At 41.2% G+C, this 277104-nt stretch overlaps 13 protein-coding genes and 1 long non-coding RNA gene across 21 annotated transcripts; 5 read left to right on the top strand and 9 right to left on the bottom strand.

Moving 5' to 3' along the window:
- Positions 1-1234: 1234 nt before the first annotated feature.
- On the top strand, positions 1235-27088 carry mctp1b (multiple C2 domains, transmembrane 1b). 4 transcript variants are annotated; one of them, XM_084382962.1, is made up of 21 exons: positions 1235-1994; positions 15419-15539; positions 15623-15765; positions 15860-15939; positions 16799-16922; positions 19208-19246; positions 19841-20008; positions 20143-20273; positions 20746-20932; positions 21274-21367; positions 21721-21823; positions 22115-22217; positions 22525-22626; positions 22836-22910; positions 23015-23134; positions 23410-23520; positions 23609-23662; positions 23742-23851; positions 23966-24075; positions 24157-24254; positions 25093-27088. In XM_084382962.1, the coding sequence occupies exons 1-21, from the start codon at positions 1470-1472 to the stop codon at positions 25162-25164; spliced, it is 2670 nt and encodes an 889-aa protein (XP_084239088.1). In that variant the 5' UTR covers positions 1235-1469; the 3' UTR covers positions 25165-27088. The 4 variants fall into 4 exon arrangements, with proteins under 4 accessions (XP_084239088.1, XP_084239089.1, XP_084239090.1 ...); XM_084382963.1 differs by having other exon boundaries at positions 19844-20008; XM_084382964.1 differs by lacking the exon at positions 19208-19246.
- Positions 27089-29404: 2316 nt separating this feature from the next.
- Positions 29405-40721, top strand: LOC311249053 (arrestin domain-containing protein 3-like). Its single transcript, XM_084339743.1, has 8 exons — positions 29405-29959; positions 34307-34388; positions 35614-35761; positions 36588-36690; positions 36808-37064; positions 38150-38303; positions 38394-38548; positions 39520-40721. Exons 1-8 carry the CDS (start codon positions 29680-29682, stop codon positions 39595-39597), a joined length of 1257 nt encoding a protein of 418 aa, XP_084195869.1. The 5' UTR covers positions 29405-29679; the 3' UTR covers positions 39598-40721.
- Positions 40722-42235: 1514 nt separating this feature from the next.
- Positions 42236-123613, top strand: LOC311275423. The gene is made up of 3 exons (XR_014624869.1): positions 42236-42787; positions 122480-122530; positions 122619-123613. It is a non-coding gene; the product is annotated as an uncharacterized lncRNA (long non-coding RNA).
- On the bottom strand, positions 51093-81428 carry mef2ca (myocyte enhancer factor 2ca). 2 transcript variants are annotated; one of them, XM_084383977.1, is made up of 11 exons: positions 81237-81428; positions 77382-77512; positions 68898-69082; positions 66510-66713; positions 58271-58414; positions 58004-58181; positions 57873-57917; positions 56871-57028; positions 56447-56576; positions 56237-56360; positions 51093-55334 (listed from the first exon to the last, which is right to left on the bottom strand). In XM_084383977.1, the coding sequence occupies exons 3-11, from the start codon at positions 68949-68951 to the stop codon at positions 54986-54988; spliced, it is 1386 nt and encodes a 461-aa protein (XP_084240103.1). In that variant the 5' UTR covers positions 68952-69082; positions 77382-77512; positions 81237-81428; the 3' UTR covers positions 51093-54985. The 2 variants fall into 2 exon arrangements, with proteins under 2 accessions (XP_084240103.1, XP_084240102.1); XM_084383976.1 differs by having other exon boundaries at positions 58004-58184.
- On the bottom strand, positions 93857-97017 carry cetn3 (centrin 3). Its single transcript, XM_084382690.1, has 5 exons — positions 96879-97017; positions 95794-95929; positions 95109-95223; positions 94792-94983; positions 93857-94432 (listed from the first exon to the last, which is right to left on the bottom strand). Exons 1-5 carry the CDS (start codon positions 96893-96895, stop codon positions 94389-94391), a joined length of 504 nt encoding a protein of 167 aa, XP_084238816.1. The 5' UTR covers positions 96896-97017; the 3' UTR covers positions 93857-94388.
- On the bottom strand, positions 100921-111452 carry LOC311274824 (uncharacterized protein; the record flags this gene model as incomplete). The annotated part of the gene is made up of 3 exons (XM_084382820.1): positions 100921-102749; positions 104506-106365; positions 109790-111452. The coding sequence occupies 3 exons, from the start codon at positions 111450-111452 to the stop codon at positions 100921-100923; spliced, it is 5352 nt and encodes a 1783-aa protein (XP_084238946.1).
- Positions 114210-116743, bottom strand: LOC311275124 (tripartite motif-containing protein 16-like). The gene has a single exon (XM_084383394.1). It carries the CDS (start codon positions 116592-116594, stop codon positions 114927-114929), a length of 1668 nt encoding a protein of 555 aa, XP_084239520.1. The 5' UTR covers positions 116595-116743; the 3' UTR covers positions 114210-114926.
- Positions 123614-130000: 6387 nt separating the features above from the next.
- On the top strand, positions 130001-149906 carry LOC311274761 (hyaluronan and proteoglycan link protein 1-like). 2 transcript variants are annotated; one of them, XM_084382700.1, is made up of 6 exons: positions 130001-130126; positions 145071-145208; positions 147383-147546; positions 147675-147873; positions 148263-148565; positions 149364-149906. In XM_084382700.1, the coding sequence occupies exons 2-6, from the start codon at positions 145100-145102 to the stop codon at positions 149651-149653; spliced, it is 1065 nt and encodes a 354-aa protein (XP_084238826.1). In that variant the 5' UTR covers positions 130001-130126; positions 145071-145099; the 3' UTR covers positions 149654-149906. The 2 variants fall into 2 exon arrangements, with proteins under 2 accessions (XP_084238826.1, XP_084238825.1); XM_084382699.1 differs by lacking the exon at positions 130001-130126 and adding an exon at positions 144528-144614.
- Positions 149907-166274: 16368 nt separating this feature from the next.
- LOC311275057 (neurocan core protein-like) lies at positions 166275-189256 on the bottom strand. The gene is made up of 16 exons (XM_084383248.1): positions 189029-189256; positions 187608-187685; positions 186556-186975; positions 184236-184410; positions 183998-184125; positions 183403-183699; positions 180117-180884; positions 176605-176789; positions 174933-176493; positions 174608-174721; positions 174387-174500; positions 171212-171370; positions 170239-170321; positions 168773-168917; positions 168264-168446; positions 166275-168171 (listed from the first exon to the last, which is right to left on the bottom strand). The coding sequence occupies exons 2-16, from the start codon at positions 187672-187674 to the stop codon at positions 167933-167935; spliced, it is 4638 nt and encodes a 1545-aa protein (XP_084239374.1). The 5' UTR covers positions 187675-187685; positions 189029-189256; the 3' UTR covers positions 166275-167932.
- A 1492-nt stretch (positions 189257-190748) lies between these two features.
- Positions 190749-217122, bottom strand: LOC311274658 (DNA repair protein XRCC4-like). 2 transcript variants are annotated; one of them, XM_084382505.1, is made up of 8 exons: positions 217025-217122; positions 212868-213011; positions 211887-212077; positions 206187-206353; positions 204112-204243; positions 203821-203960; positions 200169-200310; positions 190749-192083 (listed from the first exon to the last, which is right to left on the bottom strand). In XM_084382505.1, exons 2-8 carry the CDS (start codon positions 213007-213009, stop codon positions 191981-191983), a joined length of 1017 nt encoding a protein of 338 aa, XP_084238631.1. In that variant the 5' UTR covers positions 213010-213011; positions 217025-217122; the 3' UTR covers positions 190749-191980. The 2 variants fall into 2 exon arrangements, with proteins under 2 accessions (XP_084238631.1, XP_084238632.1); XM_084382506.1 differs by lacking the exon at positions 190749-192083 and adding an exon at positions 195479-197080.
- Positions 217123-226623: 9501 nt separating this feature from the next.
- dnajc21 (DnaJ heat shock protein family (Hsp40) member C21) lies at positions 226624-233704 on the bottom strand. 2 transcript variants are annotated; one of them, XM_084383683.1, is made up of 12 exons: positions 233313-233704; positions 232056-232149; positions 231620-231743; positions 230916-231047; positions 230436-230740; positions 230200-230342; positions 229877-229970; positions 229232-229405; positions 229095-229143; positions 228820-228974; positions 227776-227863; positions 226624-227624 (listed from the first exon to the last, which is right to left on the bottom strand). In XM_084383683.1, the coding sequence occupies exons 1-12, from the start codon at positions 233407-233409 to the stop codon at positions 227463-227465; spliced, it is 1617 nt and encodes a 538-aa protein (XP_084239809.1). In that variant the 5' UTR covers positions 233410-233704; the 3' UTR covers positions 226624-227462. The 2 variants fall into 2 exon arrangements, with proteins under 2 accessions (XP_084239809.1, XP_084239808.1); XM_084383682.1 differs by having other exon boundaries at positions 227776-227866.
- A 652-nt stretch (positions 233705-234356) lies between these two features.
- bxdc2 (brix domain containing 2) lies at positions 234357-237435 on the top strand. Its single transcript, XM_084383776.1, has 10 exons — positions 234357-234537; positions 234732-234843; positions 234977-235020; positions 235104-235174; positions 235262-235311; positions 235406-235479; positions 235947-235997; positions 236312-236413; positions 236566-236694; positions 236807-237435. The coding sequence occupies exons 1-10, from the start codon at positions 234388-234390 to the stop codon at positions 237047-237049; spliced, it is 1026 nt and encodes a 341-aa protein (XP_084239902.1). The 5' UTR covers positions 234357-234387; the 3' UTR covers positions 237050-237435.
- On the bottom strand, positions 237358-240244 carry rad1 (RAD1 homolog (S. pombe)). Its single transcript, XM_084383777.1, has 7 exons — positions 240180-240244; positions 239679-239880; positions 239461-239569; positions 239177-239334; positions 238934-239034; positions 238625-238723; positions 237358-238303 (listed from the first exon to the last, which is right to left on the bottom strand). Exons 2-7 carry the CDS (start codon positions 239871-239873, stop codon positions 238126-238128), a joined length of 840 nt encoding a protein of 279 aa, XP_084239903.1. The 5' UTR covers positions 239874-239880; positions 240180-240244; the 3' UTR covers positions 237358-238125.
- A 4394-nt stretch (positions 240245-244638) lies between these two features.
- On the bottom strand, positions 244639-258556 carry aif1l (allograft inflammatory factor 1-like). Its single transcript, XM_084339718.1, has 6 exons — positions 258403-258556; positions 258124-258185; positions 255827-255893; positions 251717-251758; positions 250946-251108; positions 244639-246656 (listed from the first exon to the last, which is right to left on the bottom strand). The coding sequence occupies exons 1-6, from the start codon at positions 258425-258427 to the stop codon at positions 246569-246571; spliced, it is 447 nt and encodes a 148-aa protein (XP_084195844.1). The 5' UTR covers positions 258428-258556; the 3' UTR covers positions 244639-246568.
- Between the last annotated feature and the right edge of the window lie 18548 nt (positions 258557-277104).

Genomic DNA, 277104 nt, shown 5'->3' on the forward strand with positions numbered 1-277104 from the left:
TTACTACTTAACTTTTCTTTTGTTAAAGAATTAATGTTATTTCTTCTTACTAAAGGTACTTAAAGTCCCTTTAAAGGATAATTCTGCATTTTCACCTTACAGTCAACGCCATTTTCCCTGTTTTTGCAATCACAACACAGCATAATGTCGTAATAATTAATCTTCAGAACGCCTTTGACTTGGTATTTTTGTTAGGCTATAGGCTACAGGACAGTGCTTTGAGCTTGCTAACATGCTCACCATGGCAAGTGCTAACATACTGATGTTTCGTAGATTTAAAGGTCATAGCTGCTAACTGCAGCTACCGTTAGCTAGTTAGCTCCGTAAGCTGAGCCATTTTTTTTTTCACAATCATAATTTCACCCATTCTGTCTAAAATTGAGAAACGGCTGCACGATTGATTACCTCTATTCAAGTTAGCCAGGCGCTAAACCAGAAGTTAGCTGGCTCGGTTAGCTTTCATAGGAGTGAATGGGACACCGTCTAAACACTGTATCCAGGGTTTAATGTAACATCCTTGGGCTTTACTTGAGCATAGCGGTGCTTTAACGTCACCACAACAACATAGCCTACTGAAGTTTTGTCAGTTAATTGTTCGTCGTTTTAATTTAGTGTGTTTTCATGCTAACATTTGCTAAGTAGCTAACCAAGCCCCTAGGGGGAGCACCAGGCTTTGAAGCCAGTTTTCATAGTGGCCAAACTGGGTGCACTGGGTTGCAAAAACACTTTTTTACCTATAAGCTTACATTGTGAATGAAGCGGCTGTAAAACACTCTTTCACAGTCAATATTTGACTTGTTTAGTCTAATAAAATTGTGAAGAGCCGCAAGACTGAATAATTTTATCTCTATTTGAGTTGGCTGGGCGCTAAACCAGAACATCCTTGGGCTTTCATGTTAACATAGCGGTTCTATGAACTATGCTAATGCCAACGCGCTCACCATGACAATGCTAACATACCAGTTGATGTTTTGTAAGTTCATCATATTATCTTAGTTAGCATGCTAACAGTTGCTACGTAGCTAGCACCTACAGAGGCTGATGACGTCATAGTTATCGAAGTTGTCAAAAAATGTATGAGGTCATGAATGTCTGTCGAGATGTCGTCACAGTCCATCAGAGCTGACGTGGATGACAACGGCTAAAAAATTCTATCTTAACGTCTCAAAATTTGCCGCCATTTTGGTTAAAGTGAGGTTCCAGGGGTGGCCCGAGCCACGGGGCTCATTGAGGCGGGTCCTGCTGTGTTCTGTCCCCGCCTGCTGTTGAGGATATCTCCATGAACGGTGGGGGGCTGGACGACCCCGACAGCCAGCGGTGGAGACGTAAAACACGAAGAAGTGTTTGTTGTTCGTGTCTTCGCGTGTTTTTCTCGGCGTAACGCGGGTGAATAGTGTCAGTTTTGTCGGCAGGACGAGCAGCTTGTTCGTCGGCGTGACAGCCTGCTTGAGCTCCGAGCAGAGGCGGGAATGGAGCGGAGCGAAGGGGGCGACCATGAGAGCTCCTCGTCCCAACAAAACACTATGTGGAAACAGTTTCAAGCCAAAGCCAAACCGCTGCTCAGCCCCAAGCTGGGCTCCAGAGACCCCGAGGAGAAGAAGGAGCGAGGCGGCTGGATGTTCAAGAAGATGAAACGGAAGGAAAACGTCGCTCTGGACCGGGTGATCTCCTCCTCTCAGCCCGACCTGCTCTTCTCCTCTCAGGTGGATCCAGAGGCGAAGGAGGCTCAGCTCTGCGGCAAAGCGGCCGGGAGCGGCTCCGGTCTCGGCCGCGAGAAGCTGTCGTCGTCCTCCAAGCACCAGTCCGCCAGCCCGAACAAGCCCACGTTGGCTCACCTGGTGCAGTCCCACCACAAGAGCTCCTCTCTCGGGTCTGCGTGCTTGGAGAGGCTGGCCGAGGCACCGGGCGGCAGCAGCGGCAGCAGCGGTGGAGGCGAAGCGGCAACAGCTGCAGCCGCGGCGGGAGCACAGCTGGAGGGCAAAGATGAGCAGCCGGTGAGTCCCACCTGTCAAATAATGTGGTTTGACCATTTATTAAAGTAGTTATAATTAATATTATAGTGGTTATCTGCAACTAAATGTCTTTATTCACAAGTGGATCACATGTTAATGGATGTTTGGACACTTTTCAGGTAAGTTTTCAGGTAATGTTTGCAGCAAATAGACAAAAACAACCCATATAAAGAGATTTATTACAGGGAAACTAGATTTATATGTCATTAAAAGTGAAAATCATTAAAATTGAAATTCTAATACAATGGCATAACTAATTACTTACATACATTAGTTGATTTTTTTCTCTATCAATCATAGTAAAACAGTGAAAACGTCCATCACAGATTAAGGAAGCTTAAAGTGATGCATTTAAATGAACAAAAACCCAAAATATTCACATTACAATGATATAAAAGAAAGAAAACAGCTAAATTAATCTCAAGCGAGAAGCTGGAAACAGAAAACTTTTGGCATTCGGGCTCAATAAATAACTGAAATGATGTCAGGAAATGATTCATCACTTCAGCCCTAATTAGGACACATGTTGATCCTGTACTGAGCATTAAAGGCTCAATCATTCAGTCATTATCTGTGTAAGTGTGCATGTAATCGAATACTTTGAGTAACAGAAGAAAAGTAAGAATTTTATGTGTTTCTCAGAAATAACAATATTAGTTTTCTCTCGAAATATCTTCCATTAAGTCACGTCCATTAGTCCAGCCCAAAGTGATGCAATGCAGTGATGGAATGTAACTAATTACATCTACTCAAGTACTCTACTTAAGTACAGTTTTGAGGTATTTGTACTTTACTTGAATATCTAATCCTCTGCTACTTTATACTTCAGATAAAACACTGACACCGATAATCAGATCTGATAAACAGTCAACCCATATACAGTAAATACATGTAAATATATGTTTAATTTACTTTTACTTGTACTTTTAATACCAGAAAATTACTTCTGATACCAAAATACATCTAATATGAGATACTTTTACTCAAGTACTATTTGTATGGGCGACCGAAGTAATATTTCAACAGGATATATTTACTTTTACTCAAGTATGACTTCTGGGTACTTTAACAACACTGATATAATGTCTCACTTTTAACATTTCTGACCCAGTTCAAGTTGTAGGTAGGCAAAGAAGAGAATACATGAAGGAGAGAATACATTTTTTTTTTATCACTTTTATTTTCCACAAGAGTCCAACAAATAAATCATCCTTTTATGAAGCCATGAGGGGCTGAGTAGGTGGTGGAGGGAGGTTTTTTGGAAAAGTAACTAGAAGCTCAGAGGTGGAGGAGGTCAGCAGGGACAGCTTGTTAGGGAAGATTTAGAGGATTATTCTGAAGTGGAGGAGGAAGTGCAGCGTTTAAAAAGGCTATGAAATACAATATTAGGATCATCTAAGCACTAAATCGGCCTTGAGATGAGCCAAAGTGTCTGATTCAGCTCAGCCGGCGATTGATTGCTCACATTGTTCGTTGACTTTGTGGTAATTAATCAGAGCAAAATGTCAGGAGAGATTAATAACAACAAGCTCTGACTCATCCTGAAGCCCACAGTATACATAATGGATGGTTAGTCATCCTCTGCTAACCAGCGTCCCTGGGGGAAACCCTGCGAGAGCTGTCACTCACATGTGACAGGGGAGGCGGGGTCCTGCACATCTCAGCAGGAAATAAAATGGGTTTGCAGGATACGTGCAGAGAATGGGTGGAGAGAGGACCATGTAATGCTGAGAGGATGAGCCTACAATACTAAACTAACAACGCCTAAATAAATATAGTTAATGCTGAGCTAAGCCTGAGCTACGCTAACCCAACCCTGCACGACAAACTGTGTTTAATCCCATGGTAGATGGTAGTTACGCACACTTAGTCGAGAGGATGGTAGGAATAAATAAAGGCGCAGTAGTAAACGTGTAAATGTGTGTACAGTTAAAAGGATATACTTTTCCAGTAAAGTCTTTTATATAATTAGTATCATCAGAGTGGTGTTTGAAGGTCCACAACAGGCGTTTTTTTCACAGCAGACACTTTAACTTGTTATAGTTGGGAAAAGGACAGTGATATTATTAATAGTTCGAACAAAATGTCCAACTAAGACACGGTGATGAGTCAGCATGCACAATACCAGTGTCCTCTTTGAGCAGAAAGGACCCAAATGTCAGACACAATGCAGGCTGGAGGACTGGAAGGCGATTAAAACAGAAAGAACAAAAAACTAAAGCGAAAGTACAAAAGCTTGACTGACAACAAACCGGAATGACACAGGGAACAAAAGCAGGAACACCGATGAGACACGAGGAGAAAGACCGGGGAACAGACTTTGACAACATGACAACTGAAACAAGGAAACAGACGAAGGCCGAGTCCACACACTCAGGTATTTTCGGAAACAGACGAGCCTTTCAGCACCATTTCAGAAATAATCTCCGTCCACACAACACACCTGAAAATGCATATCTCATGGCCATTCACACACACTGGGCATGTGCCTGCCGTCGTAAACAGGAAGCAGTCTGTTTACTCTGGACGGTTCGTTAGCTACGGAAAATATTATGAGCGCGGCAGAGAAACATGACTTCGCTTCACAGAATCTTCTTTGATAACTTGTCAGCAAAAACGTCGTCAGCAGCTGTTTTTGTCTCTTTTCCATCATTGTATTTCAATGTTTTTTGTTCTTGAAAAAATTCCGTCAAATACTCTAATATGAAATTAGCAAGTGAAACAAGAGAGACACCGAAAACAGGCAGGAAAAAGACAAAGACAGGAAGTGTAAAGCAAAATGTGACATATGAGGAGAGTCTCTTTCAACATGAGACAGGACATAACTAAACTAAAACTAAGGGCCGTGACATCTGAAGCAGTTAAATGGAAAGCAGCCATTATTTATTTTATCATTTACACCTGTGAAAAACTACTGTAGTGACCGTTCACAGCTGAGACTGAGTATAGTTTGCTCGAAGAGTCTGTAGCCTGCACCACCAGTGGAGCGAAGATGAAAAGTCTCTGAAAAGGATTTTACGAGTGTTTAAAAAGCTTCAAAATTGCACCCACATGGCACCACTTCTTTTTTTTTATGAGTGCAGCTAGCAGATATCCAAGCATGTGCCAGGGGGGAGGTGGTACAGTCGTGTCTACAAGCAGTGTTTTGGAGAGGCCCAGCCAGCTGCTGTAAATGATTAGATCCTTCATCAGAAGTGATTTATGGAGGGAGATGCACCCTCCAGGAAACAGCTGAGTTAGAGGAACTGACCTGGACAAACGCATGATCGGGAAATAGATAGGCTGGAGCTTTTGTCTTTAAACAAATTATTCTGTGGAGGCTAATGTTGTGTGTTGGTGTGTATTCACCCGGTTTAGGAAAGACGAGAGATAAGATTTTCTCCCTGGAGCCATCTTTGTTTCCCTTCTGGGACATCAGAGGCTGTGTGTGTCTACCTGTACTGACCTGCACTGGTCACATTTCAGGCTTTATGGAGACGGAGGCTGCAGGATTTTGCAGCGGAGCGTGGAGTCTTCTCTGTGACTCGTGCACTCGGCTCCCTCTGCATACCAGCGTCCCTGTGAATGATGTGAAAACATTAAAGAGCTACCGGTCATTATTTCACGGATTGGACAGAGGTTATTGAACAGTGTGATTGGTTGTAAGGCCCGTATTGATGGCCGTGCTGTGTAATAGCTATTGAAGATGTGTCACACATTGAGTTTTCCACCGTGAAGAGCAGCTGACTCAGGGGAAACACACCATGTGCTTTAAGGCTAATAGTAAATGTGTTTTTTACACAAGACAAATACCTGCGAGACTTGATGGTAACTGTTTGTCTTTCTGTGTGTGTGTGTGGTCCCTGTCAGACATGTTAGCAGTATTAGTGTTCGGGTGTTTGTTCAGTCGCTGCACGTGAGTTTTGCATGTTAGAGTTTTTGTGATACTGAACAGAAAAGAAGAAGAATGTTTTTGTAATTTCTCATCATCTCACAGACTTGAGAATTCAACAGGGCTGCAGATAACAGTTATTTTCATTGTTTATTATTCACTTTTTCAGTTAATCAATTAGTTTCTGTTCTATAAAATATAAAATGGTGAAAACTGTTTCCCAAAGCGGAAGATGATGTCCTGAAATGTCTTGTTTTGTCCCCAACTCAAAGATATTCAGTTTACTGTCATTCTTTCGATTGACTCATTGATTAATTGTTTGACAATGATCCTCTGTGTCTGTTTCACTGTTGGTGCAGGAGAGAAAAACAGGACTTTCAGTTATTTCTATAAATTAGTCTTTGAAGCTGACTGATGAGAATGACTGATGTAGCATGAAGCTGCTGCTGGTGTCTGCACTCTGTTGTAGTCTGTTCTGGTGATTCTCAGTTCCCTTCAGATCAGGTCTTTCTGTTTGAAAATTAATTCATGCGTGTCGGGTTTGGACTATATCCACTGCAAAAGGCACAATATCTGCAGTGTCATTATATTGTCTGACGCAGAGAGAATCCAAGTTTACGGTCTGTATTTTGTGACTCCTGACTGGCCTTAAATCTTAAGTCTGTGACCTTATGAGACGTCTTCTCTCCCGTCCTTACGTCTTACGCTTCAGTCCAACCTGTCAGTCAGGCTTACTCCACTGGAGAAGGATTACAGTCGAGCCAACCAGCACGGTTCCTCCTCTTCCTCCCTCCTCCTCACCTGTAGCTCCTTCTCTCTTTCAGCAGCAACACCACTCGCTCCTTCTTGGCTGCAGCTGTTTTCTTGGGAGATACTTTTTTTGTTTTTCTGCCAATCTGGAATCCCCTCTGAGGTATTCTCGGTTTTCTCTGCCTTCGCTCAAACATAGATGTTCTACTTTAACAAATCCTCACTCCTCTCTGATCGCCTTCTACCTCCACCTCAACTCGGCTGTATCGTCTCCCCGCGACCTGCTCGAATCCTGGATCTCTTCATAAGAGAGGCCTCGGTGGCAGAGTCCCGTCTAGTGATTCGAGAGTTGCTTCGCTGTGCCTCTTGTGATGACTCTGTCTCCTTCGCCTCCACGTGTGGACGGCTGCTGTCGGTGAGCATCACCACCCTGTGTTTGATCCCTGTCTAGATAATGTGCACGGTGCTCTGAAGACGGACACGAGCGGGGACTATTTCAGCTCCGTGTTTGTGTCTCGTCCTTTGCACTTCATGGAAAATGTATTAGATGACACGTGACTGCGTCCAAACACAGAATAACTTATGACTCTTAAGAGTTTTGCTTTTAGTTGTTATTTTCGTTGAGAGTTTTGCTGAAAAATATAAAAAGTAACAGGAGTTGTTTGCCTTTGACTATATATATATATATATATATATGTATATAAAATATATGGGCCTATGACAGATATATCTTATTTATTATTATAAATATGCTGGTATAATAACTTTGTTTTTAGAGACTCTGATGCAGAAAAAGATGATTTGGGTCATTTATAATTATCAAATTCCCAGTGAAGTTTAATTATTCAGTGCACTGATGCCATTTTTGACAATTAAGCTTATTGTTAAACAGTAAAATATCCTCCTTCCATTACATAACTCTGTCGCAAGTGTGTAATTACCACATTTGAGGGTTGTTAAAAACGTTTGTATATCAGCCGATAAATCGTTTTATATCAGCATCGGCAACTGAAATCGGATATTGGTCGATCTCTACTTTTTTGCTTCTACATATCATTATGATATTCTAAAGGTTGATTGCAGAGTGTAATGCCTATATAATAATGACACCATCTGTGTTTCGATCGGTTCCCTATAATCCTGGCTTTCACTATAGAATTTTGTTTGCCACCATTTTGTTTGCGAACAGTAATACCACTTGGAAACACTAGGGGGGAAAAGTTGTTCTGGTTTCGCTGTTAGGCAAAACTTTATCGATCACAGAGATAAATTAACAAGCTGATCAGCAGAATGTGAAGTAATTCAAAATAGATCCACTTTTACCAGCTGCAACATTAAAGTAACGAACACATGAATTCATCAATAACCAGTATAGCATCCAGGAGAGTGCTGATCCCAGAGCTGTGTGTACATTAGGGGTTGACCGATATTGCTGATTCAGGGTCGATACAGATACCGATTATTAGAAATCAAGAATATGTGGGACGGATGTTAATTTTTACCGTAAAAATGAAGCACAATTTACTCATATACTGTTCTTAAGTACAATTTCCAGGTACTTTACTTGAGTATTTCAATTTTTTGCCACTTTATACTTCCTCTCCACTAACTTTAGTTACTCGTTTCTTTGCCGATTCAGATTACTCAGTGTTTATAGGCTATTAATTGTGACGTGTTACCAATTGTGGGCAGGACATTTTGTGCAAGGATGTTGCATCAGAGCCAAATAAGCAAATTTGTTTATTATATCGAAAATCTGACATAAAAATCGGATAATTGGAAAAATGCTGAACATCAGCCCCAATAATTGACCCGGGCTGACGGGAATGAGTCCTAAAACCCAAAGAGAAGTTAGCTTTTTTGCAGTTCCTGTTCCCTCATCTTGATTTTCAGGTTTTGTCCTACGACCTAAAATACTTCTGACTGACTGGAGGAAAGAATTCAGCCTTTAACCTCTCAAAAGAGCCCAAAGCCACACCTGTACTCCACATGGTTCAACAACAGCTTTAGCTTTTACTTTGGGCTCGACTGGGAAATGTGTTTTAGGATCATTTTACATAAACTTCCAGGAGTGGTATCGTGCAACCACGATGTTGTACTGTTAATGCCTAACGTTAGCTTTTTACTTCTGGTGTTGCACTTACGCTTCAAAAATCATGAAAGTGGTGCTCGTCTGTTCAGATTATCTTACTGAAAAAAATGTGTAGGTGTCATCAACAGAGTTTATATTCTGCATTAATCCCACAGGCTTTTTGTGGAGGCCTATAAAGATACATCATCCCTGCAGCACGTTATCGTGGTCAGTGTTTGTCGCTGCCGAAGGAGATTAAATGCAGATCACAAGCAGCTGATGTCGACCTTCACATTGCATCACATTCCCACTTATAGACAGCCTGATCCTGACCAGTCTGGGTCAAACTCAGGGAAGATGAGGAATGACCCAGTCAGATTTGACCTGTTAAAGGCTCTAGAGGGAATCCTTAGGACATAAATCAGGTCAAACTGGTGCTGTATATTTAACTCATCTCATGGTTACAGTCTCTGTCTCTTTCATACAGTAGATCTGAAGTTGACTCAAGTGAAAACAGTCTTTGTATCAAGACTTCTGCCTCAAAACATGACTGTTTGTTATGGCACACTTCTTTAATCCTGTTTATTCTGAGATTGGCCTACATACATGCAGCGCTGGAAGAAGTACTCAGATCTTTTTACTGAAAAGGTACAACAAGATGCCATCAACTGGTTATGAAACAGTCTCAATTTAATACTGATGCATCTATCTGACCTACATAAGCAAACGGCAAATCTGTTTTCAGTTTTCTGTTTTTCCTTTCCTCTTTTCTTTTGAAATGTGAGGATGATTTCACCTCTTTGGGCCTCAAACTGTCATGTAATTAAACCAAACCAGAGAACTGAGGAAGAACAAATAGAAAACACACTCAAAAAAGGTTGAGAAGCACTGGTTTAATCTTTAACACTGTGTTGTATTCAATAAGATTTAATGTAAAATCTTAATCTGAGAAAGAAACTTGCAACTAAAGCTGGCAGACAAATATAGCGGAGAAGCATAAAGTAGCATAAAATAGAAATACACAAATAAAGTGAAGCGTTGTACTTCTTTTCCTCTGTTCGACTGAGCCTGTCGGGAGCTCCTGTGTTTCATTTACAGTATTGATCCCTGCGGTCTGTATTGGCGGACAGTATTGATGTTAATGGGCCCTTGAGGTTAAAGCATCAGGTTATGGAGAGCTGTGCTGTTGACACGAAGAAGATGTATGTTACTCTAATGTTTTCAGCTCTCCTTAGTGCTTTTTATTGACCGTTTTTTCGAGCCTCTCAGGCCGTGGTCTCTAATCTTCATATGTCTGTAGTTATGTGCTTCCCGACAGACAGAGTGCTACTTTGTCTTCTTTACATAATACACATAAAGATCAGGATTTATCATGGTGAATGAAATACAAAGAATAGAGCTGCAGAGATTAGTGGATTCATTAATCAGAGTGAAGATACCAAACCTTTGCTGCTTCCAGCTTCAAAAAATTGCTGCTTTTCCTTGTCATTAGATTGTATTTTTCACTTTTTTGACATTTTACAGATGAAACAAAAGGCACATTAATTAATAATTCAAAATAAAAGTGAGTTACGGCCTGAAAATAAAGTAAGCCAGTGTCAAGGCCACCGTTTTTTTAGTCAGTATAAATCGAGTATGTTAAATGACCTCAACGGATGATGATTTGCTTCGACTAGAATAAAATATCACATTATTAACATTAAGATTGGTTGTCAGCGTGATAATGGCCCCAGATTTTTAAGAGAAAGTATACATTAACAACATTTGTATGAAAGATGAGGAATGTATGCGGTAGGAAAGGTGTAATTTTCAAGAAGGCCAAAGTAATTAAGAATTTATCATAGACAGTGTTTCACAAAGTTTACAAAGTTTCCACAGCTCACAAAATTGAGCGATTTTTAAAGGGAGTCTGGGGACTTTCTCAGTCAAACAGCTGCTAAATGTCGGCAGGTAAGACGTGACAAACTGACACTTTTTATAAGGAAAGAAACAACTTAATGTGTCGTATCTGTTGCCGAGTTTACAAGAAGGCACGAATGATTCAGAATTTGCCGTCGCTGCTTCCCAAATGTTTGTCAAGTTTCCCCTCGTTCAATACATCTCAAAATTGCCATATTTTGTAAGGGAGTCTGGGGATTTTTCTGTTACTAGGTCAGTGGTTTTATTGGTGAAACAGACAGTGGGTAGAGCTCAATGATGCAATGTGCAATGACTTCAACCACTTCTGAATGTGGTCTGAGCAATCAGGAGGATTTGCCACTTAGATGCAAACAAAACAAGACAATTTAAGACTTTAAGATGAACAAATCATCGACTAAACAATAAAGCAACAAAATAATTGGCAGATGAATCGATGATGTAAATAATCCTGTACCTTGATGAGACAACAGATAAAGCCTTGGCTGCAGATGTTTGCATAAACCCTAAAATAGGAGTGCATCAGAATAGCTGATGGGATTGTGTGTGATCTGGTGCTATTCTCAGCTCAGTGCTTCCTGACTTTCCTGCAACAAGACAGTTAATCCTTTCTAAGCAGCTTGTTAATTCTGGCAGCCTGGTTACTCCCTGACTCAGCCTCAGACTGGGGTTTGTGGCAGTTTTGGCTCCTCTGTTTTCCCCATTCATACCTGCCAAGATGATAAGAGCGCGAGTTAGGACGCTTTGGTCTCTGTGCCGAGGTGAGGGAGGAAAACCTCAATCTGGCACCTGAGGAGCTGCCACACACCGGATGTTTTGATGGAAACCTCACACTGCTTCTGTCTGCTGTCTTTCTGTCTGAGGTTGTCACTGGCTTTTTGCAGAGTAGAGTGACTGTTCAAACTCCCTGTTATCATGTTACATAACAAGTGTGACTGATGCACTTTCAACAGAGCTTGCCACGCATTTCCTCTCTCTTTCTAACCCTAAACAGAAACCAATACGCACAGCGGACTGACTTCAGAGAGCGATGAGCAAAACTTAGCATTAAAAACTGGAACCACCTGGCTCCTTCTGAAGTGTAAAAACACCTGTAAACCTCCCTAAATACCATGTTTTATCTACTCTGTTTAAACTGCTACTCAAACAGAAAAGCAAAAATAACAGTTTGTGGTTTTAGTGGGAGTAATCTGTGGGCAGATTGTTGACTAATTGTTGTAGGTCAAGAAGTAGTTACACAACAAAGCCCTTCCTCAAACAACAAAATGGCATTTTTTTATAAATTGGACAGAGCCAGGCTTTCAGTTAATCGCCTCCATGCTTTAAGCGCTGAAACGGACGCTGTGTTAAAAATTATGAAAAACAAAATGCAATAACTTCCAAACAAACTGCGTTTTGGCCCTTTTTTATATGCAGTCACGATACTGTCACCTGTTACCAGTGAAGCTGTTTACCTGTGCAATGATCCAAACAGGTGTTTGCGGAGCATTTCACAACTTTGCCAGTCTGTTGGTGCTCCTGTCCCAACTTTTTAAAATCATGTTGCTGCCACCAAATTCAGAATAACCAGCTAATAAAAACACTAATACAACTTGAAGCATGATTATTTGTAATATAGCAGTGTTCAACTATATTTAAGGGTATTTATACGTGTAAATATCCTTAATAAAACATTAAAAGGCCCCCAAAACAAGATCTTTTTAATCACGGAAAATCACTGTATTTTTACAAGATTTTTTTCTGTTGTTTTACAGTATTTACAGTGTTTTTTGACGCCCCATGCTGCCGGAATATTATTTAGGTATTAATATATTTAATTTTGACTCTTAAAACCCTCCGCAGGCATCTAAATGAAAGCTAATGTTGCTCTGTGTCTGCTCGATGTGTATAAAGACCGCTGGTTGCTAACATTAGCCAAAACCGCTCTAAGAGATGATGATATGCGAGTGTTTCCAGTTATGTAAAGTCGACCTGGAACACCTCATCCTGCAGCATGTTGGTCCACTTTATCTCCTTATTCAACACCATCACGTCTAACCTGGACTTACCCCACTTGTCAGAAACTCTACATACACAACGCTTCAACCGTCCCTCCACCTACAACACAACCCTCCACACAGACTCGCTCAGCCTCCTCATGTTACACACGATGGTAACACTTATTTTATTACCCTGTTTTTCAGTCACTGCCCAGCTGGATTTCCGCAGCTTGCAAAATGCCAGAGCAGAACTTGGCATACTTGGAAAAGTTTTTACGGCCTCAGGAAACAAGTTTGTGTTTTATAATGTGTGTAGCTGAATGCTTGAGAGGCTGATAGGATGCTTTAGAAGCTGGTGATGCTGTTTGTTCTTCCACGAGAGCCCTCGACTTACATCCATGCGCTTATGTTATTCTGATTGTGGACTGGATTAAAGGGAAAGTTGAGAGAAATTTGAGTTGAGTTCATTTACTGTGACATTCAGCTTCCAGAGTCAAGTCCTCCAGTCAAAAATGTGTTTTTCTTCTTGTTCTTACAGATGAAGGTTTGAGCTTCACTGTTGAGAATGATTAATGTGCCGAGTTTGACACCAGAAGGCTGTTTTCACAATCATTGCTTAAAGTTTCCAGTTCTGTTTTTTTTGGGAAGAAAACTGATCAACATTTCTCACCACGTTCTGATATTTTATAATCAGTTGATCAAGAAAATAATCGGCAGATAAGTTGAAAACAATCGTTGGCTCCAGGGTGCTTTCTTTGTTTTTTAAAGGAACAACATTCTCCCTGGACAGAATATGTCATTAATACCGACACATATATAATATATCATAATGACCTCTGCCCCCTGTGGTGGATATCGTCTGTGTCGGGCCAGGCGCTGCTCCCTGCATTATTTAAAAGAATCAGAAGTACTCTCTGGACATCTGAACTGTAATACACACAATCATCTGAGGCCTCTTTTCATAAGAGCAGTCCTTATGTATTGCTTTATCACATTACACAATTATTGATCAGAGCTTCTCTGTAAGTGGATATGTGTGTTGACAGGATGCAGAATCCCCAGCAGAGTAGTTGCCCTGCATTAGAAATGATGTTGGATGAGATGAATGTTTGATAAACACTGTTGCTTACGTGTGAGCAGGCGTTTATTTTCATTGGAGAGGCACTGACGAATGTATTATCACATGTTCTGATCTTTATTCCAAAACCTGCAGACCTTTCTCTGTGCAGGGCGTTTGCTTGTATCTCTTTGTACAAGTCAACAGAGGGTTATTTTATTGCGCTGTTCTCTCTTGAAGACACCAAGATTCAGTTTCAACAAAATAAGGAACCCTAGGATTAAAGGAGAAAAGGTAGCAGGCAGCGAACCGACCAGAGTAAAGTAAATTAATGCCCTGAGGATGTACGTGTACCAGATTTGGTGTCACTACTGGATGCCTTGTCCTCTTTGTCCTGTGTATATTTTGATTGTTTTGGGACTATTTGAAGTGAGGAGGATAATTGCTTTGCTGTAGCTGGTTGTGTTTGCTCCTGTTTAGTAGCTCCTAGAGTCTGAGGATAACTCACGTCAGGATATTAAAGCAGATTACTGTATATGCACGTTATCAGATTGACCTTTTTTTTTGCTTGTCACATCCCTTTTTTTAGTAGTTTAAGTCTTTGTTGTTGTTTTGCAACTCCTTGTGGTTGGTTTTAGTGTCTTTGTGGTTGTTTTTTCACCTCTTTGTGATCATTTTTAATCTTTTTGTAGTTGTTTTAAATCTCTTTGTAGTTGTTTTTATCCTTTTTGTGGTTGTTTTGAGTCTCTTAGTAGTTGTTGTGATTCTCTTTGCGGTTATTTTACATTTCTTTGAAGTCGTTTTTGAGTCTCTTTGTGGTTGTTTTTAGTCTCTAAGTAGCTGTGTTGAGTCTCTTTGTGACTGTTTCGGGTGTCTTTGTAGTTGTTTTGCATCTCTTTGTAGTTGTTTCGGGTCTGTTTGTAGTTGTTTTCCATCTCTTTGTAGTTGTTTTGCATCTCTACTAGTCGTCTTACATCACTTTGAGGTTGTTTTGAGTCTCTTTGCAGCTGTTGTGCATCTCTTTGCGGTTATTTTACATTTCTTTTAAGTTGTTTTGAGTCTCTTTGTGGTTGTTTTTGTGACTTTTTGTGTTTTGCATCTCTTTGTGGTCCATTTTTATACATTTTTGGTTGTTTGGAGTCTTTCTATGGTCATTGTGTATCTCTTGGGGGTTGTTTTGATTCTTTTAATGGTTGAAGCTCATTAATTTAATAAGGAAGAAGCTACAGAATGGTCTAAATGCATTCACATGTAGTTGATGTTAGTGTTTCAGCCTTTTCACAAGATGACAAATACAGTCTGTGACTGTTTAAAAAGTGTTTTTGATCCTATCTTGCATCTATGTCTGGTATTGATGCAGTATTTGGCTGTGAAGTACTACAGTTTGTATGTTTTGTGTGTTCAGTTTCTGCAGAGGTGATGCTGCTGCAGTGGAAGTGAGAGTTATACAAAAATGGAAAAAATATTAGCTCGACAACACTCTGGTCGGATGGGAGGAAGCTACTCTCATGTAATTTCCTGTCAGTAGTCACCCCTGGGAGACGTTACTGAGCTGAATTAGACACTTCAGTCAGTGTTGGTAGCGTCGGTGCAGCTTCAGTTGAGGAAGTGAAGGCTGCGCTTCAAAGGCAGCTCGTAGCGGCTTTCATTTCTCTTAAAAATGGCGGTGAGTTTTAATTTAGGAGCGTGGCTCTTGTTGTGATGAAGGGACTGATTTCTAGTAGTGCACTTTGTAATGAATGCACCCATTTCTCCTGACAGAGTATGGGTGCTCCATGCGCCTCGGGGGTCACGCCTGAGAGATCCATCCACAGCTCGGGGATGTACAAGCTGGAGATTGAGCTGAAGAGAGGACACAACCTGGCCGTCCGAGACAGAGGAGGTAGAGTTATGTCTCATCTGTTGACTCTTTTTCTGTCTTTATTTTATAGATCTGTGACGACTTTGTTCCTTTTTTTTTTTTAGGCAGCAGTGATCCTTATGTCAAGTTCAAGCTCGCTGGTAAAGAGGTATTCAGAAGCAAAACCATCCACAAAAACCTCAACCCGGTGTGGGATGAGAAAACAACGCTGATAGTAGATTGTCTGAGTGAACCTTTGTATGTAAAGGTGAGGAGTTTGACTCACAATGCACAGAGCTTTTCCACATGAACTCTCACTGAACGTAAGAGTCAAAGGAGGTTTCTCTGTTGCTCCTCTGCAGGTGTTCGACTATGACTTTGGCCTTCAGGATGACTTCATGGGTTCTGCTTACCTCTACCTGGAGTCTCTGGAGCAGCAGAGGTACGTCAGTCCTCATATTAATGCCACTGTTTGGTATCATTTATGTGTCCCTCCTTAAAGTAGGGCTGTCACCATTCTCCAAATCCAAATACGTGACTAGACTACATGTCATCATCAACTTATTTCAGTTTAGAACAAACACAATCTGGAACAAACAAAAACAAAACAAGGATCACTAGATGGCAGACTTCCACTTCAAGACACTGTCCTGCGTCTACTATTATTTTCTTACTATGTTGTGTCATCTCTGAAGTGTTGTTTTTCTTTCATATGTGCTGCTTTTGATTGAGATTATCGAAATTCAGAGGTAATTTTGATCGATTTTCGATTTAAAAATCAGAATCGTGAACCTTTTACGAGCAGCTCCATCACCTTGCTGCGGCACTTCATGACACAGTCACATTGTTTATCCAGCAGATTTCTTTCTCATACTTGAATCAAAACAAAATAATACAACCACAAGCACAACAATTAATATTATCACACTCATATATTCTATTTTTTGCATGTCGGTTCACTCTGGAAGAAGGATTTTTTTGTTATACGAAACGATTACGCTTCTGTAATGCCTGGGAAGTCCTTGAATAGTCTTTGAATTTAATGTATTTTTTTAAGTTGGGGAACCCTGATGAAACTGTCTCAGATGGTGGTGATCAGTAACATTCTTCACTATTTTCTTTCTAATCAATAAATCAAGAAAATAACTGAAGGATTAAACAACAGTGGAAATGATTGTTCTTTCGGCCCCAGTTACAGAGAGTGAAGTGGTCAAGGGCCTTGAGCACCTCCAGCCATCTCACATTACCGCTGTAGTATGTTGAAAACATGACACAACACTCGTCCTACCTGTGTGTTACAGGACGATACCTGTAACTCTGGTGCTGAAGGACCCTCAGCTCCCTGATCAGGACCTGGGCTCCCTGGAGCTGGCTGTCACCCTGACACCTAAAGACAGTCCTCTAGAGGAACGACGGGACTCAACGGTACGAATGCTGCCGATTACATCTCTCTGTTCAGCTTCTGTTTTTGGTTTATTTAACAGGTTTGAATGTCAACTGAGGATCTTCTTTATTATGTGTTGAATATTTATTCAGGCGTTTGATTATATGATCATTTATGTGTTTATATATTTGTTTATGTATTTAATTTTGTCCCTTCAAACCCTCCACAGCGAATCACTGTACTAATCTATTAACCCACTAATCTCTGTCTTTATCACACACACACAAACATGCTGTGTACGAGGACACGCTCCTTCGTGTCACTGTGAGGATTTAGTTTTCAGTCGGTAATGACGAGTCTCTGTGCTGCGTTTGTGTTCCTGCAGCAGAGTGAGATTAAGACGTATCGGTGGAAGCCGTATGTGAATAAAGTGAGTGTAGCTTCGATTAATCTCTGAGTGACTTCCTGTTGCTTCTCCCTGAATAGATCCTATCCTACTCCACCTCCGAGTCGAGTGACAAGCTTGTGATTGTGGTTAGCTTGGGTTTTTTTAGTCGTTGCAGGTTTTCTCGTTGTACGCTTTAGCTTCATCTCCCTTCAGCAGCCCATATTGATGAAGTAAATATATACAGGAAATGTAAAAACTGTTGCTGCGATCTCACCTCACCACTGTGGCTGAAACTGAAAGAAATTCACGGGTAATATCATTTTGAATAGCTTTAGTGAATGATGTGTTAACTGACTTCAATATGGAAGCAAAGACACGATGTAAGAAAACATTTAAAGCAACTGTGAAAAGATAACTGAGACTTTTTATCACTTCTGAATGCTAAAAGAAGAACTACAGACATTCAGGGTCACACCAACATAGAGTTTGGAGACAGATTTTTTTTAAAAATCAACCGAGATATTCAGATTTTTAGTCCCTTACATGGGTGAGACAGAGGCTTTGATCGATACCTGATGGCCGAGGTGTTCAAGTTTTCAATGTGTCATCTTGAAATATTTGCGTCTGTATTTCACCAGTCTAGTTTGAATGACTTGGTTTCTTTAATTTGAATTATTTGGGTTAAGAGGCGACAGGAAATAAGCGTGCAAGAGCAGAGCACATTGGTTTGCTATCAGATTATAATGTGTGCATCTTAACCACAGTCCAACCCTCGACAAACAAGCTGATGTTGTGACTCGAATTTGTAGGTTTTGAAATTACAAATTAGATTTTCGAGCAACTTGAATACATTTTCATTCGAGCCAACAAGACAGCAGTTGCTGTCTTATCCATTCATTCTTGGGGTTTTGGTCTTGCTGCAGTAATAAAACTGTTATATACAGTTTTTTGAATGCAGGACAAGCTCCCAAAATAGATATATTTATACAAACAATGGACCAAACGACTCATAGTGTCAAACATGTCGAGCGTTATCCCCTCAGCTTTGAGGACCAAAAACAGAGCTAAACAAAACAGAGTGAAAACTGGACTTACATTTATTATGTGGACGCAAAGACGACTCCAATTTAATACTAATGTTGCTCTGTGTCTGCTAGTTGTGCTTGCCCACAGCATCAACTTATAATATGTGTGTTTACCGTCTGTTGCGCTGCCCCTAGTGGCCAAAAACGTAACTAATGCAGCTTTAAAATGGAGTAATGAAATTACCTTCTGCAAATCACAGACGAGTTAAATATGCCAGTATTAAATTCAAACCCTTTCAGCCTCTGTTTTCACTTCCACACAATCCTTGATCAATATTCAAGTATCATAAGAGAGTCTCCAAATGTGTCCTCAGCACTCGGGTATGAACCGCAGCCTGTCTCATTCATGTTTTATTCAGTATATAAATTAATCATCGACCTGAGTGTTAGTGTGCGCTGCAGCTCCAGTCAGAGAGGAACACACAGAGATAAATGACAAAGAGACACAGAGAAGAGGGATGAAGATGTGTGAAACTAAACAAACAACGAGAGGAAATCATACATGAGAATCAGGAGGAAGAGTTCTGAAGGATGAAAGCTAACGAGCTCGCCCGTGAGGCCGAAAGTAATGAATATTCAGCACAGGTTTTCACTGTCGGAGTCTATTTTCAGTTGCTTTATTCATGAAGTATAATTGAGGTTGGACTCGTGCCGCACACCTCCCCTTCAACTCTTGTTTTAGCTGCTTATAGTTAGAAATAAGCCTGTCTGATAGCTCCCCCTAGTGGCTTAAAAAGGCTGTAGAGCTCCTTCTTTTGCAGTCAAGGTTTTCTTGTAGCCGACTAGTTAAGCGGTGAGTCTTTTCCCGCCCTGCAGGAGTCAGTTGAATTAATGTATTTTAACTTATATTCAGACTATGCTGCTCAGGAGGTCCTGGAAACGATCCACGAAGGTAAATCACCATCATCATCGTCATCATCGTGTGTGTGCTGTCACAACTTTTCCATTAACTGTCCTAAATCATCTTTCTGTCCCCGTTCAACGCTGTTTTATTTGGTCATTTTAGTCTCATGTCAAAGATTTCATGGCGTGATGTTCGAATATAGACGTCAAACATGTCTTGTTATATGCTCCTTAAAGTTGCAATACGTCGGACTAGCATGCTACCATTAGCTAGTTAGCTCAGTTAGCTGTGCAGCTAGCAGTCCAGGCTGGGAGCTTGGATATCGGGGGGAGTACACAGCACCAGTCACCACTAGATGTCATGATGTCACATTCTGTTGATGTTGTACTTGAATGTTTTTAAGTAAATTATTACATATTGCACCTTTAAAGTTCCCATGAACTTAAAATTGATGTTTAAGTGTTTTTTTTTTATCACTTTACCATCATTGTCAGTTTATCTCATGAAGAGAACAAACCAAAAGTGAATGTTTGTTTCAGTTCATCTCCATTCAGTCAAGTTGTGAAGAGCACAGCCCTGCATGCTGTCCTTCTTCCTGACCTGTGACACGTAATATTGATCGTTTGTCTCTGTGTGGACCAGCAGCAGCAGTCGCTGCGTCTCTCGGAGCTGCATCGGAAATCCCAGCTGTGGAGAGGGATCGTCAGCATCGCGCTAATCGAAGGCCGGAACCTGATCCCCATGGACCCAAATGGTCTGAGCGACCCGTACGTCAAGTTCAGACTGGGACCTCAGAAGTACAGAAGCAAGGTGTGTGAACACTGAGCTGAGTTCAGCTTCTGATCGCTGGTTTACTCAGGACAGACTTTTAGTTTGGAGATGTAGCTTGTGCTCCTTCAAATTAAGAGCGTGTTACCCTAATCCATGTGTGTATGTGTGTGCAGACTGTGCCAAAGACCCTGAGTCCACAGTGGAGGGAACAGTTTGACCTTCATCTGTATGAAGAGACGGGAGGAGTGTTGGAGATCACAGTGTGGGACAGAGACACCGGGAGGAGAGACGACTTCATTGGACGGTCAGTCGGTCCTTTCTGTGTTCGTCTGTGTTGGTTACATTTGAATAAAATAATGAGAGCTCATTCATACATGAGAACATTCATACATATAAGTAAAAAACAAATGTAACGGGTTAGTAAGGTGTCCTCAATGACCACAAGAACCTTCTAATGGACATAGAACCTCCTAGGTGACCACTAGGACCTCTTGAAGAAACTCTAGAACCTCCTCAATGACCCAGAAAAATCCCCTAGACTCAGAATATCAGTACCTAGAACCTCCTCAGTGACCACTAGGACCTTTTAAAGTAACCGTCGAACCACACAGTGACCTTTTAAGAACCTTTCTATGACATTAGGAACCTCCTAAAGGATTCAAAGTCTCAAGTGCACGTACCTCAAATTTGTACTTGAGTAAATATACTTAGTTACTTTCCACCACTGCAGATATGTAGCTCATTAGCCGATTGCGTCCACTGTCTTTGTTGTCCAGCTGCCAGTTGGATCTCTCCACGCTGGCTAAGGAGCAAACTCATCATCTGGACCTGCCGCTGGAGGAGTCCCGGGGCTTCGTGGTGCTGCTGGTCACGCTGACCGCCTCGGCTCACGTCTCCATCGCCGACCTGTCTGTCACGCCGCTGGACGACCCGCAGGAGCGAGCGGAGATACTCAAACGATATGTGAGCAGCCCTCTTAATGTAACTGATGATACCTAACCAGTGGAGGAAGAAGTATTCAGGTCCTTTAGTGAAGTAAAAGTATGTATTATCAGCAAAAATGTACTTCAAGTATCAAAAGTACACATGCTGTCAGAAAAACAGCCTGTTTTCAGCTTTGTGATGAGGTTTCTCTGACAGGATATCAGGCAGGAAATGAGATGGGTGGCGTCCCACACAGCGGCCGACACACACATTACTGAACACACAATAAAATAATAGGAAGGGTTAGTCACGGGAATATCCACTAAAATCATCAACAGAGCACTGCAGCATGAATAACATGTTTCTGTTTTGTCCTCCAGCGTTTGATGAAGTCGATCTCGAACCTGAAGGATGTTGGCATCGTGCAGGTGAAGGTGATGAGAGCAGAAGGACTCATGGCTGCAGACGTGAACGGTAACCAACACATCTCTCTAATGTATCAAAGCAAAAGCAAAAAAAGTCAGCAATTATCTCGTCATGATGTTTTGTAGTCCGCAAAATATTTCTGGAGCTTCACAGCAAAGCAGCCTCACAGCTTTCTACTCCTGGAGACAGCTGAACCGGCGTAATCAAAGCCTCTGAAAACGCTGACATCCCAAATTGATTAGAGATTATTAAATTTTAAAACAAGTCTCCAGCTACTTCAGTTGTTTAGAAAAATGCTGCATCACTGTTTTGCTGTGAAGCTCCAGAAATGTTTTGAGGATGAGGGCGAGTAGATGATGACTGAATTTTTCAATTTTGGTCTCTTCTTCACTGTTTCTCAGGTAAGAGCGATCCGTTCTGCGTGTTGGAGCTGAATAACGACAGACTACAGACACACACAGTTTACAAGAACCTCAACCCAGAGTGGAACAAAGTCTTCACCTTGTGAGTGACCGTCAGTCCACATGTACCTGTTTCTTTCTCTCCATAATAGAGCCCCAGATATATTGGTGTCAGCCTATATGTTGAAAATTGAAGATACATTTTCAAAAATCTCATTTGAATTAATAAATAATAAACTTGGTGTGTAGAGAAATTATAATTCTAGTTTTTAACAGTGTAATTTAAGTAGTGATTATCTCTTGTTGGCTGTTATCAAATATTATGTGCTGTATATGCAGATTAATCTATCTCTATTAACTTTTCTTTGTCACGTTCCTGTCTTTGTCTTCTCAGTAATGTGAAAGACATCCACTCAGTGTTGGAGGTGACGGTGTTTGACGAGGACCGAGACAGGAGCGCTGACTTCCTGGGGAAAGTGGCCATCCCCTTATTACATGTAAGTGCAACAACATAAACACAAGGTGTTTAAAGATATCCTCATACTGGTTTTCAAGTTTATATAGAGAGCTGAGACAGATATAAAGAGTATAGAAGAGTATTTGCTCATTTAAATCAGCGATGTGCTGAAAATCAGACTGGTTTTGTCAACAGGGGGCGCCAGGATCAACACAAACTGAAAGTTCCTTGTAGCAGCGTTTAACTGCATCACTAAACAAAGTTGGACTTTTTCAGCGCATGAAAAAATGCTGTGTTCACCTGTAAGTGAGTCTGTTTCCAAACACTGTGTGTTCTCGATCTGTCAGATCCGTAACGGTGAGCAGAAGAGCTACATGTTGAAAAATAAGGAGCTGACCGGTCCGACCAAAGGAGTCATCTACCTGGAGATCGACGTCATCTACAACACCGTGAGTGTCTCTGTGCTGTGTGAGAGATCGTTTATCCACAGGTGGAGCGTAAACAAGTACATTTACACAAGTGCTTCAGTTTAGTGGTAATTGTGCGTTCTCAACCACATAGAAAATCAAATAAATCAAAAAACATAGAAAGCAAATATTGTCTTTATGCATGTGTTCATTTCACACGACCGACTTTAAATGTGTGTTTTTGTCTTCAGGTCAAAGCTGCTCTGAGGACGGTCGTCCCCGCAGAGCAGAAATACATCGAGGAAGAACCAAAAGTCTCCAAGCAGGTGTGTGTTTGTGTGTATTAATATCTACTTCAGTGATAATCGCGATAAGATGAATGAAGAAGTGTAACTGGTCAGTGATGTAATGTGTACTTTGTGTCTTTCAGTTGCTGCAGCAGAACTTTAACCGTGTGAAGAGGTGCATCATGGTCCTGTTCAGCTATGGGACGTATATCAACAGCTGCTTCGAATGGGAGTCTGCACAGAGGAGCATCATCTCCTTTGTGGTATGAAACACACACACACACACACACACACACATCGGGTGCTTGCTCGGCTGACCTGGATATCGATCTGATCCGCCTTCATGAAGGACAAATCACTTCCCTTATTGCTTCTCTGAGGAGCGAGTCCTTCATCAAACCAACGCCTCCCTTTATTGACAGTCTGATTGGACGACACAGCTGATCAGACTGCTACGATACTTTATCACCACTAGAAATGAGACATGTAAGACGAACGAGAAGCAGTTGGTGACATTACTCTTGACTCTTCGTCCCAGCTGTTCGTGGTGGTCGTGTGGAACTTCGAGCTCTACATGTTGCCGCTGGGTCTGCTGCTGCTGCTGGCGTGGAACTACTTCTTCTCCTCCAGCAGGGACACATCGGACACGGTGAGGACACAAGTGAAAAGCTGATCATTTTTAATGAACTTTTTCTTTCAACCTGTCAAACGTTTATTGCTTCCTTTTTCTGCTGCAGTCCATGGAGGCCATGTTTGAATGGGAAGACGAAGAGGAGGATAAAGAGGACAAGGTAGAGTCGTCTCGTTACTCTTACTCATCATATTGTCGTAAATATACTGAAACACTGATTTTTCTCTCCCTCCTGTCAGGAATCGGAGCACAAGGGCTTCATGGACAAACTGTACGCCATCCAGGACGTGTTCATCAGTGTGCAGAGCGCTCTGGACGAGGTGGCGTCACACGGAGAGAGGATAAAGAAGTGTGTATCACCAAGAACGTGTTTACTGAAATCTCCCATGTACAGTTTCAGTAATATGAAACATACGAGGACCTCCCAACAGTTTATACGAGTTGTACTCTTGTTCCTCTGCAGCACCTTTAACTGGACAGTGCCTTTTCTCAGCTGGTTGGCGATCACTGCCTTATGTTCGGCCACATTTCTGCTCTACCTCATACCTCTTCGGTACCTTGTGCTGGCGTGGGGTGAGTCCTGCTTTTTATTTAACTTGTGCAGTTGAAGACTGTGGACACTGAATCTAAACTGATTGCTTTTTTTCTCCGCAGGTGTGAATAAGTTCACCAAGAAGCTTCGTGATCCGTACATGATTGACAACAACGAGCTTCTCGACTTTCTCTCCAGAGTGCCGTCTGATGTTCAAGTGGTGAGTAACTCATGTAGAGTTTGTGATGAAGGAAGGAAAACATGATCAGGAGAAATACTCTGTGTTTCACTCAGGTTTTCATGAGTGGTGGAGAGGAACTTTCAGACTATTCGACTTTGGTTCATTAAATATAAATGTTGCTGCTTAAAGCTAATCTCAGTGTATTAAAACACTAGAGCACAGCCTGTTAATCTGGTGATGTGAGGGGTTTACAGATCCGGTCTGAAGCCTCCTGAACATGTTCGATATTTAAGATTTAAGTTCTGGATGATTACATCGGTACTTTCCAAACTCGACCACAACAACTAATGAGAGAGGCTCCCCGGAGCAGTTAGCGGTGCTACGTCTGCTTCCCCATCAGATCATGTCAGCAGGATCACTTGTGAGCCCAGCTTCAGTCAGTGAAGTCGCTGTTTATTCTAATTTTCTTTAATATTGACTGTGTCGCGTATCCAAATCGCACCATATTCAACACTGCACTCCCTTGGGTTCTCAACGACAAACCTGCCAAGTGCGCCCACATTACCCAGAATGCAACTCAGCCACTGTGACATCACTGGAAGCAGTTAATCAGATTACATGCAGCTTCCTTCTGGAGCAACAAAAGGCTTTAAACAGCTTTTTTTTTTCACTTCCCCACCTTTAAACACACTTGAATATGGAGAATTGGTGGAGTTTAAGCAAACAATATGGCTGCCGCGAGCAAATGCACTCTGCAAATATGCATGTTAGCACCAGGTGCTCGTAGAGACTTTAAATCTGTCACCATGTTTTCATTTGTGTGTCTGTTTCAACCTGACTGTGTGTGTCTTTTATGTGTGTGTGTGTTGATGTACAGATGCAGTATCGCGAGCTGAAGGTCGACCCCGGACAAAGTCCCAACAAACGCAAGAGGACCAACCCGAGCTAGCTGCTCCTCCCTCCTGTAAACACTCCCCCTGTAAACACTGTAAACTATGTTATTTATATATTTCTTGTATATTTTGAGAAGTTGTAACCGTTGAGTTGTTTTCCGTTTTGTTACCGTGGAAAGATTTATTTTCTAAATCTTGTAAAAAAAAATCTTCAGCTCATTTTTTTTTTCTTTTGTTTTTTTTATTTCCTGTAACAGCACTCCTCACACAGGATGAACCCAAACATATATATATATAATGAATGTACATGTGTGTAACAGAGTGTGCATGTATGAAGCGTGTTACTGTTGCATGGAGTCGTTGCATCTCTAACACTAAACATTTTTGCGCTGTTTTTGTACTCAGTGTGTCATCAGTGTCCGATGTTGCGTTGGCGATAGAGCTGCATGTTGTTTCTGCCACTGTTACACACTGACCCGGTCAAAGCCGCTCGACTCGTAGCATGTTAAAATCATGGACTGCTCCTTTATCGGTGAAAATATCAACCGGATTTTCTGCGACAAGTCATCAGTTTTTAACTCTGCGATTAGTTTCTTTGATATTATTTTGAGGTTAAAGGGACATTCCACACTTTTTACACATTTTTTCAGTCATTTTAGTGCGACTCAGCCTGGGAAAAAACTTAAAAAGTCTGGACGGAGATTTCCAGGTGATGATGTCATAGTGATGTCATCATATTTCAGCTGAGGCTCAGATACCTCTGGTTCTGGGCTGGGGCTAGTGCTGGTTCGAAGTCGGTTCAATCTGCAAATCTTTTAAGAACCGATTAGCTTTTCCACGGCCATGAGAGCCACCGTCACATCGTTCAGTCGCTGTAAACTGGCCTGAGTCCACATAGGAGCGAGCATCTATGGCGGCAGGCGGCCATCCAGAAGGCTCAGCGTCTTTTCCCAACCGCTCCGCCTTTTTTGTCCAGCCGCTCCGAGTGCTTCCAGTTGAATATCTCTCAACTTCTTCAGAAAGTTTGTTTGTAGTCAGCACCTGACAAACTTTTACAGACCTGGATTTGTTATTTACCACAGTAGTGTTCCACTCAGAAGCTGTGGGGAGCGCCAAGATCGCACAAAAAGCCAATTTCTACATAATGTTGCTTTAAGTAAAACATCTGAGTACTTTAGTAGGTCTGTGCTGCAATTACAATAATTCAGTTATTAAAAACAAAATACCAAATTATTGTCCTTTTAACATATCATTTTATTATGAGTGACAATAAATATAAACAGAAAAAGGAAAAACATTAAATCAATGTTTATTTTATTTTTTAATGTGGGCATTTTAAATCCTCCACTAATTTTTAGCGTTTATGTGGAAGATCTTAATATTTCATCTCGACTGTTCGTCCAGCAGCAGTTTATTTTTTTATACCTTGAATCTTTACTTTTTGCCTCATTCTCACTTCATCCAGTTTATTTTCATTTCCTTTGACTTCCTGCGGTTTCTCTCCTCTGAACGTGAGTGTGACGTGTACAGTCAGACGGTCGGCGTGTGTTTATTTCACTCTTCCGTGCTTTATAATCTCTGAAATATTTCACACGTGGACGGTTTTTTCGGGGATTGCGATTTCCTGCATGTCTGCGTCTGTGTGTGTCAAAGTGTTTTTTGCATGACTGAACATAAATTATATGCAAAGTGCATTTATGGATACTGAATGTGAAAGTTCATCTAATGCGTCTGTGGCTTGTGTGTGATGTCCAGATCCACCTGAGCTCCAGGTAAAGAGAGACAAACCTGTGTTATAGCTATAATATGCTGTTTACTCTCTTCACCGTTCATTTTGCACATTATCTGTTTGTTTTTTTTCCTGTTGCATCATGGGTATTTTCTGCTGGTGAGTAATACTGCCATTGTACCGAAGTCAAATGCAGGACCGACTGTAACGACTGTGTAGCATTTGTCTGAGAAAATATATTTCTACACAGATCCACGTGCCTCCCGTGTTTTATATTATTACAGTTATGCATATATGAGCAGATATCAACATGAAATGTATGGAGGCTTTTCAGGGCCAAAATTAAATATATGAATATATATATATATATATATATAGTGTGTGTATACGGCCCTGTACACAGGTACATGAGTTTCTTAAAACAAAGGTTTTTCTATGTGTTTTGGCCTTCTGTACACGGAAGATGGAGCTTTTGGAAACCGTGGCTTGTCTGCTTTGTTTGACGCCTTGTGATTGGCCAACATGGCCATACGGTAGAGGTTATATCGCCAGCTGTTGCTTTGGCGTGCGCTTGACATCACTCGACAACTTGCGGGAAGTTTTACAAATAAAAAAAAAACTCCATGGTTCAAAAATTCATGACAAAAAGAGTCTGAACTTAAAAAACTTGTTTGCGGTTCTTGTTATTTTGTCAACAGTTTTTACAGACGACTCTTTTACAACGGCACATGTACGAATCAGAAAAGATGGACAATGGACCCAAAAACAAGACAACACAAAAGCTTAAATAAAAATTACAAACAAAAGCAAAGTACAAATCAGGAGAAACTCAGACTATATGTACACAAGGGCCGATTGACAAACACGACACAGGTGAACGCTGAAAAAGGACGGGAAAACACACAAAAGGAGGAAATGAAAAGAAAAACGAGACACATGAGGGCAGAACTTCAAAATAAAACAGGAAATCACAAACAAAAACTAATAACATGAGACAACAGCCAAAGAAAGTCAACTTTCGCCATGTTTTTAGGAACATTAGAAACAAATAAAACTGGAAAAAGTTTGCTGAACGGTGGTGGTGGTGGTGGTGGTCGATGCCTCTTTCTGAGACGGATGAGATGGTGAAGCCGGTGAATCTGTGAAGACTGGGGTGGTGATGGGGAGGTGGAGGAGAAGAATGACCTGAAAGACAATCAAATTTAAAAAAGACAGCAGCGAGATGATTGGCTGACGGTGAAGGTGTGTCGCTGTGCTATTGGACAGATGTTCCCGGCTGATGTGAGCAGATGACATGATGGAGTTACAGAGCCTGTTTCGTCTTTCAAAGTGGATTTATGGACGTTTATTCGTGATGGAGATTAAATATAATGATATTCTGGTCAAGAAGCTGAAGGATGAAAGGAAATAATCAATTTCATCCAGTTAGAAGTCTCAAGTTGTGAATAATTCCCTCTGTCTCAGAGATATTAAACACAGTCTGTCCAACATTTAACTTTTGTGATGAATGATGTGTGTGATGCCTTCACTGTCCTCACTCAGCCTGCAGGTTGTGCAGCACAGTTTTGGCCACCAGAGGGCCTCGTAGACTTTCACCACCATCATCACTGATGTTGTGACTCTTCTCACTTCTTCCAGACTCAAAGACTCAAACATTAGTTCAGGTCTCTTCTGCTGGAGCTGCAGCTCCTGGTGAGTTCTGGTGGTTGGGTTGTGATTGCAGGTATTTATAAACCTGTCCAGATACATGTAGTGTAACTTTATTACTTTTTATTTCACTTTATATGGAAATACTCAGAAGTACCTCAGAAGTCAGAAGGTACTGTACTTCTAAATTCTATGTGAGGTACTTTTCTCGCAAGTGAAGTACTTCTGAATTCTACTGTAGATGAGTAAATGTACTAAGTTACATTTAATCTCTAAATAATACATCATAGGAAATGGAAACAATCAGAAGTACCTCAGAATTATATAGTAGTTGAGTAATTGTACTTAGTTACTTAAATTTACTTAGTTACATTTGATCCCTGAGTTAAAAAGTCGCATTTTATGGAAATACTCAGAAGTACCTCAGAAGTCAGAAGGTACTGTACTTCTATATTATACTTGAGGTACTTTACTCAGTAGTTGAGTAAATGTACTTAGTTACATTTCATAACTGAGTGAAATATTTCATCACATGGAAATACTCAGAAGTACCACAGTATTCAGAGGGCACTTCTGTTTCAATACTTTTTGTTTTTTTTAAAGTACTTCTAAATTCTACAGTAGTCGAGTAGAAGTACTTCGTTACATTTCATCACTGGCACCAAATTGGAGGGAAACGTTTCAGAAATAAACCATAAATCTTTTGTTTTGATGAGAAGTAGTGAAGTGAAGACTTGTGGAGACACGTCCTGTCGGTCTGAACATCTGCTGGTACAGGCTGTACGTCAGTGTGTGTGTGTGTGTGTGTGTGTGTGTGTGTGCGTGTGTGTGTGTGTGACCGGCCGGTCTGTGCGCACATGCTCAGTGAGGTTATTTTTGCGCGCAGAGGCTTTAAGAGCGCGGCGGCTGGAGGAGGAGGGCAGCAGAGAGAGGAGACACGCCGAGCAGAGCGGGAGGAGAAGCGGCCAGCCGGGAGCTGAAGCGGCCCATCAGCGGAGCGTCTCACCCAGATGAACCGTCACGGACACGGCCGCACACCCGGCTCTGCGCTGGGGCCCCGGAGCTAGGCGCATGTATCTGTGCCACACGGCTCTTCTCACCAACTTCTCCTCCACAGACTCTTTATTATTATTATTGTTGTTGTCATTTTTTAATCTTCCTCCTCCTGGTGTGTCATTTCGCCATCATCTTCGCCATGGTGCTGGGCAAAGTGCGGGCCCTGGCCATCTACTTTGACAGCCTGAACGAGAACAACCTGCCGGCGTTCTCCGGCGGGGACCTGGTGTCGGGGCGCGTGGTGGTGGAGGTGACCGGGGATGTGCGGGTGAAGAGCCTGGACATAACCGCGAGGGGAGTCGCCAAGGTCCGGTGGACCGAGTCTCGGAACGCCGGGGCGAACACGGCTTACACCCAGAACTACACCGAGGAGGTGGAGTACCTGCACCACTACGACACCTTGATAGGAGAGGAGAGAGGTAAGAGGGGGGGGGGCGCTCCATCTTTTCACTGCTGTTGTGATGCAAACTTTTTTTTTTATGACAGGAGCTGCCTGTGTTTGTGTGTTTTTGATGGGATAGAAAAAACTTTATTGACACAGGAATGTGCGGACAAAACAGATCAGAGAGAGAGAGAGAGAGAGAGTCCCCCCCAGAATAAAAATCCAGTGGTGCTGATGCAACAGCTGATCGTTGATGCGATACATCTCCCCTCCTCACGTCACTCCACTTCACTCCACTTCACTGACACACACACACACTAAAACATGTTGAATGTAAACAACACAAAGTGAAAGCTGACTGCCAGGAGAGGAGCTTTTAGTCTGGTTCTGCATCCTGTGACATCTCAGTTTGCTGCAGAGAGGAGAAGGAAGAAGAAGAAGAAGAAGAAGAAGAAGAAGAGGAGGAGGAAGAGGGAGGGGAAAAAAAAAAAAAAAGTTGCAATCCATGTGTGAAACAGTGCGAGAAAGAGCTGAAATCGATCCAAATCGAAGCCAAAGTCGAAGGGAAGGTTCGCTGTTCGGTGCAAACATTCACACAAAGTGACGGGAAATGAACATTTTCACTGATGACATCCTGAAGCAGGCTGAGCACAGGCAACTCCCTTTGTTAGAAGCGGTTCAAACCTGTTCAGAAACTGCCAGAGAGGGGAGGGAGGGGAGGACCCTGCTGACTCTCTCTCTCTCTCTCTCTCTCTCTCTCTCTCTCTCTCTCTCTGTGTGTGTGTGAGAGTGTGTGTGTGGGATCACATCTCAGCTGCTGTAGTTTAAAGTCCCTCCACCACTTCCTCCACCTGTGTTCATGTTGTACTTGTTGATGCAAACGAGCCGCAGAGAGACAGTTTGATGGAAATGAAGCCACCGCGGCTCAGACTATCACCTGCAGCTCTTTTATAATCCGTCTCGTGTTTGTGTTGGACCCAGACTATAACCTGTGTGTGTCTGTGTGTGTCATATATCAGCCCTGTTCAACTCCTGTTGTCGAAGAAGAAGAAAAAGTGCAGATTCAAACAAAAACAATGCACTTTTTTTAGTCGTAGTAATGTTGTCAGCTGGATTAAGAGGGTTTTTTTTGGTTTAGCAGCAGACGTAACTAATGATGAGCTAATTAGCCGACTAACTACGTGATTAAAGGCCACGATGAGGTCGTTAGAGGGCCGTAATTGTTGAATAGGTCTGTTATAAACTGTAAATGATAAAAAAAGGAGCAGAGAGGCTGAGCACGGGACGGATTCTTCCGTCCTCGTCGGATCTCATGAGCGCGTTGTTTGTTTAGTCAGGGATGGACGACGGTGTCGGAGGAGGGTCAAAGGTCGAGAGGAAGTGGAATGATGTGGGAGAGTAATCCTCTTCTTCAGCCGGTTTAGTGTCAACTGTATTCCAGTGTTTTTACTTTAAAGGAAAAGTTCACTCGTTATCTACTCGACCTCGTGCTGATGGAAAGTCAGGTCCACAGAACATTTCTGGATCTTCACAGCAAAACTAATTCTCCCAAACAACTGAAGGAGATGGATAAATGTTTTAAAATGTAAAAAACAACAACAACAATCATTTAATGGCTCTGAATTCATTTGGAAAGATGTTACTGACGCTCGTGTACCCACTTCAGACTAAGTCTCCATCTGAATGCTGCGATGCTGTTTTGCTGTGAAGCTCCAGAAAATGTTTTGTGGACGACAAACCTTCACCTGACTTTCCGTCTCCGTGAGGTTTAGGAGAAAATGACTGAGTTTTTTTATTTTGGGGTGGACTTTTCCTTTAATGGCATCACTAGAGCTGGACCGGTCAAGCGAAAGGAAGAAACTGCTCGAGGTTTAAGGTCATTCAGAAGAAGTTTGACCGTGACGTGTGGTTGAGTTTTACACTTGCGTCATCTAAACATTTTTAAATACAAAGAAATCGAAGTGATCTGTTTTAAGAAATAGCTTGTAATCAGGTTATTTATGTATAAAATTCCCAAATTTCTAAATCATCTTTGTCCTCAAAAATCCAGAATGAGACAGGCTGTAGGAGTTCACATTAAAACATGCACTTCAACCTCCTAAATCTCAACGTGACGCCCTCAAATATCTCGTTTTGTCCGACCAACAGTCCAAAACCCCCAAATATTTAAGTTTAATGTCACATGAGACGAAGAAAAGCAGCACTTTCTCACACTTGAGACGCTTGAACTGATGAGTTTTTGCGCGGGAGTTGATTTAAATGAAGACGAGTCATGTGAGAAAACTCAGATCGGGTCTCTGAATGGATCTCACGTGAGCTTTTTCTTTGCTTGAAGAGCTCGAACTTGAAACGCTGGTTTTGTACAAACAAAAACATGTTTTTTTTTCACGCGACCTGTTTCTCGTCTTTGCTGCTTCTCGAAGAATAAAATGACTGTAACACTTTCTCTCCTCTGTCATCACTGATCTCATTTCGAGCCCGTGCGTGACAGCCTCAGGTCTACCTGGAGTTCACAGTCAGTAGTACAACACCCTTCCTCCCTCCTCCACCCTCCACCCTTCCTCCTCCCCCCTCCTTCCCTCTCAGGCGACACACCACATGGTTGTACAAATGTGGGCGGGGGCTTGTGGAGGCCGCGCCAATCAGAGCCCCCGGGCTGTTATTCGTGTCACGCTCTCCTCCAATGAGAGGCCGAGTTGTAATGCGTGCGTTGGAGTTTCCAGCTGAAGGAAGCTGCTCAGTCTGGTTCATACCGGTCTGCTCCTGCTCTGCTGCTCTCTGTGTTGCCGGTGACTTGACGAGGGCGCACGCTCATACGTGCACGCAGACAGGCACACACACACACACACACACACACACACACACACACACACATAGGCATGCATGTGAGCTGTTTATGACAACTCTCACACCAAACATACAGCACACAGACAGACGGACAGACAGACAGACAGACAGACAGATGCAGGCTGAGTGCTGAGCTGGCAGGAAGCAGCAGGCCTGACTGGAGACGTATACAGAGCATTTGAAATACAAACAAAAACAGAAGAAATGAGGAAGTCGATAGAGGTCATGTTCTCGCTCTCTCGCAGGGTGTGTTGCTGCAGCGGCGCCTCGCCACGACACTTTAACAACCGCAGCGATACCGAGTTTATTCATGAAATGCAACGAGCGACAACGTGACGTGAATGTGTCAGTTCTTCACGAGAGGCTGAGGACGGTTTGAGCGTTTCAAGTTCATGTCCTGACGTACGGAGGCCCAGAGGGGACACGGGGAGGGGAAAAAATATCTTTTAAAGGTCCGATTTGTGAGAATTTTTTTAGTCTCGTTCCCAGATCGTCAAGTACTGATGATGTTTTGGGATTTGGGTCGGCCGCAGTCCAAGCGAGTTGGGAGCGAGACTCAAAAATCAACTTTCTCACAAGCACACAAAACTTTCTGGGGCTCACTGGTGCGAACCAGAAGCTACATGTTCTTGTTTTTGCGTCTGTATTGATGAGCTTTGACTTACTTTCACAAATAAAACCATGTTTTTCCCATCATGATAACTTCATAATGATAATACTAACTTTATTTATGTTGAACCTTTCATGCAAAGGTGCAGCTCCATGTGTTGAACAAAGACCGGATAAAAGAAAACACACAAAAAACAAGAAGTAACAGGATTTTAAAAAAAAACAGGTTATACAGGTTAGCAGGCTAATTACCAAACTGATTAGTGATGTCTGAGCAAAAAATACTCCTTCACGTCCTTTTCCTTTACATCGACTCCTTTACTGACGACCTACTTATCGCATTTCAAAACACGGTGCCTACATTACCCACAATGCAACGCGGCCACTGAGTGACATCCCTTGAGGCCGTTTATCAGGTAACATGCAGCTTCCTCTGGAGCCACAAAAGACTTTATAAAGAAGTACTCCCCGAGACCTGTAAACACACTTTAATGTGTGAAATTGTTGGAGTTGCCCTTTAAAGAAGAACGCGTCCATGAATCTGAGCGATAACTGATGAGTCTGTTCTCCTCAAACGGATTAAAACGTCCGCTCCAGGGTCTCAGAGTCCAAGATGGCGTCCTCACACTGCTTGTTTTGTGCGACCAACAAACCAAAACCCCCAAAATATTTAGTTTGCTGTGAAATCAGCTGAGAGAAGCAGAAAATCTTCATGTTCAGGGGCTGAAATGTGAAATGTGAAAAACAGTTCGATGCAACTGAAGTGGGTGTTTCTGTGCTTACTCTGCTTTTTATTCTCTTCTTACATGCCTCTAACAGTTGGAGATAAACCCTCTGAGGTGAAGTGATACGTCCATTGTGTAATAAGTGACTTTATGTGTGAACAGAGCGCAGGTGTGTGAAGAAAACGTGCTCTTTGTGTTTCCAGATGAGGACTGTTCGGAGGAAGGGCTGACTGTCCTGCACGCCGGCTTACACGAGTTTGCCTTCAGCTTCAACCTGCCTCAGATGTGAGTACATTTACTCGATTACTCTCCTTATTTCCATCCTTCTGTTTGAACACATTTTCAGTTTGCACGTTGAAAAACTTGACTGGAAACACCAGAAATTCAAAGAAATGAAAGTTCCCCCTCTTGGCTGTGGTGCAACAGTTTGTGGGTCAATAAAAAAACAAAAATGAAACCAGACTTGGTGAATAAATGATGACGTACGCGAGAGCTGCAACGATTATATGATCAGCTGTCAACGATTAAATTAATCACCAGTTACTTTGATAATTGATGAATTGGTTTGAGTCATAATTCTCAGATTCCAGCCTCTTAAATGTGAATATTTTCTGGTTTCTTTTCCTCGTCTGTGACAGCAAAGTAAGACATTTGGGCTTTGGGAAACACTGATTGACATTTCTCAACATTTTACAGACCAAACAAGTAAAAGATCAATTGAGAAAATGAATCACTGGTCTCCTCCAGTACAGATCTGAAAAAACCCCCCATAAATGTCTGATTTTCATCATGTTTTCCATCGTTTGAGCCTCGGCTGGAGCTCTTAAAATGACCATGTCAGCTTCTTCTGCAATGGTTTAATAGCAGGAGAATTAACTCAATCAGCCTTTTATCTCAATCAACTAATGAATTCATACTCAATAAGCGGGAGTGGATGGAAACAGGCATTCATTTATGTTTTCTTTTGCTGATTTTCTGGACGTTTTGGCTGAAATTTGTGCCACATTTGGACGGAAACTCGCGGCCCAAAGAGATCAAACGACCAGTGATTCACAAAAGACACAAAGATTATAGAAAAGTCCAAAATAGGAATAAAATATTCATGTATCAGAACTTTGTTTTTTTGGGTTTCCTCTCACATTAATCATCTGACGACCCCTCAGATTTATCTGGTGACCCTTCGGAGGGCCCAGACCTCCAGGCTGGGAACCACTGGACCGAACTAGCTATCTTTAAACTATCGAGACAAACTTTTAATGTTACATAAGTAAAATTATCAGCGATAGAAAACATTTCACTACAGATACTTAGAGTAGATTTAGCTGTTTATACTTCAATACTTTTACTTGTTACCAAATATCTTTAACATTGTTGTATTTGTATCTTCAGTAAAAGATCGGTGTACTTCTGTAACAACAGTGAATATCAGAGTCATTTATAGCACACGGCCTCAGACCACCCTCACTTCCTAACACTCTCGCTTCCTGCTGCCCTTCCTCTCGTCTGTCAGGGCTCTGGCCACTTCCTTTGAAGGGAAGCACGGCAGTGTGAGGTACTGGGTGAAAGCTGAACTGCACCGTCCCTGGCTGCTGCCGGTCAAAGTGAAGAAAGAGTTCATTGTGTTCGAGCACATCGACATCAACACTCCGCTGCTGCTGGTAGGATCGCTGCACATAATCCTGTTGATTCAAACATTTTCCTCATTCGCTTTCAGGGAGGATGAGAAGACTGATACCACTCTTATGTCTTAGCTTAGCTTAGCATAAAGAATGGAAACAGAGGGAAACAGCTAGCCTGACAAAGGAGATTTGCACCAACTTTCATCAGAAAAAGATGCAATAATAACATCAAATCTTGTTTTATTTAGGGAGCAAAAGGTTAACAAGACACTAGGGGGCAGAAAGATCGATGAGAAAAGAAAAACATGTTGCGTCTTGTTTGTTTAAAGGCTCAGACGCACTAATCCGACATCTTAGAGCTAACCGACTGTAGGGTCGTCTCATGTCGTTCTCAGCCTAAAGGCTGCACTTGAACACACCGCAAAGACTACAGCTGAGGACCACCTAGCTCGTATGACGTGAGACTGCATGAGAGGGAATATTACTCCAGACCAGCAGGTGGCGATAGTCTTTATTTGCCATTCAAAGGACGGAAACCAGAAGACTATGGATAGCATTTTTTCCACTTTTTTTGCGACTTCTAGTCGATAATATGTCTGATGAAATGGCACGGGCGAATACGTAAACAAACGTCCCTGTTTGGTTTCTTGAGAGGGTTAGCCAGGCTAGCTCTTCCCCCTTGTTTCCAGTCGTTATGCTAAGCTAACAGGCTGCTGGATGTAGCTTCATATTTAGCGTACCGACATGAGAGTCAGTCTTCTTCTCTAACTCGTAAAGTGTATTTCCTAAACTGTGGGACTGCTCCTTTAAGAAGGCCGGCGTGGACGTGATGTTTGTGCTGAAGCAGATGTTTGTGTGTGAACAGGCCCCTCAGGCTGGTACAAAGGAGAAAACTCTGTGCTGCTGGTTCTGCGCCTCAGGCCCGATCTCCCTCAGTGCCAAGATAGAGCGAAAGGGCTACACACCAGGTGAGCCGCACCTCCTCCTCACTCCTCCAGCTCTTCCTCTTCTTCTTCTTTGCTTTTTTCACTTACTTCCCTTCTCTCTCAGTCTGACAGACTGATCTCTTCTCCCTTCTCTCCAAGGCGAGTCGATCCAAATCTTCGCCGAGGTGGAGAACTGTTCGTCCCGCGTCGTGGTGCCCAAGGCTGCTCTGTACCAGACCCAGACGTTCTTCGCCAAGGGCAAGGGCAAGCAGATCCAGCAGCTGGTGTCCAACCTGAGAGGAGACCCTCTGCCGCAGGGGAAGAGTCAGAGCTGGGAGGGCAAACTGCTCAAGATCCCCCCGGTGTCGCCCTCCATCCTGGACTGTCCCATCATCAGAGTGGAGTACGCCCTCGTGGTGAGTCCGCGACGTATCTTAAAGCCACAATGTGTAGAATCTGACCCAGAGGCTCTAATGATGCAAATACTAACTAACGATAACATAGTAAAAACAATAACTTACTAGTAAAACACTAAAGCTACTATTAACCTGTTTAAAACCTACTAATAACATATTTATAACACTTATTACACATTAATAATGCTCTCAAACTACTAATACCATGTTAATAACTATAGTAACTCCCTAATAAAACACTAAAACTACTAGAAACACATTACAACTACTAATAACCTGTAATTGATGTACAAAAGGTAAATAATAACTCACTAACTTAACACTTAAACTACTAATAACCTGTAATTATTGCCTCAAAACTTATAATAACATAGTAATAATACTAATAACTCACTAATATAGCACTTAAACTACTAATAACTGGCTAATAACACAAAAATCTAACAACAACATATATATATATAACACCAATTACTCATTAATTACACACTTGTAACAGTAACAGATTAAAACTACTTATTACCTTTTAAAAATACTAATAAGCTTTAATGAACACACGAAAATCTGATAGCAAAAGGACTCACAAATAAAGCACTTAAAGTTATAATAATGCATAAAAAATGCTAATATTAACACACAAAAACTATTGATAATCTCTTTTAATGCACAAAAAAACTAATGAAAACATGTTAGTTACACTATTAACTCACTGATAAAGCACTAAAACCAGTAATAACACATTTAAGGTACTTATAACGCAGTAAAACTACCATTAACATTCTATAAACACTGAACAATAATCAGCGCAGTGTTAATGTGATGTTATTTGGACTGGAGAGTGTGACATTCATATTACAATTAGAAAACAGGTCAGACATGTTTGATGAATGTTCCTGAAGTGTTTGAACCTCTTGTTTCTGAAGACTGCCACATGTCGCACGAGGCAGCAGACCGTAGGTCATGTGTACATGAAAATACTTTGGCACCTCAGGCGCTGAATTTCCCCGACGCGAACAGGTAGAACAGGCTCCTGTTCAGACAGAAGTGTTTGCTAACACATTCTGTTCTCCTTCGTCTTCCTGCAGGTGTACGTGGACGTACCCGGCGGGTTGAATTTGTCTCTCTCGTTGCCCTTGGTGATAGGGACCATACCTCTCCACGCCTGCAGCAGCCGCACCTCCAGCATCAGCAGCAACTGTAGCACTCTGAGCTGGCTGGGCCTGCAGGAGAGACTCGAGGGTACGTAGAGTAAACACAGACATGCACGTTCCCTCTTTTTAATGTGCACACAGCACACAAGGATCTCTTACACTTGTCTGTTTATTGCAGCACCGCCGAGTTACAGCGATCTGGAAATATCAGAGAGTCAAAGGCGGGACTGTCTGCAGGGCTGTGATAGGTCTGATGGGGAGGGAGACGACCAGGGATCTCTGCTAACATACATCACAGAGTTCAGATATCTGCCACCGCCACTCTACTCTGAGGTACAGTTCACACGCAAGCAGAGTCACAATCTCACAGGAACCACAGAGGCCGGCAAGTCTCGTTGAGATTAAAATCTGTTCTTGTAGAGAGAGTCCTGGCCACGAGGGCAGCGTGAAAACAGTGTTGCAGCAATAAATAAAAACACCAGGAACGGGTTAGGACGACTGTCACACACTGTGAAAGAGTAGAGATGCAATAAAAACGTATAAAATGAACAGTTAAGATGTAATGAAAAAGTACTAAATCTCAGTCAAGATGCAATAAAAAAAGCATAAAATATACGTTTAAGATGCCGACTAGATCTTAAGATGTTGAGAGGTAATGAAAAACTATAAAATGTTCAGTCAAGACGCAATAAAAAGTATAAATACAGTTATGATGCAATGAAAAAGATGCTATAAAAAGTACAAAATGTACAGAAAGTTGAAAAAAGAATAAGAAAAAGGAAAAAAAATACAACTAAGATGTATGAAACAGTTTAACACGTACAGTTAAGATGTAAAGAAAGTATAAAATGTACAGTTAAGATATAGAAAAAGTATGAAATGTACATTTATGATGTTAAAAAAAGTACACAATGTACAGTTTACATGCAAAAATTCAACTTTGTAAAAGAAATTACAAAATGACCAGGTAAAGGACAATTAAAACAGTAGAAAATGTACATTTTTAATTAAAAAACATACAAAATGTCCAGTTAAGCTGAATAAACAAGTATGATGTTCTGTCTAAAAGAGTGTAAAGAACAAAATATGTATAAAGAGACTCATTGTTCTGTTCAGCATCCGTTTCAACACATTCTGTACAGATTAAACAAACACAAAGTGGAGCACGAAGCAGTTTAAGTTGTAGTTTTTTCCCCCTTTAATCTTCTTTACTTGACCTTCTCTTCAGACTTTAGTGTTTTTATTTAGCCCTCCGTCAGCAGCCTGTAAACATGCAGCTCTTTTCTCTGTGCCCCCTCCCTCAGGTCGACCCTTACCCCGACCCCGTGGAGGTGTGCGGGGCCTCGGACGTCAGGAGACCCGACACGTGTCCGTCCCGCTGAGGAGAGCTCGTGAGCTCAGAGGGAATTCTGCACAAACAAGACACCGTCACCCTCAGCTCCAGGCCCACGTAGCCAGCTTCTCACCAGATTATATATCACGATAAATAAGGCTATACCCTCCCTGACCTGGGAGAGTCAGCTGAGAGAGTATTCGGTGACCATTGACATATGGACCAGGGATTTCGAGCCATGCTGGATCCTCCATATCCTGTGCTCAAGATGAGGAAAATAAAAAAAAGTTCTGACACCACTGTGTGACTCTGACAAGGCAGAAAACAAAGTGGTCAGGAGACGCCTCCTCCTTCCTCACAGTGAAATTTTGCACATACCGTTATTACTGTTTTTTCTATTGGTGGGTTTTATATACTGCAGATTGCCGCAGGCCTATATGCTACAGTAGATTCTGTCCACAGATGTAAACGATATTGAACTCTCTAACCTAAATGGCACATTTAAAACAGGACAAAAGCTATCTCCAGTCTAAATGATAGTTTGAGCTCGTGACCGTCGCCGTCACTAACCAGACTTCAGGTGGAAACTGTCTCCTTCTGCGAACAAAGCAAAGCAGACGAGACAGAAAAAAAACAGACGAATGATGTTTCTGATTATTAAACGACCACCTCGAGCACTTAAGCTCAAATTGTGTGTGAATGTGTGCGTATGAGAGAGAGAGAGTGTGTGTGTGTGTGTTTGTGTGTGTGTGTGTTGATTTAAATGACCAGGTATAAAACCCAAACAGGGTGTCGAGAAAAAGCACAAACTCCGACCAACCGATATAAAGTACCACAAGTCGCCTGTTGGTTTCTGAACTAAAGCTTCTCTCGCTGTAGATGTTTCTAAACACGGATGTTAAGAAGCTTTGTGCTTTGCGAAAAAGAAAAAGAGAAAAAAAAGAATGACAAAGTGTAAAAGATAAATGTTTACAGATGAATATATCGAATTGAGAATGTTGCTCAGACATGACTTCTTCCACCTAAAACTTCAAAGTGCAATATATTTTTGTATTTTTGATTTTTTTTTTTGCACTAGTTTTTCATATACTCTGTTGCTGTTTATTCCATTTCTGTGCATTATATATTATTGTCATGATCTTACTGCTGTCATGATCAACTTTTGATAAAATAAAAAGTTTATTTTATAAAATAATGAGACGCCTGTAGTGGTTTTTTTCAACAAGTCTTGATATTTCCGAATATTCTTGATACTGTTTGCTGTGAAACATCAGCTAACTTGCTGTTGATGGGTCAGTAATTACAATCTCACGTTGAGTCGACAATTACAGAACTTTATTTAACTCTTTGCTACACACGACACACTTGTTTTTAGATTCGCCTTGACTTACACTTTCTCAGGATATCTTTAACTGTGTTGTGCATTGCAAAAAACGTGCATAAACCAGCTTAAGAATAATAAATAAATAAATAAACTCCTCATACCTACAGAACTTGCCTGAGAATCTTCATGTTTTTAAGTTTAATTCAGTATAAAAGTCATCCACTGATAGTTGTCTGTACATCCATGGGTACAATGCAAACAGGAAGTGCTAATAGCTAATTCGGCATAGTTTTAATGGTGATACTTTGCAAAATTGTGAATGAAAATCGTCTATAAAAGACAGGGATCGAGTTGTAGCCAACAGAGTAACTCAGTGTTTCTCAAATGGGGGTACTGGCGCCCCTAGGGGTACTTTGGAGTACTGCAGGGGGACATGATATTTATTTTTAAAGTTAATTAAAAAAATTCCTGAAATAATTATGCTATAAATTCAATAAAAAATGTTTTTAAAGTTGGAAGGTCGGAAGGTCAAATGTAATACATTAGTCTTAAATAGATGCAGAGGCATAGTTATAAATATTGTGTTTTAATTTGAAGAGTTCATGGTCATAAAAGGAAGTGGTCTGGTTGCCAAGTCTGCTTATTTTAAGCGACCTTGAGCTTTATTCTTTAAAGTTGCTTCCAAATATTTGTGGTTGCTGGTTGTGTTTTTGTCATTTTTTGTTATCGGCTTGTTTTTTCAACTGTAGCTCAAAACACATATTTTAAGCCATATGGTGTTGTTACTACAGTGCATTATATTTATACGTACACCAGCATTTTTTGTTGTTGTTGTGCTGGGTTGCCTGTTTTTTGTAGTTTGTTGTGTGGATTCCTGTTTCCTGTGCACCTTAATGTGAAGCCCTTTTAATGTCGTTGTACATTGTATAATGACAGCAAACTCTCTACTCTCAAATCTAACAAACACGACTTTCTAAGAAACCTAACTACAATGCCTGAGACGAAGAAATGCAGATACTGTAAGTACTTTCCAACAGTTGTACAGTGAACTCAGTGAACTTCCCCTAAATACAAAAGGTTGAAAAAGTAGCAACATCGTAACTTTCATTGTCATTAATTTATCCCTCATTTTTATTTCCCCTGCTGGTTTTGTTCAAGTTCCTTAGACTTAAAAATGAATATATTAAATTACAAGGTCTAGCATTTTATAAATGGTTTCCAATGAAATGCAAAATAAATTCATACATAGACTGCAGTGTAAACTGATCAATTGGACGCCAGGTTGCTTGTTTTGGGCTTGTTTCTGTTGGTGTGGTTTGCTTGTTTTCTAGCCAGATCTGGCAACACAGTCACTCTGGTCGTGTCACCTGACTGAACGTGGCGACGCACAATGTCCGTGTTTGTGTTGATGTGAACAGGTGTGTAGATGAAGTCTACAGACTCTGGGCTCGTCCGGACCGGCAGGATACTCATGCCACACATTGTCTGGACCAGCTGGAGATATCTTCTACTTTAAGTGTGTCGTGAAGTTACAGTTACAGTCGTTCAAGCGTTACTTGTTACTGTTAGCTCATTAGCCTGCTAGTGTTTGTTGTTAGCATCCATTAGCAAAGCGAATGGACTGTTTAGCAGCTGTATAGCTAACTCGGCTAACGCTAAATGCGTTTGTTAATCGTTTTCGACGTGGAAACTGAAGATGTATCAGAGACTGTTACGAGCGGACACTGCGGTGTTGGACCGACGCTCGGTGTTCATGGACCGAGCCGGAGGGACGCCGCTGTCGTCAGACGCTTGTCCGCCATCTTGTTCGCCATCTTGTTCTTCATGGAGATCAGAGACTGGTCACAGCTACAGAGGCCGCAGCTTCTCTGGACACCTGCCGGCCTGCAGACTGGACTCAGATCGCTTAAACAAGGTACCACACTGTCATCTACTAGCTCCTTTGAGTAAAAAAGTGCTCTCAAGCCTCGCATCAGGAATTTTCCTTACATTTGTGTTACTAGATGCCGTCTTATACCCCTTTACCGCTGGTCAAAAATCCCACTTAAATCCACTAAGATCGGGCTTTTTTGTGCAATGGGAATGTGTAAACTCTGCATTTACACCCGGGTCAGTTGACCCTGCAGTAGACACAGGTTTTTATCAGCTTGGCTTGGCTTTGGTCCTAAATCTAAGACCGGGGTTAACCTGCTAAAACTGGCCTATTGACCCCATTCCCACTTCCTGCAGGCAGCCTCTGTGATTCTGATCTGAAGCATCACGTTGTACATCACTGACGTCACTGTTCACGTCACAAATGCGCCGGAAAACGTTGTAACAGAAGAGAAAACAACAACAGACCCATTGTGAAAGAAGCGAAAATGACTTGTTTCACTGCCATTGGGTCCAATAACATTTGGAGAGTCTAGACGAGCCGCACCATTAAATTAATTTATCCCCCTTCAAGTTAGCTAGACTCCGTCGGCAATCCAGGTATTTTCATAGCTGGGAAGTTGAGCTGTTTGGCTTCAACACGCCACTGAGCAGCTTTCATGGGAATGAACAGGGACTCCACCTCCAACAGTGTTCAGTAATAAAACGTCCTGTACTTTGCTGAAATAATATTTAAAAACGGGTACGTTATTATTAGTTTGAGAACCACGTCTGCATCTCACTGACTCTGTCGCAACATTGTTCTTTATTCCATCAGACTTTGAAAAACATGCTTCAGTCTGAGTCGCGGCCGCAGCTGCTCCTTCGTCCGTTATGTGCGGTCTGCTGGAGCGTCTGCTCCACTGATTTCTGCCCTCCAGACTGCTGCACATACAGCAAACCAGATGTAGGACAGAGCTCACGTGAGCTGCTGCTGACCTAATCCCTGCAGACTGGGAAACAGCATGGAGAGAAAAAAAACCCATTGAATTTTGGAGTAATGCTCTTTTTAGCTGGAGCTGTTCTGTAACTTTTAGTGTACATGGATAATATTTTCTATTTTCCTTCTCAGTTAAATTCATTCACACACCATTTATGAGGGCGCACACTCACCTATATGCACATCACTGGATGAAACAATTTGATGATTTGTGTTTATAGGTTAAACAGGGATTTGTTGTATGTGTGACGTGTGTGTGCGGGGTTCAAGGAATCTTTAGGAAACAATCTGCATTTTATAATCACTCAGTCGAGGTTTAAACCTTATCTAGCTTTAGGTAGAGTGGGTCTTAAAGGATAAGTTTATCCAGAAATGAAAATTCAGTCATTATCTCCTCAACCTCATGCTGACGGAAAATCGGGTGAAGTTTCATAGTCCACAAAACATTGCTGGAGCTTCACAGCAAAACGGTGTTGGAGCATTCTCCCAGACAACTGATGGGAAGGTAAAAGAAATTGTAGGAAAAGATAACATTTTCTCCATCTGGTGTAATCCAAGTTCCCAAACTGATTTGAAAAGACGAAGCTGAAATCTTTGCTGTAGCTGCTAAACTAGAAGCGCACTACCCGTCTGAAGTGGGTGCACGAGAGTTGTCCGCATGACGAGGGTGTAAATAACATCTTTTCAAATTTGGGATCTCGGAGCTTCTCTAGACTTGGATTACAGCCGGCAAGCTGTATGGAGCTATTTTATTCAGTAGTTTTTTTTAACGTTTAAAACAAGTCTCCATCTGCTTCACTTCTTTAGGAGAGTGCTGCAACACTGTTTTGATGCTAATTTTCATTTTGGGTGAACTGTTCCTTTTAAAACAGAGAAAGTTGCACCTTCATGTTGTAGCTGTGACGAACACTGCACTCTGAGCTGCCTTTAGAAGGGCTTTTCACTTGCTTGTGTTTTTAAAAATTGAGACATTTGGCCACAAAATGAAGCCATATCAGTAGCTAGTTAGTTATTAGTTCCTTTGTGTTTTAACATTGTTGTATTGGTACTTTTAGTCAGGTAAAGGGTCTGAGTACCTCCCCCCCACTACTGTATATGACTGCACAAACATCCCTGCATGTACAAGCAGGCAGACAGACCAGGCTCATATCCATTATTATCGCGCCACAGGTGGAACTTATGACTAATCGACCATGTAATACACATTTAACAGAGCCTTCTTCTGTCTCGAGTCAGTGCACATTCAGAGCTGGCTTTGCTGGCTGACAAATGAAAACACTCCTTTCTCTAACATGAAATTATATCACGTTTATCAGGACTCCGTGCCTCTGTTAGTTTTACCTTGACTCATAATTACACAACTCTCTCACATACCAAGACACACACACGCACACACACACACACACTAGAACAAAAACCTCCTGCACACACAAGTGATGGGAGGTCACATGCAATGTTTTGGCTTCTACTATACAGGCTGCGTCTTTCCTGCTGATAAACAGAAACTGGTTTGAACTGGATGAGGACACACAAGGCACAGACAGAAAGGGTGACTGTGCACCGACATACAGACAGACAGACGGACAGATAGGCATCACGTTTTGTAAGACCTGGTCATGTTGCCATGAAAGATAAAGCCTTTGTTTTCTTACGGCTGACTAGAAAAGGTGTCTTTTGTTCTTGGGTTACTGAATTGGTGGAATGAAAGACGGACTTCTCACGAAGGAGTTTAATCAAAACAGGGAGACGCACAGCATACTTTCACTCAAGCACAGCACTTTAATACAATTTTGATGTGCTTGTGTTAACGTAAGCATTTTCATTTTCTGCTACTTTACACTTCTAGTCCACTGCATTTCACACAGAAATATTGTACTTTGCATTTTAGTGACTTTATGATGGATTATTGTAGATTAAGTAATCCAGCAGTATATACAGTTACTAAAACTAGCTCCACCTTTACCAGCCGCAGCATTAAAGTATACATATTTATAGTCAATCATATAATGTACATTGTTGTGGCCAATTCTGTATCATGAGTCATTTGACTTTTGGTACTTTAAATACACTTTGATGCAAATAATAAATGTACTTTCCTCAAAAACAAATTTGAATGCAGGAGATTCACTTGTAACTTGAGTGTTTCTACACTGTGTTATTGTTACTTTTACTTAAAGGAACACTTCACCCAAAAAATGAACATTCAGTGATTATCTCCGCACGCCCATGGTGATGGAAAGTTGGGTGAAGCTTCGTAGTCCACAAGACATTTCTGGAGCTTGACAGCAAAACAGCACTGCAGTTGCATTCTCCAATTGCAACTGAAGTAGCTGGGGACTTGTTTTAAAACATAAAAAAAACAACTGAAAGAAAACATAAAATGGCTCCATACAGCTCGTCTGGTGTAATTCAAGTCTCTGGAAGCCCCGAGATCCCAAACTGACTTGAAAAAACATTATTTTTTCACTTTTTTTTTTAAGCCATAGCAACTAAGCTAAAGCTAAAGCTAAAAGCACGAGCTTGGCCGCATGACGTGGACGCCACCCAATTTTCCATCCGCATGGGGGTGAGCTGCCCCCTCGTGAGGGTTCACATTACATGTTTACTTCCAGACTTTCACATTGTGTCTTGGAAGGGAGGGTGGTGGAGCTACTGGTGAGAAGGCTGGCAAGCCAGTGACTGCGGCTCAAGACAACGTTTCAACATTTGTAAGCGTTAAAACGCAGGATATTTTAAAGGCGACCACTGGGCAATTTCCAGCCATTGTTGTGCTGACAAAACCATGTGTCTTTAACGAGAACTGGCGACATCTCCAGCCTTGTTTGTGGCAACTAAAACATGATCTTTTTCTAAACCTAACCAAGAGGGTTTTGCCTAAATCTAACCAGAGCTGAAGCAAAGTGTTGTCACAAGATAAAACTGAAAATTGAACCAAAAGAAATGAAGAGTTTCAACATATCCATTGTTTGCAGAAAAGTTAACTGCCACCATTTATTCTGTCAGTCGAGTTGGAGTGAGTAGGTCATGACTACATTTTTAACATTTTTTGGGCGAACTGTTCCTTTAAGTACTTCTTCCACCGATGCATATATAGGTCACGCTTGACTAAAGTCATCTGGTAGGGTTTAAGTACCTGAAGTGTTTGCGTGTTTGTTCAAGTCGCATATGCATCAGACAAACACACACACACACACACACACACACACACACACACACAAACAAGGTACTTCACAGGCATCTGGGCTGACGGCCAGTTCAAGGGGTGTCCTTGACGACTTCTAAACACAGCTCAGGTTTGGTGGTTGCACTGTGTGTGGATCACCTGTTACCAAACCCAGAAAAGCTTTATTTTCCATCAAATCAAAACCACATGTGGATAAAATGTAAACACGCATGAACACACATGTTAAGCTATTGTTCACAGGTGTCTCAGCTTGGTTCTGTTTGATTACATACAGAAGAGGCTGCTTCAAAACTGCTGAAACCTTCGCCCTTTATTTTGGCATCCCGTTCATCTGCCGACAGCCAGCCAACAATCTATGAACGCTACCCAGACTGCCAAAAATAAACACGAGCTGTCTGCATTCATAACGACACTGTGAGACAGAATTTATGAGAGGTTTATGTGTGTTTAAGACCTTGTTCGTATGCACAGCGATTTACAATCAAAGCCCACAAACAGAACGGTGACCAAAACCGAACGAGCAGCAGGATAACAAAACAAAAAATGTAAATACATGTTATATTTTAATGGTAAAATTAAAATGAGGAGCTGAGAAGCTCTTTTCTGTATGAGTCCTTCAAAATAAATAACCGATCAAGTATTGTTGAGAAATAGTTTTGCTTTATGGTTAAACTTTAGGACAGGTTTAGGGAAATATTGTGGTTTGGGTTCAAATAAGGACTAATGGTTACCATGGTAACAGCACTAACCACATGGTTGAGGTTAAGGATCGAAAGTGGTCATGGTTAAAGAAAAAAAAACAGTGTTGACTGTAGGAAACTGGAGGCCCTGGTGGAAAGTAACTAAGTGCATTTATTCAACTACTGTATATCTTGAGGTACTGTCTTGTACTGAGTACCTGTGTAGTTCCTGTTTATGCTACTTCCTACTTTTACTCCATTCGGAGGCAAATATTGTACACAGCTCTGTTTACTTTACAGATTCAGATTATTAATAAGAAATATAAGTCAGCAAATGACATAATATTATAGATTAAGCTACTCAGCAGTATTTAAAGTTTAATTAGCTCCACTTCTACCAGCTGCAGCATTAAAGCGATGAACACATTAATACATCAATAATAAATACAGTAAAGTGTACACATGTTTTGATGCTAATGCTTTTTTGCTTTACTTGGTGCACTATGTAGCAACCATATGGTTCGTCAGTGAAAGGAGCTTATTATGACCCACATTGACGTTTGTTGTGTGTGTTGGTATAGAGTCCTACATTCCTGCACTGTATAATACAAGCCTGTTTTTCTGGTTTTTAAGTATATCTAAAGCTGCATGATGGCCCTTGCAAACTGCTATTCGACATATCACGAGCTCTGTCTCTTTTTTGTTTATAGGCCTGTAAAAACGTTGCATAGTGTACCCTTTAAGAATGTAAGTCCTAAAGGCCGGATACCCATTAGCAGTTTGGCACTTCCTGTTCCCTTGTCTCCAAATCGATTAGTTTTTTTTAATTGGTTTTCAGTTAAATGGCTGAAAGAAGGTTTGTGGTTAACACAAGATTAAGGTTTTATTTTTGCGTTTTGTCCTACACATAAAGTACGTTAATTATGAGACGCCTTGTGATGCTGACTCATTCTTTAAGTCAGACAGTCTTTTTTTGGGGGGTTGAGGCACGAAATTTTGAGGCACCAAATCCTAAATTTGCAGGCCTCAGGTATTTATATTATGTTTATATATTTATATTAGTAGTGCTAGATGAAAAGTCAGAGAATCTCAAAAGTTCTTACAGTTCACCCTGAAGAGAACATGACTTGAGGCTCATCTGATATTTGTCGACATATTTCAGCGTGAACCAAACGCAGAAAACAGAAAGATTAACTCTGACAGTGAGAAATGTACAGTGGCCTTGAGGGTCAAAACACAACTACAATTCACAAAACACAGAGTGGTACAAGACAGAAACAGGAAATGACATTGAACTGTTGCCAGGGACTTGGGTTCTGTCCAATCACGAACAAGAAGTGTTGTCCCACCTTTTCTGTAATCTGAAATGTTCCCACATAGCAGAGTTGGTCTGACCCGGTGACGGGCCACACAGCACCACCTCTGGTCTGTAATTCATTGCCTGTCACACTTGTGTTTCCTAGAAGTGTTGTGTGTTGTGCGTTTTAACCCACAGGGCCACCGTAGAACCTGTGAACAGACCGTTAATATGGTGTTTGTACGGATTTCTTCATGTGTTTGTTAGAAAACTGTGATTGTTGCTAACCAGAGCAAAATCCAGTAAGTCAGAGAGACTGGATGAGATACTTGTTGGTATTTATAGAGTTGGTTATAGAGTTATTCATTTATACAACAGTTGATTCATGCATATACAAATGCTCCTACAAAAACAGATGTTTTACCTGTTGAGTGCAGCTGCTGCTTCACCAACAGGTGGCAGACATGTAACACACAGTGTGAGTGAAGGATTAAAGGAAATATGTTTTCTGATCAGTGATTAGAGATTATTCACTAACAACTATAAGAATAGTGTAATCATTGATGATACGTCCAACAGTTTGAGATTAAATTGTCGAATTTACAAAATGATAATATGCTGAAAAGCTAAAATTGAGTTGTTCGAACAAAAAACACAGTTTTATTAATTACAAATCAATCAAAAAGATAGCAAATTATGATAAATCTTTGATAATATCATTGATTTTTATTGATTCAGTGACTGAAAGAGAATACAAAACTGTTCAGAAGTAGTTTCAATTAATTTTTTTTAGGATCTGCTGCTTTAGTTTGAGTTGTTTGACTCTAGAAAGTCAAGAAATCAAGAAAACAAGTGGCAGATTTATTGATCGTGACTGTAATGGTTAGTAGCAGCCCTGTGGTGCACACTTCTCAAAATAAATTAGGGATATTGGGATATGGGTGCATATAGGTACTTTAGAAAGAGGTGATACAGGAGTTGCTAAAGTCTGTGGCGCCCCCTGGTGTTAGTCTGTAGCTACAACAGACATCATGATGTGTGAGGTTATGGCTGCAGTCTACCTACATTTACTCAAGTACAAAATTCAACATACTTGTGCTTGACTTGACTTGTTTCCATTTGATGCTACTTTATATTTCTACTCCACTACAGTTGTCGGACAGCTTTAGCTACTTTTCAGTTTTCATACTCCTGTGTATCTCCAGATGTGTTGATGTTGCATGTTTGCGTTAAATAAAGAAAATTCCCCTCCTTCTTAAGCTAATAAATCAAGGTTGGCTTTCTGACACTGTTAAACCTTTTACAGATACATGGTTCTCACAGGATAGCTCAGCTAGAAACATCAGATAATATAGAGAAAAACTGAGGGAACATTCTCCTGCACGATGAGTACATTTACTTTTCATACTTTAAGTGCATTTTGCGGATAATACGAGTACGGTTTTGATTTTTCTTTGTAGTGGAGTTAAAGGATGTGAATGCTGCAGAACTCCAGTTGCCAAGAAAATAACTTTAAAACGCATAAAGAAACATTTTATTAATTTAATTGTTAAATCATTACTTTGTCTCTCCACAGATTATTGCCAAAATGTTTCACAGTGCTCTCTACCTCAAACTTTTACTTTAGTTTTATTTAAAGCATATTTTGAATTTAATTAAAAGTCGAGATTAGGAATATTTTCTTGTTCTTTCGGTCGTCCACTGATCTCCGTGTCATGGTTTTGATTCCTAACCCTCGAGGAAGAGGCTCGAGGCTGTAAGTATTTTTCATTCAGCGTCCACTTTTTTTTCAATTCGGGGTTTGTTTAGAGCTGTTGCACTTTTTGCATTCAGTCAACGTCTTTTCCCTGCGTTGTCTAACAGAAGTGTTATATCAAATCTGTTTTTCTCTTGGTGCTTTCTGAACAGCATCACTTCACAGAAACCTAGTCGCCCTCCAGTCAAAAAATGTTTTTCTTCTTGTTCCTACGGTTGAATGTTTGAGCTTCACTGTGTAGTGTCATGTATGTGCAGAGTTTGACTCTAGAAAGCTGTTTTGACATTTATCGCTCAGTTTATATTTTCGCTGAGTTAATTGAAAATCTGATTTTAAGAGAGAAATGACTGAATGAAGTAGAATATAGCATCACATGTGAAATGAAAAGAAGTGTGAAACCTTCAAAAAATAAAACAGAAAGCTGAAGAAGCAAAGAAGACAAACCACACAGAGACATTTGTAACAGAGCCTGTATATTTTATATATTTTTTCTGCAAAATACAAATACTACCACATGTCTGAGTGAGGGAATTGCTGTACATGATCTCTGACTGCGACTACAGAGGTGCACTTTGTTTTTCTCGTGAGAAACATTGTCTCCAAGTGGCGACAAAGGCCAGCTTATGCCGCTAACAATCTCTTAGAATATTTAACTGGTGGTTATTAGAAGCATTAGTGCACGTAAAGAGGGGAAAATACAGCCCATAGTGTACATTTACAGTACAGAGGACATTCAACCGATGTCGCCAAATACAAATAATTTCATCGGGGCATTTGAGGTACAAGTACATGACAGATTTGACAAAGTCCAGGCAGTTACTTATTAAAGAATCAAACCAAAAACACAAATAAAGAGATAATTTCACACTTTGGTTAGTTTACACTCCACGTTCCACCTCCACCCGCACGCAGTCGACTCCGCCTGGAGCCTGAGGATGAGCTCCTGGCTCTCCTGTCCCTCAGGCTCTGCGGGAAGTCTGAGCTGGAGGCCGACCAACCAGGAGACAACACGGTCATCATAAAACAAAAGGAGTGCAGAAGAAAACATCTCTGGGCTCTGCCCTTTCTAACTACAAAAGCTTCAGGGATTTTAGTGAGTGAATTTAGCTGCTGGATTTACAGCAAATGGGGCACAAACAGACACGGAGGACTGTGGCTGAAGGTCTGAGCTCCAAATATACAGTTTTTAAACCAAAATATTCAAATGTGAACAACCCTCAGCCACCTCTCTGTCTCTTTAAATAAAAACAAAAACAAAAAAAACAAAAAAAAGTGGATATCAGTCAGCTTCATTTAGCCTGTTCAGACTTTTATTGTGGCGGGTGTCAGACCCAGATGAGGTACAAGGCACGAATTATTCAAAATGTCTATGATGCCCTTGTAGAGTTACAGCACAAATACACAGTGGTGGAAAGGAACTGAGTACATTTACTCAAGTGTATTAGGGTACTTTACAAGCCAGACTCCTAAAAAGTAAATAAATAAAACAATTGGGTTAATTCTCTAATCCTTTAGGACGTATCAGGGTTGGTAACAACTAGACTAAACTAGCTAATTGTATATAAAGTAGTTCAAACTGTCTCCACCTGGAGCAGCTGCTACTGTTAAATGCTGCTCTGACATTGATGCATCTGAATTAACAATCTAATAATGTCACAGGAGACATTTTACCGAAGGATATTTACTAATCGAAGCTGATAATACTTTTATTTAAATATTTTGACTGTTGTTGTGATGCCACGTTCCCTTCAGTAAATGATCAGAGTACTTCTTCCACCACTGTAAATACTGTATATTGTAATAATCACCACAAAGTATTGACGTGGATGTTGTGCCGGGGGTTGAAAACAGCAGATTGTCACTGTGATAAACTGTCGAGTCTGACACCATCTGAACTTTAAAGGTGAATCTTTCATACCAATTCTACGTAAAATCTCCCTGAATGTTTAATAGAAAATGTCGTGCACCTCTCTGCTTTACATTATATTACTGTTATCTTATTAAATAGAGCTGCAGACATCCAAGAATATCAATTTGATATAATAAGAAATTCAAAAAAACACAACACTATAAACTTTGTGCAGCAAAGCATCACTGTCCTGTCGGATATGGCTTTTTTTAGGAGTGCAACCCTCACTCTGCTAATTCCTGCTAATCTATCAGCTCATGCTAACTGTCTCTGTGCATCACAAGGCCATGAGGGAAGTCTGAATGCGACTCCTCTCTGTTTGATATGTAAAACCACAGAAGCTTTGTTTGTTTTCTAGGAAAATAATGTAGTTTTGTTTGTATGGAAGCAATTAGAGGCCAAAATAACCAATTTATATATATAAAAAAGATTGAAATTGTGAAATGTAACCACGACTGAATACTTTCTAATTCAAAAGCCATCAATAGACTTGAATTTCTAAATAGTTTTTTGATTATAAGACACTGAAACTTTCAAGAATCTGTGAACCGTCGTGAACAAAAATAAAACAACCCTAAAAATCAAAATCAATAACCTAAATTCAGATTGATGGCTTTCAGAGGAAAATATTAGCATAGCATATTGTAGCATATGCTTTGTAAATGACCTTATGTTATGGGAGGGTGCTACACAAATAAACTTGCCTTTCCTTAAATTTCATCTCTTGTTTTTTATATATACCTATACCTTTTTTAGAAAACATCAGGCTTGTGCCTATATTTAATTAATTTTTGTATGTTTGTGTCCGTATGTGACTGTCTCTATGTATATATCACATCTATAAGGATCTGTAAATTAATAAATGTAAAAAGTATTCAGTTGTGGTTCATTTTTAGTTTTGCGGTGACCGAATAAGACTGAAATCCTCTCAGCCTTTTCTTTGCTTCCATAGTTTTGTGTATCTGGACTGAATTAATTAAAAATCACATTTTTTCTAACACAGCTCTGAAAATTATTCACTAACTCTGATAAGCGTCTTCACATCAAGTGAAAATTGTCCAAAGCTTCTTTTTCTATGCAACCTGTTGCAAATAACTTTCTCATCACTCACCCTGAAACCTCCTCGGTCACCGTTCCTATCTCTCACCAGAGCTTCACTTCTCCTCCTCTCACTGTACTTCCTCTCGTTCGTCCCTCATTTATCTGCCACATGTTTACCTTCCATACAATCATGTTTAAATGTGCTATACGTTTTTAATGTGCGCAAATATGTTGAACCTGCAACACGGCGTGGACTGAGCGGTTCACGTCAGCACGCCTGCTCTCGCGGCTCCTAATGATCCACATGTTTTTTAAACTCACCAGTAGCTTCAGAGTACCAGACTTCTTCACTTTTACCTTTTTTTTTTTTGTTAGTTTGCATACATGTGCACATACGTCAATGTGCATGTAACATATTTGATATTTACTTATACCCCTCCCCCCCTGCCCCGAACACACACACAACACAAGCAATACATGTACACCGACAGACTGTCCAGCTGCTTCAGTACATGTTCGTCTCAGATCATCGTCCTGCACCATTTATCAAACTGCTAATAGAGACATTAATGTAAAAAAATCCTTCACTTTCACTTTGACTCACAGGCTTCAGAATAAAAGCTTAAGTTAAGTAATAAGTTAAATTCCAAGCTTTCATATTCCTTTTCCAAACCTGGTGCCTACATTACCCACAATGCAACTGCGCCACTGAGCGGCATCACTGGAGGGAATTTATCAGATTACATGCAGCTTCCTCTGGAGACACTAAAGGCTTTATACTACTTTATTCACAACTCCCCGAGACCTGTAAACACACTTTAATGTGTAAAATTAGTGGAGTTACCCTTTTTAAGAGGACAAGAATACAGCTGGCAGTTATTTTGATTGCACACTGTCTCCTTATAATATGATTATAATAAGAATTTCTTTCCTGCTGCAGTTTGGTTTCCCTTTTAGCACGTTTCTTAATATTTATTCTATGACAATTAAATATTATAAATATATTAATTTGATGTTTTAGTCAACAATGAGGCAGATGTAGGAGAAATCTTCTGTCTCTGATTGGCTGTGATAAATACTGTGATCGGTTACTTATTTGCTGTGAGTCCTGTGAGAAATGTTTTGATTCGTGTCATTATTAGAAGTTTGATAAATGTGCGATCCTTCCTCCGGTGTACGGCTACAGTACATGTTGTAAATACAGCAGAACGTCACTGTATCTGCAGAAAACAAGTCTGACTCTGCCCTCCCTCACGTACATGTTACCATTACACATATAGCACACCCACTCAGTACAAGAAGAATATGATAATAATAATAATAATAATAATAATAATAACACTATAAGGTAACTTTACTAACACCCCCTCCCTTCTGGCTGCAGACCGACTCCCATCATGTCGCCCAGCCCTCTGATAACCTCATCCGCTTTACTGACGGGCTGTGGTGCTCCTCCTGACTGGACAGAGGTCGGAGGAGGAAGTTGTCGTTCCCGTGGTGATCCTCGCGATCCTCGCTGCCTTCGTACGAGCTCCCGCAGCTGGACGCGCTGTCGCCGGGGGAGCGGCCCGGCTCGTTGGGACCCCGGCCGGCGATGGAGTATCCGGCTGTGGTGACGCATCCTCCGAGTCCCGTGCCCATCATTCCCACGCTCCGGTCTCTGGGAGGGGAGGCGGGCTCGGACTTGATGTGGAGGTGCTGATGACCGGAGGAGAGGTTTAGGTTCGAGTTCTGACACAAGTTCCTGAAAGACGAGAGAGAAAAAAAATACCAGACTTTATAAAATGTCAGAGATGCTCCTTATTTTCTAGACTTTTGTCATGTTGATGTGACGGGGCACAAAACAGTCTCTTAGCCGCACTTGTTCGCTTATGTGTGTCCAACAGTGGTGGAAAGTAACTAAGTACATTCACTCAAGTACAAATTTTAAGGTACTTGTGCGACATTTCAGAGAGAAATATTGCACTTTTTACTCGGCTAATCTTTAGTTACTTGTCTGATTAAGATAGCAGATTATTAAAATAAAATATAACCTGCAAATTAATTAGGATACAACTTCTCACAAGCTACTGAGCAGTATTTAAAGTAAATAAAATAAGCTGCACCTTTAGCAGCTGTGTCATTAAAGTGATAAACACATGAATGCATCAATTATTATGATAAAATAATATAATAGACCTATGTATTATTAATTATTACACAGGTGTGCGCTACCTCTGTCCTGATTCTTGCTACGACCCATCCCACCCTGATACTCTTGCCCTAAATCTCACTCCTCATGCCAGAGACTGCAGTCTAACATTTGCAAATATTCGCCTACCGTTCACTTTTATTCAATGCGAGCGAAGAACTAAAACATTTGCATCCGGCAGCAAAGCAAATTTCTACCTTTGCATCATGTGGAGTTTAACACATCGTGCACACTGCCCACATTCAGTGACAGCGGGTGATGGATATTCACTTATATTTGCATATGTGTGAGTGCACCATGAACTGAACCAATCAGAAAGCTCACAGTAGTACGAAGACGGGTCTGAACCGCCAACAAGACAACCAGAATCCATCTGGGACCTTTCAGTGCACATCCGAACACACAGAAATACAATCATACTAAAATAAAACGATATCCAACAAACAGATTCTCACCCCATGTGTCCGAGTGCTGAGTGCTGCAGGTTCTGTATCTGCTGTTGCTGCCAGTTTGTGACTGATCCAAGACCAGAACCTCCAAACCCGGACAGGGAGGACAGGTCGCTGCCGAGGGAGAACTCTGAGGACGAAAACACACATCGTTAATCAGGTCCTACATGAGGTCTGAGCCTCGAGTCCGTTGCAGTGTTGTTCTGCTGTAATCACCTGTGCCATAAGAAGAGGAGAGCGTGGACGGATACCCGCCCATCCCCTGTCCAGGTAGAGTCTGAGCAGAGATGGACACGGCAGGAGTGGACAGCGTCTGAGCGCTCTGAGAGTGATTTATTCTCTGGTTCTGTGGAGAAAAGAGGCTTATCAGACTTCAGACGGCAACACATACCGATACTGGAGGAAAATACAAGTCAATGGTAAAAGTAAAATGAAAACGATTCTCATCTACGTCTGACGGTGTCGCCCTGTGATTTAACAATGACTTACCAACATCAGATCAAAATCCTCACACTGGAGTGCAGCGTTAAAACACAGACTTAAATGAGTCAGCATGCATGATAACGGACTTCACAGGGAAATGAACATAATTACAACATGAGATACAGACATGATGGTGAAGAGAGGTGAGAGCACTCACAATGGTGGGCATGTTGTTGCACTTGTTGGAGGGCGGCATCAGTGTGCGGAGGTCAGGCTTGCGGTTCATGCTCATTGGAGGACTCTTGTCCTGCATGTTCTTGGAAACTGGAGACATCAGCCCGGGGGAGGTGCAGTGGTTACTGTAGCTGCCATTTCCTGGTGAGAAAAGATGTTTCAATGTAGTTTTCATCATAATTCACCACTGATACCTACAATAAGTGTGAACTGACCGAGGGGAGGACAGCCTTCATGTTTATTTCATGTTTCTAAACCGTTTTACTAAAATAGCGGGATATGTTGTCATCAACGGTGTTCTTTGATTTAGGATTTTATGAATTATATTAACCGTTAACTTGGCCGCCAACATTTAGCAGCTGTTTAACAGATATTTTATTGACGGCAAACTTGTCAAATTTTACAAAAACGGTGAACTAAAGCCAATACACACTACTTCTTTGTCACCCATGGAGAAAGTCCCCAGACTCCCTTAAAAAAACGCTCAATTTTATGAGTTATTGAGTGGAGAGAAACTTTATAAACTTTGTGAGTTTACAACAGTAACAACAAACAGTTATACACAAACATATTACTTATTTTATGTAATAACAGAGAGAGAGACGAGCACAGCTGCACTTAATTTGGCTCTTAACTTTAACTTTCAGCTTGTTTTTCTAATCAGGATGTGTTTCTTTCTTTGGCTTCATCTGCTGCTGTTATTGACATTTAATTTTGTTTATACAGCTCAGTATTACTAATTAACTATGACACCTTCTATCATTAGAGCCTCGATTCAGATAAAGAAAAATTCTCTCAAAAAAAGAGCAACAGAGGAGGGACCCCCTCTTCAAGATGGACAGACAGGATGTAGTGTCGTGTGTCACTTCAGGATAATAGTAGTAGCTGAAGTTGTAATATGACCTTTTTCATTCAATAATATAAGCACAACATGCTGAATAAAAACATGTTTAACAGATTAGATAGAAATGAACTGCAGTCTTACCCACAGTGGAGACCACAGTGCTCGTCAGCTCTGAACCCATCAGTCCTGCAGACACAAAACGTTCAACACGGTCAGATAACAGAAGTCAGATGTTGGGATTATTGTGTTATTATGACTGTCGGCCCACATACCTGCATTTCCAGCGCTGGAGGGCCGTTGAGGGGACATGCTGTTTCTCTGCATGTGTGTGATGGGCAGCAGGTTGTGGTTACTGAGGCCGCAGCCGAGTCCAGGCTGGGAGTACAGCAGTCCACTGGGGTTACTGCCGGGGAGGGACACTCCCATGTCGTAGTTGGAGGGAGGCAGACCCTGCTGGACAGATCAGGAGCTGGTTAACATCACCGAAGAGCGACAACGTGAAGCTGCACAGGTGGAAACATCTACTCGACTGAACTTACACAGATCCTCTGTCTGTTGATCATCAGGTCAATGTCTTCGTTGATTTTGCGATATTTGTCGTCTGACTCTGGGCTCTGGCCCGCAGAGTCGTCGGCCTCGATGTCGGGGCTGTCGCAGCCGTTTAAGCCTTTCTTACGCAGCGTCTGAAGGAAACAAAAAGTAAAATACTCATTTGTAAGTATCTGCTGTATACATACTGGTCATTTATATGGGTAAAAATGTATCAGGAGGCTTAAGAGCTGAAACAATTAGTTGATTAATTATTTAGTCAGTCAAAAGGAAATTCGTCTGCAACGGTTTTCATCATCTAATCATCTTTGCTGTCATTTTTTTTTGGAGTGACGCACTTTCACTGATACTTTGACTCCGGTAAAGGATCTAATACTCACACAGATGAAACTTCACACTAAAAATAACGAAGTGACGTCTTTTTCAAACACAAGAGGGCGCCATCTGAGCAGATATCCCATCAGTCAGACTCCATCCACCAACTCTCTTGAGTCGGACAGCAGTGAATATTAAAACACAAGACGATCCAGCACATGTGTTTCAAATGAGTTTTTTTTGTCGTCTTTATGTATCACATGAACATTCAAGTGTCAGTGTTGTGAAATCTTTCCTCTCATGCAGGTATCAGATGATGATGACTGTGTGTGTACACAAGTATTTGACGTACTTTACTTTTAATTCCATTTTTGCTACTTTATAATGAGTATACTGGTAAATATAGCACTTTTTACTCATAACTCGACTCCTAACAGAGTATTTGTACGCTGTGGTATCACAGTACTTCTTCCACCACTGTGTGTGTGTGTGTGTTGTACAGTATGTGGTTTGGCTCTGAGCGTCCTGCTTCAGCACTTCACAGCCCATTAGTCCAGTCTGTCACTGGATGGTTGCAACACACACACATACAGGGCTCAGCGGTTGGCCCAGCGCAGCAATCCCACTCATCCCAGTCATGTCCACCTGTTTGGCTTCACAGAGAAGGAGGGGTAGGGTCTGGGGTGAGAGGAGAAGGAGGGGGGAGGAGAAAGGGTGAGGCAGCCACCACCAATGCTAAGCGTGGCTACCGGCGGGATGGCCGTAGAAGGCTATTTTTTGCTCCTGTGCTCCGCAGCGTTTCTCGTCACTCCCATCCCTCCCTCACAATCTGTCAATCTGGCTCGTCTATTAAAACATAAAACCGACTCCAGTGGCCTGCTTCCCCCTCTTCAAACGCACACACTGTACTCCGCGCTACCACCACACACCCACGGCTTCCTTTTTCAATAAAAAAACAAAAAAAACAAGAGCTGGTCGGGGTAACCTCGATGCAGCCAGGAACAGAGCAGGAGGAAGAATTCGGATCATTCTTTTAAAAATGCAGTAAACTGATTTTTATCAGCCCCGTTTAAGATGATGTGATGAACATGTTAGCAGCTCACGGTCACCCAAAAGTCATACTTGAGTGAAAATAAAGATATGGTGTTAAAATATTACTTTGGTAAAACCTAACGAACAGTACTTGAATAAAAGTCTGGAAGTATCTGATATTAAATGTCCTTAAGTACAAGTACATGTACACCATAAACCATAAAGTGTTATTTCCTCAGATTGCGGATAAAATAAAAAAAGATAAACTTTTTTAAATCTGCTACTTTGGTTCTGATGCAGTGTGCAATCGGCAAAGTAACTAGTTACTATTAAGTTATTAAATGAATGTAGCGGAATAAGAAGCCTCCAAAATGTAATGGAGTTGATGTTTAAAGTACAATATTTGCCTCCAAAATATAGTGGAAGTATGAAGTAGCACAAAATGGAAACACTCAAAATTGAAGTTAAGTACAGTACCTGAGTAAATGTACTTTGTTACATCCCATCACTGCTTCTAAAGTGAAGGATCAGAGTACTTCTTCCACCACTACATGCAGTTGTTTACACGTCTCAAGTAGCATGAACTAGAATTACTCAAGTAAAGAACAAGTACCTCAAATTTCTTGTACTTTCAAAAAAAAAGTATTTACAAATACTTCTTTTAAGTAACTAGTGACTAGTCGATTTAGTAGCGTAAAACGGAAATAGTCAAGTCAGGTTACATGAAACTGCACGTGAGTCCAGTACTTGAGTAAATACTCAGTTACTTTCTATGCTTGGCCTGGAATGTGTGTGTCTGGGTGTGTGTGCATGTGTGTGTGTGTGGTGGCAGGTGGTTTGAACAGCTTCCTGGAGGTGCTCGAGACAGAGGGGGAGACAGCTGAGGAGGGAGGAGGAGGAGGGAGGATGCAATAATATCTAACCAGCCTCCGTCCTCCCCCCCCAGGATCCATCCACTCCTCCACCGTCACTGCTTTTCTTTTCCATCGATTCTCTTTTTTCTTTTTTCAGTTTCGGTTCCTTCCACTGCTCTTTTTTCGTGGGTGGTCTCCTCCTCCTCAACATCAGATGATGCTATGACTACATGTGTTCAGTGTGTACTTAAAGTATCAGACGTAAAATGTGTTTTCCTATTATATCTGATGTTTTTGGATTAATATTCCTGCTGCGTTGATGTGTTTGGTGTCATTCTTATGTAGCGGTGGAAGAAGTACTTTCATCCTTCACTTAAGTAAAAGCACTGATAGGATGTAACTAAGTAATTTTACTCAAGTACTGTACTGAGGTAGGATTTTGAGGTATTTGTACTTTGCTTGAGTATTTCCATTTTGTGCTACTTTATGCTTTCACTCCAATTTCACTACAAATATTGTACTTTTTACTCCACTACATTTATTTAATAACTTTAGTTACTTTGTGGATAATGGAGGTTGCGGATGTTTACTGCCAATCCGATAATGAAAAAATCATTAAAATAATCTGAAAAATACTGATTATACGTCGCCGGATTATTGGATCAGATAATCATACATGTAAATATATGAACAACGTACTTTTACTTGTACTTTTGATACTTAAAAGTATATTATTACCAGAAAATAACTTTTGATATTGAAGTACGTTTGCTATAAAGTACTTTAAGACTTTTACTCAAGTACATTTTGTACAGGTTAGCATGTTAACACAGGAAACTATGATGTTGAACATAGTAAACAAAGCATATTAGCATTGTTTCTGTGAGCATGTTAGCATTGCTGATGTTAGCGTTTAGCTCAGAGCAGCCATGTGGCTCAGTACGGCCTCATGGAGCTGCCACAGTATCATGAACAGACTAATATACGTTTATTTTATTCTCACTGGCATTGAAAGCACCACCAGGTAGAGTTATTATTTTTAATAAACGTATTAAAAAAATGTGGCTTGAAAAACAGCTCAACTCCTAAAAATACATCTCCTCCTCCACTGTGACGAGAGATAAACCGGACTGGTCAGAAGGGAAAAAAGACGAAGAAGAAGAAGAAGAAGAAGAAGAAGAAGAAGAAGAGGAGGTGGAGGAGGTGGTGGTGGTGGTGGTTGTGGGGAACTAAGACTTGGTTACTCAGCCTTAAGTTGCTTCTCTTCCTCCTCTTTATTTTCCTCCAGCGGCTCCTCGTGCAGTTCTACATACACACTCACTCATCCACAGGCAAAAAAACCACAGTCACACACACTCACAGCGCCGTCACGGCTATTCATAGCTGTGTACTGGGCTATTTTTAGACCACTACCGGTTTCCAGCCATTTAGCTGGGAGGGATCGCAGCCAACACAAAGGAACTGGACTTACTCTGCGAGCATATGTGAGAGCGTCAGAGTGTGTGAATGTGTGTGTGTGTGTGTGTGTGCACGACTTTATTGAAAAACTTCATCTGTTTCTAATCTGGAACAGCACAGCACACACACACACACACACACACACACACACACCAGAGCAGGCCAAAGCAAAATAAGGTTAACAGAGTAAAAGTGAGGAATGCAGAACTCCTCAGATTTATAAATAGCAGCAAGGTTCCCAGGCTAAATGAACACAACACAATAAGCTGATAGTTATCTAGCATGTAGCCTTTACACACACACACACACACACACACACACACACACACACACAGAGGAACATGCCAACCCGCCACATGAGGGGAAAAAAAAAAGATGACCAAAACAAAGGAGCCTCTCTTCTACTAAATTCCTGTCTGGCAGATAGTTCATTGGTGCAGAGTCTTTTCACAGCTCTGTGGGCTCACTATCATACAGCCCTCACACTCCTACTGACGTACAACTCACTCACAAGTTAATAAAAACACTACGTCTAATATTTGATTAAGTCAGTTTACAGCAAAGGCGTCAAACATTTCCTCATTCCGGCTTCCTTAATAAGGATTTCGCTGCTTCTTAGTCTGATGCGACAGGAAATTTAACATATTTGATTCGTTGCCTCAACACAGAATGAAATTAGATCACAATCACAACGCCTCAATGGGCTTTACAATCTGTACGGTCTACAACATCCTCTGTCCTTAGACCCTCGATTCGAGTGAGGAAAAACTTGCCATATTGGGGGAAAAAAAACTTTTAACAGGGGAAAAACAGGAAGCCACAGAGGAGGGATCCCTCTCCCAGGACACAGGCCACTTGAAGAGGTCGCTTTTGGCTTTAGGAAATTGTAACAGACAATTTATAGATGACATGATTAATCGAGAAAAGCCTGACGAAACATGAGAACTTGTGATGAATTAGTCAAAATATGACGAGAGCAAGCGTCACAGAAACAAAAGTTTACGGGAAATTCCCTTGATTTTCAGGGAAGTTTGATTGTCAGTTTTCTGACCTTTGAATCGAGAGAATAACAGGCAGAGGCTGTTGGCTGCAAAACCAACCAGGTGTAACTAGAGGTGTGCAAATGTCTCGATGACCGGCTGCATCGCAATGCTGACGTGGAAGATTCTGCATCGATGCAGAGACGACGCATAATCGGGAGATTGCGGCCTGTGTTGATTGTTGATTTCTCCTCCTCGGTTGTAAAATAACGGCAGACTGTTGCTCTCTTGCACTGAATTGTGGGCTAACAGGAGATATCGTGGCGGGAGGCAGAGATCATTAGTGATTGTTTGTCTTGTTGGGAAGCACGAACCGGACAAGACACACACTGTGTGTAACTTCTGCCTCACAATGACTAATGATGTGCTCTTAATATTTGGGGAAAAGTTCAACAATGTAGGAAATGTCTTACTGGCTTTTCCTTCCAAGACTGAGATGAAAAGATCAATAGCGAGTACTTAGCTTAGCATAAAGACTGGCTAAGTTCAAACACACCTCTAAAGCTCACAGATCAACATGCTAAGCTAATCTAACCACATCCCGACATAATAAAACCACTATCAGCTCAGAGGAGCCCCAACACGCGGCGCTTGTTCCACTTACTCTGGCACAGCGAGCGTGACCTTGGCACAGCCGCCTCAGCACCATGTTGTGACATGTGTTGCTGCTCAGGGTAAAGACGTTACACATGCCCCTTAAAGACTTCTTTACCCGCTCATTATCCAATCGGAGAGCAGCAAGATTAAACGTGGTGTGTTGGCCAACTATCAAATGTTGTTATCAAAGCGGCTTACTCAGGAACCACACCGGAGCCACATGTATGAACAACGCAAGTTGTGTGCTTTATTTCCCCAAATGTTGCAGATTATGAAGTCTTTTTGGGTTTCTCCACAAAACAAATACGAAAATTTAAACACTTCACGCTGGCTCCAATTTTACTAGATTGAAACATCATCTCAGGCTGTTCTCCGCGCACTAGGACAGGCTTAACTTCTCTTACATGATATCCGACGATCATTTCAGATCCAGTAGCCCTCTGATGACGTACTGGTATACGCAAACATGCATGTATCGTCAAATCAGCCTCTCATTGGTGGACAAGACCAAAATAAACCTCTGACCTCTCCCAAAGCACTATGGGAAGTCAGTACGTTCTGTTAGCATCCGGCTAGCTGCATTTTTATCATGGAAAAGTAGTCAGACACCTCAGCCTGTCGGTGACAAAAACAAACACTTAAAGTGGATGTACACTTTGACTGTCGCTGTTGCCCCAAAGGGGGTTACACTGCAGCTGTGATCCACTGGACTGATTGTTTTTCCCCCCCATCTACTTCAGTTGTTTAGGAGAATGCTGCAATGATGTTTTGCTGTGAAGCTCGAGTAGATATTATCACTGAATTATCATGATTGAATGCACTGGACTTAGGAAGTATTCAAGTTGGGCAGGAATTCATATTAGGTGGATAAAAATGCAGTTATAGACAAAGATGCTTCTGAAATGAACCAGAAGCACTGAAACATCACACTCTCACTCGTCAGTTTGGACTAAGGTGAGTACAAAAGTGCAAAAGCACACGAGGGACAAGACAAAAGACAGGAAAAGGAAGCAGCAGAGTAGCGAGAGAGGAAATGTCATGCGGAGGTAAAAAGTGGATGCAGCGAGCAGCAGCGGCGGCAGTAAATAACCTGGCTGGTTAACGGATACGCTGCAGAGATGAAGAAGCTGCCTGGACAGATTAGAGTAACGAGCTAAACTGGATTGTGATAGATTACAGAGGATTAAAGAGCAAGTAAGCCTGGTTGTGTCGGGGCTGGCCAAGAGGCCATGTGGTGGGCCGCGTGGAGGGAAAGGCTCAGGTACAACCACGCTTCACAGTATGAATGTACATGTGCACACAGTGAACACACGCAGCAACACAGGTGCACAACTCTGGTCGCCTTCTTCCTCCCAACATGACGCCCAGAGCAAACGTCGCCTTTTATTTAGTAGGAGCTCACAAGTGGATAACAGGCCTACTGAGTTTGATCTTGTGTGTAACCCTGCTGTCAGCAAATTCGAAAATATAATCCTATAACAATATTTTTATTCCACTATTTTTGAGTTTAGTTGCAGTATATGCCCAGAAAAAAATCCTATTGATCCTTAATGATGTCTTGATTAGTAGAAATGATCATTTTTGCATCAATTTCACTGAAAAAAATCTATTAAGATCATGATGATGTGACATTTGTTGGGTCTTAACCAAATCAAACATGTTTTCTTACATCTGGAGATGAAGATTTATAATTCAGGGCCTCTCTGCAGCACTACGTCACTCTCTTTATAAAGCCTTTTATCACACGGTTATCAATAATTTTTTGGGATGAGAAATATATTTTCCTTTGTATTCACCGGTGCCAGGAAGTAACGCTATCCTACCAGGTATATCATTATTACAGGCCGCGGTAGCGTCGTGTTATTACCAGGCTCTGATAAAACGTGTAGTGTGGTCGTCTGTGCCACTATATGCTGTCTTCAAGTACTCGAATGAACGTCAATAGTTGCTGCTAACTATCGAATGTTTTTTTTTAAATGGCCATCCCTTATCATTTTTGTTCACTTATTATTTTCCGTTTCTTTAAGTTTTCTGGTTGGTTTACGCCACAACAATACTTGGTTAAGTTCAGGAGAACATGCTTTTGGTTGAAATAGACCCTTTGACGATGTTAAACACGTGTTTGAGTGGATAACTTCTCCCGTGTGCGTCTTTATTTCCAAGTTGCAAAGGTCAGTTGGAGCAACATTAGCCGTGATATTCCAGGAACAACAACCAAACACATCGATATCAGATCCTGCATGCAAGTACAACCTTTGTACAGAGCAAGAACGTTTGATTGTGAAAAAATATCCAAATATCCAAAACGATAAATGAAATGAAGTGTTATTATTGTTGGGAAACCTTCCTAGATGTTCTGGTTAAAATGTTGGTGACATTCTTCTGTAAACAAACAAACAAAACTAGTATTGATGTCAGCAGAAATGATCGAGGTCGTGTTCACATATCGATGAGTTGATGAGACACGTACGTATTCGGGATTTACAGAAACTCCTGCTTGCTTTGCCTTCACCGGTCTCCTGCCTGCTCTTTGACTTCTGACAGCTTAAGTTTGACCTTGGTGACACAGTGTGCTTAGCAAGTGTCCACAGTGTGTGTCTGTGTGTGTCTGTGTGTGTGTGCATGTGTCCACAGAGGCATACACTTGCTATTGTGTTCTCCCAACACGATTACATAAGTCAGGGCAGAACAAGGTTCAGTCTAGTACATGCTGTCGTGCTCTGTGTTGGCGCAGTGCTGTACAATGCTGTCACATGCTCACACACTCACACTCGCACACTCACACATGGTCTACAAGTGAAGCTGTGGGCATGATTGACATTTTGCTTAAAGAAACAACTTGAGCGATTTATTTTTTATCAATTTGTAACAATCAATTAATCGACCGATGGTTTCAGCTCTACCGCCGGGAACGTTTTTGTGTTTTCACTTACATCCACGATGTCGGAGTTGGTCCTGCTCTCGTGGGGCTCGTTGTATTCGGTGTATTTGAGCAGAACTTTGTCCATGTCGGTGCTGGCGTACTGAAACAGCTTGTTGGTGCTGTTGAAGATGATGAGGGCGATCTCGCAGTCGCACAGCACGCTCAGCTCGTACGCCTTCTTCATCAGACCAAACTTGCGCTTAGTGAATGTCACCTGGAGAAAAGAGAGAGGGTAAAAGAAAATGGAGGCTCATTAGACAGAAACATTATTCCTCCTTGATCTAAAGTTGTAATATTTAGCTTAAAGCACCACAGTGTGCAGCATCAGTGATCTACTAGTACCGCTGTGGACAAGTTGGGTGAATTTTCAACCTTTCATTCGTCTCCATTCCTTCAGTGCTATGAGGTAATGTAGTGCAGACTGATAAAATCAATCTGCACTTAAACAGCATTACCACATGAATAATGTAACTCAGTGCAGACTTGATGCTCGCTGTGATCGATTACACAACTCGTGCGAGTCTGTTCATCGATTTCAGGTGAAAGGATTGGAAATCAATGGCTGCCAGAAACTGGAGGAAAAGTAGAAAATGGACGGCAGCTTCTGTGAAACTAAAAACAAGTTCAACAGTTCAAGAAACTAGATTTACAATTTTTATTTAAAGGTCAGGCACACTACGGTAAACACAATAGGTCATAGTCGATCTATAATGGATGTTTTAAACGGACAGTTTGGGTGATAATTTTACTGCTTACTTTTATTTTCTCTTCTAAGTAACTCTGATTTGTTTCCAACATGTCTGATCGCCTAAATGTTCGTTTTTGTTGCCCTGTTGAACCGATTTATAAGCAATATAACCGCGTTCCCTGTAGCGGTAACACTCCATCCATGCAGATCGTTATATGGATTTAATGATCGACACAAAGTCAAAACATTGATCCGTATCATCATTTTCAAGATGTGCTTTTCAGTCCAAGCAAACCTCCTTACAAAACATTCAAACAGTGTGAGCACCAGGCAGATCATATTTACTCCACTCTCAGGAATAAATCGGCAGCGTGGAAATACTTGTCGTCTTTTGAGAGAAAAGACGAGTAAACAGACGAACTCTCTCAGCCGTCTGCTAACTTCTTGCTCTCGCTACAGCAACGTGATTAGAGCATTAGTTAAACTATGAGTAGAGGAAAAGTCTGTTAGCGTTGAGGCTAATTTAAGCTGAATTTTTGTACTTTTGATAAATGTTCTTGTTGTTAAAGTGCTATTTGTAAGAAAAATCTATTTGATGCTTTGGGATGGCGGCTAACCCGTCCAAAGCGTCAGTTTTTGAGGAATTGGGAAACCCAGAGCGTCATTCTTCTACTTTTCTTACAAATAGGAGCTTTAAGCCATGATTTATGTGTCGTGGTGGAGTCAGTTCAACCAGTTACAGTTATTTACATATTGTTTTTTCTTCTATGGACAAAAACACAAAAGAAAACGTGTTACGGCTTCTTCTGAGGCTGTTAAACTGCCTCTTGAATTTAAATCAAATCCAGACCGTATCGTCGTCTAGAGAATCGATCTAATATAGTATCGTGATAAAAACTGGTGATTTAGACTTCTACCTCCCAGATTTCAGCACTTAACTTGTTGATTTTAATGTTATTATAACCAGAACTCGAGTTGTAGTGAACTGCGGTTTTTCCTTTAAGCATACATGACTGTGACAAAGGAGCTACAACCTGTAAACAAACTGGCTCCTTTCAAGATAAAGCGACACAACAACAACACACACTCGTATACCATCACACAGTCCAGAGGAGGACTGTGACGTGGTCAGTCCTGCCCTGCTACGGAGGTCAGGAAGCATATGTGCCTGCATTTCCTGTCATAACAGGAAGAGAGGAACCGCTCCCCCCAGACAAGACTTCTGTGTGTGTGTGTGTGTGTGTGTGTGTGTGACAACGCAGTTGAGGCCCATTGACAACAAGCTCTCATTTCTCAGTTGTCATATCTTTTGCATGAGGCTTCGGTCGACTCACACACAATCACACAGTCACAGCTTGTGAGGGTCACATGACGTGATGTCACCAGTTTAAGGGAACTACAGTGTGTCTGTCTGCGGCTGGTGTTGTGTTGGCGAGCGAGGACGGAGGGCGACGATTCATCTGTCTGCAGAGCGATTGCTTTAAAATTTAGAGCGATACTATCGAGATTATCGGACTCGATACTGGATAAGGGCATGAATGGGCCTCGGCGGAGGTATGCGCTCTACTGACTGCCATTCGACTGTGAAAAGGTGTATTCCAGCGGCTTTAATCAGGTCAACAAGATACTGTGCTGCTGCTGTTTTTCCGTTAATGTGACAGCATCGCGTGTGAAACACATTTTTATAAAGAAAATAAAGTGTACACTCACATGTCTGTTCCGTTCATCCATGATCCGCGCTATCTGAATCTTTTTTCTCCCCATCTTGGCTTTTTTATTTCAGTTTCTCCTCTTTGTCTCAAACGTCTTTTTCTTCTTCTTCGGCTCCTTTTTGACTGACTTTTCAGCTCCTCGCAGTTTTTCCACGGCTTTTTCAATCCCAAACTGTCTGGCTCCTGCAAAACACACAGGGACGCGATCATTAGGGTTAAAACCATTGGTAAATGCATCAGTCGCACACACATGCCCGCACATGGACGGCAGGAGGAGGATAAACTGGTTATTCTGTGTCACACGAGTCAACATCTACACAAAAACAAACCTCAAACAGAAACATGTATGAACACCGCATTCAATTACCAAAACTGGATTGCGTGTGGGTATCATGTCATGCTATAATGCAGAGTTAAACCGCCATGCACGCACAGACAGGCTACATATTATCTGTTTGCATGCTCGTCCATTCACTGCGGCTCTGTATCCCCCTGACACACCCAGAAACCAGCTTCCTCAGGGGGTTACTGCACCCTCAGGAGGAAGCGAAACAGCCGGGCATGTCAGAATGCAAATAATAAAGAGTGATGAGTTTTGGCTCTATCATACACTGTATACATAAAAAAAAAAACAACAAAAAAGACATCTGGAGGTTTTCAGAAACCGCATTTGAAGACAGGATTTAGTTTTAACCGCTCGCCACAAAACTTCCTCACTGGGTGGAGCTGAGGTGGGACGAGCGAGCGGGAAACACCTCGGCCGAAGGTGAAAAGCTGAGATTCATGTGTTGAGTAATAGTGATAAAACTTTATTTAAATAGCACATTTGACACAAAAAGAAGCAAAACAATGACAGATGCATGAAACATTGTAAGATCAGAGACGTTCAATACAGAAGAAAAGGAGAAAACGCCACTAAGGGTCTTTTAGTCAAAACCATGAAAACACAAGTTTTACTTTGACGATGTTGTGGTGTAGCGTGGGATCATGGGAGATGTTGTCCTCATTGTTAAACAACCACCATTGCTGATGAAAATGTATCTGACACAAGGTCATGTTTTATAGTTTTCCGTTACGTTTGCCGACTTCCTTCTCACTCCCTGACATATCATCTGAGTAAAATAATGATTTCTCTAGTTTGAACATTGTTAGAAATGTCTATTTCTTAATCTTTATCATTAATGTCTTCTTAATGAGTCGGTTGATCGTCTTCTTGAACACAGGATGTGTCTGGAAGTGCAGCGGCAGGTTAATCGTACGCTGGCTGTGTCGTCTCTGAACTGTTTTTATGTTTTCCTTTGGATGCGAGTAGATGAGTAGAACGGACAATAATATCCTGGGAGAATTGCCGATTTCTGAATTAGAGGCGAATTCGTGGAGCTCCTAGTGGGATATTTATCTTTCTTAACGAAGAATTTGTTTTTGTCTGCTCTGCTTAAAGATTTACTGAAGAGGATAAGGGCCACCGTCTCAAATACTGACTTTATACTCTATACGACTTCATACTCTTTGATGCTGAAATGTACTTTTATCAAAATCTGAATGAAACAGAAAAAAAACTTCGCAACAGGATGTTGAATCGACCAATTAGCTTGCCTGATACGTCATGACTAGGCTTTGCAGAGATTTGAGAAGTGTGTGTCGGCTCGTCTGTCAGCATCTCTGACCTATAGTTACCCATAAGCCCCTAGAGATGTTAACTTGTATCTTCAGAGAAGTGTAATCCTTAAGAAGAGATGACGTGAAATTATCGTAAACTGTCCAGTTTACAGACCAACTCCCTGTTTTTCAGTTCCGAATCAAGTGATACAGATAATCTGGATAAACTGTTGTCTTGTTTTCAACCTTTTCAGATAGAAAAGATGTCCAGAACTACAGAAATTTTCCTCTGAGGCACTTCCACATTTGCTCCAGATGTCAGTCATAGCGCTGGCTGCTCAGATATCATGTGTGTGTGACTAATAATGAATGTTGGAGCACGTGGGAAACGCCAGTAAACACTTTCTTTTTGGGACAATAAGCCCCCCTGAGCTGACACTTTAACCTCAACGCTCCACTTAACCTCCTCCGACCTCTCGCTCAGACCTCCGTCACGTTCAGACACTCGGCCCTTTATCGCCGCGGGGAGGAGAAGTTTAAGAAAAGACACGCTCAGGAGGAATGTAATGTTTCCTATTAGCAGTCAGCAAACCTTTTGTTAATCTCTCGAGGCCATCAGCCACAACACAAGAGGAGCAGAAGAGAGCACGCAGACATTAGTTCTGCTAATAAAAGTGGACATGTGCAGGACTATCAGTGCATGCAGCGAGGGTGTGTGTTTGTGTGTGTGTGCCATGTGACCCGCGTCTTGCTCCTGAAGTGGAGCTTAAGAGCTCGGGTCGCCGAGTTAACTGGATGTTCACACACGCTGAGACAGACGCACACAAACACAAACACACACGACAGGTTTTCTTGGCAGCTCTCCGACGTCATCACAGCAGGGCGAAGGAAAGAGAGAAAAAAAAAGGCGTGCTCGCTTTCAGGAGGTGGCGGCCCTCGGGCTCGCAGGATGAAACGGAGAATGAAATTGGGATTTGTGAAGACGTAACGAGATGACGCAGCGTGCGCTCTCTGAACAAGAATGCAGAAAAGTGACTGCGGCGCTGCTTTTAAGTCGACACAGTTGTTAAGAATGTGGCTGTTTTGCTTCATCTCCCTCATCATTGTTTTGAGATTATCAAGAGGTTTTGATTATATCTGACTGAAGCCAGGCAGCACGTTTTATTAAATGGATTAAAAAGCACATTGTACATAAAGCTCGTGTTCACCACCGGCTGCCACATATGCGTCACAAACTGCAATACCCCTACATAACCAGCAGGGGAATCACTTTCGTCAAGTGAGAGAGATAAACTTCAACATAAGGTTTAATAAACAACTTCAGTCTCTTCCGCCTCCTTTCAGTATCAGTCTGGTAACCAGACACCACTGTCATTCTGACGACGAGTACAACGAGGAAGGTTTTAACAAAGAGACGTCACGTGCAGCTTCGTCTGCTTCGCCTTCACTGTAGATGTGACCAAAGCGTCCACTCCCAGATGGACAAACGCCTGAGATTAAAGACTGATGCATCTTTTCCAATTAGGCGTAGTAATTCAAAGAGGTTAATGGACCGTTAAAGGTTGCACCAACTGAAATAGGTCCAACGCAGGCGTTACAACTTTAATCTTACACCTGCCCCTCAGTAGCTGCTCTGTAAAATAGGCAAATATACGTATGAGGTTAGATAACTTTCTAATCAACAACCCGCTACTAATTTATACCAGTTTGCAGGTGTTCATTATATTGTTACGTCCTCTGCTCGATAATAAAGCATCAATATATTACCGTATGTTGTAGACGATGGTTTTACCACTGTTTGATACTGTTTTAGTATCAAACTAACTTGTTCAAACGTGTTGTTTACTGTGAACTTTACACTATAACTTACGCATACCTGGTGCAACAGGCCACCTTAGTGTTGAACAACAATTCTGTTGATTAATCAAAATTGTTTAAAGCTCCCGTTGGTAAGATAGTCGATTTTTCATGCTTTCGGGTGGCGGCCGACCCAATCTGCAATCCCTAGGCGTCAGCGTTTGACTCAAAAAATCAACTTTCTTACCAACAGGAGCTTTAAAGTAATTTGTTAAACAACTATCCTCTTTCCAGATCCTCAACTGTGAGAATTTTACAGCTTTTCTCTGTTTTATTTGACTGTAAATGGAATAAGTGTTGGATTTGGACTGTTGGTCGGACAAAACAAACAATCTGAAGACGTCACTTGGATTCTGGAGACCATTTTCTTGGTGAATCGATTAGTTTTGTGCTCTATAAAATATTAGAAAATGGTGAAAAGTGTCAGAAAGTTTCCTGAAAGCTGAAGTTTACATCCTCGAGACAGAAGTTTACTGTCATAGAGGACGAAAGAAACCACAAAATATCCACATTTAAGAAGCTGGAATCAGAAAATGTTTTATTAGCTGGTCCTCAAAACACTTGCCCATTAAGTTAACAGTCGACAACTCATCGATTGAATCATTACAGCTCTACTAAACGGATCAATAAAGATGATAATGATGAGTCACAGCCTCTAATAAATTGCCCTGTTTAATTTCCACCTCCTCCTGTTTTTCCCTGCGCCTTGTTTTCTACATTGGGAACGGATATGAGTTGACAGCTCCTGTCGTGAACTCATAATTGATGTGTTTTACCAAAACAAACACTTTGATAAAGCGGAGCGCTGTGATACTATCAGAATCGTCTGCAGCGAGCAGCAACACGCCAGCCGGAGAGTATTACATGAATATCTAGTGTCTGAGTCACGCTGCCTGTGAGCCTACCTCGCTTCAGGAAAACAGAACAAGGATCAACACGGTTTAAATTTAGAGCGCTCACAGACGAGCACACTCAGCATGTTGTCGTAAAAAAGGGAATTTTAGGCCAAAGTGAGACGTGAGATGTTGAGGGAACATTGCATAAAACAGTAAGAATCGGTACGTGGGTGTATGTGTGTGCGCTGTTATCTGTAGGTGTGATTTAATGCGGAGTTTGATCTTTTCCAGGATGACAGCAAATCTCCACCCAACTCACCCTCCACACACCCACGCGCACAAACCTCCCGGCTATTTATAGACTCAGTGTAAAGCAGAAGGACTCCAAAAATAAAAGATTGAACTTTTTACCCCAAACAACAATACGACTGGTTTTCTGGTTTCGCAGACAGAGCGAGCGACTGTTGAACAGAGGAAGAGATGGAAATCAGCCATCTCACGCAGTCCTCAGCTGCTCTCTCGCCAATTATTTTCCAACACGCTGAAACCTCAGAGGGGGGAGAGTTTGACTATGCGAATGCCTGTTTGCATATGTGCTGTTTCAACTTACACAGCAAAGAGCAACATCTAACGGGTGACATGTGGCAGTGCCCTTGTGTGCCTTGGCAGGACACTCTGCATGTCGGAGGGTGGGTGGTCTCGGGAGGGTGAGGGGTGACGGGTCAGGGGGTGTCGGGCTGACTTGAGGTGGATGGACAGTTGTGAATGGTCCCATCAGACTTACAGAGAGCTCAATGTTTAGTCATTTTTAGACCGACTCCCCCTCGAACTGAAGGCCACACCGGCTTTCTTCTTCTGGATGTAGCGAATGAAAGCTATAAAAGGGCTGAATAATTATAAAAGTTCCACATTTTGGAAAAATACGATTACTGACTTGGTTGCAGAAAGTTTGATGAGAAAACTTATACCAGTCACATGTCTGTGTGTTAGTCATGAAGCTACGACCAGCAACTGGCTAGCTTAGCTTAGCACAAAGACTGGAAACAGCTAGCCCAAAATCCATTTTCTCTTTTAAATACTAACAAGTATGTAAGCTAAGAACCCAAACAGGATCATGAACTACAATACAATACTGTTTCTTTGTTCCATGTCCTGAGACTTACTAGCTTGTTGTTAGCCTCATTTTGTTAGCATGACATGACACATGTAGCAATCAAGTTCTTACAGGGTTCTTGTTTTAAAGACAGTTGGAAACATTACAAAGTAACCAGTAAGCTAAGCATCCAAAAAGGATTATGTAGCATTTTTCTTACATACTTAAAATCTTCTTATACTTAAAATATAAAGACAATCTAGCTCCACACAACAATACACTAAGTGTTAGGGTGCCTGTTTTTTCTTTAGGCTAACTTTTTAGCTCAGACTTGTTAGCTTGTTGTTAGCCTATGTCTCTTATCATGATATGATGTAGCATATGTAGCCATCAAAATGCATATTTCTGATCATTGTAAAGGGTTCTTGTTTTAAAACAGCCAGAGAGGGAGGATAATTGATTTGTTAGCATCGTCTTTATTTAAGCTGATACTGATTTATTAAAAAATTGTAATATGTATTGGCTCAGGGCATCTCTAGCCTAGTAAAAATACTTGACGGAAGATGGATTTTGTACCACAGTCCTGCTATATTTAGATGAACTGGATACATGCGGTTAATTTTAGACTTTAACTGACCTTCCTCATGAAGATAACAGTGGAAAATATACCAGTTTATTATGCACCATATCAATAGAAATAAACTGATAAACATTGAAGGTGCAAAGATCAATTCTTTATGGCTCTATAACAGCATGGCAATAATTGTTTATCAAGCGAGTATGAGGACTTGAATATCGGCGAATGTCGGCTAACACCTGGGTGAAGGCAGAGAGCTGCACTCGGTTGTAAAAGTGCAAAAAGTATATTGGTCATGTTTGGATGAATGATATGAGGCAGAGCAATGTGTCAACAAAGTGTCTCATCATCTTTAAAAAAACAAACAAATACAGGCTAAATCACTGGTCAAAGTCCCTTTTAAGGTCTCAGATGTCGAGGCGGGTAACTTGATCTAATATATGTGGTTTGGTTTGGGATACCCCTCTATAAGCAGGCAGTGAGTCACTCTGTGGCTCAGACAACACACCACATGCTCAGCATACGTGAATAATATCACACTGACATCTGCAACGTCTTTATAGGACACAGCATTTACGCGAATGTCTGGTGAACTCAAGACCCGGTGAGAGGACGGTCAGATTCAGGAGCTTTTTCCTCTCATGCGCGTCTGTTAAATATAAAACTACAGGCGGTCGACATCCCCCGGACTGTTTCAACCTGTATGGGCTTCATTTTTAACCTCTAACCCAGTTAATAATTACTGACGGAGTTACCTATTATTGTTTTTGTTTGTTTGTTTGTTTTGGCAAATGCATTGTCCGCCTGTAATGTCAATCCCCTCCAGAGCGACATCCAGTCCGGAAAAACGAACACAGCCTGGAGGTCAGTTAGACGACTGGGAATAAAGTACAGAGGTGATTTACAGCAGTATTATGAAACAGGGTGGGCCGAGGCTAGCTGGTTAGCACGCTCACTTCAGTAGATACCTCACAATACACTGATGTCGATGTTTGAACGTTTTAAACTAAGAGCCAGACCTACTGGAGGAATAAACACATTGTATTCTGCTCTGACCAGAGCTTCAGAGATTACTGTTTAACTTGAATTTATCTTCACTCCTGTTGATCAACCTGACTGCAGCTGTGATCAACAGAGGTGACCTCCATTGTCGAGTGTTTATGTTCTGTAATGTTGCCGAGGGAAATGGACTTTACTTCATTAACGTAGCTTTACAGAGAGAACCAGAGTCTCCGGTGAGTGCTGACTTCAGTGAATTCAAACACAAAGACACAAACAGCTGGTGTGTGTTTACGACTAGTGTACGATAAAGTTCAGACTTTTGAGGGGAGAAGAAAGACTCACGCGACACAAACGATCCCACGGTCAAACCCGCATGAGTAACACATCACTAAACAACCACCATTGCTGATGAAAATCTGTCTAAGGTAACAGAATGTGAATATTTAAAATTTTTATTCACGTTAAGTTTACTCTTCTGACTCCTCTATCCTGTAAGTAGCGACAGGAACTGAATGAAACGGCTGTTACTTTGAGTATAATTGTGGATTTCTCTGGGTTTGAACATTGTCAGAAACATTCGGAGGGATTTGAGTTTCACACAATAAATCTTATTAGAGCTATGAATAATAAATCATCCATCCAGGGGTGCATAAACTAAAGGTTATGAACTTATTTTGAAAATACAAAAATGTGAAATTATTATTAGTTATCAGCTTCTGTGAGAAGCAAGTAAGTATCTATCAGCTGAAAAAATCCATATTGTGCATCCCTAATTCTGTTCGGGTTCAGTCCGAACGCACCGTGAGGATGCCACTTGGACGTCAACAGTGAACGCCGACAAAGACATCACAAAAACTTTGGACGTCTTTTCAACCTCTTGAAAAAAACACTGAACTGACATCTTTTGGATATGTTTCGTGTGGGGAGGCCCCGTCCCTGACTTTGCCCGGGACCCCCAAAAATCACTGAATCCGGCCCTGATGGTGGACTTGCCCACAACTCTCCGCATAGGCTACTATACGCCAATATTGCCTGTAAACTGTGTTATTTCCATAATCACAAAGTCGCCCATCCTCCCAGAAACAGCTTTTTTTTTCTCCACAAACTTTCTCCAACATCAGAGCTCAGTTAAATTTCTCTTACCAAGAGTCGCTGTGGAAAAAGTAAAAACAGCCGCACTTTTATCCCTCACATGGCACCGTGGAGCGACCCAAAAGTTCCCGTGTGTTTTCCCAGAAGTCGACCCGGTCCGCGGCTCCGCACCGAGCCCGTTAACCGAGCAGCAGCTGCGGGTTTCAAAACTACAAACCGAAGCTGAGAAGTACAAAAACACAAGTTCTCCGGAGAGACACCGATGCGAGCAGAGGAGCTGATCCACTCAGAGAGACTTGAAGAGAAAAAGAGGACGGAGAGGAGGATTATCCCGCTTGTGTTTGTTTCCTGTTGTTTATCAGTCAAATGGCGTGTCAAGCCCGCACGCCCCGCATCACACACACACACCAAACACATCCAGCTTACCTCTCCGCTCAGCTCCGCATGTCCTCCGTCACTTTTCCTCTGCGTGTGTCCGTCCAGCGGTTCAGTCCATCGGAGGAGTCTCCTTCTTCTCCTTCTTCTCCTTCTTCTTCTTCAGGCTTGTCAACGAGCACCTGGACGTCAGGAGGCGGCATCATCACACGCACACGCACACCCACGCACACAGGGAATAAACAAGAAGATGAGAAACCAAAAATAAAAAAACCAAAGATAAGAGATGACGACACGTCTTTTCTTTTATTTTAAATCAGTGTTTGGTATTTATTTTTAATTCATATGTCATGTTTTCAACAGGTTCATGAATCCAAACTATGAGAAAACACTTCGACACTTTATTGTAGGGAGCAGTGACGCCTCCCAGTGGACACTGTTGGACTCTCCTGTGCAGCCAGTAATGTTTTATGATGCTTATTTGTAGCACATTTACTCAGTTTCTCCTTCTACTCCACTTTATTTCAGAGGAAACTAACTGTACTTTTGCTCCGCTGCGTTTATCTGACAGCTTTGGTCACAAGTTACTGTGCAAAGTAAGATTTCTGCACACAAAACATACAAAGAGTTGAGAAATGATGATTTATTTAACAATTTTGATAATCGTTCAAGTACATTTTCATGTAAAAAGATTTTATTGCTGCTTTTCCTTTGAATTATTTCAATAATTTAAATTTATTTGGACCAAACAAACATTGTGAAGGTGTCAGTTTGAGCTCAGGATAATTGTGATGGCATTTATCAGATTTTTTTACAAACCAAAACAATCAATCAGTGAACGGAGAAAATAATCAACAGTTAATCCAGAATGAAAACAATAACAATGAGCTCCACCTGCAACAGTAAAATCCTGCTTTTACATGAATGTATGAGTCAGGATAGTCTAATGAGATCATATATAATAGCATATTATAGTATTTTTACAGTGCGGTATTAGTATTTTTACTTTAATCAATAATTAATCATCACTAATTAATTATTAGATCCAGAAAAAAATGTGAAAAAAGTTTGAGACAACATCTTCAAATGTTTGTTTTTGACCAACCAAGGGGTCCAAAACGCCCCAAAATATTCAGTTTATGTCCTTTGTCAAGGAGGTTATGTTTTCACCTGTGTCTGTTTGTTTGTTTGTTGGTTTGTCAACAGGATTACACAAAACTTAGATGGAGGATGTGTCTCAGCCCAGAATAGATCCCATTAACTTCTGGTGCGGATCAAGATAAAGGGACGGATTTAGGATTTATTTATTTTTCTTCTGAGGGAATAACGCATCGATCATGATGATAAAAATCAGGCGTCAATCGAGCTCCTTCCAGCTTTAGTATACTTGCACTTTTAAAACCAGTGGCGTAACACAATAATGTGGGCCTCATACATATGCAGCCTCAGTGTGACGATGCATTTTCTAGCTAAGCCAAGACACAAAAAGAGACAGAGAAATTATTTATTTAGCTTAAGAAGTAGGAAAATGTTCGCTGGAAACATTCAAAATCAACACGTTTGGAGATAAATGGTTTCCACTGGACAGGAAGTGGACGAAAAATAAAAATAAGGAGAAAAAAGTTCAGTGAAGCTCAGTTACGGAGCAACACGATCATTCATTTTAAAGTTGAATTTATGTCCACCTCATGAATCTCAGTCCAATATTCACTCTCTTTTAGCTCTGTTTTTGGTCTCCACCCACTCTCGAGGGGAATATCTGGCTCTTTAGCTGCTAAACGCTCCACTTTGTTCACCAGCTAGTCTCTAGTGTCTGTGTGCTGCTGAGTAGAGTGGGATTTTAGAGCTCATTTAAATGTTAACTGTGGGTCATAAAACCAAAACAATAACCTGAAAGAGATTAAAACGCTCCAACTGAGGTAATTAATCAACCAGTAGCGATCATTCTCTGTTAATTTATACATCTATAGTATTAAAGACTATCCGATCTTCTCTTGTATTCACATGGTGAGTTGCTCATTTTCGAAATTATTGGCCCAAAATATCATTTTAAAATTTGTTCTTTGATATATTTGAATTTAACTGAAATGTTTTAATAAAAAAAAACAATTAAAAAAAAAAAATCAAATTTACTTTTAATCAATTTTAATCTACTTTATTACATAAACTATGATCTAAAATTTACACCAGAGAAAACTTTACGTTTATGGCCACAACATCCAGGTACATTTGGAAGTTAATGCCAAAAATAATCAGCTTGTTTGATATTTAAAGAACTTAAAGATGTTAATCATGAAACATAAGTAAAACTGCAAGATAGTAAGAGGACAGACTATATTATTAAATAAGTCTTTTAGATTCAGTCACGTCTCCAGTTGACTGCTACTTTTAAAGGTCCGCTTTGTGTGTTGATTTTTGAGTCTCATTCCCAACTCGTCAGATACTGACGCTTTGGGATTGTAGGTCGGGTCGGCTGCCATCCCAAAGTGTCAGTATTTGACTCAATAATCAACTTTTTACAAATAGGACCTTTTTGTAAATGCATTTATGATGCCACAAGGGTAAAGGGTCACCCAAACGCTGCTGCTTTGTTTTGGCATTAAACCTCAGCATCAAACATGGGGATGAGACTCAACAATCAACTATCTATATCCAGGGAAATTACATTTTGTTTATTTAAGGACACAAAGTCACAGCAGTCTGCGTCACAAATGCTTGAAAAGCAACCAGAACTCAAATCAAAACACAAAATCATACACAGCAAAGTTCAGAAAACACAGTTTAAATTAATTTGATTAGTAGGGCAGCTTTAACTTTACAGCCACATTACTGACCTATTAATTTCAATGACTAATTAGAATGGCACTGAGTATATGTGCCACTTAAATACACCTTGTTTTTTTCATCAAGATGCATCCATTGTTCCCTGAGAAAACGTAACATCCTGTGTGGAGGTAACTACAACAAACAATACTAAAACCATCAGATGTAAATACAGATCAAAATTAATTATTCTACTGCTTCACGAAAACAAACCATATTTTATTATCATTAGAGCAACATTTACAGCTGCACCCACCAATATTTACAAATCGCTAAAATAGATCAGATGATACGAGTAATGTGAAAAGGTTCAATCCACCACACAAACCCACAGAGAATAATCAGTAACTCTGCAGCGCTACAGAGACTTTTAGCCTCTTTCAGCCCATTGTTTTGGATTTACTTTAAACATATCGGCTGATAAAAGCTTATTTAAATTAAACAAACAAACAAACACTTAATAAACAAATAAATACATGTCAGTGGCCAACAGACCATTCATTAGCAACTCTACAGTCGCCCTTAGCTTTACGGAGCATTTTAGCCCCTTTCAGCTCATTGTTTTGGTTTTATTTAGGATATTATTGGCTGATATAAGGTTATTTTTTTCAGGGAGGATACATCCTGTGTATATCGTCATAAGTACAAAAATGTCAAAAAATACCCCCGACATCTTACATTTCATAGTTTTTCAATCAAGAGCCAGATATTTCCCATGAGGAGTTGGTGGAGACCAAAAACGGAGCTAACGGAGAGTGAATATCAGACTTTTATTTTATCGAGTGTCCAGAGCAATGACTTTAAATGAATGCTAATGTAAATAACGTTTGTTTGCTAACACTTTAGCCATAATAAGATCACTTTTGTGTTTATATCTTGCTTCTGCTGCCACCAAGTGGTCAAAACAAGAAAAACAATTATTCCTGCTGTAATGTAACTCAACACTTTTTTCTGTCCAGTAAACTTGTTTTCCCTGCTGCCCTCCCCTCCTGGTGATATTCCAGTTTTTGCTTAAATTTCCTGAAGATTTAATATCAACACATCGTCCATCACCCTCCACTCCTCGTGTTACAGTCGACTCACCAGTGCTTTTTCTTCTGTCTTCACCTGGAAGGTTCCCCAGCAGCTCCAGCTGTGGGTGTTGCTCAGTCAATCCCTTGTATCAAACAAGAAAGGATTCAAAAGACAAAAGTGAAAAAGTGATATTAAGCCAGACCAGCTGGCTTAGAGAAGAGGGGGGACCCAGAACTGGGCTGCGTTTGGATCTGAAATCAGTCCGCACTGAACCGAGGTAGTCTACACTCATCAGACCCCGGCGCTCAAACCCCGCCCCCCTCCGTTCCATCAACACACACACACACACGCACACACACACACACACACACTCGCACAAACACTCACACACTCATACCCTGTGACCTCCTGTGTCCGAGCTGGCCGGTCTGTGGAGAAGCCTGGTCACCTGTCGTTGTCACTCGCGGTATATTTAGCTCTGAGGTGTCAGTGATGCTGCCTGTGTGTGTGTGTGTGTGTGTGTGTGTGTGTGTGTGTGTGTGTGTGTGTGTGTGCATGTGTGTGTTTCAGTATGTGTGTGTGTGTGTGTGGGAGAGAGAAAAATGTGTTGCTGACACTCAGGGCCTCCATGGGCCTTGGTGTAAGAGCCCAGGATTACTGGTCCAAAGACCGGCGGCTCTACACATTACATACAGAGAGGGAGAGAGAGATCAAACCTGCGAGCATGTCCCAGATATCAGCACACGGAGCATCTGCTCGGCGGAGGATTACCTTCAGCTGTCCACTCCTGTCAGACGGAGGAAAAGGAGACCGGCAAGGCTGCTTTGACTTCGATGATCTATGTATCCATCGAATAACGTTTTAGAAACATGGCTGACCCGCTGAAAAGCCCCAAAACCAACACAAACATGCTTGTTCATAGACCAAAGAGAAAAAACAGTCTGGTCGTACTCCATGATGTTTCCATTTCATCTTGACAGATTCACGATGACTGGTAATGATAATTTTTTGCATCACGATTTGTTAAAATCCTGATGATGTGACATTTCTTGAGGTCTGTACCAAACAATCATGTTTCCTTACATTTGGAGAAGAAGATTTGTGGTCCAGGACATCTCTCTTTGTTCTCAGGATTCTACAATTCACTTAATTTATTAAATTCAATTGAAGTTTCCGCCTGTTCTGCTCTTCTTCAGGCCAGGACGTTAGATGACAGTTATCAAGCTACTCAGCTGCATCACAAAACAAGTTAATACAAATTATTCAAAAGAATTGTAACCCAGGGTTCAAGTTATAATCGGAGCTTTGTGGGGGTCTCTGAAAGTAACCCTAACCCCAACAAACGTCAGGGTGAAGGTAGATACATTGGATAATAGAAGAACGGCTGCATCTGAGAGAGAGGGACAATACATCTACAGCAAGTCACCTATATCACTGGGACAAATGAATAAAACGTTTTGTACACAAAAAAAGAAATATCTTTTTGTATAACGATTGCCAAATGAACAAGTAGGCCCAAATAGTAAAGACTGTGTTGTAGACAGCGTTTATACAGTTTCTTTTAATGCAAAAGTCTCAAAATCAGGCATTTTTATAAGGGAGTCTAGTCATTTTCTCCACTTTCTTCTTTTTTCAAAGAAGTAGCCTATATTAGTTACCGTTTACTGGATTTATAAACTTTCACGTCTGCCGTCAATATGTGATATGCTTTAATAAATGTGGTGTAAATAGTGAAATCAGTTGAAACAGTGTGTTCAAACAGCTGCTGAGAGGTACGACAGACCTCAGACTACGAGGAAAGAAACATCTTAATGCATTTAAAAAAGAGCTATTTTTCACGGGAAGTCGGACCATCTCCATCCGTGATCGCGGCGACCAGAACTGATCATTTAAGCCAAACCATTTTCTTTTTCTAACCCTAACCAAGTGTTTTTTGTGCCTTAACCTCTCCAGAGCAAAAGCACACTGTTGCGATGACAAAGCAGAAGAAAATTCAACGTAATCAACGTATTCAACCTTTTACACAACATTTCACAACATCCAGTGTCACTTAAAATATTTAATGAGCTTTAAAAGTTGTTTTAACTAACTGTCAACAGCATCTTGGTGCATGTAATTTGTTCTCATTGTGCTCATCGACGATGTGCAGTTGATATTCAGCTGCCACTAAAACCGAAGCTCACCAGGAACCTCTCGATCCACGTTACGTACTGCAGGTCAGTGAGTTTCAGTCAGTGAGGACCTGGTGATGGAAAGGAAACAGTTGAAGCGTAAACGATAATTCCACCTGAAAATAAACTTTGTGCATGAGTTCCCTCCTACAACACGGAGGCGTGAGTTGAGGGCAGATTGTTGGCGTTCAGGCTTGAAGGAATGTGTAAAATGTTCTGGTGCGTTAAATTTACGTGCTTTGATTTCCCCACCGTTGGTTTGCATCCATCCTCTTACCTCCTCCTGAAAAAAAGAAATATGCTGTTCAACGAGCTGTTTAGACTCCTGTCTGCACCGTTTAGACACGAGGAAGGGAGGAAAGGGGGGAGGAAATCCCCCCAAAAAAGTGTGAAAGGCTAACAGTGATTGTTTGTACTTCGGCCTGTCTTCAGGAAGCCGGCAAAACACGGGGCTGAAATTGAATTATGGCAGATTTAAGCCGTCAGGGAAATCATTCTAGCTCTGGTCCATTTAGAGGTTGAAACAAACATATACTCTTTCCTTCTGGGTTTAAATGATCCCTTACAGAAGACACATTTTTCCTTCAACGTGCTGACAATGTGACCACAGGGAGGAGTCATAACTGAAATACAAGACCTCCAATATAGAGAGAGATTTTACTGGACCTAAAAATGACAGAAGGATGTCTGAATCATGTAGGAAGAAGGAAAATAATACTATCTCTGCTGGTTGGAAAATGACAAATGCTATCCTCCTATTTTCCCGAGCTTTTAATACAACTGACGTGCTGTTACTCAGATTTACTGACCGAAATCTTTACCAGGTGGATGCCTGCCCCTGCCCCTGTGTGGGCTGGTTGTGTTTTTTGGCATCGGAGTTACTACTTTGTTAAAGTTTGGGTAAGATGGTGGTCATGGTTAAAGGAAACCAATGTTGACTGTCAGTAGGAAACAGGAAGCGAGCAGCGGTCTCCAGTGTTAATGTTCGATGTTCGGTTGACCACCGAGCTCCTCCCTACGCCACCTCACTTACTTCTTTCCTCCCGCCAGAAAGAAGTCATAACTAGAATGGCACTCAGTGGAGCGCATAGATTTTTTTCATCATTCCTTGAGAAATTAACTAAACTGTCAAAAAAACCAACTCACAGAGTTGAAGGAAGCCAGGAAAGAATCTTTATCCGGATCTGCACCAAAAGTTGCTGGGGTCTATTCTCGGCTGAGACCCATCCTCCATCCAAGTTTCATGGAAATCCATGAAGTAGTTTTTGTGTAATCCTGCTCACAAACCAACCAACAAAAGTCTAGAATGGTACTCGGTAGAGAGTATACCTCTGTCAAGACCCAACAGTCCCCTTCTATACTCACTCATAGCCACCAGCCTCCTAAATATGACAGATTTTTTTTAATCAAGATCCATGCATTATTCCCTGAGGGATTAACAAAAATATTAAAAAACGTCCTCTCTTGCAATGTTGAATAAGTCAGAAACAAATCCTGGATCTGCACCAAAAGTTAATGGGCTCTATATTGGGCTGATCATTGAAATACGTTCTGTAGTTTTTGTGTAATCCTGCTCACAAACCAACCAACACACACACACAGACGGGTTAAAAGATAATCTACTTGTTGGAGGTAATTTGTTCGATTCTACAGAAAATGTTGCAGCAGTTTTCAGGTTTAAGCATCACACACGGTCTGATTTCTCAGTGTTTGTGTTTTCCTGTAACATCATAATTTATGTTGTTTCAGGACCATCACCGCAACTGACCAATCACGTCATAGCAAGTGTCGATTTCAGCCAAAGCCATCTTTTCCATAACGTAACCACATATTTTTGGGGCCTAAACCAAGACACTGTAGACAAGTGCAATAAAACAGGAAATAAAAAGTGAACTTGTGTGAAAATGTTTGATAAAAAAAAAATTTCAGGCTTACTTCAGTGGCTTGTATCGATGAGTGAGCACAAAAAGGGGGCTGTTGGTGGAGGTATGTCATTCTAGTCTTTTGTTTGTTGGTTGGTTTGTCTGCAGGATCACACAAAAACTACTCAAAGGATTTTCACAAAACTTGGATCAAGGATGGGTCTCAGCCCTGAATAGACCCCAATAACTTTTGGTGTGGATACAGATTTTCTGACTTACTTTAACACGTTAATTTCTCAGGGAATGATACATGGATCCTGATGAAACAAATCAGGTGCATTTAGATGGCTGGATCTAGCGGATTTAATAGTTTTATCTTCTATTGGATTAGCCTTGATTTGAAGGTATGCTCTCTACTCCACAAATCAAGTCCTGCATGCCTTGTAGTTTCAGGGTTTAAGTCTTCATGTCTCAACTCAGTAAAATGATGCTTGCATGTACAGTACGTATGTGCAGTATGTGTGTGTGCGGGGGCCATATGTAATGTAAAACTCTGTGCTTGTGTTTGCATGTGTGCGTCCATGCTTACTGTCTGTGTGGGAGTTGGATGAAGGTGTTGGAGAAACATAAACAAGCAATGACAGAAGCAATAAGCCGAGTGTGAATAAAACCAGATGTGAGCAGAGAAAGATCCTGAAAATATTATGACTGGAAGTCTTCGAACGTTCTTCTTCGTCCACCCTCTTCTTCATCAGGTGACGTCAACACAGAGCGATTCATTGTATCTTGACTGACTGGATCAGAAAAGTACACCTGAGGAGTATCTGTACCAGATTCTGATATTTGCTGCGTCTGGTACAAAGACTTGGATGTCTTTAGTGTACCCAGTGTTGGATAAGGTCCGCAGCAGTGCGGTGTGGGCTGGGCGAAGCTGGGCACTTGGAGAGATTAAGTTACTGTGAAAGCCATGAGCGTGTGTAAACTAATCCATCCTCACCCAACTGCCGGGCATAGTCCACAATCCACAGCATGTCTCGAGGCATTCCCTCCTCATGTCTGCGTCCGCTCCCCTCGTATACCTTCGCCACGAAGGAAGTCCAGAGTTTCTCTCATTATACAAAACACAATTTTATGTCATCATTCTTTTTGTTGTCTTCTATTTCGAAACCCTTTGTGACGTCTGCTCTTGTGCTAAAAAAAACTTTACTTACTTACAAAAACTGTAATAATGTTATTGTACTCTATACTTGATATTTTTTGTTGTAAGACTTTAAAGGAATAGTTCACATAGTTGAAGAGATTTTATTAACGCCCTTTTTTAAGCTGGTGTGTCGAGGGTGGAAATAACATCTTTTCAAATCAATTTGGGATCCCGAGGCTTCTGCAGACTTGGATTATGCAGGATGAGCTGTATGGTTTTAAAACAAGTCCCCAGCTACTTCAGTTGTTTAACTGCAACAGCGTTTTGCTGTGAAGCTCCAGAAATGTTTTGTGGACTAGGAAACTTTCCATCAGCATGAGGGGGATGAGATAATGTCTGAATTTAAATATGATGCATTGCTGTAGATTAAACTTGCAAAACGTGTATAAAGAAGTTACAATGAGCTCAACATTAAACATCTACATGTTAATGCAGCAGTAATACAAAAATAATCCAATAATATGAGATTTAAAAGGAAAACACTGAACATTTTACTTTTACTTTTCATTATCTCATTAATTTATTCTAATTATACTTATGAACTTTTTTATTTTTTAAATACAGGACTTTACTGGTGGAGTATTTTCACAGTGTTTATTAATACTTTGACCTTTCCAACACTGTTGGTTACTCAAATGTCTTTATGATCAACCTGTCACATTTTACAGTGTATATTTTTTAAGTTATTGTATATTTATAATTTTTACTGTATGCACAGGGAACCTTTCACTTTTCACTTCTGCATTTTTGCTCTTATCCTACAGTTATTTATTTTTCTTCATTTCACGTTAGCCTTGTTAGCACAACCTTAAGCGAATGTTAACCCGCATGTGATAAATTAAACCTTGAAATCTTTAATTGTTCAGAACGTTAAAAACTCAAAAATAATCAGTTTGCAAAGATAGAAAATGAAGAAAAGCTGCAACTAGGAGGATAAATGTTCGGCTTTTTTTCTTACGAATCAACTGACACAATTATTTGATTGTTAAATTTGTTGCACAAACTTTTTATGTGAGCTGAGAAATTGATTCATTTAAAATGCTTTACAAGGCTGCAAATATTTATTATTTTTATTATTATTATTTTATTTACAATTAAACAATTAATTGTTTGGTCTATAATTGTCAGAAGAAAAAAAAAAAGGCAAATCACAGCCCAAAATCCAAAGAAATATAAGTTCACTTACATAAAAGACTAAATAATCAAATATTCACACATTAGAAGTAAAACCAGTGATTCTTCAATCAGTTTTAGTGGTTTTTATTTACTTCTTAATAGTAATAACTTAAAATGAGTAGAAGACAAAAACTGCCTTCATGATGTTTTATTTTGTGAATTTAATGTATTTTTTTTGGAGGGGTGGCGGTGCAGGAAGTGAATTAATGGTAAAAGTAAAATATAAATAAAAACTATTGGAGAATGCTTTTCAAAATAAAAAAAGTTGTAGATTAGTTTCCAAGTAACTGAATAATCAGCTGATCCTTTAGCTGTACAACAACTGAATCTAAAACGTAAAGAAGTAATAAAGAAAAACAATGTATAATTTGAAATGTTCAGATGAAATTCAAAACACCGCTGAGCTGCTTAAGATGCCGATCATTTCACGATGTAGCTGCACGCCGGAGCTGCCGGTTGAGGTCATTCTTACGAGGAGGGTCAGAGGCCACGACCTCCACCTGGACGCTGGTGTCCCACCTCCCAGCTGACACGCGCCATAAACACCCAGAATCATCCGAAACACTGACATCTGTCTCTGCTCGGACTTTTTATTGTTTATATAATCATATGTCTGTCTCTGTGAGACGATGTTTGAAGGCGATGTGAGTCAGTTTAATGCAAACAGATCGAATCAAACCAGGCAGCAAACCGACCAACAGTCCCCCCCGATCTCCCTCCGCCATGTTCCCTTGTCTGAGTCAGGGTCGGAGGGTAAGTATTGTCACATGGTCGGCATAGCTCGCCTAATGACTGACAGGTGGACACAAGAGCTGAACTCTGACTCTGGATACCAGTGACGCGGTTCAGAGGCGCCCACTGTGCAAACAGGAGGACACGTAGCTCTGATTCTGTTCACACACACATTAAAACAAACACTCTGAGGGTTTAAACTTTGAACATCTGAGCATCTGATTGTCACTGTGAGTATTCGAGCAGCCATTTTGATAGTCTGGTAAAAAATGACTCAGGAGACACTTAAAGTATAAGGGTTACCTTACGGGGATAGTGACCAGGGAAGACAATGCCTCTTCCTGTTTTTGTTGCGCTGTAGCAGACGCAAGTCTTTGGTGGTAGGTGGTACCGTGGCACGGTGAAAGCGAGGTGTACAGATACCAAGTCTCTACACAGATGTAGTCATTTTCTACGGCCATCACACTTCACAGTCAGCAATTACTTCAGAATGGTGAGTTACAGTAAAAAGAAGTTGTGTGTTGCCAGTTTAAAAGATTCAAGGATTGTTGAACGCCTCGATGATCAAGATCCTCAAACAACGAGTTGTTCAAAAGACAAACGAAGTCGGAGTCCACCGAACCAGAAACCAAGGAACCTAAAAGAGAAGGAGGAAGAAGAGTCATTACGTCATCGAGTTTCTGGGGCCAGACTGTGGTGCCGATTGTATTGAAGTCTGTGGGAGATGCGTGAAGAAACACACTAAAATCTGACATATCTGCGTCGTGAGACTAACGATGAAGAAATGCTTCCAGAAAATGAAAGAACACACTTCAGAGAGGAGGTTAACTACTTATTTTTCCCCCAAATGATTTACAGGTCTGATAATATTGTGATTAAACGAGTCAGGTTAGGCTAGACTCTTCCCAACGCGTCGGACAACAAGTCAAAAACGTTCTCTTCTGGTTAAACGCATCGTGGCATGTACACACATCATATTATCACCCAGTTAGGATGTTTTAAATCAGATCGGTGTAGTAATGTCCATCTGACCACAGCTCCTGTTTCTACATTACCTCCCCACATCATCTCAACTCAGCCCTGATTTCAAGTTTACCGTGTTAATGGAACAATAATATTTATGTTGGCAAAGTTGCACATTTCCAACAACAGATGGAGCTTTGTGTTTACCAGGAATTTCAGCTGCTCTCTATTTGTGCTCACAAAATGAGCAGTTGTTTCCACTGTCGCTGGGTTTCATGTGTTCACTCCAAACCAAACTAATCTACCATTTACAGTACAGCAGATCAGTTTAGAGAAATAAGGTTAAAATCCAACTAACTACAAAGATCCACGTCGACTGAATCCCAAAACTGACCTTATAAGCTTCTACTGGTTCATTAGGAAGTGTTTATGGACCTTTATGGACGTAACTATTGTGATGTAGCTGCAGTTTTACGCTCCCTAATTGAGTCGAGACAAAGATCTGTAGAGACATTTGTTGACGCTCTTGTTAACGAGTCTCTCTTCTGGCCGTTTGCACATGCTGGAGATTCATTAATAGAACGGTTGACAGAAGGAGTATTGTTCCTCGGTCTTCACTGTATCGACTACTGAGGTTATTTAACTCAATGCTGTCCTAAAGAGGCAGCGAGAAGCAACGGCAAAAGCTACAAGAAAGGGTTTAAAGGGGCGCTGTGTAGTTATGGAGATGGGGCACTTCAATATTTACAATATTAATGAGGTATTAATACAAAGTCAGAAATATTTATTTCTTCCGTAAGTGAATAAACAAGCTGTTCTCAGAGGACAATAAGGTCCCAGAACACTGTTTGAAGCTAGAAAGGTGTCAGGGTCCGCCACATATAAACAAAGTAAAACAGTATGTAATGTATTATTATATAATTTATTCAAGTCATGAAAACAAAGAGTTTGTTTATTTAGTTTGTTCCAGCATAAAAAAAATCTTTCTCTTCTGATTAAAATTTGTCCCGCAAACTACAAAGTGCACCTTTTTAAAAAAAAAAAAAAAAAAAAATGCATAACAGAAAGTTTTAAAGGTGTAACAAGTTTTTCATTTTAAGTATTTTTGTGCAGTTTTACACAATAAACCGTCTCCGTCTACTTCCGTTGTTTTGCTGAATTTTATTTTTTTGCTGAACTGTTCCTTTTAAGCAAAAGTACAAAAGAAAGAACCAAACATATTTTTTATTGTTGTTTTTATTAATTGTTGATGCATTAATGTTAATTTAAATACTGGTGGGTGGCTTGTTAACTCACCTGAGGATCAATAAAGCTCTGTCTTCATTTATAAATATTTTGGGTTATTAATCTAGAGCTGCAGTTATCAGATAAATGTAGTGGAGTGAAAAGTACATTATTTCCGTCTGAACTGTCGAGCAGTGGAAGTATAAAGGAGCGGAAAATTTAATTGCTGAAGAAAAGAATAGTAAAAAACTGTACTCGTGTAAATGTACTTTAGTTACTTTCTCTCAATCTTTCCTGCTGCAGCTTTAAAGTGACGAAAGTTAGTCAACAGAATCCTCAAAGTCAGAACTGCTCCAAATATCAGTGAATGAGCCCTCGTCCCATTAGTCCAACTATATCTGGAGCCTAAGCTAACCTATGCTATTACCGCTAACCGAAGAGCAATCAGACCCTGGCGGGGTCCACCAGTCTGATGTATTTTTAGAAAGTCTCATCAACATAGATGATTACTAGCAATACAAAAGAGCGTGTGTGTGTGTGCGCGCGAGTGTGTGTGTATGCAGAGTCGTATACTGGAAACCACAGGGGGGCGACTTTGAGGTTGTAACTGGGGAGGAACTGGGTTGGTTTATTTCTGGAGCATGTGTCGCTCCGGTCCAGGGACCAACAGCTGAGCATGTGCCAGAGCAAGGGCAAGTCATGATGTCTGTCCCTGCAGTAATGACCAGATGCAGGTTCTGATAATCAACATCGCTGCCGACCTTCAGCACACACACACACACACACAACCACACACACTTGGCAACACTATCCCTGCAGTGTGTGTTTCTGGGCCTTTTTATTACTGCGTCACTTTCATTTTGTCTCCCTCAGAAACTTCAAACCTCTGTTACACAGGAGAAAACCACCGAGTCCTCTACTCTGTCATTGTGTGATTGGCTCAGGCTATTACCAAAGCAAATTGGGTTAGCTAGCCACAGTCCTCTAAATCATCTGAGCAGCGGACAGAGACAGATGAAAAGTAAAGCGGGCGATGTTTTCATCCAGAGGCCTTCATCTAAATCAATATGTGAAGGTCTGTGGGGAGCCAAATAACAGGGAACTCGAGAGGATCCGCCTCGAGGGTTTTGTGGTCTGTGTCCTGCATCTGTGTTGTAAATGGCGTGTGACAGAAGCTCTTATTATTTCAACACATGTATCATCATTGTATGGGATTTCACACCGTTACTCTAATGTCTAATGTTTGGATCTGACTCACGTGGTCTTAATTGTGACAAGTTTCCCTTATCAGCTTACCTTGTCGTGTTTTTTTTGCCAAGCTGCTTCTCATTTTGTGTTTTAAAGTCTATAAATCTGTTCAGGCATTTGGACTAAATTAAAAAATCTTGACAAAGACTGACTAAAGCTGGAATTTAAGAAAATCCACCGTACATTCAGGATTTTATAAGAGTCATGAATGAGTGACGCCCTCTGGTGGATTAAAAAAATAAACTGGATATAAGATGTGTCCACACTCACACAACATGAGACAGGAAGAGAAACAGAAGAAGAAAAAATTAATAAAAAGAAAAAATATCACGAGAGAGCAAAACAATTAAATTCAAAAGCCAATAGTTGTGTGTGACAACCTCACTCACGCAAAACGAGATGTAAACCAATTAAAAAATGACTAAAAGGAGACGAAAAATGACAAAAATGAAAGAAAAATGACAATAGAGGAGATGCAACACGATCATATAGCTGCAAAACATCTACAGAGAGCAAAACTATTACAATTAAACCCAACAGCTGTCAAGACAAAGTAGTAAACTCAATATAAGATGCATTGATGGGAATATGAAGGACATTTAGACATGAGACGAAAACCAACTAAAATGAGTTGAAAAATGATGAAAGAGATGCAACATGATCATATAGTTGCAAAACATGTACAAAGAGAGCAAAACAATTCAATTTAAAACTTAATTGCTGTCCAGAGATTTAAGTGTCAACCTGTGTGGAGGACTGAAGCTGCCAAAATCAAATCTAAATACATGTACAATGATTTGTGTGAATGTTCTGACTGATTTTCTGATCAGCTGTTCAGTGTCAACATACACTCAGGCTTTAAGAAGACTCATAATGGAGTGACGCCCTCTGGTGGGCAGCTGAGGTACAGCAAGGAAGGATGTGGGACGACAACTTGCAGCAATGTTTAAATCAAAGGCAGTAAACTGGAAAATATGAAGGACATTTAAACCAATGTGAGACGTAAACTGACTAGAAAAAAATGATGAGAAAGAGATGCAACATGATGTTATATCTGCAAGACATGTATAAAACCCAATAGTTGTTGAGAGATTTCACTAAAAAACCTCAAGTTTCAACCTGTATGGAGGACTGGCACTGCCCAAATCAAAACTAAATGTAAACTATTTAGATTTGACTCACTTGTGCTTTTGAACGTGAGCTTAAAAAGTTAAAAAGAGCTTAAAAAAGTGAGTAAAATGTGATGAAAAAAGACAAGATGCAACACGATCATATAGCTGCAAAACATCTACAAAGAAAGCATAAAAATTTTCAATTTAAAACTCAATAGTTGTTGAGATTTCACCAAAAACGTCCACGTGTGTTCCACAAAGTGTCAACGTGTATGGAGGACTAAAACTGTCAAAATTAAGAATAAACAGAGAAATAAACGGCTCAATAAACAAAGATTAAATTAAAAATAATTTATTTGCTTCTGCATTTATTGTTTCCTCAGCCGAGGAGGTTATGTTTTCACTCGTGTCCGTTCGTTTGTTGGTTTGTCACCAGGATTACACAAAAACTATTTGACAATTTCCTCAAAACTTGGTTGGAGTCTGGGTCTCAGCCCAGAATGGTACTGATCCAGACAAAGGGTAGAGATACAGCGTTTTTTGGTTAATGTCATAGGGAACAACGCATGGATCTTCATGAAGAGAATCATAAGTATTTACAGTAGGTGGCTGAGTGAGTACAACATTTAGCATTTTCCACCTAATTTTATGTATTATTTACTTTTTCATATAGTTTTGATTTTGGTAGTTTCAGTCCCTTGATAAACCTCAGGGTGGCGCCAGAGGAAAAGTCAGAAATCTGTTGAGGTGGACTGAACAATACCATCATCAAAATCATGGGTATAAATTCAGTGTCTTGGTCACTGGACACCTCTTCAGAATAAAAGTCCTCTTATGTATCTGATCAGTTGCTAGGATGTGAAAAACACCATAATCGCTTTTCCAATGTATTTCTGTATTTCTTCCATGGTGGGCCCTTTGTTTTTGGGATTTTTTTTTTGGACGGGGGGTTGAAGAAAAGAATATGTTGTTAGCTGTAAAATAGTGTTAAAAAGAAGACTTATGGCAAACCAATTTTATTTCGTACAAAATAAATAGCACATTCAAACATTCACTTTATGTAAAGAGCAAAAACAAGCCGTCAAAACTTCAGGAATGAACAGCGAAGTTTGTCCCAGTTCCTCCCAACACTTATTTGGATGTGACAGAAAGGTTGACGACAAGGTGATCATCAGATTTTGAATACAATCAACTCGACTAACATCAAATTTGTCCAATTCTGAAATGTTCTTAGACACTTTTGAGGTGAATTTACAGCACGTTTTATTAGGACGGAAACATGTAAAAGTCCACAACACTTAGAGTGAGTATGAAGAAAGGAGATGCATGACAAACAGGAAAAACTGACTGACTGGAACAACGTAGGCCATGTCAGACTTTTCTGTCAGTCCGGTCCTTTGATGTGATGAATCAAGTATAAACCAATGAGTCCATTCAGACCCTCGAGAGTTAGCTGACCCTTCAGGCTCACGCCGACAGATGTTCAGTCACTCAGCTTCTCACACTGTGGACGATCAATCCAGAACTCTTCATCAGGAGTCTCCAGTCATAATGGAGAGAAACTCCTCCTGGTTGACTGGAAAAGGGAAAAAAACTGTTTATCAGCGAGGGGAGTGCCACTAACACAAATCACCTGCCACATGGCCCAATCCCAGGGTCCCCCGTAACGCTGTGCTCTTGAAAACTGGAACTTTCAACAAGGGAAAACCCCAACCTCTGACTTGGAACAAGTCCTTCAGCCCTGAACCCTCAAGGACTATGAATCTTACTTCTTGAGCTTAATGCACAAATCGTTTCAACAATTTCAAACTTTTCTGAACTAAATTCAAAGTGTAATATCACAGTGCGTTCTGTTAGACCTTTAAGTTTCGGCTCCTTCTAGTGAAAAGGTTTGAGAGGCATCTTCTACGACCGATGTGAGAACTCAACACTTACTTTCACCGTCTCCGTCGTTGTCAAACTCGTCGATCATGCTGCGCAGCTCCTCGTCGCTGACGTTCTCCCCGAGTTCTCGTGCTACTCGTCTCAGGTTCCTCAGACTGATCTTTCCTGACTCGTCATCATCAAACAGCTTAAAGGCCTTCATGATCTCCTCCTTTGGGTCTCGCTCCAGGATGCGATCAGTCACTGTGGAAAGATGTCAACATATTTACATTAAGAGCTTTAGTCAGTGTAACAACAGATTTATTCTTACTGTGTATCATCCTAGTAGCCACTGGCACTTTGACTGTCTGAGGTGAAGGAAAACTCACCAACTTCATTGAAATCCTCAAATGTTATCTTGCCATTTCCCTCTCTGTCGTAGTCTTTAAGAATCTTTAAAACATCCACTTTCTTCACTTCAAAGCCGAGCGCTCGCATCGCCACCTGTTGGGATTTTAAAATGGTGATATACAGTTTATTTGAAGGGAATAGCTCAATAAGTACATCTGTTCACATGTTCGTTCAGTATCCTGGTTGGATATTTTTTTTAACAGAAGTCAGGTTTCTGATTATCCGTGTGCAGGAATGTCTATGATTTTTCTACATCCCAGCCAATCTACCGAGTTACCTCGACACTGAGCTGTGGTGTTGAATAATGGAGTATTGACCTTGACCTTTGGCCACTAAAATCTAATCAGTTCATCCTCAAGTCATGGTGGAAATTCCCTCAAAGCAGACGTATGGACGGACATACAGACAACCCTAAATCATAAATGCCCCACCACACCTGTTGTTGTCTGCTGTCAGTAACGCAGAAGATGAACTGTACTGTCGTCTTCAGTTATGAAAATTTTGATGGAACAGCTCATTTATTCAAGGTTTAAATGGAGCTAGAAACCTGACTGAGTTCATCCTCAACAGTTCAGGTAACTCAGTCGGTGGAAAAACAAAATATGATGGACGTCAAACACATATTGCACTTTAAACAGTCTGCATGTTTCCTTCATTGCTCACCTTCAGCTCGTGGTAGTCAATTTCTCTATCTTTGTCAGTGTCGAACAACTCGAAGGCTTCTTTGATTTCATGCTTCTGATCCTCGGTGAGCTCTCTCCTCTTCTTGCGCTTGTTTTTGTCAGCTGCCAGGTCAGTTCTGGAAAGACGGATATCAGCATTACGGCAAATCATGTGACACAATCAGGATCCTCCTTTAGGGTCACAGAATCTGACCGCTATCAAAATATATGATCATGCCTGATACTATGGAGGCATCATTTAATGTGACAACTATCAAAAAAACAAAACAAACATTTCCTGTAACGCTGCTTCATAATAAAATCTCATGGGGGGCTTTTATTGTGAAGAAGTTAGCCTGTCCTCCTCAGAAAAACGACTATATACCGTAGCTCGTCTTTGAAAGCAACGTCTGTTGTGTGTGGTGAACTTTCTTTGTTGTACAATATTGGTATATAGCCTTTATTTCTCACACTGTGGGACTTGTAGATGGACAATGCTGCTATTCATCTCACCCTAACTCAAAATGCTCTGCCCTACTGTTTACAAAGTACAATACAAGTAGGCCTACATCTAAAGCTCATGTTAGCTCCTCCAAACTGCTCTTCCACGTATTGAGACCCCCGGCTCTAAAAAAGTTGCATAGTGTGCCTTTAAAGACGAACCAAGTCACTTTATTTAAGCGCAACAAACATGATCAAGTAATGAAGAAGTACTGTTGAGTTAGTCAGGATGACAACACTCTGACATCAACATGATACATCTGCCTAACTTGAAATACTTTCATAGTCGCATTAATGAACGTGAAGTCAGGAATGACATCAAGCTAATCAATGACCCTTTAATGACTGTGGAGTGTCAACAAATCACGTTTAGCAAAAATAACGTGCTCCACTGCAGCGCCGTTAGAGGAAATAAGTGACAAGTAAGCTTTCATACACTGTGAAACACTGATGCTAACGGCCAAACATGCTAACGCTAGCTAACGTGAATGAGCTAGCTTTAGCTGTGCGGCTACGTGTTAGCTGCATTAAAAAACGAGCTGTGCTGAAGAAATAAAGAGAAGCGGGTGAGACGGACTGATTTACCTTAAGGACAGACTCATTGTGGCCGGATTTTAAGATGTTAACAGAAACGTTTTTGTCGTTAAACACGCAGGAAGACTAAACGCTGTAACACAACACAACAAATCTGTTTATCCGCGCTCATACACAAGCTTCCTATTGGTCGCTGGTCACCAGGCAGCAGTGAAGTGTTCTCTGATTGGCTGACGTCTCCTCTGTCTTCTTCTTTGAGTTAAATGGAAAATGGCAGCTTTAGGCTGGATTGCACCAACAAGGTTTAACTTAATCTTAGATTAGCCCTAATCAGAGATTACTAAAACTAGGTTTAAAATGAGTTAATCCAAGTTTAAAATTAAGCAGAGCTCTGTTGCACCATTTAAAATTAATCTCAGTTTAATAAAACTCAATTTATCTGAATTTAAACTTAGTTTAAACTGATTTAAATCAATAGGGATAATTGTGGATATCGAAATTAAAATTAATAATTAAATATGCAATTAAATATATAGGCTACATCGGAAGCGTGCTGTCAGGAACCCGGATTTATATAAAAAAAAGAGCGAGACTGTTTCAACGGGTGCTTTTCCGATTAAACGTTACATTGTTGCTAGCCAGCAAAAACGTTAGCCTAACGTCAGATCGGCAACGTTACTATGGCTCGGCAGAGGAGTTCAAACTTTTCTTCCTTCGAGAAAAACTTGCTGACTGAATTAATGGATCAATATGGGGAAATTATAGAAGACAAGAAAACGGACAACAGCACGGTGAAAAAGAAAGATACTGTTTGGCAGCAACTGGCTGACAGTTTTAACGGATCGACCGGAGTGAAGGAGAAAAGAGACGTTGCTCAGCTTAAAGCTTGCTGGAAAAACTTAAAAACGAAAGCCAAAAAAGATGCGGCGACTGTGAGACGAGAGATGTTCATCACAGGAGGAGGTCCTCCGCCAAAGAAATATGATTCACTGGTGGAGAAAATCAATTCCCTCATCCCGCAGCAGATGGAGCCATTGCAAAATCCGTATGACGACGACGGCATCTTGGACCAGCTCACTTCAGACTCACCCGGGGAAGATGGTAAGAAATCCAGTCACGCTTTACTGACCTCAGTCAATAATCAGTTATTTGTCCTATCCAATTAATTTGTTTTTTCGCCATATATTTTGTTTTTTGTTTTGATAGAGTTCATTTTAACACTGCAGCCAGTGCAGCAAGAGGAGCATCTGCAAGACGGTGCAGCTTCCTCTTTTGTATTGTCATCATCCTCCTCATCTGATTTGAACAGCTGCAGGAGAAACAAGCGACCCTACGTGACACACCAGGAAATTTTGGTTTTAGAGAAAGAGAAGATTGAAATGGAAATCGAAAATGCCATACTACAGAAAGAAGTATTAAAGCTGCAGAAGGAAGTGTTGCTGCTGAAAAAAAAGAAGATGCTTACCGACAGTTTCACCCTTGATGCCACTTTTTTATCATAAAATGAGAATATTTTTCACTGATTTAACATGTAGCCTACCCCTATTGTAAAATGAATGGTAATTAAAAAAATGTATAGCTATCTGCACTGAAATATTTACAAATAAAATTTCTATTTTTACTTTTCTTCAATGTGCATCTTCTCTGTGCTTCACAGTTTGAAAAAGACACTTATTGACAGGTCAAGCTACTATTAGTTTATTGATATTGCTTAAAGCAGTATTCAACCAGACATAGTTGGCAGTAATTCAATTATTATGTGGAAATTGACTTTTCACCACAATGTCAGCAATTATTTACAAAAACATGTATTTATATAATTATTCAGAAAAGTGGTTCTGTATTAGAGTTTGCCTCACAGCATTCCCACTTGGATTGGCATTGTGCTCCTGGTCATCCTCTCTGTCCTCTATGTCCTCATGTAGGTCCTCATCTGCTTCAAAGTGTAGCTCATCTCCACGCCTCTTTCCAAAGTTGTAGAGAACTGCAACTGCGACAATGACGGTCAAGGTGGTGTCCAGCTTTGTGCGCAGTCCATCTTTAATGCAGGGAAACCTTCTTTTCCATGCTCCAAAGAGTCGTTCTATCACTCCTCTGGCTGCAATGTGACGGGAGTTGTACCTTCTCTCTGCTGGTGTTTGAGGGTTCAGAAGTGGAGTCATCAGGTATGAGCGGCATGGATAACCATTATCCCCAAGGAGATGGCCCTCATAAGCTTGGTTCTCGAGGATGGCACAAAGCTGACTGTTGTCAAAGATCCTGCTGTCATGAGTTGATCCTGGCCAACGTGCTACAATGTTGGTTATTTCAGATTTTTGATCACACACCACTTGAACATTGATGGAGCAGTATCCCTTACGGTTGCGGAAAAGCTCTCCATTCACACCACCAGGATTCTGTATCGGGATATGTGTGCAATCAATAGCACCCAGCACCCCTGGAAATCCAGCTCGCCTGTAGAAACCAGCAGCTGTTTCCACTGTTGGAGAGAATCGGATGTACTGGTTCTTCAGAGATGCAATGGCCCGAGACACTCTGCTGACAATACGGCAAACAGTTGAGTTGTGTAGACCGAACAGGTCTCCATCCACCCTCTGGAAACAGCCAGTAGCGTAGAACCTCAGGGCAACCAGGAGTTGTAGCATCGGTGGTACAGCTGCATTTCTGTCACTGCCATGTTTGACAGTTGGTCCAGTCTTCCTGTTCAGCTCCAAAACTGTTTCCTTGGTAAACCGGTATCTCACCAAAAATTCCTCCTCATCGTAAAATTCAAGAGGATTGAGCCTGTCTCTCAGTTTTCTTCGAGGAACTTCATTATTTTGCTCTATCCACCTCAAAAATGCAGCCATTGTTAAAGTTAAACCTTCCCAACTGTCAGTTTAAAATTAATTCTCGATCACAGTTTAAATTGGAGTTTAAAGTTCTGGTGCAACAGAATTAAATTTAAACTTGGTTTAAAGTAAAAATTAAACTGAGGTTTAAAGAGAGGTTTAAATTTAATCTGTTTTAATTTTAAACTAGGTATAAAGTTTGGTGCAACAGAATTTAAACATAAACCATGATTTAATCTGATTTTAAAGTTAAACCTTGTTGGTGCAATCCAGCCTTAGTGTTTCATTACCGCCCTCATCTGGAGTTTACTAGGAATCTGACCAAAGCATTTGTACTTTACTTGAGTATATATATATTTTCTGATAATTTTATTCTTATTTAGAGGGAAATATGGTACATTTTATTTTTTACATTTATGTGGCAGTGGTGACAGCAGGTTCACAAATAGATAGACACTTTATTTATCCAGAGCCTATCCGCAAGCCTAACAGCCTAATTCATTCATGCAAGCATTTGCAAACACACTGTGTTTTTCTTTCTCCCATCAGCTTTGTATGATACCCTGGAATGAAGACAAGTGGAAAACACTTTGTTCATGTTTGTTTATTCATTTTATAAAGCTTCAGTTTGTTCACACATCCCATCAGTAAAGTCTGTTAAATGACTCTTGTTCAGTGATTTCATGTACAGATTCACTTCATCCACACAGTCAGTTTGTTTGAGCAGAATCTCAGCTATGTACAAGAAACTAATGAATGATCTCATTGATTATGATCATGATAATTACAATTTAATAGTCCCTTATCTGTAAGTCAATTTGGACAACAACAACAACATTCTTTACAAATGTACAAGAAGGTGACAACTAAATATCTACGATGAAGGAAGCTCTGCTGCTTTCTCTCAAACAACAACATACAAACGCATCAAAACAAACATTCAACAAACATTTCGAGCACAGAGACGTTTACACTTTCATGCAGAGAAATGACAGTTCAGCTAAACAAAAGTCATCATGAGCAGTGAGGGCCTCCACGGCTGAAAACACACAGGAAGGAGCGCCGCCTAAAGAAACTCAAACATTTACAGAGAGACAAATGAGAAGATGTCAAAGTCCCGCCCATAATGTTTGATTGACAGGTGATCTCTGTGCAGTGAAGAAATGCCACAACAATCAGCTCTCAGCAACAAACATGAAGACAAAATAAGTTTAAGGATTCAAACACAGAGTTTAACCCACTGTCCCTGAAATGACTTCTGTCTATTTGAGTTTACACAACTCAGCAGTGGTTTCACCATAAAGACCAAGTCCAGCATAGAGAGGCTGAGTGAATGTGGTCTGGACTCTGTGGAGGAGAGTCATGGTGTCAGAGACGCTGTAGAAGGACAGAATACCTGCACTGTGATCCAGGTACACTCCAACTCTGGAGGACTCAGGACCTGAGACGGGAGTTTTGATATTGTTGTACCAAAAGTAATAACTGTTATTGTCACAATCTAATGACCAGGATTTGTCATTTAATCCAAATGCACATTCCCCTGAGTCCCCTGCTCTGCTGATATTCTTGTATGCAACTGCTACGTCAACTGCTCCCCCTCTCCTCTCCACCTCCCAGTAACAACGTCCAGTCAGACTCTCTCTACTCAGGACCTGCTCCCAGTCAGTGAATCTGTCTGGGTGACTAGAATAAGACTGTTCATCTTCCATTACTGCTACTTTTCTGTCCCCCTCAGATAATAACAGACGTGTGTGTGCTGTGTTTGGATCCAGTGTGATTTCACGTGAATATTTTAAGAATCCAGCTCTGGTCTTGGGCTCTGATTGAGACAGTAAAACATCCACTTCAGTCACTGTCAGTAAGATGTTTCTCCACATCTCCCTGAGAACGTCCTGTAGTTTGTCTCTGACCTCTGACACAGCTGCTGTCACATCCTCAAAGTAGCTCAGAGGACGGATATTGATGCTGGATGAGTGTGTAGACTCACTGAGTGCTGACAGTGAGGGGTAGTTGTGTAGAAACTGGTTGTGATCCTCTGTGTGTGAGAGCTTCTTCAGCTCAGCGTCTTTCCTCTTCAGCTCAGTGATCTCCTGCTCCAGCTTCTGCTGAAGCTCTTTGACTCGACTCACTTCAGTTTCCTGCTGGGATCTGACCTGCTGCTTCACATCAGAGCGTCTTTTCTCCATGAGACGGATCAGCTCGGTGAAGATCTTCTCACTGTCCTCCACTGCTTTATCAGCAGAGCCATTGATGGCCTCCACCTCCTGTTGAAGCACCTTCACATCTTCCTCTCTGTCCTGGATTCTCTGCTGGATGTTTTGTCGACTCACCTCGAGCTCTCTCTGCCTCTCAGTCCTCTCTGCTGCAGCTGTCACTGTGTCGTGGTCTTTATGTTGATCCACAGAGCAGAGATAACAGATACACTGCTGATCAGTACGGCAGAACATCTTCATCACCTCATTATGACGAGAGCAGATATTGTCCTGGAGCTTGGTGGTGGGCTCCACCAGCTTGTGATTCTTTAACTGAGCCACATCATAATGAGGCTGGAGGTGTTTCTCACAGTAAGAGACCAGACAGACCAGACAGGACTTGAGGGCCTTCAGTTTTCTCCCAGTGCAGAAATCACAGGTCACATCTTCAGGTCCAGCATAGCAGTGATCAGCAGGAGCAGCTTGGAGTCCAGTCTTCTTCAGCTCCTCCACTAAAACTGCTAACATGGTGTTTTTAACCAGGGCAGGCCTCGGTGTGAAGGTCTGCCTACACTGAGGGCAGCTGTGGATTTTCTTCTCATCTTCTCCGTCCCAGAAGCTTTTAATACAGTTCATGCAGTAGCTGTGTCCACAGGGAATAGTCACCGGATCCTTCAGTAGATCCAGACAGATCGAACAAGAGATAGTTTCCCGATCCAGCTGAACTCCTTTCTCGGCCATTTCACCTCTCAGTGCTGACGACTGTCTGAGTTTCACTTCCTGATAACTGAAACTAGTTTGAGCTCTGATCTGAACAGCATGTGTTGCTTCAGTGATGTGTGCCTGTCTGCTCCTGCACTGCACTGCATGTTGGTCACACCCATCCTCGAGCTGTAGATCTGAAGGGGAGTGAATGAGGAAACAGTTGCACAGAGTGGAGCTTGCTGTGTTTGAGAGCAGGAAGAAGAGGGAGGGGTCATGAAGCTTCGATCCACTCCAGGAAGAGGAGCGGGGTGGAGAGAGACGACGTGTGTTGAACACTTGTTTACAATAGAGCTCATTTCTCATTTTAAACACTGGTCACTTCAGCTGTTAGGAGGTAAAGTCTTCTTAGAGTCAGAGGGTTTGGAGACGGCTCCTCAGTTTTCAACATTACCGAGTCATCCTGTTATTCAGTTTAATCGACCTTTTTACTGATTATATTCATTCAAATACAGAACATGAAAGACAGATGAATTAATGAGTGCATTTATTCTGTGAGACAGTTATCGGACAGTTTTTTTCTGTAAAACATGCAGACAAACTGAGCTGAGGAGCTTTAACCTCCACTACATCCCTGGTCGGCAGGATGAAGGCGCCCTCTTGTGTTGTGCATCAGTTTTCACATGTCAGTTGTTGAGCTGCTGTGATGTTCACTGCAGGAAGACATGTACAAACTTCACTGAGCCTTTGGCAGCTTCACACAACATCAGTAAAGACACATTTACATGCGTGTGATATCACACTGTGTCAGTTTGTTCACAGGAGTCACAGCCTGTAACGCTGATGCTGCATTCAGGTCACATGGGAAAGATGGGAGAGAAGAGATTCCACTTTACAAATATTATTCACATCAGCTCTCAGGTGTTGTGCTGGAAAAGGTGGAGTAACTTTACCTGTGATGGTGCAATAAATCAATCACAGTTGTCAGGAGCTCTAATCATGACTGTTTTAGATGCATTTGTTTGTTGCCAATTAAATATAATTAAAAAAACAACAACTCTTGGACTGACAGAAGACACCCTGGACAACATGAGTCACAACAAGTTTGAATCAAATTTGGATTCAAACTTTACAACCCAGGATCGTCTCGCTGTGAGGTGACGGTGCTGTTTTCTCCATCAGCTTTGTATGATACCCTGGAATGAAGACAAGTGGAAAACACTTTGTTCATGTTTGTTTATTCATTTTATAAAGCTTCAGTTTGTTCACACATCCCATCAGTAAAGTCTGTTAAATGACTCTCGTTCAGTGATTTCATGTACAGATTCACTTCATCCACACAGTCAGTTTGTTTGAGCAGAATCTCAGCTATGTACAAGAAACTAATGAATGATCTGCTTATTGATTATGATCATGATAATTACAGTTTAATAGTCCCTTATCTGTAAGTCAATTTGGACAAAAACAACAACATTCGGTCTGCCAAACAAATAAATGTAAATGTGATTATAGATTTCTTTACAAATGTACAAGAAGGTGACAACTAAATATCTACGATGAAGGAAGCTCTGCTGCTTTCTCTCAAACAACAACATACAAACGCATCAAAAGAAACATTCAACAAACATTTCGAGCACAGAGACGTTTACACTTTCATGCAGAGAAATGTCAGTTGAGCTAAACAAAAGTCATCATGAGCAGTGAGAGCCTCCACGGCTGAACAGACACAGGAAGGAGCGGCGCCTAAAGAAACTCAAACATTTACAGAAAGACAAATGAGAAGATGTCAAAATCCCGCCCATAGTGTTTGATTGACAGGTGATCTCTGTGCAGTGAAGAAATGCCACAACAATCAGCTCTCAGCAACAAACATGGAGACAAAATAAGTTTAAGGATCCAAACACAGAGTTTAACCCACTGTCCCTGAAATGACTTCTGTCTATTTGAGTTTACACAACTCAGCAGTGGTTCCCTGATCAAGCCAAAAACCAGCATAGAGAGGCTGAGTGAATGTGGTCTGGACTCTGTGGAGGAGAGTCATGGTTTCAAAGACGCTGTAGAAGGACAGAATACCTGCACTGTGATCCAGGTACACTCCAACTCTGGAGGACTCAGGACCTGAGACGGGAGTTTTGATATTGTTGTACCAAAAGTAATAACTGTTAGTCTTACAATATAATGCCCAGGATTGGTCATTCTGTCCAAATAAACTTTCCTCTGACCTCCCTGCTCTGCTGATATTCTTGTATGCGACTGCTACGTCAACTTCTCTCCCTCTCCTCTCCACCTCCCAGTAACAACGTCCAGTCAGACCCTCTCTACTCAGGACCTGAACCCAGTCAGTGAATCTGTCTGGGTGACTAGAATAAGACTGTTTATCTTTCATTCTTGTTACTTTTCTGTTCTCCTCAGATAATAACAGACGTGTATTTGCTGTGTTTGGATCCAGTGTGATTTCACGTGAATATTTTAAGAATCCAGCTCTGGTCTTGGGCTCTGATTGAGACAGTAAAACATCCACTTCAGTCACTGTCAGTGAGATGTTTCTCCACATCTCCCTCAGAACGTCCTGTAGTTTGTCTCTGACCTCTGACACAGCTGCTGTCACATCCTCAAAGTAGCTCAGAGGACGGATATTGATGCTGGATGAGTGTGTAGACTCACTGAGTGCTGGCAGTGAGGGGTAGTTGTGTAGAAACTGGTTGTGATCCTCTGTGTGTGAGAGCTTCTTCAGCTCAGCGTCTTTCCTCTTCAGCTCAGTGATCTCCTGCTCCAGCTTCTCCTGAAGCTCTTTGACTCGACTCACTTCAGTTTCCTGCTGGGATCTGACCTGCTGCTGCACATCAGAGCGTCTTTTCTCCATGAGACGGATCAGCTCGGTGAAGATCTTCTCACTGTGCTCCACTGTTTTATCAGCAGAGCCATTGATGGCCTCCACCTCCTGTTGAAGCACCTTCACATCTTCCTCTCTGTCCTGGATTCTCTGCTGGATGTTTTGTCGACTCACCTCGAGCTCTCTCTGCCTCTCAGTCCTCTCTGCTGCAGCTGTCACTGTGTCGTGGCCTTTATGTTGATCCACAGAGCAGAGATAACAGATACACTGCTGATCAGTACGGCAGAACATCTTCATCACCTCATTATGACGAGGGCAGATATTGTCCTGGAGCTTCTCTGACGGCTCCACCAGCTTGTGATTCTTTAACTGAGCCACATCATAATGAGGCTGGAGGTGTTTCTCACAGTAAGAGACCAGACAGACCAGACAGGACTTGAGGGCCTTCAGTTTTCTCCCAGTGCAGAAATCACAGGTCACATCTTCAGGTCCAGCATAGCAGTGATCAGCAGGAGCAGCTTGGAGTCCAGTCTTCTTCAGCTCCTCCACTAAAACTGCTAACATGGTGTTTTTAACCAGGGCAGGCCTCGGTGTGAAGGTCTGCCTACACTGAGGGCAGCTGTGGATTTTCTTCTCATCTTCTCCGTCCCAGAAGCTTTTAATACAGTTCATGCAGTAGCTGTGTCCACAGGGAATAGCCACCGGATCCTTCAGTAGATCCAGACAGATCGAACAAGAGATAGTTTCCCGATCCAGCTGAACTCCTTTCTCGGCCATTTCACCTCTCAGCGCAAACGACTGTCTGAGTTTCACTTCCTGATAACTGAAACTAGTTTGAGCTCTGATCTGAACAGCATGTGTTGCTTCAGTGATGTGTGCCTGTCTGCTCCTGCACTGCACTGCATGTTGGTCACACCCATCCTCGAGCTGTAGATCTGAAGGGGAGTGAATGAGGAAACAGTTGCACAGAGTGGAGCTCGCTGTGTTTGAGAGCAGGAAGAAGAGGGAGGGGTCATTAAGCTTCGATCCACTCCAGGAAGAGGAGCGGGGTGGAGAGAGACGACGTGTGTTGAACACTTGTTTACAATAGAGCTCATTTCTCATTTTAAACACTGGTCACTTCAGCTGTTAGGAGGTAAAGTCTTCTTAGAGTCAGAGGGTTTGGAGACGGCTCCTCAGTTTTCAACATTACCGAGTCATCCTGTTATTCAGTTTAATCGACCTTTTTACTGATTATATTCATTCAAATACAGAACATGAAAGACAGATGAATTAATAACTGGAGTTTTAAGTCCATTCATTCTGTGAGACAGTTATCCAACAGTTTATTTCTGTATTTTTGAGCTCATTAGGATCTGTTTAAACTGCATTGCCGGCTTTAAAAAATAATAAAACCAGTGTTGGACTCAGCTGTTCAACATCCAGAACTCACTGAAATGTTTTCTGACATTGAATTGTCCAGTTAATCATGTGTTGTACTTCAACATTAATAGGGATTTCTGTGCTAAATGTGGCTATCAATAATAATTAATTATTATCAGGGATAATTATTAATTATTATAAATTATAAGTATTTTCATTAGATCACCTAGCTGAGAGGCAGGGGCAGGACAGCTGCTATCACTCTCATGGAGGTGCAGAGAGGAGGCGGGGCACTCCTGGAGTGATCTGGTCCCCCTTTCGGAGGGATGGGCACTGATGAAGGTGTCATGCATCAGAGACTGGGAACAGTGGGCAGAATATCTTCTGGGGATTCAACTACCTGTGACTTCACAGTCTGTTTCAGAAAGATGGGAAGTCATGTAAACTGTCATCTCAGTCTCTCAGTGGAGGTTGAGGAACTGACTTCATTCCCAAGGACTTGGGGTCAGTTGGGAATTGTTCACATCTTCTGTGTGGAGAGGGAGTTAACCTTCCATCAAGGGAGGAGTGTGACTTAGAGCAACCAGAATCACATTGGCTGAACGACTGTGGTGGGGAAATACATTCTGACCTAAGCCTGAACAACTCCTCCTTGTGTGAGCAAAGATCTAACTCTGCTGAGTGCAGGTAATCTAAATAGCGCATTGCTTTCTTATTAGCCATCTGAACTTCATGGAGGACACTAGAATTATGCGATCTAAGAAGTTCTACCTCCTGTTCTAGGGCTGTTTTGCTCAGAACAGCAAGGCTGGTTTGCCTGTGGAAGATCAGAAGCAAAGATCTTAACAACTGGCCTGTGGATGTGGTCTGCACATCACACCTGTCCTTAAGCAGGGACTCTATCTCTTCATTGCACTCACTGAGATTTAACCTGCTAATGAATTCAGGGCAGCCAGGTTTTACACTCTGTGCCAGGGAAGATATAAATTGCTCTACACAGGGGTCATCCATTGTTAAACAAGTTGTCTAAACAACAATCAGTATGGTTGGCTATGGTGTTGCTTTGGCAGACAGTCTATAATGTAGCTTGGGAGGAGTACACTAGCCGAACCAAACTGTGTTATGGCCTACACTACAGAGGGTAGCTTCCTGTGGAGGAGGGGTGGCTATGCCACAATCTAGTGGCTCTTGTAGGCATACAGATTGGGGCCAATAAAGATAAACACAGTTTTACAAGTGTAACTTTGCCTTCCAAACTTTCAACATGCACTAACTGGAATGCAGAGCAGTAACAGTCAGAGGATTGTCTCTTAACGTTGACCCGGGCTGAAACACGTGGTAGTGACGGCTAAAGTACAAAACATATGTTCACAGGACTGGCAGCATGCTGTGGCTATATCTCCGGCTCTACTTCTTACTCAGGCTGAAATGCAAGGCAGTAACAGCCAGATATAAACTTCCATGTATCACAGGGCCTGTGGCACGCTGTGATTTACACGAGGAGCACTTAAATTGTCATCAGATTCTGACAGCATGACTAGAATGCAACAAATACAGGATATTCAAATGCTGAACTGAAATTTTTGCAATTTCTACAGAGCACTTTCAACTTGAATTGATAGCAGCAATAGCAAAGGCTCAAAGTGGCAGTTAATTACCTAAAAGAGTTTGGTTAATTCAATGGGTTATAAATTTGATTGATAAATCAATTCTCACCACACTGCAATTGTTTGTAAGTACAAATCAATGTCTACTCCTGTAGTAGAGTAGTGGGGTTAAATGTGAAAACCTTTGGCTCAAGTTTTCAAGATGTGAATCTCAAATTTTAGCACTGGCCAAATTATGCTGAAATTAATATTGCACATTTATGAAAGTTTGCCAACAGTACATTGCCTCACACGGGGCACCATATGTTGTGCTTCAACATGAAAAGGGAGTTTGGGGTTAAATTTGGCTATCAATAATAATTAATTATTATCAGGGATAATTATTAATTATGCTAAATAATAAGATCCAATTATCGTTAGATCACCTCGGGGCACCACCCTTGAAGAAGGAAAAGATAGCCAATCCACCAAATCAGTCTCAGAAAAAGGTACTAAGCTGTCAGTTTGTAACTCTGGTTAATAACTAACTTAATAACTACAACCAGTATTACCATAACAGCTCGTAATGGTCGAAGGATTTTGGAGTCCTTGACAGAGAAGAGGTTGGCAACATTAACTCTTGTACTCTATTAAATAGACAGCATGAAGGTTCAGAAGTCTTTTATTTAAGACAAAGATGAAAACACACAATCTAACTAACATGTACTACATACAGGTGTGTGCGTGTGTGTCTGTGTGTGTGTCTGGAAGAACAAAGAAACAATAATGGTGCTCACATTGCAAAGACCCTGAGTCTGTGTGAAGCATAATTCAACTAATGTCAAATGAGCCGTGTATCAAAACAAGCTACCAATAACCTGACGACACAGAGATTACAATATACCACCCAACAGTGAACAAAAAAATAAATAAAAAAATTGTGATTTCTTGAATTCTGGTGAAAGAACATATACTACTCGTAACCACATGTAAAGAATCACACATTCATTTAGTGATTTTATGGCTGGAGCTGATCTAGGCTGCACATTTTCCATTTGTTGTAAAAGTTTAGTCATTCACTGGTTGAGTCAAGGACAACATTAATCTCCACCGACCATAAATGATTGTGTCTCAATGACTTGAAATGAGACTGAACACGTTTACACTTTCATGCAGAGAAATGTCAGTTGAGCTAAACAAAAGTCATCATGAGCAGTGAGGGCCTCCACGGCTGAACAGACACAGGAAGGAGCGCCGCCTAAAGAAACTCAAACATTTACAGAGAGACAAATGAGAAGATGTCAAAGTCCCGCCCATAGTGTTTGATTGACAGGTGATCTCTGTGCAGTGAAGAAATGCCACAACAATCAGCTGTCAGCAACAAACATGAAGACAAAATAAGTTTAAGGATTCAAACACAGAGTTTAACCCACTGTCCCTGAAATGACTTCTGTCTATTTGAGTTTACACAACTCAGCAGTGGTTTCAGGATAAAGTCCAGCATAGAGAGGCTGAGTGAATGTGGTCTGGACTCTGCGGAGGAGAGTCATGGTTTCAGAGACGCTGTAGAAGGACAGAATACCTGCACTGTGATCCAGGTACACTCCAACTCTGGAGGACTCGGGACCTGAGACGGGAGTGTCGATATTGTTGTACCCAAAGTTATAACTGTCATTGTCACAATCTAATGACCAGGATTTGGCATTACATCCAAATAAACTTTCATATGAGTCCCCTGCTCTGCTGATATTCTTGTAGGCCACTGCTACTCCAACTGCTCCCCCTCTCCTCTCCACCTCCCAGTAACAACGTCCAGTCAGACTCTCTCTACTCAGGACCTGAGCCCAGTCAGTGAATCTGTCTGGGTGACTAGAATAAGACTGTTCATCTTCCATTCTTGTTACTTTTCTGTCCCCCTCAGATAATAAAAGACGTGTGTTTGCTGTGTTTGGATCCAGTGTGATTTCACGTGAATATTTTAAGAATCCAGCTCTGGTCTTGGGCTCTGATTGAGACAGTAAAACATCCACTTCAGTCACTGTCAGTAAGATGTTTGTCCACGTCTCCCTCAGAACGTCCTGTAGTTTATCTCTGACCTCTGACACAGCTGCTGTTACGTCCTCAAAGTACTTCAGAGGACGGATATTGATGCTGGATGAGTGTGTAGACTCACTGAGTGCTGACAGTGAGGGGTAGTTGTGTAGAAACTGGTTGTGATCCTCTGTGTGTGAGAGCTTCTTCAGCTCAGCGTCTTTCCTCTTCAGCTCAGTGATCTCCAGCTCCAGCTTCTGCTGAAGCTCTTTGACTCGACTCACTTCAGTTTCCTGCTGGGATCTGACCTGCTGCTGCACATCAGAGCGTCTTTTCTCCATTAGACGGATCAGCTCGGTGAAGATCTTCTCACTGTCCTCCACTGCTTTATCAGCAGAGCCATTGATGGCTTCCACCTCCTGTTGAAGCACCTTCACATCTTCCTCTCTGTCCTGGATTCTCTGCTGGATGTTTTGTCGACTCACCTCCAGCTCTCTCTGCCTCTCAGTCCTCTCTGCTGCAGCTGACACTGTGTCGTGGCCTTTATGTTCATCCATGGAGCACAAAATACAGATACACTGCTGATCAGTACGGCAGAAAATCTTTAGTACCTCATCATGACGAGAGCAGATGTTCTCCTGGAGCTTCTTGGACGGCTCCACCAGCTTGTGTTTTTTAAATGTAGCTGATTCATAATGAGGCTGGAGGTGTTTCTCACAGTAAGAGGCCACACACTGCAGACAGGACTTGAGGGCTTTCAGTTTTCTCCCAGTGCAGAAATCACAGGCCACATCTTCAGGTCCAGCATAGCAGTGATCAGCAGGAGCAGCTTGGAGTCCAGTCTTCTTCAGCTCCTCCACTAAAACTGCTAACATGGTGTTTTTAACCAGGGCAGGCCTCGGTGTGAAGGTCTGCCTGCACTGAGGGCAGCTGTGGATTTCCTTCTCATCTTCTCCGTCCCAGTGATTTTTAATACAGTTCATGCAGTAGCTGTGTCCACAGGGAACAGTCACCGGATCCTTCAGTAGATCCAGACAGATCGAACAAGAGATAGTTTCTCGGTCCAGCTGAACTTCTTTCTGCGCCATTTCACCTCTCAGTGCCAACGACTGTCTGAGTCTCACTTCCTTGGATGCAAAATTAGTTTGAGCTCTGATCTAAGCAACATGAGTTCTCTTCAAACTTTATATCTGAAGGGGAGGGAACAAGGAAATACTGTATATGGACAGAGAGGATTTCACTCTGTCCGGCATCAACCTTTGATTCATTCCAGGAGGAGGAGCCGCCTGTGAATCTGAACTTTGTTTCCTCATTTACAATAAAACAATAAAACCTATAAAGTATTTCTTGGCTCTTCAGGCTTTGTTGATACATTTCTTTAACTCTTCTTTTACTGGTTAAAAGCAGTTGACCGTCAATAAAGAGTTATCAAAGTTAACTGTCATTAAATATTGAAATTGATGATCTACTTTGAAGCATTTTTGACGAACCTGTTCAATTTCAGAACATCACCCTGAGCAGTAATGGAAGGTAACTAAGTATATTTAAGTACAATTTTGAGGTACTCTGCTTGAATATGTACATGTTCTGCTACTTTATACTTGCACAACACAAGTAAATCTCATACTTTTGATCCACTACATTGATTACTTTAGTGACTCATGATTTTGCAGATTACATGCTGCATCAGAGCCAGTGTAGCACAGTTTTAAATTCATGTGTTTAATCTGATTTTGACTATCAGAAAAATACTAAATATCTGACCTAATTACCGGTTGACCCCCGTCCACCCTCAGTATACAGTATCTTATTGACTTTTACTGTCTTCTTTTGATGCCTAAGTTCATGTATTGCCACAAAATTACTTCAGATAATTCAGAAACCTTAAGACTTAATATTTTAACACCATATCTTTACTTTTACTCAATTTTCACTTTTGGGTACTTTTTACAACATTGACCCTGAGCTAAACCAGCATTTCAATCTCCAGAAGTGTTGGAACAAACATCATTAAATAAGTTATTTGGTGAAACTGTGAATCCACGACGACATGAACAGAATGAAGCTCGCTGTGTTTAAGATAAGAGAGAAAAGGAAGTTATCAACCTTTGATTCATTCCAGGAGGAGGAGCTGCTCTGTGAATCTGAACTTTGCTTCCTCATTTACAATAAAACAATAAAACCTGGTGCACATTTGAAAAGTCCTCAGTTTTTAGTTGTAAAATACTTCTTGGCTCTTCGGGCTTTGTTGATATATTTCTCTAACTCTTCCTCAAACGCTGTTCAGTTTTCTTTTACTGGTTAAAAGCAGCTGACTGACAATATAGAGTTATCAAAGTTAACTGTCATTAAACACTTAAATTAATGTGTAATAATTTTCTCACACATTTACTTTGAAACATTTGTGACAAAGACATTTAATTTCAGAAAATCTCCCTGAGCAGTGATGGAATTTAACTCAGCACATTCACTCAAGAACGGTTTTTAATTACAGTTTTAAGTTACTTGTACTTAAGCCTTTTCAGCACAACGTGGTTTGACCTGTGCTCGCTGCTGGGTTCAGTGACATCACAGCACTGCCGCACCCAAAGTCAAACCTGGTTGAACTCATGTAACACTTATTTACTTTAATAATTAATCATGTTAAACACCAATGTTCAAGGCTGGAAGACTACGTATGACCTCAACAACATAACATAACAGTAAATATTCCATGCAGCAAAGATACATTTATTATTAATATTTGGGGTCTTTAGATGTGTTTTGCAGGTTTGGTTTATTACAACCTACATATGTGACCTGTGGGGACACAATATTATATTCTTTCATAGAGGTTAAAATCTCTGGAGGCACCTCTGTCAGCCTCAACACAATCCTTCACACAAAAGCATCAATATGAGAACGACCTTCTGACACACAACACGAACACACCGTGGTCAACATGAACTTCAGCAGCTGGTAAAACAAACTAAAGTTAGTAGAAAATACACAAGAACATCATGAAAATATTTCAAACGGGTGATTTTATTAAAAATGAAGGAGGGCAGACAGTGAACGCCACAGTTAGTGAGTGTCAGGAGCCAAACTACCACCAGGAAAAACAATCATTTCCACTTGTTTTAACCTCAAAGATCATTTCTTTTGACTCACTGCAGTTTGACACCATTGACCATAATGTGTGACATTACTGGAAAGTTTCTCCTCAGCATGAAAACACGGTCTGAAACATGCAGACAAACTGAGCTGAGGAGCTTTAACCTCCACTACATCCCTGGTCGGCAGGATGAAGGCGCCCTCTTGTGTTGTGCATCAGTTGTTGAGCTGCTGTGATGTTCACTGCAGGAAGACATGTACAAACTTCACCGAGCCTTTGGCAGCTTCACACAACATCAGTAAAGACACATTTACATGTGTGTGATATCACACTGTGTCAGTTTGTTCACAGGAGTCACAGCCTGTAACGCTGATGCTGCATTCAGGTCACATGGGAAAGATGGGAGAGAAGAGATTCCACTTTACAAATATTATTCACATCAGCTCTCAGGTGTTGTGCTGGAAAAGGTGGAGTAACTTTACCTGTGATGGTGCAATAAATCAATCACAGTTGTCAGGAGCTCTAATCATGACTGTTTTAGATGCATTTGTTTGTTGCCAATTAAATATAATTAAAAAAACAACAACTCATGGACTGACAGATGACACCCTGGACAACATGAGTCACAACAAGTTTGAATCAAATTTGGATTCAAACTTTACAACCCAGGATCGTCTCGCTGTGAGGTGACGGTGCTGTTTTCTCCATCAGCTTTGTATGATACCCTGGAATGAAGACAAGTAGAAAACACTGTGTTCATGTTTGTTTATTCATTTGATAAAGCTTCAGTTTGTTCACACATCCCATCAGTAAAGTCTTTTAAATGACTCTTGTTCAGTGATTTCATGTACAGATTCACTTCATCCACACAGTCAGTTTGTTTGAGCAGAATCTCAGCTATGTACAAGAAACTAATGAATGATCTCATTGATTATGATCATGATGATTACAGTTTAATAGTCCCTTATCTGTAAGTCGATTTGGACAACAACAACAACAACATTCGGTCTGCCAAACAAATAAATGTAAATGTGATTATAGATTTCTTTACAAATGTACAAGAAGATGACAACTAAATATCTACGATGAAGGAAGCTCTGCTGCTTTCTCTCAAACAACAACATACAAACGCATCAAAACAAACATTCAACAAACATTTCGAGCACAGAGACGTTTACACTTTCATGCAGAGAAATGTCAGTTGAGCTAAACAAAAGTCATCATGAGCAGTGAGAGCCTCCACGGCTGAACAGACACAGGAAGGAGCGCCGCCTAAAGAAACTCAAACATTTACAGAAAGACAAATGAGAAGATGTCAAAATCCCGCCCATAATGTTTGATTGACAGGTGATCTCTGTGCAGTGAAGAAATGCCACAACAATCAGCTCTCAGCAAAAAACATGGAGACAAAATAAGTTGAAGGATTCAAACACAGAGTTTAACCCACTGTCCCTGAAATGACTTCTGTCTATTTGAGTTTACACAACTCAGCAGTGGTTCCCTGATCAAGCCAAAAACCAGCATAGAGAGGCTGAGTGAATGTGGTCTGGACTCTGTGGAGGAGAGTCATGGTTTCAAAGACGCTGTAGAAGGACAGAATACCTGCACTGTGATCCAGGTACACTCCAACTCTGGAGGACTCAGGACCTGAGACGGGAGTTTTGATATTGTTGTACCAAAAGTCATAACTGTTAGTCTTACAATATAATGCCCAGGATTGGTCATTCTGTCCAAATAAACTTTCCTCTGACCTCCCTGCTCTGCTGATATTCTTGTATGCGACTGCTACTTCAACTCCTCTCCCTCTCCTCTCCACCTCCCAGTAACAACGTCCAGTCAGACTCTCTCTACTCAGGACCTGAACCCAGTCAGTGAATCTGTCTGGGTGACTAGAATAAGACTGTTCATCTTCCATTGTTACTTTTCTGTCCCCCTCAGATAATAACAGCTCTGTGCTTGCTGTGTTTGGATCCAGTGTGATTTCACGTGAATATTTTAAGAATCCAGCTCTGGTCTTGGGCTCTGATTGAGACAGTAAGACATCCACTTCAGTCACTGTCAGTGAGATGTTTCTCCACATCTCCCTCAGAACGTCCTGTAGTTTATCTCTGACCTCTGACACAGCTGCTGTCACATCCTCAAAGTAGCTCAGAGGACGGATATTGATGCTGGATGAGTGTGTAGACTCACTGAGTGCTGACAGTGAGGGGTAGTTGTGTAGAAACTGGTTGTGATCCTCTGTGTGTGAGAGCTTCTTCAGCTCAGCGTCTTTCCTCTTCAGCTCAGTGATCTCCTGCTCCAGCTTCTGCTGAAGCTCTTTGACTCGACTCACTTCAGTTTCCTGCTGGGATCTGACCTGCTGCTTCACATCAGAGCGTCTTTTCTCCATGAGACGGATCAGCTCGGTGAAGATCTTCTCACTGTCCTCCACTGTTTTATCAGCAGAGCCATTGATGGCCTCCACCTCCTGTTGAAGCACCTTCACATCTTCCTCTCTGTCCTGGATTCTCTGCTGGATGTTTTGTCGACTCACCTCGAGCTCTCTCTGCCTCTCAGTCCTCTCTGCTGCAGCTGTCGCTGTGTCGTGGCCTTTATGTTGATCCACAGAGCAGAGATAACAGATACACTGCTGATCAGTACGGCAGAACATCTTCATCACCTCATTATGACGAGAGCAGATGTTCTCCTTCAGCTTCTCGGTGGGCTCCACCAGCTTGTGGTGTTCAAACATAGGTGATTCATAATGAGGCTGGAGGTGTTTCTCACAGTAAGAGACCAGACAGACCAGACAGGACTTGAGGGCTTTCAGTTTTCTCCCAGTGCAGAAATCACAGGTCACATCTTCAGGTCCAGCGTAGCAGTGATCAGCAGGAGCAGCTTGGAGTCCAGTCTTCATCAGCTCCTCCACTAAAACTGCTAGCATGGTGTTTTTAACCAGGGCAGGCCTCGGTATGAAGCTCTTCCTGCACTGAGGGCAGCTGTGGATTTTCTTCTCATCTTCTCCATCCCAGTAGCTTTTAATACAGTTCATGCAGTAGCTGTGTCCACAGGGAATAGCCACCGGATCCTTCAGTAGATCCAGACAGATCGAACAAGAGAAGGTTTCCCGGTCCAGCTGAACTCCTTTCTCGGCCATTTCACCTCTCAGTGCCGACGACTGTCTGAGTTTCACTTCCTGATAACTGAAACTAGTTTGAGCTCTGATCTGAACAGCATGTGTTGCTTCAGTGATGTGTGCCTGTCTGCTCCTGCACTGCACTGCATGTTGGTCACACCCATCCTCGAGCTGTAGATCTGAAGGGGAGTGAATGAGGAAACAGTTGCACAGAGTGGAGCTTGCTGTGTTTGAGAGCAGGGAGAAGAGGGAGGGGTCATTAAGCTTCGATCCACTCCAGGAAGAGGAGCGGGGTGGAGAGAGACGACGTGTGTTGAACACTTGTTTACAATAGAGCTCATTTCTCATTTTAAACACTGGTCACTTCAGCTGTTAGGAGGTAAAGTCTTCTTAGAGTCAGAGGGTTTGGAGACGGCTCCTCAGTTTTCAACATTACCGAGTCATCCTGTTATTCAGTTTAATCGACCTTTTTACTGATTATATTCATTCAAATACACAACATGAAAGACACATACATTAATCACTGGAGTTTTAAGTCCATTCATTCTTTGAGACAGTTATCCAACAGTTTATTTCTGTAAAACATGCAGACAAACTGAGCTGAGGAGCTTTAACCTCCACTACATCCCTGGTCGGCAGGATGAAGGCGCCCTCTTGTGTTGTGCATCAGTTTTGAGCTGCTGTGATGTTCACTACAGGAAGACATGTACAAACTTCACTGTTGCTGCATTCAGGTTACATGGGAAAGACGGGAGAGAAGAGATTCCACTTTACAAATATTATCAGTTGTCAGGTTGTTAAAAGGATTTGGGAATGTTAGATTTTGTTTTTTCTTGAATTCTGGTGAAACAACATATACCTGTACATACGACTTGTAACCAAATGTAAAGAATCACACATTCATTTCATGACTTTTTGACTGGAGCTGATCGAGGCTGCACATTTTCTATTTGTTGTAAAAGTTGAGTCACTCACTGGTTGAGTCAGGAACAACATTAATCTCCACCGACCATAAGTGATTGTGTCTCGATGACTTAAAATGAGACTGAACATGTTGCTTTCAGACGTGATTTTGATTCTGACTGAGCTGAATTCATACAAATGTCATCATGATTATAAAAATAATTCCTAAAGTACTTCTGTGCTGGAAAAGGTGGAGTAACTTTACCTGTGATGGTGCAATAAATCAATCACAGCTGTCAGGAGCTCTAATCATGACTGTTTAAGATGCATTTCTGTGTAGCCAATTAAATATAATAAAAAAAACAAGACACCATGGACAACACGAGTCACAACAAGTCTGAATGAAACACAGAGTTTAACCCACTGTCCCTGAAATGACTTCTGTCTATTTGAGTTTACACAACTCAGCAGTGGTTTCATGATCAAGCCAAAGTCCAGCATAGAGAGGCTGAGTGAATGTGGTCTGGACTCTGTGGAGGAGAGTCATGGTTTCAGAGACGCTGTAGAAGGACAGAATACCTGCACTGTGATCCAGGTACACTCCAACTCTGGAGGACTCAGGACCTGAGACGGGAGTTTTGATATTGTTGTACCAAAAGTCATAACTGTTATTGTCCCAAAATAATGACCAGGATTTGTCATTTAATCCAAATGAACTTTCATCTGACATCCCTACTCTGCTGATATTCTTGTATGCGACTGCTACGTCAACTCCTTCCCCTCTCCACTCCACCTCCCAGTAACTTCGTCCAGTCAGACTCTCTCTACTCAGGACCTGCTTCCACACAGTGAATCTGTCTGGGTGACTAGAATAAGACTGTTCATCTTCCATTCTTGTTGCTTTTCTGTTCCCCTCAGATAATAACAGATATGTGTTTGCTGTGTTTGGATCCAGTGTGATTTCACGTGAATATTTTAAGAATCCAGCTCTGGTCTTGGGCTCTGATTGAGACAGTAAAACATCCACTTCAGGGCAGCTGTGGATTTTCTTCTCGTCTTCTTCATCCCAGTGATCTTTAATACAGTTCATGCAGTAGCTGTGTCCACAGGGAACAGTCACCGGATCCTTCAGTAGATCCAGACAGATCGAACAAGAGATAGTTTCCTGGTCCAGCTGAACTCCTTTCTGCGCCATTTCACCTCTCAGTGCCAACGACTGATTCAGTATCACTTCCTTGGATGTGAAATTAGTTTGAGCTCTGATCTAAGCAACATGATTTGTCTTCAGACTTTAGAACTGAAGGGGAGGGAACAAGGAAATACTGTAAATGGACAGAGAGGATCTCACTCTGTCGGTAATCAACCTTTGATTCATTCCTGGACGAGGAGCAGCTCTGTGAATCTGAACTTTGTACCCTCAAACATTTACTCAAGTACTGTACTTAATTACAGTTCTGAGTTACTTGTAATTAAGCCTTTCAGACCATTGTAGTTTGACCTGTGCTTGCTGCTGGGTTCAGTAGAGTCACAGCACTGCTGCACCCAAAGTTCAGGTGGTTGAACTCATTTAATTCTCATTTAGTTTAATCATTAATCATGCTAAATACCAATGTTCAAAGCTGGTAGAGTGTATGAAGTAAACATCAGACTAGAGCAGAGATTCAAGACTGTGGTGTTGGTGACATCTGCTGGATTTTGCTGAGTATTGCCATCACCATGAGGACACTAAATGACAGTTCAATGGGGCAGATCGACCTCCTGAGCCAGCTCTTGACACCCACACAGGGCGATGCCCGGTCGACATGCAGAGAGATAAAGACAGGACCAGGTGCGGACTTACCATTAGGCAAAACTAGGCGGTTGCCTAGGGCCCCAAGTTCCTGAGCGGCCCATAAAAATCCTCATACACTTATGGTTAATACAGTTATTACTTATTTGCGCACATTAATTATGTTATGGCCAAGGCTCTTTTAATGATCAATAGCTGGGATAGATAATTCTAAAAGGTAAAATATGACATTTCTAAAATGATATGGGTCAAAATCTTGATAAAAGATGTAAAGCCAGTGATTTATACAATTGCATTCAATGTTCAGACCTTAAAGCTACGACTTAGCTGCTGGGACTTCACTTGTAAAATAGATTATAAAAATGACCCACGGTCAATTCTTACATCTGCAGCAATGTCAGTTCAAAATGTTATCAATTGATGCATGTCCCTGAATACATGTTTTGTAGTAAGATTCAACAGAGAGGAAACCTGCATGGAAGTTGCACTGTATCCATAACAAGTTAATTTTAATTTCATTTAGATTTGAAAACGGTTCCTAAAATTGAACAGTGTGTCTCCATCTTGGGGGTTGATCTGAAAATGGTGATGATGAATGAGTATTTGTAATTAATGAAAACATTGGTTATTCATTGGGTTGTTGCAAATGTGTGTGATAATCTCTGGACACGAGGGACCTGAATTTAAAGAGAGTGATGAATATAAACTTTATTCAGGGAGTACTTCATGATGAGGCGCACATGTCATGGAAAGACGAATGGGTGGATTTTAAGTGGAAAGGGGGCGTTATGTCCCATTCACTCCAACAAGATGAAGCAGCTGTGGTGTCATTGTTGTAAAGGTAAGCCCAAAACAATTTGTTTTCATGATATGTGAGGTAGGAATTTTTCTTGGGAAAGATGAATTGATGTGAACCAATATCGGCAAATGTACAAATTATAGTGTGACTAGAGATAAAAAAAATTTAATAGCGATCATGAGTGTATGTAGTTTATTATACGCCCCCCATTATTGTTGTAAGTACCTGCATTTGATCTTGTTTAGATGGCAAAAGCCCTGATAAAGGCTTTCCCAGCCATCCCTGACATGAACTTCAGCACATCTAAAAAAAGAAATGGAGGAGAGGAGAGATCTGGCTCTTCACATCCTGGAAGCCTCAGGTAAAGGCTAATAGCTTCAATAGCTTCCAGGTCATGTGATGAATTGACTCAAAATCAGTGTGGGATCATGTAACTACACTGGCTGCATGAGATACACCTCTTGTTTTTACATTTTACATCTGTTCATAATTTTTACTCATTTTTATATGTAAATATTAGCATTTTAGCTCAATAGCTTCCAGGTCATGTGATCAATTGACTCAAAATCATATTGGGATCATGTAACTACACTGGCTGCATGAGATACGCCTCTTGTTTTCACGCTTTACATCTCGAAATATTTTTTAATAATTTTTATTAGCAAATATTAGCATTTTTAGCAAATATTAGCATTTTAGCTCAATAGCTTCCAGGTCATGTCATCAATTGACTCAAAATCAGTGTGGGATCATGTACCTACACTGGCTGCATGAGATACGCCTCTTGCTTTTACGGATTACATCTGTAAATATTTTTTATTAATTTCTATTATTTTTTATTAATTTTTGTATGTAAATATTAGCATTTTAGCTCAATAGCTTCCAGGTCATGTGATCAATTGACTCAAAATCATATTGGGATCATGTAACTACACTGGCTGCATGAGATACACCTCTTGTTTTCACGTTTTACATCTCGAAATATTTTTTATTAATTTTTAATAGCAAATATTAGCTTTTTTAGCAAATATTAACATTTTAGCTCAATAGCTTCAAGGTCATGTGATCAATTGACTCCAAATCAGTGTGGGATCATGTAACTACACTGGCTGCATGAGATACACCTCTTGTTTTTACGTTTTACATCTCTAAATATTTTGTATTAATTTTTATTAATTTTTACGTGTAAATATTAGCATTTTAGCTCAATAGCTTCCAGGTCGTGTGATGAATTGACTCAAAATCAGTGTGGGATAATGTAACTACACTGGCTGCATGAGATACGCCTCTTGTTTTTACGTTTTATATCTCTAAATATTTTTTATTAATTTCTATTATTTTTTGTATGTAAATATTAGCATTTTAGCTCAATAGCTTCCAGGTCATGTGATCAATTGACTCAAAATCAGTGTGGGATCATATAACTACACTGGCTGCATGAGATACGCCTCTTGTTTTTACGTTTTATATATCTAAATATTTTTTATTAATTTCTATTAATTTGTATTATTTTTTATATGTAAATATTAGCATTTTAGCTCAATAGCTTCCAGGTCATGTGATCAATTGACTCAAAATCAGTGTGGGATCATGTAATTACACTGGCTGAATGAGATACGCCTCTTGTTTTCATGTTTTACATCTCGAAATATTTTTTATCAATTTTTATTAGCAAATATTAGCATTTTTAGCAAATATTAGCATTTTAGCTCAATAGCTTCCAGGTCATGTGATGAATTGACTCAAAATCAGTGTGGGATCATGTAACTACACTGGCTGCATGAGATACGCCTCTTGTTTTTACATTTTACATCTGTTCATAATTTTTTATACATTTTTAGGCTATATGTAAATATTAGCATCTTAGCTCAATAGCTTCTCAATAGCTTTAAACACAGTATCTCTGCTTTAAATATCCCACATTTTTATTTTGAAAACAGGAAGTCGGTACACGCTGTAGCCGTCTTCGCCGTGTGTTAACTGTAAAGTCTGCAATACGGGTGCACTTGAAATGTTGGAGTGGCTGCGAATGTCGAATATCCAACTTAAAACTAACTTCACTGAAGTCTTGTCATGATGTATTTTCCAGCTGGCCCAAGACGATTTTTTAAAGAGTTTTGGCTGAAGAAGTCGCCCCACAAAGGAAGACTCTTTCAGTTTATCACAAATATTAGCATTAAATCATCATTTTGAGGGTACATGGTTTTCACTGGGCAGGAAGGGTTTGAAATATGTAACCAGCAACGTAAATGTAGTGGAGTAGAAAGTGCAGTTTTTGCCTCTGAAATACAGCGGAGCAGACAAAACTGAAGTTGCATGAAATCCTAAAATGTCTACGTCAGCACTTGAGTAAATATACTTACACTTCACCACTGGGTAAGAGCCTTATACTGTGTTTTGTGTGTTTGTTTTCAGAATGAGGGAGAGAGACAACGTGAAAAAGGGACAGGAAGAGAGGGACAAAAGGTAAAACAAATAATACATGTGTATTCTGTTAAAATGTATCTATCTGTATAATTGACCTGTTGTTTTGTGTGTTGTCTTCTCATTTCAGAGGGCCCCATGCCTGCCTTTGCCTTGGGGCCCACATTTCTTAAATCCGCCACTGGACAGGACTCATCCTCATCCATTGCCTCCTCACTGGCAGCCTGCATGTTTGTCCCATCTTTCAGTTTCATGTCTCAGAAGTTCTTCAGTTTTTGAATGTTCATCTTTGTCCGGTTAGAGAGGAAGTCATTTTGTTTGCTTGTTTACTGCGGGTCTGCTGACACTGAGGCTGTTTACTGTTTAATGAATAATGAATGGACTTGAACATTTTTTTCATCCGACAGACTTTGGTGATCCCCTGACCTTAGGTTTAAAGGTTAAAGTGAAATGTCTTGACAACTTTTCGATGGATTGCCATGAAATTTGTGCAAATGTGAAATTTACATCCTGAAGATTTGAGTCTTCTGAACACTTAATTTTTTTTTAACTTGTACTCATATTTAGCCACAGAAGATAATAGGGAGGCTGTGGGAGGCCACAATTCAATCACATCCAATCACCACAAAACAAACACAATAATGGCCTTTACTGATGCAAATATAACATAGCAAAGAAAAAAAAAATATATCTGATATTTTGAAGTTTTAGTCACGTAATGTTTCATCTCGTAGCTGACTTCCTTCCTCAGTATATGACTTGTGAGCACATGATAAAGCATATCATGTTTAAGGACTTCAGGGGCTCCGTAATAATACACCAATACAAGCTCTCAAAGCATTTTGTTTGGAATGACATCTGATTTCAACGAATACCAAAACGCTCAAAATTCATTAAATACGTAAATGCATTTAATTGAAATACTGCGTGTCTCTGGTTGCAGCCTTATTGATAGTAGATTTCTGGATTTCTTGTTGTTTAAATATCCTCAGGGTAGAAATTTATGGCAAATATTCTTGATCTGTTTGGTAGCTTGTTTCCTGTTGTTTGACGTGCCAACGTCTGATTCTTCACATCATCAATGAACGAGTGTTTCTTTGTCATAATTTAACTTTTGAATTTTGACTTGAGTCCAGTGTTTATTGGCGTCCTCTGTCTTTCCTATCGATAAGTCCTCAGTAGATGACAGAAGACACTTCTGAAAAACATTTGCTCACCCACCCTGTCCACATAAATCATGTCTCTTCAAAGGCTTTCTTCCCTTGTTTGACCCATGACAGCCTTTTCAGCGCTATCATGTATTTCCCACAGAGCGTTCTCAGCGGCAGTGACAGCCCTCTGTAAAGTAGGTGCCGCTGGGTCTCTGCTTATCTCAGAGCGAGTCTCCTGTTTCACATGTGCGAGCGCAGATAGAGGCTGAGAGAAAAGTTGTATCTCATCACAGGAAAGACTCGACTCTGTCATCCTCCGCCGTGACTCGTTTTCTCCCCCCACACTTCCTCTGTGAGAGATCAATGCTTTTGACAACTTAGACCTGACGGCCTAGCATGTAGCTGAGAACGTTGTCCTCGTCCCTGCTGCTCTCCATCGTCAGCTACCAAAAAAAACCTCTTTGCAATATCGAGTCACACCCAAATGAGGACGACGATCTCCCTCGAGTGTACGAGAGCTTACCGCTGAAAAAGAGCTGGGTGTGACTGCTTCACACTAATATCTTTTTTTCTTCTTCTTTATAACCCACAAGACGAGATAAAATGACCTGTCACGCTTGAAAGGGTCAGTTCACCCTCTGTTGATAATTATCTTGATTTTATGAACGTTTTAAACTAAAATTATAGCCATACTTTACAAATTGCCCCTTCAAGACTCTTTAAAATCATGTACTTTTGTCCATCAACCAGAGAAGCTGGTTAAACATGAGCGCCTGGACAGTAAAAGTATATGTGAGGTCAGACTCTCTGCTTGCTGTCCTGTGTTTGAACTCCAGCTGTCTGACAGAGGTTGTGTTTCACGGCTGCCTCTCTCTCCTCAGAGTAACCTTGAACTCAGTCCTTGTTGCTGAGGTGAACAGGAGGAGGGGGGGGCATAATGACCGGAGCGAGTATTTACCTTATCCAGAATCAGCAGGCTGCACAGAGGCAGCTTTTTGAGGAAGCCACATGTGAGCTTGCCGCCCAGAGTGCATGTGTGTTGCAGTCTGAGGGGGGCAGGGTGGAGGAGGGGGCCAGGTCTGGTCTCAGAAAGCAGCTTCTGTTTGGACTCTGACAGAGTTTGATTCAGTCTTTTCAGACACTCGACTCCACTTAGAGGAGGTTTATTGAAGTTCCAGACCAGGACCCTGCGTCAGGTCTGTTCTGGGTATGTGTGATAAATAAGTGAGCCTGCTCTGATTGTTGATGATTTGACACAAGCCTGGATTTCTTTCTTTTAAAGGCACAATTTGTAAAATGTGGCCCGAGTGAAGTAACATCATCTGCAGAGTGTGAAGAAACAACAGTGCTGACGTTGTTTCAAAGACGTCTAGGCTCCTGTAGTTTCAGCTGCGAGATGCACCAGAAGTGAGTTCACCTTTTACAGCCCTTTCACATCTGAACTCCGAACAATATCCAGAGAGTCAGATCAGGATATCGCCCACATTTGCTTGTTCACACATGCAGCACACAACAGGAGATTGTCTGTGTCCAGCAAACGAAAGAGAAAAAAGTGAGGAAATATCCTGGCCAGATGTTCAGAAGAGCTTTGACGATGAGCAGCCATTTTCGTGTGTCCCAGTGTACGTGTGAGTGTGTGTTACAGCCGATTAAAGCAGCGCTAACGTGGGGGATTACACGTTGGCGACATGCCCACTCACTCCTCTATTCACACATGTTGCTCACCCAGACTTAGGTGAAGGGAGCTGGCAGAGTAAAGTCTGGGGCAAATCATGCCAACATTTGTGTTCACACATGCAGCTCCTCAGGGTTACAGTGCATATATGAGAGGGGTTCAGATTGATTTGAAAAGATGATATTTACACCCCTGAGGTGCCATCGGGCTATAAGTGAGGTTATTTCTCTCATTCGTAAATATATAATAAAAAGAAAGTAGAGAAGTACAAGGTGTAAACAATAAAAAATACAAAAACAGTGTTTCCTTAGAGCTCTGCCACACCATGAATTGTGAATAGTGCTCACTACGAGTCATTGAAGTTGTTGGGGAGGGGCTGCAGCATGTTAAAGTCTCAGTGTTTGGCATGTGTGCGTTCATGTCATTAAACCAAATTCCCCTGAACTCCACCCAGAACGAGTACAAAGACCCCCTGTCCACACGCTGTGCACACGGCTGTGTGGACACTTAAAGTTACAGCTCTCGGTTTACAAAGATGTCTACTACCTGAGGTGTTGTTCCCTAAAAGTCCTTTGTTGCACTGATGAGAAACATGTAGTTCACATCCATACCAACCAGCGTAAAGTCAGTTTAAAAAGCACATATTGAACAGGACGAGTGGTTTTGATAAAGCAGGAACTACTTTCTTTCTACGCCGCAGAAGGAAGCATGCATCTACTCATGGACGAGACGGAAGCTAATTAAGCAAGCTAACGGTACAGCTCAGCCGAGGAAGATGCCTAAAATGTTTACATCATCGGTCATTGTCAAGTTTTGGAGATATCGGCCGTAGAGATGCCTTCTCTCCAATATGATGGAACTAGATGGCACTGGGCTAGTGATGCTCAAAGCACAAAAAACACACATTTGAAGCTCAACAGCAAAGTCTCTTTCCAGGAATCATGACCCGCTTACTCAAGATAATCCGCAGAACTCGTGGATAATTTCTTTCTACCGAACTACATCTGCCAAATGTAGCACCGCGCAGAATGAGTCGCTCAAATTATGACAGTAAAACAAGTCATTTTGCGGGGGTTGTAACACTTCTTTCACAATGTTAACCTACGGTGAAAAGTCTTTTTCATGTGACGTTTTAATTGGCCACTACGAAAGTTAGCTTCGAAGCCTGGCACTCGTTCTGGGGGCTTGCTCTTGACAGCGCGGGATGTAAACATTAATGGCTAACTTTTTGGCTGAGCTGTAATGCTAGCTAGCTTAGGTAGCTAGCGTCTATTCAATGAGAGGATGCACGCTTCCTCCTGCAGCTGCTCACAACATACTGTAACCAGGAAATGGCTGAGTGAGGAGTCTAGTCTGCTTACGAGTCATAAGGACCTCCAGCTTCTTTTCACGTCCAGTTTTTTGATGTCAAGCATTTCGTCTCACCTCCACGACGACCCTGTTTGTTGTCCCTAATTCAACTCAACTATTGCTGTTGAGCTTTTTACAGTGAATATTTTTTTGTCTTTTGTTTTACCTCCCCCTTATATTGGAGTGACGGCAAAACTTGGCAACTCACACCAAAACAATCTAGATGGATCATTTTTACGGTCCTTTTTATTGCTCTTAGTTAATCTCTGCTGTCTCCAACATCTGGTGATGAGCCTCAGACCAGAGGAGTGGAGAAAGTAATCAGCTATCACATACATTATATGTGCATGTCCACATACTTTTGGCCATCACAGAAATCCCTGATTTGTTTTTTCTGCCTTTGCACTCACAGGTCTGCCTCCATCACATGCCAGCAGTCTATTCCGACCCAAACTCATTAAGTTCACAACAAGATTTACTCTCTGTGACCAACCTCTCGCTCAGCCGTTACAGCCGACGGCCTGATTGCCGACCTTTTCAACTCTTTATTACTTTAACCTTTTGCTGTAAAGCTCACTGGCCGCAGCAGCGGCGCAGTTAACGTCGCAGTTTCTGCAGAGTGAGCGGGAGTAATGAAGGAGGCTCGTTTGGCTTCACAGCCCAGAAACCTGAGTCCTGCAGATTCACGGCAGCTCGGATGAATAAATCTTATTTTTCATCGTCAAGCAGATTATTTAAGTTATTCTAAGGAAACCTGTCGTCAATCTGTTGACACCAACTGAGAGAAAACATGACAATCATACTGTGGTGGAGGACAGATCTGAATACTTCTTCACCCACAGCTGATGAGTCCATTTCACAATGCTGACAGAGAAGATTACCGCTAATAAGAATTTGGATTTCCTTTGTAGTGTAAAATCGTTTGGTGGCGTCCTCAACAGCCCCGAGAAGCTGTGAGCATAAACTGTTTGACATCTGGCTCCGTGCCCTTTCAGCCGTTAATCCTCTGGTACTGTAATGAGCCTGAAACAACAGACGTGTGGAGAGACAGAAAATAAAAAGGCAGGTGTGGTGTGAATCTCGTGTCATATATCAGGTGACGGCGAGGCAGTAAAACAGAGATAAGCAGAGATGGATGGATGAAGGGGGAATGTGATAATTGGAGTGTAATTAATCCTCGGGTGAATATGTTGTGAAACGCTCCCCGCAGCATGTGGTTCATCAGACGGAGACCAGCCCAACACCCAGGAACTGTTCCTCATTACACTCAAGACTGGATTCACCCATGTAAACATAGGAAGGGCTTCCTCTGGGACACGTCCCATTCCGCTCAGTGTCATCTCTGCAGAATGTGCCCATCTCCTCTTCTTTGATACAGTCGTTGAAGGAAACGTTTCAGCCAGAAATGGAAATTCAGTCATTATCCACTTACGCTTGTGGAGTCTGAGACCTTATGAGAGAGACGAACCACATTTGCAAAAAAAAGCCAATCGTCTTATGTATCACAGCTGAACCAGAAACATATCAGCCATAATCACAACAGTTTTTGTTGCGGCTGTAGACGGACATCTTTTAGGCGTGGAGGAGGAAGAAAGGTGAAGTTATTATTTGTTCAAGAGCTCTGGTGGGATGAGCTGACGGCGTCACGTTATTTCACTCTGGATTGAACCGTTAAAGAAGCTGGTGTCGTGAAACCGTAGTGGAAGTATAATCTGTGGAGAAAAACCTTATTTTGGGGTGAAGTCCCCGAACTTTTTAAGCGTTTTTGATCAAATTTGATTGTAAACACGCCGTTTTTATGTTTTTACATTTCTGGAGCTTCACAGTTAAACAGTGTTGCAGTGTTCTCCTAAACAACTGAAGTAGCTGGGGACTTGTTTCAAAATGTAAAAGACAGTTGAAAAAACATGAAATGGCTCTTTACAGCTTGTCCGGTGTAATCCAAGTCTCCTGAAGCCCTGAGATCCTGAATTGATTTGAAAGAAGTTATGCGTTACACCCTTTTCTAAGATGAAATCTTCACTGTAGCTGCTGAGCTAAAAGCGTTTGCATGCACCCCGTCTGACTGCAGTGACTGGGTGTAAATAAAGTCTTGTCAAATCGGTGTGGGACCTCGGGGGTTTCCGGAGAGTCCCCATCTACTTCAGCTGTTTAGGAGAATGCTCCAACGCTGTTTCGATGTAAATCTCCAGAAATGTTTTGTGGATTACGAAACTTCACCTGACCTTCCGTCTACGTGAGGTTGAGGATGTAATGACTGAATTTTCATTTTGTTCCCAACGCGTCAAATACTGAATACTTTAGTTTGAGTAAGCTGCCATCAAGAATCAACTTTTCTTACAAAGTGGACCTTTAAAGTGACAACGAGGAACTTCTAGCGGCACCTTTTGACGAAAGCGTTACGACACCAGCGCCTGCTGTTGTAAATATGTTCGCTGATGCTCTCGTTTGCTCAGGAGACTTTCACAAACACCTAAAAGCTCCTCGTAGTGACTTTAAAGGCGCTCTGTGGAACTTTTGTCGTAGAAGCCGGTCGTTTATGTTTATGTTAGCAGACTCTAAACTAACGTTAGCTGCTGTCGCTCTCTGTTAGCAGGACGGAGAGACACACAAAGTCACATCCTTTGGACTGTCCTGGAAAATCAGACCTGAGTCTTTCACAGAGAAATCCACAATCCAGCAGCTTTAAACAACTGCAACAAATCGTCCACCGGCTTGTAGAGGCAACCCAGAGAGACGGGAAGGTTTTCACCTCCCGTTACAATCTCTTCACATATAACCAATAAAAAAAGGATTAATACATATAATTTGGTATACATTGTTACATAGAGCCCCTTTAACATGATGTAAACTGCTGAATCTGACAGGTGTAGATGCTTTAACAGTAAGGGAAAGCATTTCACTGGACCAGATGGACTTTAAACACAAAACGTTTTATGAGTCTGAGAGCCCTGAGACAGGAGGGGCAGTCGGAATGAGTCTCTAAATCAAGTTTGTCATCACACATTGAGCAACAGGGGCTGGGTACTGAAAACAACAGCCCAGAGACTGTAGATCCACTTCAGGTTGCGTGGATCTCCACTGCTGCAGTGATGAGCTGCAAACGGGCCAAACCACCGACACAGTCTTGATTTTGTTTTTTTAATTTTACTGTTTGGTGAAGCGCAGATCTGGAGATATCTCACCTGCGTGCGTCAGAGCGCAGACTCCCCTCATCCTCTCCGCGCTGCCTGGGCACACACACACACACACACACACACACACACGAGGAGGAGTGCGCCTGTTCGCTGCTCTCTGCCACACTTGCGTTACTTTAGTCGGACCCAACAGGAGAGACTGAAAACACCCACACCGCCTGTTTCGTCTTACCTTGACGTGCGTAATCATTTTTTTTGCGCCTCATTCCGCTTCTGGGGCGCCGGAGAGTTCACGCATCCACCGCAACGCAGCGCACTGAGAGAGGTAGGTGACAGTATTTAGATTATTCTTATTAACAGAGATTTAAAAAAAGAAACATCTGTAAGAAGGTTTTGAAAGATGTCTTTTCCCTCTCTTGTTGGACACATGCGTTGCGCGATGGAGTGATGGGAAGGCGCGCTTTTTATGGCACTTTATTTAATTAAAAAACGACTTCAGAGACAAACAGAAAATAAATAAAAAGCACAGAAGGGGGTAAGAGAAATGAGTGATTGGTTGGTTTGCACCAGGACACAACAGCTGTATTGATCGGAATAACTCGCATACAATGATCTCCTGCTTTGAAAGACAGTTTTTACAACACAGAAGAGGAAAAGTAAAGTAACAAACAAGAATTATCTTTATCATCTTTAACACCACCACTTACATCATCATTATCTTGATAATTGTCATATTTTAAGATTAACGAGGTGCGTAAATAAACCAAAAAGTAATAACATCAAGTTAAAAGGTGAGTTTTTGCATGATGTTTCTGAAGATTCATGTTTGGATCCAGAACTAGAAGCAGCTTAGCATGAAATATTTTAAAAACAATCTAAACCTTTACTTCAGTGTTTATATGTTTACATATCGGTTAATGTTTTCTTTAAACATGCAACGTTAGCTTCTGTGTGCGGAAAAAAATATTCCAGTGGTTTCAAGTGATTGAAAGTTTCAGAAAAAGATTTTATAAATGAGAGTTTTTCGTTTCTCGTGTTCATGATGACTGTAAAGGGGGTTCATTTTTATTTAACTGTCTTGTTTGAATTATATTATGCATAATTAACGCTGTGGTTGCCCTGAGCGACAAATAGCAGCTAGCTCCATCAAGCTCTTTGCTTGTTTTGGGATTTCTGGAGTTAGGAGGAGTCAGGTACTACCAAGGAGGTTCTGTTTTTTGTTGGTTTGTCAGCAGGATTACGCCAAAACTACTGAACAAATTTCCATGAAACTTGGATGGAGGACAGGTCTCAGCCCAGATTAAACCCCCAAAACTTTTGATGTGGATCAAATCAAAAGAGACGGATCCAGGAATTTCTTAAACATTGCGTGATAGGTCGTTTGTTGTTGTTGTTGTTGTTGACATTTTTCCTTGATTTCTCAGTGAGAAATGTATGGATCTTAAAGGAAAAAAATCAGATGTATTCAAGTGGCTGGTGTCTATAAGTGGTTACAAAAGGACTGTTGGGTCTAGGTGGAGGTATGCGCTCTACTGAGTGCCATTCTAGTTGGTTGGGTGGTTGGTTTGTCAGCAGGATTACACGAAAACTACTGAACGGATTTCCACGAAACTTGGATGAAGGATGAGTCTCGGCCCAGAATACACCCACATTAACTTTTGGTGCAGATCCAGGAATTGTTTTGTAACTTTCTTTGACATTGGGTGATCGGGTGTTTTATGGAATTTATTTTTGTAAATAATGCTCGGATCTCGATCTAAAAATCAGCTGTATTTAAGTGTCTGGTATCTATAAGTGAGTATAATCTCAATCTGAACATCCAACTCTCAGCAAGAAACGCCCAAAATGTCCAACATTCCTGTAAGTCCTCTGATTAAAACCGTTCGTATTCTAATTCAGTGTAAACGACATCATCTTCTACAGTCAGTCCTCGGCAGTGACTTTTTAAAATAGTTTATTCTGACGTTTTTGATTTGATTCATTGACTAATTAGCCTGAAGTGACTTGCATCAACCGTTCTGCAGCCACTCGAATAACTCTAGTGTAAAACTGCCTCGGCGGTGCTCAGTAAACTGAGGTTTTGTTTGCTTTCCTCACTGACGCGCTCGCAGTCTGTCAGCGCAGTCGATCATATTTGTAACAGCTATCATAGTTGTGGTCGACCAGATTGTGCAGCAAGTGATATAGAGCGGAGAGCATGGAGGGGCTAAGAGCGACTTCCAGCCCAACAACCCCTCTCTGTGTGCTGGCTTAGACTTGGCGGCTCCACCCTGACCCCCACCCATTACCCCTGCACCCACCCAACACACACACACACACACACACACATAGACTGTGGCCAGCAGTGTCAACCCCCAAATGAAAAGAAAAGGGAGGTGTATTCTCTGCCGTGACACACACACACATGCACAGTCGACTTCAATTTGGTCATGAAACAACAGGTTAAATGACTGTGTGTGTGTGTGTGTGTGTGTGTGTGTGTGTGTGTGTGTTAACATGTGGGTTCGGAGGTTAATTAAGAAGAGGTCTCTTTATTTGCCCTATGAATAGACGTTTCTGTCGCGTTGAGTAATGTGTTTGCGTCTACGGGCTGCAGCTTGAAAGGAAATGTTCCCCTAAATAGTCCGTGTGTGTGTGTGTGTGTGTGTGTGTGTGTGTGTGTGTGTGTGTGCTATTTGTGTAGCAAACACCTTCTCGAGGACATTTCTGAACTTCCCCCGTGTTTAGCAGAAGTATAAATGAAGAGAAAACATTTAGAAAAAGGCGAACACGTCGTTCACTGCTCAAACAAACGCAATTCAGATGAGCCACAGAATATACACAGGTGTTTGTAGGTGAGTGAAGACACACCTTATTGAACTGTGGCGAAAGCATCTGAGCATGAAGCAGCACCATCGTTCATTCCCAATCTCCTCAAACCATATAAGCTTTCCCTTAAACGTAGTAGAACGAACTTTTAACCGGTTAGCAGTGATGATGATGAACGGAGGAGTCTCACAGCCCAGGATCTTTTCTTTCATTTGTCAGAGCATTTGATTTGTTGATTTCTGTCGGGATGTTAAGAGATTTTCTACACATATAAATAACAAAAATGCTTCTAAAATAACTTACCAACCCCGACTTTAAGCTTTTAAAGGTGTTAATAAGTTTTGAATCTAGGACAGACCAGACAAGCTGTGTCCAGACTTTATGCTAAGCTAAGCTAATCACCTCTATCTTTATACAATATATATCTTTTTACACCTAGTAACACTTTTTGAGAGACAGACCTGTTTAATATCGTCCGTAACACTCGGCTGTGACCAGAGCAGAACTTTGACCTTTAGCTTTCACCCCTGGCACCTTCAGACGGGGGTATAAAGAGAAGAGACAACCCTCCCCTCCTTATTTAAAACACAGTGTCATGCTGGGATGAAGAACCATATTAACTTCTCACTGTATGGTTCTCCTCAGGGTCAAGGCAGGCAGTTAACTCAGACAGGAGAGAAGTTCAGTGAGTCGTAAATTAGCCTCTCACAGTGGGGAAGGATGGGGTGAGGAGGGAGGTGAGAGGTGGGAGGAGGGTTAAGGGTGCCGGTGGAGATTACCGGCTCCTTAAAGTGTCACGTCTCGTGGAGGGGATGACTGCTGCTGCGGGACTTCGCTGTCATGATTTAGGAGTTCAAAGGTTTTATAATCAAGTCGTCAAACTCCTCTGCGAACAACACAAGGAGATTTATTAAAACGAGATGAAGAGGAGCTCTGCTCTTCTTTACTGTCTGTAGGACGAGGTAGAGCCTCAGTAAAGGAACATTACGCAATAATTAGACTTTATACAGTGATGAGCAGTGTTGTATAAAATATCCGAAAGTCATACTTGAGTAAAAGTATAAGTAAAAAGTAAAAGTATGTAATATGCATTCAGATACTGTATACTATGGGTCAACCAGTCATTATCTCTCCACACCAGAGATCCTAACATGGCCTCTGTTTGATTGACAGCTTATTTGAGCAGATACAAACTTCTAAGACCGCCCTAGAGCCTACAACAACCAATGAGTGATGGTGTAGACAAGTGACCCACTGTCTTTTCTTTCTTCTCTCTCCTGAGCCACTTACACACCAGCCTCTAGATGATTGATGCATCATGTAGCCAATGAGATATCAAATCCAGTAATATATAGTTTATATCAGTTTTTAAAGCCATAAACTTGGACATTTTGCAAGTTTATGCATTTTGGGTTTTGTTTTTGAATAGTTTTTGCCCCTGTTACGCTCAAGCAGATGTATTTTCAGGTCACAAAATTGCATTTTTTTGCCAGGCCCCTAGATATTAACTTGGAAAAAAGAAGTTTTAAGTGTCCATTTTAAGACTGAAAGATGTGGACCCATTGTGTTTTCCAGCCAACAGGGACAGTTACATGTCAGGTCATTGCAGGCTCATTAAAATAATTAAATAATTTAGTGTGTTAAAACTCCTATAGATTCATGCCAGAAGCACTTACAGAGCTACTGGAACAGGTTTAAACATTGGTTTCGCTGTATGAAATTAGTGTTTTTTTTATTCAGAGTGAATAGTTAACAACTGTCGGATCATAAAAATAACTTACAAAGATACAACCTGCTGCCGGACGACTGGGAATAGACGATGTTACTTTTCCCATGAAGTTTGGTTAGAGAGCTGAGGTCACAGGAGCTGGAAAAACAGCATCCGATGGGTTTCACGGAGCTTCCTGATTGGATGTCAGACCCCTTAATCCGTGTTCCCGCTCCTGCTGCCTCACAGGCCACCATACCTGCCGTCACAGACCCACTGTGCTCCGTACTGAGGACTCTTTGTGGCAGCCGTGGTGGTGTGACGCTGACGTGTTGGTAGGTCGGCCGTGGACCGGTTTGAACCCACCACTTTAACCGCTGAGGAAAATATACGTGCTGTGCAATGAAACTGACTGAGCTATTTGTGAATGCCCCAGGCTGTGTGTACGGTAAATACCCCACCCATCACTTCCTACCCCACCCACGTACAAATACATACAGGCTCTCACAAGTGTCGGTGTTTGGCGTGTTTTCCACAGCAGCTTGCCTCACAGCTGCTGGGACCTGTTACATCACGGTGTTCCTGCTCTCGTACAGAGACGCTGAATATAGCATCTTTCCCGCATCGCTTCACATCAGTCGGGGAGCAGCTCGCCACAGAAAAGCTCTGCGAGGCGCGGAAATACCTGCACACACACTGGACTTCAGTTTAGGCTCATTACAGCCCTGAAAATGTGAAAAAGCCTGTGTTTGGTTGGAGGGAGGAGGTTTCCGTTTCTTCTACAGGCAGAATTTATAGGCCTGAAAACAGTGGTGATTGTTTGAATGTCTGCAGTGACACCGGGGGTGACGTCTTATCAGTTTAACAGGAGTATCAGTGTCAGCTGGGTGACCTGAAATGTTCTCCAGAGCTCCGAGCAGCAGCAGCCTCATTGGAGGGAAGACGTCACTGAGATAGCAGCACGTTAAGGAGTCCACCGCCGTCTCCACGCCGTCAAACTGTCCGACCAGAGCGGCCTGAGTTGGATTGTTGTTGTTATCACCTCTTTGTGTTTATCTTTAATCGTTTACAGTCATGTCAAACGCAGAATTCACATCCTTCCTACAAACAAAGTGCCCGTTGGGTCGGCTAACAGCATCTCTGAGACCGTTTCCGACCACGCTCACTTTAAGCAGCAGTAGGTTCGACGTGTCGACGTGTGGAAGCAGGCAGGATTTAAACATTTCTATCGGGCTTTTGAAGTTCTTTACATAACTACCTCCAAATGCAACAACATGAAAGCCTCGTCTCCGAGTGCTAATTAGTAAATGTTTGTGCTCGTCTGCAGCAGAGATGAGGAGCAGCTACAGAGGCCTGGCAGGCTCATTTCAAGGACATTTATCAGACTTCACACAGCAACACTGAAAGCTTCATAATGTTTGTTTCACATATATGCCGCAATACTCCTTTCATACACCTGGAAGGAAACACTGACATGTACGATGGACAGACGTCCCCTTCAAAGTAAAAGCATTCTGGACAGAGATATAATACACAGCTCGACATCATGTTCTGTCTGTCGTCTTCAACATAAGTTAGTGTTAACGTCAGTGAGACATGCGTGTAATAGAAACCATACGTTTATCTGGCCCCCAAGAGCTGCTGTGGCCCCTTACATCACATAAACACACACTGTGGAGAGGCCCTCCTGGGTGTTTACTCTCCGACAGTCAAGTAGAGTTAGACTGACGCGTCACCTAAACTCAACTTTTTGAGGGAAGATGAAGGTGTAAAATCTCCCTCAGTCTCTAATAATACATCCTGCTCTACTTGATGTGTAGTTTATTCATGAATTATTCATCTGCTCAGCGAATGTCAGAAAATACATAATAAATGTGAATAAAGTTGAGCCGAGCAAACAAGGTGGATGTTTCTCCGCCTGGCTTCTTACAGTCTCAGGTGAAGTTTCAGCCAGTCGAAGTGTTCGTGTCCAGATTAACGGTACAGTACAAACTTGTACCAGACAGATGTAAATGATTGACCATGTGTAAGTGTGACTGAGGGAGAAAACATTAAAGGAAACGGTCTATGTGCAGTAAAGATTATTTATGGCACTTGATCCACAGACAGAAAATCAGTCAGACTCGTGACGACCTCTTCCACCAACACTCCTGTGTCTTCAATCTTCTGTCTTTTCTCTCTGTAAGCGTCCCCCTGGGTCTCGCTATCAAACTTTAAGGTTTTCGGTGTTTCACAGATCATTTGGTTCTCCTGCTGGAGGAGGTTTTGTGAGGGTCAAGTGGCCACTCGCTCCTTTTGTGGCTGTCGTCGTAAAAAATCTGTCGAAAACAGCCTCAAAGCAGCGACGTCTGGGATGTGAAGAGGCCGACGTCTCGAGGGACGGGTGAAATTTGACAGTCTGAAAGTATCAAATATTTGTTAGCTGCACACTAAAACCTCATTTACACACATCTGTTTAGGTGGCTAGCTGCTGTGGATGGTGTTAGCTTGGGGGGCTGATGTGCTGCAGCTACTGTTTCTACAGTTATGTTGCAGCAGTGTGCTGAAAATAATGAATAACATGACCTGAACTGATTACACTGGTTTTATAACAAAAGGTGTGGAGCTAGCTGAAAAGGCTTTGGCTCAGCGTAGCTAGTATTGTGTTTAACCACACTTTTGAGGTACTTGTACTTGTAACTTTATACTTCTACTTCTCCACAACATTTCAGAGGGAAATATTGTACTTTTCTTCAACACTGTTACTTTGTTACTTTGCAGATTAAAATTTTTAAAAGAAAATATAATCAGCTTATCATTTTACAATATATTATTATAGATTAAGCTACCCAGCAGTACATAAAGTCATTAAAACTAGCTCTCTTGAGATACTTTTAGTATTAGTTATTTGTTAAATGTTTGTATGACAGCTGCAAAATCTAGTGAACACCATGGCAGGTGTTAAAGTGTGAGGACTGATCTGTGTGAGGAGAAGGAGGTGAGGTGTAAGTAAAGCTCAGCAAGCAGAGGAAAGTCCCAGCTGTGTGCTCGGAGTTCATTGGGAAACATTTGTGAAATCTCTGATGGGATGTTTTCTCCTGCACTTGAATCATTTCTTTGTTATTTATCCGGGCTGATCGAAACAAGACGCTGCGCTGAGTCGTCGGTGACGGCTGGAGTGAACGTCATGAAGAGCTGAGTCCTCCGTAACTTTGAACTTGATTTGATTGTGGATGCCAGATGTGATTCCAGCATTGTAGCTCAGCTGTGATCGTGGTCGAGACTTCACAGGAGATGTGACGCCACTAAAGTTGCGGTCAGCAGGACAACGTAACATCATGTTTTGGCGTATAAACAGCTAGTCTGTAGACTGTAGACTAGTGTGGGCCGCGGCCTCCTGGTGGGCCCCCAGAGGTAATTTACAATAATAAATATTTTTTTAAATAAAGATATGTATGATTAAATATTTACATGCATGAAAATAATCAGAACAGATCGTGAAGAGTTAGTTTAGAGATGATGTTGTTGTTATCGTCTGTTATACCAGAACATATATAGCATCAATGAGGTGATATTAATGCTAATTAATATAGTATTAATATGATTACATCAAGACTTTAGATGTATTTAAAATGCATGACTCACAGCAACGTTTCACCAGAATGATTATGAATATGCTTGGCAAGGCAACAGGTCAAATTGGGCAAAACTCAAATATATCAAATGATTTTTTTGGCAGGAAACAAGAATAACAAATGTATGAATGTGTTTTCACAGCTGCCACGACGGTCAAACAAAACAAAACTGCTTCAACACGAGGTAAAATAAACAGATTAGGAACTCTTCCTTCATCTTTAACAAGCTGGATATGTTACCGGGAAGATCTTTGACAATGAGGTCAAATCCTTAAAACATATAAATACCTGAAGTGTTTCAGTGCAAAGTCTTCTAAAGTGCTCTGGTATTTTTGATTATGAGACGAGAAGTTAAACAATCACAAAGACGTCCCTCTGGCACACACACTTAAAGTTTCCACTCCTTGTTTGGTTGCTTCTCTTTCATTCAGTCTCAGCAGAAAAGAAGAAAAGCAAATCTGCGCTGTGATGTCTTCCTTTAGATGTTTATATGACCTTTGACCTCTTCTCCAAATGGATGGCTCAATGACGCTGCGCACATTAAAACCAATCCAAACATTTTTAACATAACAAGGCTCTGGAGGAGCCGTTGAGTTGCATTATGGGAGGTGTAGGATGGAGTGGGTTTTTTTTTAGCCATGCTTGCATCATGAAAACAATATGGAGGTTCAGGGCCAGAAAGCATCAGGGCACCACTTTGATATCTGTGGTGCCCAGAGAAGAGAATGAATCCTGATGACTTTCCCTCTGATCCTCTCCAGGTGTCAGAGGTGAAATCCAGAGGTCAAAGTTCAGTCCTGGCCATGACGGTGAATCGTGTGATACCTCTTCTTAATGAGTTTCTTGCTGTGTAAACAGGGTAAAAATGATTGAAGATGAAGATTAATTTGTGACGTATTTACCTTCATCCAAGTGAAATGCTGCAAACAATAAATTAGTAAAGAAAAGATGCAGTTGATCTCCCGGAAAAAGTTGTTTAGGGGGCTGGACAGGAGCCATAAAGTATGCGAGGTATTATAGACGTATAGAGACACATTAATTGTGTCGGAGCTGCTGTTGAGCTGTCAGAGATCACCAAATGTCTGCCGGTTAACGCTAACAGAGTTGCTCGTTAATCTGAGCCTCTGTTCCTCGAGTTCAGCGACTGGTGTGAGGGCATCTGTCACTCAAAATGGCCACGCCCCTAACTATGCATAACTTTAAGCCTCAATATGATTTAAACAAGTTAGTTAGACGTAAATTAAAACACTTACAGTTGTCGTGAAGGGTTAAATTAGGTATAGAGACCAAAACCGTTTTTGTACGAGGCTGTAAACAGCATTTTAACATGAGCTCTTAATGGGATTGACTCACTTTTGTAGCTTCAAGTGGCCATTCGAGGAACTGCAGTTACAGTCACCGCTCTGCAGAAATATGGTGCCTGCTCAGGCCTGTGAGAGCTGACCAATCAGAGTGTTTTTTTCGGGAGGGGGGGCCTTAAAGAGACAGGCACTAAAACAGAGCATTCAGACAGGGTGAATAGAGGTGCTGCAGTAATAGACAGAGGAAAAACTCTTGACTTAGCCAGATTTCTTTATGCACGACCTGCTGATTTCCCAACCACACTCTTGTTTTTTCCAGTATATCTACACAGTGTTCTGTTACATTGAAGACACAGTCATGGCTCCTTGGAAATCATCTTGACGTAACGAGTGTTTGTGAAGTGCAACATTATCCTGCTGGCACGTCTGTTCCAGTAAAAGGGACACACCTGCTGTGTTGTTTTTGTTTTTGTGTAAGCAAACACATCACGACACCACCTGCACCAGCCAAGCCTGGTTCCAGACTTTGTAACAGAACTTTCAAAGGTATTCAAGAGCAGGTTATCCCAGTAAGTTACCAGGATGTAAAAAGGTGTGCAAGAGGCTCAGGTTTGTCGTCTGTGCAAAATTTCCTGACGATCCATCGAACAGTTGTTGAGATATTTCAGCAACGAGTGATTAACAACGCTGTCGCGTGATCAAAAAGAACCAGCTGGTATCATTTTGTTGGCTGAATTGATCAAATTATTTTAATGAAGAAAGTAAAACGGAGTTTGCAGCGTAATTATTACACACACACACACACACACACACACACACACACACTGTTGACCTTTCAAAATAAATCCCCCTGATCACAGCGTTGATGCGTGTGTGAGAGCATTTGTTTACTCAGGCCTGTTTCAGTCACTCACTTGGCGATCAGGGGCTGGGAGGAGTCCCACTGTTTTCTCTGGGACAAAAGATTGTTTCAGATCCAACTGCAAATATCTGCACCGATCACTGGGTCTGATCTCCTCCCAGGGAGAGATGTTTTCCCTCAGTGTTCCTCTGTTTTAAAGTCTCTAAGGCTGAATATGTGATTTTAAAGCATGTGGCTTTTTAAGGTCAACTTTATCTGCAGTGTTTGTGCAGGTTGTGAAATTGATCTCATGACTGAAAAAGTGTGTTCAAAACATTTTATGAAGTAAGTACGATAAAGCATTAATGCTCGAAGAATCATCAGGAATTAATGGATGACTCGGTGTCCTGAACCATCCAATGTGTTAAACATAATTAGGGGCGTGGCTGCTTTGAGCGACAGGTGCCCTGATTACAGTCACTGAACTTGATATCTCGACGTAGGATGACTATTCGATGGATTGGCAGGAAATTTTGCACAGACATTCATGCTCCCCAGGGGATGAAACTGATCCTCTTGTACACCTTTCACGTCCTGGTAACTTAGTTTTTGCAGCTTGTTTGTTACAGGCGCCATCCTTTGGTGTCCAGAGGATGATGCCCTGAAGGACTTCACTGTTGTTGTTGCTCATCTTAGACACAAGCTGCAGCGGATTATACAACAGTTAGTTCTTACCAGGGCGGCACGGCGGCACAGTGGTACTCCGGCTTCCTCCCACAATCCAAAGAGTGGTGCCTACATTACCCACAATGCATCTTAGCCACTGAGTGACATCACTGGAGGCAGTTTATCAGATTACATGCAGCCTCCTCTGCAGCCACAAAAGGCTTTATACTACTTTTTTCACAGATGCAGTATTACTCCTCAAAACCTGTAAACACACTTTAATGTAGAAAATTAGTGGAGTTACCCTTTAAATAAAGGACGTGAGAACTTCTTCCACCACTTATTAAACTGAACGAAGCTTCCTAAATAAAAATAGAGTATGCAAAACAACATCTTGATAACTCTTAAGCTGGGGGAATAAGGGTCCGTGGGCCAAACTTCACTTAGAAAACCCAGAATTAAAAGCTTTGTTTCCCCAGAGTGCCTCACATGTTCCACTTCTGCAGACACAAGCTGTTAAAGCTTCACGTCCTCATACCTGACGCTGAGAGGAACCATCAGCTCTTTGAGGACAAACAGGTGACGCACACACACCTGGCCTATAAAGACTCGGCCTTGTTTACCCTCCACACAGATGGACCCAGAGGAATGTTGTCATTGTCGAGATAACACACACTGATGATGTCTTGGCCATGTGTAAGTTCTCCGTCATAAACAGCTGAGTGTGTCTAGAGTTAACACCTGCTGATGGTGCTGATCGGTGATGGAGGAGGAAGTATTCAGATCTAATGTCTTAAGCAGGATTTAACTGTTGTTGTTGATGAGGTGGAGCTCATTTTGTTTGTTGGTTTGTCAGCAGGATTACACAAAAACTACTGAATGGATTTCCATGAAACTTGGCCGGAGGATGGGTCTTGGCCCAGAATAGACCGCATTAACTTTTGGTGCGGATCCAGACGAAGGGACTGATCGAGGAATTGTTTCTCACTTTATTTAACATCCGGTGTATTTAGGTTTCTGAATAAACAAGCTGTTCTCAGAGGAAAATAAGGTCCCCAGATCACTGTTTGAAGCTAGAAAGGTGGCAGGGTCCGCCACATATAAACAAAGTAAAACAGTGTGAAATTGCGGTGTCCTTTAGGGTCAGTTTCTGCAGTTTATTTAGTCATGAAAATCAATCATGGCGCATTTTTCTCCTCCTTTTCTCTCTTTATCTTCTCTTAATATATATTCTCTAAAACTACATAATTCACCTTTTAAGTTTCTAAGTTTAGTGTTTCAGTGCACTAATGTCATTTTAGACGGTAAAGATTATTGTTAAACTCTAAAATGTGACTGTTTCTTAGGTGTTTTATAGCACATATGAGGAATCTTTGCAAATTATCTGTGTATATCGGCCGATATATCGATATCTGAAATGTTTACTCCCTAATATTGGTGTCGTAGTCGACCCCAAAAGTCGAGTATCAGTCGGGCTCTGCTTCGCAATGCTTGTTTTTCCCCCCAACAAATAGTCAAACCTCAAAATGTTTCAGTTTACTTTAATCTAAGATGAGGGAAATTAGCCAAATTGTCTCAATTAATCAATTCTCAAAACAGTAGCTGCTCCATTAATCAACTGTTTGATGGCTAATCATTAATCCAGCTCAGATTCTTTTAAACTTTGGGGTTTTCTTCGACAATTAATCTTTTTCGTGCCTGCATCTAATCCTAATTTGTAAACTAATCAGCAGCTGCAGCTATCAGACGAATGCAGTGGAGCAGAACTAGAGTATTTCCCTCTGGATTGTAGTGGAGTAGAAGTGGCACGAAATGGGATTTCTCGAGTAAAGTACTGATCCTGCAGATTTGTAGTAAAGTGTAGTTAAATTCCAGCAGTGGTGCTAATGGAGCATGAAACTGCATCATTCCTGCTGCTGCAGAGTCCTCTCAGCCTCCACCTCCCTCCCTGCTTCAGCTTTTTTTTTTTTTTCCTGCTGAATCTCTTCATCTCCCTCCGTCTCCTCTCCTCTATTCTCATTTCACACATCACCTGCTCTCCTCGTGTCCTGCAGAGAACAGTCTGACTCAAAGTTTTTACCCTTTTTTAAAAAAAAAAAGGACATGTCACATCTCCCCCCTCGCACGCGCTCCACCTACTTATCGCTGCAACCCTCCTCGTCCTGTCCCGGTATGCGTAATGACTGTTCTCAGGCGGGGAGGGGTAATAAGTGATGTGTGTGTAACTAGCACAGTGTGTGTGTGTGTGTGTGTGTGTGTGTGTGTGTGTGTGTGTGTGTGTGTGTGAGCGCTTCAGAGTTATTCTGCTGACTGCAGGAGCTCAACCTGGCAGAGGCGGTCGGCACATCAGCAATTTGGGACGGAGTGAATGAAGATAAGGGTGGAGGAGCGGGGGGGATGAAGAGGGATCAATCCAACTGACTACCTCCTCTCACACACACACACACACACACACACACACACACACACACACACACACACGCACACACACACAAGCTTCAAAAGGCACACACTATGGAAGTCCAATGCTGCCAATATTAAAATAAAACCATGTCATCAAAATTAACAGTGTCTATTAATCCAATAGTTATCGGCCATTTTTGTTGTTATTTATTTTACAGGTTCATAATCTCAGAATGATTTTCTGATCATTTCAAGGTTTTTTTTGCAACCTTCTCTGCAATATGGCATAATTTTAGTAATTTAGTCAGAACAGAGCAAGTAGGGGTGTTGCAATTCTCCAGATCACAGCTCGACTTGATCAACAGATCTTTGGTTTCATGCCCTCTGACTTATATTTTAACATTTTCATGGGTATTTTACAACAACAGCTTGACTTTTACCTGGTGGCTTTTTGCAGGTTATGAGGAGGCAAGTTCAGATGATATTCACACACACACAAAAAAAAATCAACAACAAACAACTAAAGAATATCTTTTTGTTACAAAGTTTTGGTTTCTCAGTTCTGTCCAGGGTAAAGCCTCTTCCCAGACGAATCAATAAAGGATCTCTGATAAAGAAAACAAACAACGTTGATTGTCTCCAGGCAGACAGGATAAGTGTCTGGAAGTTTGTTTTTTTTCCTTCTGACACACAAAAGCAGGCGGAGGTGAAGAGAAAAACAATCCTGCTTTTTGACTTCTATGATCAAAATCGAAAGCTCATTTCAATCGATTTTTAAATTTCAAATCGAAATCGTGAGACCCCCTTTGTGGTTTGTTTTGATTGTTTATCTGTTTTTGTTTTCAACACGTGTTCATGCTGTGACAGCAGTATTAGAAAGGTGTGTATTTAATTTAACTTTACATGTATGCTGCTCTCCCGCTACGACCTGTTTTCGCTGTTTCCTGTTTGCTTTTACTGGATTACTTTGATACTGAAAAATAAAATTAAAAACATGATGATTCTCAGGGTTATGAGGAGCGTCTTTATTTATGATTTCTTCTAGATTTTTGGACAGTAATTCATGATTATGACATTTAATCGAAATCTAAATGTTATCGTGTCTGTGTGTTCGGATTGGACAGAATTATTTGGGAAGGAGATTTTTGAGAAACTGATCCTCGAATTTATCTGTGAAACCAAAGAAACATTTAATTTCAACTGGAGTCAGTTTCATATCGGCAGCCCTGGACTTCTGTAACACAGCACCTAAAGTGGGAGTGAAATGGTGAATCCCTCTGTATTTGGGATGAGTGTGTAGAGGTTGGGCTGCAGTGTGTGTGCTTGTGTGTGTGTGTGTGTGAATGAAGCCTGAGGTGGAGGGGGTGACTCTGCACTGTGGCACAGTCTCCCTCTGAAGTTGTGGACTGTCAGTGTCAGCGGGACATGCTGCTGCCTCTCTCTGCTGGATGACAGGGAATACTTACTGCACAGTATGTACTGTATATTAACCTTACGTTCATGTTCGATTCAGACTGTGTCCCCGCTGTGTTGTGTGTTGTCCTCTGTGGTGTGAAGCCTCTCACGAGGACGTCCGATTCTGTGCATCGAGGACGATTCCAAGTGATTTCTGTATCAAGCTGAGTTTTTGTATTTTTAGACATTTTTAAGTTTGTTCTTTCGCCTGCAGATGTAACAGTCCTGCAGCTCTGCTCTGTTCTGCTCTCCCATAGTTACTAAGGAGCCCGAGGGGGGAGAAACAGCATTGCAGATAGAAACACCGAATCACACTGTGCTCCGAGCTGACCTGCATGCTGAGATTCAGCCTTCATATGAACATTGCTTTGCTAAACGTGTTGCAATCTATGTGATTTAACAGGAAAGCGCTCTCCTCGCCATCATCCCGCTGTAATAACCTAATGTAACCCCATCCATGTCTGTCTCTGCAGTGATCAGACCCCCAGTTTGGTGAGTGAAGATGATTCCTGTGCTGATCTGTGCTCTGATCTCACTGAGTGTAGCAGACAACAACGACTTAGACACTCTGTTTCCTGAACTGGAGCACTCGAGAACCATCTATGTCACAGGTGAGTATTTATATATATATTTGTGTGTGTGTGTGTGTGTGTGTTCCTTTGATGCAGTGACAATGTCATACAGAGTTTGGAGGCCCTCTCTCCGGTGTGTTTCTCTGAGTTTCGTTCACGACACTCACTCTGCAGTGTCATCTGTTTCCTCCGTTTATCAGTTTGTTCTGCCGCTGTGGCTCAGTGATAACGCTGCTATGTGGGGATTAGTAGCTCGGTGAGATAGAGTTATCTCATCAGGACTCGTCAGATGAAAACTTTGTTTGAACATGTCAGGATGTCAAACGTGGTGAGAAAAACAATCGATGTATCAGTATGAAAAAAATGTACTACTACACTTGGTTGTCACCTCTCTTTTGTGTGCTGTTCTGGTGGTTTGGTCGTGGAGCTGCACAGAGCTCAGTCACTGGACTCATGTGTTACTCATTGGTTGTGATGCTTTAGTGAACTATTCACACTCTAGGTCCTGACCTTCGACCCAGTGAAGTCAGAAAGATTAGTGACATGTTTGAGATACTTTGAGTAATTCTTTGTTGTTAGATTTGATCAATTATGTCATGTGTTACGTATTAGTTATGAGCCTGTTGAGAGCTCAGAGTTTGACCTTTTCACCACAAACCACACAGATGTCACTGATTAGTTGTGTTTCTGGGAGGCGCTTTACTGGAAGTAGTAGGAAGAATTTTTTATCTTTTTAACCTGGGACTGAAAGGGTCCATGTTGAAACTGGACATTTTGTTTATCTGTAAAAATACGATGTGTAAATACGACATAAGAAAGAAAACAGTTGACGGTGTTTTATCGTAAATATCTGTGTGAAGCTGCAGACTGTAACATAAGAAACAAACAGTTGACAGTGTTTTATCGTAAATATCTGAGTGAAGCTGCAGACTGTAACATAAGAAACACAGTTGAAGGTGTTTTATTGTAAATATCTGTGTGAAGCTGCAGACTGTAACATAAGAAACACAGTTGAAGGTGTTTTATTGTAAATATCTGTGTGAAGCTGCACTGTAACATAAGAAACAAACAGTTGACGGTGTTTTATCGTAAATATCTGTGTGAAGCTGCAGACTGTAACATAAAAAACAAACAGTTGACGGTGTTTTATCGTAAATATCTGTGTGAAGCTGCAGACTGTAACATAAGACACAAACAGTTGAGGGTGTTTTATCGTAATTATCAGAGTTAAGCTGCAGACTGTAACATAAGACACAAGCAGCAGTTTGATGATTCAGGTCCTGAAGAAGCAGGTTAAAGAAAATGCAAATTCTCTGCTTAACATCCTCACAGGAGAGAACATGGGATCAATGTGCCTTCAGCTGTTGGCTCAGTCGAATAGACAAACAGTGGTGCTTATGCAGCAGACGGAGTGTGGTGGTTAGACGCTGCGTGAGGTGAGGAGGCAGCCAATATGAAAACCCTGTTAGTGATGGAGGCTGAAGGTCACAGCAACAAATGAACCAGATGCTCTGTGAAGCACTCTTGTGTGCACAATAACAGCGTGTGTATTCTTATTTACACCTCAACGCAGATAACTTGGCAGGTTGACAGGTAAAAGGACATCTTTTAATGGTTCCAGCAGAGAATACAGTTATCGATTTATTTCACCTTGGGAAGGCTGCCCAGATTGAAGCTCACCAGATTCTGGTGCTCAGAGTGTTAAAGGGACAGCTTTACATTCGAGACAATTGACACAACTTAAGATGGACAAACTGACGCCTCCTCGAGAGTGAAGCCAAAAAATCTTGATTGCCCCAGGTGACTGAAGTGTTGGTCATAAACCAATGCTTTTTCCCAAAGACGATTTCTGTCATTTTTCACTTTTCACAAATTATAATGTGTGATCATTTCTGTGTTGTGGCTTCATTTTTGTACATTGCAAAGAAGACGAAGAACAATGACCATCTATATGTCAATGTTTAAGAGTGCAAGGCATGAAAGATGGATGTCAACCTCATGTTTGTGCATTGAAGGTCCATTGTGTTGGATTTAGTGGCATCTAGTGGTGTGATTGCAGGTTGCAACCAACTGAGCACCCCTAGTCTCACTAAAAATTGCAAAAGGCCCTCTCTAGACACAGTGTTTGGTTTGTCCATTCTGGACAGTATAGTAGTTGCTAAGTTCCTGATCGTGATATTTTTCTTGAGTCTAATCGTATCGCTGTGTTGCAGAGAACGGCCCTCGACTCTCCGTGGTGGCAGATCAATTGAAGGTGGTGACTAGGCGAGGCGGAAACATTACCTTACCATGCACGATCCAAAGGGACCAATCAATGGCACCGAACCGCAAGATGAGGATCAAATGGACCAAGCTCACCTCGGACTATCTGAAAGAGGTCAGAAAAATCATAGGCAATGTAAACATGGGTGTAAACAATACCAATATTATTTTGCTTTGACGTACGTTATGAAGCAGAAGGACATTTCGAGATATTCTGACTGATCCTTCTTCATCTTGTTCCAGGTGGATGTTTTTGTTGCCATGGATTATCACAAAAGGAGTTACGGCAGTTTCCATGGACGTGTCCACCTACAAGGCTCCTCTCCAATGGATGCCTCTCTGGTCATCACAGAAATCACCCTGGAGGATTATGGGAGATATAAATGTGAAGTTATTGACGGGCTGGAAGATGGAACAGTGGTGGTGTCCCTCGATCTAGAAGGTATGAAATGGGGAAGAACGAGGGTAAAAATAAAAGGTGTATTAAATGTCATTGCACCGTACGAGGCTGCAGTCGGTCTAAATTTAGCACCACGAACAGCGACTGCTTGGGGCAAAGTCAGGAGCGAGTTTAAGCATCGTGTACATCAGTGTCAGAGCAGCATCATTATGTTTGAGAGTAGCCAGAGAAATCAGCCATTACTGCCTGCAGCCAAAAGCGCTGGCACCAGGCTGACAGGGAAACAGCTGTGCTTACACAGCGAGACGTGCTCTCACTTTCAGTCATTAGGTTAAATAACAGCATTAAATACAAAACCCAGAGGAAAGATCCTAGTTTTGCCTCCTAACTGCTGGTCGTCTATCATATCTGTGTCCCCCCTCTCCCTGCAGGCGTTGTCTTCCCCTACTACCCCCGTCTGGGTCGCTACAACCTCAATTTCTACGACGCTGAGCGGGCGTGTCACGACCAGGATGCCATCGTGGCGTCCTTTGACCAGCTGTATGATGCCTGGCGAGGAAATATGGACTGGTGCAACGCCGGCTGGCTGAGTGACGGCACGGTGCAGTATCCCATCACCAACCCCAGAGATCCCTGTGGAGGCAAGAACACGGTGCCCGGTATTCGCAACTATGGCCTGAGAGACAAGGACAAGAACCACTACGACGTGTTCTGCTTCACCTCCTACTACAAAGGTGAAGGACGTTATACCCTCTGTGTGTGTGTGTGTGTGTGTGTGTGTGTGTACCTTTATTTAACCAGGTTGATCAGTGGCTGAGTTGCATTGTGGGTAATGTAGTAGAAAGCATGAAATAAAAGAGGTGCTATTTCTGTTTCTGCTGTATCTGTATCAATTTTGAGCAAACTGATTCGAAAAGACGTTCACCCACATCGGGGTCATCATTTTTGCTCAGCAGCTACAGTGAAATGGTGTAAATAAACTTTCTGATCTAATCTCTTCAAATCAATTTTGGATTTCGGGGCTTTGATTACACCTGACGACGTGAATGGTCTCCAGTTACCTCAGTTGTTTAGGAGAACGCTGCAACGCCGTTTTGCTGTGAAGCTCCAGAAATGTGTTGTGGACTACGTTGACTAAATGACGCCTCAGTTTTCATTTTTCCTTTAATGAACGCAGATATTTTGCTGACAGGGATCCAAACTGGAAGCAGCAATTAAAGCCCATCCCCGTCCTCACAGTGCCTTTTTACTGTCATCTGGAGCCCCGTTGGCTCGAGATCTGTAGGCACCGACGTTGTAATGGCAATCTGCTATCCTTCCAATAAAGTCCCTGTAAGAGATTTAATCAATAAAGATACCTTACACTGATAAAAGCCTAATGCCTGTAGTTTAATTTGCATTGGCTCTTTGATGCTTCTTCTTAAACAGAGTTTAAAGAACACTGCAGCCTGGTTTGTTAGTGCGGCTTTAATTTGCAAACATCGTCTTTTTTCTTATCTGCCCTTTTTTCTTCTTCTTTTGTGTCCTCCCAGGTCGGTTCTACTACCTGATCCACCCCTCTAAGCTAACGTACGACGAGGCGGTGAGGGCGTGTCAAAAAGATGGTGCTCAAATCGCCAAGGTCGGCCAGATGTACGCCGCCTGGAAGCTGCTGGGCTACGACCGCTGCGACGCCGGCTGGTTGGCCGACGGCAGCGTCCGTTATCCCATCTCCCACCCCCGCCGGCGCTGCAGCCCCACAGAGGCCGCCGTGAGGTTCAACGGCTTCCCCGACAAAAAGCACAAGCTGTACGGAGTGTACTGCTTCAAGGGCCACAACTGAGCTGCAAACACACACGCAGACAACCTGCAAACACACATCAGCATGCACACACACACACACACACACACTGATCCACACTAGTGGAATGAAAAAGAGACAGAGGAGCGATTACAGAAGTATGAACAAACACATTCGAACTGTGATGCTTTATTTCATGGAAACCTTAAGACATTATCGTCAAGACAAGAGTCATGTTGTTGCTTTGTAACCTGGGACCTGATACTCTACGAGGGATAGTTTACACATATTTAAGGTTCATATAATTTAATCAATGCCTTTGAAGAGGGGTGGGTGGGTTGTTGTTGTGGTGGGGGTGAGGGTTGGAGGATATCACAGCTACAGCCATACTGTCATTCAAGAGCGGACAAGGCACGTCAAACAGGAAGGTCTGAACTGAGTTTCACAGCGAAACGACTCCGTGGCCGGACGGATACTTTGGGCACTTATCTTGGATCGACGACGCAGAGCCACGAAACAGCTGAAAACACACGAGGGGAAAGAAAATGAAAAGCTCAAATCCTGTGATACTTGTCAGGTAGGAATACAAGCCTAGCACAACTAAAAACCGATCTTTGCTGTCCACACTTCGCAAGGTGCTACGACTGGTACTTTGTATCTTCATCATACCGTCCAGTATTTTATGTTTTTATATACGAATGTGTTGGACCAAACGTCAGTCATCATCCAAATGAATAAGAATAAGAAAACACCCAACTGTTAGCATTGTTTATGTTTTATAAGTATGTAGAATGTTATTATCTAGAAATTGTATTTCTGTTTTTGACTATTTTTTGATATACTGTAGAAATATTTACATTATTATTTTTTTGTCTTTTTGGCCAAACTATCCGAGTCTCTTTGGTTTACATAAAACACAAGATAACAACGGTGGAAAGAAAACAAAACTCCACAGTACTCTTAATAATAATAAAAAAACAGATATGAATTTTGCACTGAACATGTAGAAGGTGCTTAAAGGAGCAGACGAGACAAACAGTAGTTCGCTCTATGCAGCATCAGAAAAATGCCTGGCCTGAGTAGAAACTGAGCTGCAGAATCAGTCTGACGGTGACGTGAAGCTTCGTGGCTGCTGTATCTCTCTGTTCGGCTTGATCTTAGACTGCAGAGCATGACTTAGCTTCTACAAGCAGCTGTCAGTGTAGATCGACACACACTATCTATCTAGCGCCTTGATAAACTGCTATTTTTGATACAAATACTGTAGTTTCTTATAGTGAATGAGCAGAGCCAACGCTAGCCCCATTTGTGACCTGACTCCCTCCGTACGTGACTCCAAGAATCTGTTTAATACAGATCCCTACGCAAAACATTTTATTAAAGTGTTGGTGATAACATTCAGCCACTAAATGTTGCGTTCCATCTCCCCCCTACGATAGACCTTAGTCACATGGCGGCCATTTTTTTCCAACGCTACGCTCAGGGTGGGGAACCCGAACCCTGGTAAAATGTTTGCAAATCGTGTAAACGTACGTTATCTGACAAATTGTAGTCATTTTATAGCTTTCTAATTGATAAGCTACTGAAAATAGTGAACATCTGGAGACACATTCGGCCATATTTCAAGGTAAAACAACATATTTGACAACTCGTTAGCTGATGTTAGCATTCAGCAACTTCCTGGCTAACATTACTGTTTGATTACATTTCACCTCAAGGTGCAAACAAATGTCTCCAAGATGTGTGCTGATATTTCTGAATTCATTTACTGCTATCCTATTCGTATTGGGACAAACAGTAATGTTAGCTCTCGTCTTATGGAAGCTAATCGGTTATCAAACCTTTAAGTTGTTTCTACTTGAAATATGGTTCGACGTCTCACTGGAGTAAACTGTCCGTTGACTTTACAGTTTCTAATCATCAGGAAGCAGTGAAATGAGAACAATTAGTCAGATTGCCTTTGTTTATCTGACTTGCACCCCAGAGCACAACAGTACAGCTTCCCACCCTGTCAGGAAAAAATGGCTACCATGTGAATATGGTCTATTTCATTTACGTTAAAGCTCCGCTCTCGTTCGAATCATCTGCTCCCTCAAATGGTTCCAAGTTTGTTGCGCTAGCTAACGTTAATGTTGCTAACGCTGCTGGTTGCATGCTGAAGCTGTCAGCCATTTATACGTTGTTGTTTTTTTCCACAAACTGGCAACGACCAAGACTGTTGATGCTGAAGAACCACAGATACCAAGTGATACGAGCGGCGTTATACTAATGGCTCACAAACCTTGTTAGAAGCTGGAACAAACTATTCTTCACAGAGATAAACAAAACTATCATTTTCATCATTTTACATACAAATGTTATCAATATGTCCTTTAAGGAAAAGTTTAAAAGCTACTTTTGTGATCCCACAAATGAAAACATCTTCGCACAGCAACATGTTTGTGTTCATTTCATTTCAAAAAATATTTGTTTACAATCTTTTTTCTGTAACAGGAAACGAGACAAACTAAATAAAGAGTAATGCCAAGAAAAAAATTCAACGATAATCCGACAATTGAGATTTATCATCGAATGTTTGATTGCTGATTTTATACTGATTGGTATCAAAGCTCCACTGCCCAAAAGTTGATTCAGCTGTTCAGCACTAAAAAGCAGCATCTTTCATTTCAGGAACGATATGTCCATGACGGTAATGTTAGCTAACGTTAACAAGTGTTTGGACGAGAAGGTCCCAGATTTATTTACCAGTTCATCCACAATCCCATAGGCCACTGGAAAAGGAATGTAGTCTCGCCAAGGGCTAAAATCTGATGTCAACTTCGGAGGGGACAATTACATGAAATTTTCTCAAGAGATTTTCCTGAGGACGCCAAAAGTACTGCCGTAACTCTGCTAAAGCAACACGCCGTCACTCTGCCAGTTAAGGAACAGCACATTAAATTACAGGCTTCTCTCATGGACTCAAACCACTTGCAATTTTTTTTTTTTACTGTGGTTAGCTAGCACGCGTCAGCTACCGAAAATTAATATTGTTTACGATTATAAATATGTTTAATTACATTTGGACCCTTGAAGCATGGGCAAGCTTCAGACGGGCTAAAACAGCAGCTACAGTGAAGATTTAGGCTGAATAAAAAGGGAGTAAATAAAGTCAAATCACTTTTGGATCTTTTTCTGGTTCTGGAGACTTGGATTATGCCAGATGAGCTTTATGGAACCATTTATGGTTCTTTTTTGTTTTTTGTTATTACATTTTTAAACAAGTCCCCAGTTACTTCCCGAGCTGAGGGCAAGTGAAGATTTTTTTTTTCTGGTTATCCATTTTCTGAGTCTGATCTACATTGTTTTCTCTCCTGTGTTTATGACTTGAGAACTGGTGGGAATAAAAGTTTTAGCAGGATAACTTTCCTAAGTTCATTCGTTTTTTTTTTTTTCATTATGCGAAAACACTTAAAAAAATATACTTCAAGAGATTTTTTTTTTATGCCAGACACCAAGTGAAAAAAAATTTTTAAGGAGATTTTTTTTCATTTTTTTTGCAGGGATAGTTTTCCAATCTGTGAAAAAAAAAAAAAAAAATCAGGGGCAAATGTGTGAAAACGAGTGGAGAAAAAAAAAACCAATAGAAGAAAAAAAAATCATGTGTGAAACCGATTTAAGGTTTTGATAATAGATGTATCTTTTTTGTAGTGTGAACGGAGAAATTAAAACATGAGCGCTTTTAGTCCTATTTAAGAACATCAGTTAGTGGTGGACTTCAGCTTTACAAAAAAAATCTCTTTTCACTTGGTTTCAGGCATAAAAAAAAAAGTGTTTTTGCATGATGAAAAAAAATTAATGAACTTAGAAAGGTTACCTTGGTAAAACTTTTGTTCCCGACAGTTCTCAAGTCAAAAACACAGGAGAGAAAACGGTTTGGATCAGACAGAAAGAAAAAAAAATCTTCACTTGCTACCGTTCCGTTCAGTAGACATCTGTGAGATGATGAAAATGCCTTTGAAGATGAACACCCCCTAAAGTTTGCGTAGGGAGCATTTAACGTACGGATTGCTGAGGTCACAAATGGGCCTAGGCCAGGCCCTGAGTGAGCATGGTTTTTCCTGGCAGCGACCGGCTCCCTGATTGCTATCTAAGCTCTGCACCGGCCGACCTGTCTCTCAGGCACAGATCGGAGCCGGCGGGCCTGCAGCCAACCTGCAGCGGGCTGCTGAATGAGACAGAAATACAATACATTCAAAATACCGATAATTCCTGCATGGAGGCAGTAAGGGCTTCTACCATGTAAGGGTATCAGAGAGTAAACGGTGCACATTGATCAAGTGTAAGCTCACCAGCTGGCCCGGACGCTGGTTTAGGTCATCCACTTGGGTTAGCTTTACTTGGCTCCACAAGCCACTGAACAATCAGACTCCTGCTAAACTTATCAGTGAACTGCTGGACAGACTCATGAAGACGTCTTTCTGTCATGATTCGACTATGTGGGAAATAAAATGACGACTTTACAGGATAGCAGCTGAAGAAAACACTCACTGAAGAGTCTTCTGCAGTGTTGCAACTGTTGCAATTAAGAGATTTGTTCTTGTTAACTTGTTTTTTTTTTCCAGCTTGTAAACAGTCTGCAAGTGATTTTATGTGTCGGTTTGTAAAAGGAATAGTTTGACAATTTGGTGGGTGCAAATTCACGGGAAAGACTCGAGGAAGACACAGCTCGTAAATCCTCATAAAACCACATCACGTTTTTTTTTTTCCTTTTTTTAAAATTCTTACATTATACAACATGTTATTTTAGAGGTGAAAAATTATACTGCTTTCATATCTGTTCATTAAATAAACCCCCAATGGTGCGCTCCATTTACCTCAGAAGTTGTACGTGTTACAGGACAACATGTTGAATTACCAATTCTGGCCAGGTTAGCCATTGTTAGCAATACCAGTTAACAACAAGGCTGTATTTCGGGCAGAGAAACACAAAACAACATGTCCACAGATAGAAGTTGTATTTCCCAAACTGTCAAACTATTCCTTAAAAGATTTAAAGGGACTTAAAATCTGCTGCCTTTTATTTTTGTGTATGATCTGACCGACTTTGCTGGTCGGGAGCATTGTTAATAAACGCAGCCCACAAGGAAACCTTAGGGACCCAAAGACAAAAGGACAATAAAACAGTACATAAACCCCGACTCTGCCTCCGTCTCTTTACACAGGGCTCATTGAGTTCACCCATTATCCAAAATACATCATGGCAACTTATGAGCAATGCCACTGTAGCTGCAAGAGAAAATATCAGTCAGCAGAGTTCACCTCGGCCGGAGCCGGGCTGTAATTGACTTTAGGATGGCTGTTAGCGGACGGTGCCAGGTGTAGTTCCTGGGTGATGCAGTAATGTGCTCAATGTGTTTTCCAAAGGGAGGGGCGCTGCGTGCACAAATGTTTCCCTCTCAGGAACACCGAGGCCATTCATGGTGCTGCTTTCAGTTGATTTTGTAACTGAAGGACAGCATGTTTCCAAAGCACGGGGCTGTTTTAGGAACTAAATTGATGGCATGTTGGTGACGTTGTGTGTTTATGTTGATTCATATTCTGACGCTGGTTTCTAGGAGGCTGTTTGTTTGGTCGTGGAAAGGTGGGTGGATGACACTCTGAATGCGTCATGACTGAAAATATCCTTACATACCTATTTTAAGATATTAAAAAAAGCTCAAATTTAAATGGAAGCTCTGAGACTGATGCTCCCAGTTTGTATGGGCCATATTGTCCCAAACGTAAAGGCACCCTGTGGAGTTTATGACCACTAGTAGCACTATAGAGCAATGTTTTTTAAAGGTGGGTCCCTGTTTTGCTGCAGGAAAATAACAACGCACAAGGAAACAGGTACTGTGAAACAAGGTTCTGCTATTCACTGCATATGTAACGTACAAAGAGATGTAACAAAGCATCAACAAAGGGGAGACTTTGGAGGGACTGCTGCAACCTGCAAGGTGAGGACAGACGTAAACATCAGTCGGTATAAGAAGGTGATGAATGAGGAAGAAAATAACTCGGCTGTCCTTAAAAAAACTGTCTGTGTTTCTTAATCTTTCACTTCTTCTCAGTTTTGACCAAGAAGTAACTTAGTAGCATGAAGCCTTTTGTTGCTCCAGAGGAAGCTACATTTAATCTGATAAACTTCACCCGACTTCCTCTGTTGCTGCTGCAATAATTATTACAGCCGGTAGAGGTCACCACGTCACATGAAACATAAACAATGGTTGTAATAAGCTGTTTTCTAATGAAGCCCTGAGGGGCGAGTGAAGTTTTTTTTTCTTTTGTCTGATCCAAGTCTGATCTAACTTGTTTGCTCTCCTGTGTTTATGATTTGAGAACTGGTGGAAAATAAAGATTTGCCATGATGATCTTTCTAAGTCCCTTAGTTTTGTTTTTTTCAGGAGAATTTTTTTGTTTTTCCATTTGTGAAACCAAATGATTTTTTTTTAGGAGACTGTGAAACCAAGTGAAACAAAAGATTTTATTTTTCAGGATTTTTTTTTTCATTCGTGAACCAAACGATTGATAATGAAAAAACAAAGAAAATAAAAATTCACTCAATTTCATGCATGAAAACATTTTTTCTCCTGAAAACCAGATTTCAGTCTGTTTCACATAAAAAAAAAATCCTGGAAAAATGAATTTCTTCTCAAAAAAACATTTCTCTTGAAGAAGAAATTTTTTACTGAAAAATATTCCTGTGTTAAACAGTGAATTTTTTCAGAAGATAAAAAAAATTTCATCCATAAAACTGTTTTTTTTTTTTTCCCATGTGTAAAACCGACTAAAATTATGTTGAATGGTGAACTCGGCTTGCATCTTGATTAGGACTCACAGTGAGGATACGGAGTGTAACAATTCTGTGAGAGCGGTCACTGACTTTATTCACAGGCTTTCATAAATCATACAATCCATATTAGCAGGTGGTGAGGACGATCCAGATGAGCTGACTGGAGAAGGCTGAGTGTGCTGCGGAGACTGCACTGTCTACAGCGCGCCCTGTGTGCTGTCTCCAGTGCGTGGTGTGCACCTGACAGCTCAGTCGTGTCCACTGCAGCGATTTCAAACACAAACTCAGTTTCATGCATGAAATCATTTTTTTCTCCTGAAAACAAAATTTTTGTTGGTTTCACACATGAAAAAATTACAATTTTCCTGAAAAAAATAATTCATTCAGTTTCATGGATGAAACTTTTCACCCTTTTCTTCTGAAAAAGAATCACAATTTCACACATGAAAACAAATATTTTGCCTGAAAAAAAGAATACAGTTGATTTCACATATGAAAAAGAAAATCCTGAAAAAAAATTCTCCTGATAAAAGGCTCACGAGAAAGTATCTTGTGCTCATGAGAAACTTTTAAGTCCCTGAAAAGAAAAAAGAAAAAATTCAGTCGGTTTCACACATGAATAATTCTCCTGACTTTTTTTTCCATGTTCTCACAGATGAAAAAAAAAAAAAAAACCTTTAAAGATTATCGTGGCAAACCTTTTTTTTCACCAAAGCAAATTTTTGCCCCTAAGGGCTTCCATAGTTTTCACAAACTACCTATATGGTCGTTATTCTGGTGAAGCATTTCTCCTGGGAAAAAATTTCTCCTGGAAAAAAAAATTCTCCTGAAAAAAAATTCCTTGAAAAAAGAATTCTCCTGAAAAATTTTTCTCCTGAAAAAAAAAACTCCTAAAAAAAGAAAGTCATGAAAAAGAAATTCTCCTGAAAAAAGAAATTTCTCCCGGAAAAAAAAATTCTCCTGAAAAAAAAATCTCCTAAAAAAAGAAGGTCGCGAAAAAGAAATTCTCCTCCAAAAAAAAAATCTCCTGAAAAAAATTCTCCTCAAAAAAAATCTCCTAAAAAAAGAAAGTCATGAAAAAGAAATTCTCCTCAAAAAAGAAATTTCTCCCGGAAAAAAAAATTCCTGGAAAAAAAATTCTCCTGAAAAAATTTTCTCCTGAAAAAAAAATCTCCTAAAAAAAGAAAGTCGCGAAAAAGAAATTCTCCTCAAAAAGAAATTCTCCTGAAAAAAAATCTCCTAAGAAATGAAAGTCGTGAAAAAGAAATTCTCCTGGAAAAAAATTTCTCCTGAAAAATGAAAGTTGTGAAAAAGAAATTCTCCTCAAAAAAAAAAATCTCCTGAAAAAAGAAAGTCGCGAAAAAGAAATTCTCCTCAAAAAGAAATTCTCCTGAAAAAAAATCTCCTAAGAAATGAAAGTCGTGAAAAAGAAATTCTCCTGGAAAAAAATTTCTCCTGAAAAATGAAAGTTGTGAAAAAGAAATTCTCCTCAAAAAAAAAAATCTCCTCAAAAAAATTCTCCTCAAAAAAAATCTCCTAAAAAAAGAAGTCATGAAAAAGAAATTCTCCTCAAAAAAGAAATTTCTCCCAGAAAAAACAATTCCTGGAAAAAAAATTCTCCTGAAAAAAAAATCTCCTAAGAAAAGAAAGTCGCGAAAAAGAAATTCTCCTAAAAAAAAAATCTCCTGAAAAAAATCTCCTGAAAAAAAATCTCCTAAGAAATGAAAGTCGTGATGAAAGAAATTCTCCTGAAAAAAGAAATTTCTCCCGGAAAAAAAAATTCTCCTGAAAAAAAAATCTCCTAAAAAAAGAAGGTCGCGAAAAAGAAATTCTCCTCCAAAAAAAAAATCTCCTAAAAAAAGAAAGTCATGAAAAAGAAATTCTCCTCAAAAAAGAAATTTCTCCTGGAAAAAAAAATTCTCCTGAAAAAAAATTCCTTGAAAAAAGAATTCTCCTGAAAAATTTTTCTCCTGAAAAAAAAAACTCCTAAAAAAAGAAAGTCATGAAAAAGAAATTCTCCTGAAAAAAGAAATTTCTCCCGGAAAAAAAAATTCTCCTGAAAAAAAAATCTCCTAAAAAAAGAAGGTCGCGAAAAAGAAATTCTCCTCCAAAAAAAAAATCTCCTGAAAAAAATTCTCCTCAAAAAAAATCTCCTAAAAAAAGAAAGTCATGAAAAAGAAATTCTCCTCAAAAAAGAAATTTCTCCCGGAAAAAAAAATTCCTGGAAAAAAAATTCTCCTGAAAAAATTTTCTCCTGAAAAAAAAATCTCCTAAAAAAAGAAAGTCGCGAAAAAGAAATTCTCCTCAAAAAGAAATTCTCCTGAAAAAAAATCTCCTAAGAAATGAAAGTCGTGAAAAAGAAATTCTCCTGGAAAAAAATTTCTCCTGAAAAATGAAAGTTGTGAAAAAGAAATTCTCCTCAAAAAAAAAAATCTCCTGAAAAAAGAAAGTCGCGAAAAAGAAATTCTCCTCAAAAAGAAATTCTCCTGAAAAAAAATCTCCTAAGAAATGAAAGTCGTGAAAAAGAAATTCTCCTGGAAAAAAATTTCTCCTGAAAAATGAAAGTTGTGAAAAAGAAATTCTCCTCAAAAAAAAAAATCTCCTCAAAAAAATTCTCCTCAAAAAAAATCTCCTAAAAAAAGAAGTCATGAAAAAGAAATTCTCCTCAAAAAAGAAATTTCTCCCAGAAAAAACAATTCCTGGAAAAAAAATTCTCCTGAAAAAAAAATCTCCTAAGAAAAGAAAGTCGCGAAAAAGAAATTCTCCTAAAAAAAAAATCTCCTGAAAAAAATCTCCTGAAAAAAAATCTCCTAAGAAATGAAAGTCGTGATGAAAGAAATTCTCCTGAAAAAAGAAATTTCTCCCGGAAAAAAAAATTCTCCTGAAAAAAAAATCTCCTAAAAAAAGAAGGTCGCGAAAAAGAAATTCTCCTCCAAAAAAAAAATCTCCTAAAAAAAGAAAGTCATGAAAAAGAAATTCTCCTCAAAAAAGAAATTTCTCCCGGAAAAAAAAATTCCTGGAAAAAAAATTCTCCTGAAAAAATTTTCTCCTGAAAAAAAAATCTCCTAAAAAAAGAAAGTCGCGAAAAAGAAATTCTCCTCAAAAAGAAATTCTCCTGAAAAAAAATCTCCTAAGAAATGAAAGTCGTGAAAAAGAAATTCTCCTGGAAAAAAATTTCTCCTGAAAAATGAAAGTTGTGAAAAAGAAATTCTCCTCAAAAAAAAAAATCTCCTGAAAAAAATTCTCCTCAAAAAAAATCTCCTAAAAAAAGAAGTCATGAAAAAGAAATTCTCCTCAAAAAAGAAATTTCTCCCGGAAAAAAAAATTCCTGGAAAAAAAATTCTCCTGAAAAAAAAATCTCCTAAGAAAAGAAAGTCGCGAAAAAGAAATTCTCCTCAAAAAAAAATCTCCTGAAAAAAATCTCCTGAAAAAAAATCTCCTAAGAAATGAAAGTCGTGATAAAAGAAATTCTCCTGGAAAAAAATTTCTCCTGAAAAATGAAAGTTGTGAAAAAGAAATTCTCCTGAAAAAAAAATTCTCCTGGGAAAAAATTTCTCCTGAAAAAATTTTTCTCCTGAAAATAAAATCTCCTAAAAAAAAAAAGAAAGTCATGAAAACGAAATTCTCCTAAAAAAAAAATTCTCCTGGAAAAAAAAATGTTCTCCTGAAAAATTTTTCTCCTGGAAAAAAAAATCTCTTAAAAAAAGAAAGTCATGAAAAAGAAATTCTCCTAAAAAAATGTTCTCCTGAAAATAAGTTCTCCTAAAAAAAAGAAAGTTATGAAAAAGAAATTCTCCTAAAAAAAATTCTCCTGAAAAAAAAAAATTCTCCTGGGAAAAAAAAATTTTCTCCTGAAAAAAATTCCGTGAAAAAAAAATCTCCTGAAAAAATTTTCTCCTGGGGAAAAAAAATCTCCTAAAAAAAGAAAGTCATGAAAAAGAAATTCTCCTGGAAAAAAATTTCTCCTGAAAAAAATTCCCTGAAAAAATTCTCCTGAAAAAAAATTTGCTCCTGAAAATAAAATCTCCTGAAAAAAGAAAGTCATGAAAAAGAAATTTTCCTAAAAAAATTTCTCCTGGGAAAAAATTTCTCCTGAAAAATTTTTTCTCCTGAAAATAAAATCTCCTAAAAAAAGAAAGTTATGAAAAAGAAATTCCCCTGGAAAAAATTTTCCCCTGGGAAAAATTTTTCTCCTGAAAAAAAATTCATGAAAAAATTCTCCCGGAAAAGTTTTCACCTGAAAAAAATATCCTAAAAGAAGAAAGTCATGAAAAAGAAATTCTCCTTAAAAAAATTCTCCTGAAAAATAATTTTCTCCTGAAAATAAAATCTCCTGAAAAAAGAAAGTCATGAGAAAGAAATTTTCCTTAAAAAAAATTCTGGGAAAAAATTTCTCCTGAAGATTTTTTCCTCCTGAAAATAAAATCTCCTTAATTTCCCCCTGGGAAAAATTTTTCTCCTGAAAAGAAAATTCATGAAAAAATTCTCCCGGAAAAGTTTTCTCCTGAAAAAAATATCCTAAAAGAAGAAAGTCATGAAAAAGAAATTCTCCTTAAAAAAAATTCTCCTGAAAAAAATTTCCTGAAAAAATTCTCCTGAAAATATTTTCTCCTGAAATTTTCTCCTGAAAATATTTTGTCCTGAAAAAAAATCTCATAAAAGAGGAAAGTCGTGAAAAAGAAATTCTCCTAAAAAAAATTTCTCCTGGGAAAAAAATTTCTCCTTATAAAAATTTCTCCTGAAAAAAATATACACCTGAAAAAGCGAATTCAGTCAGTTTCACATATGAAAAAGAAAATCCTGAATAAAAAATTTTGCCTAAAAATTTTTCTTTTGTCGGTTTCACATATGAAAGAGAAAAACCTAAAAAAAAATGTCTCCTGACAAAAACTTTCTCCCAAAAAAAAGAAAAATCACTGTTTCATTCATGAAAACACCCTTTTCTCCTGAAAACAAAATTTTAGTCAGTTTCACACATGAAAAAAAAACAATCCCCCCACCCCCAAAAAAATTCACTTGAAGAATTTTCCCCAAAACCCCCCCAAATTAATTCAGTATTGTTTTTTTTCCACACATGAAAAAAATATTTCGCCTGAAAGACAATTACCCTGACCTTTTTTCATGTTTAAATCTTTAAAAACCTTCATAGATTATTGTGGCAAACCCGTTTTTTCACCAAAACAATTGTTTGCCCCTCAGGGCTTCTGTAGTTTTCACAAACGAGTCTCTTGACCAGCAAACATGAATTTAAACAACATAAGTCTGAAATTCTACAAAAAAACACAGGGGCCATTCATGGTGCTGCTTTCAGTTGATTATGTAACCGAAAGACAGCATTTTTCCAAAGCACAAAGCTGTTTTAGGAACTAAGGGATGGCATGTTGGTGACGTTGTGTGTTGATTCATATTCTCCTGCTGGTTTCAAGGAGGCTGTTTGTTTGATTGTGCAAAAAAAAATTCAGAGAAATTATTTTTTCAGGATTTTCTGTTTCATATGTGAAACCGACTGAATTTTTTGAAAAAAAATTTAAATAAGAAAAAGTGATTTTTTTTTCATGTGAAACCAACAAAAATTTGGTTTTCAGGAGAAAAAAATGTTTTCATTTGTAAAACCGAGGAAATTTTATTTTTAGGAGAAAAAACAACTGTCATCCATGAAGCTGAGTGAATTTTTTCTTTTTTTCAGGAGAATTTTTTTCTTCAGGATTTTCTTTTTCACATGTGAAACCGACTGATTTTTTTTTCTGGCAAAATATTTGTTTTCATGTGTGAAAATAGTGAGTCTTTTTCAGAAGAAAAAAATTTTCATCCATGAAACTGAATGAATGTTTTTTTCAGGAAAATTAAATTTCTTTGGGTGGGGGGATTTTTGTCATGTGTGAAACCGCCCAAAAATTAGTTTTCAGGAGAAAAAAATGTTTTCATGCGTGAAACCAAGGGCGCGCTGGAGACAGTGCAGTCTCTGCACACACACTCAGCCTTCTCCAGTCAGCTCATCTGGATTATCCTCACCACCTGGGCCCAAGCAGGAAACCTGCAAGGTCCCTATTGTTTTTCGTTTGATCAATATTTTTCTTTGTCCCAAATGATCACATTTTTAGGGGTGGTATAGACTGGCCACTGTAACTCACACACCAAAAAATACCAGCAGGTGGCACTATTATCAAGACAAAAGCGTTTTTTGCCAATAACTCCCACATAATATATCGCACAGTTTTAAACCTTATATCTACGTGTTCCCTGAATTCAGCTAAATTGTGTGATGTAGGCCACGCCCACTTTGCGCAAAATTTCCATTTGCAGAAGTCACGAAAAATTTAAAACGTACTTTTTGGAACTCCTCTCAGCCAATTTCATCAATTTGCACAAGACTTTGCACACAGCATCTGTGGACCCTCCTGACAAAAAGTTATTAAAATAATTTTGATAGTCCAAAAAACGCCCAAAATATAGAACTTCAATTTTGTGCACATTGTGGTCAAACAGACAGTATTGTGTATCTTGACGAAATACAGTCCGATTAACACAAAACTTTTGCTAATTGTGTTCCACGGCCCCATGACGGTTTGTGCAAAATTCGGTGCAAATCGGCCAATAGGTGGCGCTTTTATTGCTAAATGAGGAAATAACAGCTTGACTGCCTTCACTTTTGATTCCTCAACTGAAGTTGTTGCATGAAAAAGCCCCGACAGCAGCATGGCCGGACAGCCGCATGCCCCGACGTGTATTCTCACGCTGGTTTCTAGGAAGCTGTTTGTTTGATTGCGGAAGGAAAAAAATCTAGGTGAAATTTTTTTTCAGGAAAATTGAAATTTTTTGGGGTGGGGGGATTTTTTTTCATGTGAGAAACCGACAAAAAATTTAGTTTTCAGGAGAAATAAATGTTTTCATGCATGAAACTGAGTTTGTGTTTGAAATCGCTGCAGTGGACACGACTGAGCTGTCAGGCACACACTGCACAGTGCACACTGGAGACAGCACGCAGGGCGCGCTGGAGACAGCGCACAGGGCGCGCTTTTCGGGATACTTTTTTTTCAGGATTTTCTTTTTCATATGTGAAACCGACTGAATTCTTTTTTCAGGTGATTTTTTTCAAAAAGGTAAAAAATTTCCTCCATGAAACTGAATGTTTGTTTGATTGCGGAAAGGTGAGTGGATGACGTTCTGAATGCTTCATGACTACAAATATCCTTACATACATTTTACAAGATATTTATAAAAGTTAAAATCTAAATCTCAAAGTTTATCCCTTTTTTCTTCATTTTAGCAAATACTGTCCGAGTTTTGTGCTCAGCACGCAAGCTATGTCAGCATGTGGTTTAAAGCTATCTTATTGAGGAGTTCTGCATTAAATTTTTTAAAATTACTGTTGAGTTTTGTACTTACATTATCCCAAATGTTTCCAGCAATGTTCAAACCAGAGAAATCCACAAGTTTACTCAAGCTAACGGTGCATTTCATCGGTTTCATCCATCTCAGTCTGGATAGGGAAGTTAGCCAACAAGACTTTAACTTCACAGGAACAAAACTTTAAAGCCTGAGTCACATCAGAACAGTGATGATTGTTTAAAGGTGTGTTCATCACCAGCAAAGTGAGTTTGAGCCGAGGAAAATTTGTTTATTCAAGTTACTCACGCAGTGTTTATTGGACCATAAAATACATACTTTTGTGTAAACTAGCCATCAGCTAACGTTAGCGAGCAAACAGCACACACCGAGGATGTGTGTGTTTTATGTTCATGCCAACCTCTAACTAAACTCAGACCTCATCCGCGACTGGTTCCCTCTCTTCTTTTTCCCTCTCCTCTGTGTAACGTTCATGAAGTAAAGTACATTTCCCTCCAGCTCCAGTCAACATTACAGTACGTAAACAACTGAAAATGGAGGTCACCTCTGTAGATCATTGCTACAGTCAGGTTGATAAACAGGAGTGAAGATGAATCCACTTTTTAATCCTTTAAAGTTTAAAAGTAATCTCTGAGCTCTCCTCCAGTCGGTAAACGGCTCTGGATCAGAAGAGAATCTGAATTGACTCCAGGTGTTTATTCCTCCAGAAAGGTCTGGCTCTAATCCAGACTCTCTAGCCGACACAAAAATGTCAGGGGAGCATTTTTTTTCATGTGATGAAACCAAGTGAATTTTTCTTTTTCTCCATTTGTGAAACCAAATGATTTGTGTTTTCAGGAGAACATGACACCAAGTGAAACGAAGTTTTTTTTTCATTCTAGATACCAAATTTTTTTTATTTCAGTACAATTATTTTTTTCCATATCGTGAAACCAAATGATTTTTTTTCAGGTGAAAAGGTTTTTGGTTTTTTTCAGGAGAATTTTTTTTTCATCCGTGAAAAATTCTCCTGAAAAAGAATTATTTGTCCTGATTTTTTTTTTTTCCTAAAATAAATATTCACTCAGTTTCAGGCGTGAAAACATTTTTTCTCCTGAAAAAAAAATTTCAGTCGGTTTCAAAATGAAAAAAAAAAAAATTCAGTCCGTTTCACATGTGAAAAAGTTTCAAATGTGTAAAGTTCATGAAGTAAAGTACATTTCCCTCCAGCTCCAGTCAGCAGTCAACATTACAGTATGTAAACAACTGAACAAATGGAGGTCACCTCTGTAGATCATTGCTACAGTCAGGTTGATAAACAGGACTGAAGATAAATCCACTTTTTGATCCCTTAAAGTTTAAAAGTAATCTCTGAAAAAAATGTACTTAGTTACATTCAATCACTGATAAAATAAAACGACACAAACACAGGTTTTGTTACAATAGTTCCTATTATTGCACACTCAGCTGACAAAGACATTGAAACCAGGATGATTTTTTACAGAAACTCAAACGGAGAAAAAAAACAATGATTACATAAAAATAAGCTCTTGTGCCACAGATACAGTGAACCCACATGGAGTAAAAAAACATTTAAAAAATGCATATACATTGACAAACAATATATATATCAAAAGGGAAATGGATGGAGAACATGAAGAGGAGAAAGTCAAATGCATTAAAAAAAATCTTGTCGAGTACGTAGACGTTTGCACATTTTTCACATTCCCTTATTTGTTGGATTAAAAGCACAGATTCCAGATCTGTAGGAGAAAGCATCATCTTTATTGTAGCACCTCCAGCTGAGGTCGATGTTCAAAGCGATCAGGAGCATTTTGGTGATGAATTCGTTGGGTTGATTTTGAGTCACAGCGCAATAAGAAGCATCAACAGCTCGACAAACGACGGCAGCACATGATAAGATGTTTTCATAACAGAAATGTGTAAACAGCAAGGAAGTCATCATTAACAGAATCACTTCAGTTCCAATGACCTTTATTTAATATCACAGTCCTTTCATAGCTTTAAAGTATACAATAAGTTAAATTCATATGGCTTCATATAGTATCTATATTATATATCCTATGATTAATAACCAAAGCACACACACACACACCACACATTCATAATAATCTCCTCCTCAGCTGTGTGTGTGTGCCGCTCTTTAAATCTCCCCGCTCCCTTTTTCAAAAAAACCTTTTTTTCTCAGCTAAAACATTTTGTACAAGAATCTACACGGGTAATCAACCAGAAAAAAATGGGTCAAAACAAACTGAAAGTGGACAAATGTTCTGATCATAATTCAAAGCGAAGAAGTTTAAATTATCAACACAACTGGGTAAGAAACCACAAATATTCTCATGTGTTTTATGAGTTTGTATGTGCCATATTGTCCCAAAATTAAAGGCACCCCGTGGAGTTTATGACCACTAGTAGCACTATAGAGCAATGTTTTTGTAAAGGTGGGTCCCTGTTTTGCTGTATCCTGCGCAGGAAAATAACGACGTACAAGGAGACAAGTACTGTGAAACAAGGTTCTGCTATTTACTGCATATGTAACGTACAAAGAGATGTAACAATGCATCAACAAAGGGGAGACTTTCGAGGGACCTGCAAGGTGAGGGCAGACATATTCAGGAGAGCATTTTTTTTTTTCATGTGTGAAGCCAAGTGAACATTTTTTTTTTCATTTGTGAAACCAATTTTTTTTTTCATGAGAACGTGGAAAAATTTTTTTTTTAAAAATCAGGAGATTTTTGTTTTGTTTACCAAAAGTAAAAAAAAAAATTCAGTAGATTTTTTTTTTCCATTTTGTGAAACCCAATGATTTTTTTTTCAGGTGAAATTTAAAAAAAAAAATTTCAGGAGAATTTTTTTTTTTCCATCCATGAAAAATTCTCCTGGGAAAAAAAAAAAAATTTTCCTGAATTTTTTTTTCCCCGTAATAAAAATCACGCAGATTCATGCAAGAATTTTTTATTTTTTCCTGAAAATAACATTTAAGTCGGTTTCACAAATGAAAAAGAAAATCCTGAATTTTTTTTTTTTTCAGGAGATTTTTTTTTTTTTCATTTCCTGAAACCAAATGTTTTTTTGAAAATGTTTTGGTTTTTTTAGGAGAATTTTCCATCTGTGAGAAATTCTTCTGAAAAAAGAATTTGTCCTGAATTTTTTTTTTTCCTGAAATAAAAATTCAGTCGGTTTCACATATGAAAAAGCAAATCCCAAAAAAAAAAAATTGTCCTGAAAAAAAAAATTGTCTGAAAAAAAAAGAATTCCCCCTCCTCAGAAAAATATTTTCATCCATGAAACTGAATGAATTCTTTTGAGTGAAACTTTTGGGGGGGGGGGATTTTTTTTCATGTGTGAAACTGACTGAAATGTAAAAAAATTTTCATTCATGAACCCGAACAATTTTTTTTTCATGTGAAAATGAAAAAATATGTTTCAATACGACGTAAGAAAAATATTTCACCCGAAGAAAAAAAAAATTCAGTTGAAAATCTCCTGAAATATTTTTTCCTGACTTGTTTTTTTTTCACGTGTTCACAGAAGAAAAAAAATTAACCTTTAAAGATTATCATGGTAAAACTTTTTTCCCCACCAAAACAAATGCCCCTCAGGGTATATCGTTGCTTTTCTGCTGAGGACGGGCTGAACCCTCGAGAGTCTCCTGAACCAGCAAACATGGATATAAACAACATAAGTCTGAAATTCTACAAAAAAAAAATTGCTTACAACAAACTTACTAAGCCTCAAGAATACAAGAAATTGAGTTTTGGTGAGAAACAATGAAAGTGAACTCCACAGGGCACCTCTGGGCTGATCGTGTTCGGATCCTGATCAGAGAACAGTGATGACTCACAGATTCCTCGTGTGGTGTATTAAGAGTCCCACACAGTGAAGCCATTAATGCACAAGTCTTCTTGTTTAGAAACTTGATATAACCATTGAGCTAACTTTACAAATAAAACTAAATTGTCACTCGTGTTGCGGTTCAGATCCTGGAGTGTTTTTGGACTGGTGTGTACGGGTGAAACGTGTCCCTTCGTCCTGTTGGGAGCCATTGGTAGACAGTTCAGTGCATCCCTCTGTCTGTAGATGCCTCTGGACCGACGTAGACAGCCTGCTGTGTTTGGCTGCCACCGCTAAGCTGATTTTTAAAAAAGCCACAAACCCAATCAGTGTCTCATCTGATCCTCAGTGTGTGTCTGGACCTGCTGATGCCTCTTCTCCCTCTGTGGCTGCTGGAAAGGCTTAAAGAGGTTCTGGAAGATGTTGTAACTTTGCTGTTGCTCCCCGTTGTGATTGTGTTTCTGATGACTCTTGTGACTGATGTGGTGGTTATGGTGCCGGTTTTGTTGCTCATTATTCTGGCTGCTGCGGCGCCGGAGAGTAAATGACTTGTGGTAGGTTGCGGCTGAGGAGACAGATGGACAAGAGTGTTAAAAGTGAAAACACGTCGTACAGCCTCGTTATTCTGAACCGAACTTCTTCAACGTGAGTACTCACGGCTTGTGCAGGTGACTTTGGGGGCGTCCCATTGGCCGTTGGCCCGGCAGCGTACAGTGGGGGCGTATCTCTGGATGAAGCCCTGTTTACAGTGATAGCGGAGCAGGGAATTGATCTCGTAGCGAGGCTTCGTAGCCCCAAAGACACGAGCGTCCTTCACCACAGGGGGCTGCCCGCATGAGACTGAAGGTAGAAAACAAGAAGATTTTACTATGAGATATTTATTCTTCCATATGTGGCATACTTAACTACCACTAACTACCACAGTTGGCAGTTGTGTAAAAATATGTACGATATGCAGATTATATGTTGAAAAAAGGCAAAATTACTAGTACGATCCCTTAAAATTTAGCACTGCAGCAACTTAAGGGATTTGTGAGAGATAATAAAAAACAAGATGGTCAAAGATATCCTAACTTTTAGTCTTTAGTATGGATCAAGCTTAAAAAACACTTAAAAGACATGTCAAACGATACGCAGCGCTCATTTGTGTTTCCGTGTGTGCGTACCTGTTCCCTTCTTGCAGGTGAAAGTCAGGTGATAGTTGCAGGGCACGTCGTTCCACTGCCCTCCCTCGTGCCAGATCATCACCACGCAGTCCTCTCCGGACTGGAAGAAGCTGTCGGGCTGGTTCGGCCTCCAGAAGTCATATTGCTGTCGGAGCACACATTTTCGCTGTTAGACTTTATTGTGAAACACCCAATAAACATCCCAATAAACGCGGACGGATTACTCAATCCCTACGAGGACGTTCAAAACTGGGTCGCTGCTGCATCATGCTAAAAAGATTCACGATGCTATCCACGATTAGCCCGCCACTGTCAATACTGCTCAATCATATACATATGTGTGCATCGGAGCTATGAAGGCACCACCCATCCTCATGAGGAGACGGTGCTCGTTCAACACATGTGACTGGATGTAATTCACAGAAGGAGCAGACAGTGGTGCTGCTGGGACACCAACACCTCGGGCATAAACACACTTAAAGCGTTCTGCAGCTTACACGCAGGAGGAAAGACACAAAAGATCTGCTTTAGCTTGTTTAACCACAAGAACACAAGCATGATGTTGTACAGCCGCACAAAACACGAAGCCAAGTTCACCCCAGTAAGGGTGTGCCTCTACTCCGAGTGATAACACATTACGACAGCAGAGTCCCCCCAGTATCACATTTCAGGCCCCATTTTCACTGCAGAACTCAGCTCACATGCCTCAACAGCTGATCGTTCCCAGCAGACGCACAATGTGTGTGAGAATGTGTCATCATGACTGAGGAACACAGATGAGCGCAGTGTGTTTGGGTCAGGAGATGATCTGCAGAGCAGGAGCTGCATCACTGACAGCACGCAGGAAGTGATGTCATGTATGTTTCTGGTTTAATTCAACCAGAGCTGACTTTACTCAAGCAGAAGTGGAGATACTTGTGTAAAGAAAGACTCTGGACTTGAATAAAAGTAATAAAGTACAGGCTCTGAAATGAGTATCAAAGTAAAAAGTATCGGTCTGAAGGACATTTGTGGTCAAAGATAACTGAAGCTCACGTCGTATTAATATAATTCAAAGACTATTAAAGACTTTGCTGCTGCTCGGGACACTTTACCAACCCAAAATGTGGCTTTTTGATGTCCTGGGAATGAGACTCAACAATCAACTATCTTTGTGGTGCGTTCAGGAACAGCTGGGACAAGTTTAATAGAATTATATTAAAATGACTCAGATAGCTTTGCTCAGAAATGGCCAGTAGAAATGTCCTTCAGAGGGATACTTTGAGTACATCACAGAGCCAGTATTTTATTACTTTTACTTGAGTAAAGAAGTTGAATCAGTACTTCTACTTTTACCAGAGTCTGTTTTTTACACAAGTATCTGAACGCCTACTGGAGGAAAGAATGTGTGGACTTTTGCGGCATCTCCTAAAAAGGAACGTAATCTTCACGGTGCATCTACAGACTGATCCAGCAAACTGTCTTACCATCGGCTTTCCGTCCGTCCATCTGAAGTCTCTCTCAAACATCTTGTCGTTGAGGCCGAGCCACTGATAGTCACTGCCCAGACCTGCAGGGGGCAAAACAAACCAGAGTCTAAATTTGAGTCTGCGTTCAGGGAAGATAAACATGATCGGGATTATTACGAAACCCGGGGGGTTTGGAGAGGAATGAGGGGAGACAGAATAAGTGTTGATGTGTTGATTTACAAGTTTGTGGTTTTGAACATGTGTGTGACAGCAGGAGGACTTTTGATTAATCAAATGTGTGAACAAACAAGAGCGCAGGGAGCAGAGGAAACCTTCAGGCTGGGCTGCTTCGGTGAATGGCACGAGTCCATCTCATCGCAGTCTGTCGGCAGAGTCTCCAATAAACCGAGAGAAAGCTCTCATGTAGCTCAGACTCTGACTCTGTTAGTGGAAACTCTCCGTTTAAACGACTTTATTATATCTAACTGACACTCATCATTGGATTAGATTAGAGACAGGCCTCCATCCAAACACACGGCTTTTAAAAGTGCTATGACCTATAAAACAGCAGCACAGTTTTTACAGGCAAAGTTGCTTCAAAGATACACGTGTACTTTCTTGTAGAGTTCAATTTATGAGTGTGGGACACAAAAATTAGTCATAGTTTTTAAAAACAAGATATGTTTTTTCAATACCGTGGGTCTTAGATTGGGAGTTTTGGTGCAGCTTTCAGCTTTACAGCAGAATCTGTTGTTGCATCACTGGTATCATTTGAAAAATGGATGTGAATTCACCCAACATGTTATTTATAAAGGTCAACTGAGATAAACATTCCCTCCAGGAAGTTTCAGTTTTGCAATCGCAAAGATTTACGCAAAAACAAAAACAAATCTCCTGCGATAAACAGTCTGGCGTAAAATGTTTAAACATGGTGTGAAAAGCGTGCGAGAGCACGTGAAGCGACGTGTCTGCGATCACGTGTGTGACTTACGGTTGACGTACAGCTGCTCCTCATGTGACAGGACGCTGGCCAGGTGGGCACCGTGCAGCCGACACTCCCTCTCTGCAGCGTCCCAGGTCCGACGGTGTGTGAAGTACTTGTAGCAGTGAGACTGAAACTTCTGCCAACCGAATCCACAAAGCTCCGTGTCTGTGAAGAGAGAGAAATAAACAGTTACAGAGCTGCAATCCACCCCAAGAGCAGACATGCTCAAGTCGAGGAGAGCCTGCCTGATTTACAGAACTTGTAGAAAGTTGATTTATCATTTTTTGTTGTTGGCTCCAAACTGACTGTTTTGTTTATCTCTGGGTAAGAATAGTGAAACAGCGTTGGTATCATGTGGCATCTGTGGTTCGTCAGCATCAACAGTCTTGGTAGTTGCCAGTTTGTGGGAAAAATGTGAAAATGGCTGAGAGCTTCAGCATGCACCCAGCATACTGCACTGCCCTAACATCAGCAAGCTAGCATTAGCAAGCTAGCGTATGCAACTTTTACATTGGGTCGACTGATTAGTAACTGAAGTTATCGAATAAATGTCGAGGAGTAAAAAGTACAATATTTGCCTCCAAAATCAAGTGGAGTGGAAGAATAAAGTAGCTGAAAATGGAAATACAGTGAAGTACAAGTACCTCAAAATTGTACTTACAGTAAGCACAGTGTTGTATAAAGTACCCAAAGGTCATACTGGAGTAAAAGTAAATATATATCTTGTTAAAATATCAATTTCACTTTGGTAAAAGTGATTTAAAAAAATCTAATTAATTTAAAAATGTGCTTTTTTGGCTCTGATGCAACATGTAACCTGCAAAGTAACTAGTAACTGAAGTTATTGAATAAATGTAGTGGAGCAAAAAGTTGAATATTTGCCTCCAAAATCTAGTGTGAATTATTAAGCAGCAGGGAATATTTAAATACAAGTACCACAACACTGAGCTTGAGTACAGTGCTTGAGTAAATGTACTCGGTTACATCCCATCACTGGCAGGATGTATGCAGTGTTTACATCATAATGTAGAAGCTTGGATGTGAATTATTGACTGGAGCTGAGTGTACTCTATCCAGCAGTACATAAAGAGCCACAGACACAGCTGTCCTCTCGGAGCTTTCTGCCAGTGGAAAGAAGACAAAAAAACCCAGATAATTACTCTATTATTTTGCCAGAAAGCTTTTGCAGCTGTGTGGCATTGAATCAGTGGTAAATACAGCCTCGGACTTAGTGGAGCTCTCCCTCATCTTCTGGATGGAGCTGTGTTTGGGGTGGCCCTCTGTACTCGACTGACTCTGTGCTATTTTCAAAGTGCCAGAAGGAGAGTCGTTTATTGAGGGGCCTGGAGACCTCACCTGACCCTCCAGGTGGCTGCGCAGTGGACTTATTAAGACGAGGCGGGCTGACGATAGCTAATACCCCGAAGCCTCGACAGCAACTTTCCATCACGGCTTTATTGGCGCGCACGTTATTCTGAAGCCACTGATACAAAACATCCATTGTTTACTGAGCCTGACAAAGCAGAGAGCTGATTATATGGCTTAAAGTCGTTTGTGTATCAAACGTACTGTGTGTGTTGCACATTAACTCTGTGTGTGTGTGTTTGTGTGCGTTTTGACCTGCAGACAACTGGAGAGTTGTGAGAGTTAATGAAGTCCAACTGTGTGTTAACTGAGCTCATTCAGCGAGGGGCCTTTATCCCCCAGCTGGACCTCAACTCTCCGTCTCAGTCCGTCTCTGGCCCCAACAACAGAGTTTGATGAAGACATAAACAAATCAAAGTTGTTGTTGTGCAGCTGCAGTAGGTTCATTGTTACGGCTCCAAATTAACCGACTGTGGGCAACGTTATGTATGAAATCAAGTTTAAAGTGTACGGAATAAAATCTTGTCCCAGACTATGAACTGTACTATAAATCAGTGTACGTGACACACCAGAATACTTCAGTTATTCACGTCACAACATCGCTGTTGTTTGAATCATCTGCCTGTTAATAAATAATAAAAAGAAAGTTTAACAATTCTTTTTTTACTACTTGAGAAATAATACCCCATTAAATCTGTGATTAAAGACCTGTAGCACGATGCATTCCCTGCTCGATCAGCCATCAGTTCAGTGATTATGACTTACAATAACAACCAAGCCCAACTATAAAGTATCGGCCTTATCGTTTCATTTTTCATACTTTTGCTCAGAGAAAACTGGGAGAGAGAGAGGGATCTGAAACTCTCTGGAAGCTGGTAGATTTCATGGAAAGTATTAATCCCCGGAGTCTGCTTTCTGTGGCTGAACCTCGATTAGTTGCTGAGTAATGGCAGAAATATTGGACGAGGAGCTGGAACTAATCTGTTGAGGAGCCAACACCCAGAGCTGGAAGACAGCTGAGCACCAGACATTGTCATGACTAAAGACTACACGATTTACTGTCCACCTGTGTGCATGTGTGTCCGTGTGTGCACGAGTAGCTACTACATATGTTTGAGGCCTCCTATAAATGCATTTATATTTATAAGCTTGGATTTTATTTTATTTTCTGTAGCTTTGGCCATCATTCGTAGTGATAATAAGACAGAAAAGAAGTTCGACAGATGAAACACAAACAGTCAGATGATCCGACAGGTTAGAAACAAAAGAGATCTGTAATTGTGAGTATCTGACCCAGTTTAAAGACCGACTTGACTTCACCTCCTTTACTTGACATTACCATAGTTGTCTACAGTGAGGGATTGTCCTTTTTCATTATTTATCTGCCAAAAGGCTTATTTATGCTCAACATTAGATACGTATGCAGATATGTATGGAGCCCTCTGTCCATATTTTTCACCCGCGTCCGTTTCCTAGTTGGTTGGTTGGTTTGTAAGAAGGATTTCACAAAAACTACTCAACAGATTTCCACTAAACTTTGATGGAGGACGGGTCTCAGCCCAGAATAGACCCTGTTAACTTTTGGTGCAGATACGGATATACAGACAGATCCAGGAATTATAGAGCGTTTTTCCACATTTTTGATAATTTCTCAGGGAATAATGCATCTTGATGAAAGAAATCAGACATAGTAAGGCGGCTGGTATCTATGAGTGAGAACAATTTGATGTGGATTCAAGTAAAATTAGGGATTATATTGGATATTAGATGAGGCTTGGTTGAATTAAAAGGGGCTGTTGTCAGAAGCGCAGCTGACCTTGTTCGCAGAGCTCTCCAGTGTAGCTGGGGAGGCAGAGACAGGTGAAGGAGTTGACTCCATCCAGACAGGTGGCTCCGTTCAGACACGGGTTCGACTGGCACTCGTCAACATCTGCAGACACACAACACAAGCCTGTATTATTTGTCCTCGTCATTCATCAGTGAGTATGGGGTCAATGTGGTTTTGAGGACAATGTGCTTGTGTGTAAGCATGTGTACCTGTTTCACAGAGCTGCCCAGTGTATCCAGGTGCACACATGCAGATATTTTGTGCTCCTTTCTTGTAGCAGGAGCCTCCATTCTGACACACACTGGTTGTGCATGGCAGGAGATCTACACAAATGACACAATGTAAATGCAAATCTGTTAAAATCACTACATGGAGCTGTACTGACAGAAATACTCATGCTCATACTCATTTTTATAGCCTTATAAAACCAAACATGTAAGAGTGAAAGTGTAAGGAATGGATTAAACAGTGTGTTTGGCTACATTAGCTTTACAACTCTGCAACAACAAACCAATAACAGTGAGGTTGATGTACCTCTGACATCCACAGTGCTGGCCTCCACAGAATAAGCTGATTCAGTGCCGCTCTCTGGTTGCTGTGTGGCCGTGGTCTTTTCTGGCAGCTGAGGGCGAGACTCCAGCAGAAGTGCGTCCTCTTTGTCGTAGTCCACAGAATCATCCTCCGGCAGAGGGGTGGCAGCGGGGTCAGGGATCAGAGCCCACTGGGGGACGGAGTGAGGGCTGTGGTCGAAAGTGTACAAGGGCGAAGTCGTGGAAAGCGTCGGCTGGCTTACAAACTGCGTGGAGGTTGTGGTGGGCTGCTTGGTCTGGCTTACAAACTGCGTGGAGGTTGTGGTGGACTGCTTGGTCTGGCTTACAAACTGCGTGGAGGTTGTGGTGGGCTGCTTGGTCTGGCTTACAAACTGCGTGGAGGTTTTGGTGGACTGCTCCGTCTGGACTCTGTAAAGCTCTGTGGTTGGTGGCGTGTGGTCTTCAGTGGTTGCAGGTGCAGGTTTGGTGGTAACAGTGGGATGTTTCTTATCATCTGTGACAGCAAGGGAGGAGTGTGTGGAGTATTGTGGTGTGGTAGGCTCTGAGGTTATGTCCTTGGTGTCTGTGGTGAGTGTGGTTTGGTCTCCAAAAGCCACAGCTGCCACATCTGGTAAAACAGTAACAGTGACTTCTCTGGGGAGGTCAACCAGACCACCCTGTTCCCCAGAGACCTCCCCCTCTCCGGACAGCTGCTCTGCACCTGAGCCTGCTTCTGTGACTGTGTCAACAGCTGGTAAAACTACAGGCACTTCTGCGACTTTGGTACCTGCTGCAGGTTGAGGCTGCTGGGTGTGAAGGGTAGAATGAACCGGTGGTAGCGTGCTGGTCAGCCTGGGCGTCTCTGGCGGGTAAGCGTCTTGTCCTGAAGCCTCGTCTTCTCCAGAGGCAGACCCCTCCAAGTCTTCCGTCTGAGTCTGCGTGGTGGTTTCCGGTGTTTCTGGGATTGAAGTGGGAGGCTCCGTCCCTCCGATTTCTGTCTCATCAGTAATCACAGCGGACAGACTACCTGTGGCTGGGGTGGGAAGAGCGTCGTCTGCGGAGCCCTCCATAGCACCTGCTTCATCATCAGAGACGCAGTTTGAAGAGCCCTCCATGTCCTCGCAGGAGTAGACCCCATCAGTGACCGGCTGGGAGACACCAGGGAGAGCTGGCCCTGATGGTGTTGTTGATGAGACAGGGAGCGGCGTCATGGTGGTGGTGCTTGTTGCTGTCTGATCTCCTGGTTCTTGAGTTTTAATGCCATCAAAGTCAGTGAAAACATCAGGGACCTTGTCGGCATCAACTTCAGATTCTGTAACTACATCTGGGTATGTGTCCATGGGATCAGTGACTGCATCACTGGTTTCATCTGTAGGAGTCTCCTCAGTAGGTGTCTCCTCTGTAGGTGTCTCCTCAACGTGGATTTCTATGGCGCCGTAGTCAAAGGGAGTCACCGCCTTCTCCTCCGTCTCTTCTTCTTCTTCCACCTCACCTACCTGAACAGGAGTGGCTGTCTCAAACTGATCTCCTCTGGCTTCCTCCGGCAGCCCCGGCTCAAATGTCACCTGAATGGATCAGACAATTATAATAAAGGAGAATCAGCAAGGTGTCTTTAAAGGACGTGGTTTACCATCACCATGTTATTAACTGTAAACACTCCACTGTACAGACGGTACCTCATGTTTTCCATTGACAAAGCTGACAGTAGGCGGCAGGTTGATAGGCGAAGGCTCGAGAGGATCAACATCTCCGCTGCCCTGAACAGCTTCACTGGTAATTTGGGAAAGGTCGGTGAACTGGGGGAAGTTGGAACTGGAGATGCCGTTCATAGGTTTGTTCAAGAGGTCCAGGATACGGCCAACTAGAGACAAACAGAAATAGATGCATAAGATGCCAAGTTTAAAGGTCAAGGACAAGGACAATTTGTTTATTCGTCCATTGAGGCACCTTGACAACATTTTGATAAACAGTTTTTGTTTATTTTTTATGTGTTTTCAATGAACAGAAATACTGGATTTTGCATTTTGCATTAACACTGCTCAGCTGCTCAGAGTCGACCAGCTTTGGAGGAGATCAGGTGCGGAGCCGGACCTTCTGGAGGAGTAAACACCCGGAGTCACAATAGATTCTGCCCTGATCGGAGACCTTTACCGAGCTCATAGATTACTTTTAAACTTTTGAGATTAAAAAGTGGATTTATCTTCACTCCTGTTTATTAACCTGACTGCAGCAGAGCTCCCTGGAGGTTATAGCGACAGGCAACCAAATGACATGCACTGTTACCTTGACAAAACCTGTGTTTTTCGCTCAGTTTGAACATTGTTGGAAACATTTGGGAAAATCACAAGTCAACAAAATATAATAAAGGTAGTTTTTTCGACATTTTAAAGTAGAAGTCTACATATATTACCTTTAAAAACAACTCTACTTTCTTGGTTCAGTTTCTCAGTTTTTGTATTTCGGTTTCTCAGAGCAGCTTGTGTCTGATGTTTATTAAAACAAGCCAAAGTTTATATCTGGATGGTTAACAGTCAGCTTATGATTAAGGTTAGTCGATGCCAGGGGCTGCAGTCGAACAAAGCACGCCTGTGTCTGTTCATTAAGACTTTATGGTACACATGGAAGCTATATGTTGGGAACTGGAGTAAGAATGTGCACGACGTGACGTAAACACAGACCTGAGACACGCTGTGACCGGACCGGGAGCTCGTCTTTGAACTGGACAAATCCAGTTAACCTACGTTAGCCACAACATGCCGCCCAGAGTCAGAAAAGCCTCTGTGTGACTCAGAGCTTCATACCGCATCAAACAGGAAGTTTTCATTAAGACACTCAATGCTTCAATTTTGCTAATTTCCTCAAGAAGTGGAAACAGTGAGTCTGTGGGCCTCACACAAACCAGATCCTGCTGTATGTGCTGATGTATTACCTCTGCAACAGAACACGCCTTCAACATTTCAATAATAAACACAACTGCGGGAAGATGGCACCGCTTGGCTGGGGGGGTAACAAACACGTGTGGACTGTAATTTGAGTGAGCGTATGGGGGTGTGTGAGTGGCCCCTGCACCAACCCTCACACTCATATTTATTGATTTTGGGGCCAAAGGCAAACCCAAGCATCAGGCCGGCCTCGTGCCTTATTCTCAGTCTTTACCTCAATGACAATGACGGCCTAATGACTAAAGTAGACTTAAATATTATAAAAGGTGGGGGAAATAGATTCTTGGATGCATCACAATTCCTCAATGCAGAAAAGTTGTATGGTGAAATGTAACGGACACAAACCCGGGTTTACATCCTAAGCTAGGCTTCATCTTGAGTTTGGTGAGGTTGGCTGACCGTTAGCTAAGATAATGAAAGTACATTCATCTGTATATTATAGTTATGGATCATTACAAATAGCTTTTGAATGTAGGAAGTATCACACAGTGGGAAAAAATGAATCATGCATAGAAATAAAAAGATTTGGTGCATCGATTATGGTCTTACGATCGCATCGTAGCCCTCTGAATTGGAATTGAATCACGAGGAGCTGAAAGATTCAAACCAGTGAGTAGTATGCAGGAAATAATTAACAAAAATATAATAAATACAAGTATTAGATCAGGCAGAATAAGCTCACTATTAAAACATCAGTAAGAGAAGTAAACATCCCAGCAGTACTTTTGACTGCGCCAAGAAATGTTAGTCACTTTAAGCAGACGTTCAGGCTTCGTGGCCCCCTGAGACCCCGGGCCCCTGGGCCTGTGCCTGGCTATCCTGTTCAGTTAATCCATCCATGGTGGAAGTACAACTGATTCAGACTAATTTGGGGAAAGAAAGAGATTTTAAGAGATTGTCGGAGAAGTTGTTAGTTACGGCAAGTCGGGCGGCTCCCTCGAGAAAAGACAATAAGGAGCCGACAATTTGTGGTTTGTCGCCGTCTCTTTGTGCTCTCTGTAGTTAGAGCGGAGGATAATCACTCCATCGGACCACCAGTGTGTCTCTAAGTGACGTGTGAGACAAAGGAAGGTGAAGGGAAAGACTCATTTGCTCCGATGTGATTATTCATGAGGCTCTGCTGCTTTCCCACCGGAGACACTGATGTGTTTACAATATGTTAAGCTACAGAACTGGCCGAGCAGAGATGACTGACTTCATAACTTTCCACATCTGGCTCTGCAAACAATGTGTGTGTGTGTGTGTGTGTGTGTGTGTGTGTTTGTGTGTGAGAATCTGTCAGCATGCACATGCAAAGGTAGCGAGCCATTATATGTTTCCTGTGTAGACAACAAACAGGTAGTCAGTCAGACGCAGCAGATTTCTGTGACGTCTCTGACGGCACAACGTAACAAACACGAGGTCACTCTGAAAGATAAATGTCGTCGCTGAAAGAGCGAGCGATTTCGTGTGAAACGTGAGACTGTCGGGTCCCGAAGCTCCAAAGGTTTGCGAAAGGTGCAGAGGGAAATACATTACAGCAAACATAAGTGAGAATATAAGTTGTGGCTCAGTCGAGGTCAGAGACGTCAAACAGAAGGATGGTTTCTAACACTGGTCGTTAACTTTAACTTCAGGTGAAACTGTTTGTTTACGAGTACGTCTCTCGGCTTCATCTGTCACAGATGTCAGCCGCAAATATAAAGATCTGAAAAAATATGGTAAGAGCTAGAGGATTCATTCTTTGTGCTGCAGGAAGCCTAGACTTTTCCCCCTGCTTTATCGTGTTGTATGCCTGTGATGACATCATCACGTCAGGCAGTGGCACCAGAGGATTGCCCCAAAATGGCCCCTGGAAATGTTGTTTATATGACCTTTGTCAAGCTGATTTAAGTAAGTAGAGCAACTCTTTCTTTTTGCAACAGGGAGCTTAGACTTAATTTCATGAACCTTGAAGCTTCGTGTTTTCATTTAGTCAAATCTGATGAAAAAAATGTCATTTTTTAATATATTTTTTTAAATTTCTGACATTATTTCAATAGTTAAATAATGTATTATTGTTTATTGACTTAAATAACCTTTTAGCTTAGGTCACACAGATTTCAGGGATATGAAGCATTTGAATGATATCACAATAATCAAAAATACTAATGTAATGTGATTAGTCATCTCTCCCTTACTGTATAGTTGTGAAATCACAACCTTACAAAGGTCCCGACGGCTCGTTTGAAGACACAGTTTCTGAATATAAAGCACCTTTAACTCACCTGAGTCATTTTGCTCGTGCAAATTGACGAGGATGAGATGGAAAGGTGGTTTGGCCGATGACTCCTCGTCTCCAGGAACGGCCGGCAATTGGTCGAGGTTGAACGTCAGTGCGGTTCCAGGGGTGACATCCTCTTTAAAAACAACAGCGGGTTGTTGCCTCACCTCTTCGGTCCCAGATGGAAGACCTGGTTCTGGGGTGGGAGCTGCTTGAATGACCACCTCTGGAGTGACCTGCAGGAGCTGCGGTGGTCTCGCTGTGGTTTCCACCCACACCTGTGTTGAGCTCACCACTGCTCCCACCTCGGTCCCACTAGAGCTGTCATCGCTGCTGCCTCCCTCCCCGCTGCCCTCATGGGCTGACCCCGCCTGGTCTCCCTCCTCTCCCCCGTGGGGGATGTCAAGGTGTGCGGGCTGTGAGCGGGTGGTGGGTAAAGGAGGGAACTGCATGGGGATCAGACTGTCTCCTCTAACCGGTACCGACTCTACCTTGTGTGAGTCATTAAAATCTCGAACATCATAGTCAAACATGGGAGTCGGGGTCACAGCGGCTGTGGTGTGGTCTGTCTCCGTGTGGGGGGCTCCATGTTGGTCTGGTGAGGCTGTGTGTGGTCTCTCTGTTTGTGAATACGTTACAGGAGCTGGTGCTCTCGCTTGAATTTCAGCTCTTTCGTGGTCTAAGAGTGGACCGGGTGTTGGTGTGTGGCTGTGTGGTTTGACCTCAGCTGGGGTCGTCGGTGGACTCGTGGTAGTCGGCTCTGGTAGTTTAGCTGTAGGAGAGGGAAACAGAAAATAGGAGAGGTTTTTTTTTATCCACACCGGATACTGTTTTTGCTCAGTTGCAGTGGTGTGATGTCGGTGTGTGATATGCTTCGAAAAATGACACACAGGAAAGCCATTAATAGGCTAAAACATAGAAAAGTTGGGGGCTGGGTCCAGTCAAGCCAGGCTAACGTCCGTTCTATCCAAGAAAAGATGCTTACAGAGTGAATCAGTGTTGTCGTGACTCACTGACATAACAAAACTGTTTTATCTGGGAAATGCCAATCAAGCAGCCGTCGTGCAGCCGTTAGCTTGCGGCGGGCTATAAAAGGGAATGTAGCAGCTTTAATTTTTGAGACATGAAGTCACCTGTTAAAAATAAAACAGGTCAGGCCTGCAGAGCGCTGTACGGTGGAGTCAGTATAACAACAGTGATCGATGAGGGGCTGAATGTGCTAAGAAAAGCCTTGTTTTTTGAGGGAGAGAACAGGTTTACCAGCGAGCTAACAGAGTTGAGGTTTCTATTTGAGTCGCTCTCACGGCTCCCACATTTTTCTTCTTCCCTCTCTAAACATATTTGCAACAGACCATGAGGCTTTTGTTTGCAAAAGACCTCTTCAGAATGGCCCGTGATGCTCGCAGAGATTTATATCTCATTATGATGGAATACATACCATATGAGCAAAGACAGGAAATAAGACTCCCAAACACACACACACACACACAGTGCTGTCCTTTGTGTAGGTCTAAGTGCTGAGTTCATATAGTTAGTGTCCTGGGAGTGAGCAGCGGGCTTTGAACGTCACTGACATAATGCTTTAATAAACGGTACGTAATGGACTCCCCTCCATCCCACCCTGCTGCCTGTCAAGCCAACGTATGGACGGACGGGAAGGGAGGGTGGGGTGGCCTAGGTGGGGTTCCCCTTTTTCCCTTTTTCCCTCTTAATTTTCCATTCTGCCGACTATACCCTCCTCTTCCTCAAGCACATAGGTGCCCAGTGTTGGAAAGTACATTTACTGAGGTATTACATACAAATCTGAGGTATTATACTTGAATATTTCCATTTTCTGCTGCTTTACACTCAGCGATGGATTGTAACTAAATACATTTATTCAAGTACTGTACTTAAGTACTATTTTGAGGTACTTTACTCATATATTTCGAATTACCACTACTTTATACTGTCACTCCACTATAATTTGAAGCACTTCTTGCACTTTTCACTCCACTTACATTCATTTGATCATTTCAGTTACTAGTTACTTTTCAGATTACATAAATTAATGTATTTTATTGGCAATAAGACAAAAGTAAACATTAATTATCAGAAAAATGCTGAATATTCGACTTGATAATCGTCCTGGTGGGTAACTGGTCGACGCATAGTATACTGTATCTAAATACATGTGAAAATATATGTATCATTCACTTGTAATGTACTTTTGGTACTTGGAAAGTAATATTTTAGCATAATATCTTTACTTTTACTCAAGTATGACTTTTCACAGTGCAGTTTTAACGATCTCTATATCCTGATATATCAGTCACAGGAGACTTTTAAATACTTATGTACTTTTACTTGTAAATGATCCGAGTACTTCTTCCACCACATCAGGTGTTTACTGCCTGCAGTCTCTGTGGATTAGTCGTGGTCTGGTCCGGTCTTTCGCTCCGTGAAGGAGACCCTGGCTGCGTGTTCAGCCCCGCCCTGATATGATGTCATGTGTTTGGCGAGCTGCCTTCGTCTGGTCTGGGCCGGGGTCCGTCCTCGTCCCGTCACTTTTACTGTACATTACTTCTCTCCTGCTGCTCTGCCACCTCTCTTAAAGCTTGGCAGGACACATTACACAGCGTCCGGGATCAGAAAGTACCTTCAGGCTGCCAAACATGTGACTGTTTGCAATTATATCATCTGTAAAGCGTCATACTTGAAGTGTGTCATCGGTTCCTGTGCTGCGTACCTGCCTCACACTGCACGGACTTACCTAAGCTCACCATTCAATGGTGATGTTACTTATGGAAAGACAAGTCTACACTCCCACCTTCTCCTCCCTCTGTCTGTCTGTCGGTCTGTGTTTGGGCAGGGTCCAGCTGTGAAGCATTAGGGACCTGTCCCCTTTCTGCTGTATCTATGTTAGAGTGCATGAGTTGGGTTTTCCCCTCATAAAACTACGTGCTTCACCATAAACAGAGCAGTGGGAGTTTATTCTTCTCTTGTTTGGGTTTGAATGCTGTTTGCTCGTTGTCATCACTCTCTGTAGCCACATCTATACGCTCCTGCTGCTTTAAAACAGCTGCTATTTGCGGTGTGTTTGTGCGGCATCACACCTCGGTGTTTATGTAGCTCACTACAGTTTTCTTGTACGTGTCAAGAGTCGAACGTGCCAGTGATTTGTTGGAGATTCAGCCAGGAGCTTAAAGAAAGGTGCAGAATCGAGCATGGGAGGGAGGAAACCACTGAATCACACCTGATGATGGAGGCAGAGCTTACAGCAGTCGTATCTGTGTGTGTTTCAGTCTCACCTTTGAAGCAGAAGACTCCGAATCTCTCAGTGGGGTCCGGGAAGCCGGTCTGGTTTTCAAACTTGTAGAGCGTGCGGACCCCCAGCAGGCCTCCTCCACACTGTGGCCTGGGGACGGTGACGGGGTAGCGGGCGCTGCCGTCAGACAGCCAGCTGTAGTCGCAGCGGTCGAACCCCGCCCTCCAGGCTGCGTACAGGTGACCGGGCGACGCCAGCACGGTGTCGTGCTTCTCACACTCCTCTCTGGCCTGCTGGAAGGTGAGTTTATCCTTGAGAGAAGGCGGATAGAAGACCTCGCCTTCAGACGGAAGAAATACAAGGATTAGTACCTCGCAGTGTTGTAAGGTCATATTTGAGTAAAAGTAAAGCTATTGTGTTAAAGGGCAACATGTGGGGATGCTGCATCAAAGCTATGAGCTTATACTGACGCTCCTAATAAATTCTGTAACTCCCCATAAAACAACAAACTGTTTGTGTACAGATTAAACAAACAAGCTACATTGTGTTTTATATTATAAGACAGACTCTCTATGCTAAGCTAAGCTAACCACCTCCTGACTCCAGCTGTGTACAGTGGCTTGTAATTGTCTGTTTACCGTTTAGTTTATCCACGTAGCAGTAGACGTCGTATTTCTCAGTGGGGTCGCGGATGCCGTATGTTCTCACTCCCGGTCTGCTCATCAGATCACCTGTACAGCCCAGACGGGGCACTGTGATTGGATACCTGAACAAAACAATAAAGGTGGCAGAAAAAAATTAACTACACAAAGCTCTGTCGTTCATATCCTTCAATATTTGAGCTTAAAAATGTATTTTCTTTGAACACACACACACCTGACCGACTGGTCGGCGAGCCAGCCGGCGTCACACTGGTTGAGGCCGTCCTCAAAAGCGGCCGTGAGTTGTTCGGGTGTAGCGATGGCGGCACCTGCAGAGCTGCACGCCTCCACAGCTCCAGGAAAGTCCAGAGTATAGCGGCTGCTGTTCGCTCTGTAGTGGAATACCACACCTGGAGAGAGAAAACAGAAACCGTCAGGACAGCAGGTTAAAAATAGAGCTGTGAAGTGTGAGACAACACACAGCTCTGAATAATGTAACAAAACTTTGTGTCTGAGAGTGTAGTTTCATCCATCAGTTTATGTATGTTCACCTAAAAACCTAACCCTAACCCTTCTTCTTCCTTTTCTCCTCCAAACCTTGCACCTGCATTACCCACAATTCAACTTAGCAACTGAGTGACATCACTGGAGGCAATTATGATTTTGGACACGATGGAAGAAGAAACATGGGAGAGATGAAGAAATACTGAAGACCTGTTGTACCTGGATCCTCTGTCGGCGTTATTAGGCTCAAGATTCATCGAGTGACTCCAGCGATAGAGGACCCTGATCGTTACACGACAGTACAGAGAAATACAAGCCAGCCAGCTCTTTCAGCTGTCATCCAGGGACTATATGTAGCTGTTGTCTCGTGTCATTAGGTCCTTTATTTTGAGCTGGATGGGAGGATTATTTCTGGTCTGTGAGGGAAACCCTGGCAGAGCCGCGGGAGGATGTGAATAGATGAGCGGGCTTGTTAAATGGAGAGTTGTGTGTCACTCATAGGGAGCGTCTTTGTGTGGAGCTGCTCGACAAAGAGTCCTGTTCAGTATTAATGTGGAATCTGTGTAAATGTCTGGGAGCGAGAGTTGGCTCTGTTGTCAGATATTCTTCCTCACGGCGCTCTGGGGTTTCCCCTGGATGAACTCAGATGGCCGAACCTCGGAAATCTCTGATACTCGCTGCGCTCCAACATATAAAGTACCTGTGACTTTTATGCATAAGCTGTATATCGCTCAGTTACATCACTCATCACTCGTAGAGACGAACACCTATCTTTAACCTCGACAGTTACTCTCATCTCTATGAAGCTTTTTTAGCATCTTTCAGCTCTTTGTTTTGGTGTTATGGCCCACAACTTGGTTCAGTCTCATCAGCGTCTTTTTCAGCAGCACCAAACAGATGATAGAGCTGGTGAACGTACTGTTGCAGAACATTTAGCAGCTAAAAAGCCAAATATTTCCCTCAGGAGTTGGTGGAGACCAAAAACAGAGCTAAAAGAGCATGAATACTGGATTTATATTCAACAGGTGGACACAAACATCACTCCAAATAAATGGTTATGTTGTGCCATATCTGCACAATGGGTCCACATCATGTAGCCTTACACGATCCAAGTTCAAATTTAAAGACAATAACTGAAAATGGACTCGTGGGGATGTTTTTCTGAGGCAAAATCCAGTTGCCTGGCAAAGAAAATCCAATTTTGTGACCTAGTAACAGGAGCATTAAACTCATTATAGTTCTTTATTTCCTCATTAACACTAACTTGGTGCATATAAAATAGTCAGAGAAACAAGGGCTTTGGCGGAAAAATAGTCTAAGCAAGGAGCAAAATGCATAAAACTACATAAACTTGCAGTGTACACCTTGAAAACTCATAATAAGTATATATTTCTGGATTTGCTTGTAGCTGTTATTTGGATATAACAGCTTAAAGTATGACGGAAAATGGGGGAAAATAAAATGTAAATAAAGAAGAAAATAAATGTATTTTGTTACTTTTTGGGCCACTTGGGGGCAGCGTGACAAGCTGAAAAAACAACATTGACATCACCTTATAAAGTTGTTAAGGCAGATACAGAGCAACATACAGAGCTCTGTTTTTGGTCTCCACCAACTCCTGAGGGAAATATCTGTCTCGTTAGCTGCTAAATGTCCCGCTATGTTCACCAGCTAGTCTCTAACTGTTCTGTTGGCTGTTGAGTTGAGTACAGAGGCTTTTTTTCAGCTTTTACTCTGAAAACGACTCTATGAGCAGAAAGAAAGTTGTTGCAGTAAAAATCAAAACAATGAGTTGAAAGACACTGAAAGTTTCTGTAGAGCTGTAGTGGATACAGTTAATTAAAACAGTTCATATAATAACACTGATTGCTGCTGCAGCTTTAAAGGAAATAACAAGTTTACAAGTGAATTCTTAGGATAGCGGCAGTGACGTCTCTGCCAACTTCACACATCTGGATTCAGTCACTGGACGTCTGTAGACTCTTGATATTAACTGTTAAATCGACCTATAAAAGTGAACAATTGGCAGTGAGTGTGTTTGTTTTACTCACCAGTGACGTTGAGGCTGACGGTGTCCTGGGAATCCTCCATCCCGTGCATGACCTCACAGCGGTAAAGCCCCGCGTCGCTCGCCCTCAGCCGCACTATGATCAGAGAGGCGTCCCCGACCGACAGCGGGTGGCTCGGCACCGACACCCTGCTCCTGTACTCCTGCCCCACCTTGACCACCCCTCCCTGGGCCACCAGCACCACCTTCTCCCCGTCTCCCTCCAGCTTGGTCCACTTGATCCTCAGATCATCATCGGGACCCGGGGTGGTGTGACTGGGGAGGAGCGGCGCAGGTGTAGGAGCTGGTGTGGTGTGTGAGGAAGTAAGTGGCGTTATGGAGAAGTGGCAGGGCAGCACCACCCGGCCTGCCAGAGAGCCGGTCGCAGGAGAGTTCTTCTCCGTCTTCATCGAGGGCGGTGACGCTGGAAAACAGGAAGCTGCATGAGTGTGTGTGTCAGCAACTTTAAGAGCTAAGGCAGATACGATATTATAGTTGGAGATACAGTGGAAACACCTTGAATTCCCACCAATCAGAAACAAGCTACAGTGATTACGCTCACTGTGCACATGCTCAGTTAGACTTTCTTCTCAAAAACAAAGAAGGAGCCACATTTGAAACTTCTAGAGAAAGTTGCCAGGCCAAACTTTTCAATCCACGGTCTCCTTGACCTGGAATAAATGTGCAGTTGCCACAAATTGGTGCATTGAGCAGCTTTAATTTTAAAAGTTGATTCATTTTCAGAATCAGATCGTGGAGGAAGGGTTGGCAGCAATCAGACTCTGGCTTCCACACACTGATTCCTGCTGCAAAGATGCAGGACGTTGAACATCTGAGTGTGTGTGTGTGTGTGTGTGTGTGTGTGTGTGTGTGTGTGTGTAACCAGGGTTTACTGGAAAGCATGTGTTGTCATGTGTTGGAGTAAAAGTCACTTTCCACTTTGTCAGAGTTGGACCTGGAGTCCGACTCCTGAGTACTAACGTCTACGTCAGAGAGAGATCACGAGGGCAGGAGATGGTGACGGTTTGTTTCGGGCTCGTGCTGGACTCGACTCACCTGGCTGAGGACGAGCAGAACACACACACACCAGGCAGAGCAGGTGTGTGAGGATGTGTGGAATCATCTCAACACAATCTGGAGAAAAACATTAAAGAAAATGTATTAAAGGCTGACAAAGTGTCATGTCGTCCTGATTACATCAACGTGTAAATGTTGTTCATGCTTCAAGTTTCCACGTCATACTTGACTCTATGTTGCATACCGGAGCCCGATTGGCTCTAAACTAGTTGTGATGTCATAAATCCTGCAGATCAATCCAGTTGTTTCAACTCAGAAACTACAGAGGCCCATTTAAATATATAATATCCCAAATATCCCCAGGGTAAATCTGAATTATGAGATAAACATCTCTTTTTTACCTCAGAATTCAGACTTTATATATAAATAATATGACTTTTATCTCAAAATATTCACTTTCTTTTTCATAATTTGACTTTTTAATATGTAATTGTGACTTTTATCTAAAAACATTTACTTTCTATTCCATATTTCCCTAAAGAGTATGTTTTTATCTGGTAATTTTGATTTCATAGTTCTGACTTTTTACCTCATAATTATGACCCACCATGGGAATATATATATATATATTTAATAAAGCTTCGTTTTCATCTCATGTTATGGCAGAATTGGACTTCCATACTTTTCTCCTTCAGCAGATGAATGAAAACAAGCTGCACAGATCAAACACCACAGTGAAGGGCTTTAAAATGTTCCAACTTAAAATTTTATAGGCAGCCTTCTTACTTCTTCTTAAGTTAAAACCAAAAATAGTTTGTTTTACAGTGAACAAATATTCACGTTAAAAAAAAGCAGGAACCAGAAATGTTTGCTTGAAAAATGACAAGTTTTTTATAGCTGCAGATGTTCAGTCCACCACTGGAAGAGGAGGCATATTTACCAATTAACATATTACATCATTCCTTTAAGAGGCTATGCATTAATAAACCTACATTTCTTTGTGCTCACCCCTAAAATGTGCCCCATGGAAGTTTATTCTGATTCAGATATGTCACGTTCAAACAGTAAAAGGCTTCTAAGTTAAGAATAAGTGAATAATCACTGTTAATTTAATTATTTTAAAGATGCTAAAGACAAATGTCTGAGCTGGTTCGGGGACAGATGTGTGGTCACAGCTGTATCAGGAGCAGATCAGAGCAGCTGTGGTGATGAAGCTTATCAAGTGATCAGGAGGTTAAAAGCTGTAAATGGACCGAATTAGTCCCAAGTGTCACTTTTTATCAATGAGCCTCTTATCATGAAGTGTTATCAGTGTGGGAACATTCCTGCCCACCACCCAAAAAACCCCCAAAAAACTCCTCCAGGGGCAGAATGGAGGAGAAACATGCAGAGTGCAGCATCAATACACAGAAATAAAGGAGTCCTGTGCAGAAATCTCAGCAAGAAATTAGTTGTCTTACCTTGTAAAAACGTTAAAAAAAGAAAAAAGTCCCCAAAAAGTCCAGTTGTGTCAGTTTATCACTTCAAACTTTCCCCCAACAGAAATCCTCCGCATGCAGGTCTGACGGCGCTCCTTCCAGCGGTGCAGCTGCTGCTCGGACCTCTTCCACCTCTCAGCACTGGCTGCAAGTTCAAATCCACTTTACACCCGCTATTATCCAGACATTATGAAGAGGAGGGGCGCACATGTCCGTACACCCCCCCGGATAATACACCGCCCAGTGCGGGGAGAGAGAGAGGGAGAGAGAGGGGCGGTGAGACAGAAAGAGCTGGAGGTGGAGGAAGTGAGAATGGGGAAACCCTGAGTGGGAGAGAGAGAGATTGTTAAGAGGATGGGAGAGAGACACTGAAGGAAAGGAGGAGAGAGAGAGACACGTTAAAGGGGCGCTCCAGAGATTTATTAACACTCCTTCATAAAGTTGGACGGCTTGCGAGAGAGAGATTAAAAAAACTATCATCACAATCTGTTCAGGAGAGGCAGAGATATCCTGACTTCTCTTTCCTGAGTGTCAGTAACACTGCAGCCTACATTTCCCATCATGCACTTCAACAGCATCTTTTCATCAGACCAGTGTTTTCTCAAACTTTTTCACGCCTTGCACCACTTGTTCACACCTGAGTCCAAGATCTCCACCCTCTGGACTTGTGGACTGAGCCCTCCTGGACCGGACAGTCGTACATACCGTGACGCGTTCACTGTCATCATGTCAAGTCTGCGAGTGCGTGAGACCGCAAGGAAAACATAAGCCACTGATAGACGGACCTAAAGACTACGATAATAAAATGCACTTGGATTACCTCTACACTCTATACTTCTAAATATTTCTGTGTTATCATGTGGTTCAGTGTTATTTCTCGCTACACGATTCAAGTAACGTTATAATAAAAAATGGTTTCACCCATTCATAAAAAGTTCTACAATGTCACATCCACATTGCAATGAATTGTGGGTAATTAAATCGGTGAAGTGTGCAGCCCAAGCGGACGCCCTGGAAGTCTGGAGATAGTCCACTTGCGGGATGGATGATCTATTCAGCTTAATCTTTTGTGCTAATGCTGCCAACGTTAGCAGGTGTTGGCATTCATTCTCGCTTCACTGTCGTTAACTTCAGTTTCATCAGAAAATATGACACCAAACATCAGAGGATGTATTATGTTGTGGAAGCTGGTGTCCAGGAAGTGACATAATTAATTTGACTCTCTGTCTGCAACATTCACTCCCACTTCACGCTTTAATTGTTCCTGTCTGTGGAGGTGTCAAAGTAAGCAGGAGAGACCGTCTGAAAATGTGCGCCATTATTGCCGTATGTAAACAATTATCACGTCTCCTCACGACACCTTTTGTCCCGGGATGTCCTCGCACAAGTACAATCCTGCCTTCAATGCCTTAATACAGAAGACCAGTGGGAGAGTGATGCAAGACCAATTAACACTCAGCAACGCATGAATAAAACTAATGGTCTTAATTCATGGTGATGCAGACTTTACAAAGTTTTAGTCTCCAAACATAAAATGAGATTATTCAAGTGGTTTTGTTTGATAATGATCCTCCAGAGCTACAGAAGACATTACACAATGGTTTTTACAGGCGAAGTGTAGACCTCTGTGTCTAGCAACACATTTTGACATGATAAATTGGTGGCACTCCCCTTTAAATATAATAAAAAACAGTCTTATAACTTACAAGACAAAACAACAACACAGTCTCACTTTTTATTGATAAAAATATAACAATTTCAACTCTGTAAAACATGTAAAAATCACAATTATTACCAGTTCATGACGCACATTAATTAATTCTTCCCAGTGTTAAAAATATACAGTGATGATGCAGAAGTACAGACAGGTGACAAGTTAAGAGGAACACCTGGAGAAATGAGCGCAGGTTCTTCCATACACCAGCTCAGTGTGGCCTTCACAGCCAACAGATGACAGAAAGTTCTGTGGTTCCTTTACTTGGTTCTAGTGATCATTTGGGCTCTTTCAGTGGTTGCAGTAATCACTGAGGAGGCTCTAGTGTTATCTAGGGTTCTGTATGGTGGTCCTAAAAAACATTTAAGGTGTTCTAGGGACCGTTTTAGGAGGTTCTAGGATTCTTCAGGATATGGTTGCTCTTCGCAATTTCAGCAATCGTTCAGAATGTTCTAGGGTTACTTTTAGTTGCTTCAAGCAATCTTTTAGGAGGTTCTGGGGATACTTCAGGATTTAGTTGGTTCTAACAAGTATACAAGATATTTGAAATTTCTTAAGGCAGCCTTAGCCATCATTTAGAAAGTTCTAGGCCGAGGGCTTCTTCAGTTGGTTCTACCATTCTTTTAGGAAGTTATAGGAATATTTTATGGTTTTAGGACCATTTAGGATGTTCTAGGGATCTTTAAGGGGGCCTTGTGATCATTTTGGATCTCTATGTGGTAGCAGCAATTCCCTGACGGTTCTAGGGTTCCTTTAGGTGGCCCTAACGTTCCTTTAGGATCTTTAGGTAGTTTGTGCGATTCCCATACTATGTGCTATTGTTTCCTTAAAACATCCCTTTTGGAGCTTCTGGGATTACTTTAGGCAGTTCTTGCAGTTGCTTAGGATCTTTCCATGTTTCTAGTGATCATTTAGGAACATCTAGGTGGCCTTCTTGTGATTTTAGGGGTTCTGTAGATGGTTGAACACCTATTTTTCTGGAGGCTCCTGCAAAAACAACACCTCACTGAGACACTGTATGTTGTTTTTTCCCTTCATTTGTCACCCATCGTTACCATATGATACAGGAACAGTCCTTATAAATACGTTTATTGCAATCCATGACCTTTAAAATGTGAATTCAGTATAAATATATGACATTTCTATCATTAAAATCAGTGTTGTAATAGTTTTTTTAATCGCTCTGTTCAGGGAAGTTGAACTCGTCTGGAGGAGGAGGGTCAGAAGTCATCAAACAGGTCCTCGGCTGCTGAACTTGCTGCTGCACATTCTGCGGCGCGCTGGGGAGTCGGCTGCTTACTGGATCCTGCAGGGGGGTCGGTCCTGTGCAACACACACAGAAACACACACACACACGAAAGAAAGAGAGAGGGAGGGAACAGGTCAGTGGGCTAATGAAGCTGGTTTACAGGAGAGTTTTCCTGTTGAGACGGGAAGTGTATCATGTGGCCCATAAGACTAGAAACACATGGGCAGCTTTTATACCTGTGTGTAGATATGTAGGTGTGTGTGTTTGTGTGTGTGTGTGTGTGTAATTGCAGCAGCTCCCCCACCTTAAGTGGTCTACATCAAATGCTGGACTCGACTACCTGCGTGTTTTACCACGTCGACGCTCGTGTTCTCCTCCAGAAGCTCATATATTCTGCCTTCACTTGAATGCAACACCGTGTGATGTTTGGGGGTCAGGAAACACAATTTCAGACATAAATAGGATGAAGGAGGGATCAGGGATGCACAGTGGGTAGCAGAGAAAAGAGGACAAGAGAGGATCAAGGGAGAGAAACCGAGAGGGAAAACAAATGTAGGCCAACTGGTCAACAGTAGTTTATCTTCAGGGGCTGCTGCTTTAAAACGACTCACATTTTCAGATTTAAAGGGATAATTCTGGAAAAAAGGGCTTATTAGAGACTAGCTGGCGAAAATTTAATGCTTTTTAAGACCTTTTCAAGATAATCTTTTTCACCTAATTTCAGACTGATTTCTTGACTAAACATCTTTTCCTAATTCAAGCATTGCATGTAAGTATAACGGTCAGTAGTGTATGAGTGCTCTCGTGCAGAGGCAGGTTTTTATGTAGGAATATAGTCATTCAAGTGAGTTATGTTTATCTACATTTTGGCTATGCTTAAAGACAAGTATGAAGGAAAAGAAAGTATTGATTCAGTGGTAGATTTAAAGTTTTTGATCATCAGAAATGTGGACTTTCACACGGAAGAGTTTGACTAATTTTGATTAAACTGTGTTTTTAAGATGGATAAATGAAGTGAGATGTAATATTTTGGGCAATTAAGACCTCACAAAATCATATTAAGACCATTAGATGACATTTTAAGGACTTGCAGACACCATGGCTGAACATAGTGGAGCATTTAGGAGCTAAAAGGGGGTGAATACTGGATTACGATTCATTACTTCAACCCAAACACGACTGATCCTGTTGTGCTGTATCTGTTGGATGTATAAATGGGAACCTGTTTAGTCTTTTTATTCTCTATTAGATGATGATACTGACGGAGCTTTTCGTCTGTACTCTGTGTTTATCTCGTCCATATTTGTGTATATTTTCTGAGAGCTTACGGATGCACAACCTCCTCTATTGTCACCATATTTGTTGTCAAGAACTCTTGACTGCTGCATAGAAGTATATGGGCAGTTACAATTAATCGTTTGAGATGGACGCATCCATTTACGTACGAAAAGGAAGCATAAATGGGCCTTTAGATTATATAACTTACCGTATCAACTTTATACGCTGATGACATGCTAATGTTGTGTTCACAGCTTATTTCTGCTGCCCACTAGCGCAATCGAAACATTGAGCTACCGCTACAAGTCAAAGATAATTTAGTTGAACATAAGGCCATGGGAGACTTTGTGGCAAAAGTTGGGGGGGGTTTTGTTGTTGTTGTTTTTCTGATTTGATTGCGTCATGTCACACAACCTCCTCATAGATGTTGACGTGTTCTCAACTTTAAGATATCATATTAGGCGATGTGAACCAATCAGAGATGTCTGACTTCTCTTCACTTCATGCGTTAATTACTGCTGGTGATAGCGACCAGAACTTTCAGGACAAAAGCGGATATTGATTGAAGTAAAAAATGGGCAGATTGTATCAGGTCAATAAAACAGAACCTCAGTGGAGGCAGGTAACTGAATTTCCCCTTCTGTAAACCATCCAACATGGTCGACCCCTCACCTCTGGCCGTACTGCACATGTGTTCGACTGACGGATCTAAATCCAAGTTGATCTGAGGACCACCAACAATCCAGAGAAACATCTCAAGATTTAAGTCCCGAGAACTTCAGGAAACATGAACACAAGAATCTCCTTCCAATCCAGCCTCGCTGTAACGACGATTAGCTGAATGGGAACGAGAAGAAAAGACCGGTGTGAGAAAGGAGAAGCGAGGGGAGGCCCTGAGCTTGTTTAAATCATTACCAACTGTATGACAAACACTGCAGCGCTGCTGGAACCAGTTAAGAGGAAACAAGAGACGTGTTCACTGGAGAGGGGGAGCTGTTCCACGTTGCCACGGAGGACCACCGGAGACACGAACACATGGCGGAGGGGGACGTGACGAGAGCGGTTTCAACCCTGAGAGGTGAGGTTAAGCTCAGGCACTGGGCACACAGGAGCCCCCACACAGAGCCGGTCTGGTGACATACCAGAGCTGCAGCATGCACACCAATTATGTGCTCGTTTGTAGCTCGAGAAACTAAACAGAGGTTCAGTTTGGAGCGAGCTGGGCTAAAGGATTAGTTTTGTCTAAATGAGAGAAATTAAGGCTGAAGTTGTGTCATTTAAAGGTTCAGTGCACCAAATTACAACAAAAAAAAAACCTGTTTTTACTTAATTCTTGTGGTATGTCCACGCAGATAGTGTTGCACAGGTTTGTAAATATTTGTCTCAGAGATATCTACTTCACTGTACAAGAGTTGGATTTCAGATTTGGAATAAACTAAACTGCGATACCTCTGTCCAGATACAGCATTTGTTACGTCAAGTCAATTTATGTAAATTTTATTTATAAAGTCCAAAATTGCGAATAACAGTCCCTCAGGGGGCTTTAAGCAGTGTTGTTCAAAGTACTGAAAAGTTATAGTTGAGTAAAAGTAAAGATATCAGATTAAAGTATTATTTTGGTACAAGTGAAAGTCAACAGTACAAATAGTACTTGAGTAAAAGTCTTAAAAGTATCTGATATTAAATGTACTTAACTTTCAAAAGTCTGAGTTAAAGTAAACGCTACATATATTTACACGTATGTATTTTCTGTATGTTAGGGACCAACTGTTGAATCCGATTGTCACAATCAGCGGGGTCTGGGGCCACGGTTCTGTCGGAAATCGTTGGATTGCCACCTCCGGTTGGAGGGTGAGATCCTGCCTCAAGTGAAGGAGTTTAAGTATCTCTGGGTCTTGTTCACTGGTGCATGGTGATCCACTGAGATTTCACGAGGATAGTCTTTAAAGGCCTCCAGTATTTCTCAATATTAAAAGAGAAACATCATAAAGTAAACAATTTGCAAAGCAAGCCCATCTGATTTATCTTGTGACCCTTTTAAGACCGTCCACAGGGAAAAGCTGATTCATCATGGACTCTTTCCTCTGACTACAAGCAGAAACATTCATAAACTCCATTTATATCTTATTCAAATAGTATAGATTTTACAGCTGACTTGGATCATGTCAGAGGGCCACAGCTTAAACAACAAACTATAAAACATCTCAGTATAATGCCCAACAAGGCTGTACCAGTCCCATGTCTTGTAGTGATTATCTGTGATGGCTAGGAGCAATGTTTGATAGCTTACAGAACCAGTCCGCATGTGAAAGAGGAAGAGAGTGTGCAAGTGTGTTTCACTGTAAGTGTCTTTTCATGGGAAAACAGTCCTCTGAGTACACAAACACTTAGATCTCACGGACGTGTTAACAGGAACTAGAATGAGTCAAAAACGAGACTCTGAAGATCAGAGGAACCAGCTGTTTGATAGGAATCAAATCTTTTTTAATTTTCTACAGAAGTGCTCAACCTAGAGGAACCTAAAGAGACTTGTTCTGTTAAAGAAACAGTTTTAACACCTCTCCTTTCAAGAGTGAGATGAGAAGATGGATATCGATCTCATGGAGGAAATGGAGTGTGAACACGGTTAGCTTGGCTTCGCATGAAGACTGGAATCATCAGTTGGATGCACCTTTAATCTGTCAACAAACAGAAATGTAAAAAAGCAGTTTTTACTGGAACTATTTCTTGATGAACACTGTTTATCCATCTGCTCGGTACTTTTGTTCGGAAAGTCCACTTCATTTTTTCCGTAGAAACGTTGTGTGACTCACAGTTTGGAGCGCTCCTTCAACTAGCGGGAAATGAAACTCTCTTGGTTGAATCGTCCAGTACAAAAAAAAAGACAAAAACTGCTGCTTCAGAAAATATCTGGTTATTTTGATAAAAAGTCAAAAGGTACAAGAAGCCTGAGGACATAAAAAACTTAAGGGGAGAAATGAAGTTGCATTTCAGCAACAGGACATCCGCTCACAGATCTATGAGAGTACTGACAGCTGCAGGCGATGTTTAGATGTGACGACCAGCAAGAGAAGCGACTGAATAACAACAACAACGGCGGCTCCTCAAGAGGCTACCATAGCTGCTATAGCATCAGTGTTATCACAACTGGAGAGGAGAAAAGCAATGAACAAAACCCGAAGTTCGCCAGCTCGATCAGCAGGAGTCTCTACTGGCCACACAACACGGAAGATCAAAGTATTTTCATACCTGGGAAGTCAATCTTTTTATGCTTCAAAGCGTCACTAAGCAGCTCTCCTAGTAAGAACGGGTCTCCACCTCCAAGGCTGTGTCCAGATTGAATGTAATGCCCTTGTTCACACTTCCTGCTGACTTCCTCTCCATAGAAGATCAGGGATACTACAGATGTATAGCAGTGACGAACCAAACACAAATTCTCAGAAATGAAATTGAAAAAATTATAACTGCTGGCCAGAATATAAACCAATATAACAGTCAACTTAGCCAAGACAGTCCTGCATTTCTGTGTTCAGTAACACACAGTTAAAACGCTTCCAGAACCAGCGGCCCGGTTCATAACTTTATCCAAACAATCTTCTCATCTCACTCTCAAAAAACAAGCAAACAAATATAAGCCCATTTCTTATAATGTTGAGCAATTCCTTTAATTAGTCATCCTCGTCTTCTGTTCATGTGGCTTTCATTTAATTCTCTTCTCTCCCTTCATTTCCTGCTCCTCCTCCTCCTCCTCCTCCTCCTCCTCCTCCTCATCTCTATCCTCTCTGTGGACGACCTGCATGCAGAAAAACATGGAGGTAACAGAGGAAGGTGAATGGGTTGAGTAGTGATGGAAATGGAAAAAACAATAGTTGGGTGTAGGACTGCCAACAGCCCAGCACCCCCCACATTAACAGGCACCTCTCAGACAAAAGCCTCTCCTCTGCAGCCGCTGTTTGCCAGCTCAGAGGGGGAGCAGCGATCAAACATGGAGCCAGCTCCAGCTGCTCATCAGCTCACTGCTGCAGTCAGAGCTGGTAATAAGCCTCGGTAATGGGCATCACTACCGACTACTGACAGCAGCTGGGGATGGATGGCACCACTTACGGCCATCTGCATGTGGCACAGCTTACAGTGGCTGGCAGTCAGACGAGCTTGGACTCAGTTTATTCACCCTCTGTTGGATGGCTACAGAAACAACGTCAGATTGAGACATGTCTTTGGAATATTTTCTAAATGGCCACGTCCAAAAAGAAACTGGCACATGAGCGATATGGGAACAAGAGCGCTGGTATTGTGAGGTTTTGGATGTGGACTCTGACTGACTTTGAGTGTAGATACAGAGACTATAGACACAACACAGAGGAGTGTGAGGAGATGAAGAGAAGGAGAGAAAAAAGAAGAAAGTTGCATAATTGTTTCTTTTTGTCCAGTCACTGACTTTGGCTCCTCAGTTCAAGTCCTGGACCTCTCTTAGAAATCCCCCCGCTGCACTGTGTTCAGACCTGAGAAAACTGGCATTCACCAATATCCAACAAATTAAAAGCCTGGTTCATTTTCTCTGTTTAACCCTGGTGGCATTGAGGTTTTCAGATATCTATCCACAAGATTTCTCCAGCCTGGATCCAAAGACCTGAATCAGCACACACATAACCAAATAATTCAGTGATTCAAATAAGTCTTGAGTGGGATAATATACATTGTTTTTACCTGTGGCTGTAATAAAGCAATAACACCAGGTGCGATTATAAGCTACAGTACATACAAACAGCAGAAACATGCAGCTTTAAAAACTAACGGTGCTCCGATCAGGATTTTTGAGGCCAATCGCTGATCACTGGAAGCAGTGTCTGTCAATACCGATCACCGATCAGAAGATGTTTCACAACTTTATTGTCATCTACAGTTGTGAGTTATTTATGGCATAGTAAAAGCACCATTAAAATCAGTTGGAGCGCCCTCAGTAAAAACTTTCTGTGCAAACTCTGCCAGGTAAACTAGCAGAACAAAAATCAACAGCTACGCACAGTCATTTCACAGAAAAGCACACAGCTGAAAGTCCACAGATCAACAATCGATTGGCTAGCTTCGTTACCAGGAGAAGTAAGTTTGATGATTGATGTGCAGAGCAAACAACGGTCCACGATGGCTAAAAAAAACAGTTGTACTGCCTCCCTCCCTTTTTCTGTCTGTGCATGCCTGAGGGTAATCATCGAATAGCTCCCAGTGACTATTGAATACCATTTTTGCCTGAAATGCCCGTCCCTAGTCTGGTGTTGTTCTCATTGACGGCTGTTGCTGCACTTTGACAAACAATTCGTTTTTACTTTTATGTTTTTTAAGCCGTTTGAGAGAAAGATGCCAATCCACGAGTGATTAGTGAGTTGACAGTCTCCGTTCCGTCTACACCTCTAATCTACTGACAATGGCAAAAGTTTTAAGGAGAAACAAAGGGAGGGAGAGATGTTTTCTGATACGACATCCGTCTTGTTCACCCACTGACTGTGGGTTAACAAGAAACAGACAGGTTAAAGCAACACGTAGGTGTGTGTAAGTGATTCTGAAGAAAGATTTTTGAGGCTTATTCTCAGGTTGTCAAATACTTGGTGGCTCTGATCCGATATAACCCTAAATAGTTTCGTTGGTTCAATTCCAAACATTTGACCTGATGCTGCCTCCTGATGTTTTCCACACACTCATTAGTGGAGCAGTGTGTTCACATAAAGGCCACAGTGGAAAAGGTCTTTTCTCCCGAGGCTACCTCGAGTCTGCTCATCCCCAGCTGGTCTGCCTAAAGCCGAGGCAGCATGTGTTTGTGTGCTTAAAGAGATAAAAACAGATAGAAAAGACCAGCAGCACAAATCACAAACCTGCAGGCCAGCGCTGTTCTTTTATCACCAATAAACTCTGAGAGCGCCGAATTTGATATTCCCTCTCAGAGGAATGTTGTAAATGCGATAACGCCCTAAAGGTGTACAGCTGGCCGTTCTATCTGGACGTAACAGAGGGGGGACAGGAGTGGAAACTGCTGCTACAAGAGCTCGGACACTGGAACAAGGTCACTCTGCTGCTTCTCCTCTTCTTCTTCAGTGAGCTCTGCAGCATCACATGTCATATATGTGGCCAAGTGTTTCACCCTCCAGCACCAGACATCCACTCGCTAAGTTGTCCTCTGTGGATCTTTGCGTGTTCGTATCTGTCCGCGTCGCTCCTCACATTCCTTCAGATATTTACAGACTGTGTTGTGGTCAATCAGCGGTTTACAACCGACCGCTGCCATTCGAACGAGATGAGCTTTGCTGCCACTTCAGTTTTGTTTATACTTCTCGTACAACCTGGGGGGGCAACCTCCAAACATCTGAATGTTCAGAGCCGCTGCAGATTGGGGTGTAATTACCCAACATAAAGCAGATCACTGACGGGGAACTTTTATGATGTTTGATTTTCCCATTCAAGGGGGCGAGAGGAGAGAGAGGAGGGGGGAGGAGGGGGAGGCACAGGAGAGATGAGACAACAGAGGGACGTCATAACAAACATGAACATCTCTACGTCTTCTGTATTTTTGCTCCACAGTAAAGAAGGGAGGTGTATGTTAACGTTGACTTGTAACAATAAAGTAGATTTAAATAGATTAAATGTGTGTTTTCACGTCTTATTTTTGGCTGGAGGTGTCACACCCTGGTTACATGAACACATTTGACAAATTTACTAGCTACAGAGCCAGTAAACGGCTCAGAGAGACATTAACTGAAACCACAAAGGAGGGGACTACTATGTAGGAGGAACTACTTTTCACTCATTGTCAAAACAAACTACGGCAACACAAACTCTAAATGCGGCAGCCATAACACAAGTTTTGGCTGTAACACGGGGCAGTCATGTACCTCTTTCTCTGGGAAGTCTGTGGGCTCGGTCTTTTAACGGCAGGTTCGGGGGCCCCGAGGTGACGAAAGCGCCGCTTGCGACAGGGGGCCACGTCTGTGATGTCCTTCAGGCTGTCGTCCAATGGGCTCGCAGCAGAGGACTCTGAGGAGAACATGAGCCAGTCAGGTTTCTGCGTAAAATGTTATCCTCAAAGTGAGACAGACAATTTTTAATTACAGCATAATCTTCGTTAAGTTCATGATCTCACAGCAAAAGACACAAAACTGCCGTCTGTCTCTGATGACAGAGGGGAGAGGAAGCCTTCATGTTTCCTGCTCAGTCCTTCATTCAAATGTTTCTTAAGTAAAAGTACTGAAGTATTCGTATCAAAATGTACTTAATGAATTAAAAGTACTGATTAGTAACTTTTATTACTGCATCCTGTGTTTTTGCAGTTTAACTTCTAACTTCATTCTACTGAAAAGACAGCCCAGTGTTTCAAGGACACTTCATACAGCACTCGAGCAATCGTCTCCTTTAGGTATTTGTATCCATTTTGTATGATGTTCTTCATACTCAATCATATTCTTCTTCTTCTCCTTCCTCTGCTTTCTCCTTCTTCTTCTTGTGCTTCTTCCTTTGTTGCTTCTCCTTCTTTCTCTTTCTTTTTCTTCTCCTTCCTCTTCCTCATCTTCTTCTCCTCCTCCGCTTCCATTAGGCGCATTCATTCTTTCACAAAAATGTTTTCTCAGAATTTTCCAACATTTTCTGATGCAATACTTCAACATGAGCGTAAAAATATGTTCAAGGAAACATGACTAATGACATTATCAGCTGTTTCAGGTTTGAGAAAGTAACACTATCTTCAGAGCCACAAAGAAGACATTATACAGCTGTTTTATCTGCCAAGTCTCACCCTCTGTTTCACGACAAATAAACTGATCTTCACGTGAATTCGCTGTGGTTGAAATGGGGTTATGCACTTCCAGGTGTGCAGTGAAAGAATTTGAAGACATACCAACACCAGATAACCAGTTCCCTCTCCAACATTCGAGATGCGATTTTTTTTTTTCTACTGTCTGAGTCTAAGAGATGGCAGCCGGCATCTCGCCAACATCTGCTCGTGACTCCTCTGCTCTGCTGTCTGACTCTGCTGTCATCACCTCTCCTCTCTCCCTCTGTCCTTAAATGCAGGAATACCGGGAACACGTGTGTGGAACAACAGAGGCAGATGGCTCTCCACCCGCAAATCAGCACGTTCTCCAGGGATCAAAGAGCAGAGGAACACAGTGACTGAAGGCAGGAGGACGATGGTGTAAAATATGGAAACATCCTCAAAATTACGCGTTCTTCCTCTTCTTACATTAATCGCTGCTGATATATTTCTCTGTGTTCAGTTTGGTGGATGGTTTCCACGTCGTCTTGCCCGTTTTATATGAATATACTGACCTGAAAACAGTCTGTAAAAGCTGATTGTTAAACTCAGTGACCCGAATGAACACAAAGCAGCAGAAGCAAGTAAAAGCACAACAAAGTCGACAGGTGTCAGCTGTTTCTTTTCCCTTTTATCCCTTTCATGGTATTCTATACTGTTTAGTCAAACATTTTATTAATTCGCAATATGTTGTTGAAATATGTCTTGCACTTTGTATTTACAACAGATTAAATATGTAATATGAAATGTGTCAACTGCAGTGACAAACCGACTCTGCAGCTCCACAGAGGGTGTTAGTGTCTTTCAGCGCATTGTTTTGGTTTTACAGTCAGCGACTTTACTGTTTTGATTTCATTGACCTCGTTTCCAGCGGCAGTCAGCGGCCGTCTGCAGAGAACAATCTCAAAAATTTGACAGAAGACGCAGTTAAGATACGAGCTGCTGAACACAGTGGAGCATTTAGCAGCTAACGAGCCAGGTTATTATTATTTTCGACAGTTTGTGGGGACCAGAACAATTATTATATTTCATTCATTGGGTAAAATGCTTTTGTCGCTCTCAGTCTGCTGGATGTCCAATTATGCAAACACATCTATCTGCTTTAGAAGGCGAAAATATGCCTGTTATGTGTTTACAAATTGTTTGTGCTACCTCCGAGTAGTAAAAGAAATGAATGATAGAGGTTTTATTCAACCTGAGACCAGTACCGTGGAGAATGGTGGGAAGCACATACCCAGAATATCCCTTCGTTATCCTGCTTTACGATCACATTGACGCTAAGTGGACATATGTAGGTGGTTATCAACTCGGTAAGTCAACCCAGGTTTTCATCATCTAGCCATGAGCATGTTCACATAAAAGGGGAGGTGTGTGCAGCATCTGACCAATTACAAACATGTCCTCCATTAGATTAATGCATTGCTTAGATGTATTCTTATGCTGTGTGTGCCAATTTTAGCCGTATTATTTCAGCTGCAAACCCAGTGTATACGTGACATCTTAATTGTTTTAAAAATCTGCTTGGTCAGTAGAAAATAAAACAATTATTTCATGCTGTTGGATCACAAAGGAACAAAAAGGGGCAAAGAAATTAATTTTCCATTACTTTTTACCGGGTGGGACGATTAAAAAGTTCTTTACAGACGCACACTTACTTCACCATCGTGGGCTGAGGGACAAACTGACACCAACAATAGATTGTTTTGTGCTGTGGATCAAAACTGTGACCATTCAGTAGCAGCAGCCACACAAAACCCGAAACTAATTTCCTGAAACTTCCCTGGTTCTATCTGTTGGTCCTAACTGGCAACACGCTGCCGTCTGAGTCACTGTCGTGGCAACAGAAACAACACAGATCCTGCAAGCTTTTCCTCATCAGACGGAGGGAATGGGGACACCTCAGACGAACCCAACCTGGCTTCTGACGATTTGTGAGAAAGTGGAAAAATCTGGGGCGTAAACAGCTGAGAGGAGGACGAAAACTCCCCTAGAAAACCCCTCACAGTTCCATGATAGGTAACTTATGTTCTGCTCAAATCAATCTTAGTGTAACGCACACCTACAGGACATACATCCAATCTCCTGCTGGTGGCACATTAATCATGTCCAGGCCTTGTGGGAGCACGAGTCTGGAGGCTGATGAAGTGTAACGTCAACATTAGGGGCTGTATGCATTTAAAGGTGTTTTGGTATGTCAGTTCACGGAGGCCCACGACTCTGCATTACATAACTCCTCAGTGATGTCATGGTTAGTTTCTCAAAAAGTCTCAGCGAGGGTGCAAACACGCTCCCATGACAACAGCTCCCAAAATTATCATGTTTAATAAATGTCAAAAATACTAAACAACATATTGTGTTTCTTTTGATAACGTTGTGTCTGAACTTATGTTGTGAAGTAAAGAGTTACAGCTCTGCTCTCCGTTTCAAGCATGTCTACTATTTGCCCTCGCCAGGTGTTTTCCAACACCTGCAACTGCAATTTTCCGCCTTGTGATGTAATGTTGACCTACCCGTTCAAGTGACAGAATTAAGTACTTTCTGTAGATGATCCATTAAAGTTGCTGCCTGAGAACTCACTCCATAACTGTCATAACTGTAATTTAAAGTAATTTGACATCGTAGACACAGTTTTGCCCACAACTAATGTTACAGGACTGGGGAGTTTATACGTGGAGCCGCTGGTGATGCTGATTAGGAGCACGTTAAGGGGATTGAGGCTTCACTGGCAGAGATCTTACCACGCGTTGATGAAGTGGAGGCTGCGGCTGATTGCTCTTCCTCGGGCTCCTCATCGGTACTGCCTCCATATTCATCCTCCTCCTGGCCTGCTGTTCGGTTTGATTTTACTGGATCATCATTTTTCTGTCCGTTCGAACTCCTACAACAGAGACCAGAGAGTGCACATAAAGGAAACCGGCAACAAAAACAACATTGAGTGATTCGTAATATCTGGAGAATATCTATCTTTTTTAAAGGAGATTCACAGTTTGGTTGGTTAAAGAACTGAAGCACTAAACGCTGTACTGTACCTCGTATCCTGGAGGTTTGTGACAGTTTCCTGTAGACTGCGGATCTTTGCCTTCTTTTCATTCAGGACCAAGGCAAACCGAGAGTACAGCTCTGCCTCCAGGTCTTCTTTACCACCAGCATAACGCTTCAGTCTGAAACACACAGAGAAACACACAAGTCTTAAAATCTTCTTCTTCTTCACTATATTAGCTTACATCCAATGTCATGAAAAGTACACAAATGTTTCATTCTAGCAACATAACACCACCACTGCTGATCAGTGATGGATGGCGCAGTCGAGGGAGGGATTACCAAGCCATGAATCATACAAGGTGATTGGCGTGGGCATTAACTTCAAAGCAGTTCTTGTCTTCCAACAATAAGATTCAAATATTATGTTGATTATGTTGTTTAATTCTGATGATTAAAGCGTAAATCTGATATTTCTAAATGTATCAGTCAATCAACAAATCCCAGGAACACACTGAAACCAACAACGAATGAATCTACTAGCAAATATGGGTTTGACAGCCTGATATATATCTGCTTGTTCTGGTGTGAGTTCTGGAGATATCACCCATAGAGATGTCTGCCCTCTCTCTAATATAATGGAAATACATGGCACTATGAGCATAAAGCGGCAAAAATATACATTTGAAAAACTCAGCAGCAATTTCTCTTTCCAGAAATCATGATCCGGCGACTCAAGATAATCCACAGACCTTGTTTTGAGCAGTTTCATGGAGGAACTATTTTCTTTTTTTTACCGAACTACGCCCACCAACCGTACAGAAGGAAGCATGCATCTATTCATGGACAAGAAGCAGAAGAAGCAGCGTGGGATGTAAACATTAATGGCGTCCTCCTCGGCTGAGCTGTAACATTAGCTAGCTTAGTTAGCCGAGCTGGCTAGTCTCTCATCCATGAGTAGATGCACACTTCCTTCTGTGCAGAGATACGGAAAGAAAATAGCTCTGACATGAAACTGCTCACCACAAAGTCTGTGGATTATCTTAAGGAACCGGGTCATGATTTCTGGAATGAGACATTGCTGTTGACTCATCAAAGTGCTGATATCTCCAAACAGCTCAGCAACTCACACCGAAACAATCTAGATGGATTATTATAGCACTACAGGTAAGAGGAAAAACATATATGTTTGATTTTGAGGGTGAACTGTCCCTTTAAAGATTTACATCCGAACCAACGAGCGGAGAACCACGGACAGGAAGGCAGAAATAAACGCACCAAAAAGTTGTTGGTTTTGGGCGTTTTCATGGAATTTTTTGACAGAAACACATACGTATACGTAACAACGTCGGCTTTATCCTTCACATTTATGATTGAGGTGAACTATATGTTGAGCCATGTGAATCACAAGGGCCCCTCGGACTCTGACGGGTGTGATGAACTCACATTGACGCCGCTGTGACATCAGTTCATGGCTCAAAGTGACGTACAGCTGCAGGCTGACGGCCCCTCCCCACGCAGTGATACATGAGTTGGGTAATAACTCAGTGGGGGAACTGAAACTTTTAACCTTTATGTGTGGTAGTGTAACCTGCAGGGTTCCCACAAAGTTAAAATGTCTTCATGTAACCTGTTTCACCACGAACCAAACTGTGTCCGAGGCACCAAATATCAAAACATTTAAAATACTGCAAGTGTATAATCATGTATTTCCTGATTTTAATCTTTTTTTTGTTGTTGTATTCAGGCAAAGTTTGCATGTTCTGTAAGCTATTTTTAGTGAAATGGTCTTCTGCACCTCTTCAATCATATGGTTGGTAAGAAAAATCCACATCTGGAAAGCATGTTAGAAAAAAAACAATGTACCCAGAGTACCTCAGTCGATTAGTTACATCCCATCACTTGGAATAAAGGTTTATTCAGCAAAGTGAGTTATCAGAACCAGGATCATTTCCACTGACTGGTTTAGAAAACCCAAATTGCAAAATTTTCCCAACTTTTACAGAGAAATTATGAAACATCTTCACCTTTCCGATGTGGAAATCTTCCCCTTCCCTGCCTGGTTTTGGTTTTGATTCTGAGCAGTGGAAACTCTGGTCGTTCTGTGTTTTGTGTGTGTGTTTACTCTGTAGTGATGTGCTGCTGCTCTCGTCTCAGTCTTTGGTTCTCCTCCTCTAGTTTCTGGTTGTGGTGCTCCAGTGCGTTTCCCCTCTGCAGACTGTGGATCAGTAACTCTCTCACCGCCTCCGCCGGCTCAGGGACGGCCTTCAGCAGAACAGAACCCAACCGGAACTGAAGAGAGAAATCAGACAACGCTGAAACATCAGTCTTCTGCCATATGTCCACAGCTTTTCACCACATTATATCTGTATATAAGTGTATGAGAAATATTGATTAGCACAGCTTTAAAGTCCATACAATTGTTATAGACTCAAAGCGTTACATCTTTCTTTTTGGCCTGGTCACTGTCACATAAGTTCAGCTGTCACCTGGGAAACAAAGTTTTCCCTCAAATACGGCTCTGCCATGTTTACACACAGATAAGAGGCCCGAGCAGCGACAATCACCGCTGACCTCTCGGACCATCAGCTCCCTAAATAACTGACCTTTACTGGGGGAGACGCAGCTGTGTATCTGCAGGTGTGTGTGTGTCTGTACTGACTGGATAAGAAAAGAGATAAAACTTAACAGAGGTAGGCTGCAGTTTTTAAACTTAACTGGTCAAACTGTAGACTGTAGGTTGTTTGCATGACTGTAAAATATCCTGCCTCTGTTACATATATTATCTGAATTTCTATTTTTCTAATGTCGGTAACGGTCAAGTGCATGTTGGAATATTTCAGTTTGGACCCAAGTAGCGGATCAAACAACAGAGCAACAGACAGATGTTGCCATTTTTCACGTCACTGACTGAGATACTCGATCATTGTACTCTGCTGAGGTGAAGACGCGTCATAATGTGATAGAAACCAACTGTTTATGACTCTCCATCTCATCTTTCCTCCAGCTCTCACGTATTCCCACCCTCTGTGTTTCCTTTCGGGTAATTTACAAGTGTCTAATATTTGCCAGCTATTACTTCAGCGCCGCTTAGAAAAAGTTGAGTAAATAACCTCAGACTAAAATACTGCTCGCAGTGGAAATACCTCTTCTAAGCTCTTCTGGCAAACACTTCCAGTTGTTGCCTCATCGTATACACTCAGTCCGTATTAAGCACTTAATGTCTACAAGTTTAACAGAAACAAGAACTTCAGCTGCTCATATTAAGGACCTGAGTTATAAAGCTACTGGTCAGAGCTCGATGTTGTTGACTGGGTCTGAGACACACCGGTGAGTTGGCTGGACCGTGTTGGCTGAAACACTGTTGATGTGGGCAAAGGTTCCTCGTGTCGTCATAGAGACGCTACTGTTTCAAAAGCTGTTTCTGACTCACTGATTCAAGCTAATTAACCGCGGGACACTTTCATTTGGGGAGAGACCTCTGAGAGCGACCCCACCTATTCTAAATTTACTCCCCGAGTGGGAGAAATGTTGGCGCTGACACAGAGCTAGTGAATGTTAAAGTCATTAATATAACAATATGTTTAGAGAATACATCTTTCTCAATACAGAAAAGTGAGTTTGAACTTGCAGCCTTTGAGCTTGTTAAGTTGAACTCAGGAGTCCAAAACTCCAGACAGGAGGACTCACAACGGAAAAATGACTTGCTGGCATCAGTTCAGCTGGACTCTGGCGTTCAGCTGGAAGGTAAAGAGCAATGCCTTTGTTAATTTGCTTCTTATATCTATAATTTTTTTATTGAATTGTGGTGAGATCTGTATGTATAATAAGAAGCCAAGCGTCCACAGAGGCAGCGCTGTTATACAACATCGAGTCTCCAAAACAAACCTATGGGCTCGATCTTATGCCCAGCGCAAAGTGGTGATAAACTTGACAGGACAGAGAAAACTCTCTAGAGGAAACTGGAAATAAATACTTTTAGACAGGCTGTATATGAAGGGAAATGCATGCTGGGATACCTGTATACCTCTAGTTCACACAAACAATTAGCACATATTATAGATATCTTGTTATATATGCTGTATTTGCTTTGTATATTCATTATCAACTTATTAAAGACAAACACACTTTTAGTTTTCATTTTCTAAAAATGAGCACTTCAGTTTTGTTTTGATTCATTTTCAGTTTGAGTCACAGTTTCCTGTTAATATGTGCAAAAGTCAAAGAACATTTGTTTTTAAATGTAAAACATGTGTTAACCTTCACAACAGCAGACAACCTGCAGCAGCAACACAACTCCCTGATGGCTCCTGTACAAGCTTCAGTCATCATTTACCAACACAGATCGAAACTTAGGGTCCACTGGCATTAAAAAATGAAATTGAAAGAAGTTTGTATTCAAAGTAATATGACAGTTTTTTGTTTTGCTCAGTGTTTCATTTCACACTGTCGCTAAAGTTTTATTTTTGTTAATCTATTTGTTCCTCCAGTAACCACTTTCCATGGAGAAACTCTCATGTTGTTCATCATCTCTTGGGGAAGCTGCTCTGGTGCTGATCTGATGTTCACTTACTATTTGTGCCAAGCAGGGTTTCATAACAGCGCCTGTTGTACATCATGTTCAACTTGCTGAAAAGTTTCACATATCAGGGGTCGCCACTCAGCTCAGAGGTTAAGATGTCAATCATGAAACACAAACATAATGCTCAAGGTGTCTGGATTCGGTCACCTGAACTGCAGGCTCAAGTTTGAGGTGGCAGATATTTGACGCTGAGGACTAACTTCATCGAGCAACTTTAAAAAGAAGAATTGTAAAATCTTGCTCCACTGTATACAATTTCATATTTAAATGTTTTATGACTTGATTGTAGGGATGGGAGATCTGGCCAAAAAACTAATATCACCATTTAATCAACTGCAATCAAGATCCACAATCTAAATTGCGATTTTTCCCAATTTTGAAACGCCCTGTAGACTAATAGCCAGACTAGAACTAGAAGTTAATCGTCCAATCAGCAGTTGGCTGCATTCCTCTTTTTGTTTGTTTATGTAGTAAAGTGCTAATTAATAAATGTACTCATGGTGAACATTATCCACCTTAGTCCGAGCCCCCATGATACTTGAACCAGCATTTTTTCATGGTAAAATGACGCTTATTCTCTTTCTTAAAAGGGATTGGTACAGTGTCTCATTCATTCATTCATTCATGAAGATCTAGGTTAGCATCTTTCTTTAGTGAATCCTACTAACACTTTTATTGTTGCTTAGCGCACTTAGCTAACACTTCTGAAGCCTTGAAAGTGCCACTGGTACATCACTTACATCAGTGGTACATCAGTTATTACGAGATACACTAGTAAACCCATAATTGTTTCCCAAATAACTTCCACAGGAAGTTGTGGGTACCTGCTAAACATCAGCATGTCAGCATTGTCATTATGAGCATGTTAACACAGAAGTTAGCATTTGGCTCAAAGCACCACTGTGCCTAAGTACAGCCTCGCAAAGCTGCTAGCATGGCTGAAGATCCTGCAGTATTGTTTAAGAGTATACTGTGGTTTATACCTTGATTTGTCCTATAGTTTGTGTGTACTTGTTCTTTTACGCTCAACGAGTTAAAGATCTCACACTAGAGATGTTTTCTGTTCTGTTCAAATTAAAGAATTTGCTGAGAAATGCACAATTATGCGTTTATGGCGTCACTGTGACCATCTGATGATGATTATACCACACAATACAGTATCGGCTGTGGGAATAAGACTTTAAATCTATTCAAGTCAATAATAGAAAACATGTGTGAAACACAAACCAAATGTCACCACAGAAGGACAAGTCTCACACATTTCTCTCTGAAACACTGCTGAAAGTCAGCAGAACAAGCTGACAACGTGCATGAGCACAAACACACACATACGTTTGGTATGCTAACCACCGCAGGTAACACCTGTACATGTGTGTGAGCGTCCCACTTCTGGGCTCTTTAGGGTGTTTTGTAGCGTTGAACAGGACCGGCGATTAGAGGGGGAATGACCAGGCATTAGACTGAAGCCTTTCATTATGACTCATAACTTTACGACAGATGGCTTACTGTTTTTTATTTTTATGTTGAGCAAGAGAAACCCTCGGACACCTCCGATGACGCATCCCAGCACACTTCTGTAAATCGTCTGTTTGTAACTCTCATTTTTAAAAAAACAGAACCATCGATTCATTTCCTCTGTGCTGCAACGGGCACACTTTTTCCATTCTCTCATAACTACCATGGCAACAAAGGTTTTGTGTCTACATCATGAATGAGTGTGTTCACACAACTGACCCCTGAACAGGGATTATTCAGTCAATTGCTAAACCGATCACGCTGCTCATCTGCCTCCCATCCTGTGTTCTCACAGGCCGAGGAGGAAGTACTCAGACCCTTTACTTAAATAAAACCACACTGTGATACAATGCAAATACTGCATTGTAAATGTTACAGAGAAGTATGTAAGTGTAATCAGGAAAGTGTACAAAGCCGCTGCTCAGCTGATCAGAACTGGTCCGTTCATGAGGAGAGAGCCAGGTGCAGAGCCAGACCCTCTGGAGGAATAAACACCTGAAGTCACATCAGATTCTGCTCTGATCTGGAGCCATTTACCAACAGGAGGAGAGCTCAGAGACTACTGTTAATTTGGGGGATTAAAAAGTGGATTTATCTTCACTCCTGTTTATCAACCTGACTGCAGCAGTGATCTGCAGAGGTCACTTCACTTACGTTCTGTAATGTTGACTGCTGACTGGAGCTGGAGGGGAAATGGACTTTCCTTCATGAGCAACAATACAGAGAGGAGAGGGGAACAAGGAGAGAAAGACCCGGAGACTCTGGTGAGTGCTGAGTTGAGTGAGAGGTTTATCCAAATTCAAACACAGAGACACACACAGCCTCGGTGTGTGTGTCTGTGTCCATTAAACAACCTCCATGCGGACGGAAATCTATCTAGCGTGATTTAAGCACAAGGTAATGGGTACTTTTATTCACACAACGTCTGGTCTCTGTTGCCGACTTCCTTCCTCACTCTTTGACTCTCTCCTGGAAGTTACAGAAAACTTTAAGATGACGGTACAACTGGAGCTGGGAAAAGACAATATTTAGAGCCAATAATGCATTATAATAGGCACATTTATAACCCTAAAACTCAATTAAAAACGTAACCGCTGATCTGTGAACAGTTTGCTGCGAAGATTAGCTGTAAAGGTTACATTGATTTGTGACGTGCAGATGATTTGAACCACGTGAACAGATACGGCAGCCTATTCTGTGAGTCTCCTAAAGGCCACCCAGTGATCTGAAGCAGATTACACAACGTGTCCGTCCTCACGTGATTATTTCTGGTAGTTATTGTATCAGGTCAGGTGATGCAACACTGCGAGAATCACGTGAAGCGACCACTCGTTTTCTGAAATAACATTAACATTTCACACTCAATTCATCACTTCCTCAGTTCAGTCAGGAGATCAGAACGAGCTCGGCGCTCTTTTATCTGGAGCTTTTAAACATCAGACGTAGATTAATTAAGCAGAGGTGACACCGTTATCGACACAGGGCTGACGTCATGTGAACCATCAACAACTCTGAAGAGCGCTTTAATGTCAACAATCAACTTACATTCTCACCGATAAAAGTTGCAAAGTCAAAACAGACGGCCACTTTGTGACATTAACCTTCTGACTCGCCGGCCGGGAGAGAGGAGCGTTTAAATAAACACACTCACTCCTTCATGTGAGCTCATACATCAGCTGCTCATCACACTGAGATACTGTGGAGACTAACGAGTGTGGTTTCACTCACAGAGATGTCCTTCTGAACCTTCTCGTACGCCAGTGTGACGGTGGAGCTATGGTCGGGTGGAGACGGCGTCAGGCCGAAGCTGTAAGTGACGGAGTTTTCCGTCTCGGTCAGCGCCTGCTGGAGGTCCTGGATGTACTTCTCTGTCTGCATCTCCAGCTCCTCTGCCTCACCACGCACTGCTGCCTCGCTCACTATAAAGCCAGAATAATACACAACAATTAAGATTAATACAGAGTAAAGTGTTTCAAATAGAGACTGAATACAGCAAACACAAATATGTATGAATAAGAAGACTTTCACTTGTACTTTCTTGAGTATTTTAATTTTCTGCTACTTCTACTCTGCTTCATCTCAGAGGGCAGTACTGCAATTTCTACTACATCAAAACAATTAAGACAAAAACAGCCTTTAGGCTACTTTCACATCAAATCCATCATTCCAGCGTTTAGCTGCAGGGTGGTGCGGAGGTGTGGGAGTGTTACACCATGGCCTGTGTGTGTGTGATGTGTTGTGAACTTTAACCTCCGCCGATCAGCTGAAATGAGAAGCTGCTGTGTTGTTTTGCTACTAGCGTGCCAGTTAAACCCTTTAATCCAGCAGTAAATATATAGTAGCATAAATACTTAGCATTAGTGCAGTTCCAGTACTGATCCTAACAATTCCCATACCTACTGATGAGAATAAGAGATGGATGGAAAGTCTTCGGTTGTGTTTTCCGCACCTTGTTGAATCCACACCTGAGAGAAACTAATAAATCTTCCTCTGAGTGTAAATGTCCGAGCAGCTGAAAAGGTCAACGATGGCACGCTCCAAAATGTCCCTAGGTGAAGTGAGAAAGGTGTGTGTGTGTGTGTGTGTGGGTGTGTGTGTGGTCAAACAGGTGAGGTCCAGGTGAAGTATCAGGCGAGCGTAAATCTGTCAGGTCAGACGTGTTAAATGTGACACAACAGGCCATGAGGTCAAGCCAGGTGACATTTTTACCGTCTCCTCTCCAAGCATCCTGTCCATCAGTCAGCAGCAACTGGAAGCCTGAACCTAAGCCCCGCCCACTCCAGTCCACACGCAGGAAGTAGGAGGAGTCGGGCTCTGATGGGACGTGGACTTCACGCACTGAGATGTGCATCCCTGCAGACACACAAAACAACACAAAGTTGGAGGACTGCTCGATTGATTCATTGATTATTTTTGACTCAGAGGAACTTGGAAGGACTTTAGAGAATATTATCTCGAAAATAACTAATTATCAAACTGATGATTAAAGGCATTTCTTCTTCCGTTTCTGTTCAACCGTGGGAGCAGAAATGACTCCAGTTCCACCATAATGAAGATTTATGAAACAGAATCATACTTGCAGCTTTAAAAATCAGCGTCTGTATATTTCTGTCATTGTGCATTGTACTGTATAAACACAGATTAAGTTAGCGGCTCACACTGCGGACAAGGCATAGAGCCAGTGGACAGAAACAAAGCTGAATGAGTAAGATTTATGTAGGGAAAATTAAACAAACAAGGCTTTGCTGATTGAATTAAAATTAAACTTGGATCCTTTTCTTTATTATTTGCTTCTTTCGTTGTTAATGATTGATTAAATAAATGTGGGACTGGCGGCATAAACTTAAGCGGGACACACCAGTAAAAGTATGTCATCAAGTCATTAATCTAAACTGAGTTTTATACAACTGGCCAGAGATGTATTGTTAGACCAGAAACAGTCACCATGAGTGTGACATGTCAGTTCATACAATAAAACACTGTCTTACTGAGAAACCTAAGAAAGAAACTTAGCGGACTTTAGGTTTAACTGAGCAGTACAGCATCCACAGGATAGTATCAAAAGTACCAAAGCTATAAAAAAACAGATCTATAATCAGGCTGCACAGATATTAACATTAATAGAAAATGAGCTGGTATGTGTTCAGTGACATTTTCTGTAGCCGTGTCGTGTGTGTTTTCTTTTTGCTGTGGTATCTCAGATATCAAGTATTGTTTTTTTCACACTGGTACTGTAGCAAAGTTTAAAATTCTGGTACCTGCAAGACATTTATAAAACTGGAAGAATTCTTTTTAATGCTGGTCTACAACATATAGATGGCATCACATAGGACAACAAGATAATAAGAGTTTCTGTAGCAGAAGCCTCCTACATCAGGAAGGCAGAGCTGATCACCTAAAGAGCATCTGAGACCTCTAATAAACCGTGAAAACAGGTTTGAAACAGGTCAGACGTTTGCTTGCATGAAGAAAGTGAGTGTTAAATGTCTCATCAGGCAGGTTTATGTCACTCTCTGTAAAATATAAAGTAATCTTGAGCTTCTTTTTTCTCATTTAAAGTATTTGTAATGAGCGCACTACTTCACATTTAACTCAAGCAGTAAAACACTTAAACACAGGCTGTTCTGAGTGACAGGGTAACAGTCCTGATTGCTGGAGGTGTGTCAGACCTGGAGGAGACCTGTCAGGACTCCCACAGCTGCTCTTACATCATTTTCCTGGCATGTATCGCAGCCTGTTGTTCACATGCCAGCCAGCACTTCACCTTCGCTCACCGTGGCTGCAACTATCTTGCAAAACAGCCACTAACAGAAGGGAAAAAAACCCTCGTGAATATGGTTCTGGTTATACAGCAGCTACTTTGACATGCTGTGAGTTTATCTGTGCAGCAGCAGCTGCAGGGGGTCCAGCTATTGTTTTATAAAGAGAATGAAAGACATATTGAAGCTCCGAAGGGAAAATGGATCTGTAAACCATCAGAGACCGCATAAGGCTTGGCCAGGAGAAAACTAGAAGCCCCCACAAGAGGAAAACACACAAGGCCGGTCTGTTGTAGTGCTGCTAACAGGGCTGGCACATGGTGAGCGGCATGGGGATACACTATGTTCATAAACCCCTTTAAAAAATCTGATTAGCAAATGGATTTTTTGGAAATTGATCACGAAATTTACCTCCTCTGAACAGAAATGATCAAACCATAGCTTTGCAACTGTAAGAAGGACTGTTTTGTATCCGTCCACATGTTGAAGCAGTATTCATGGAGCTGAAACAAACGTGCATTTGTCCGCTTTAACATATGCACTAACGTTAGCATGTCCGGCTAACTAACTACCCGGGAGAAGACTTCGCTAACTAGCTACAGGAGCAATCTAGCATTACTTAAGTTAGCACACAATTAGCTAACTACGTTAATTTGTGAGGTAACAGATGATATTAGAAAAAACCTAATTCAGAACTGGAATGATTAACGACTGATTAAAGTTTATCAGATCAGAAATGAGGCTAACATTTGCCACCATTAAAATGTTTTAGCACCAGCTAACATTTTTGGAGAAATGGACCACCATCAGCTAAACATGAAAAGCTCTTATCTTTGAATGACTTTAATTTGAACACTGTGTAGCTAGTTGATACTGGTTTGTACTTTTACTTTAATTTACTGTATATTATCTTATTTTTATAACTGCTACAGCATTGTAATGTCTGAACACTAACACCAACCACATCTCTTGTTCTTCATCAGCAGGTTGATGTTTATTTTGTTATAGTATAATATTGGAACTGCATTGTTTTAATGAAAAACAAATTAGGATTTCATTGTCTGTCCACTTCACTGGAATATGCACAGACCTAATGCCAGACTGAGGGTTATGTAATTGCTAAACAGCAGTTTTCCTTGCTGCCGTTTGGTCATGTAATGACCAAAGTGAAAATGATTAGTCCAGCTCCATCCAACCGTGTCATCACAGCTCTGTAAGCACTGTAATGAACTAATACACAACCTCTCATTAGGTGTAAGTACAGGCTCAGCAGAGTGAAGCAGAGAAACTCACACCTCAGTTAGCTGGATACTAATGACCAACCACAGCAGCATGCTAACATCCTAACACACGTTTGAGCAGAGCACAACAGCAGCCTCACCTTTAACAACATCCTTCTAACACCTGCTCCAGGACTAAATACATGCAAAGTCCGAGGAACTTCTCATTTGAGGACGAGATACTGGAAAGTGTCATTTCTTGCATTTAAATACAGGAATGACAGGAAACTGACTTATACAACTCTACAGATGGTACTTATCTAAACAACTGATTCCAGTATTTTTAAACACGATAGCAGCATGGCGCTTTCAATGACGATGCTGAGTCAGTTGATCCACCACTTTGCTCCACACAGAAATATCTCAAAAAGTGTTCAATAAACTGCAAGAAAATTATGAAGGTCTCAACACAGTGAGCCCGACTCACTTTGGTGATCCTCAAACTTTTACCTTTGTGGCTCAGAGTGGAATATCTCAACCACTACGAATGAATATACGTGAACAATAAAGACATTGAATAATTTTTTGATGGACTGATTAAACAATTAGTCTCTAGTCCGTCCGATTGGCAAAACATTAATACGGCAACTACTTTTGATAAATGTTGAAGTAATTTTTTCACTCAAATGCCTTTCCTTTTACATGTGTTTAGTATTTTAATGTATTTGTAATATTTGGTTTGGTGAAGGTGTCACTTGGGCTCTGGGTGATTGTGACAGGCCAGCATTTCTCACTATTTTCAGGTTTTTTACGGAACAATCAATCAATTAAAGGAGAAAATAATCATTAGTTTCAGTCCTGTACAAAATAGTCAAAATGAGCTCCACCTAAACTAACTGCAACAGTTAAATCCTGCTTTTACATTAAAGCATGAGTCAGAATAATCTAATGTTATCATGTATGATAGTATAACAGTCACAGGGGACATTTGTCTGCTCTACTTAACACTTTTTACACTGTGCATTATAGTAGTAGTAGTAGTTTAAAGTAGTCTTACTCATGTAAAGGACCTGAATGCTTCCTCCACCACTGCTGTCAGCATGTAGCTAAAGCTAACCCTCATTTCATTAAATGTCTACAAGTATAATGGGGCTGGGTGTGACTTTCTTTCCGTACTGAACCTCGGCTGACAACAGAAAAAGGAAAATATCCCTCACTGTGAGTTCTGAATGATACAGCCCAGTGTTAGCTAGCTAGCTAGCTAGCTGTTAGCCCTGAGCGCCGCTGGATGTAAACACAGACTGAAGCTCCGACACGTGATGAGACGAGCAGATAAAAACCTCGTTCACTCCTTCAACAACAGACAACATGATAGTTTGAATCTTACCGACAGCTTCACCGTGTCCGCCCGACGGTTTGTTTAATGGAGTAAATCTTATGTTTGGTTGTTGTAGACTGGGAGCTGCACCCGGCGAGTCGGCTCCTACGTCATCACCAAGCGACACAGCTGCTCAAATTAAAGTCCCAGGGCGAGGATATCAAAATGCAGTGTTGGAGCACTATACACAGTGTAATGTATAGTATATAGTGTATAGTTTAAATTCAAATAATATAATTTGCATCAACCTAAAATGGGACAAATAAGACCCACCTGTTTTTATTACATTTTAAAGCTTCTTCTATTTTCTATGAGTATTTATTATGAAAATTCAGCTTTTATTTTCAATAGCTTCCATGTCATGTGACCCAGTGACTCCAAACTAATGCCGAATTGTATTACTAAAAAGGACAAATAAGACACACCTCTTTTTCTATTAAATTTGACTGCTTCTTCTATTTTATATGAATATTTTTTTTTTATGACAATAAACAAACATACCCATATTGTGCTTCTCAAAACTGTAAAAACATGTCGTTCAGTTTGCTATAACCACTTTGCTATGTTGATATGTTCATATATAATATAAAATAGAAGAGGCAGTACAATTTAATAAAAAGAGATGTGTCTTATTTGTATAATTTTCATAATAAATATTCATATAAAATAGAAGAAGACCCTCATGCAACTGTTGATACATGGCCTCTCTCCTTGTCCCTCTGTGTTGTTTTGGTTTCCTTGTCAGTGAGGCTAAGGCAACAAACTGTGCGCCACATGTTGATGAGAGGGAAATGAAGGGATTATTGGAAGACTATGATTTGAGTTCTGCAAACAGACAGTCTTTCCAAGAATAATTGCTTTAAGAGGCTGCTCGGGCATTACAGAGCCTTCTATTAGGGAAACACATATACACACACACTGAGGCCTAAATCAGCTGTTTTTCTGCAGGGATTTGCAATATGCGTATGTGTGTAGTTCATCGCTGTATGCATGACTGCAGTTCACATCGGAGATTAACCTGTGCAGCTCTCTCAGGTGGCCTCCGAGTGCATGACAGCATGTGTGTAGGACTGTGGGAAAGATTCAGTCAGAGGAAATTCTGACTCGTTTAAATTTTTTGTTAAAAAAAGAGGACCACAATTGTAACCATACTATAACTAGTTAACATTTTGTCTGTCAGTGTTTGGATCCCTCCACATGTTGAAGTGGTGTACATGGAGCTTTAGTAACAGAAGTACTCTGTTTCAGCCTCTCCGATCCAAAAACACGAAAGAAAAGCTGTTAGGAATGGCGTGCTCGTCTGACGTAACGTTAGCTGCCAACGTTCGCATGTTCAGTTCATTAGCTCACTACCTACAAGAGCAACCAACGGTTACTTCCAGGTGCCTTCAGGTGCTCCTCTGGTTGATCCCATTTCCCGAGTTGGGAAGTCGTTCTCCTGACTTTGGTGCGTTCAGGAGCTTTTAAAATGTTTTGTGGAAACAAAACAGACCAACCAACAAGTACTAGCCAATTGCAGGGGGAGGAGGGCAAGCCATGACTTCTCCACCCTAGGAAAGAAATTTCCATCCAACAGAAATCAGCTTCATCTAGAAGCTTCCTCTGTCCATCTGAAATCCAGGAGCCTGTCTTCCAAAAACGACCTCTGAGTTTTGTTAGTAAATCTGCAATCATTATAATAAACTGTGTATTAAAAAGCCGGCTCTGATGGGGCTTTGTGCTTCTTCGACTTGGCTGCATTTTCTCGCCTGAAGTGGTGGAAGCTACTGGGATCACTGGTTTCCTCTAACGCACACTCGAACAGAAAAAGACTGTAATGATGCTTGTGCTTATTGTGTTTGCTCATATTCCAAGTTGGCTCCAACATTAATTCCTTCCTGTTTATCTGTTTGTATTTCTCATCATGCATGTTTCTTTTCTATCTTACTGGATGTCCGTCAGGTTCTGAGTCCTACTTGTTTGTAATAACCCTCAGATGGAAGATATAACAGGATCAAAAGCAACGTATGTATGTATGTATGCATGTTAAATTAAAGCCACAATGTATAGGATAAGACATTTTTGACTTAGGCGCCCCCCAGTGGTCGTATTGAAAAAAAAGGGTTGTAGCAAAACATATTAATAGCCTTGATTTTCCCACAAACATATGTTAAACTAACATTTTTGGGGGGGGTTCTCTCTTAAATTCAATCAACTGCATACAAAGAATCAAAACATTGCCGTATCTGTATTTAATTAGAGGCACTGATACAGTCAGTACAACGTCGTCCATCTTGCCCACAGGCCTTCATAATGCAGCCCCAATCAGTTAACCAAACTAGCTTCCAGACGTCTATGTAAACACATCCCGGCTTGTCTTTGTTATTGTTTTTTATTACTCTGGGTTGCTGGTGATATTACTGTCCTACATATTCAGTCCACTGTGTCTGTATGAGATAAAAATCAATCCTTCTCGTACTTTTGGAGAACGTTGGGCCTCGAAGGAGTTTTAATTTTCTGTACAATCAACTGTAATATGCAAAAATATCTGTAAAACAATCCTCTTTTGTCTGAACGGTAATGTAGCTGGATTTGTGGTCAAACACACTCTGGCAACTTCCTGGAAATGTTCTTTGTATTGGCTGAGTGAACCTCGGTTACTCAAGATCTGATGAGTTTCTCTGTCTGTGGTTTCTTGCTGCCATTAAAACTGTTTAAGTGTTGGCCAACCTGCTCCTGAATACACCAAATGAAGTCGACCCCTAATCAGTCTTTGAAGCATTGCATGCGCATTTATTTCTCACCAGTCAGCATCACAGCAGCTGCTCAGAAAAGAGAGTTTATTCAGTGAGATGGAGGCTGGTCGATCGCGACAGATCTCTGAGGGTTTGGCGATAGAAAAGGTCAACAAACTGGCGCTCTCTCCAGGACCTGGGTCATTTGTTTCGACTGGCACATGAGGGATGTGATTCTGGTCTCTGTTTGGTGAGGAGGGTGTCGATGGGAATGGGCAGAGAAAATCAGATCTGAATAGTTAAGTACAGTGTTTGGAAGGTGGACAAGACTCTGCTTTAAAGGGCGATTCTGTTTTAGTACAACATGGACCTTTTTTTATTGGCTTTGGCCAGAATTTCGATTGGTTCTGATAACATTTAACCTTGCGTGTGATCTCAGCAATTTGCACGGTACTCCGACGTTTGTCCATATAGAGTTCACAAACTTCAGAGGAAAAAGAAAATGGTGTTACTTAGCTGTTATGCAGCAACAAGTTGTATGTTAAAAAGGTATTTTCATGATTCACAGACTGTTGTTCTTCTGTCTGTCTGGAATAATAAATTGCTTTCCCGAGACGATAATCAATATTTAAACCTGCTGGCAAGAAGAAGAAGACGAAGACGAAGAAGAATAAGAAGACGGAGAGTTGTGCAGCCAAACGTGGATTCATTCCAGGCAGAAAGCAGACATTTGCAATGTAGTAGGGAATGAGGCTGAACAACATTGTAATCATCAAAGTAATTGCTGAGATCTGGGAAAGTGGTGACGTGGTTACAACAATGTCAAATGGGCCAAGAAATGCAAGTAATCAGGCGATCAAACTGGTGGTTTCCAACCTTTAAACGAAGCCGGACTTTCAACCAGGAAACTGAGGTTTGTGTCCTGAGTGGAACTTTTCTTTTCAGTCTTTTCAAGACCAAACCTGAAAAAAAACAAACAAATGAACCAAATGATAGTTGCTTCATCTCTCCTCCATTTGATGAAATCACTCATCATTAACTGGAGCAAACAGTAACTCACTCCACAGCGCTGTATACTGAGAAAGTGGCTGACTACACGGTGGATCCAACCTTTAGTATTTGCTGGAACCCATCAGATAAACAGAAACATATTTCCCAGTGGCTCCCAACATCACCAGAGGGCCCGACCAGACAGCCCAGCCTTATTAGCTCCAATAGACTCCCGACAGATCCACACGGGGCCTTCGGTTTCTGATCTCCTCTCCTCTGTCATTAACTGTAACTCCTCACTTTCATCTTCCTCTGGACTGCTCAGGGATCCTTCCTTCCGCCTGTCTTTAGCATCGCCCGCACCTCATAGCCCGGAGCAGACACATGTGCATGAATGTGTGCATGCGTCAAACACTTTAGGGCTGGATCCTGCAGTAATGACTTCCAGCTCCGTCTTTGGGTAACGAGCATTTCCTGCTAGTAGTGTCTGCCTGAGGAGAACCACTGACCACCTGACTGCAGCTCTCTGCGGTCTCTCTCAGTCCTGTGTTTGTCACACTGGAGAGCTTTTCATCGAACAATCCTGGATTCATCCATCTGTTGAAGGGATGTCCAGGGCCGCAACTAATGATTATTTTCATCTGTTGATTATTTTCTCGATGAATCAATTTGCTGTTTGGCCTTCAAATGTCAGAAAATGGTGAAAAATGTCGATCAGTGTTTCCCAAAGCCACAATTCTTGTTTTGTCCACAACTCCCAAAGATATTCAGTTAGCTCTCATAGAGAGGGCTGGGTTAAAAAAAAAAAAGATTTTCATATTTAAACCAAACTTTATTTGCAAGCCGTTTTCTTTCCCAGCGGGTCAAATACAGTAGCCCCATCAGTGGCCTTCCCCTTCTGTGATTGACGCTGTAACACTTACATCACTGTAAGTTACAAGACTGAACTTAGTTATTGACACAACTACATAATGTAACATTAAAAAAAACAAACAGGTGTAGCATATAATATACCGCAGAGCCCTTCAAGTCCAAAACTGACCAAGCTACAGAAGTGAGATGGAAGTGAGAACGTGTCGTCATAAAATCCCAAGATCGATCTTTAAATCTGATCTTTGTGCCTTGTCCCTGTGGATGCTTGTCGGCGTTATTACCACCCATCAGTATTGGCTACAAGCACTTTAAAGTGAGAACACTTATTCCCAACATGGTTATTTCACAATATGAGAAACCCACACACTTGTGAAGAGATCCAGAACAACAGCTAGTCGTTAAGACATTGCCAAAACCTTCACCACAGCCCGGCTGCAGTCCCACCTCGGAGAGTAAATTCTGGTGACGTTAATGAGCCTGTTTGGCTCGTATGTCCAGCCACAGATCTTGGCTTTTAAGCGATAACCGCTGAAAACGCTTGTCTGGGTGTTAACAGGCTGGGAGGTCCTACTGAACAATTTAGAAGAATTTGCTCAGCTTGCAGATTGACTGGAGGTGGATTTTGTTCTGGTCTTCTGCCACGATTACCCAAAGATTTAGATCCACTAATGGCTGCTAAATGAAAAAAAAAAACTGTGGTTCACGGCAGTTATTTGAAATAAAGTGAGTGGCTGTGGATTGTGCACAGTACAGTGTGTTTGCCAAGAGAGCTCAAATCACTGCAACTTACAGGACGAGGCTGATGATTAAACAAATGAAATGAAAAACCTCTTTTTTTTCACATCATGTTAAACACTGTTTTCATATTCAATTGTTAGAAAACTGCATTATCATTTTCAGTGTGACTTTAATAATGCTTGCACAGATGGAAAATTAGGCTGCATTGTTAATGATGCTTTCTAATTTTCAAATTTGAGTCTACATTTGAATAATGTCCACTTTGGAGCAGGTCAAGTCTTTGAATGTGTCATTTTCACCCTTAAATTGTTAGAAACATTGCATTTAAATGTATAACATTTAGTAGAAGGGGCTCTCTCTTTGCTTATATAATCTTAATTATGTCCACTGAAGAACAGGTTAAGTCTTTGAAAATGAAATGTCAGATATCTTTTCCATTTTGATTTTAATATGGCCATAAATATTTTTGCATTTGCATTACATACTTGTATGGAAAATTAGAGGGCCATTGTGTAACGTTACCGTTTTAATCCCTAGTCCCCTGTGGGCCTCCATAGATTTTATCAAACATCTGTGGTTGTTGATACCATCTTTGATTCTCAGAAAAAAATATTTGTCATCCTTTTCTATTCAAAGGTCAACTAGATTGAGTGAGACTGAAGGACCTCCACTCTGTTATCAGTCGAGAGAGATGAATTAACGGTGCCTTGCAGCAGGTTTGGACAGGGGGGCGTTCAGGTCAAGACAGTTAACCTGAGATGTTGCTGTGAAGTTTTGCTGTGAAGCAGAACACCCCCTCTCAGTTGTTGCTCTTCCTCTTCCCTCTCCTCCCACCATCAACCCAGTTGAAGCTCAGTCCATAAATGTAGATAGTGGAGTTCATTAGGGCTGGCCTAGTTTTGGAGGGGGCCTGGATGGGGTCTTCAGGGGTCTCGTAACATGGCGGGGATTATGGATATTTACTGGTGAAGGGGCCTCGATTGAGCCGCTGTCGGTGGGACCAGAAGTGCGAGCAGCTGTCCTGCATGGAGAGCAGCTACAGCATCATAAAGTCCCACTATCTGTGTTCAGACCATTTTTACACCAACAGTAGCATGTATACGCAGTTTTTTCACATGGCTGACATCTTTTCCATCGAGTGAAAACGACAGACCTTGATAATTCTGAGTATTTGGTTTGTCCAGAGCAGACGATGGAGGTACATAAGGAGTGCAGACAGGGCGCTTGCTTCTCATCTCTGTTGAGAGTTGCATGTGCGCAGTACCATCCAGGCAGCTAGCTAGCAATATTACAGAGGTTACCTTTACATCTTTTACTTCATTTTATATTTTCAAACTCAATACCGCTTGACAGACGACAAATGGAAAACCATTTGCACGCCAATGTCCTTCACCAAAGTTAGTGGGATTCATCCTCTGAGCACCATGAATGAATGTGTAAAACTTAAATCCATCTAGTGTGGCTCAAAGGTCATCGGTGACTGTTTTTCATCGTAGCTGTCGTCACAGGAGAAGTGAACATTTTGAGGATTAAAGACGTTCAGATGGATCCTCTCTGAAGATGTATGTGCATACAGTAACATCTCGGAGGAGCAGACGGGGACAAAGACTGGATGTTGAGCAATCCAACGACAGAAAGACAATAGTTGGAGTAAAGACCCCCTCTCAGTTCTCTTAAATTGGATCCAGGAGACACCAGTGAATGAACCCTCTGTGCTTTTGTTATGAGTCGCACACACACACGTATGCACACGCACGCACACACAGTCGTCTCCTGTGTATGAAACTTTCGGGGTAATTGTGTAATCAGCCTCAGTGAGCTGGCAGTGTGCAGCTGCTGGCTGCAGTTTCACTTCGCCTCCATGAGAACGCATCAGGCTCTGTGGAAACACAGACACGGGGGGGGGGGTCCTCTGAGGATAACCTCCAGGAGATGGTTCCCTTAACATTTATTTACTTTATATTTCACTTTTACCCAACCAGGGAGATCTGGAGTAAAAACAGCTACTTCTAAGAAACAAGTAATTATTATATAACACCACACTGTGAAAACACAGTGTTTTATATCTGCTGTGTTTGGATTGATATTCCTGCTGCATTAATGCGTGTGTCATTTTACTGCTGTAGATGTTTAAGGTTGAGCTCATTTTAACTCCTTTCTATACTGTTGGCTAGTTTAATCTACGTGCATCATCGTCTATAACATCACCATCATGTTTGTGACGACCATGTCGCTGTAAAAAGTCAACGTTTTCAGCCTGTTTTCAGCCTTGTGAATTTTAAGGATAATCCAAGAATGTTATTTTTGAAGAGTTTAATACGTAAATGGTGAAGTCTCCGGAAGCCCTGAGATCCCACATTGATTTGAAAGGCTTTATTTACACCCTCTTTTAAGCTCAAATCTTTACTGTAGCTCTGAGCTAAAAGCGTTGGTGTGCACCCCGTCTGAAGCATGGATCTAACAATTAAAATCTGGATACAGCGTTGGAAAGCTGCTCAGTGGTACATGAAGCCAAAAAAGTTTGACTTCCAGGGTATAAAATTACCCGGATCTTCTGCGGCCCATAGAGCGTGAGCACTAGAGACAACAAAGTCGGCTAACTTCCGGTTTAGCGACCGGCTAACTTGAATAGAGACAAAATAATTGAATCTTCTAGACTTTCCAAACATTAACTGACCGAATGGCTCACTCAGTTTTGAGTGAACTGTTCCTTTAGTTCAAATATACAGACATTGTGGGGGACTTTACAGTTTTTTCCAACTATCCCAGAATGAGAACTCAATAAATGCCTTCGGACCACTTGTTGTCGTCTGAAATTGTGTCAAACAGCAATATTTGGCTAAGTTGGCTCTAGTTTTGAGCTTCTGTGGGATCAAATAACATGATCATGATCCCATCCAGGAATTGTGAAGCTGAGGAAGTAAAGTAAGGAGGGCTGAGGGGTCGCCTTCTCCAAGCTTTGTCAGCTGGGAGGCCCACAATCTCAGACTATAAAATCCCCTCATCTTGTCTGTTCACACGACATCTTTCTTCTGTTTGTCTGTCTCAGAAGAGGAGTCCCTCCTCTTTTGCTCTTCCTCAGATTTCTTTGTGTAACTGATTTGTGACGCTGGGCTACAGACATAAATTTGACCCGACGCTTGGTTATTACAGATTTACTGTGTATCATAACTCTTCTGTTTTATGACTGCGCCAAAGGCTGTAATGGGGTCTTAGAGTGGCCTGATTTGTGATGAGGAAATCCACATCACAGGGTCAGATAAAACACTGGCAGCGAAGGTATTTTCTCAAGTAACAAGTTCTGTCTGCATCGGACTGGACACTGGTCAGAGCCAAAAAGTTAAAGAAACCATTTGCATCATCAGTGATGTCAGACCTTTTAACACAATCTCCAGGGGGAACACACACACACACGCACACACACACACACACACACACAGCTAGAAAACAAAAATCTTTATCTTCATTGAAAAAATCTGGCGGGAGCAGCTGAAAGAGCTCCAGTCCGGTCGTCTTGTCGTCCTGCTCGAGCTGCAGTGTGTTTCTGGCTGCTGACACGTTATGTTTGAGGGTCGGTTCTTTAATGAAGTCGAGGTGATGACAACCTTATTGATCGGTCACAGAAGACACCCCCCCCCCCCGCCCCCGCGCTGTAAACAGACCACACATATTATCACATTATTCTCCCAAAGGAAATTCATCTCGCAGCGCTGAAAACATCCTTTAAAGAGAAAAAGATGTGCGCGCTGCATCCGCTGCAATCAGGTCCTAATGCAGAACACGACATGAAAACGATAGTGTGTCCTTTTGGGGGGGAATGCGGAGAGACGAGAAAAATGGTTGAGAAAAATTAGTATGATTATTGAGAGTTGGCTGAATTAAAATATCAGCAAAAACTGATAAAAATGCAGCAAATTCATTTAAAAATATAATTTATAGTCAGAGTAGTACCTTTTTGATGTATGAAAAAATCTGAGGTGTCAAAAGTCCACATATTCTGTATTCCAGTAGAAGAAAAAAGATTAGTAAAAGCAATAAAAAGTACTACAGTACTTTTAAAAGTAGTAAAAGTAATGAAGTAAAGGCTCTGAAATGTACTCAGAGTATCAAAGTAAAAAGTCTCCCGCTGAAGGACATCTCTACCTGCCACTTCTGTGCAAAGCTAACTGAAGCAAGTCACAGATGGTTTAAAATGTAGGGCTGTCAAGTTTGATATTGGATTAGACTTGATTGAATTAAAGGGGAGAGAGCCTTGTGCCATTCTAGCTTGGATTAATGCAAATCATTACAGAGTTGTTGTTTAAATACCGACATGCAGTATCACTTTTATTTTCATGATGCAGTAATACCACGGCTCTTCATGACAAACCAAGACAGACGACTCCAGAAACAGGATCTGATAACTAGGGTCATTCTGATACCGACGGCATCAACATGCCTCTGATACCGCCCAAAATGCTGAAATTAGTATTGGCGAGTGCACCAATAGCACATCATTTACTTAGTAGAAATAGAAATGGGATCGTGCTACCTCCCAGCAGTGTCCTGTACACCCGTATGCACCCTTACAGACCTGCACAAGGTAGCTAAGTGCCATAAACGGCGAGCGACTTGTGTAACTTCAAGCGCATCCATAACATAACATCCACACAAGGGTAGAATACAGCTGTAATCATATACATAATTCTTTAACACACTGGTATCGGATCGGGAATTGGTATCGGCAAATGCACAAAGTTCAGGTATCAGATCGGTATCAGGAAGGAAAAATGGTATCAGAACATCTTTGATAACGGGGGTAAAGCTGTATCCTTCGCACATCTTGTTTGTCCACTGGTTTATCAGTGCAGTGACTTTTCAAGTTACTGAAAAAAGGTACAGAAAACGTTTCAGTCATTCCAGTCTGGAAGAACAGTAAAAGCAGTCTCTCATACATACACAGCTGTCTCACTCAACATGATTGCGTAATTCAAAAAGAAAAAAACTATCCGCTCTCCGTCAGCCGCTCCAGTCCATTAAAGTCCATTTTCAGAAAGGCTTCTTCTGGTTTTTATTCCTCCCGAGAATGTTGTTTTCTCGTGTCCCTGCTGAGTCCAACTCTTTCAGGTTCTTCAGCCCGGATGAAAGATGTGTTATCTGTTCTTCTTCTTGTCTTTTTTGCTTTTGCTCACAGAGCTGTGAGCAGCGCCTGAGGAGAGCGGTGAGGCGTGGCCGGTGGTCTTCAGATGGTCAAACAACTTGTTTCTGGTGGGGAACTCGTTGTTACAGGTCACGCAGTGGAGGATTAGTTCCTTCTGCAGGTGGAAATGAGGAAAAAGGAATTAAAAATACAAGTTTGGAACATTTTCTTATAGTAAAACAATGTAACATGGTTCTTTTTGATAACTGAAAGGGATGAAAATGTCAAAACTGATGCTGTTTAACTGATCTGTAAACTGTACAAACCTCAGGAACCTGTTCTCCTCCTGAGTTTGACTTGACGTTCTTCGGCTTATCTTTTCCACCTCCTTTCTTTCCTTTTGGCTTCCCAGAGCTGCTGAGGCAACATTAAGATAACAGAAACATAAACATCAGGTTCTACACTGCAAGGTAACTACCATTAAATATCAATGTAACTCCTGCCTAATTTAATTCAGGAATTAACTGTGTTGCATCCTCTGTTACTTTCATAGAGTTGAGTCCTGTTAGGCCTTCACAGCTGACCATAAATGATTAGGATTATTTATTTATTTATTCATTAAAATCTTGGTTTATTACATTAAAGACTGAATTAAAATGTCTGAACCGTTTTAAAAATGTGCTGTAGCTAAAATAACTTTAAAAACTTTGTCTGAAAACAGGAACTCAACTATCTTCACAAGTATAATGAGGTGGAACACTTGTTAAAAAAGAGAAAATGAGTCTAATTTCAGTCTTAATACAGACTGAGTAATTCAATTTAAGTATCAAATACAAATGAAAGCGGTGATGTGATGTGAACATCTCGATGGAGCATTAAAGCATCTCTTGGCTAACTGCTTCTTTTCAACAGGCATCTGTTTCCGGAAAAGAGCTCTAATAAAGCAACTGCCCAACATCTGCCCAGGACCACAAAGCAAATGTAGCAAGATTAACTGGTGAACATGGTGGAGCATCCAGCATCAGTGAAAATTAGACGCAGGCCGCCACAAACACAACTCTTAATAAATACTAACACTGCAGTGTCTGTTGGATGTGTAAAGGCCATTAATTGCCAACAGACTCGCTGTAACAACTTCCCAAGCTGATAACATAACATGCCATAACATTGCAGATGTTCTGTTTAAGCTTCTTCTGCTGCCCCCAAATGGCCAAAATAATGAAGTTCTGCTGTGGCAGTTTTCTTGGTCCCTTCTGAGAAGAATGAGGTAAAACCATCAAATGCTTCTGAACACAGAAGCAGACAGTGAATCTGGTATCAAAACACTTCACAGATCTGGAGACGGCACAACAAAAACACCCTGGACTGACCTCTTGATTTCTGTGGGAGGGGGATCATCCTGCTTCTCCGGCTCTGTAGGCTCGGCCGCCTTCTCGGGGGCATCTTCCTCGGGGGCTTCTTCCTCGCAGGTGGTTGGCGTTGGTTTCTCCTCCTCCACCGCCTCCTGCTCCACCTCCACAGCAGTCTGTTACGGGGGAGGAGAGTGAGAATAGAGAGGGCTTTTAAGAAAGATTCGTTTTACAAGGGGTTTAAAGTAAATCAAACCAAGGACAACCACTGAAAACAAAGACAATATGTTACTCACTTGTACAACTTTCTGCTGTTTCTTTTTCCTCTTCTGCTTTTTGGACAGCCTGTGTCGGTGGAAAGAAAAACGTCAGTGGAGACATCCAAGGTGAAAAGTAAGCAAATCTTTTCTATCATCACATCCAGGTGTCCTACTTTTGCCTCGGTTTGTCTTCTTCCTCTTCCTCCTCCTCTTCCTGCTCTTTTTCCTCCTCTCCTCCCTCCTTTCCATCCTGGTTCAAACCAAGTAAATCATCTTCTTCCTCCAGCTGTTGCCGCAGCAACACCACCATCTCTCTGTGCTTTTTGGATTTCTCATGGTTTTTCATACTGCAGAGAGAGAAGACAAGAAACAATGAAAAGAGCTGTGAAAGCTGATCAATAAGACGGACTGAAAAGTGTGTGAGGTACGGCTGGACTATCTAACACTATCATATCGTTATCGTGACATGAGACTCTATATCGTCTGAGATTTTGGATATTATTATATTGTGATTTCCTGGTTTTTGGAATTAAACGCACATGAGTGAACTGAAAATCTTCAAATTGATGAGTCCGAACCAAATCAATTAAAAAAGAAACGACCGACCTTTTAATTCAATTATGATTATTTAAGTTTTTCTCTCATGTACAGATGCATTGTGAGGAATACATATCCTTTCACCACATACAGCAACAAGGTAATAAAAAATAAATAAAAGTCTATAAAATGCTGCTAAAATCATTTATAGCTTTGCAGGGTGACTTAGCATGTAGGTGTAGAAGACAGCAGGGGGGTGGAGCATGTGGGAGGTTACTCACGCTTTATCGGACTTAAAGGATTTGTCACAGGCTGGGCAGTACAGGTCATCATAATAGTCGATTGTCAGTTCATCTCCATCAGGCTGATCTGCATCTGCAAAAGTACATACAGTATATATTAAAAACTACACACATAAAAGACAAGTACTTTATACTTAACTGATAACCAACTTCTATGTAAACATCACTTGTCAGTTAAAATCTCTGTAGCCCTGATGTGAAGCTACGGGGCTGACCGATGCAGCTGCTGCAAGTACAGCAGACTGTAACCCCTGATGCAGAAGTATAAGTGAAGCTTGATTCTCAAACACAGCCTCACTGACCTCCTGCCTCTTCACTGTTCTCTTCTTCCTCACTCTCTGATGCATCTCCAAACTCTTCTCCGTACTGAGCCTCTATCTGCTGCAGCTCCTTCTCCAGCTCAGACATGGCCGCCCAGCTCTGCTCCTTGTACTCCTCTGCCAGCCTTGGATGGACATACAGTTCAGTATTATAAATATGAGGAAGAAATAGAGTAAAATAAGGATCCAATTCACTAAACTATCCATCCACGACTTACTTAGCCTGGCTGAGCTTCTGCTTCCGCCTCAGCTCCTCCACCTTCTTGACCTTCTCAGCGTTCTGCTCCTCCACCAGCTTCCTGTGAGCCTGCACGCGGCGATCACGCTTGCGGACGAAAGCCACGAGTTGTCGCACGAGCTCGTTGCGCTCCTTTCGGGCTTTCTCTCTGGTCTTCTTGTTCTCCTTCTCCATGGCCCTTTTCTCCCAGCGGTTGGAGGCCTGCCTCGTGTCATACTCCTCCTTCCAGGCAAAGTTTTTACGAGTGCAGAAGCTCTGCCAGTAGCCGTAAAACACGTGCACTACCTGTAATATGGAAAAATAAAGACTGATTAAGTACACCAGCCGACTAAAAAATGGTTCAGTATTAATATTTTAGTTTTGTGACTCTTTAGTTTTTGTTTTGACTCAGAGAGCTCTTACATCATTCAAACACAGGGACAACTTTGAAACCAGTGTTTTAAGTGAGGGGCTGGCTTACGGTATCATAGTCACTCTGAGCGTCTCCAAAGGGAGGAAACTCCTCGTCCTCATCCTCATCTTCCACCTTGGCGTGCTCCATTTCCTCCTTGACAATGGACTCAAAGAGATTCCTGTAGACTGTGTAAAAGCCCTATAGGGAGGAGAGTGAGTGTGGATTAAAAACAAGAGAGAATAATACATGAGGAAATAAATATTCCGAGAGCACAAAACATTTTTAACCTTTTAATCTTAATTTCCAGCATGCGCACATTCTTGCAGCTGATGTTAATGTTGGCCTTGCTTTTATTTGCCTCCTTATAATCTAATCACTCTTTCATACACTCATCCAACAAGACCTGTTATTTAGTTGTGTGGTGCCACAACTCCTGGGTCACTGGCAGTCAGGTTATGTGGTGAGTGTTCTGAGTTATGAATCCATTTCTAGGTTATTCCTAAATCATACTCATCTCTGTGTTCATTTATGGGGTTGCCTCCCAAAAATAGTACATTTTCGTCCCTTCTTATAAAAAAAAGTAGTGAAGAGCCATGTTATGTCGACCAAATATCTTAAAGTAAACATAATTTATCTATTCTCCACATATTGTGACTCTAGATGATGTTTGAAAGATGTTTCCTTGGCATTTTCCTTATTTGAAGAAAAGACCTGGTTGTCTGTGGGCACTGAGCAACACGATCCTCGCACGCATGACCATGAACACTAACCTTCTCGTCATCTCCGTAGCCAGAGTAGCAGGTGACAGTGAAGTACTGCAGCAGGTCAATGCTGTCATCTTCGTAATCTCCACTCACTCCTCCTTTCAGCAGAGCCTCCCTATGATTGTCATACCTGCAACACAGAAAGAGACAGTGGCATCAGTGATTTATAAACATTACTTATTATATTTGATTGTTATTCATGTTGCAAAATGTCATTCTATTGTATTTTATCTGTTATTGTACTGTTTTTATTAATTTCATTACAGTCTAAACTCGTTCTTGTTCATCTGAGAAGCACTTTGAACTGTACTAACCTGAATGAAAGGTGCTATACAAATAACATTTGACTGATTGAGTTTGAGTAAATGATTATAAATAGAACAGCAAAGATATTGTGAGTCTGGAAGAACTTTTTTTCAAGTTGGAATAAACTTGAACATACCACGCTCTCTCCTGTGGATCACTCAGGACATCATAAGCTGCCTGGATCAGCTTGAAATGCTCCGCCGCCTCCTCAGAATTGTCCAAGTTTTTATCTGGAAATTTCAGAAGAGAAACAGCTGTCAACAAGCTTTATTGACAATTATGTACAATTCTAGTTAACAACACCATACGTTTATCGAAGAATGAAAAAGTAGAGAGTGAAAAGTTCACGAATGACCTTAACCCAGTACTTTATTCTCTCCTTGATTCTGTTGCACCGGTCTCTACCAAAATAAGACGATCAAACAAATCTACACCCTGGTTTAGAGAGCTTCCCCCGGGAATCTCTCCCTCTCCTGGCTCCCGCTGCCTTACATATTGATGGATCTGGATCGTCATACCCTGGGCTCCCATGGATCATTGTTCTCTTCTGTTTAACTATCCCCTTATATCTGTACTAGGGCAACGACTCATCAACGAAATGTTGTGCTAATTATCTGGTGTGGCCTGTCCTCTTCCAGGTCACCACGGTGGAGTGGAGGCCGCGTGACTCTAGCACCTCCTGGCGATTCCTCAACCTGCTCAGTCATCCTCCTGGATCACTACTCCTCACATATATTTTACTTGCAACAGATACTCAATGAAATTTGTAAACTTTGTTGCTCTGTTCTGTACATGCAACATCTATTGCATGTCTGTCCGTCCTGTGAGAGAGGGATCCTTCTTCTGTGGCTTATCTTGAGGTTATTCTTTTCTCCCTGTTAAAAAGGTTGTTTTCTTTCTCAATATGGCAAGTTTTTCCTCACTCCGTTAAGGACAGAGGATGTACAGATTGTAAAGCCGACTGACGCAATGTGATCGTGGGCTATATAGATAAAATCAATTTGTTTTGATGACTAACTCGAGAGTTAGAAAGACATAGGACAAGTAAGGCACTTTAGGTCACCCAGGGGAATAAACAACACGTAATCAACATGTAATGACGTGTAGTTACAATATTAAAAGGGGGGGCTTTCTTTTAGTTAGCTTTACTTGAAAAGCTTAAATGAACTACATCCACTATACTACCTGTAATAACACTACACACTCACAGATGTAGTTGCTCTCATTAGATCAGGTAGATCAGATAATATCAGGTTCTCATGACAAACCAAAGTCATAAAAAATTGCAGATCATGCCACACCATTCTTTGCTAACACTATATTTAACATTACACACACTGACAACACCTATACACTACAAAGAAAAGCCCATTAGCTTTCTATCACAACTTACCTGGATGCCATTTCAATGCCAATTTACGATACGCTTTCTTCAAGTCGTCGTCTCCTGCGTCTCGTTTCACACCCAGGATTTCGTAGTGACACTTCATTGTGAGCTAACTGTCCAGAGAAACTCTACTCGAGAATAAATACACAGTAGAAATGTTGTTCACGTTGTCCCAGCTAGCTTTAGCATGTGGCTAACTGCATGCTAGCGACCGGGCAGCATCTCTATTCTACCTCCTCAAATAATTCAGACTCCAAAAGTGACGGTAACAATATTGTATTGTTTTAGTCTTACATATTCAAATAAGTGCAATATCCGTTATCAATGAATAACAGCCTGTTATACACCTGTCACGACTGCCACGACCGGTTTTTTGGGACCTCAAGCAATGTACATAACTGTGCGCTCAAGTGCCGCTAAATCTCGCGAGAACTGTTCTTCTTCCCTTTGTCGTTTCGGCTGATTTGAAGCTTTAATCGCACATTGCTGCCCCCCACTGTTCAAAAGTTAAATTAAGAGCTTATTTATTTGATATTTATTTCATATTATTGAGCTTTACTCTCTCAGAAAAAGGACCAAAGTAGTGAGAGAGAAATATAATATAATACAAATCTAAAATATAGTGAGTATTGTGGGGAGGGCGTAAAAAATTAATACATAGTATACATAAAATGGGATTGTATGTAAATACACACACACACACACACACACACACACACACACACACACACACATACATACATATAGACTAAGGCTTCAGCCTACACCTTTTTGGTCCTGTTTTGCTTATTTGTTTTTGTCTGTTTGTTTGTTTGTTTGTTTGTTTGTTTGTTTGATTTGTTTTCTAAAGCTAGAAAAATCATTAAGTTAATTTATTGTCTATCTACCAGTGAATTTGCGTTTCATAAGTTGGAAGATGACCGAAATAAACTTAAAACTAAATTATACTAAACATGATAGTTTCTGTGTGGTGCCTGCAGTACCACCTCCGCGCCACTAGGGGTCAGTCTCGCTACTCCGTCCGCACGTGTGTTGTTCGACTTCTGGCATCGCGAGATCTGCGTCGGCGTGCAAACCAAACATGTCTGCGTTTAAGAGAAAACGTGGAGGACAGGCTGCTCAGGAGAAAAAGGCAAAGAAAGTCAAATTTGTGGCTGGCGAAGGCGAGTCACCGGATGAAGTCCAGCAGGAGAAGACGAATGAATTCACGGTCCCACCACCGGTCTCGTTGGTGAGTTCTCGAGCTTGTTGTCAGCCGCTGAAGTTGTTAGCTAGTTAGCTAACTTAAACTCACCAATACAAATGGAGTGCTGTGTTTTTTTCTCTCCAAGTTGTTTAATGTTATTAGCTATAAAACAACGAATTCTGCCATCTTAAGCATGTGTGCCTTTGTTTTGATGTTGTGCCATTAATCCTCTCCAACAGGGCAAATGGACAAACAAGGAAAGGGTTCTCATTTTCTCCTCAAGAGGCATCAACTTCAGAACAAGACATCTGATGCAGGACCTGAGGGCCATAATGCCTCATTCAAAAGCAGGTTAGCCTCAGTCTTATACAGCAGTATTTGACCCACCTACATGTGCTGACAGTTGTTGCTTATGTTGACTAATACAAAATGTATTAAAGGTAATTTTAATGTCCTAATAACAGCCTTTTCTTTTCTTTGACAGACACAAAAATGGACAGAAAGGACAAGCTGTTTGTTGTCAATGAGGTGGGTTTGCTACCTTAAATATGCACACACTTCATATATAATCACATGCATCACAGCATAGCTAATGATCTGCTTGTTCTCAGGTTTGTGAAATGAAAAACTGCAACAAATGCCTGTTTTTTGAGGCCAAGAAGAAGCAGGACCTCTATATGTGGTGAGTGTCTGATCTAAACGTTAAACTGACCTTGTATAAGTGGCCTTGTGAACTTAAAGCAAAGTGAACAATGTTCTCGTCTTACAGGATTGCAAACAGCCCTCATGGACCTTCTGCAAAGTTCCTGGTTCAGAACAGTAAGTCTCATCTGGTTTAGTCGTGAAGCGCAGTACACAACACCTGCCATGTGCGATGGGGAAAAACTGATTTATGTTATTGTCTCCTCCACAGTTCACACACTGGCTGAACTCAAGATGACAGGAAACTGCCTCAAAGGATCCAGGCCGCTGCTCTCGTTCGATCCTGTAAGTTGTCATGTTAGTACTATGTATCTGTGATGGGGAGCTGTGTGTTACAAGGGCCTGTATTTCCATCTGAACACGACACTGGATAATTTCAATTGGTACAACTAGGGCTGAAACCTTTAAACTATAAATTGTCAGAACATTGTGAAAAATGCTCATCACAGAAGTCCTAGGCCAAAGTCCTCTGATCGTGGTAAATGTTTGGCTTTTCTGCTTAAAAAATGACCTAAATTATTCATTAATTACAAAAAGGATGGCAATTAATGTTCTGTTGATTGCTTCACCAAATAATAATCAGTTGCAATCACAACATTAGCAACATTAAAAAAAAACATTGATTTCTCATTGTTGTCCCAAGTAATGAATGGTCTTGTATTCTCCAGCTGCTTTGACAAAAGGCCTAGAATATGTATTTTTATATGTTGACAGTTCATTAAGTGAATTTTTTTCTTGTTTTTTTCCTACAGAAATTTGACAAGGAGCCCCACTATGCTTTACTGAAGGAGCTCTTCACTCAGGTGTGTACGCAAGATGGATGTCAGAAGATGCATGCATGCATTCTGAATACACTTTTGTTAATTCCCTTGTGAAGTAGACTTTTTTCTTTCTCATATTAAGATCAAAATATCAACAAAACAGATTCTCACAATGTTCTTTTCAGCTGAAGCCAGAGCATGACATTGTGTTAGTGTAATACAAAGCTGATCCCTGTTATCACACTGGAATACTGAACAATTTTAAATTTGTTTTCTTGATTTTACATACAATATTTTTTGTTTGAAAGCTGAGTAGGTTGTATATCTGAAGTACTCATTGTGTTTTACCTTTGCAGACATTTGCTACTCCACGCTACCACCCTAAGAGCCAGCCTTTTGTGGACCATGTCTTCACATTCACAATTGCAGAAAACAGGATATGGTTTAGAAACTACCAGGTAATGTCTCACTGTTCTTGGCAAAATCTTCAATGCTAACATTGGTGTTATTAGTAAGCATTGTTTGCATCATGTGAAATGCAGCCACCTACTGTTTTATTTTCTTTCTGTTTGCATTTTTCTGTTTACACTAATTTCTGTCTCTCATTCAGATTATGGAGGAGGATGCCTCTCTAGTGGAGATCGGTCCTCGCTTTGTTCTCAACCTCATCAAGATCTTTCAGGGGAGCTTTGGAGGGCCCACACTGTATGAAAACCCAGGCTTCCAGTCCCCCAACATGGTAAACTCCAGTTCATGCTCGTTTACATTTTAAGCACATTATTGAATCCCTGAGTTAATGTGCCCGATGCATGGCTATGCTACATCATACTTTTCTTCTCACACACCCTCAGTACCGGAGAGGGATCAGACTGGCGGCAGCAGCCAGAGTGCGCGAGAAGCAGATGGTGAAGGAGCTACAGAAAATGAAGAGGGCTGACGCGAAGGAGGATGTGTCCAGAGATGTCACAGCGGACGTCTTCCTGACACCCGCTGATGAGAAGCCTATTCACATCCAGACGGAGGCACCTGAGCCCAAAGTGGTGAAGAAGAACAAACACAAAGCTTTCAAAAGACAAAGGCTGGCACGCAGGTAACTGGATGGACTGATCGGCTTTACTACTGCCATGATTCAGTGTTGTCTCCAGAAAATGTAGCACAACAGTGCAGTCAGGTCTTCAGTCCAATATTATGAGCTTTTGTTGGGTTAGAGACTTCACGTATTATTACATATTTGAAAGTACTAGAAAAAGATCTCATATCTACATGTTGTGTTCCAGGTCTGTTGCCATTGTTTGTGGATTCACACGATATATATTTTGCTCCCTCATTCAGGAGGATTGTAGGTTGACATAAAGGTCTTAATATAAGCCCATCCTTTTGATAAAACAGAATATTCCATAAGTGTAAAAAGAAAAACTTGTTTATTGCTTTTGAGTGACAGTTGTTTTCTATTTCATGGAAATAAAACATTTCAAACATCCTGCTGGTGTCATCTGATCTATAATTCAAACTTCTTGTCAGTGTTTGTGCAGAGAAATGTAACATCCACAGATTAGATTGCACTGGTTAGATGCACTGTACAGTAGGGTTGCAGCGATATAAAGTTTTCACGGTATACAGGGATATGAAAATTTATCAGTTATTGATCTAGAAAAATATGTAAGTGCATCATGTCTTATTTTATGACCCAATAACCAGCGCACTGCGTGAATCAAAGGAAAAGGCAAGAGAAGGTCCAGAAACATGAGACCAAACCCTGAACGCAGACAGCTCGTGGCTGCAACTGAAATGTGAACAGTGTGAACTCTTTTAGTTACAGGCGAGTCTCTCCATATTTACAACAATACAATATACAGTAACTGTACATATGATCATGAAATTAAGTCAGTATTAAAGTGGTCTGAACTACACATAGGTACATAAGACCATCTAGGTGACATTATCTTTCCACTAATCCAGTAGCAATGCTCCACTCATATAGGACTGTTGAACCAGTTGATTCTTCAACAATGCCATTGTGTCCTTTGTCCATTATGCCCATCAAGTCCAGCATTCTTTCCCATGTACCCCTACTGGTTGCACTGCCTCTACTGGTAGAAGTGGCCTTCAAAGCGACTGGCCACCACTGAAGTTAAGGTGCTCATTTAAAGTGGAAGTCTATGAACTGTAATCACTCCTCCTCCACCTCTTCGTCAGGACAGCAATAATATTCCACAAAGCAGATCTGTCCGTCGTCGTTCCTGACCAGGTACTGCAGAGAGAGGAAGCCCCTGCTGTCCGTCCTCACGGAGACTTTACAAGACAGAGCCAGGGCTTTGGTGGACGGCTTCAGCAGGGACATCTTGTACCTGTCACAGGTCACAGAGGGGACAGAATGTGGAGCTTTAATAAAACTCATTACAGGCAGATATAGAGACATGGTTCAGTGTGTGGTACTGCACATGAACATCATAATGTAAGACCAGGGGGTGCATCCCAATTCCCCCACTTGTGTCATCATATGCTCTAAGACTCTATTAAAGAGACAAGTCCATCACCACTTTGACAGAGCAACATACAGCAACTAAAGGAAATGCTATAAGAATGAATGAGAAATAAGTTCCACACATTTTCCTGTCTCCAGTTCTCCGAGTCAAGACGAGCAGTGAAGTGTTTTTCTCTTTGCTTACCTGTTAGTTTGTGTCTTGGTGCATCGGAACAGCTCCATCATTTCGGAGTCTTTGGGATAATCATAATGGGCATTTCCAGAGTTCCCAAATGTAGACAACCTGAGGAACAGAACAAATCAAACAGCAATGTAAGAGGAATGATACCGTGAAGATTTGAAAGTTTAATTATTGAGAGGAGGTTAAAAGGTATTTCTTTATACATGGGTCTTTGGGGTTTTACAAATATAATCACGAGCCAAATTAAGCCTAAACATTATACTGCAGAACAAGTAGAGATGCTTTAAAAAGCATTTTAGTTTTGACACACACCTAAAGAATGGCTGGCTGGGGGACATGGTGATCTGCAGCACCTCACTGGTCATGTCCAGTTCGGAGAAGGCTTCCTTCAGACTCTCTGACAGCAGGATCACCTTTGAAAAGAGCCAGAGGTGCATGAGTAGTAATCACATATGCATTAAACCCAAAGATGCTGCCATACACCTGTAGTTGCTTTTATCTATGTATGTATGTATATCTCTCTCACGATACGAAATAACGTGAGTGTAAGTTCACCTTGTTTGTGACGTTGTTGCTGCAGAAATCAAAGTCAACAGGCTCTTCTGGTTCTTGCGTGTTGATCTTGCACACGGTTACTACCCCGCCTTCCTCCAGGAACAGGGTCAGAGGGTAACCGTACCCCCTGTAGCACATCCGCAAGGCTGTTGACACTCCTGCAAAATCACAAAGGAGATAATAAAAATGTTGAGCCGTACCTGAGACGTATATCATCTAATGAGGGCTGAGAAAGATGAACAAATATATGCTCACTCTCCAATTTAAGTTTCCTTTATCTTTACCTTGTACCGTGCTCCCTCCAAAGATATTGAGGCAGTCCAGCAGCACGGTGAGGTTGACCTGAAAGCCCACCAAGTCTTCCTTTATGGTGAACTCTTGGAAGATATCAGCCTGGAGTAAAAAAAAAAAAAAGATTGCTGACAGATTAATCTGGATCACTTCCTCAGTGTTTACCCAATAAACAAGTGCAGGGATTATTACATATTTAAATGAAACACACCTGGATGAAGGCATTGGCTTGCAGGCATTTGGAGTCCTCCACAGTCACCTTCAGCCCGTTGGGTGTAGCGCTGAAGATGGCATGGTCCTTGAACGTGATCGCTTTCAGTATGTTGGACAGGTTGCGAGCGTTATCCAGACTGGCCACTAACACGTACTGCTCATCGTCGGCTTGCGACTGGGTCGACAGAGGCATTGTGGCTCTGAGAAGAAGTCAGGAGGCGAAAATATCGATACAAGAGATGTTTCTTTGATGACAACTTTGATTTTAAACTGTCGAATGAACAGTGGACGTGTAATCTGTATCATTCAGGCAGGAAACTGTCATGTTGTTGTCTGTTGTTGACATGTTTTTAAGCTAGGCTATATGTCAACGAATCGCATGTAAACAGAGTTTAAACAACGTAAACAGCAGCTAAGTCCAGTTTCATATATTTCTATATACGTTCTAGCATTCCTGGTAAATAAACTTAAAGAAAAGTTAGTGGTAAAAGTCACTTACAAAGTTGTTTCCCCCTCTTCGTCTTCTTTAGTGTTTATTGACAGTAGTTTACCGCCATTGCCGCTACTTCTTCTTCGTGTATCGTATTTCCGGCAGGGTGTACCAAACACTGTGAGGCGTTATGCTGCCCCCTGCAGGCCAGGACCTGCTGTTTATCCCATATTTTTAGATAATGGACAGTTGTATTTCTATTTTTTTTGCCAAATTTGATAAAAAGTTCAGTTTTTTTGCGTCTTCTTATTTTACTTAGAGTATAACTGTGTTTGTTTACTGTCTGATATGGACATATTATGTCTTGTTTAAATTTTCTAATTTAATACAAAGTAAGGCTTATAACACCTCATAATGGGTCTGTAAAATAAATTGCAACCACAAAGAGTTAGGCAGCTTCCAAATTTCCCTACTGACATGGACTGTCTTGATGTTTACCTTGATTTTATGTCCCAATCTCAGCCTAGTTAGAACAACAGATGACAGCAGAGACGTGGGTAGGTAGATGCCTTCCCATGTGCTCCTCTTTCCACTCTTTTACCGCTGAAGCTCTAGTTTTTCCGTGCAAATGCCAAAGCTTAAAGGTGAAATTTTAATTAGAAGAGAAATATCTTCATTGACTAATTGTTCGTCTTTAAACAAACTGAATAGAGAAACAACACAATTTCATACTGTTTTATTTTGTTTATATATGGCGGACCCTGCGACCTTTCTAGCTTCAAACTGTGTTCTGGGACGTTATTTTCCTCTGAGAACCGCTCGTGTACTCACTTATGGAAAGGACGGATATTTCTGAGTTTGTATTTTTATCTCAGAGTTTGAATTTCTTCTCCAAAACTACATAGTGCCCCTTTAATTTTCTCAACAGAACCTTCAGATCCACATATTTCTAAGATTTGCACCACTTTAGTATGAATCAAGTGTAGAATCAAGGTAACTATAATATGGAACGGATAGTACTGATTCCCATGATGGTATTTCATATGTTCATACAGGAAAAAAAACAATGTTGTTTGTTCGTCTGCTGTCTTATGTTTTTAATTGCATGTCTGGCTGAGACACAATTAAGCAGTCCAATCTTCTCTGATGGATGTGAACTCCCTGAAGTCCTCCTGTGTTTGCTTCCAGATGTTCCAGATGTAACTTGTTTTCGTTCAGTTCTGGTCCGGGTTGGAATCGCCATCACCTCTCAAAGCAGGAGGCCAAAGGCAGCTGGGAGCTTGCTGTGTGAGAGTCCTCGGCCATGTTTCTTGGTTTTTGAACAGAGCCTCTTCTACTGTACCTCACGACGTGGAAGGCTGAGAATCCTCACAGACGTGTTGTGAATAACAATCAGCTCGTCAGGCTGTGAAGCTGCTCGGTGACGGCGGTGGATGACAAAGCGCTCTCAAAGCATCTCACATCACACCCTGAAGCCCAACGTACAACATAATGTTGGATATCCTGAATAATTGTAAAAAAAAATCTTTATATTTTCCCAAATCCAAAATACAGGCTAAAACCATACAGGTTTCATTCAGTCAGGGAGTGAAACCTCAGTGTATTATTTAAAGAAAAGAATAGCCTGGTGAACAGTTGCCATGACTCCCCAGAGAGGTCTGCAGGGAATTAACAGTAACAGAAATCCTTGTCAGTGACACGTTTTGTGTGTGTGTGTGCTGTGCTCTCTGTATGTGCTCTGAGATTCAAGAATACTGATTTCATTAAAAGCTTTATACATAGTTTCACTATTTTAGGGCACAAGAAGTCCCCGGGAAGTCTGATATCATGTGCATATCGTCACGTGTTTCTGCTATTAGTTATCACATCACATCACAAATGTGAGGAGTGAGGTCCAGTGAAAATCTCTCCACACATTTATTCCTGTTTCTTCATATTCATGTATGTTAACAGGTGCAGATGTGGTCACCAAAGTCTTCTCAGTGGTGACATCCTGTGGCTGCCGGCTGTGGCTTCATCAGCGCCTCTTGTTGGTTGTGAATAAAATGATGATGAACCGCTCACAGTGAAAAGAGCTGCTGATTGAGAGTGAATCCAAGGTTTGCAAATTCAAAGGGATCCTTTAAAGTATCCTTGTACAGGTTTTTTTTTGTTTGCATATCTTACATGAAATAGGCCAAAGGTCAAGTGGAGTGTTAGAGTTCATACCAAAACTTGTCTAAAGGTCATTCAAGGAACTGTATCGATCAATTAGCCAGTCAAACTTTATTTATATTGCACCTTTCAAACAAATCAAAATGTAATTCAAAGTGCTTTACAAGTGAATAGATAGAATAATAAAAGTAGAGAACTAAATCGCTTCAGCGTTTCCATAAAGTTAGGGTTAAGAGTTTAAAAAAGGCTGAAATATCCTGACCTTTACCCAGGAGTACGAGTCAAGCTGTAAAGCCCCTAGCTGGAGTCTACATTTCCCATTATGCAACTTAGAGTGTGTGTCTTTATTTAATTCCTCACTCTGTCATGTGAACCGAGTTTCATGTGTAAGCGTAGTGGAGTGCCCCTTTAAAGAAACAATCATGCTTAACTGGTCTCTGATGTTCTTTTATAGTTTTAAACCGACCATATTCCTAAAAAAGGGCATGTTTTATCTGAGCCACACTTTGTGCAAATGGATCTCAACTATCCTTAACATCTGCTAATGCTTGTACTTGACATTATAATTTTATTACACCGTAGTTTTCTGCTGATAATGATCTTAATGAAGCCCCACAGCTCAAGTCAGATTTATTGGCTACCGGTCACACTTTTCTATTAAAATGTAATTATTGAATTTGAGGTGTTTGAGTTACTAATCAGGACAATGTGACTCATTTTTCATGAATTAATTTAATGAAGTGCTTCAGCAGCGGTTTATATCTTACCGGTTAAATATGTCACTCATGTCCTGACTGTGAGCGACCAATAGATGGCAGCATCTACACAAGTGAGCACATACTGACAAGGATGATGTCCTGCCCTGAGGTGAACTGCAGTGCTGTGTTCATTACTCCCATTTTCAACCATGAACCATTCATTACAATCAGTGCAGAATGATACAACTCTTAAATACTGGTCTCGACTCAGCAATCAACAGCAAGATGAATCAAAACAAGTGAGACAGGGACTGGAAAAATGTTGTAAACCTCCTGAACACAGGTGAGATAGACTGACTGATGGGCAGAGTACAGATGGAGGGAAATAAAATCAGAGGAAAGAGAAAAAGGGATTGAAATGGTAAAAAAAAAATGAAAGAAAGCAGAGATTTATATTTTAGATATGAGGAAATAAGTACAATGCAACAAAATGTGTAAAACAAATGTGATGTTGCAAACTGTAAGAAACACTGTGGACTAATGTGGGCCTGACGTTGGCCCCTGGGGGTCGGTGGCATCTTCATTAGCTGGATGTGTTATTTTTACTTACATAAGAATCCCTGCAGTGTCCGAACTTGTGTTATTTCTGTGCCTACATAAGCTCCTGGCAGTTTCTTGCATGCAACAGTGATTATCATTTTAATTACAGAGGTGCTTATTATAATCCCACTGGATCCGCCTGTTAGCATGCTCGTTATAGTAGGCCTATTGCTTACACTCAACGATGGGGAGTATTTTGAATTACAGTAAATACATATTTAATTATCATATATTTTGTGTTGTGCAGATCAAATTTGAAAACATACTTGAAATGGTTAGAATACATGATGCAATATGCACCCTTATATTTGAAGTCCTCCCACCTCTGAGATATCCTGATTGAGCAGAGACCATCTTTTAAAAGTAGGAGGTTAAAGGATAAGTTCACCCAAAAATGACAATTCAGTCATTATCCACTCAGCCCCATGAGGATGGAAACACGGCTGAAGTTTCATAGTCTGCAAAACATTTCTGGAGCTTCACAATGAAACAGTGTTGCAGCGCTCTCGGACACAACTGAAGTAGATGGGGACTAATTCTAAAACGTAAAACAAAAAAATATATAAAATGGCTCCATACTAGAAGCCCTGGGATCCCAAATTGATTTAAAAAGATGTTATTTACACCCTTTTTTAGCCTCAAATCTTCACTGTAGCTGCTGAGCTAAAAGTACCCACCCTGTTTAGAAGTGGGTGAGCTCAAGGGTATAAATAACTTCTGTTCAGATCAGTTTGGGATCTCGGGGCTTCCAGAGATTTGAATTATGCATGATGGGCTTTAAGTTATTTATTTTTTATTGTCCCCCCCACCCCACCATATGATTCAGTTGTCTAGGAGAATGCTGCAACACTGTTTTGTGGACCATGAAACGTCACCCAACTTTCCGTCATAATGGGAGTGAGGAGATAATGACTGAATTTTCATTTTTGGGTGAACTTGTCCTTTAAGGTCACAGTACCTGATTTTATTAGATTTTGATACACTGATGCCCATCTTTGCTTTCACTATCACACACACAGAAACACCAAATGAAATGGAATGTGTACACAGAAAAATCAAGAGTTTAAGCTGCGATGTACTTTTTCATGAAAACATTTTTTATTGCTCAAGAGTGTGTATGCATACATCTGCACGTACAACAAGCAACATGGAAAGTGGATGAGAAAGAAATATGGAATGAAAGCATTATTACAATGAAACACACAGATTGCCACACAACCAGTCATGTGAATGAACTGGAAGATGAATCGATCCATCAGCACTGTGTTGCAGCGAGAGCCCGAGCTCGATGGCAGCGTTACTGCATTCATGACTAAATGTCTCTCTCAGTGTAGCACATCGTAACAGTGGGAAATGAGCTCTAACAAACACCGGTGTTTAGTAGTGACATAAAAAAAGTATTAAAATATTTAACCACAATTTTCATTTTTCACCCAAACTCAAAAATCAGGAGTTTAAGAGACAGATCTCCATTAAACAGTTCAAAAAGTTAACAGGCCAGTGTGTAAAGAATTTTTAATTCCTTTGGTGTCTGCAAACAATGTGCATCTTAACAACACGGAAAGATGGAACAAACCTGTCAGACCGAAAAACAAAGTAACATAGTTCATAACATGTTAATCGGGTTAAAAATACTACGTACCAAATTCACAGTAAATAGTGTGAGATAGAGGAAAAATTTAAAAGTGGAGAGACAAATACTGAGGCACAAAATGCAGAATTCACAGGACGATGAACCGTTGTTTAACAGAGAGGGATGGCTGGCTACAAATTATAACACACATATGAATTGCGAGACAAGTATAATAACCTAGACGGCTTTTTTAAAAAGGTTAAACGCCTGCTGTGATGTAAAAAAAGAAAAACAAAGTAACCGTGAGGGAAGGGGAAACAAACACTGAAACTAGTTTTGAAACACCATATCAATATAATTCGACAAACATCATTAAAACTATCTCACCAAATAACAAAGAAACATTATTTCACTGTTTTCCCGGGAATTAGTGAGCTAAGAGGACTGCTTGCAGGGAACTTCATCCTTTCTGCGTGTTTTAGCTCTACAGTATCTGCATGTTGAGGCACTTGGAAAGAATATGATTGTACTGTGTGGAGTATACTATGTACATGTGTGATGCTCGTTGTGTGCCTGTAAATCACACTCCTTCCAAAACTAACGTGCTTTAACCTTACAGATCTAAAAACTTGAGTTGCTGTTCCTCGAAGCCACGCACTAAAAAAAAACAAAAGTCCCACGGTCAACATGATCTCTCATTCTTCTCTCAACTAGTGGGAGTGAATATTCATAGCAGTACAGACATCTACATATAAAAAAAGAAAAAAAAGAAAAATGTTTTCAGATCATGAGGCGGCCATGATAATGTAGTTACTGATTCCAGATCAGTATTCCAGCTCCAAGGGCGGATGATTTTTTTTTTTTGACCCAGGAGGAAATGGGCTGGGCCTGTAATCTCTGGCACCTGATCTAAAGCGAGAAGCTGACCAAGATTAGCCTGGCAGGAATCCATCCAAGACCACTGAGGACAGTGCAAAAATGTGTTGGAAAAAACTGCTTCTTTTTCCTTGTGCTTCTCCAAAAAGCGTCCTACTCTCACACTGAAAATGAACGTGTCCCAAAAAAAAGAAAGAAAGAAATGAAACAAAGAAGGAAAACCACCTCTGGAGAATCTGGAGTCTTCCCTTCAAAAATAACCATGAAACACTTAGTACAAAATGTAATTTATGAAGCAGAGTACATGTATCAACTATCATTGCTACATTATAATTAAGGGAAATAAAAGAATGAATGAATGATAATATTCACAGTCAAACATCATTTAGTGAGTTGTGGGGCTCTTCCAAATAACAGACACCTTGCACACACCGTATATCACAAAATAACACCCTGAATCACTGGTCCCACACTAATACAAAGCTCCACATGTTAAGAGGATGACTCAGTTTCAAGCGAACCACCGGTGGTCCCTCTGCACCGCTGACAGTTTACGCTTAAGGCAGGCTAGCAATGTCCCGCTTCGGAGGGGGTCCATCTGGTTTGCAGGTAGCGCCGTTGGCTTTGTCCTCAAAGATCAAGACACTGTGGAGGGAGAGAGAGGACTCATGAGATGGCAAGGAATTTATTTAAATCTAGATACAGATCAATAAATAAATACATCACCACTATGTCGAAAGAACTTGTATCTATCCTGTATTCAGTCTGCATTCATCCATCTATCCACCATCCATCCTGTGTCTATCCTACAACCATCTGGCCGCAATCCATCCTGTATCCATCCATCCATCTATCTTTTATCCATCCATCTATCAATTTATCCTGTACTTATCCACCCTGTATCTATCCTTCTTGTATCTATCCTGCATCCATCCTGTATCCGTCCTGCAGCTATCATCCTGTATCCTGTCCCTATCCATCTTGTACCTATCCTGTATCAATACTTGATCTATCCACCCTGTATCTATCCTGCATCTATCTGTCCCATATCCATCCTGTATCGACCTGCCCCTATCCATCTCGTCTCTATCATATATCCTGTATCTATCCTGTCCCTACCCATCTTGTAGCTATCCTGTATCCATCCGATACTGATACTTGATCCATCTTGTAGCTAACTGGTATCTTGGACAGAACCTACGGGTCTCAAACTCTGTCCATTCTGAATTGATCCTGTATCCATCCTGTACTGCGCCACTGTACTGGTTGCATCCATCTATTCCATCTACTATCTATCCTGCATCCATCTATCCAGTATCCATCCTGTATCTATCCTGCATCCATCTGTTCAGTATCCATCCTTTATCTATCCTTGATCAAGCCTGTATCCATCTGTGTTTGCTGCCTGTACAAAACAGGTTTGTTTGTGGTCTTGCTAAATATTCGCTGCAGCATTGCTAGGTGGTTGCTAGGCTGTGCTTGGTGCCTTTCACTGCGGTGTAGACTTCTGGGTGGTTAATGAGGTGTGTGAGTTGGTTATTATAGTGTGTCTGGTTGAATACCAGGGCAAACTTCAGGGTTGCTTTGGTTTATGTCTGTAGTATAAACACAGGCTGACGCAACCTACGATATGACGCTGTGTGACTACGAGACAGCGAACACACCAATCAAATATTTCGTTTATAGCTTTGTGCGGTGCTCAGCAGTCAACAAAAGCACAATTGTACAACTTGTATAAATATTTAGATTTGGTTTTGTTGCCACATTGATGTCTTACTAATGAAATGAAAAAAAATAAATAAATCATATAATTCAGTGACTAAAATATCGCATTTAATATGCACTCATTGCATTGCTGTTCAATGTGTTTGATGCAATTAACAATCAAAAATATGCAATGTTCTCAACTAGTAGACTAATCTTTTGGTCTATAAAATGCAAGGAAATAAAAAGAGCTGTTACAATTTCCTGAAGCTCAAGCTCAAGTCTTTAAATAGCTCATTTTGTTTGAACAGCAGCCCCAAACCCCCAAATTATCAATTAATTATCACATGAAAGAAAGAAAAGCAGCAACCCTTCACAAGTGAGAGACTTGAGACTTAAACTTTCTGTCAATCGGCTAATTGATTAACCTACAAATCACTCTGACTGAATCTAATAGATACATAGAAACAAGACAACTGTGTTTTTGATGGCCTCAGCACCATGGAGAGAGGCATAAAGAAAACAAAATGTAAACATAAATTAGGAAGACAGAGTGTAGTAAAAGATGCGAACAAGAAGGAGGATTAACAATGCAAGCAGGGTGTGTGAGCGAGGAGGGATAATCAGCTCCTGGAGGAGACAAGAAGCCACAGTTACAGTTGGGGTATGAAATAGCTGGGCAGTAAGTGAAAGGAATGAAGGGAAACCACAAAGGGACTGCGGGGAATAGAAGTTTAGGCTGTACACAGTAGAGTGAGTGATCTGACGGGAGCTATTCAGAGCGAATGCCTGTCTTTAATTTCCTTTTTTGGAAAACTCTGCAAAGCTCCACTAAGCCCATAAGGAGCAATGATCCCAGCGACGAAACCGGCACTCGGCAAACTCACGCTCTTGCTGGCACATCTCTCCGGCAACCGCTCTCAATCATTGCTTCCTTTTTTCTTCACACTACTCCGTTACAAAAAGTCGGTCGGGTCACCGCTGACAGTCATCAGTCAGCTACTGATTCACTGATGATCCAATAATAAGTCAAATGTCCTGCGTTTGTTAATAAATCAGACATTGTAAATATGTGAGCTGCATTGTTATGCCTCTGTCTATTAGAAATGATAACGACTATGTATAATTTTAGCCTAATGCTATGTTAGGCTAATCTGATATGTGGACAGATTAGTTTAATAGATAACGTGACCAGCTGACCTAATCTTGTTATTGTTTACCATCGACTGCAGTCTACAGTACATACCAGATGCACAGGACCCATCTGATATACTAATTAATAAATATAACATGTAAGAATTCTGCATTAAACATGTCTTTAAAAGCCCTTTTTATATATATTCTGCACATATATTTTCCCACATGTTTCCGACAATGTTCAAACCCAGAGAAATCCACATTTTTAATTTCGACGCCTGTCACTATAACCTCCTGGACAGAGTGCGAGTCAGCGAATGAGACTAAATGTAACATGAATAAAACTAAAACACTGCCTAATCCGTGAACATTTTTTCCTGGCTCATGTCAGATAGATTTTCATTCAACAGCCTGATCACTGCGCATCAGCCGTAAGCTAGCGAACAGTGGCACGCACCGAGGCTATGTGTGTCTGTGTTTTTGAATTCAAGTCAATCACTGACCAAAGACTTCTCTCTTCCCTCTTTACCGTTTCCTTTCTGTAATGTTACATTTACAGTTTACAGCAAATAAACACTCGACCACAGAAGTCACCTCCACGGATCGCTGCTGCAGTCAGGCTGATAAATGGGAGTGAAGATAAATCCACTTCTTAATCCTAAACATTTAACAGTAATCTCTGAGATCCCCCCATTGATAAATGGTTCAGGATCAAAGCTGAATTGGAAGCGACGCCGAATGTTTATTCCTCCAGAGGGTCGGGCTCTGCACTCGACTCTCTCCGCCAGAGTTGGCCGAAAATCAAAAGTTTTGTAGCAGGTGACCCCTTACAGCTGTTGCCACTTGTTAAACAATTGTTAACATAAAACAAAAAAGGCTGTCACTCAAATCTCTTGGTTAAACAAAGTAGACCGACTGTGCTGTCCTCATGCACTTTTCTCAAATAGCAACTTTATTCAAAGAGCTTTTACAAAGGAAGCCCAATTGTGGAGCGTGACCTCAATCATTTCCTCCCATTGCAACCAACTCCCCAATGCCCTCCTAATGCTCTGAATAACACTGTTCTCCCTCCCTTCTCCTCTCCTCTCCTCTCTCTAGAGACAAAAACAGCAGCACACAAGAGAGGCGTTGTAGACCTTTGCAGCTATCAGAGAGCACAAAGCAGTAGACTGAAACAGCAAGATATCTGATATAGGCACATAAACTACATGCTGTGACCAACGTTTCACTTTTTAACCAGAACAAGGAATATGTCTGTAACATACACGACAATAAGCGGAGGTCGCTAATAGACACTCACTCAAATGAAAACTCCTTTCCTGTTCCCAACCGTGTTAATTCTGCACAGTCGAGCTTGATTTCATAAGAGGGAAAGAAAATCCTTCCAAAGTAGTGAAATTTCAACATCTGATTATATTTACTAGAATGCTACTGAGTGGACAAGTGAGGTCATAAGGGAATGAGACATTTATAAATAGTGGCCGGGGGATTAAGGGAAACACTCTCGAAAAATGGTTGTGGGCAAAGGAGGAAAAGTTATGCATTTTCTCTGCTTGGTGTTATTGGGATTATGAGATTTGTCTACTAAAGGGCCCAGCCGGCTTAGACCAGCAGGACTGACAGGCGGCGACCAATACACTCTCGACCCCACTTGCAAGGCTGCTTTAAAAGGCTTACACCGTTTACACTCACCCGTTTCAAAATATCTGGAAACCTGTCACCTTAAACCACCGGGGTCCATTGACAAAAAGCTGTGGACAGAATCTGATGAGTTTTGTTATTTTTCTTCAGTCCAACATGACTGTTAGTGGTTAATAAGCCTATCGTCAGTTACCTAATCCCAGCCAAAGAGAAGGATGGGTTGACTATGGAGAGGCTACATAGATGGAGATTAACCACTAACGCAGCATGTGGCTAATGACATCATCGCGAGTCATCCCCGGACCCCCTGCTGATGGATGAAACAATTGGCTGACAGCTCACGATTCATATCCTCCACTCTCAGACGAACACAACGAACGAGCAGATGGTTTATAGACACAACCGAGTCTGCACATACTGTACGTAAAACACACGCACAGAGGTTTACTTACAGTTTGAGTACTGCTGAGCGCTTGCCCAGCATCATTTTGACAAAGTCCCTGTAGTTGATAGCGTTGCTGCTGCCACCCGTCACCTCGACAATCATTTTTTTCAACTCCAAGTGGGTCTTGGGAACGCCCAGCTTCTCCATCATCCGCTTCAGACCCATCAGATCTGAAAGAAGATACAGATGACAATCAAATCCATGCTATGATGAGAGAACATGAATTTTTATTATGCATTTATATTAGGCATGATCACAGGCATAATGTTTGTTGTCATATAAATGTTATGCTCACGACTTATTAGCATGTGTGTAAGGATGCTAACATTTGCTATTTTGAACACTATCGTGACAGACTTTGTGATATCGGCAAATATCGTATCGTTGTCCAAAGAATCAATATAATATCGTATCCTGATGAAACTTGTGATTTACACCCCTTGTAGGTAGTGAATAAACACTTTGTCACATGGGAAACTTAGCAACTTCTTCCAGGATCTGCAGACGGATGCATGTCCGCTGTCTGACTGTGACACGACGGTTCGCCTCACATCTGCTCATGAACTAAAGACCTTTCACACGGCTGTACAGCGAGGTCTCGCTTTACACACAGGACACAAACATGACACATGAGCCTGTTCAAACCCTGTGCTCACACTGGTCAGACAACACACACTCGGAGTATTAATTACTGTTCCCTCACGTCGACACTGCACACGAGTCTGCTGACAGTTGTTGTTTGAGGTGCAGTTGGTGTTCCAGCTCTACTGTTACTCACCGATCTCTCCTTGGTCGTTCAGGTCAAACTCTGCATATTTATCTGGAAAACAAACACAAGAGATCATGACTAACAGTGGTAATTTATTCTCTGCCCACACACCACATACGCTAGCGCAACATTTTAACACCAACCATCAGCCGGCATTTTGCACATCAGCAACTGTTAACACATTGTGTGTGATCTCACTGTCTTACACTGCCGACAGCTGACTTGGCAAAAGGAAAGACACAAACAGCTGATAATGACAGGTGTGTTTCTTTGTATGTGTGTGTGTGTGTGTGTTTTGGATGTCTGTCAGCGGACAGCAGGCGAAGGGCAGCTGAGTGGAGTTGGCAGGTGAGACAGATTAGAGAGTGAGAGGGCAAAGAGTTAGAAGAGAAGTTCAAACACAAAAGAAAACAAAGATGCTTGGGCTGAGAGTTGTGAAGCTCGGGTGGTCAGTTCCCCCCACAGTCACTCACTCAGATTAAACCTGATGCTTCAGGTCTGACTACATGCCGACAAACCACTGATGCTTCACAAACAGATCCCACACTTCAGTCTGAGCTGAACAAATAGCAAGATTTGGAGTTGCTTGTTTCTCTTAAACACCAAATTCAGTATTTAACAACTCAACAGTTCATTTTTAATTAGCAAAAAGCAAAGAATGAGACTTGCAGATAGTCACATTTCAGTAATTATGCTTTTTCTCTTTCTTCCTGAGTTTTTTTATCTCTCCATAAATCCCCATCTACTTCAGTTGTTTAGAAGAATGCTGCAACGCTGTTCTGCTGTGAAGCTCCAGAAATGTTTTGTTGTCCACGAAACTTCAGACTTTCCATCCGCATGGGAGCGATTAGACGACTACATTTCATTTTTTAGTGAAATTATCCTTTAATTAATTACGACAGCTTCATTTTATCGATGCCAGCTAAATAGTGGTCCTCAAAACTGGGTTCTAAATGATCTTTTAATACTACTACTCTTAAATAATCGTAACTATGTAAGAGTGTTAAAGTGTGTCTTTTGCAGTATCTCATAATCAATCTTCGGCTCAACAGCTGCAGAGAGCACATTAGCGACAGCAGCTCTAATCCGTGACACTGATGTTTTAATGGCTTTCTCTTCACCATCTGTGATGAAACAATATCAGATTTCTACTCAGTGTTCTGCTCATAGTCCAGCTGTAAAAATCTCAGCGCACCATTTATGTCACCGTCAGAGTTGATCACACTACACTTCAGTGGAGGTTGTAGCAGCTGCTCTGCCCTCTGCTTCCATCACAGTTTTAAAGTATGATAATCTGAGACAGGACTTTTAAAAGTTCACAACCTGCCAAAAAGTGACCCAAAAAAAGTATGTATAACGTATACATTTGTGTCACCATGCAACTGAAATACCAAAGGCAGACATTTTCCCGCTTCTCCCTACATTTCACCACTATCTTTTCTCCAGAAAGCCACTTTAGTCAGATTTCACTCGCTATTTCTGTCCCACACTGGCAGCCCTGTGTGTGTGTGTGTGTGTGTGTGTGTGTGTGTGTGTGTGTGTGTGTGTGTGAGGAAGAGAAAGAACTGTGTTAACTGTGTGAACCCATGGGGGAGAGGGACAGGACAATGCTAACCCTGTTCGTAAACTATGAGGAGAGGGGCCTCCACACACACACACACACACACACACACACACACACACACACACACACACACACACACAGAGCCGTTCTTGAGTGGGCCACTTGTCGTAGAGCAGCCTGTTGATCATCTGCAGCCACAGAAAACAGCTCAACTCTGAAGTCTTCGGTGAATCCTCCCGACCTACATTCATTCTGCGGCATCACGTCGATATTTGACGTCAGTGAGGAGGGTCTGTGGTTTAAGTTTGATTTAGGTGGAGTAGTTTGACGGGGAGTTTGTCCACCAATCGCTCTGAGAGCTTTAGAGCTTTTCAAATAAGAGGATAATGACTTCCTCTGTCATTTTATCCCACAAATAAACAAAAATGTTCCCATCCTTTTAAAAGACACTGACCCTGAGGGTTAGATAAACGCTTCTGTGCAGGGTACTGTTCTTTGTAAAAACAACTCGATTTCTGTTCTCTTTTCAGCCCAGTCTGCAGAATAAAATTTTAGCCGTTAACGAATCCTCAAACCACTGGTGCATAGTTTAGGTACCATATTGACATTTCGACAATATGTGTCGTGTCACGTTCACATTACACGTTTATGATGATGGTCGCTTCGTTACATGCGAAGGATGCCAAGCCAGCGACCGCAGTTCAAGTCTTTTTCATCATTTGTAAGTGTGAAACCACTGGATATTTTTTAAGGAGACATCAAGACAATTTCCAGCCATGTTTGTGGTGACAAAGCAGATGTTTTTAGGGAGACCTCGTGACATCTCCGGCCTTGTGGCGACAGAAAACTTGTATTTGAGGCCAAAACATGATTTTTTTTCTAACCCTAACCAAGTGGTTTTTGTGCCTAATCACAGCATTGTCACGACATAACAAAAAACTGAACACTGAACTGAGTTGGAGCTCTAGTGATTTCTAATCTATATAAACTTGAGAATTGATGTCTTGATGTTTTAATAGAAAAACTGCTTGGCAGAAGGGGTAAGCAGCTCGAAATGCACTTTAAACTGATGTTTAAACGAGTGCCCAGCTGGTGATCATCGCCAGTGTCTACCTGGTGATCATCAGACAAACTTCAGGCTTAGTTTCTCAAACGTCATCACCTGTTTGTGACAAACTGGGTCGTTAACTTGTTTGTCTCTTCTTTTGCCGACTTGTAAAAACACAAAATGAATTGCTGTATTGGCAGCATGCTGCTCTGATTAAATGTGGTCCATGAATCACCTGCTGAACTGACGTCAACTGCTGAAAACCACCATCACGGACAGTTTAATATATAAAATTAATTCAATGTGAAACATTTATCCAATGTGATTACAAGGTTGGCTTTTCCAGTTATTGCTGCTCTGCTGATATTACCTGAATGCGGCTTTAAGAAGCATATTATAATAGATTGAAGAATAACGATGGCTTTGACTGCATTTTTAGTCTGAAAACCGCTATATTTTTACTTAAAGAACTTGAAAGCAACATGTCGTTTACATGACTGAACCTGACCTTGAACCCGCACATCGTTTCTAAGTTTAGTCTGAACCCAGTCCGGCCTGTCCAGTCCCTGACTTCCTCTGGGATCGATGCTGTATTGAAGTGGGGAAGCTCCACTATAAATCCCAGATCTCAGTCTAATTGTAATAGTTTTCACAATTTAAATTTGTCCGATGAACGATGAACCAACTTTCTTGCTGCAGCCTGTGTATAAACATTAACGGGAGGTTTGTTTGAAAGGTTTCTGGTCTGGAGTTGCATTGATGTGTTTCGGCTGTGGTTCAAAGCGCAGCGTTTAGATACCGACCTCTGGGTCACTGGGACAGTATGGAAAAAGAAAGAAAAAGATGGAAGGGAAAAAAAAAAACAGCAACCCTCCCAGGACGTGGGTGTCGGGTCCCCTTACTGTTTATACATCACTGCTCTATTTCCTCCAGCGAGCACAGATTGTAAGTAGGACGCTGGAGCATGTTCCTCATTTCAAGACATATGCCCTCTATAAGACTGAGCAGCCTTATGTTAACCCGTCTAGAACAATCACAGATAAGAAATTCACATCCGCAGAAAAAGAAAGCTAAAATACTCTACGGACACCCACAACGCTAATGTGTAATGTCTGAGCAATGGGGTGGAGTTCTTTGATAAATCATGCAATCGTGTTACAGTAATTACCCTCCTATTTGCAGTGTTTTTGTCTATTCCCAGGAGCTGCGAGTTTACCCGCCAAAGTTCTGAATATTATAACAACAAGCAGAGGAACGCCCCGGCACATTCCTCCAAGGCCGCCGAGGACTTGGCCTTGCAAATCTCTCAGAAATCACAGCAGTCTGTCTCTCCCACACAGAAAAACAAAATGCTGAAGAATTGTGGGTGTGCGTGCAGACTGCCAACAAACAAACAAATACTTAGGTTAAGACAAAAGCCAGGAAAAGGAGCACGCCCTCAAAAAAAAAAGAGGACCGCATGCTTGCAGATACCGAAACTGCTGAGAGGAGGACTGGATCTGCTTACTTTTGAGACTTTCCAATTTCTCGGCCAGGTCTTCTTCATCCCTGTATTTCTGGTCTTCCAGGTATTCCTGAGGAGGAGGAGGAAGAGGGGCAAACAAAAAGGAAGGTGATCAGAAAAAACTGGTTTTACGACATAAACTTGAATCAGCTTTTGGCTCATTTTCTGCGAAACTTCCACCTTTGTTATACAATCAAAGAGGACAGAAACCCACGCACGAATGAGAGCGTTAACAACATGAAACTGATTGTGTTGCGTGTCAAAAACTTGAGAATGATGACTCACAGGCCTCCCCCTTCCTGGATTGTCCTTACTTATCGCTGTGTTCATTAAGTGGGACACCTCACAAGGGTGTAGAGGGAAAGAGCCTGAAGGGAGCTATTCTAATGAAACTATAATGACGCATTCTGCCATGTGGGAGTCAATCTACACGGAAGGAAGAGAGAGCGAGAGACAGAGGCTGATTCTGTTCTCTGTGTTGACCTCTGTGCGTCTGTCAGGCTTGTAATTAAGGGTGAAGAGGGTAAACACCACAACTGGATGTTTATCTCAGACGCACTCAGCGGTGCTGAATCACGGCTGAAACTCCACCAAGCACACAGGAATGTCACGGCGTTATCTCACAAGCATGCAAGTATATTTGAAGAAGTATAATAGGCCATGAAATCTCGGTCAGTATCTCTGCGAAGACTGTTTCATAATACAGAGGTCAAATGCAGCTACTGACTTTAGCTGAAGATTCAGATTTTCTATTTTCATGATCAGATTATCAGATTATTATATTTGGTTCATCACAATCAATCGGAGCCCAAGACGAAATCTTAAAATATCTTGTTTTGTCTTGTTTGAGAAGCTGGAAACAGAGAAACCAGCAACCAACCAGCGACATCTCTCCCATCAGTTTGTGAGGCTGTGGAAGTACAGGTAATGTTCATTGCCAACATTTATTCTGGCGACTGGCTTGCAATTAATTATTGCAGCTCTAGAGGATTTCTTTCTTTCTCTGGCAGAAAAGGGGGAACGACAATAGCACCCGGGCAAGACCAAATATCTTTTGTTATTTTTGAGAAATTAGCGAAAATGTAGAGAAATGCCTCATCTCAGAATGCTAAATAAAGCAAAATCCTTTATCCTGATCCACATCAAAACATAATGGGGGTCCATTCGGGGCCTGGACCCATCTTACATCCAAGTTTGATAGAAATGCGCTCAGTAGTTTTTGTGTAATCCTGCAGACAAACCAACACACGGACACAGGTGAAACTAAACCTCCTTGGAAGAGGTGATAACTAACAGGAAATACAAGATAAACAACACAAACAAAACCCCATGGCACTATTCTAAACATGGGTATCGGGCCAGAATTTCACAATTGGTGCATCGCTAATAATGCAAATAAAATAAATAAACATATGATATAAATAGCAGCATTTATGAGACGATAGGATCTGAAGTTTCATCCCCACAGGATCACCGTGTGGAAATGCACCCATGTCCATGTAATGTGGATTTAATCACAGCACATCACAGTTATTTTTAGGCGTAGCCGCTTAGGGAATTGTGGGTCATATCTCCTCTCATCTCTCTGATGAGGGGAAAAAAAAAAATGAAGGATATTAAAGCCTAGATAAATCTCCATGAAGGAAGGGTGAGTGCTTGCACAGGAATGTGACAGGCGCTCCCGGCTGCCCTCTTGCCGCGACCTGGTTTTTTCCATGTGGGGAGCTGATGACAGGCGTCCAGCGCAGTCAGAGCAAAGGAGGGAGAAACAAGAGATTATACAGACATCCAGTTAATCTGTGGGAACTACTACAGAGATATCTGAACCAAGCGAGGCCCTGATGTTAGACAAAGAGCTCATTCAGACACCTGTTTCCCCGTCGACACAGAAAATATGGGTCGGCTTGCACAACGAGCTTCAAGTGCATTTCTTTTTTTTTGTTTTGTTGTGACGAACAGGTCGATATGATCAGGTCAGAGGGAAATACTCAGACATGTGTGACAGCATGCTGCCATTCAACAAGTGCCATGAGACTGCAGGGGGAAATCAATAAAACGCATCAACAGCATCGCTGTGGTCAAACTCCAATAAATGTGACTGGCATCTAGGGAGAGGAGGATTCATTATTCATACTGCTGCCAGGGACTGTTAAATCCAACTGCCTTGAATCATCAATGTGGCCTCACGTTCACGAACAAGGCCAATGCCAAGTCAAGTGTATCCGTGCTCGTTATTGCATTCAAATCCCCCTGAGGTGCCCGTTAGACGCGCTGATGGTGTAACGGACAAACACGCGTACCTGGTTTATTTCTTCCAGTTTTTGCCTCTGCTGCTCCTTCAAGAGTCCAAAGGTTTTCCCCCCTACGAAAAAAAAAAGGAAAATCATTATTATTATTTTTTTTAAAACAGCAAAGCTAGTTAGTATCGGCAGAGGCTTAGCTTGGACGGTAGCCGGGTTGGCCTGCTGATGCTCTATTGTAAAGACTCTAAGCTTTTAGCTAGCTACACACACACACACACACACAAGCAGATGCCCGGGAAAATACACAAGCTAGTCCGCTGTTGTGTTGTTTATTACCTTGGGTGTTTTTGTTTGAAGGCATCCCGGAATTTATCTGTAATGTACAAATCCAGAAAATGAAAAATATCCGAGCCAGAGGGCTGCCGCAACCGTCCGCCGGGGCGATACTCTACTACTCTCCGCTAGAGATTGGGCTCACTGGGCCACTCGGCTCTCCGGGGGTCAAGACGGACGCATTTAGATAAGGGACATCCGGTCACACCTTTCAAAATAAACTATCGACCCCTCTTTACACAAATCAAATGAGACTTTATTGATCCCCAGAGAGAAATTTGATGCGTTTTGGTAGCACGAGGCTAAGAAACAAGTACAAATAAAAATAAATAAATAAATAAGATTACTACTTGCTACTATTATACTCAGAATCACAATGTAAGCCGTAAAGGCACAGCACGCAGGATAAAGTGACATTGTCAATTGTGCGGTCATAAACAAAGTCAGCAAAGTATAGTGACTATAAAAGTCTACACCAGAATAGTATATAATATTACAATTATTAATTATACTAAAAGTAGTCTGTATTTGTGACTAAACATGATTAAAAGTAGTACAGTATGTAATATGATAATATAAATACCGAAATGTTTGACTTCTCTCTAGTGTAATACTGTGGAACAGCCTGTCTATAAATATGAAGCTGAAAAAAATAAGCAATGCAACTAATAATTATTTACATTATTGATTCATTCCTCAATTATTTTCTTTTAATAAATCCACTGATTTTTAGTTAAATAAAATATAAGAAAAAAAAGTCCAATATAGATTCCCTGAGCCGAATGTGAGGTCTTCAAAGAGCTTGTTTTGTCTGGCCAACAGTCCAAAAGCTAAATATATTTATTTTACAGTGATAAAAAAGAACAGAAAAGTGGCAAAACCTCCTTTTTGACAACCATGGATGTTGGGTTTACTTTCCTTTAATTGTGAAGCCATGTCTATAAATTATTTTATTGTCCAATTCAATTATTGTCACTGTATGTATGCAAATCAATAATACGTGTAAATCTACAAACAAACAGTTGTGCCTCCTTTTTAAAATTAATAAATAAATAAACCACGCTCTTATTTTGAAGGCGGAAACCTCCAATTTCCGGTCTCATTGTGCACTGACTCCATCATCATCATCATCATCATCATCCAGTGATGCTGTTGGAGTAAATTAGGAGCTTCTTGGTCGCGCTCACCATCACGTGGCGTGTGAGGAAACTGCACATAATGAGTGTGAAAGCAGACAATACCGGCACGAATGGACACAAAAAGAGCCAATAATCCAGGAACAGACGCTAATTTCACTGAATAAAGGCATTTCAATGTGCGGAAATACATTTCAGATTCATTTATACAGGTCATACTACCCATCTCCATACTTAATGTGACAACCCACCATTAAATTAATCTCTCTGAGCCTCCAGCAGTGACTGTCTTGTAAACACTGTTATATGAGGCCACAGAACTGAAACTAGTCATCATATCACAAAGTTATAATTCACACTAAAACCTTCAGTCTGATTATTTCTTTGTCCTCTTCTCATTAGGTCTGAGATCATTATGCCTCTAATTGCCTCAGATGAGGCTTTATGCTCAGTGTGATGTATTCATGTCATGTCAGCCTCATGAAGACCCACTTAGCTCACACAACAAAACAGTTTGAAAGTTTGATATATATGTATTTTTTTCTGGATTTCCAAAGCATTCTGGGAGGTTTTCATGACTAATGAGTCGATAAAATTCACCTACCTCTTCATAAAGAAAGCATTTACACCACAAAATCCTTTAAAGAGGTTATATGATGCTAATATATAAGGTTCATACTTTTATTTGGGGGTCCTAGTAGAAAGGGATTACATACTAATTTTCAAAAAACACATAATTTTTCTCATATGGTGCATTGCTGCAGCATCCCTTTTCTCACTGTGTCTTGAACGCTCTTTGAATTTACCAGATTATTTCAATCGTCTGCTACTTTATGCTTCTCCTCCACTACGTTTTAGAGGGAAACATATTACTTTTAATCTGCTACTTATCAGCCGGAGTAACTAAGTGTGCTACATATTAAAACTTTACAAACAAAACACAAGATCAGTTTATTAGATATGATGACCAATAATATGATATTGAGTTATAATATAAGTCTGAAAGGGATCATTAAGTTTATATGTATTTATCATATATGTTTATATTTTTATACTTTGGTAGTACTTTAACTTTTGCTTAAGATAAAGATATGAGTGTCATTCAGGATACTTTGTCTCCCCCTTGCGGTCATTTACTGTTAATGCTTACCTTTGTTGCATCCATAAAAAGCATGCACGTCACCTCATCTCTCTTTCTTTGGTGAAGTGGGTGCACTGCCCCCCCTGCTCATGTAAATGCTGCAGATCTATGGTATCTGGCTCATAACACAGTTAAAAAGCTACGTTTGCTTTGTGTTTATTGGTGTGTTGGAGCTGTTGAATCCCTCTCTCTTGTATTCAGACAAATTAAGCTAATTAGATCAGCCTCAGCAGTCAGCCACAATGATGCTCACAGAGATGCAGGTCTGTTTATTGCTACTGAGCCACTTGTGTGCTTCATGCAAAGCATTTTCCACACAGGGTTACTCTGTTTCAGGTCTACAGTTTGTCTTAATTCAAACCAACTCCAGCCTCGGGTCTGTATTTGACTGATGGGAGAATATTTTAGCACAGAATATTGATTAATATGTCTGATTGTGGTTAAATTAATGTCCAGTGAAAACTAGAAGAACTGGAAATTTCACTCAGTATTGACAGATTTACACTTAGTTTACTATGTCAGCATGCAAAGAGTCGTATAATGAAGCAAATGTCATCATGAACTGAAAAATCACACATTAGCATTTATAACAGGACTAAAATTTGAATTGTACGTTTACAAATAATGATTATTATCATCACTGTGGATAAATCAGCTGATTATCTAGTCGATTAATCAACTGATTGTTTGGTTTGTAAAAACTCTGTCATCACCATAATCCACAGTGACACCTTCAAAATGCTTGTTTCGTCCAAACAACAGTAAAAAATATCAACATTTTTATTTGTGATGTAAAGTAATTTAATGGCAATTGAACTATGAAATATAACAATCAATCGATTAATTGGCCGAGCATTTCCCGGGTACACTTTCATATGTTTCGTGTGCAAAAAACCTCTATTTGAAAAGTAACTGAAGCTGTCAGATAAATGTAGTTGAGTAAAAAGTGTAATATTCCCCCGTCCCTTGAACTATTTAGTTACATCCCCCCGCTGAAAGATGCTGCCTATCTGTGGCTCTACCGCTGCACACTTGATGAGTCTGGTAGTGCAGCTCTGTGTGAGCCCGTTTATAGATTCACTGGCTTTTTTTCCCTAATAGGGCTCTCAGCTCCAGTTTCTGTGGGGGTGTCATGTTCATTAATTGTTAAATAATGTAGGAACTGTGAAAGGCTTTTAGACTGTAACTGTGGGCTCTTCCTGCATTACTCGCCAGTTTCCGATAAGCTCGACTCGTCACTGCTAATTTTAAGGCTCACCTGACGAATTTGGTAATTAGCAACGTTAACAAGTAATTTACTAATTGTGACAATATGAGTTAGATTCACACACGCCAGCGTCGCAATTAAAATGCAACAGCTTCAAATCCTGAGAAAAGGGTTTTTGTGTAAATGTTTTTTTTGCTTGTGTGAAGACACACACTGAATAATAAGCCAGCTGAGGGGCAAGGCCTTTATCAGGATTCAGCACATTTTTCTGAATGTATTCCTCCGGTCTAAAGGAAGGCTATAGAGAGACACAACACACCTGTCTTTACAAAGCAGGAAGATATTGTACAATCAGAAGTCATGTCTGTGTGTGATTATGAAAACATTTTTTATTCACATGCTATATTTTATAGTCTGTCGGGAGACGGGCACAGAGTCGTATCTTCTGTCACCGCGGCTGCAAAACAAAACACAGGAATTTACATAAATGACAAAACGTGGTTTGAGTGTTTTATGAGTGTATACTTGAGTTCGTTCGCTCTACCACAGCGTCTTTACTTTTTATTACAGGAGACAATTTTTTACACCACTCTGATTTACATGAAAAGGTCCACCGGTCTTCCTTTATAACAGCTACAGAGACGACTGCATCATATTAATCTACGAGGCTCAGCTGAGGCCATACCCGGGGAGCTTACATCTACTGTTTTTTTTTTTTTTAACATTCATTAATTCAGTGTTAGATCATAGTGCTGCTTGGTTTTAAATAAATTATGACCCTGGCAAGACCAGAGGCCGGTGCTAAATCGAACAGACTGCAAAGCACTTTCACATTGTAATATGTTGCCCTCCCAGTGATTTTCCAGCTGTCTCAGATTTTTGTTGATGTTGAGAAATGGGTGGTCCACATGTTTTCTCCTGTTGTACTACATGTCGCTGACTCGTGGGAAGTCATTTTTTGTATTGTAGCTAGATGTTTTAATTCTCCTTTACTCGACATGAGAGACGGATCTTAATGACGGTAGTTTACTCAAGAACTATGAGTACAATATTGAGGTACTTGTACTTTATTTGAGTATTTCCATTTTCTGCTACTTTACTGCAAATATTGCACTTTTTACTCAAGTATAGTTACAAGTTACTCTGCAGATTTCGTTTAATAATACAAAATACGATCAACAAATGATTTGAGATGTAATATTACCGATTCAAGTAAAACTTTAGGGGGACATTTCCCAGCTACCCATGCAGGAAACAAACTAAATAAAGCAGTTAAACCACTTTTAACAGCTTCTTCATTAAAGCAAAACTATGTAGAAATTGTCATTTTGTGCGATTTGGCGCCCCCTAGAGTTTCTCAGTGCAACACCAGTTGCACAAAAGTTACATAATGTCGCTTTAAGGTGATTAACACATTAATATATCAGTGATACCAATCCAATAATATACATAATTTGGTGGCTGTAGCTCAGAAGGTCACTGGATCGAATCCCCGGCTCCACCAGCTGCATGTCGAAGTGTCCTTGAGCAAGATACTGAACCCCAAATCTGATGAGCAGCTGCCATCAGTGTATGAATTGGTGAATGTGACAAGTGTTGTAAAGCACTTTGAGCGGTCAGTAGACTGGAAAGGCGCTGTGGAAATGCAAGTCTATTGACCATTATTCTGCATATTGAGTACTTTAAGTATATATTGATATTAATACTTTTGATACTCTCTGTATCGCAATCATTATTTAAGCACAAGGTCTGAGTACTTCTTCCAAATCTGAAAATAAGACCGCTCCATCGCCGAAAGCTCTGCCCGAGGGTGACCTGCAAAGTTTAGCCAAGAATAATTTAATTTGATCATGTTTTAATGGTCAGTCTGTGGTTGTGTAAAGGCTGAACTTTCTCTGGTGTCAGAAAAAAAGAAAAAAAGATTTTTGCGGATTTAGAAATAATAACCTGTGGTTGACACTCTGAACTTGCAAAATTTTAACTTTTTTCATATAGCCGGGATGAAAAACAGCTAAAAAAAAAAAAAAAAAAAAGGCTTCAGCTGGACAAAATTCAAAGTTAATACAGAGGAATATTCTGAGTAATGAAAAAAGTTTTGGAGGCAGTACAACTTTGGAAAAGTCAACCACTCAGGTTCAAATCCAAAACATTCCCACCGTGAAGTGACCGTACTGACCACTGACTCACCATGTGGGCCGTTAAATACATACATAATGTATAAAATTAGCAAATATGGAATTAATGTGCATGATTGATGTGTCATTTTCATACCGACGTCATGTCAACAACGAAGAAATGAACTATAACACATGTAACGGTGATAGGCCGGGACAAATGCACTCGGGATGTGTGCGTGCCACAGACAAAGTGTGACATTAAATATAGATTCATCGTCTTTTTTTGAACAAAATAACAGACTAATGACAGCCCTCTCCTTTTATCTATCGCTTTAGGACTTACTGTATAGATTTCGCCTGCCACGGTTCACAGAGCGAGACAATCTCCAGCTAATGAGGTTCACACGCTCCTTCTTGTTGTTCTTTGAAAGTTCCCCGAGATCCTCGGGTCAACAGCGAACATCTGGTGGTTCAAAGTGTCGAAGGTAACTGAGGGTGAGAAGAACCCAAAGAATGAAACGGAGCAGCATCGGCAGAGACTGGTGTACTGAAAAACAGACGTATCGGGTCTGACAGTGATGTGTGTGAGGTGGTGGTACATTCAAAGACATGCCTGCAGTTTGAAGTCAGTCAGGTTTCGGGCAATCAGACATAATAATCTAACAGAGGGTAGATGAGTGAAGGTTAGGAGGGCAGGCAGCAGGTATGATGGTGGAAATTAGATTTTATGGCATCTGTACAGAGCGAGAAGTTAATTCAGAATCGCTGGGTGAAAAAGGAGGGTGCGATAGAGAATTAGGTCAAGGGTCAAAGGGTAATTGCATCTTTAAAGAGTGTCAAACTTCTTCTCAAACTAGGAGACGGTCCTCGGTGGGAAGAGACGATGGATGAACGGCTGCAGGGAGGTGAGGTTGGACAAGGTTTTATATCAGGATCTGGAAAGTGTGAGGAAGGAATCTGGTGGAGAGAAAGAAGTTTAGTAAGTGAAAGCGGAGGGCAGTTTGTGTGACGAGGAGTTATAATAAGGCATGAGGAGCAAAGAGGACTCGACAGTACACTGCACAAAAAAAAGTAATTTTATGGAATTGTTCATGTATATCTAATGCAAAAAAACCTGTAACTGTGAGTGTAATAATAAAACTCGATACTTGATACTGTAATTACATTTATTAAATTAGATAAAGATGAGCGACAATTAGCAGTAAAATAAATACTTGTTATAACATTGTTCAATGATATTTATAAAAGTAATTTAATTGTTTTTATATGTGTAAATATCCTTAATAAACATTTAAAGGATAAGTACCGTTTTTTACAACCTGGACCTTATTTCCAGCAAAAGATATGGTCATTTACTCACCCAGATAACTTTGGTGTCATTCGGCGTCGTTCGGACGAAATTAGATCCAGTGTAGCGCCGATATATCCATATAATGGGAGTAACGGGGCATCGACACACAGCCTCTATATAACGCATTATCTGCCACGAAACTAGTTCATTTCACCAATATTTTGTTACGATATGCTAGCGCTATTAGCCTCTGAGTCCGGGCTCGTCTATTGTCAACATCCGGGGTCTGTAGGTTGAGCTACTACCTCTGACCTGGAAGATGTCGTCTCTGAGCTGCGCGCGCACCCGCGACAGCCGAGCTTGTTTACCTGTAGCTGCTACTGCTAGTTTGACCCCGGATGTTGATAACGGACGAGCCCGGACTCAGAGGCTAATAGCGCTAGCATATCGTAACAAAATATTAGTGAAATGAACTAGTTTCGTGGCAGATAATGTGTTATATAGAGGCTGTGTGTCGGTGCCCCGTTACTCGCATTATATGGATATATCGGCGCTACACTGGATCTAATTTCGTCCGAACGACGCCGAATGACACCAAAGTTATCTGGGTGAGTAAATGACCATATCTTTTGCTGGAAATAAGGTCCAGGTTGTAAAAAACGGTACTTATCCTTTAAAGGCCAAAAAAGTCAAATATTTTATTCACTGATTTTGTTTTGGACCCCTAAGCTGCCAGAATATCACCTTGTTTCCCCCCTCTTTTTTAAAATGTTTTATTTATTTATTCATTTTTTTGTTTTTACAGTGTAGAGGCTATACAGTTGTGAAAATAAAGCGAGGACCTTAATGCAAAACACAGAGGGGAGGCAGGATAGAGAACAAAAATCTGAGCTATCCAAAAACGAAATAATCCAAAACCAATAATCGCAAACACCAAAAAACAAAGCAGCAACACTAAAGCTAAAACAAAGTGAGACCAGAAGCAAAAGTTCAAATCAGGGAAAAACACGAGGCAATGGAGCGAGAAAACACAAAACCAAGAACAGACCACGGGGTGAAACAGGGAGACACTGCAGGGAAGAGGCTCAGGTGAAACACAGGAGAAGACACGGACGAGCTGACAAAGACAGAACGGAGCACACGGGCTTAAATACAAAGAAAACTAACGAGGGGGTGAGGAGCAGGTGAGGGAAATGAACACTGGAAGGAGGGAAAGGTGAAAGAGGGAGATGCAGAGAAGCTGTGGAGGGAAAGCAAGAAAAAGAAAACACCTATAAACACAGACACAATAAAACAAAAATGACAGGATCCTTAAAAAGAGGCAAAAAAACAAGACAGGAAAAGAAATAGTTGAAACCAGACTGTGTCTTTGTTGCTACTTTCTGGCAATTATACCACCATCAGAGCATATATAAAGAAAAAACCCATCAAGCGTATCAAGTCTCAGGCAGATGGAAACAATTTGAAACAATGTTTTTTATTTATTTTTTAAAATTTTTTGTTATACTGTGAGCCAAACACACCACATGAGGGCAGCATAGATTCACACTGCTGTTGCCTCTCTCTGGCAGTGTGAGGCCACGTTTATACTGCATGCAGTGCATCATTCCCAAAGCAGAAGGTCAAGGAAATCAGTCATGAAAATTATAACGCACGTTAAAAAATGCCAACAATGGGAAGTCTCTAAAACAGAAATCATGAAGAACACAGAACACGGACATGAGGAAACAATAATACAGATATAATAACATCATAATCATCCAAAGTTCATCTTCTTTTATATATCTCACACGTGTCTGAAGGTGGTAATCGAGTTGATTAATGTGCACTTATACTATATATGCTGTGGCATTAAAAAACTAGACTTAATCATAAGGGGTATAAAGGCCGGCTAATGCTGCAGTAGTCAGCTAATAGTCTCCTTAGCATATATACTTGATAGATTAAGAGACTTAGTCCACCGAGTTTACTGCTGAGCTGCCGAGCTTACCAAGACGCACGTCGGAGAAACGTGGCTCGATTCTTTCCCTAAATCACAACTGAAAAAAAAACCACGTCAAGTCTATATGGAAAGACTGAAGAGAGGTAAAAAACTTTCAGACGCTTCCACCACTGAACCTGTGTTAAACAGATTAGTTTCAACTTTATTTTCAAGGGGCTTTTTATGATAACACAGGCCTACTTATGTCTCACAGCTCAACTGTTTGAAGTGCATTTAAAAGTGTTGAAGTGAGATGTGGAAGCTCGACTGTAGATTACGCTTTCTTCTCCGCTATATGTTGATCTTCTCTGCTCGTCAAACTGTTAACCGGAGTGAAACCGACAGACTTAATTTCTCAGCAGATGCAGGATAAATAGAAAAACAGATAATTTCTCTCCATTTCACGCCATCGGTGATTAACTTCATACTTTCCATTAAATCGTTCCTTATCAGTAAACAATTAAGAAATTAACAAATAGGCCTCGCTGCTTAATTAGATGGCAATTAACCGCTAAACAATGACTGATCCGCTGCTTAAAAGTGATTATTGCTGTTACCGATATTCATTAACTTTATCTTTGATCGGCTCGTGTAATAATTTATACAGCATGGAGTAATGATAGACTGAATAATGATGTCGGTAACACTTGAATGAAACTGAGCTCACAAATGTTTCATCGCATTTTAAGGCCTGAGGGAAGGCCCGGTCGGTCTGTTGGTTGGTTGGTTGGTACACCACTTTGGTTCAGACTGAAGTGTCTCAACAACTGCTGGAATGATTACCATGAAATTCAATACATTTATTGTTTCAAGACGATGTAGCCCCATGACTTCGGCTTTGTTTTGGAAATGTCCCCTCAGGATATATTCTTACAACTTTGGTTGTTGCTTTCCCTTCCCATCATCCGGCCAAACACCCTCAAAAACCTGGCAGGCGATTGTTCTCAGCTGTACTTTGTGTCTAGCGCTAATTAGCAAATGCTTTCACACTAAACCGGGATGGTGGTATAAGCTGACTTTGAAAGCAGCTTATAGTTACGTTTCTCGTTGTTGGTGACCTCTAGTGGCCGTAGTAATTATCATGGCAGCAAAGGAGGAAGTCAGGCTAATGGGTATAAAGAGCTTTAAGCCAAATTATGATGTTTCCCTAAACCTTACCAGGTGGTTTTAGTGCCTAAAACTACCTGAAAAACTGGCATTCCCATCATCCTCCACTGTACTTCTGTTTAGTGCTGCTTACCAAATGTTAGCATGCTGAGTTGATGCTAAACTAAGATGGTCAACATTGTTGGTATTCAACCCAGTTGCCAGAATACATGTTGACAATGTATATTTGTGCAAACCACAGATATGTATCAACTTTTTTTTATGTTGCGACTTTACTTTTTCTAGGTTACATTTTCAGTTTAATCTTGTGACAATGCTGTGCTCATGGTCGGGTTAGGTTAAGGCACAAAAAAAGAAAAAAGAAAACCCCTTGGGAAAAGATCACATTTAGTTTAAAATACCTGTTTTGGGTTGCCACAAACACAGCTGGAGATGATCCGGCTCAAAGATAATCACTCTGTAGCTACAAACACGAAAGTGCGTCATGCTTACAAATGTTGAAACACAGGCTCAAGCTGTGGTCACTGACTCGACTTCACCACCATCCCCTCCACCTGGTGATATGACAAAGTTTTGCGGTAAAGCAAATGTGATCAGGACACATACAAATGTGCAGGTACTGGTGGTTTGCAGAGATGTTAACTGCCAACCCTTTGTTCAGGTGACCTACAACTGCTAAGAATCAGCATGCTAGCACATCTGACCTCTCGATTCTGAAATATAAATCAATCCATTCATCTACCCATTTTTCTTAATGCTTGTCTTGATAAAAGCAAACAAAAGCAACACCAGAGCAGCCCTAAAAACCCCATTATGTCATCCATTAAATTATAATAGTTTATTCCGGTTCAACATCATTTATTATGTCTCTATCTCTGCCTCAGAGAACTCATTTTTCTGCCTCTTTGACAGGATCTCCCATATGGGAGATGTCTTTGTGGGAGTTTAAACACATGAGTGCGATGGGTACACCACCAAATATTTTCATAAACACAAGGCAATTGCATTACTCTTATCAGAAAACACTCTCACACTCACATTTATGCACACGCTGATAAGTAAGGACCAATGTGAAGAAGCTGCTGCTAGCTGGACCATGAGGCCTTCTTGTATGACTGAACCCTTCACCTTATCAAGCAGAGTGAAATCAGCCACCCTCTGGAAGAATCCCATTTCAGCTGCTCGTGTACACAATCTTTTGGTGACTTACCAAAAGCTTGTGACTCCGTGTGAGCGTCAGATTTAAGATTGACCTGTAAATTGAGTTCTACTTTATGCCTCAGCTCCCCGTGCACCACCGCAGTCGCACACAAAGTCTGTATTGCTGCAGTAGATGCCCTTAATGCAGGTCAGTTTTGTGATCCTTCTTCCAATCGCTTGTGAATAAACCGCCGTTTTGTTCAGTCGCTCCTTGAATTGCAGCCTTATCATGGCGGAGCGGGTGTTTGTGCCACAGTGACCCTGGGATCAATGTTTTCAGGAACATGAGCTCCTGTTAGGGACACCTGCGGCAAACTGGTATCAGATCAGGAGTCTGGTAGGAGAATTGTGCCCGGAATAAACACCATTTTTTGAGCCGGGGATAGGGTCCAAGGCTTGTGACCCCTGCACCTCGACACGGCACAGGAGCTAAATCTACACCTGTAGACCAAAAAAAATGCAATAACATTTTCTGTATTACCTTTTGTTCTTAATTGTGAGTCATGCTCAGATTAAAGTATTCGCCTGGTTGGTGACCTTGATTATACACTCTTTGCTAATGTTCCCATTGTAATGTGCTATCCAGCAGTGGACTGGCACATAACTGACATCAGTACAAGAGCCGAGTCGACCTTGTACGCGCTTGTATAAAATGTATTCAGCAATTCTCTCGAAAAAGTACATCATGAAAAGCTCAGAATATAATGACGGCCCAGTGTAAGAAAAAAGTCAATGATGACAGCAAAGCCTTAAGGCTCGTTTTTATTGCAGTTCTTTTGAGGGATGTGTGTGAATGTGTCTGTGCGCATGTGTGTGCTTGTTAGGAGTAGTGCCCTGTGAGATGTCCATGTACCAAACTCAACGAGCACAGTAATAACAACATAAAAAAGGTCGAATAAAAGCTTCGGTTAGCATCGCTGTTGCTTTCCTGTTTGAGAATGGTGGAGTGTTTTGGTTTAATTATATATGTACAGACCTTTCAAAGTCTGTCCTTCTACTTTCCTACAGATACAGGCTATAAATAACTACATAAAGAGCAAACAAGGAAAGCTTCCATTAAAGAAAGAAAGATAAGCAGGCTAAACACTTGAGCAACCTGAAACAAACTCTACATGAGGTAGACGTTGTCAGATATGTCAGTTATTCCTCATACTAAAGCATTTTGTAACATAAAAGTAAGTAAGCGCAGTTCGAGAACAGGTATTTTCAGCCAAAATATGAACTTTTCCTGACCCTAACCAAGTGTTTTTTGACCCTAAAACCTAACCAAACCATGAGCACAATGTTGTCACAACGTATTTACAAATTTAAGTTAAAGCAGTGCAAAGAAACATACAGTGTCAACATTTATTCTGGCAGTTGCAGGGTTGCAAAATCTGCCATCATCAGGTTTCATTTCAGTGTGAAAAATCTGTAGATCAGATCCTTTGTTGTACCATGATGACAGCAGGCGACAATGCTACCTGGCTGGGTGGGAGAGCAGGTTTTTATAAAGCACTTGTATCTGCGGAGAAGGACATATGTTGGGTATAAGTGCCGACAGATGCAGGGTCTTGTCTCCTTTTTTTCTCCCCTGAGTGAATAATCTCCTCCCTTACCAGTCTCTTGATGCTCCTCAGTAGTAAAGTCTGTTTCTGCAAAGCCTGGCTGAGTGGGTAGTATCGGTGTCCAAGTGTCAGCAGTATACTTTCACTGTGCGAAGGTTGAGTGCATGTAGGGATTAGTGGGAAGTGGCGTTTGAAGTGGGTATTACCCTTTTTATGCACCTCATGTGTATCTTTTCTTTATTTGCCTGGCATGCCCAAGCAGCGTGAGATAGGGCACAGCGAAGTGGGGGAGAGGCAGGCCGGGTCAAAGCTATTCATTCTTGAGCTTTATTTCAACTGTACAATAAAATATTCCCATATTGTTATCACATTTCTTGCGTTTTATACGGTTTAAGAGAGGTTGTGAACCTTGTTAACGGTGAAATCACAGTACTTTTTGTTTCCCAGTGGCTGTGCAGGTGGTGCTCACACTGACTTGGAGATTAAGTGTATTTATTACTGATTTTTTTCCCTTGCATTAAAACTAGTGTTGGTGAACTGGAAGCATTTTATGTTACACCTGTAGAAAATCTCTTCACATCCCGACAGCAATTAATAATTCAAAATGAGCATCAGTGACATGTTGATGGGGCAACCTGAAGAGCATGTGAACACAGTGTTTCACACTCTCACCTTTTCAAATGATGTGAATTTGTCGGTAACATAAATTAGCACGACCTGTGTAATTGATTTTACAGTATTTACAAAATACAAGACGACGAGGGAGAAAAAGTCCTCAATCACAACAAAGCGTGGCTGCAGACGTACCTGTCGGCTGTGTGAAACACATCACAAACCTGTCGGGCTTTTGTCTTTTTAATACTCGGGCCTTCACAGTACTGCATGGGCTGCTTTTTTTTCTGAGACGTGGAGTTATTGGGGCTGTACAAGTTCCCCTGACAGCAATAGTCCAGCTAATAAACGCTAGATAACGTGAACTGCACTTACCTGTCTGGGAGATAAAAACAGCTTGGCTTGAGTTTTTATTCCTTCTGTCCGTCTCAGGTTTTCTTCCTCTTTCAACAGAATTTCCAAAGTCTATTGTTGTTTATGACCCGACTCTATCGCTGCCCATTTGCGAAGCATACGGAAGATGTTTTCGGGGACTCGATGGCTCGATGTCATTGTGTTGGTTTTCTGAGCCATTTTCTAACAGTGTGAATTTTTATGACCCAGAAGAAATAGCATATAGTAGAACCATCACACCGTTTCTTCTCCGTGGTCACTTTCTAAATGACCATTCTTTGAGCACTGAAAAATAATACTGCCTTTCCTTCCTCCTCCTCCTCAGAACCAAAACTATCTGCATGGCTAGATGTCACTGGGCGCAGCCTGCAGTGTAGCACAGAGTCAGCTCTCCTCAGGGTGTCTAATGATCTGCTGATGTCTGTGGATTCTGGTAATTGAGCCGTTTTATTATGTTTGACCTCTCTTGCCACTTTTGACCCGTAGCTGTATGCGCTTGTCTAATATCTAATACATTGCCACAAGGTAACCCAGCAACATTGACCTGCGTACAGATAGCATGAATTTACACTTTCAAATCAGGTGCGACCCATATAACAAAGTCCCAATATTGCATAAAGATGATACACCAGTCCTTCTCATTAATGTCTGTTCTCACTCCCAGCGTGTCAAATATGTCAGCCTGGTCGGTGGCCTTACATGTCCAAGTTTGATGCAGAAGATGCTCCTAAAGCATCACTTCTTGAAGCACGGCAAGAGACGTCTGCGTCAAGGGACAGTTGTCGTGGTTACATGGTTCATACACTGGACTTTACATCCAAAGACCAGGGTTTCATCTTGTTTGTGACCACATATCAAGCGACTTGTTTTACAGTTATAGTACATAAGTAAGTTATCGTAACGTAAATGACATAACTTATGTGAGTGAACGTACTCCTGTCAATTACATTACATGTTTTGAGTTTCATCACTTTACGTAACTTCCATTAGGTAGTTTACGAGACTGATCGTAGTTGTTTTAACCTTAAGTGTGATGTTTTCCTGAACCTAACCAAGTAGTTTTTGTGCCTAAACCTCAACAGACCGTGTTGGAGAGCACATGGAGAGCACATCCATAGTCAAGTGACCTTTGATGTAACAGTAATAACAATAACTACTCACACAGTCACAGTTTGGTTTGGTTTAGACAACAAAATACTTGATTGGGTTAGGGAGAAGATGTCACATTTGTGACGTAAATTAAATACATTATGTCCATTAACTTAATTGTTGCTTTCATACGTGACACAAAAGTGGTGTCCTGTGTTGAATCCAATCCCTTAATTCTTTATGCGTTGACTTGGATGCGTATGTTTTACATATAACTTCAGATTGGTGTATCACCTGCGTGCAAAATTGGACTTTGGCACGTGAACTGCACAACATTTGAAAGTGTTAAGTTGTGTCATATTTACAAGACAGATATTTTCTCTGTTCGAATTTGTTACTATTCTCTTTCCTTTAAATCCATTTCATGTGCCGAGTACACTCCTCCAACTTATGGCAGAGTACATGTTTCCACGTTCATTATCACTGTTTCACTGTCAGTGAAACAGTGATAATGAATTGTGAGAAACAGGATGATACTTTCAAGATATTCATGGCACAAAGTTCCCGTGTCTGAGAAAAAAAAGAGATCCTACTGTTTTGCAGCCCTGAAGACGCCACTACACTGCTGTGCCTCTGTCCTCAAATGTAGACATCCACAGCTGGCATCATTTTAATATCAGACAAACAATGAACAGTACTGGAAGTTTTCAGATGTATTGCAAAATTAAAATTAAGAAATTCACATGGTTAGACATTGAGACGGATCCAAAACCTTCTCTTCCTGTCTCAACCCTTCAGAGATCTTTGTACAGAAGTGAGTTAGTTAGCCCTGTCTGTCCTGCAGTCCAATTTAATAACCCCCGAGCTCCTGACTGGCACTAAAAAGAGGGAGTACATCTGATACTGGCTTCACTTCACTGGCTGCCCAGTGAAATACATACATAATATTAAGTCTTTTTAAAAATTTTGTTTTTAGATAACTTCATGCTTTGGTACCGGCTTACTTGCCTGACCTCATCTGCCCATACTCCACAACCCTTATCCTCACTCCTCTCCAGTCCTGGTTTCTTAGCCATGTTGCTAAGACATGTTTTACTTCATGTTATATGCCGTCAAAATATCAAATACTGAATATGATGCAAAAGCACATCAGAATTCAAGGAGAGACTCCTCAAATTAAGGGTGACAGGTGTCATTAGGCATTAAAAAAACTTTAATGCGAGCGAAACATAACAACTGGAGGCAGCATTCCAATAAAAAAGTGGGTTTTATTTAAGAAAAACAAAACCCAAACAGCTTTGAAGTGAAATAAGAATAAATGGCGCTCCCTCAAGCGCGCCTCTTCCTCTTAAATCACCGACAAGTGACTGGAAGTTCACCTCAGCAGCCTCACGCGAATCATATTGCATCATCTGCTCAGGTAAACACAGGGTAAACCACAAAATCATAACTCAAGGTGTTAACTTACTGATGACATCTGAATTTAGTTATCTATATGTATCCAAGTGCACAAATTTAAATAGAGAATAATCTACGGTGGAACAGTTTCTCGTAATGTGACGGCGCTCAGTTGCTCACTTGAGGAGGAAATAGAAAACTTTGTGTTTCCCTGTGGTATATTACAGTTAGCAACATGGCTAACCCTAGCAGCCTGGCTACTCTCTGAGGCAAAAAACAGCCATAGGAAAACACCAACCTCAGTGTTATGATAGGGCAAGCAAACCATCTGGTTGTATAAATTAGTAGGAAGGTTTTGTTATTTACTTCTAGTAGAAAGGATGGTGGTTTTGTAAGGGAAACATCAGCGGGGTACCAGACGCTCTCCATCCGGCCGTTCCCTTGTGTTTTCCATCACTCTCCCCTTTTCACCTTCTTTGCCTCCTCCATCAGCAGGTTCAAGTTTTTCCAGTTGTTCCACCGTCACCTGGGGACAGCGACCAGGTAAAACAATGCCTCTTCCTGTTTTGGTTGCACAACAGCCGACGCGTTTCCTTTGTGCCGTAACGCAACCTTTATTTTTGCGGGATAATCCTAGCATTTGGCAGGTCAAAGGTGAGGTTTGCACAACCAATCTGTACCTGGACACTCGGTCATTACTTCAAATTGGTTGTTTTGACATAAAGATATCCGCCTGTTTGCAATCATCATTCCCCACCACAGTCACTGTTGTGATGATGTTTTTGGACTTATTAGGCAGCTTTTAACCTTTAAGTGTCTTTATTTATATAAAGAATGAACATATCCATAAACATTACATATCATGAATGTTGTTTTTAGCCTCCAGCTATGAGTCATCTTCTCCCAGCAGGTGTTTCCAAGAACTCTTTTAATTTATTCGACTCCAACAGAAGTGGCTGACCCGCGACTAAAGAAGAGCTCCGCCACCTCTGAGATTTCAAGTCACCCCCAACCGACTGAATCTCTTCCAAGTACAATTATATTTGCATGACTGCTTCTATTAAAGAGGATAAAAAAAACTTTTTCTTTTTGCAGCATCCATGATATCCCTTTACATCTGAAGTAACCCCACATGGGAAAGAAGAAAAGAAAAGTGACAAGAGACAAAGAGCTGTGATGAATCTGTAATACAGACGTAAACAGCGAGGTAGGTGTCTATACCTTTTCTTTTATCGTTTGTCTGCCTGTATGATGAGGTAATTATTACACATCAGTCAGCCCAAGTGTTTTTCGTGAAAGCTTAATTTTAAAAGAATATCTATTTTCCAAGAATAACACAAAAGCACGGCAGAATGAGACTCACACGACAACTTGACAGCTCTCTAACTGAATCCTGGGACCTTTAACGATCTCAGGCCAGAAAATTTTCATTTAATTGCCTTTAAAGTGCATCATTCATTCATTTAGTCTGTGTCCCTCACCCCGATTCACTCTCTGTGTTTCTGAAAACAATACTTTCCCCCCCTAAAATACCTTCCATTAACTGTCATTGCTCGTACCATTAGTGCCTGAGATAAATATTTTCTACTTCAAATGTGTCCTTCGTAGTGACAATCCACAGACTCTACAGTTCGCCCAGCTTTAGCATTGTATCATCTTTCAGCTCATTGTTTAGGCTTTTCCATTCAGCAGCGACTCACCGCTCTCATGAGCCACGTTTTCCAGTTGCGGCAGGCAGATGCTTCCAGCAGAAGAGCTCTGATTAACCAGTGGTCATGGAGAGGTCTCGCTCTGAAGTCTCAGAGGTCAATCGTTAATCAGTTAAATGATAAATTCTGAGTAAACTCCAAACTCTGCTCTCCAACTCTGACTCACATTCCCACGGTCGTCTCCCTGCAACAAGTCACCTCTCGCGACTTGTGATACTGGTTTACCAAAAAATATTAAAGGAATTGTGTCCGATTTCAAAACTTTTTGTCAGTTATGAATCATTTACACACCAAAACATGCACATACAGGGCCCAGGTTTAAAAAATAGTTCCCCGTTAAGTGTATAAGCAAAGCCAAAAGCATGTTTTCTATGTCCAACAAGCAGAAAAGCAAATCATTGGTCACCTGTTACATCACTCATCCATGTTTCCGTGGAGGAGCTTCTGTTTTTTAAGACATCCCCTCGTGGAAACATTTTGGCACCACATGCAACTTGTTTACCACCAAAGATTTTGTGTTTGTTTTCCATATGCTAATTTCTTCCTTCTCTCATCTGCCAATTCTTTTTAACATGTTCACTCTGAAGACACACACACACACACACACACCTCAGCCTTCAATAACGCCGTAGCTTTTGTGGTTTTATTTGAGCTGTGTCAAAGCGTCACAATTCCCAACAGGACCCCACGGTATGTTCTTCTTTACAGGGAAATGCGAGAGGACTCGCGGCACGAGGTGCGACTGTCAATGAGGTTACAATTATTTCATCATGCAAA

This window comes from Pagrus pagrus (assembly GCF_965226575.1).
Source record: "Pagrus pagrus genome assembly, chromosome: 19".
Classification (NCBI taxonomy): domain Eukaryota; kingdom Metazoa; phylum Chordata; class Actinopteri; order Spariformes; family Sparidae; genus Pagrus; species Pagrus pagrus.

Bases quoted from the DNA above. Each gene is read 5' to 3' on its own strand.
- rad1 (XM_084383777.1), bottom strand. From the start codon at position 239,873: ATGCCTCTGTCGACCCAGTCGCAAGCCGACGATGAGCAGTACGTGTTA. The intron at 238,724-238,933 runs GTGTGTGTCAAA...TCTGTTCCTCAG, and splicing joins CCCAGCCAGCCATTCTTTAG to GTTGTCTACATTTGGGAACT. The intron at 238,304-238,624 runs GTAAGCAAAGAG...GACCTGTGACAG, and splicing joins ACCAAGACACAAACTAACAG to GTACAAGATGTCCCTGCTGA.
- LOC311274658 (XM_084382505.1), bottom strand. From the start codon at position 213,009: ATGCACATCTCAGTGCGTGAAGTCCACGTCCCATCAGAGCCCGACTCC. The intron at 206,354-211,886 runs GTGAGTGAAACC...TTCTCTCTTCAG, and splicing joins AGGTTCAGAAGGACATCTCT to TTCCGGTTGGGTTCTGTTCT. The intron at 204,244-206,186 runs GTAAACACACAC...TGTGTGTTTCAG, and splicing joins CAGCAGCACATCACTACAGA to ACTGAAGCGTTATGCTGGTG.
- cetn3 (XM_084382690.1), bottom strand. The intron at 95,224-95,793 runs GTGAGCAATGAA...AAATCCCAACAG, and splicing joins TTGACTACCACGAGCTGAAG to GTGGCGATGCGAGCGCTCGG. The intron at 94,984-95,108 runs GTGAGTTTTCCT...ATCTTTCCACAG, and splicing joins TGAGGATTTCAATGAAGTTG to TGACTGATCGCATCCTGGAG.
- dnajc21 (XM_084383682.1), bottom strand. From the start codon at position 233,409: ATGAAGTGTCACTACGAAATCCTGGGTGTGAAACGAGACGCAGGAGAC. The intron at 228,975-229,094 runs GTGAGTAACATA...CCCCCGTAACAG, and splicing joins AACAGCAGAAAGTTGTACAA to ACTGCTGTGGAGGTGGAGCA. The intron at 227,625-227,775 runs GTTTGTACAGTT...TTCCACCTGCAG, and splicing joins GAGGAGAACAGGTTCCTGAG to AAGGAACTAATCCTCCACTG.
- bxdc2 (XM_084383776.1), top strand. From the start codon at position 234,388: ATGTCTGCGTTTAAGAGAAAACGTGGAGGACAGGCTGCTCAGGAGAAA. The intron at 234,844-234,976 runs GTTAGCCTCAGT...TTTCTTTGACAG, and splicing joins AATGCCTCATTCAAAAGCAG to ACACAAAAATGGACAGAAAG. The intron at 235,998-236,311 runs GTGTGTACGCAA...TTACCTTTGCAG, and splicing joins TGAAGGAGCTCTTCACTCAG to ACATTTGCTACTCCACGCTA.
- mef2ca (XM_084383976.1), bottom strand. From the start codon at position 68,951: ATGGGGAGAAAAAAGATTCAGATAGCGCGGATCATGGATGAACGGAAC. The intron at 57,918-58,003 runs GTATGTGGGCCG...TTGTGTCTGCAG, and splicing joins CTCCAGCGCTGGAAATGCAG to GACTGATGGGTTCAGAGCTG. The intron at 57,029-57,872 runs GTAAGACTGCAG...TTTTCTCACCAG, and splicing joins CACTGTGGTCTCCACTGTGG to GAAATGGCAGCTACAGTAAC.
- LOC311274761 (XM_084382700.1), top strand. From the start codon at position 145,100: ATGATTCCTGTGCTGATCTGTGCTCTGATCTCACTGAGTGTAGCAGAC. The intron at 145,209-147,382 runs GTGAGTATTTAT...GCTGTGTTGCAG, and splicing joins GAGAACCATCTATGTCACAG to AGAACGGCCCTCGACTCTCC. The intron at 147,874-148,262 runs GTATGAAATGGG...CTCTCCCTGCAG, and splicing joins GGTGTCCCTCGATCTAGAAG to GCGTTGTCTTCCCCTACTAC.
- LOC311275124 (XM_084383394.1), bottom strand. From the start codon at position 116,594: ATGGCCGAGAAAGGAGTTCAGCTGGACCGGGAAACCTTCTCTTGTTCG.
- LOC311275057 (XM_084383248.1), bottom strand. From the start codon at position 187,674: ATGATTCCACACATCCTCACACACCTGCTCTGCCTGGTGTGTGTGTGT. The intron at 184,126-184,235 runs GTGTGTGTGTGT...TGTTTTGTTCAG, and splicing joins CTCGCCGACCAGTCGGTCAG to GTATCCAATCACAGTGCCCC. The intron at 176,790-180,116 runs GTGAGTTAAAGG...GTTTGTCTCTAG, and splicing joins GCACGAGCAAAATGACTCAG to TTGGCCGTATCCTGGACCTC.
- mctp1b (XM_084382962.1), top strand. From the start codon at position 1,470: ATGGAGCGGAGCGAAGGGGGCGACCATGAGAGCTCCTCGTCCCAACAA. The intron at 21,368-21,720 runs GTAACCAACACA...ACTGTTTCTCAG, and splicing joins CATGGCTGCAGACGTGAACG to GTAAGAGCGATCCGTTCTGC. The intron at 22,218-22,524 runs GTAAGTGCAACA...TCGATCTGTCAG, and splicing joins TGGCCATCCCCTTATTACAT to ATCCGTAACGGTGAGCAGAA.
- aif1l (XM_084339718.1), bottom strand. From the start codon at position 258,427: ATGCCTTCAAACAAAAACACCCAAG. The intron at 258,186-258,402 runs GTAATAAACAAC...TTTTTTTCGTAG, and splicing joins TTCAAACAAAAACACCCAAG to GGGGGAAAACCTTTGGACTC. The intron at 251,759-255,826 runs GTAAGCAGATCC...TTTGTTTTCCAG, and splicing joins GAAATTGGAAAGTCTCAAAA to ATAAATATGCAGAGTTTGAC.
- LOC311249053 (XM_084339743.1), top strand. From the start codon at position 29,680: ATGGTGCTGGGCAAAGTGCGGGCCCTGGCCATCTACTTTGACAGCCTG. The intron at 36,691-36,807 runs GTGAGCCGCACC...CTTCTCTCCAAG, and splicing joins GCGAAAGGGCTACACACCAG to GCGAGTCGATCCAAATCTTC. The intron at 38,304-38,393 runs GTACGTAGAGTA...TGTTTATTGCAG, and splicing joins CCTGCAGGAGAGACTCGAGG to CACCGCCGAGTTACAGCGAT.